Source organism: Coturnix japonica, chromosome 5 (genome assembly GCF_001577835.2).
Source record: "Coturnix japonica isolate 7356 chromosome 5, Coturnix japonica 2.1, whole genome shotgun sequence".
In the NCBI taxonomy this organism is placed as follows: domain Eukaryota; kingdom Metazoa; phylum Chordata; class Aves; order Galliformes; family Phasianidae; genus Coturnix; species Coturnix japonica.
Window position 1 is genome coordinate 41529022 of NC_029520.1, and position 243793 is coordinate 41772814.

The following is a 243793-nucleotide window of genomic DNA, read 5'->3' on the forward strand; positions in this document are numbered from 1 at the left end:
AGCAATGTATATTTAGTCTTAACTTGTCAGAACCATCAGCTAAAAAAATATTCAAATCTTCCAACCATTTTATTAACCAGGATTATGCACAAGAAAGCCTGCTTCAGAGTGTAAGCTTTCATACAGATTGTAATTTAATAGTAAAGATTTAATGCTACAGTTGTCTTCCTTCAGCAGCCACATGGATGTTTTTTTATCCAGTATTACTGGTATTATGGTTCTCTCTCCCACAGGATGAGATTTTCCACATTAGATAGCAATACCCTTCTTTTCAGAGCCTAGGTACTACAGTCCAGAGAAATCAATTGCACTTCCCCTAGAGGTCAAGGGGAAGAAAAGCTCCAATTTTTTATTAATTCACATTATCATGAAATCTGTGGGGAATGCTGAATGCGGTTTTGAGAAACCCCACTAATAACTGGGTAGACACTATTCTTTTATTTTTGTTCCAGATCACTTCACAGAGTATTTTTAGTTCTGAAATCAGATAATTGGTAGATAAAATTTTTACTTAATGTGCTTATTCAGACAATTTATTTTGAGTATTTATCAATAGCTTTCATGAGAATTCATTCAGATTTTGAGGAATTTTAAGTACTGAAAAAAAATTATTGCTGAAATAGGGAAGAAAGCCAGAAAAAAAGAACCACCTACTTTGGTTAATGTAGGCTTCTATGGCAGGAGAAAGAATGAAAACAAACAAAACAAAAACAAAACAAAAAAAAAAAACAACAAACCAAACCAACCAACCAAAAAAATCCAGAAAGAACAAAAAGCCCATAAAATGCCTTTTCTCTAGAAGAAACAGTTTTTCCAGCACAAAAAATGTTTCTAATGAGCAATTACAAATACCCAATACTAACTGTATGGAATATATTACATATCAAAGCCTCTGTTTAGATTAACATCAGGTAGGTGTACACTCCTAAGACGCTATAATTTAGTTTCCATTCATAGTCTCCAGTATCTGTTTGGCAGTCATTTTTCCTGGAAATATCAGTGTTAGCAAAGCTGCTCTCTGCAGCATTCACAGAAGACAAACACAGCTGAAGTGAACTCAGGACTTGGCTCAGTAAAAATATTTTGCTAGAAGTTATTTTCTGGGCCCATCTCTTATTTAATAGGTTACGCATATAATATGTAATTTTGGGACAGGCAAGTGATGACACTTCAGCATAAGAGCAAGTGTGAACTTCAAGGACAGAGTGACACAAAACCTTACAGCTAAACCCCACGATGGCAACATAAGCAGAATTAAAATACACTATCTGTGATCAAAGCCCAAATAAATCAGTCAGCACTGAAGTACAAGTGTTTATACAAACAGACATTTAGGTGAATTTTAGGCACTTCAGATATGAACCTTACATTTCAGAGCTGCATGACCTCCCATCTTTGGGAGAGGATTTAATTACCCAATCCTACCTCTTCAGACAGAGCTTCTAGAACAGTTTTGAATAGTAGAAGACCACAAGCGAGACTCTGTACTCTTCATTTTCCACTAGCTACCCTGTCTTCCATTTTTCTTCCCCCACGCCTGAAGCAAGTCTGGGGATACTTAAGAAACAAAGAGCTACTTGTGGATGAAGACCAGTTGCTAATCACCAGAACCTAATATCCAGCCCCATCTCTTTCAAGAAAGGCAGCTTAACACTTATTCTGCATTCAGATTCAGCTACTTCAAGTACCATTCCCTCAGCCTGAAACAACACCATTTCTCATACTCTACAGTAAGCTGTTCTTTTTTGTCCTCTTACCTGATTATCAGTAGTGGAAACAACTGAATATGATTATATGATTATATATGATTTATTAATTTCAAATCTTATTATATTCTATTATAGTGTGTTATCTTGCATTCTGATACCATATTTAGTAAATTAGTTTGTTATTCCTCAGATTGTTGCCGCTATTTTAAAGTACTTTAGTATCCCCTGTTTCCCTTTTCTGGAGGTGTGAATTTTGCAAAATCCCTCCTCCCCACTAGTCATGGAACTGGGCCGAACCAGCCCATCAACCTTGAACAAAACAAGAGGCTCATCTCTGGGAAGCCCCCAGATCCTCCTCCTGCAGAAATGGGATCTGCTGGATGGGTCTTTTGGCAGCTACCTAAAGGCTCTTCTCTTCACTGTCTCCCACTCACACGTCTCTAGGCACACTTGAAGGCGCTGATCATTTTATTGTTTGCAGGGGAAAAATGTCACTTGGTCTTTGCATAGCTCTCTGCGCTTTCCCTTGCATCTCTTTTCCTCACATTCTCAACTTCTGAATATGTTAGGAGTACTAAATAAGCAGCACTTCAAATGGTTTCAGAGCTTCCTCTAGCTAAACCATAAAATATGTACAGGCAAAATATGTATATATTTCTGTCCCAGATTCCCAATCTGTTTCCTTTAAATCCAATAAAATTTGTATCATAGAGCTTAAGGGCAGAGGGCTTCATACAATTGAAACTGATTCAGTAAATGCAAAACATAAAAATAAAGTATTGGTATTTGATATTCCTATATTTCAATATTGCTTTGATATTCCACTATGAAACTTAAACTGTTGGGGTTTTATGCATTCTTTTTCCCCCACCTCTTTGATTTCTCCCACTTTTTCCTTTGAATTTGGTCTCTTTAATCACTGGACCGTGGATCAGAAATACTTGCAACTTGTTTGTGGAAGGCCAAAGCCTAAAGCAGCAGCTTATTTAGAGGGTTATTTCACCATCTGTTCTCTCTTTTTCTATTAGATGACTACTTTTACATGAAGATCCATTTTATCAAGCACTCGTTCTGTCTGCAATGCATCATCTTGTTTTATTCCCATGCCCAGACATATACTCATCTATTTTTCCCTTTGTGCACCATAGCTATCTGTACTACAATGCAAGGAGAGAATGCATTCCTCAACAGGCAATATTCTCCATTGAATTTCACTCGTACCACATGTAATTCACTGGAGCCAGGGCAGGATTTTCCAAAATTGTATAGTAGATCCAAATATCTGATGAATGAAAGGAGCTGTTATGATCATCTAGCCTGACAAAACAAAGGTCATAATCTAACAAAGGCCACGAAATTATTCCTGAACCAAACCAGTACCTTCTGAATGGAGAAGTTAACACAGATCTCCAGCTTGGGCAGTCCTCTACACCTTGGAGAAGGTGTTCCAACAGTCAGATGACTGACTTCTTTTTGTGAAAGACGATTCCATTTTCCCCACAGATTTTTATACCCTTTGCAGTGAGAAAACTGAGATCTATCTGATAATAAAAATCTCATCACTGTGTGAGATTTTGAATATGAAATAGGCCATCCCTTTTTGCAGCTGTTGGAGTGGTTTGTATGTCACCTGGAATTATGGCCACAGTTTGTGTGTGGCAAAATAAATGAGTTTTATTTCTTTTACTTTTTTACTATAAAGCAAGTTTTGAATGTCTTAAGCACCCAAACATTGTTTCATAACAAAATCTAAACGTGCTCTTTTATTGGCATGTTAAGAAGTGACGTTGCAAAGCACTCTCCACCCTGTGTTGAGGAGCCTCTTTTAGCTTCAGTGTGAGTCACTTAATTTCAGCCTGTATCACAGTAATGAGTTCTGCTGTCTCAATGCAAGCACAGAGGGCAACCTGCATAGATCTCTTTCTTCTGATCACATCAAACACCTCCCCTGGCAATGAAGATGCAGGTTAGATTACATACAACAAATAAAGGTGATCCCACATCACTGGAGAAGGTTGAAATAGTTTGTGAGTTTCTTTCCAGCCCAATTTTCTATGAGTTAAATACATAAAATTCACATGGTTAGGTAATTAATGCTTATTTTCCTGCCATCGCCTATACTCAGTGGGTGAGGTATCCTCTTACTGCTTCCCCAGTCTCTTACTACAAACAGACACTTTGAGAAAGATCATTTCTGTCCTGCAAAATCTGAGGTTCTATACTAATATGATCATTTATTGCCATCTTATTCTTCTTTCAAGTCAAACCTCTGACATCCCTCATTTACTTAATGTTACCATTTATTGTTAGTGCTGCTAAGAATACCACCTTGACTATGATTTCCTCTTCTTTGAAGGTGAGAGAATATATCTCCTTCTTTGTCCTGTTTGGTGGCTGTCAGAATTTTTCAGAGTTTTACCTGATATGCAGTTAATCTCAGAAATTCTCTTTTCATGTAAATGCAGACATTATACAATGGAGGTTTGAAAGGGAAAAAAATTTGTCTGGAGCATCATGAATTCTGCAGCATCCTTTTAACAGCCAAATAGCTGACATTTGATTATTTGGAAGATGCTTTGGATACTGACCCTACTGTAATTTTTAAGTCATATCATGCCTGTTTCTTAGCACAAATTGCTTAATACATCCACCCATTTTAAGACAGCAAAAAAATCAGTCTGACAAGCATTCATTATTCTGAAATCACATATTAAATAGAGCAACATTTGCAAAAGTACCGCAACTATTAAGGGAGAAGAAGAACTTACAGGAGGTATAACCTTACTGTGCAGTGGGTAACAGAAGCATTAATAGGCAAAACCTAAGTGGAAACAGTTGACAAAATAAATTAAAGCACAGCTCTCCCCTGAAAAGTGACTAAAAATGGCATCCTGGGGTCCCATGTTTATTATGTGTTACCGACTCCAGATCAGATTTGTTCAGTATACAAATATGGGGTGAAATTCTAGCTGGGCTGAATTCAACTGGAGTTTTACAGAGAACTTCAATGGGGCCAGGATTTCATTTTAACAGACTCTTTCTTCCTTTCTGAGCAGCACTGGGGACTTTACTTGGAGGATCACAAGACTTGTTGAAATGTAAAACAGAAAAATCCTAAAAAAATTCAAAATTGCTTCAATTTTGTGGAGTTGAAAACAGGCCAGTTTTTTACTTCTGCTTTGTATCACCAAGGATTTTGTGTACATCTTTTTTAATCGATGTTCTTATCAGGGATATCACTGACATGTTTATTAGTGTTCTTTTTTGCCACTGGAATAATGCAAAATAGAAACAATCTTATTGGCATTGAACTTGATAATGCTCGTCATTAAAAATGTCAACAGAAAGTAAGAAGACAAATCAGGGAATGTGAAGAAGTCCAGTTTTCTCTAATAGTCTCCAACCTAATAAGAAGCAAATGATCCACAGAGAGGAAGGGAAGCTGGGCTCCTCTATGGGTGCCTCAGGTGACTCCTCACCCACAGCGGGTGGCTGCAGCTTAGGGTGTCCCCAAGGGAAGGACAGCGTGCTGTACTTCCCCCCCTCCCTGTGCAGATGGGTTACAGAGCAGGGCTGGGGAAGGAAGTTTGTTTTGCCATTTCCCATGCTGTATTCCTTCTGTGGCTAAAAAGAGACCCCAGACTCCAGAGCTGTCAATCTGGCACTTTTCACTAGCACTTTAAAACAATTTCAAAATCTATTAAAAAAATTAGATCCCAATCCTGCTATATGGGAGCAGACAACAGCAAAAGCCATATCAGGGGCTTTGATGGAGGCAAGGCTGGCTGCAGAGAGCCAGCACGCTGCGGATATTGCATTTTATTTTTGATAGCGCAGGACCTCTGTGCTTCTGTCATGTCTAAGCTGTCTGTTTCCATCAGGGAAAGGCCTTACGAGTACAAAACACATGGGCAGCCTTTCGGCCCTGTTTCAAATTTCTGCAGCACAATAAATCCGTTTGTTTTTATTTCTTCTTTCTGTAAACATTTCTCCATCTAACATAGTAACTGCTGTTTATACAGCGCAGTAAAAACACAGGTCAGAGCACAATAAGATTATGGTCTTACTTCAATATGTCCAATCCATAATAAAATAAAACCTTACAAAATATCGAGAGGAACAGTTTGGGGTCCTCTTCGTATTAATGTACGACGTATGGGAGGGTTGTATTGGGGTATAATATTTTCCACAGCTGTCAGGACTTATTTAAAAGGCAATATCCTTTTTCTAGGATTTTATTTAGGTTCTGTTTATACCATGTGTAGGATTGTTAATCCCATGATGTATGACTCAGTGGTGTACGATTACTTGAAGGCAATATGTACAAAATGAGCTAAATATTTTGGGACAGATCCTGGAGATCTGACACACTGGGCTCACCACAGCAGAGAGGACCCAACAAGGAGGAAACAGAAAGGTAGCTGCAAACTGCTTTGCTTTGCCCAAGGGAGCACATCCTCTCTAGCACATTTCCCACTCTCTGGCTTCAATAATCTCTCCTGTAGGGCAGGACTGGACAAAGGGTTGGATGCTTTGGTCCTGAATCCCCTTTCACACTTCACCTTGTTACATCTTCCTTTACAGGGGTAAGAAAAAGCATTTAGCCCTCCACATGTGCTCTGCTCCACTGGGGCATGCCTGGAGTGGCAAAACTTCCTAAAAGGCCAGTTGTTTTCCTGGGTACATTGTAACATGAAGCAGGCTGAAATAGATTTTGATGTGAAATGTGAAACATAAGCATGTCTTCTGATTTAAAAGATATGAAACGTGAGTTAATTTCATGGATCTCATGAATGGGCTGAGACACTGTTATGTTGTTAAGTCATTATGTTTGGCAACTAGATTCTTTAGTTGGAGAATCTGCAGGGACACTATCAACTTCTGTGCCTATGAACTCTGGGTACTCCTGGAAACAAACATGGAGAGATGAAACTTGTTTGGGAAACAACAGGCCAGAGTTCCATACATATTCAAATGCCCAGAGAAGCAGAGAGGCTCCTATAGGGATTCTGAAATGTGCTCCCAAGTCATGGCAGTGTAAGTGGGAAGAGATGGAAAAGGTCAGTCATAGAAGTAAGATGCCAACATTTAACATCCATCTAATGTGATGTCATTTTAAGAAACAGTATACCAAGTTTTTGGAGGATATTAGGAGAACAAGTTTTTCTTGAAGCACAGGACCTGAAATGCTGAGTACATCACCAGGAAGCATCAGTGTGAAACAAGTGGCTCTGAAACCTTGGCTTATCCAGTCCTGCAATTACCTTGAACCACGTTTTTCTGCCAAGACAAAGAAGCAACAGCAAAGGAGGGAGAGAATGAGAGAGAGAACAGATAAGAAGGGCTCATAAACCTTGAGAAATATCAGAGAAGTATCTTTGTGGGATGGTGTGGGACCAGGATGCTCAGCTGTGTTATCTCAGCATGGAAAGGCTGGGATGAATATGTCCTGTTTCAGAGAAGATAGATGGCATGGAGGCACCTTTATCACATAGATTCAGAGATACTTATGCGTTTCTACATAGAGGTACAAAACCTGACTAGAAGGGAAGATTTGGAAGACATCCAACACTGCATAGTTAGGGTAAATTGTATTTGTACACAAAATGAAAACCAGTGTTCAGACTTTGCTCTTATCCACACCAGCCAACTCTGCTCAATGCTGAAGCTGCAATATGTGCAGCTTTGGCAACATATAACATAGCTGAGGAGAGGGACTGTATAAAACCAGGGAGTGATGATAACTCACCCAGACTGCAGGGCACTGGTCACAGGCAACTGGGGGGCATGTGCTGCCTGCACACATAGGCTTCTATTCCTAGGCATTATGTTGCATTAAAAGAAATTTTTAAAAGTGAAACATTACTTTTCTCAGGTCAAAGGGTTTGCTGGAAAACCACAGGAAGGCAACGTGATTCCAAAGTAGGGGCAAAAGGCAAAAGGATTCATCTTCCCCATGAAAGAACAGCACTGTGGCCTCTTTAAATCAAGAGAATGACTTTAAAATTTCATGCAAGACTGATTTACTCAAAAATGCAGGGCAACCACTGCCTTCTCTCCCGCTCTTCAGCCCTGAATAATGAGCTTGCTTCCACTTCTTAAGATTTCTTTGTCATTATGGCAGCTAAAACTGTACATTTCTTAATTCAGAGGGGAAGGAATATTTTTCATTTAGTTTTACTTTTTTTCCTGTCCACAAAGTGGGGTATTATGCAATGTACTGAACACCATGATACTTGGTAGTTTTTGGCATAGTGTCTCCATTAATGTTCAGCCACAGTTAGGAAAAAATTGAGAAATCTTAGGTACACCTCATAATCTGACAGACCTATCCCATTTATCATTTCTATGGGCCAAATCTTGAGGATATTTATTAGCTATGGATACGATCCTTGTTTATTTTTCAGTGCAGATAAAAGACCTTGTCACGGAGCAAGACCTTCTGCTGCATGCTGTACAAACCTTCCTCTAAATTCGGGGAAAAGAACATTTACCTAGTGTTCTCTAAGAAAATCCCAGTTTACTTCGCTCATGCGTAGAGCAAGCTAAAACCTATGGCTTATATTAGCACAGTATTTTCTCTATGCTAATCTACTTTTGCATTAGTTTTTAGAGTTGCGCTAATTTCCCGTCAATGAAAGCCAAAGTAAAGAAATGCTGCATTTGTTCAAAGCAAAGTTAAAGTTATTCAGAGAAGGAGCAGCCCAGGAGCATATGAAGGCAAAGCTCTACAAGAGGCTGGAGAAACTGTTAATGTAGGTGAAGGGTTCAGGACATTGTGCTGCAGCTTAATCCTTTACACTTAAAAGAGCCTGAAGCCAGAGAGGTCTCTGGTGAAATTCACAGAAATCAATAGATGTTTTGTCTAATCTTTCAGTAAGCACTATTTGATGGGGGGAAAGTTGCAGTACTGTGCAGTGTTCTTTACTGTGAGTCCCCACAACACTTGACAGTTCATCCTGCCTCCTGCCAGTCCCATGGCTTCTACAAAGAAACACTTCTGCTACACAACCCCCTTCAAAATCTTCCTTGGAGCTGATTTACCTCTGAAGAGGAACTTTCCTGGAGAGCTGGTGGCTGGACACAGCACACAACCAGACTTGAGGCCCAAACAGAAGACACAGTTTTATTTTTTTTTTCAATGTGCCTCAAAGGAAGAAAATTAAATTCTCACGTTTGCATTTTTTGAGGCAAAGAGGATTTATGGCAAGTGTGGCATGCAAGGCTACGAGCTTTCCTCTAATTCTCATTATTTGTGACAAGTTCTGGTTGCATGTAAATAACTCCTGTACACCATAACCCTATTATCCAGTAGTGTCTTTTTCTTGCCTTTCTATATCATTGTTAAGTTCAGTTACACGCTCTCTTGCTCTTCAGTTAACACCCTTTCAGACATACTATTTTTCTTCTCTATAATTATCGAGCCATTGTAAAGCTATATTGGCAGACACTATATTGTAATTCTGGCACTTTTAGTCTAATTGGGGATAACCACATCAAGGAAGATGGTCAGTAAAAAATGAGCATGTTTTTTTTCCTCTGAAAGATAATAGGTAGCTACTTCAATCACTTTTTTTGACAGTTCAACATTTGTCTATATTTTTGAACATACATTTCTGCAGGGAAAAAGCTATTACCAGTACACCACACAAGCATCTCCTGTCCATAAATCTATTCCTTTACTATGAGTAAGCTTTACCGTTCTACACAGTGCGGGTGGCTTTCTGCATTAATATCAGTAGCACACCCAGAAGGAAATGAGAAGAAGGAATAAACCCTGCTATGTGGTCTGTGGCTGCCTAGGGTCTCCCCAAAGAGTGCAAGGGACAAACCAGAAAAACCACGGACGATTTCTGGGATCCGGAGAAACATGTGATAAGAACAACATAAAAAAATCCAGGGCTCCTGTCCCTGGGTTTAAAGGGCTTTTTCACACTCCAAAAAATATTTCTTCTCACTCATAACATGCTGGTCCTGGAAGCCATATCGATACATGGCATTACTATGGCAGTACCACCAGAACAGGCTGCTCCATATAGCCTGCCCACACCACCAACAGCGAGTCTGTCTTCTCACTGCTTCCTAATTAATTCCCTTAACCAACAATGAAAGCTTTGGCAAGCAGCTTATCATGGATAAGCTGCTTTTCTACTTTTCTATCTTTTCTACTGTTTTGGAGCTTCCATGCAAGCCCAGTCCTGGGGGGTGCCAATGCGGAAATCCAAACTGACCTACTCAGCAGCCAAGCCACCAGAGACCCCAGAGGGTCTGTCAGAAGAGATTTCAGATCTTTCAGAAACTGGCTCTTACAATGAAGACCAACAGCAAGCAAGCGATCTTCTGCTCCTCAGAAGTTTCTCTTTTTCTTCAGGACAGCCCAGAAACTCTTTTGCACTGTGGGAAGTTTCTCCAGGAGTCCAAAGTGCTTTTGATGAGCTGCTCTTTCATTTCACAGTTGTGTTTGTATCTAGGGCATGAATAAAAATACACAGATCTTTTAAGCCGAGGGTTTCATCTACACATTTGTACCTCCCTTAAAAATGTTGCTTACTCCACCTCCAAATTTCTGTATAATCCATCCATCCATTACACCCAATAGCAAATGTTTTGCCTTGTCAACTTCTTGTAAATAGAGGGTGTCAAATACGTGGCTAACTCATTGGACACAGCTAGGGAAACAGTTTAATCTTCCCAGTGGAGTAAGTAAAGAAACCATCCCAACTATCTGGTTGACTCCAGCCAGACACCTAATCAGCTCAGCTGGAAGCAGGACGCTTGCGATGCTCATGCACAGGGAAGGGGAAGGACATGCAGGACGTGGGGTCATATGTGGAGAATTCATGTCTCTGGAAGCTGTGTTCTCAAGAACCCAACTGTTGGACTTGGTCTGAGAAAAGTGGTTCTAAATACTGGAACGATTTTTAGAAGTTTGTGATGGACTCTCTAAGTAAGTGCTTCAGGAAAGGCAAATCCTTCTGTTCAAGTGGGATTGTATTCATTGCTCAACTGATAGACAGCAAGTATGCTTGAGGCAGTAAGCTACAGTCTAGAGCCAGGAGCCTTGCTCACTCAAATGAGAAAAAAAAATGTTACCCATGAAGGCAAGAGCTACTTTTTTGTAAGCATCTTTGTAGTATTGCTCAAGAAAAACTTTACTGCACTGCATGTGCCTGTTAAAAACTCTGAGCAAAAGGGATTAGACAACCCAGAGGCTGGAGATTCCTCTTTTACAGATTTTACTGAAATTTCTTTTTGCCCTAAGAAGTTTTTTTCACTCAAATCCTTCCAAAAGTAAAATATCTCTAAAGCAAAAAGACATGTTGTGACAATATTCTAATGAGAAAACAAGCATGGAATTTAATTAAAAACTTTGGTTTAGTCCTTCAGTACACAAGCATGCAATCCTTGAATGAATGTTTCATGAACTAAAAGGCTCTTTAGAAAACCCTGGTAGCTGGTAGAGGGAAGAATGAACATGAGTAAGACTGAGAAGTACAACGGCATTGCAATTCTTGCTACTTTCTGCAGTCCTTTAAATGGAGACAGAAGTAGGACCTTAAACAACAGTGAGAGACAATATAATTGTTTCTTGTGTCTCTGATGACAAAGCAGATATTCTTTCTTTTCATTTTATTTTTAATTGTAGGATTTTATTGGCCTTTCCTAATTTTCTTCTTCTCCCCCATAGGGAGTTTTCCTTCCCCTTACTTTTTCATTTCCACTTACCTTACAAAAGCAATCCTCCTTAGATGAGGAAACTACTACTACAAAAAAACAAACAAACAAACACAAACTGTTCTTTCTAATGTGCCCCCTTGTAGAGGTAAGACTTCACAGTGTTTCTGTAATGTGCTTTAATTAAGCCATAGCAAAAAGTCCCACCGAATCCAATAGAAACTTTTGGTTTGGAAGCATTATGGCAGCCATCAAAGGAAACAAGGAATTCAGTGCACTAGGTACTCATACGCTAATTAGTGTCCAACAGCTCAAGGAACTGCATCAGAGATCCAAAAAGGGTAATGAGCCTACAGCTAAAAGGGCACGAGATGTTCCTTTCCTTATGTTCAGCCACATTGACCTGTGCTCATGGTGAGACTTCAGAGGCTGAGGTCAACTGAATCAGGGAGTGGGTCTGGCTGAGACCTTAATCCTAAGGGAAGGGACAGGAAAATCCAACACAAGGAGCACGTCTCTGGGATGAGGAGAAGGGGCTGGCTGGTTGTAAAATGACACCTAGGTATATGGAAAATAACATTTAAAACATCAGATCTATGATTATTTAATGCTGTGCACCAGCAGAATACCCTGTTAGCAGAGAATAAATTAACTCCAAAGTTCTCCTGTCTCAGCCCACCAGAAAATTTGTGTTTTTAAGTTCCCAAAGAACTAAACATAAGCATGTTTCTTCAAAGGGTGAAGTCTGCTTGGAATTTATAATATGTGTTCTTTTATTCTGGGTTCTGATATTTATTTTAACTTTCTGGAGAACCAGAAGAAAAAGGTTCATTTATCAAATGATTTGGTACATTTTAGCAGGAGAAAGCTGCTTCCATAGGGGTGTTTGTCTGCTGCTGTTAGGAGGAGAAGGGCAGCAGGTCTCAAAACCCAGGGAGTTTAGTGTTTATACTAGAGGTCTCAATTAGGTCAGTGTACCTCGTTTGCTGAAACAGGCTGCAATGAGATTTCCAAGCCGACATTACAAAAACGTTGTAACAGAAAGAAAAATTATCTGACTTGTGAATTGAAATGAGGCTTTTGATGGCTGCAGAACTAGAATACGTCCTATTCATCAGTGACATTCAGATGGGCCACTGTGTAAAACACATGTCAACATCACTGATTAGACATCTGCCAGAGGAAGGCCGGCAAACCTCACAGGAGAGGACATTCTTCAATCAGCAGAGTTCATGAAGTTCCCCATGGAAGCTGCTCCATTACAAACAGCTCTGTTTCCTCTACCAAAGATGTGGTGGAAACATCTCATTTCTATTTAGCTAATCAGACGACCATTTCTATGCAAACCGGAGTGTGGGATAAAATACTCAGAACAAGGTCTCTAAGAAGTTGTAAGTTTTCTTGGACAGATTTTAATTTTAGACCTTTGAGACTTGTTACTGTCCAGCCAGAGCTTACTAGCACTTTGGGAGTGCCAGTTTCCTTAGTGTTTGAAGTGACAGCTACATGAACTGTGACATTTTAAAAGCATGATGTCTGCTAGCCGTGTCTCAAAAGTTGTGTGTGTTTGTTAAGCCCATAAATCCTACATGCTCTCTTGTTGTGTTACCATTTTAAATTCAGATTCCAACTTTTGCTTCTTTTTGCCAAAAAAAAGTATATGTCAGTGCTTCATATTTCACTGCAGATTTATTATAACTGGAAGAACTCATGTAGTGTAACACACTGAGACAGAGGGGGTGTCTATACTACACCCAGAATGTGTGACTGCCACTTGAGCAGACAGCTGAGCTAGCTTTCATCTGGCTCACCGGGTGCTGATAACAGAGCAGTCATGGCAACAGAAGGCTGAACAAGCTCAGCAAGAGCTGTGCACCTTGCCTTGGTCTCCAGGTGCTCTGAGGTGGCTGATTTGGAGTTAGGCTGAAGGGCTTTCATGAACTGCGGATGCAAATTTCTGTCCAAAAATTTTCCAAGACACAGCTTGGCATAATGTGGGAAGTATATACAGAATACAAAGCGATTTACAACTTGTTCTTTTCCCTCAGCAACCAAGACAAGCCCATCAGAGGGACAGAAATGTAAGCAAGATGAACTTCTCATCTGATTCAGTGTGGCCATAGTTTCATTCTATAAAAAAGTAGAACCATTTTTCATTTTTCCAGTGGAAAGAAAGAATCCATGAGGAGTTGTCCCTTGAGCTGTTCTCCTTAAGCAGTCTCAAAACTATTCAGGAAAGAGATCCCAGGCCCATTGCAGTTTGTCCTCTGAAAGTATCAGTTCTGTGATTCTCAGTGGTACAACAGAAATAATCTCCAGGTTACAACATGGTGCTTGCTGTGTAAATACGTGGTGCTTCCCTGTTTGGAAATACTCACTGCTGTTCTCGTTGCCCAGTCTGCAGTAGGATATGGTAGAACTGCAAAAGGGGAAGGTAATGAGCATAGCGGGGAATAATCAGAACCAAGGATGTGTTGAATTTTTGTAAGTGGAGGCACTTAGAGGGAAAGTTGCCTTGACTGGAAAGAAATGAAAATGTCTGAAAGGCGTGCTAGAGGTGGAGACAGCAAGGAAATATGGTAGAAGTATTTAAAGTTACAGGCACTACAGATAAAAAACTCGGATCTGTAGCAAGGAAAAGTAGAAAAGGAAGTCAAGCTGCTTTGAGGACAGTGCAAAACAGAGATAATATTCCCCAGCATCAACATTTCTTGCTGAGCCCATAGAGGAAGAAGTGTTTCAAGCTTTGCTTTGGAAGAAAGAAGTTTGGAAGCATCCAGAGGCTTGGAGATGACTCGGGACCTTCTGAGTGAGCAGCTGGGAGGAGGTCAAACATGTGAGATGCCTCTAGGGTGGGAAATGCTGCTTACTCTTGCCCACTCCATCGGAGCTGAGGAAACTGGTAAACAAAGCTCAGAACAACCAAATGGAGACACCTTCCCACCCAGGGTGTAATTACAATGCTGGAAGTCATTGTTGCAGCATATAGTGAAGGCCACAATCTAAAGATGGTTCCAAAATGAATTAAACTCTTTAGTAGCTATTAAGCCCTGTGTTTGGATGCAGGACTAGGAGTCTGCAAGCCACTAAGTGCCAGAGTCAGATGGTCTGCAAGTAAAGATGACTGTGCTTATATTCCTCCCTCAGGCACCTACAGACCATGACAAATCTTGGCCTTTCAGCCTGACCAGTTCCAACAGCTTAATGTCACACCCCCTATATGGTTCACTCCCTGAGCAGTCTGGCTTCCCTCGTTTCTAACAAAAAACTTGCCAATGAGATGAAGTGACAGTAACCACTCAAACAGTGACAATCTATGAGACTGACAGATCTGGGATGAAACAAGATTTTTTTTTTTAATCAGTTGACTTAGTAATTATTTCCTGGAACACAGTTGGAACCAGATTGAATGTGGCTCCACTCACTCTAGAGTACATCGGCAATACTGACTATTTAATAGGAAACATGTTTGCCAAGGTGGATCAGACCAGTTCTCTATCCCTGTCTAGTATCCTGTCTTCATCACTAGCTATTCCCAGAGGCTTCAATGGAAGGCACAATATATCCTGTAATAGACCACTAGGAAATAATTTATCCAGAAGAAAACCATCTCCTTTACTCATTTTGGTTAATGATGTCCACCCTACTTTGAAGGCTGATACCTTTTCCACTTTGGACCACTTATTCATATAAATTCCAAACCCTGCAGAGTGGTTGGCCTCAGTAATACTTCCTGGCAGAAAGTTCCACAGGTTAATTATGTGTTAATTATTTCCCAAGTTCCTTTAAAAAAAAACAACCTGCATTCAAGTGAAAGAAAATCCTCACCTCCCATTGGTTTCAGTAGACTCAGGGGCTCTCAAACCTTGGCAGTTCGGGGTGGCATTGACAAGGTGGTAAAGAATCCAGCTACGCATGTAGTTTGTGTTAAATGGAGCATACACCAGCTGCCCCTATGTTTGATAGCGATCTGAGGGCTGCAGAGATTTAAGGCTCCCCACAGTGATCCATCACAACTCGAGACACAAACAGAGCTGGGATGTGCAGCTCCCCATGGAGCATTCTTCCATGGAAACAAAGATTCCATTGTGTGGGTGGGTGGGTGAGTGTAATGGATGGGGAGGAGGAGAATGGTAGCAAGCTGCAGCACAGATCCATATCCTCCAGGAATAATAAGTAAGCTTCTATCTCACCACCAAAGTAAAATTTTAAATGCTTGCTGTATCTGATGTGAATGTGCTAAGGCCATGCTTTGCTCTGTGTCTGTGTATGGGCTAGGTTTCACACCACTTCTTCTGACACAACCATCTTCTCTCAAAAGCAGCAGCTCACCATGCTTCATCCACCATCATCCTTTCTGCTGCATCCTTTGTGCTAGGGCCATGCGGCTGCACACAGTCACATCAGCCTGGAGTAATTTGAGGGTTGGGAGAGGAGCTGCCCTCTGCCATGCTCTCACATCTTGGGAAGAACAGGGTGGAAACACATGGCTGGTGGTCCCACAGCAACTTTCAGTCAGGGGAAGCATAGATTGGGATAAGTTCTTCCCTGACCCTCAGAGTTCTTGCCTTCACCCACATGCTGACGCTGCTACTCCTTAAGTTATACAGTAGGTCAGATGAGGGAACTGATCCAGTCAAAAGTGAATAAAAATTAAAAATACTCAAATAAATGTAGTGGTTGAAATAGTTCTCACTACTGTTTCAGAAGTCTGCAAACACTGCTTCTGGTAACAGGGAATATGGAAGAACACAGTAATGGGGAGCAAAGTGAACAGCAGAAAAGCAAAGTTTGGTGTCAATCTACATGGGCGTTATCTTATAGGGACTGAAAAGTCAAAAATCCTTCCATCTTTTGGTCCACACATTAGGAAAACAAAACATTCTTCCAGCACAGCCTGGATTTGCACAGGATGTTGTGCAGCGATGTCAGTCACTTGATGAGGCTGAGTGCTCCCCTCTGCAGCACACTCCGCCTTGCTCCCACACGATTTCTGGCTGAAGTGAAGGATGCAAGGGGGAACATGAGCTCCCATCCTGATAAAGGCAGACTTGCAAAGAAAAGGAAAACAAACAGCACAGGAGTGTTCAGGTACATGAAGGGGTGAGATGAACTAGAAGCAGACCTGTCTTCCAGCGCATACAAGCTTTATCTTCCAGAGCTCTGAGACATCATCCATTTGCTATGTTCCTTCCTCAGGGTCAGTAGCCAAAACATACAGCGGGAGGTGGCACCTTATGGACAAGAGTCACTCACGCTGGTTGGAGAGCCAGACAGACGCATTGTCCCTGCCAGACAGGACGGAGCTTTTTTGCAGTCTGGAACACCACAGCTATTAGCAGTGCTTAATGTCACCAGCATTTCAGTCTTATCTTAATGGATAGGAGGGCCCTACTTTTAGAATGAATCAAGAATCACAGGAGATCAGCTCACACAACAGTTTCCTCGAGCATTCAGATTACACTGCTTTGTTTTTAAATTCAGGGAGCACGATTTCAAAATGAAACAAATGAACAGGGATATTTTAGGACATGATTTTCACAAGTCACAGAATGCTTGATGGATGTGACTGAACTGGTGCTAGCATCCCAGCTCCTGGCGCCTGACCCAGTAGCCACTTTCTTCCATATTTCCAGATATATTTTTTCCATTGTCTTAGTGCTATGTTAAGAAGGGCAGTTCAAGGACAAGGATATCTGCCTGTACACTTAACAGTTGCACTTTCCTATGGAAAGAAGCGGGGACAAATTCACTCATTCCAACTTCAAAGACAGGGAGACAAAATCTGAGCATCAGATCCTTTGCTCCTTCCCTTTGTATGTGTGTAAATGTTGTTGGTTGGTTTCCTTTTTAAGAAAACTAAAAAATGGCATCTAAATACCTGGGGGAGAACAGTCATTAAGAACATTATAAGTAAGTACTTCTGTTGAGCCTTGGCATTAGTAGTGATATTTTTTCTTTGTATGTTTTTTTCTTTAGAATCTTCTGAGTGCTAGAAAATGGATATAAATAAAGAAATAGAAATTGTACAATATTCAAGCAGACTGTAATAATGTTAAATACCATTTTAAAGCCCCTAAACTACTTTAAAAACAACATGAAATAGACTGATTTACAACCCGCTCTGCAGTTGAAGGGTGGAGTCCAGTAGGAGTATTTGTCTTTGGTTATGCTAGTAAAATAACAAACCTATATTAATTCAACCTTTAACATAACTGCCAACATTTTGACTGCATCTGTCTGTTAACAGCATAGCAAAGCATTCAAAAGAGACTTAGTTTTAAAAAGTAATCAAAAGATGAAGGCACCGCTAGGACAGAAGTCAGTTATTCATTATAATGCTTTTTGCAGCAGGTGTTTTGTGTCAGAAGCTGTGGAGCTGGTTGTTTGCTTTGCTTTGTCATCAGATGCTATTACATGCAACCCACAGAAGAAGATCAATGCTCAAGATTAAATCGGTAAATCTTTTTACTCTGGAGAAGAAGAATGAGGTATGAATACCCCCTGTGATGCACACACACACACACACAAAGTATAGTTTGGTCTAGATTTGTCAGCACACTGATAAATCAACATCATCCACCATACACCTTATTTTGACTTGCTTACCCCAGTGTCATCCACTAATGAGCATTAAGCAGGAAAGAAACTATCTTCAAAGCCATTAAAATTAATAAGCATGTTTGAGTTGAAAAAAATGTATGATGGGGAACAATCACCACTGGGACAAGGGTGAGGAGTTACCTCATGTCAGCAGCTCATGGGTTTTGCTGCCCCTCAGGAAGATGTGAACTCTGAGGGTAAGGTGGCTGTGGGCTATAGCAAGGCCTAGTGAAGTCTCTGCCAAACTCAGCTGATGGAATCATGGTGTAACAGGCTGGCTCAAAATTGCTAACAGCTTGGTGGACTGTTCACAGCCAACAGACCATTATAAGGGCTGAGCTGAGATGTCTCTTATGGAAAGCATTATAGCGTAAATCGCTGGGCCCCATCTTCTCTGTGAACAGAGAATGTTAAATGTTAAATGAACAGAGCTTAACAGAGGTTCCCTTTTTTACAAGAGTGAGGAATGTAGCCCCCCTGCTTTGAACCCACAAAACGTGCCAAAACTGTCACCTTTGAGGGCTGAATGATCAAGGTTTGGTCTTTGCATCCAAAATGATTCTTTTTGCAAGTTCTTGAACACAGGTAAAGTAAAATAAAATAGTTGAAGCATTCCAATCCACACTTAAAGGAAAACTAAATAATAGTAACATAAAAAGGCAGACTTACATCAAGAAAAAGGATTGTGCTTGATTCCTGGTGCCAAAATCTTCCTCACTGAGAAGTCTGGCTTTTGCCTGTTTGGCACATGGCTGCAAAGGTGTGAAGGGACCTGCCCCAGCACCAACCCATGCCAGCTTGCACAAGACATGGAATAGGATTGAAACACTATCCTGTGGTGTCCTGGAATTCTGTGGAGCCACAATGCTTGTGGACCCACTGTTTCTACTCATCCATGGGTAGATAAGAGCACTCATGGATGTCAGTGAAGGCTCTTTATTGTGCATCTTGTTTTTGGAGTTTTTTGGAGATTCAGCATTACTGCTGGCCCTTCCTTGGGAAGGAGGTGTTTTTTTACAGTGTGCAACAGACCCCAAAAGACTCGGGCTATGAACTAGTCCCCTGTACACAAAGCTCAGATTGAAGCCCTTAGAAGTGTTATTTTTTTTCCTATTTGTCACACTTTCTAATGCTATCTTTGGTTTCTTGAAGTGCTACAAGATCTCATATTGCAAAGTCTCCCCTTCCTCCTTCTGAATGGTTAGCAAGGGACTTGCATGCAATTGAGCAAGGTCGTTGCGCTCCAGCCCAACTGTACAGTCAGAGGAGATAGGCAGATGTTCACAAAGCCTACCAAAGCTCTGAACTTTCCTGAGAAATGTACTTTAATAAATGCTTATATTATTTTCTGGACAAAGTGTTGGATAAACTCCAAAATTCTTTCATCTTAGTGAGGAAAGCTTATAATTATGTGGCAGCTCACCTTTGACTTAGGCTCCTGGGTGCTATATTCCCGTAGAACAAAAAACATGCCAGTGAGCTCCCAACAAGATCGAAGCCAGTGGTATCGTCACCATCAACATCAAAGAATTAGGATTTCAATCCATGATTTAGCTCAGTTTATTATCTCTGTCTAGGATAATTAACATTCAGTGAACATTCAACACAGCATGGTTTAACAAGTTATTGCTTTTGGTAGAGTTACTTATTTATCTCTGCCTTTGTTTTCTCCTTTGATGAGGATAACAGCTAGGGCTTTATAAAACTTAACTAGGAAGTTCCAAGGGTACTTTGAGATCTTGAGATAATAGCACACAGAATGTGCATGGATTAATTATTTTTAATTCCTCAGGCCAGTGGTTCCTGACCTAGGCACTTCAAAACAGTAGCTTAGGGAGATGGGCTGCAAGTCAAGAGGAAGTGAAAATGTCAAATTAGTGCTCTCAAGAAGAAACCACAACAGAAACCTAGAAGTTGTATTGGAAGTTAGGTCATGAACTTGGTAGTGAAACTAGAACACAGGTCCATCAGTGTTTCTGTTCCAGAATGGCTTGAAAAGCACACCTTTTACTGATAAATATGTTTCTGCTCATGGCTAAAAATGCAGTCTCCCAGACCTGCATTTCTTTAGAGCTCTCCCTCAAGAACAACAACAGAAAGTTCTGCCTATGCCAGTGATCTACTCAATTACATTTTACTTCAAGGTGTGTTAAGAGACTGGAACAAGGTTTTAAATGAACGCTTAGCCCTGAAAAGCCTTAACAGACTCAAACCTACATTCACCATGGGTATATGTAAGCAGAATAATAATAAACCATTGGGACATACTGTGAACATCAGATTGGCTACAAACTTTACTGAGTAGAAAACTTCTCAGCAGCTGGCTGCAATCCTTCTAGAAAGGATTGGGGCTGGATCAGCAGCACCTTGGGGGGTTTGGTGCCCATCTCTTATTGTATTTTTGCTGAGATAACCTAAGCACAGAACCTTTGCTTCTTGGTTTATTCATTAAAAAGCCAGAATTTGTGTTTAAGATGTCAGGTCTAAGCAAAGGGCTTTTTCTGTAGTTCGCACTTTATACTTTTATCAATGGCAAAAGACTGTTGAATTTAGTTTTCATTGAAATACTTCTTAGTTCTTCCTGGGCAAGGGACTTCTTTGCCCGAAGAAGTGGGTTCAAGTTCTCAGTTATATGTTCTGGAAGAAGTTTTTCATAGGGCAGTCTAAAAAATAAAATATCAACTGCCCCCCTTCCCCAAAGGGTTTTCATTTGTCAAATATAATTTATGCCCACATAAGATTCATTCCTTAAAATAAATACTGAAACCTCAGAGAAAGCCCTTGTGCAGGATTCATAAAGGAAAAAAGTGCTGTGTGAATGGGAGCGGCGGTTTGCTCTGTGCCTGGCCCCGCCAGTGTCTTTAGCAAGCAGAGGAACAGAGCGGGGTTTACGGGCCTCTATTGTGTCTGTTGAACTGTTGCTCTGTCTTTAGCAAAATCTCAAGCAACAGAAATCTTCTATTAAAACCACCTGCGTGGCTTTGTCAGCTGAGCGCCGTGCTGTCAAGCAACTGAGCTTCTTAAGCCAATACAAGTCATTAAGGAGAAGGTGAATTAGAGATTTAGACGTTGCCGATAGTAACTATCCATGATCAATTGATATCTTCCTCTGATAAGGCGGTGCTCGGCGGCCGCCCCCTCCTCGGCCTCGTCCTCAGCCCGCGACCACTGGATCTAATTACGGGTGAAGAACACCAGGCCCTCGTCAGCGCTGAAAGGCCATCAGTAGGCCTATCCATTAATAACTCTCCTGTGCGCTGTACATTGTAATTGTCAGACTGCAATTTACAGTAATCCTCCAATGCAAAAACTTAAATAGCTGCAGCTGATTTGAAATTCATACAACCAGTTGAAAGAGAGAAAAACAAGATGCACGGGTTAAAAGGCCAAATTGTGCAAGTGTGTGCGCTGAGTGACAGACATTTTAGTACTAGCCTGGGACCATATTTTAAAAGGTCACTGAAAACTTTTGGCTTGGGCCCTCTGACAAACAATGAACTTTCCATATATTTATTTGCCATCTCTTTGTTTTTACAGCAAGCAGAATAAATGAGTTAAATGACGTTGTGCGGGTCTGCACATTGTCAGCACAGGTTATAAGTCATTATTAAACTCCATCAAATCAGACCAAACCCGGTCTAGGCAATGAGACTAAAAGTTATTTGCATTCCTTCTGTCATAAAAAATCATATCCCCTTACCCAAGACTTTCGTTTCTTTATTAAATGCAGCCACAAGAGTATTTCAGGTCTGGCAATGTGAGCTCAGGAAAACCTACTCTGTATAACTCAGTGTAACAGCTTAGAACCGATTCCACTAAAATGTCCCAGCTGAGTGTATCTGGGCACTCAATCAAGACACACATATTACTTTTAAATAAGATTAGCTTTTATATTTCGCTGCTTAAGTTAAAACTTTTCATGTCATTCTCTCATTTTATGTAAACTCCAACATAATTCTGTTTTAGAGAATACTTCAAATTAAAACCCTCGACTCGAACGTGTCTAGCGAAACCTGCCTAATGGCACAGCAAGCTGCTTGGTGACACTAAAACACTTTTAAATAAGATGAATTTTCCCTGCGTTGCCCTGGCTTTGTAATTACTGCTGCCGAGCAGCATAAGCCTTCGGTTACAATGGCAAAAGCAGCGGCTCACGCTCTGAAACTTATTTGACAAATAACTTACAAGTGACCTGCAACATCTGTTTAAAAAATTGTCCTTCAGTATCTGCCTCAAGTTGAGTTCAGCATTAATTATGAAATGCAAATATATCATCTGGGGCCGAGGGCGGCTTATGCACACACACAAGTCACGGAGCGGGGTGTTGGGACCATACTTCTGGCACAAGGCAAGCGGGGACAAGACGTGCCGGCTGGCCTCACGTCCCACTGCCAGCTCAGTATAGATGGGCACCGATGCCCAAAGCATTCAGCCACCCCAGGTACATCAGCACCACGCATCCAGAGGGTGCCAGCAGCCCACAGGGAGATGTGCGAGTCACTTCAACACCTACGCTAGTGCATGAGGGGCTCTGCACCCCATGGAGCTCAGCGACAGGCAATAATAAAACAAGTGACAACTGAGTTTACACCACAAAAATCCTACAGTGATTAAAAAGTTGTGTTCTTCAGCCACGAGGCTTTAGAACTTCTACCCTGCTGTATCTCTTCGGTGCTTGGTGTAAAGTCAGCTCAGGATGAGGTTCAGCTTGTAGCACAAAAGCAGATGGAGCAGTGAAACAGAGTGCTTTGCTCTTCCCCAGAAAAGGGGAATGTTTTTTCAAGGTCTTATAAGTCTTTTTATGTGCAGGTCAGTAAAAAACAAATAAGAAATTCCAGCTCTGTGTAATCCCAAATTACATTATTTTGGATCTGATTAAAAAACTATCCAAAAAGGTTTGATTCAAATAGCATGTGCAGTACAGGTATCCCTTCACATCCATAAATATTAACAGTGTAACTATGGAGTATAAAGTTTTAGAGAACAATTTCATGATTGCAATCAAAATAAACTGCTTTAAACCTGTATGGAAGCACATGTAAAATACAGTCGGACAATATCAAAACTATTGATTTCTGCTGCTCTAAAAGATATTTGCTTCTAGGAGATCAAAGCCAGATACGAAAGCTTATTTCTGCAGATCTCCCTCTCTGCACTGCTTTTTCATTTACCTTGTTATATACGAATGCAAGCAGCAGCCAGGCTCAGCCGCTCAGCGATAGCATTTCTGCAGCTAATTGTAGCATACTGGAGTTCAGCAAGGAATATTATTAAACTGTCCTATAACTCACATTTAGTGTGAAAACCTGGGACTTGAAAAACACCTGCCCAAACAATTCATAAACACACTGCACAGCAAATACCTATGGTAATTCACTGGATTTACAACCGTCATATTATATTAAACATACAGTATCAAAATTTATCACCCATTACGCCGATTCCTGTTTTAATAATATCTCATACTCGTACTGTAGCACCTTCTCTCCCCCAGGATCCTGAAGCACTTTAAAATCGTGCGTACAGGAATTGCTTCACACTCCGTGCAACTACAGCTGCCTCTGGGGTGGAGGGGGGTGTTAGCAGAGGAGGAATCCTGTGCACACCGCTTATAAACACTGACAGCCTAAAGGAATGCTTGGGGATGGGGAGTGAAGAAAATTACACCAAGACCTCGGGAGCCCAGTATAAAACCCTAGCAGGTGAGAGAGGCGTGCAGGCAGCTGAGCCAGGATGTGTGCTGATGCAGGGCATATTTGTAGTCACTGTCACCAGTCCTGACTGCAAACCCAGCTCCAATGTACAGCTCGAAGGAGGCCCCAGCCTTCACCCTGTCTGTACCCCAGTTCTCTGGGATCCACCCTAGCCCACCAACTTCCCATCTCCAGTACTGCTATGCTGAATCCCTCTATCCTCAGCAGATAAGAAGGTGCACTTCCAGCAGAGCAAGGAGACCTCTGTGGTGGGCAGATAAGTGAAACTGTCCAAAAAGTATGCATTTTTAGAGAAAAATCTGGCAGATTCATGGATTTCTAGCTTGTGCTATTGATTAGCACATGGCCATTGAAGACCAATTACTTACTTTACTGAAAAATGCTTATGTTCTTCAGTTGATTTTAATCACAACTTCAGCTACTTCTTCACACTTGTCATCATTACCAAAGCAATCTCCCATGGCTTTGGCTCACTATAGAACTGTTCAGAACCTCTCTTAGGATAGCAAGAAACCAACTTCTTTTAGGTTAGAGAAGACAGTCATCTCCTAAAAGCTGGCACCTGATCCATCTATATCAGCTGTAGAGCTGCCTGCTGGACTTCAGCAATACAATGAAGCACTGAGCTCCAGTCACTTCCCCATTGTTTGAGACACATTGTCTCAGTGAGGGCTCAGAGTAGGGAAGCTCTTTCTAAAGAGACAGGTCATGCTTCTGTAAGGGATGAGGAAATGCAGCTGAACAGTAACAAGGTGAAGAACGTCAGGGTAGTGAGCCACTGGCACAGACTGTCCAGAGAAGCTGTAGGTGTCCAATCCCTGGGGAAGCTCAAGGTCAGGCTGGATGGGACCCTGGGCAGTCCGATCTGTTGGGTAGTAACCCTGCCCACAGCAGGGGGCTGGAACTGGGTGGGGTTTATGGTCCCTTCCAACCTAAGCCGTTCTATGGTTTTAAGGTTATACTGACTGGCAACACAAGGTGGCAACTAGACTACTCCTAACAGCAGTTTCCCACCCTTCAAACATAGCATCTGTTTTGCCTGCTGCTGAGTCCCAGCGGGCACTTCTCTAAGGTATAACTGCTACTCAAACTACCTTTTCTGGTAGCACTGTGGACTGACCACAGCTCTCCTCACCACAGAGCTGATTTGGCTGCAAGGTGGTTTTCACTTCTGTAGGTATGATGGATGTATAGCTTGCTCTGAAATGCCCTGAATTCTCTACTTCTGCACAGGACTTGTTTGGGACCCCAAAGGACTGAGTTCAGGGGTACTAGAAGCTTAAGGCATCTTAGTAGTAGCCAAGACTTCTGCACTGCCTGGTGGCTAAGCTCAACTCCTTCTTTTAAGGCTGTATTTCAGCTGGCCTCTACTTCCCAGTCCTGGTCCATATGCCCTGCTCATACCTTGAATCTGGATGCTAAAACAAGCAAATACTGGCTGTGCCCATTTCCACCTCTGTCCAGCTCTCCTCCACCCCTTCCTGGGAAGCTGATTTGTGAGCGAAGTTACCCAGCTCTGTTCCCTTTCCTCTCTGTTTTTAACCTGTTTCTGAACTGTGGCATTTCTCCCATATTATCTCCAGCCTACAGCTGTCTCCATTTGTTGATACGCCTTTGGCTTTGCTGCAGGTCCCCACCCCTCCTTGTCTCAGTCAGAGCAGTTCCTGGGATCCCCTGACATGCACCAATGTGCCATATCCTATGCAAAAAGCAGCTGCTTATCCATCTAGTCCAGATTATGTACTTCTTAGTTTAGTTCTTGCAGCTGACATGCCATGCTGCAATGTGTTTAACTGCTGCATTAAATAAACCTTCACCTTAGCAGAACTGCCCATAAACCAGCATTTCTTTGCAATAAACCTTCTACAGAGGTTGCTGTATCACTATTCTATGTTCATTTGGTGGTTTGCAACTAAATGTAAAGTAACGTTAGGGGTTCTCTTGTAATGCTTGACTCAACTCTGCAAGTTGGACCAGGAAGGTCTGAATTCTCCTTCTCCTCTGCCTTTCAGTCCCTTATGAGCACCAAGAATGCAGTGCAGAAACTTTTTTCGGCTGATAAATTCCACAGAAACATTTAAAGCCCAGCAAAGGCATTTGGTTAAGGAAAGAAAGGTTACTCTACCTTCCAAGTGCTGCAGATAACATTTCCACTACCCGCAAACTTCAATACTGCTGTTGGTGGCAGAGTCAGGGGAACTTCTGTCCTTGATTGAGGGGAGCTTTTTAGCTGGCCCAGCCCTGCAGAGCAGCCAGTTGCCCAGACAGTGAGTACTGCTGTCCATGCCATGCTCATCTGTGTAATGAGGGCTCTTTTTGCCTGGAGCTGAGAGAAGGGTGATGAGTGTTACTGGCAGGAACATAATTCCCTGCTATTCCAACTAGATTCACCTCGAAAACATTAATTTCTAAACCAGTGCCTCACCAGTCATGCTACAGCGAGAACAAAGGAGCAGTTGCCATCGTATATGGCTGCATTTCTCAATTCTCACTTGAAATTCAGTGTTTCTGTTTCATATACCTGAAGGACTTTTGTGTAAAGTTCAAACACACACAAATTACAGAGCCCAAGTGGATGTCTTCCCCGTGACTTCAGTTGAAGTTGGACAGGAACCCAAAACTACAGGAAATTTTCAAGTTAACAGAAGAAAATTACTTCAATTTAAGAGTTAGCATGGGGCTTTCCAATAAAATATATAAAAAAAAGTTAAGTAATATTGAAAGAAGACCATAAGCCAGGTAAGTGGAAGCTGCAAAGTAAACCATGCTGTTTTCATAACATATGGAAGCCCCTTGGTTATTTTACTTACCAAAATGAAAGTATTGTTCACATCCTACGATAAGGAAAGACATAGTAATAGTTACGAGAAAAATAAAGCACACTTACATGTCATTACTACCTCTATCTGCTGACAGAGAGATTTCCTGTATGGGACAGATTCTGCACCTGGACTCCAGCAGAAAGGCTGAGGGAAGCACAGCCAGGCCCCAGAGCGCCTCCCCTCAGTACCTCTGTGCTCAAAGTTATGACTAGCTTTGTTACTACCTCTTCTTAGGGTAGCGTATTCATCAAGTGATTCAGTTTTTAAATTCCCTTTCTGATATGGTTTTACTTAGGAAGAGTAGCAGTTAACCAAATACATGTCTTAGCTCTAACTATGTAATTATGGAGTAGTTACTACTATTAGGAGTATGAGGAAACCAGTATTTATAAATTCTTCTTCAGATAACGTAGAGGCATTCTTTATTCCCATCCTATGGACTAGCCATTGAGTTATTCCTTTTATTCATGGCTTTTATATTGCTTTGCTGATGAAGAAAACAGGCTTATCACCAAGTCAAACCTGATGTTCCATCCCATGTGGACAGTACAGAAGAAATGGACTTCAGAGTGTTAGCTGGCACTTGGCTAAACATGAGCCAGCAGTACTCCCAGGTGGTCAAGAAGGCCAATAGCACTTTGGCTTGTATCAAATAATATTGCCAGCAGGAGCAGGGAAGTGATAATCCCTCTGTACTCAGCACTGGTGAGGCCATTCCAGTTTCAGTTTTGGGCCCCTTGCTACAAGAAAGACATTGACACCATGGAGCACATCCAGAGAAGGGCAGTGAAGTTGGTAAAGGATCTGGAGCACAAGCCTTATAAGGAGCAGGTTAGATTGCTCATTCTGCAAGAGTCTCAGGGGAGACATTATGGCCCTCTACAACTCCCTGAAAAAAGGTTGTGATGAGGTAGGGGGTGGTCAACCTTATCTCCCATGTAACTAGTGACAGGACTGGAGGGAACGGCCTCAGGTTGTACCAAGGGAGATTCAGCTTGGATTTCAGGAGAAATTTATTTTCTGAAAGAGTAGTCAGGTACTGGAATAGGCTGCTCAGGGAGGCAGCTGAATCACTGCGCATGGAGGCATTCAAGACATGTTAAGATGGTGTACTTAGGGACATGGTTTAGTATGGAAATGTTGGTGTGTGGTAGGTGGATGGAGGACTGGATGCTCTTGGAGATCGTTTCCAACCTTGCTACTTCCATGATGAGCATCACCCTTAGAACCTGTCATCGCAGTCATTCTGCATGTGATAGATCACTTCCATTGAGACGAGTGTAGATGGCCACTCCATTCTTCCTCTCCCACAATGAACAGGAAGATAAGGACATGAGCATTCAAACAAACAAACAAAGAAAAAATAAGGCCCATTTTTTTCTATTAAATACTTTAGGAAAGTTTTTCAGTTCAACCCACTTACTAACATTTGGAGGTGAGGGCCATGCTTACATAAGCTACATTCTGGAACTTGAAGGGGCAGGAAGGCCCTGAGAGGTCCACAAGGTTCCTTAGGATCCTCAGCTGAGAACTGCTTGCTTCATTACAGCTGAGTAAAAGGTTACCCACTACCAAACTGGTGCACCTGTCAGAATATTCCAAATGTTTTCAATATACAAGATAAGTGGAATACTTAAAGGAAAACAATTTAAGCAAATTTAATTGATTTTGAGACTATTAGCAAAGATTAACACTTCATTCTTAAAACGTGCTCAACTGTGCAAGCTTGTGTTTCTGAACCCCTATGCTTTGGGGCCTCCAAGCAGCAGAAGTTTTGCAGGTATAATCGTCAACACAGAGATCAAACCGTAGCACAAACACCATCATTTTTAACCCGAGCGTCCCTTAAGGGTCTTCACATAGCTATGAAGACAGTTCATTCATCAAGGGAAGACGACAGACTTGTATTTAAACAAGGTCAAGAAATAATATTTTCAACTTGTTTTAAGATTGAGACCAAAAAAGTTTGATTAACTCTCAGAGATTTATGAAAAGATTAACAGGAACTAAAAACAAAAACAAAAGACAATAAAGGTGAACAGACCATAACTTTATTGGAGATATATTCAGCTACAATTATTACAAAAAACTATTAAAGGTAATTGTGATCCATAAGGTGCAGATTGCAAATTTCTGCAGCAAGATTACAGTATGAATGAATTACATTTTATGTCCCTTAAAGACAGCTGCAGCATGTGATGGTAAATATTTTATTGTCCATCAAATTATATTTGTTATTCATTCTACTTGATTTTAACCATCTTTTCAGTCAAACTATTTACAATAAAAACGCCTGCAATTCCCAATTATTGTCCACAAACATTTGTCTCTCTAACTTGCTGCTGCAGTATATTCTGAGTGCATCTACAAAGCAATTAAAGTAGTCTGTGGTTGCCATTCAAATAAAAGAGGGAAAAAACCCCAAGGAGTTTACTGGATAAAATTTATTTTTAAGAAATGTAGTTAGCTTTGATAAAAGTTAATTTTAACTGCTAGTGGAGTATACTACAATGACCTCTAGGTATCTGCTAACATAATTCAGATTGAGTTACAGAGTTACAGTTGATATTTAGATTACATTTCATGGTCACAAACTGTAGTGTTTTAAGTTTTAAACCTAACAGGAAGGTAAAGAAATCAGCTTCTTGAAAATCAGAGCAGTTGGAAAAGGATCAATGTCAGTAATTAAGTACCAAAAATCAAAATCCTTCTCACTTTACTCATATAAAAAAAAATACAGAGATTTCCAAAAGAACATTTTTGCAGAGAATCCCACCCAAAGCAAATAAACCCAGAATACTGTCAGACAGAAGCAAGTGTAGCATCACAGCAGATGTCAACACTATTTGTCACCTTCAGATTATAGATGCTGCTGTGACTGGGATACAAAGATTTCATTTTCTATACAGATAAATGCATGTAGCATAGTTATCTCATATGCAGTAACATACCCCCGCTCCCCCCGCCCCCCTCTATTTTCCAGTTTATAGTTCTGTATTTACTTACAAGGAGAAGAATCCAAACTCTGTTATATATATATCACACATCATCCCTGGGCCAACACTGTATTTCTCCCCAGCACTGCAACCGGTCTGAATTCTTCCCTAAGTTCTGTACTCTGCAGTCACAACACATTCTATAACAAGACTAAAAATTAACAGGCATTTTCTGTACGGACTTTAGCAGCATCAAGCTGAACAAACACTTCAGAAGTCGCTACTGGACACTCAATATTCAGACAGAGCAGAGATTTAGTTGAGGTTGACCAAATTCTAAGGACTGTCTATTTGCAGAAACTACGCTATATGCATAATATGTTGGTTTGTTCAGAGATAATTACAGGAGTGTCAGAGGTCATTCTAATTTTAATTACTTCACATAACAGTAAAATGATGTAGTAAAAAAACAAAACCAATAGCTTTAAAATACAACCAGGAGCTGTCACACCCCTTCGTCGTATTTATCCACATACAGTAAAAATGCCACAGACATTGCAAATGACCTATTTAAGTTGTGCAAGTAAATGACACATTGCAGGCATATAATTATCTTTTTCAAATTCAGTAAATCAGAACAGCAGCAAGGCCAAACCACATTTTTCCTCTCTGTTAAGCATTTTTTTTTTCCTTGAAATGAGGTAAAGCATGGTACCAAGTGCAATGCTTATTTGTGCTACATGAACAGAACAGCGCAAAAAAAAAAAAAGCCATAAAAATAAAAACGCAGCATAGTTAGGAGGACTGTTTAAAGTACAGTATAACAGGACTTAGATAATAAAAAAATCAAAACAAAAAAACAAGGTTCATGCCAACTAACCCCCACACTATTTTTAAGATGAGCCCGTGTGGCCGATTTTGAAGATGGGTTGCAACAGTCTATGTTACACTTGTGCTCACAGCATGTCAAGTGATCTCTATCCCAACCTTCAAATATGATCAGATTTAGGTCTTTAATAGTATATACTGTCCAATATCAAAATCATATCAACTGAAGGGTAAAACACACAGATGTATAACATGGAAACTACTATGATTTTTCTATCTCAAAGGATATAAAATATTTCAATGAGGTCACACTGGAAAACATTACGGCATTTAAAACTCATTTAAAAACACATCAGCAGCAGAAACTACTTTATAGTCAGCCACTACACATTTCAGATTTCCAATTCATAGGCTTTATCTAGTAACAAAGTGATCATTAAACTGTTCTGAAATACAGAGCAAACTCAGTTCAGTTTCTTTGCAAAGACACTCTGTACCACATTATTGTTAACAATCACCTGAAACCCCTGAGAATCTATGACCTTGAAACAATCAGTAAGAAATCGTAGGCATTCAAAGACTAACCTTAATTATTTTGTAACGTAGTTAAAACTACTTAGCACTTCATAGATGGTCTGATCAATCTGATGATTGATGTCAGAATTGCCAACTTTCACAATCATGTATTTTCTCTAAGAAACTTCACTCCTAGCCTAAAGGAAGAGCTATAGCATAAACTGGTAATCCATTTTCCTCTATTAAAAAGGCTACCTCAAAGCAATTTACCTTTGAAAATTTTGACTGTTCCATCTCATTTACTTTTTTTTTTTTGTACATGCCAAGACTTGCGGGTCTTGTAATTTCATGTCACGTTTTCATTACTGAAGTTAACAAACAAATACAAGAACTGTTTTGCAAGCTACTACTTTAATTCTCACTCTGCCTACTATAGCAATGCTCTTTTCAAATACAAGAACAGTCCTTTTTGCAGGATTAAAAAAACATAATGATTGAGCTAGAAAATACATGAACTTTTGAAAACTGTATTTCAGAAAAGCTTAATGCCTACCCCCTTGCCACGAAGGCTTTTTTCTTTTGTTGTTAGGAAAGCAAGAGCTGACAGTTTTTGTTTTGTTTTAGTGTGCATTTAGGGAGGAAAGGAATAGGGTTTAAAAGCAGGAAATACAGTATTTACCTGTAATTTAATACATAAGACACAGCATTGAGTTCAAACTATTGTGCTGGAAAATGTTAAAACACCTTGCTCTGCTTTCTCAAACTTCAAGCATAATTAACAGGGCAAAATTGCAGCAAACCTCTACTGATATTGGTGGGAATACGAGACCCACAGCTTTTTAAAAAGGTAAATTAAGAGGTATTATAGTTACAGTGCAAAAATTAAATTTTCAAGCATAATATATAAACATAGCACCAAAACAGAAAAAACAATGCATGCAAAAAAAAAAAAAAAAAAGAAGAAAAAAAGAAAAGAACAAAAGAACTGAGGTATTTAAGTGAAGAGTGCCTACATAAATCTAATTAAAGAAGTATAGGCAAAGCCTAAAAAATAAAAGTATGATTTCCCCCCTCCCCCAGTAGATCAAAGCATCAACGAGCTAGTTTCTCTAAATTAAGGACCTAAATCACAGATGTATCAAAAGTACGGCAGTTATCTCAAACATCAACTTTCATGTTATTTAACAGCACAGCTTTGGTAGGTGAAATATGCATGCAACTCTGAAAAGTACAGTAAGAAATTTACGTGGAAATATTTCTAAGTGTAAAGGTGCTCTGTTTGTTAAATACGTAACCAATTGACTATAAAATCTGCAGCATATTTTAGGTGTGATATGTCTAAGGTTATTTTATTAGAATGACAGCTTGCACTGTACAATTATTCATTACTGTTTCCAGTATTGGAACTATCTAGCTTGCAGGTTTGTGTAAAACTTGAATTTTAGCCAAAGACCATATTCTGTTTATGGTATAAAAAAATCTGTAGACTAACCACCTCCTCAGAATCGTTAAAAATAACCTAATTACATATATATGAATACAATTTCTATTATAATCCTGTAATAACTCACAGATATAGTAATGAGTTGTACTGTAAATATAGAGCTGTATCATTGTAAAATGCATAATAAAATGACGGGAATGTAAAATAGTTTGTTCCAAAAAAGATCAGAAATTAAAGGTTATTAATGAGGGTTTATTTATTTTTAAGGCAAGAACCTTTTTTTTTTTTTTTTCTTTTTTCTTTTTTTAAATGCAAGACTATGTGGCATAAGGAAATTGAAGTCTCATTCTACCAGTATGCCAGCCATTTCAATTAAAATCTGTCCCTAACAAATAAGTGCAATAATGATTGGGAATGCCATCTTAATGTACAAAGATGACACGTAGGAGGAAATAAAAAAACAAAAACAAACGAGAATACTGGCACACTTATTCTTTCTTATACCCAATCATCCAGTACAGTTTATCAACTGCTTTATGACTGGCACTAGTGCACAGATTGAAGAATTTCAAGATTACTATATATACATCTAGCAACTGCATTAGGCATAAGCTCCCTGGCCTTCTAACACTAAGCAAAGCTGTACTGACAATAAAAGTAAACCAAAAAGACCTGACAACAATTATTCTGAACACTTGCTAAATGTCATCATTAAAGCACTCTTGTGATTAAACAAAGCAGAAGTGAGGAAAGAAGACAAGATTGTGTTTGCGCAAAAAACTATAACTACAATTAGTTCCAAAATTTTATACATGTTAAATGTTTTGTTATCTATTCTGTTATCAAACAAACTTTAAATTCTGTCTTCCAACTTGTTCCTCTCAACATCAACGTTTTAAAAAATTTGCTTTATTTGTATGCATTTTTTCCCCCATTTGATTTATTTTAAGAGGAGTCTCAGCTGTTTGGGACCTGAGGTTGATTTGCTTTGAGGCTTCGTAGTGCTCTTCTTGCAGCTGCAGATTTGGCAATCCTGTAGCTTCTGCCAACACCTTTAAACTTTCCCTTTCCTACAACTTCCACAGTTACTCTGACCTTTCCATCGTAAGTTCTTTCTGCAGGACTGCAAAAATATACACAGGAATTACTTACTTACTGTCTAGGCACGTTAATGTGAAATACAAGATCAATATTCTCTTTTCTACGGCAGTAAAAGCAGTAAAGTTAAACAGAAATCAGTGCTTTTCTCAGAAAGTTAAACAAAAGCAAATACAAAAATCTTAACTTTTTGATGCAAAAGAAATTAAAAATTGCTCGTGACATTTAAAAACTCCTCTGTGGTTCATAAGCACATCTTAAGAACATTTTAGGGTGGTGTGTTCCAAAGAAAGCATCTTCTTACCTAAACTTGGCGGTCTCCGGCTCCATCTCAAGCAGCTCTCGCACTGGGGAACGGGGCACATTAGCAGAAAACTTTTCTATTAAAAAGTAAAAAATAAAAATAAAAATTGATCTTTGTTCTCTTCAATGCAGATGGCTCTTAATTATTTTTTTTTTTTCCTGAAAGCTGACTATACCTATTAATGGCCTCATCATTGGATAGTACACTTGCCAAACCATTTCCAAAGACATTCCACTATCCATATAAATGGCACCAGCAAGGGACTCAAATATATCCCCCATGGCCTTTGGTACTTCAATGTCTTCCTCCTTTTCTTCATCTTCTTCAGATCTTCTGAGCTGTTTGCAATTAAAAAAACAACAACAAGGTGGGGGGTAGAGAGAGAGGGAAAGGGAGGAGAAAAGAGAGACATTTGCTTCTTTTAAAATAAAACAAAGATCTTCACAAATGTAAGTTCTCTTATATCCTATCCTGAGCTGCTTCCTTTATGCTTTTTTTCATTGACAGCTTTCTGTTGTGAAATTATTCTTTTATTCCCCAATGAAATCAAGTTGCTGGATATATCATTTTTCAAATGTGGAAAAAAAAATAATACCCAAACACCATTGCTTAGAGGACTTAACGTGCTTTGTGAATTCCTCCAGTAATAATTCTGTAGCATTTCACCATGGGTCTGGTTTTTCCAATAAGAAACAGACTCAGTTCTATCAATCAATAGTCGAAAGCTACTCATAACAAAGGAAGACTTCATACATTGAAGACCTCCTAGAAGGAGGCTTTAAAACCTCTGAAGTCAAGTCTGTGGATGAAAGTCAGATGCACCATTTATTACTTGATTTATTCCAAAAGACAAAGCATAAAAGAAGCATTAATAAAGTTAGTCTCTATTAACTAATAACCATCAACATTAGACTGAGCTAACAGGTACACTTAGGTATTTTTTAAAAATAACAAGCAGTGGTTATTTTTGCTATTGAACTAATTTAAGTCCGAAGTCAATTATCATTAAAACTAAACTTATGCAGATCTTGAGTTACACTGCTCCTTAACTACAAATTTTTCAAATATACATGATTTGCATTCATTTTAGTGCAAGCACAGTAATACAAGAAACAAAATGTTTTGGATTATTGTTGTCCTAAAGAGAAATATACTTTTTTGTCTTTTCCACAGCAGGCAGCCCCTATTTTAGTCTTAAGATGCAATTCAGATCTCTTAACAGTCACCATAATGCTTCATAAACTAGTCCCTTCTACAACATTTCTCCCTAAAATATATCAAACAAGTCACACCTGACACATATACCCTCAAAGTGGAAATATGATGATTAAAAAAAAAAAAGAAATGAACAGTGTTCTGAAGAGCGTATTTCATACCAAGTTCAAACTAAAGCACTTTAGAATTCTACAGTACTTAAATAACAGAAGGAGAGAGAAATTAAGATCTATAAGGCAAGGAGCAACAGATGTTTCAGGAGTGAGATTTGAAAAAAGCAAAGCAGATGATGTGGAGACACACATGGAAAGCAGTCTAGTTGGCATGGACTGCAGAAACAAAGACTCTGTGCATTAACTGTGATGAAATAAGAGTTTTAGTAATTCAGTGCCAGACCAAGATAGGGAGCAGGCACAGGGAGAGTGAAACAAGAATTTTATTTGAAACAGCTATCTGACAATTTGGTTGCAACTTGGATCAAAGTTCCTAGACCATCTTTTTGCATACCAGCAAAAACTGAACAAAGCTAAAGATCACTTATGAGCCCTTGAGATTCAAACCTTTTTAGTCATATTGTGAAGAACACAGATAATAGTTGGTTTTCTGATGAGAATCTAAGTTTCAATAACAATTTTCTTCGTCTTGTCTTAGTTTTCTCAGCCTTCCCATAAAACATATGGATTTTGCTCTCTGCCAGATGCAAGGGCTGTAAACACCTTAGTAACTGAAAGCTTTTGAATGCTGAGCTTTAAATTGTCTATCAAAAAAAAGAAATTACTTAAGTCAAGGTTAATATGTTTATTTAGAGCTACAGCATATCTCAGAATATTTTGTAAGAAGTTAGAAATTGTTTTTCTGAAGGCAAACTAATACGAAATCTACTAGATGATATTTTTTTAAAAAAGGCTCATGAGATGGACCCTGGTTAAAATGTCACTCAGCAGGTCCTTGTGCTCATACATTCTCTGAGCAGCTTATCTAAATGAGATGGCTTTAGTCCATTCTTCAGAGAACATTCATTGAATTAAATATAAATTTTTGAAATGAATGTAAAATATTCCATTTATATTCATTACATATCTCAGATATTTTCTTAGTTTGCAAGTGTTCAGCTAAACTATTTTTTAAGTTGTTTATTTAAATGATGCCTATGTTTTCCTGTTTAGCATCTCTAAAACTTCTAGGAACATTTCAAACATTCTGGTGCAAGATGCTTTGACACCTGGTTCCAGCAGAAGGCATCCAGGATGAAAACAGTGAACATTTATTACACAGTGTGCTACATTAAATAATGTATTTTGCCAAGCTAGAACTGTTTATGGTGTCGTGTGGATATCCTATCTTAAGTCAGCACTGTGTGACTTAATGCTTCTTCATTACTGCTCTACAGTAGAGTAGGCTTCCAATCAGAGAAGCAAGCTAAGAACAACACAGAGGTGAAACACTGAGAGAAATCAACTGAAAAAAAATCTACAGGCAAAACTGGTCTCAACTTATTTTCTTGATGTTTTTATTCACATTACACTTCCTGAAGATTGTATTTTACTCCACATATTGCATGCTTTACTACTGAGAGCCACCTGCTTCTTTGGCTACTTTGTCATTAAAAATAAAACACGTCAAAAACGTGCATAATGATAAGAAATCTAACAACATACTACAAATCAGATACTGGAAACATTTCTATTACCACTAACCTCAGAATCCATTCCTTGCATTTCATTCTTTTCCATTTGAAACTGCACAAAGTCATCAATAACATGAAACAGTTCAGGAGAGACAGCTTTGAAGTACTTGTGGTAGTCATACTTTACAGCTAGCGATGCAAAAATGGTATTATTGACTAGAGCAGATCGCAGGTCAGTAAGAACTCCTGGTGAGTGTTGCCGTGGGTCTTCATAAAGGTGCTTGGTTATGAGGTAGTCCAAAATTGCATCTCCCAGGAATTCTAAGCGCTGGTAACAATCTTAAAGCATTGGAAATAAAAGAAGGTACAACAACACAATTAAGTTTAACACACACATTCTTTCCAGGCCTTTCTGGAAAGAAGATTTGGTAAACTGCCATGCAAATTCCACAAAATAACCAATGTTCAGGGAAGAACCAAGCATGTTTTAAAACAGGTATCTTTCTCTTTAAAATGTTTGCTAGTAAATTATAAGAAAAGAACAGTTATCTTGTAGCACAAACACTCCTGAGACAAATGTTAATTTGTCAGGCTAGCAAAACACTTGTATATAATGACAGTTAATGCTTATGCCTAAAGTCATCCTATTATGCTGAAAAAATCATACAAATAAAATTCTACTAACACACTGATCTGAAAAGGATGGAGGTCTGTTTTTAGAATATAAACACCATCTTCACAAAAGCCACTTTGAAAAGCAAACAGGAATATAGTTGGGAAGAGAAGGAGGACAAAACTACTACAAAGGTAACTTGACAGTGAAACGGCTAGAAGATTCAGTTGCCTTTGGCAGCTAAGACACTGCGACATCTCAACTAATGCTTCTTAAGAAAAAAAAAACAAAAAACACCAAACACTTAGCTGTTACGGCAATTCCAAATTATTTTATATGGTATAAAGAAAAGGGACTGGAATCAAAAGTTTCTGCTACAAGCAACGTAATTTCATCTACTTGCTATCCCTCAACATTTCTCCTTGATAGTATATAAAAAGAAATAATCTATATCTTTGTGAAGTTACTATAGAAAGTATGTACATAGGTAATGCTACCTCAAACATAAAACCAAAGGATTATTCCAGTGTTTCATCAGGACTATTTCTCAACATACTAACTTTTCAAAATGAATTATTCCTTTAATTAAGGAAAAGATTTCTTACTTCTTGGAGTAAGGAACTACTTCAATATGGGGAAAAAAATAAAAATAAAAATAAAAAAATCAGACAAAGTGAAAGTAACTGGAGAATATTACAAATTTGGTCTAATGCTATATCAGGTACAGGAACAGTAAGCAATTAACCTGAAATTAATATTTAGTCTGATTAAGAAAACTACTTCAAACTTTTGCATTAAACATTCACTCATTAAAATAACTAAACTTTAATTAAGACTTCAAATTCCCAACTTCAAACTGAAGTCTATCAATGTTGCAAAATCTACTTTGAGTCTTAGTTATACACTCAAAGACTAAAATCTTTGAGATTAAACTATGTGACAAACTGCTAAATATACTTGCAAAACATGATCAGAACTTTCAGATTTTCTGCAATTACATATGAATTTAACACAACTGAATGAGAATCTAACATTAGTTGTGTGCATTAACGATACAGTCTCAAAGACACATCCTGTATCCTGTACCTTTTATTTAAAAAAAAATAAAAATATGAATAATCATTAAGATATAGCTTCAACAAGTACTCCCCTTCTAAATCAGATTACCTATCTTACATTTATTATGCAAGAGAAAACACTTTTCATTAAGGGAACTTACCAGTAATGGTATTATAATGGTACGAGGCATGAGTAAATGCCTGAAGAAGATACGCCTTGTTCTTAAAACTGTAATTAATTTTCTTCTCAAAGTTTTCAAAACCAGAAATAAGGTGATTCAGGGTTTTTTCAGCATCTGGGTGATCAAACATACACCTTGGTGGGATCTTCAAACAACCATACTCCAGGTCTTTATAAAGAGAAGGCTCTGAATTAACTATACAAGTAGAAACAGAGTTTGGTGAAAGATTCTTCAGCTCACTGTTACAGTTCTCTCCAGTCGCACACAGAGTGCTTTCCCAATCAGTCTTTTTAATAACAGGGAGCACCTTCAGCCCCAGTGAACACAGGAAAAGCTGAGCAGCTCTTTCACCACAGCTGGTCAGGTAGCAGCCCAACAGGGCTTCCACACAGTCTGCAATGCTTTTGTCAGCAATACACTGCTCTGTATGCAAATCATATGAGATTGACTGCTTTCCTGCATCAACACCACAGTTTTCTTCTGATGGATTCCAGAAGCCGACTACAAAATCATCCTCTTCAACAGCCTTGCTAGGATCCAAATAGCACATAGCATCCCAAGAGCTATAGTCAAAATCATCAAAATCTGATGAAAACGGAACGTTACCCAGGGATGACTTTTTGGGTGCTTTCCATTCATAGTTTGAATCAGTGGTTGAAAAATGAGAGAGAGAAATTTTCTTCACAAAAGCCCCCGATCCCATTAACATGCTATCTATGAATTTGATATGCTCTTGATCATACTCCAAAAAATCATCTTCAAAGTCTGTTTCTTCCTTGGGCAACCTCCACATTAGGTCTTCATCTTCTTCATCATCATCATCATAGTCAAGTTTACCATTAGCCAACAAATTCTCCTTTGTCTATGAAAGAACACACAAAAAAAAAATCATGCTACTGAAGAGGAAAATAGTATTTTATTCTATAATTGTCATAAGAATAGGATATGAGTAGTATATGCTAATAAGCCTGACTTTTTTAGTTGATAGTATATTGTCTAATCAGATACACAATATAACCTCAATTAATACTAGCATTCTAAGTCTAGAATAATTGTCTTGGAATACACTACTACAGGTTAAGTAATAAAGGTTTTGTATGTTTTACATACCACACATGGTATGTTTCATAGGAACTCATGCTGATATTTTTATTCAGTGCACACAAAACTGACTTATAAAAAAACACTAAGTGCATATTTGTATGTTGAAAACTAAACAGCCTCTTAAACTCTAAGCGCTCCAATAATCATTACATAAAGCAGCAAAATATATTTATTTATGCTCTCAAATACAGTTGAGTTGCAAATAACTTGTAGTCTACTCAGCAAACGAATTAAAATTTAGTCAGAGTAGGCAATTCTTATAGACCAAAAGAAGAGTCTAATAACAGATTGGCAAGAATTAAATGCACGTGTGGGACACTGTTCTAATCGTCTGTGATAGGAGTTCAGTAAGTGATCTGCTTAGAAGCAGAAGAAAAACAAATTAATAACATGTAATTTTAACACATATGAAACCTCTCCAGCTTCTCAAATGTTTTGCATCACCAAGACTACAATAGAGAATGTCTAAGAATGGAAAAGCAGATAAATGACACAGTTACGCAACACAGAATTTTGTTTGGTACTTAACAGCAACCTGCACATTAAATCATTATATAGAATAATGATGCAGTGCAAAGGCAACCAGTATTAATCCTATTCTTTAGGCAAGTGCATAGCTTTTTTTTTTTTTTTTTTTTGCAGACTATACCCGTAACTTGTTTAATTAAATTTACATTTGTCACCGTTTTTAATACATAATCATATATCCACAACAATAAAAGTAATGATGTCTCATATCTTTTCTCTCCTCACATGGAACAAATTGGTGCATGCTGAAGTAAATTGTAAATTGAACACAGATATGTCCAAGAGATACGATGCTGTACAATTTGCTGTGGCCCCAATCCAGGAAAGCACTTTAACATATTAACTAAATGCATAAGTAGCCGTTCCTATATCAAAAGGACTATTCACAGGCTCAACCCAGCATCACTGATGTCAATGGGAATTCTGCCACTGAATTTGATCGGAGCAAGATCAGATTCAAAGTGCTTTTCTGGATTGGATCTTGAAAGCCAACACCATTTTGAATCAAGTGAAACAGCCTATATCTGCCCTCAATCTATGTATGGTATGCTGTAGTCTGTATCTGCCCCCAGTCTATGTATGTAGTCTATAGCTGTAGTCTCAGCTATCTAATCTTGCGAATCTGTGAACCAGATGCTAAAAACTGGGGACCCCTCTATTTGGGCCAAATATACAAGTCCTGAGAGCTGTGGATGTTCAGCTATAGGGTGCACCCACCAGGAAACCCCTGAAACCACCCACTGACCAACTGGATCAGAACGTTCCTCAACATAATGTGACAGCCCTAGCCAGGTCTAGGAAAGGCGGTGGAACAGAGAGGGAATGGCTATAGAAACTCACAACCCAGCTATATTTTACCAAAAAAGTTCTGCTGTTGTAAATACCCATTTCATGTGTCCAAAGCAGGGATTTCACTAACTTTAATTGTTCAGTGAAAATTGCAACGTTTGAATAAGTATTTATTCTAGACACTAGTAGCAGTGCAAGTTTTCTAACCACCTAGAACTAGAGCTAACTTCTTATCAAATATCACCTGTCCCACCTGCCATTAAAACACAAATGAGAAGCGTTCATTTAAGAGTTCAGTGACCGTCCTTGCAAATATTTATAAAACGATAAACTGCATTTTTTTGCTGCAATTTCATTCACAAGTTAAATAACTCTAAGAAACAGGACAGCTAAGTAACCTACCCTAACACCGCCTGCACATTGCCTCTCACACTACAAAAACAGAAAAAAAGAAAAAAATTAAGTGATGAGAATGCTTGGTAATTAAATGAGTCAGGATATAATTCTGACAGTTGTTTTTTCATTAGTTCAGAAATAATAAGAAAATTAACCCCGAAAGAGATTATTATTATTTTTTTTCTTAAAGAACATAAAATTAACTTCGAATAAGTTATGACCACAAGCTAAATAAAACTACATTGTTGGTTTTTTCCTCCTTGCTGTTTGGAAATTTGCTATTTGATAAATTAAAACCATTCTGCTACAGGAAATATCTTAATGTTTGATAACGTAATAATACCAACTTTTATTAGGATGTTTCAACAATAATTTGTCATAGTGAAATGAGATTTCTAGATCCATAGATAAACAATGAGATTTAAATCTAAGATCACGAGGAATCTAGTCTGCCACTTGGCATATAAAACTCTTTATTTTGGTCTGAAATTGATAATTTTGGTTTACAAACAAATAGGGAAAGAAGAAGATGCCGCTGAAAAGTTATGGAGAACTGAGAGCATTTTAAAAGCAATGATTATCACCTGTCCCAAATGTACTATTTTATTTTTAGAAAGGTAAAACAGTCTTTGAAATCTTGGCACAATATAAAACCACAATAATCAAGTTGTTTTATTCTGCAGTAAATATTTATTTGCACAGTACATCTACCTAACAGCCCTCTCATGTGCCCTCTGGTGGTTCTGCAATCTGAGTGTGGTCTTCGTACTGGGGAAAAAAAAATAAAAATAGAAAACCTCTCTCCTAACCTCCAAATTATTTTTATCACCTAAAAACTAAATCACTGGCTGCTGTAAATCAGTGGTGTTTCCTTAACATTCACTTCTACTCCTGACATAAAATGAGTTCAATCAGAAAGTAATTTTCATAGTTCATTAAGACTTGCCAAGTTTTTAGCGATAGGCACTAAGAGGTGTCTACATCTGCATTTTATTTTCAATGAAGAGGAATTCTCAACTGTCCTTGCTTTCTAGCTAACAGCAAGCAATATTTTCTCAAGCCAGCTGTAAACTTCATTCTCCAAAGCACTATGAAAAATAACATCGCTTCATATATTCTACGAAGGTAAATACATTTATTAAATAGCAGACGGTTGAAATTTCTTCTGCATACATATGCTACAGCAAAACCAATAATGATAACTCAGCTTAAAATTTTCAGAAGAAACTTCAGACCAGGTAAACTCAAGAGAGTACCTTAACTACAGCAAAAAAGCTTTTATTTCCCGCTTTTCCATTAACATATATTGGATGATATTCAACAAATTTCCTTAGTTTGGGCTCTATTTGGGATCAGTTTGCCACTCATTTTCCTTAAGTTAGGGTTATGTTTTAGATAGAAATGAAATAAATATATAGATTTTCATTTTCCAAAATGTAGCAAAATACCTGAGGGAGAGGAGGAGGTAGAAGTTAGGGGATACAGATCACAGTCATTAAACTATTCTGAAAAGATGTAGACAATTATTCATCAACATTGTTAAATGAATTCTTACCGTTTCATCTTTCTCCCATTTATCGGTGTTGCTCTTGTCCTGGTTTACTATGTAACCAGGAGGAAGCCAATTGACAGGGGGATCAAAAATCGATACCACCATTCGACTGGGCAGTCCTTTCTTTTTTCCAAGGCGATACAAGTTACAGTTGCTGACCTTCAGGAAAAAAACTTTGATAAATCTCTGGACACATATTTATAAAAGAAAAGGTTAATACATGAAGGACCAAATTGATTTTATGAGGTCAGGTCAGATTTTATACCATCGTGCATTTCCTTCAGCGCTCTTAAGGGTGTTCACATTTCTTAACACAGTGAAACCAATTCACAGCATGGCAGAGATTTATTTAAGTTAAACATATTAGATGTGACAATTTCAGTTAAAAGAAATCTGTTACACTAAGTTCTCTTTGCAAAATAAAATTACTACTAATTTTAGAATAACAGTAAATATAACCTGGACAAGCATCATTAATTATCAGTATTAACAATCAACATTCAAGCTAGATTTGGAATGAAAAATGATTACTATTAGGGTCAGATTGACCTAAACTTTAGCAATAGAAAATGTTAAACAGTTCCACATAAAAAAACTTAAGTTATAATCCAGATGTTATTTTGATAGACTCAAAAGCTTTTAAATATTTTAAAAGGAAAGGAAAAACACAGACACAAACATCAAGAGTTTCTTTTACTTTTGAACTACCAACTTATGACCTCCATTTCTTATTTTATAAACAATTTCCACATTTCTTTTTCAAGTCTTGAAATCTGAACCCAAATATTCAATTGCTTTTATTCATAGAATGGGCTGGGTTGAAAGGGAACTCAAAGATCATCTTGTTTCAACCCCCCTGCTATGTGCAGGATCACCAACCACCAGTCCAGGCTGCCCAGAGCCACATCCAGCCTGGCACTGAATGCCTCCAGGGATGGGGCATCCACAACCTCCTTGGGCAACCTGTTCCAGTGCATCACCACCCTCTGTGTGAAAAATTTCCTCTTAATACCTAACCTGGCTCACTTTAAAACCATTCCCTCTTGTCCTATCACTACAGACACATGTAAGCAGCCATTCCCCCTACTGTTTATACGCTCTCTTGAAGTACAGGAAGGCCACAATGAGGTCTCCCCAGAGCCTTTTGTTTTCCAAGTTAAACAAGCCCATTTCCCTCAACCTGTATTCATAGCAGATGGCTCTCTGACCATCTTAATGGCCCTCCTCCAAACCAGCTCCAAGAGCTCTGCAACTTTTATTTGAAGCAAGCAAGTTATCCAGCTTTCCTTGTTTTCCAAGAGGAAACTACTCAGTCTATTTAATCCTCAGTAATGCATATTATTAGAAGTACTCAAATCAAATTCTCAACATTAAATTTAATTCATGTTACATGGAAAAAAACAATTACTACTCTAGAATTCTAAAATTGTAACAGCAGAAATGAAGACTGCTCACTACTGTTTATATTTACATTAAAATACTTTTATAAATTTTTATTTAACTGTTATGTACAATTTGTTGTTTGTTTCATTTGCAGTATTCCTGTAAGATCATGCAAAAAGTTTTTGCAGAAGGCAACCCATTGTGGAAAGAGATAAAAGGTCAGTAAAGCTACAGTCTAATGCTCTGTGCTGCTAACTCTTGATTCAAGTGCTCCCATTTAGAGTTTCTATTCTAAACAACTCAAATGTTTGGTCCAGCAAATATGTTCTCGTTAACCCAAAACTTTCAGTTCAGTTCAGCCCTGTATTCAGTTGCTTTAGAAACAAACTGTAAAAAAAACCAAAAACAACGAAAACAACAAAAAACCACTACAATTTCAATTACAGCTATAGTAGCATCAATCTCCTCATCCTGTATTTATATACATATAAATATATAAATATATAAATTTAATGTAATTCATATTTATTATATATAATGTGTTATATGTGATAGCGTTGGATTGTTGCTACTTACTTTTTTGCTTCTCATGTATGACAGCCGTCCCTCATGCGCATCAGGGTAAGTGCAAAACAAGTACGTAGTGATGGCATGCTTTAAAAATGAATCACCAAGCATTTCTAGCCGCTCCAGATTAAATCCATCACTAGCATTTGAAAGAGTCAAAGCCTGAAGAATGAGACCAGGATTAGGACCAAGAGTTTTTGAGGAGTACCCACTGGAAGTGTTCTTTTCAGAATCCACTTTGTCTTTTGAAACATTAATAGCTGTTGAAGTACTGGTGGTCACTGTCATTTTGGGGCATCCATCTGAGGTAGATCTGTTAGCATTTCCATCAAGGTATTTATTACTCAGTAGAGTACATTCATTGCTGGGCTTGGGCTGGTTCTCACTGCTGTATAAATTCTGAATGGGATATGAGGTAGTTGGTTGTACAGGTATTTCCTGCCTGCAGTAATTCAGCTGATTTCCTTGGCAAAAGTCTCTGTTAACTAAATCACAATTGCCATTGGCAAGATTTTTATTATAAGAAACACCATTAATTGCTGCAAGTTCTGCTGAGACATCAATTTGGAGTTTACTGGGTGACTCATCAAGCAGTGTTCTGTAACTCACAGACATTTGGTCATGTTTTTCTGCAGAAGAGGTTCTATTAGCACCTTGATGTGCAGCATTTTCAGGGACTACAATTGTGCTGTGCTTACAGTAATTTTCATTCTCTACCAAAGAGGAGCTAGGTATGGAGATGAAAGATTTGCTGTCAATAGATTTTTTCCATCCGAAGTCCAGGTTAGGATATCTGTGAAGAGAACATGTTGGCGTTGTTAAGAAGATTATAGATAACTACATGCACATACTTGTTAAAAAGTGAATTTAGATGCTGTAGTCACTATTTCCAATCAAGTCTTTAATTATCAGTGTCACTGACAAGTGACTTGAGTTAAACAGAGACTATCAATCTCAAATTCTCACAGCAGTTAAGTCTTCCCCTTGTTTTCAATGAAGTCAGATTTTAAACATACTGAAAAAATACAAACCTGAAATCTGCAGGAAGTGATTTAACCCCTACACCAGCATCAGTGGCTGTTTGAGCTCTTAGTTCCTCTGCTGTCAAAAGGCAGTGCAGGCGATAAAGTATGCTGGGGAGGCAAACTGCTTTTCTCCACAATGATGCTGGAATAGGATGTATAGCACATAGCTCAGGAACCAGTATCTGGGACGGGAAGAATATAATTATATTTCTAAGGGTAGTCTCCAGGATACTGTTAATGCAGAGGCAACTTGAATTAATACTTGTATTTTACCTGCTTATTCTGCAGACTTTCCCATTTTGCTTTCCTCTTCTCAGCACTGCTCAGTGGAAGCGCTTTCCCCTTCTGATTCAAATGGCGAGGAGTCAAAAGATTAAGTCTAAAATACATGTGAAAACAGTCTAATGTAAGTATATTATTAATAAATAAAACTTACAAGCTTAAACTTTCTGAAGTGACGACTTGTTCTTAGAATTCACCTGTAACGCATTATGAAGTGGAAAAAAAAGAATAAAAGCAATATACAACTGTAACTTGAGTGTAACATATGCAAGGTATCACCAGAGAAAAAACAGTATTTTGGAAAGCACAAACCTTTAACTTTATCACATAGGGGAAAAAGAATAGCATTTTGTTGTTGTATTTCAAATATCAAACAGAAATATGATTGTTGTTTACCTTGAAGATGTGTGGTCCACATCCAGCAGTGGCTGGTTGAGATTGGTCAGGTCAAGATTATATTTTGTTTTATAATATTCAGCAAAAGTTTCATATTCAGGGGAAGGGAATTTGCTGAGTGGAGTAAGATCAGTGTATACATCAGCTACATAGAATCGATGAGGCTGATCAAAATTTCGATACCTAAAAAAAAGAACAGTGTAGCATGTTTTATCCTTAGAGTAAAGCTTGTGGTGGTGATTTCTTGATGCTTGAATGTGATTAAGTGAAAAACCATTAAATAACTCAATTTAGGGCTTTTATTTTCAAACACTAGTTAAATAAATGAGGGTTTAACAACTTCAAAATCAAATATACTGATAACAGTCTGAAGAGTAATTCTGCAAATGATGATTCCTTAATTCCAAACACCAATTACACTTGCTAACTTTGCTTCTTTTAATCTGGTTTCCTATTTGTGCTAGAGTCAGTAGAGTTCAGAGAATCAAAGTTCCCATACAAAAAATGTATTCTATCCACACTGGCAAATAAGCTTAAAATTCAAAAATTAAAATACCTAATATAGTAAATCCACCATAGCCTTCTAAGGAGAACACAACTATTTTAATAGAGATACAATGTTAGAAAACTGAAGCCAGGATTGTGAAACACCTTTTAGTGATGCTCACTGGATACTACGTGAAAATCTGAAATTCTTTGCTGAAGAATATGTTGTGTAATTAAGCTTTCACAAAATCCTTTTTTTCTTATCTCATTCACAGCCATGCTTATTTTGTAGAATGTCCAAATAGATCCTTGCTACTCACCGTGGAATGATAACTGCATCCTGGTAGTCTTCTAACTTGAAAATAAAAGGCATTTCTTTTGTATACTGTGTACTGGGAATGCCTGTACGCGCTTCAGACTTTTCAATGTCTTCCATAAACTTAAAGTCAATGTCCAAAGTGCTGGAGTCATCAACTTCAAAAAGGAAAATGTATAACACAATTATTCACAGGAAAGTTTTTCAGGAAGAGTTTTTCTGACAAGTTGTAAATTACAACTTCTTTTTTCTTATCCAGTGTGCTTTCTTATTCTATATTTCTATTTTACTTGTGATAAATATATATATACACACATACAAAAATATATGTGTACGATTTTACACCTTTATTGAGTCAACTGGAATTTGCTATAAATCAACTCACATCACCAAATTAAATCTAATTAAGAATTGTGAATAAGAAATAAAAAGAATACTGACATAAGACTTCATACTACCACATACGACATTATTTCAGCAGTTAATCTCTGAAATTTAAAATAAATATTAAAAAATGTTTTGCTAAAAGAATTAGAAGTGAATATTTAAAAAAGCACCTCTGTTCTTACCAACATTAAGAGGTAGAACACAATAGGCTGAATCAGCTTCTGTGGGTTTGAACTCTAGTGCAGGTTTCTCAAGACGAAGAATATGTGAGAAAATGTACTGGTGGAGTCGTGTTATCAGCTCAAGCATTTGCAAAGACAGAGTAAAACCAGATTTCTTAAGCTCAATTGATATTGTAACCTCTCCAGAGCGAGTATACACAGGAAAGTGAGGAATCTAAATATGGGGAAAAAAAATAATCAAAAAATCAAAAGTGAAAAATTCAGAATAGGATTCCTCTACAGAGTACTAGTTACACAGTTCAGACATTTGTATGTAAAGACTGCTGCTAACACTTTGCTACCACAATAATAATGACAGAAAGTCTGCCAGCTGTTTGAAACATCACTCATGTCCAGTTGGAAGGGACACACATCAAGACCTCTGAGGTCTAAGCAAAAGTTAAAACATATTAAAGTCATTATTCAGACGTCTCTTGCCTTTTATGATCATTTCCAACTCTTCAGCTTGGAAAAATGAGATTGTGAGGCACATTAGATAAAATAAAGGAGCTAAATTCATTACCTGAGGTATTGGTTTGGCTGTCAATATGCCAAAACATCTCGTCGTATCTTCAGGAGGATATAGCTTTCGTCTCCTAAAGTTGAGCTCATCAGGCAATGGAGTAGTTAACACCATTCCTATTACATACAAGTAACAGGGCTGATCGGGTTTGGGATAACTATCCCTCAAACATTCTGGAATCTAAAAAACATAAAATAGAAAAACATTAGCATGATTAAATCAGCAAAACTAACCTAAACGCTATTCTTTGAACAAACATCCCTGTGCTTATTTGGTAAGGTACTGCTAAAAAGGAGGAATAAGAAAATTAATTTAGACTTACATAAGCTCTTTCTTACACAAAAACATCTGATCAGCAACATGGCCTGGAACTGTGGAGCTCATGTCATCAAAAGAGAATAATGCTCCCAGATCTTCCTGTTTGCTAAGGGAACTTAGCACTACACTACACCCCTAACCATCCACTATGTTAGAAACATAAGTCTAACTATACAATACAGACATAACTTCATAATTAACACAACTAAGCTTTTGATGCCAATTTATCCAGTATACCTAGAATGCCCTATGTCCAACATCTTTCAATCTTAACACTAGAATGAAAATAAATAAATAAATGAGGGAAGAGGGAAGGAGTCAGAAGCAACATTAAAAAAAAAAACACCTTATGATCTAGTAATTCAGCTTTCCTATAAGCTCAGCTGAATTTACATCTTATTAACACAGATTATTTCCCCTAGATAAACAGTTTTAAAACATAATTTTCTTTAAATACAATTTGAATATATTAAGTTTTATACATAGCTGGTGTTGCCTAGTGTTACATGGTAAAAGTCTCCTATTAACAAATCTAGCTTGTAAATTTGAATGCTCTCCACAGCTAGGAACAATTTTATCTCTGCTGCTCATATTTATCATAGATCATCCCTTACATTTGCTAGGATCTTTACGGATCTCAGAATGTTATCCTTCTGCTTATCTAAAAACAAACTGCAATGCATGTAGTTATGGATTTTAAAGTTAGACTGTAGCAAAACTAAGGCCTTGGCTTAGTGGAAAATTACTCATAAGTTTAATAACTATATTAAGCCCAAGAGGATCTTGTAGACCTTAAACATTTGCCAAAGCTTTTTTTCCAGATGTGAAAAGTTGGGACAGAAGTGAGGGAAAATATTCTCAGATTCTGTATTAAAAAAAAAAGCTGAGAAAGAACGATGCATTACTTGACAAATCAACCCCTGTGAATGAGAAAGAATATAGTCATGCATTTTACAAGTAGCTTTAATTCAGAAAAATCACTAGAGGTAAGAGGCCCTTGTGGTGACAAGAAACACCAAGAAACACCTTGCAAAGTTTCAGGCCAATAAGTCTTGCAGGAAAAAAAAAGGTTTCCTAATCTTGTAATTCGCTCTATAATATTCTTTATGATGACGCAGTCTCTTTTCCTGGTGTTTCATAATAACCAATTATTTAAGCTACTATTAAAATTGGAGTATGTGGAAGAATCCAAGAATGAAGTTCTTGGTTGGTACAGCACATCACCATAAACTACTGCTCTGAGAATACATGCTGACATTCTCAGATGGGATAAAGAGCTATAGGTTTCTTCATGAAATGCAAAGATTGTCAGAAGCTACTACCAGAAGCTTCTGTTTGTTACCGATCATATTCAAAGGACCACAAGGCAGAATTCAGAAACTACAGGGGAGGAAGAAAGATTCCTGAGTAAATCATAAGGATAAAATCAATGATTGAGCACTTTGTGAAGGGGTGTATACAGCCCTGGTAGCACAGGTGGAAGCAATTCACCCGCGTGACCAAAAGGAGTGGACCCATGGTCTTACCTAATCTAATTTCAGGGCTGGCAGATGCAAGGGGAGAATTTCTACTTGGAGATCACATTCCCTGGGGTGTTCTGATACTCAGAAAGGGGTAAAAGCAACCCCTTCTTTATGACCAGATTGTGACTGCTGCCTTCCTTGGGTTTAAAGCAAGTATATCTTCTGCTGCCTATTCTTACGCAGTAGCAGGAAAAACAGTTACAAAGAATGTACAGTTTCTTCAAAACTTGGAACTACAAGCACACTTCCATAACATTTGCTCGCATAAGCTAATTCAGGTAATAATGCAAGTTTCCATACAGTCAAAACTATATAATAAACCAAGTACAAACTGAATTGTTCCAAAAGACTCTTATCAGAAAAGAATAAACATTAGCAATGCTAACAGCTTTAGGGTAGCACTGTCGTCTTTTTGTAGAGCCTGGTCTTCCTGGCACACTGGTTTCCTCTTCATCATGTAAATCAAGCTCTTCCTCATATTTAACCGTTTCTTTTCCAACTGGCATCAAATGATCATCCAGTTCACCTAGGTATTGTGAAAGATTACAAATAAATAGCATTAAATACAATCACACTCTCACCTTGTAAGTTCCATACAAATATGTTCAGGAAAACACCTCACCTAAGTTTTTAAAATTCACTTACTATTGTAAGTTTTCAGAAGTGCAATGTTGGGAAAGGAATGATAAAGATTACTGTTTTAGTATATATTTTAAAATATAAAATATTACAATAAATGTCTTCATGAAAAATTAATAGAAAATGAAAACCTGAATTCTGTTACGAAAGTATTCGAGAAAATTCAAATATCTTTGGCCACAAAAAGCAAGCAGTAACTGAAATAAAGTCTAAAAAAAACTCTCAAAAAAAGTTAAAGTAACAAAAAAGGAACAGTTATATTCATGTATCGTTCTAAAATAGGAAATGACACTGTTGACTATGCACTCAACATGAAGTTGGGACACAGAAATATTACTCTGTGATAAATCCACTGGTATGGTTTCAGTCATCAACACGTATAACTTATCATAGTTTTTATTTAAGAAAATATTTACATTTCTGTATTGCACCAGAGCTCTGATAACATTCTCTAAAATATTTTATAGTTAAGAATTCACTCTTATAAGAGACAAGACAGTTGAAATAATCCTGCAATGTTATTTCTGGACCATGACTTAAGATGCAGTAAAAAGAACAGTTTGGGGCTCTGGATTTGTAAGATTTTGCTTAAACTCAGTTTTAAAAACCAACAATTTATTTTTTGCCTGCAGTATCTAAATCCTGATCTACAACCAATACCTTCTAGAGAACGATACACTGAATATGTTCAATATTGAAATCTCTTCGGGTTTCACTAAAGTTGCATTTGCTGCTTAAGACAAAATTAAGTTAAATAACTGGAAAATTACTTCAGCTTACACCATGTAAGCTAAACTATGAACTACATGATGATATCAAAAACAAGCTGAAAGGAAGTAAGAATAGACAGATTCAGCAGAAAATCATGCATAATGTCTTGATCATCTTCAGTATTTAACTGTAAAAAAAAGAAAATAACTTGCCAAACAGATACTGCTTTTCAAATTCTTACCAATTTTGTGCAGTTTTTCACAGCAAATAAGAGCTACAACTCTCTCAGCCAATCTTGCACAACTCATTGGAGGACCCTAGAAACATTTTAATATTTCTTGAAGTCTTCAGTTGATTAGCGCATATATTACGAACAGTTTAACATAAACACTGGACAAACAAAACTTAATAACATGTTACCCTACTGACAGCTTTGTGTAGATATGCTAATTTACACTGTTTTTCTACAGAAACCAAAAGCTTTTGAATTCAAAATACTACTGGTGAAAAACAATTAAGCATGTTTACTTACATCTGATACATAAGCACGCAAAAAAAAAACCAAAACCCCAAGCCAAAAAAACAATGGATATCTAAATATTTTGCCCACCGAAAAGATAGTAATTGTTGCAAAAACAGATAACAGAAATAGGTTTACATGCAGTTACAGAGCACAATGCAGGCAGAGAAAGTCATGTGACTTTCATTAACATTGAAAAATATCAATTTAAAAAACTGAGCATGCACACATCTATACCAACAAATTCACTTATTTCTATGTTTTGTCCCCAAATACCTACAACAATTGATGCTCGAAGAGGTGAGTTGATTGGCAGGTAGAGAGTAGAGTAGAATGTATGATCAGGTAGTTCTCGGGTTTTACACTTGGGAGCTAGGTGTGTAAATGGATCACTTGGTAATCTAGCGCAGTACCTAAATTGACAAGAGATTTTTCAAATAATCAAAACTTGCAAAGTGAAACTTAAAGACACTTCCGATAACTCTTACCTGTCACGGTTTTATGATTTTTGTTATCAGTATTCCGCATCATAAGATCACATAAAGCATTGGGAGTTAAAAGAGTTAGTGCTTCAGTTCCACAGACTGCTGATTTTCCAGGTACCCAGTTCTCAGAAGAGAAGGACTACATATCCCAGAGGACTTTGCATCTCTATTTTCTGTTTAGAGGGAAAGCTGAAACTGCTCACAAGACACGAGACTGTCCTGTTTTTTTTGCTACTCATCTTTGCAGTGTACATCCTGTCACCATCACTTCAGCTTTAGCGTAAGGCCTTCGGTTTGGCCACTCTCTCACTCTTTTTATTTATTAGCCTCAATTCCTATTATACTGCATTATACTATTATCTTGCATTCTGATTTAGAAAATTAGCTTTCCTCCTCAGATTGTTGCCACTGTTTTGTTTTTATGCCCATCAACCATCTGTCTACCCTTCCCATTTTTTTCCCCCACTTACCCTGGGTGCAGGTTTGTGGGTTCTGCCTCCCCATTAATCACAGAACCTGGCCAAACTAGCTTGTAAACATTTGATACCTCCCCCTCCCCCTTCCTCTCCTCTTTTTCAGGCTGTCCCCCTGTCACAGACACAGACAGATTTAGAGTTAACTCCATGACACCATTCCATCCCATGTACCAGAGTTTCCTTTCATCTGTTTCTCAACCTCTAGACATCTCCTCCACTGTAATCACATTCCTTGCTTCTTGAACACATGTCAGGATCAAATGTGTCAAGGAACTTTTTATTCAACCATGAGAGTGACATGCACTGGATCTTCTCATGGCTCAAAAGCAGTACCATGCATAACCACATGCCAGCTACACTTTAAGTTATCTACCATTACACTCTGTCTCAATCTGACTGCTTTGCTGGATTCCATTTGCCAGGCAACCCACTCAAACAACCTGTATCACGTAATTGCCATACAGACAAACTTACATCAAAAGCTTTAGTTAACAGAAAGATTTTATATGATCCGTTTTTCCTTTGTTCACAGAGTCAAGCACATCGTCATACACGAAACAATAGGTTCAGACATGCAAAAACTGGTCTTGATGAAACTGTTGGCTGTTCACAACTTCTTTATACTTATGGAAACATGTTCCAAAAGTATTCATACTAAAGAGTTAAGCAGTCGTGCTTCTCTGTCTCCACCTTCTTGCCTTTTTGGAAGAGGGTCACAACATTCACCTTAACCTGTCTCTAAAGGCCTTTTCTAACTGCTGTGACTTTACAAATATAGTATTGGTTAGTTCCCTTGGAAATAGTCTCCAGTCTGGCAGAATGGTACTATGTTCACCTTAAAGAATTGTATTTTTTCAACCCAACAACACGCTGACTTTGTAAGAGTGAATTTTATGACTGGAACACAGTACTACAGTTTTAATAAGCTACTTATTTGTTTTTAAAGTTAGCTTAGTAAGAGAAAAGAAAAACAACCTTGCTACCAGTTTTAAAACTAAATGTTTTCAGAGCAGCTTTTATCAACAGGACTACGTTTATTAAGAAAGAATCGATTATTATGTTTATTATCAGAGCTGAAATATCTGTAAAGAACAAACAAGCAAACCATGCCTTCAAACTTCCATGACAATTTTCTTTGGAAGACCCTGTCAAGATTTCCAAGATGAAATGTGCACAATGCCCAAGCCTATAATATTGTGTTACAAGATACAGTGATGAACTTTCCATTCATAGAAAAGAGGTAAAAGTGAACATGCCTCATACCTATTTATGTGTCCAATTGCAGTGTTGATAGTAACTCTTGGACTGTTCTCATCTGTCCTCAACACATACGGTGGAAACACATCATCATCATCAACAATGGGCTCAGTTTCAGTTTCACTGGTATCAACAGATTTTGAGCATTTATTTCTCAGGATCTTAACATTTCAAGAACAGAACAACAGAACACAGTAAGAGATTTTTCCTTTAAAACACATTACAATAAATTTAAGAAAAGTAGGCACAGTCCCTTGGTCACATACCTTCTCAATTGCTTTATATGTCTTAAGATCTTCTTCAAAACTTTTAATTTTATCTGTATCTGCTAACATTATGTAATTGGAAATTGGTGCTCTAGCTCTTCCTTTTGACTGCACATAGGAGCGGTATTCTGTGGGCAAATCAAAACGCACCACCAAATTGCATTTTGGTATGTCAACGCCCTCTTCCACAATACTGGTAGCAATAAGAAGATTGGTCTCATGCGCTCGAAACTTTCTAAGAACCTGTAAAAGTAAGGAAGACAAATTTGAGAGATTGATCTGTCACCATTTGCATCGCTCAACTCATTGAAATGCTATTAGAGCTAAGAGGAATTATTCAGGCATTCCAAAAACTTGTTCAAGTATGCAGATGTAAAGCTGCTAGTGTTTACAGAACACAGCAGGGCTATTTTACCAATTTTTAGGAATTATATCTGATACGTGGAATTAAGCAAGTCTAAGGATCTACTGTCAATCAGGTAACAGGGAAGCATCACATCTAATTACATTTTATAAATACAGTATAATAAAATACTGCCTTCAGGAGAGCGATTTTTCTTCCTATAAATTATTTCTGAGACTGAAATATACCCTTTTGGGAAGGAAATAAAAGAACAACACATTCTAGAGTTGGTACATCTATTTTTAATATTTACTAAACAATAAGGACTTCCTCTCCCATCCCCTCCTGGAGAAATGTGAGAAGAAACAAAGAATACTTTCAAGAACATTAGGAGCAATGCCAAGTTAGATCACAAATTCAAGAAAAGAAGTAAACATCTTAAAAAAACTTAAAAAGTAAAAACTACAGAATATCTCATTACAATATATACAGAGAGGCTCCCCATAACACTAAATAGTGTGTATTTCAAATTTGTTAAAGAATCGATACCATCAACATACACTGATTTTAAGTTTTAATACAAGCAGCATATAAACAACAACCCTTCATTAGTGGATTCAGCCCATGCTTGTTTGTGATGGTTTTCAAGACTATATATTCTGGATGACAGAAATGTCTTTTTTGCACTCCTATATAAAATAGTGTGTGATTTTATTAGAGATTTATTAGGCACGATTAACTTCATTACTTTTATAAGACACTTAACATTTTTTCCTTTAAGTACATTCACTATTAAGCTCTCAACCTACTATGTTACATGAGCTTTATTACAATTAAAATTTTGGTGTTGCCGCATTAACGTGCATTTCTTGAAGTCTGACTTGTATATTACTCTCTCCGCACCAAGTAAATGGTCAAATTGAGAGAAACATACAATGATTTAAAAAAAAAAAGAAAAAAATAAAGATATTAAATAACAGTATCATTACAAAAGCCAGAAAGTTGGCAACCCAGCCTAGGTGGGAGAAAAATGCATTTGACCTCCAAAAATCGTATGTGTTCAAACCATGGAGTTTTACATTTATACAGTTTAGAGATTTAACAAATGCTTTTTTAGCAAAAATGAACAAAAGAAGCTCAACAGCTGTTAAAAATACTAGGAACTTCTATTTGCTGTATAGTATTACTATACTTACTATTAATACAACGGAAAAAGTTAATGATCTGACAAGAAATGATCATGACTTCAAATAAGGCTTTACATAAAGTTTTGTTTGTGCAATGTGACATACAATTTATCTAAACATCTGTTATTTTTCATGAAGAACATCTGTACCCCAAATTAGCATGCATATTTGTAAAACCACAGGTATTCCCCATACTTCTAATGACTGATTCTGCCTGTAAGAAGAATACTGAAGTTACTGCAAGTTTCAATTATTTTTCTTGAAGTTACCTCTTCCTGTTTTCTGAATTCTACTTCCATCTGCTTGTTACGAGGCTGATTCTTGCCAATGCCATGTCCAGTTATGAAATTGCTACTGATGTAAGACAGTTCTGGATCTTGCTTGCCAGCTTCTTTTATCAACCTAAAAATATCATGTGCTTTTTAGAAGTCACACAAGCCAGACAGGGGAAAACAATCCTTTGTTTGCAAAACCAACATTTAAAAACGAATAAAATTGTGGAAGTGCAAAAATTAGACATCTTGCCATATAAGCCAGCCTTAGTTTCAAGCACCAGAGAAAATTGCTTGCATAAAAAAGGACTGAATCTAGAACCAGATATCTGTGGATTTAAAAGCATTATTACCTTGCTCAATAAAAGTAATTGTTTATGCCATGGCACCCTTAATAGACCTGTTTTTAGCATGGGCAGAATATGGGATTTCTCAGCCATACAGGTTTAAGAGAGGAGAACCAATAAAACCAAGGTTCCTCACACAATTATATCTCTTGTAGGTCTCAGTATAGCCATCCCAGTACTAGTTCTTATAGTACACCCCTTGTTTTCATCAAGAGGTGTTCCTCCTGTCCAAGGAAAGCCTGCTTCCATATACCCTCAACAGTAATTCCAACCCCTCCCACTTACATGTCGAGAAGTTCTGCCTCACAGAAGAGGATGGGTACTGTGCTAGCTACCAACCAGTACATAGCCATTTTCCATTTGATTGGCAGCAGCTAGCTGGCTAAGTTCTCTTTCCTTCCTCTCCCACTGGAGTACTTACTACTCAGGTTACTGATTCTAGTAGTTTATGGGAACCCAGAACACCTCCTTCCTTTGTATTTTGTTGAAACTGTAATGGGCAGGAAGAATAAATGAGATAATGGAAAACTGACAAATTGCTTGGTATCCTTACAGAAACAAACTAGAAGGATCCCCTTGTACCAAGATGCGCTTTTATTAGCTTGAAGCTGAACAGATTCACTTTTCATATGTGGTCTAGGCTCTTGAGACAGTCATTTTAAGAAAGAGTTACAATTTTAACAACACTTTAAAAAGTTATTTTTCTGTGTGGCATTTGTACCAAGCTGTATACCTTCAAGAGCAACTACTACTGTACACTAGAAATACTCTTTTTGTGTCCTACTTATTACAGAAATTGAGAAAAATTAAGAGCAACTGAATAAACACACCACTATGTAGATATTTGGAATGCTTTCGAGAAACATTTAAGACTTTAACCTCATAATTTAATAGAAAATGTGAGTCCTAGTAGCTAAAAAGGAACTGTTTTCCAAAGAGATATAAGATCCTTCCCTAGGAGAGCAGTGAGGCACTGCAATGAAAGTGAATGGATACTGAGCTTTAGAAAGTGATTTCTAGTTCCCCTAACCTTTTCAGAAAAGGACTCAATTGTACAGACAAGAGAGTAAACAGGCCACTTCATCAGTTGTGTCATAAGAATGTTAGTTTCTGAGGAGAGATTCATTGGTTTTGTTTCTGTTTGTTAGCCTGTAGTACTTACAACATGAATAGTAGTTGCTGCTGAAGTTCTCCAAAGAAAGATCTGCTTTACTTACTACTTCAGAGAAAAACAAACAAACAAACAGTCTACCTACTTTCTGGAAGGGTTGCCCCTTCCTTAAGTCATCATGAACTACATACTGTAATACTATTTTATGAAGTTTGTTTTACCATATTATACATTTTTGTTTAAATTGATAGTACTTCAAGTTAGTTCTGATCAACACTGGACCATTAAAAGCTTGAGAGGTTTTGATAGACAAATTCAAACCCTCATGACTTCCTCATTCAGGAAACTACATCTTCCTTACATACAGCACCAACACTGCTGCAATCAGAAGAGGCCTTCGAACATAAGCATCTCCCATAGAAGGCCTACAGGCTTCTGTCAACCAGCTGAAGTCTGCTCATCTTCCAGGAATTCTGTGACTAAGTGTGCATTAAGTAAAGAAGCATTTTGAAATTATGCAATCTAATTTTCAACAGAAGTTGTATAGTTTAATTTCTTTGCTGCCCATAACTTGCACCAAAGATGCCTAAGGCTTAAAAATGGCAGGAAGTGGCTACTTATTCTATCTAGATATCATATTCTCTATTGGTTTCAATATATATTAATAACACATAAGTCTGTCTATGAGAACACCTGGTGAGAGACGCTGGAAATTAAAGGATTTGTAGTTTAAGCTAATATTTAACAATTCTGTTCACTTCTTGTTTAGTAGTGAAACACCTCAACTTTGCAAGAATCTATTGAAGTTATATTTTCAGGAGCTATTTACAGGGAACATTAATTCCACTGAAGTACATGATTTGCATTACATTGCATATACATTTAAGAATGTAGAAAGGTAACAAAAAAGTGCATAAAAAATACATAGGCAAGTCTGTAGATCAATGACTATATTATGCAGCTCAAACAACTCAGTCAGGTAAGAGATAAAAACTGAAGCATCAGATTCAGAGTTATGCAGAACTCAAAAAGCAGACTGCAAAAGTACACTTTTAGCACTCTATTAAAAAAGAAAAAACCCTACTTTTTCCCTTCTCCCCCAAAATATAAATCAGATGTCACCCAGTTTGTGTCAAACGGTGTTTAAGAATTAAGAATGTTAAGTATATCTATCACTGATCACATTCAGGAATGAGAACTGATAAGGAATGAGACTACTTCAAAGTATATCTTGGCAAAAATTTCAGAATTCCTATCTTTCTTGGTGAAAACTGTAAGAAAGTGCCTAGTGTAGTACTGGTAAACCTTCAGAGGAATTTTGGCAAGTGAAAATTTGCATTTCTGCAGGCCTGTATCATGTAGTAAAATGATTTAGTAAGCTAATGGTAAAATTTCCAGAAGTATAGCTCTCACTAAGTTAAAGAAATTCCCAGCATCCATTGCAAATATATAAAGAACAATTAATACAAGTACTCTTATTTTACCCTTTGAGTACAATTTTCAAATACATTTGCTCTCCCCATCCACACACAAACACTTGTGTTTTTTTTTTGGCTATTCTTTCTTGAGACAGGATCTGGTATAATTCCCTAATGCAACTTTAAATAGAGTTCTGAAGATAAAAGACAATCCCTTCCATATTCACAATGTAAACATCCACGTGTAGGCAGCTGAACATGCCTTTTTTTGTTTTTAAAGAAGATTTACCTATTTAGAACAACTGCTGTGTATCTTCTTTCCACAAAAATAATTCCACATAAAATATTTGTAAAAGGAGATGGGAAATTAGTCTCTGGCTTCTCTTTCTCCTCGATTTCTTCATCCTCATCATCATCTTCAGAATCACTCCACGATACGTAATTATCCTGATTTCTATTGTTATACCATTCAACACTTTCAAACTGCTGCCGTTCATATGGTTTGTATTTGCGCAAGATTTCAAGCAGCTTTATTACTTTTGGAGTTACAAATTTCAGGTCAAGTGAGGCAGGTGAGAAATGCTCTTCACAGAGTGCATGTATTTTCCTTAGGAAAGTGTCTGTAAACAATAAAAATTTCCTGTGCAGCTCCTCTTGCTCATGTTTGATATACTTCTGTAGCTCTCTCACCATCATCCCAGCTACCTTATCTGCACACCAGGGTCCCAGAACAACCAACACAGCTCGACAGTCTGACAATATCTACAACAGATGAATTCAAGTATCAGTTCAAAAGAGTACATTCGTAAGTTATTCACATAAAACAGAACTGGTTTCTCATGTCATACAGCTTATGAATATTGTGATACGTTCTATTACAAAGATATTTAAAGTTGGCTTTTGTCATTTAGGCAACCCTGGAAACTCTGGTATTTAATGGAGCCATTTTTCCTCCCCTCTTAAGTCCCAAAAACTCAACTTTGAGCTTTGCACATTTCTGAGCCTCAAAAAAAAGTTTAATTTTGCAATTTGATGAAATTGGTATTTGAAATTACCTTCAGATAATTATGCTAAGAAGGAAAAAACTTCTTGAGGCAGCTCAATATTCAAAGCAGAAGCATTATCTATTGTGTTTAACATAAAACTCATAACAAGATAAATGCTTTAAGAGGTACTTTTTACTTAATTTATTAGCGATAAATGCCAAGCTTCCAAAAATACCTAAACATGAAATTGCACAGCTGAGTTAAGTCTTCCCTTTCAAAGGAAAAAAGGGTATGTGTAGGCAGAACAGAAAAAAAAGAACTATTTACTACTCGAACAACATAGACACTTGAATATAATCAGCATTATCGCTGATGACAAGTTTTTTCTTTACACAGAATCAAGTGGTCCAACAAGAAATAACTAATCACATCCACATATGAGATACAAACAGTACTGCTCATGAACTATACGTATTAGTTACAATGGAAGTATCTCAAAACAATCAGGATATCAGTTGCTCTTCTAAATATTTCTTCCTTCTTCCATTCTTATGAGAAAATACAAAACAAGTTGTCTTCTTTATACTATATTCCCTGAAGTTTATTTGCTGTGAGATTTAAGGGTAAAAAAAAATTCTAAACAAATTGTAACTATATACAGAGGGTTGATTCTCTGCAAATCAAGTGGAAATCTTTTTGCTCTGATATACCAGGCTGACTAGCATAGAAAGTTTCTGTAATAGAACACATGGTGCAAAGAAAAGCAGTAAGACTTCAATTCCCTAGTTTTTTTTTTACCCAGCTTACAACCTTACCTGTTTAGAAATTAACGTAGAATCTCTTTCCTTTGAATGTACTGATATGTTGCAGTCATTTAGAAAATGAAGTGCTTCATCCAATTCCCTTAATAGTCTTCCATACAATCCACTTTTGTCAGTATATGGTCCACAGTCTACAACAATCTCACATGGCTGAGAAGTATATCTTAATTGAGGGCAAAGATCAGGTTATTTCAGCCTGTTAAAGTTATACGGCAAATAGCAGGGGCAGTATGAAGTATAGTCAAGTACATTTCTATCCCTACCATGAATGAATACAAAGTTAAATATATATTTAAAAAAAGAAAAACAAAAATCATCCTATATACCAAATTGATTCATTTTAAGAACACTAATCTGTCTAATATACTTCCTAAAAATGAAGTTAGTATCACTGCCTACATTTCAAATATTGGAATATCTAAGGCAAAGCAAATTTAATCCACTTGAACACAACCTTCACTTTAGCTTTTCCAAAGCATACTCTTTTGATATGCCAAACAAGTAAAACAGTTATGATGTAAATTTTATTTATTTCTTCAACAACATAAAGTCTCTGAATATTAAGGTCAAACAGACTTTCTACTTAACAGTGGTTACTCAAAAAGCAATTTTATATGTTCAGCTTTCTCTCCACATCTCATGTAATGGCTTCACATACACACAAACTCTAAGATTTAAAATAGCAAACATTCACACCAGTTTATTCCTTACTAAACAAAAAGGCAGTCAATTAAATAGCCATAACTGTACAAAAACATACCTATCTAAGACCACCAAATCAGTTGCAGTTTCAGCATTGCTCTTTAGTATTTTCTCCAGTTTCTTTATCTTCTCTTCTAACTCAGCAGGATCACACTTCCCATTTAAAATGGAAGCAGTTAATCCCAGGATTCGAGGGCAAGATGGATAATCCTCACAGATCTGTGAAGCAAGCCAGAATGAAATACCTTCAAACAGTTGTTCCTACCATTCTGAAAGCCTACAATCAAACCAGCAGTTAGAAAGTTTCTGTGCTTAGTTGGAGGCTGGTATTTAAATAGCATGTACCAGATAGAGTATCAAATGTTCCATAAATTCTTTCTTCTATTACTTGGAAGTAAACCTATGAAACTGAAGAACATTTAACAGCAACCATGTTTCAAGGTAAGTATTTCCATATAGTAAATATTTAAAGTAGTAAACAATTAGTATTACACAGGATAGCTTTGTCATGCTTACAATAAAACACATAACACTTAAACACCATGAAGAAACTAAAGTAACACACAAAAAACAAGTGCGCGTGATCTGGTTAAATCTGAAGAGACATCTGGGAAGATATCTAACAAATACCTCATGAAGCTAACAATATACCTTCAAGAGCCCTATTAACGTTTTTAAAAATCAGTATCTTAAATACAGGAATTGGTTAGTACATCTCAATCCCAAAGACAAACGACATTAAGAATAATTTTGAAAATTCTCTTAATGCCCTAAGTTCAGGTTACTGCCAGATTTTTCTTTAATCACTACGAATTAGAGAAAAGTTGTCTAGTAGTGAGTTAAGTATTAATTTATCACAGTAAATCCAGCCCCAAAGCATGCTAAAATATGGTTCATTGATGTTATTCTCCAACAGCAAAAATTAACTTGTTTCCTACTTCTTCATCCCTTCCAAACTCACCCTTGCACTGCAACCAAGTATGAAAACGTTCACACAGTACAAACTAACCTTCATAATTTCACGGTATGGATGGTCCTGGATTGCAAGATGGCACTCATCAAACACCAGTAAATTAATATTTGACAGGGATAAATATTCATTTCTCAAAACAGTCAAAGCAACATGACATGTCATAACAAGAACCTGAATTTAAAAAAAAAAAAAGCATCAATATAAAAAAAAGAGTACAAGTTATCTTAAGCCACAGTAACGTAAAAAAGCTCTTCTGTACATCACACTTGATAGCATTGACAGCATTAGCAAATATCGATTCCATCTACTCATCTGAGTACTCTAGATATATTTCACTGGCTATTATTACATGTTTTACTAAAGTAAAATAAAGACAGACAAAATAGTCCAAGTAACACAGCTTACTTGAAAAGGTAGAAATAAAAAGGATGCCAAGGAATGACATTTTTTGTAACATTTGAAGTACAATATGTACACTAAAAATTTCTTCTGTATCTGACATCTCTGACCACAAGGCAGGGAGACTTGAAAAAAAGGATTAAAAGGACAGCTTTTTACAACAACCCAAGTACCTCCTACACATGTTTTGCCTCAAAATTAATATATTACTAACATGCTGAATTTCTGTTAGAACAGTTTATGTATAATTGAAAATGACTAGCTCTGATCTGGTCTAACCATTGACTTATTTATACTTAATACATTACCTGATGCTTAGAGAATTCCTGACTCCATTTCTCTTTTGTCCATGATTCAGTTACCTCTAAACTTGAATACTCTCCCACTTTAAGATCTGAATGTGTTCTGACAGCTGATACTTGCTGAGCAACTTGATTTGCTTAAAAATAAAACAAACAAAAATCCTCAATCTCACAAAGGTATTTTCATACATTTATTTTCAAGACGTTTGCCCTATTATTAGCACCGTGTTTTATAGTACAATCTTCATATCAGGCTAATGTTAAACTGGGGTGCATGGTAGTCTACCTCCACATAAAACTATAACTAGGAAAAACTGCTAACTGAACTGCAATTCAGATGCAATGTTTTTATGTTAAGTCAGAAAATAGAAGATGCCAGAGATAAAGAGATTGTATTAAGTGTACAAACAGCAAAATGTGAAAGGCATCACATTCTTTGATCACTTTATTAACCCTGCTGTTAAGGGCTTCAGCCAAAACTTTCTCCCAGATTTGCTTTCACACAACTTTTATTAAGGAGTGTCCAATGACAACAGAACTAGCACATTCGGGAACTTAGTATATTTTTCCTCTTACCTGAGTTGACCAAGAACACAGTTCTTTTTCCATTTTTGTTGAAATCCCCCCTGATCTGATAGGACAGCTCTTTAGTGAGTAGTACTGCAATAAAAGTCTTCCCTGAGCCAGTGTTTAAACAGACTATTGTATTATGATCCAAAGCTGCTTCAAGCAGTTCAACCTAGGTTTAAAAACAACACCCTTATTTGCAGCAAAGTGTATAAATCATTGACAAAAATAACAACACAATGAGTAAACAAAATACAGACAGGTCAGTATGACCCGTAGAACTCTTTTTAATGCCAAAGAACTAACTCCATTCTTTCATAACAAAGATACAGTCACTCACTCAAAAAATACCAATATGATTTATCTTCTAATACTACATTCCTCTTCAAAATAATTTGAAGCTACATGCTAGAGCTTTTAAATCTAATTCTATGTATTAATTCAGCCAAATATGCAAGTACATTAGTTCAAGGTGAAACAATCTTTACAGTAATACTAACCAAATTCTAGCTTTCAGGCATCTCTGCAGGGCACAAAGAGGACTGAAATTCCAGAACTCAGGAATATCTTCTGCAACAAAATGAAAATCAGAGTGCCCTGACAGAGTTTCTAATGTCACTATACTGCTTTGACCAGCGTGCATATCAAAATCAAGACTGGAGATGTGACTGTAAGCGTATAATCAAAATGCACAATGTCAAGATTAGGGTATTTATCCCCAGTAACACCTCACAGAGAATATTCAGTTAAGATTTTGGTTCATAAAAGAAGAATTGAGAAGGGATTATTACAAAAGCAGAACACTTCCTAGCTAGTGGAAAAAAGGACAACAGGTCCCAACAGGTGGAGTTGTGAGAAACACATGCCTGGACTACATACAATGGTAGACTTTTATAATCTGCTCTGCTTCTTTTTCTATTAAATTCTTAAGATTTAGTTTCATTAACATAGTAATGTTACAAAAAAAGTATGATCAGCAGTACCTGATATTTTCTTGGCGTGTAAATGTTATCATGAATTGCTTCTTGTTGCCATGGTAGTCCAAAAAATGGACCCATTGGGGAGGAAGCAGGGGTCATGAGCTGCAGTCCCGCCATGCTGAGGGATTGCAAAGCAGGGCTTTTCATTCATTCATCCAGTGTTTCTGTCATTGCGTTTTTGTTCCAGCACAGCCTACTACGGAAGAAAGCAAAACGGTATTAGATACAGTTATAATACAAAGGAAAAAAAAAAACACCACAAAACAAAAGAATACAAGGATACATCATTCTATTTCATTTTTATTTGCAGTAAGTGCTACAATCTCATTTTTAGCAGAATACTTCAATTTTGCACTTACAGACACTTTTCCACTTAAACAGATGCATTTACCAAAAGATTTTCAAGATCACAGGTAACAAGTAAATCTACCACATTTTGCATTTTCAAGTAAGGAGTCATATAACCAAAGATTTACATATACATGTAAAAACATAAATGCACAGAACGGGGACTTCACTCTAACCAAAAGGAAAAAGAATAGCAGTTTCAAAAGAACTTTTTCAATTAAACAGATAATTTAAGCAGAATTGGCAGAAGAATAAGCAGAAAATGTAATAAACAATTACAGATGATGATGACGAGCTAACAGAAATTGGGACCCCTGCCAGATAAACCACCAGCTTCCAGAAAGATACTCTAAGTAACAATTTGATGACAAATATATACTAGAAAACAACTCCCTGAGAAGGTCTACGAAGTCCTCATCACTGGTTATTTTAGAAATGTTGGATATTTTACAGGAATTATCAAGGTATAATCAATTCTTCTTTTCCCATAGGACTGAATGAATTATAACCTTGTTGTATAGAAATGTTCCTACTGTTCTATACTAAGGGAAAATTAAGTTTCACAATTGTGCACTGGGAAAAAAAATTGAGACAAGCACTGCATGGTATACAATAGAAAATACCGAGCAGTGAATGTTATTAACAAACTGCTTAGCAAGTATGAAGCAGTTGAAATAAAAAAGAAAAAAGTATTCATTTTCTCTGAATCTAGATGAACTTCACTTTTATTTATGAGTTCAACTGACTTAACATTGTAGCTCTTTCTTGTATATTCGTATTTCCAAGTTAAATTTTACAATTTGAACCACCTCTAAACACTAACATATATGCTAACTTAGCTAACATTACGTAACTGAAGCTCTCAGTTTTCCACTTGAAATATATTTTATCTATTGCTTGAAACAAAGAGAAAGTGTTGCATTGAATTACATGATCACTCCCCTAGGACATTAGTCAGAATAAAAACCTCTGTTTCCCTCCCCCCCCCACCTTTCTTTCCCAAGAAGAGTGGAAGACTATCCAAGGACATTATGGTTGAGTTGAAATAGCACTGTTCCATTCCACTACAAAGAGCTACCACTACTTTGAATACAAACATTCAAAAAAATGCAAGTAAGTGAAAAAGGGTAAACTTCATCTTCGGTTCAGCAATCAACACCTATCCTTCTCTACCAAAAAAAATCTTCACCAAAAGGAGTATGTTAATGTTGCAGGAATACACTGTTATATTCTAATTTCATCTACAGAGAAACTGTCAGGGTGAAAAGATACCAGAAAGAATTGATATATTTAAAAGTTTAAAGAAAAAGCATGTAGGATTTCAAAGGATGTATTAAAGAATGCTTTTGAGACTCCGATTTCCCCAGTTACTTTTGAACGAACCTCTAAACTCATGCAAATCTTATGAGTACTTCTCATTTACTTTCTCAGTCCTGTAACTTAAGTTATTGTTTCAGTCTGAGTCCTTTTAGATTCTTTAAATCAAAAGAATAAACCAAACAGACATTGCTTTATTTAGTTGCAAATACAGAACAACATAGGCTACACACATCATAAAATGAGAAATACATCATTTTTCATTTCAGATGTAATATAAGAAGAGCCCTGAAGATTGTAAAATTGCTTTTATACATTTCAAACTGCATACAAGAACATGTAGGTTCTGTTCTAATAATTAGACTAGTAACTCTACACTGTGTCTAAATCCAGTCAGACAAGAAAATGTTTTGGTTGACTCCCCATTTGGAATTAGCAGCTCTATGGCTGTTCTTTCACTGAAGTTTCCGTAGCTCTGTGTCAAGTAAGACAAGTGGTAAAAAAAAAAAGTCCATTTGCTACATACAGTTGTGTGTAATAAAGGTAGTAATTCTTAACATTGTGGTCTACTAAGCATCTGCACAAACATACTCAAGTTAATCATTACATAATTAATATGATCGTTATCAGTCGCACATGAAGGACTGAATTGGAATACAGTTATCAGCCACTGATAGAAAGCACCTGAGAGCTCTGGACACTAACATAAAGCTTTTGTATGAACAGGCAACTTAAGTGCATGACATCAAAGATACTACTGAAAGGTTCCCTCCTTCACTAGCTTCTTTATAATCAAATCAGTGTCATGCTATCTGAAAACACGCAGATTCTTTTGGAGAACACAGTAGTCTTCGTTGCGACTACAACGTTTCATTGAAATTGCCTTGGCACTTTTCCTACTTATTTACAGCAGTTCATGTGGAAGGATAGTTTTGTTTTATTTTTTTTTAAAAGGAGCCCTGGTTGCAGCCATTATAGATGCTCAAGGCTGGGATGGACCAGGTAAAGTATAATATATGCTATATTTCTAAGGGTAACTGCCCAATCATTCTTATACTTATGCCCAGTCACTTCGATTTTATAGAGCATTTTGGATCATCAGTGCCTTCTCTTTGTTATTCCACTTTTTCTTTTCCAAGCCATAAACACAACTATGAGAACAAGTACAAGCACTCTCTGAGACCATCTCCCTCACAGCCCAACGCATGATCTAATATTCATGAAGAAGCATACATTATTTTCTTCATACAAGTCCACAGTAACAATAGTAGGCTTAGCTACCTCAGCATAAGAAGCACGGAGACTCACACTTACACATAGGTTCAGCTTGCTCTGGAAGAGCTTGTAGAACATCATATACTCTAAGCCACAGATTTCTTTACTTTTTAACCTCGTGAAAGTCCTGCCTTCAAGTACAGTCTTCTCAGAGAGATTAAAAAAGCAAAAAGTATACTCAAAGAAAAGTTGGCAATATTCTTTCTGAAGTGTGAAGAAATAAATATCTAAACATTGGTAACTTGAAAAATAAGGAGAAATAAAACGTTTTGTAGGGCAGTAATACTATTATTAACTGTGGAACAGTCTGACAAGAAAAACAATGGGATTTAGCTGTCATGGACCATATGATTAATTAGAAAAACAACACAGTGAGACTCTCACAAGGCAGAGGACACTTGAAATAGCTTAGGTTCCCTCTCCACGTATAATGACTGAGGTAAGAAGAAAAGTCCACCTCCATAAAATATCAATGCTACTTCCTGCTGTTCTAAGGAGCTCCCTAGTCCTGGCCTTCATTTATATTATTTCTATTGTAAGTATATAAGATTTGACAAGACCAATGTCAGCGTTATTATGGGAATAAGCCACAATAATGAAGTAATTACACATTTTAAGTCTCTATTTCAATTGCAAGGACAAATATCAAGTTCTGCAATAAAAGAAAAGCAGTGCAAGACCATCTAGAAATAAAAAGGGGGAAAAAAAACATCTACTTGAAGAACAGGTTTTAAATTGGAAACAGTTGAGTGCATGCTTTCAGAATTTGTGGACAGAAATTAACTGAACCTTGAAACTATCTAAGTGGGAAGCAGAAAAAAGTACTCCTGTTCTGCCAGTGTGAATAACAAAGATACCTGCTATGATGTTCCACCCCTGTGTCATTTTGGATACTGACACAAATCTTGAAATATATATATAATTTCTATATTATCTGGTTTCTAAAACAGTATTAGGAGTCTATTTTCCCTATTTTCTGAAGAATATAATTTAGCTCAGAGGTCTAAATAAGAAAATACCATCAAACAATAGTATTCAAGAGGATGAATCACGTTATTTTTACATCATGCTACCTTTAACATAATTTAACATATGCAGTGCAGCTGCACAAAACTCCATTATCCTTCAAATACCTTCATCATATGCATTGTCTAACAAACTGTGTTGCCCTGAAACATTCTTTGAAAAGAAATAAATTCAGATCCATTTTTTTCAAGTTCTAACAGAATGCATAGATACTTAGAAAGCTTAGCGGCAAGAATTCCTCCAAGAACCAGCTCCCCTGGTTTCCCAAGCACAGTCAATTAACTGTGAATGTTCATCTTCAATTAGATGCTATTTGTTGTTATTTTATGAAATAAAAGTAACCTAACAGTATAACCAGAGCACTGGTCTTTAACAACACATCAAGGGAGTCAAGTGTTCCTTTTGTTCAGAAAAGTTTCATTAGAGAGCTAACTAAGATGAGGATTACATTGAGGAGCTATGTTAGAAGGAGCTGCTTTTGAAGGATTTCTGCATGGCAATATGGTACAGTTAACAGCTGGAAGGCTTGCCAGACTCCTATTCTACTGCCAGGAAGTTAGAAGAGGATAAATGCACAACGCCTGAAGTCCTTCAAGTGCTCCATCACAGGTATAGACAAAACCAGCTTTGAAGCAAATTCCTAATAAACAGTTTCTGTTGCTGCTGACAGAGCTAAGCTAACTGCATCAGCAGGTTCATATCAAAATTAAACTGCTGTACATTGCAACAAACCCTTAAAGCAAAAGAATTTTAACTCTATTTATCAGCATAGTATTCTTAGGGTATAAACTATTTGCCAGTGCAGAAATGAGAAAATGAAAACGCATCTGTTTTTTAGCATATCTATACCTACATCAGTACACGAGGCATTCAGAACAAATGAATGGAAGGAGGATGCTTATCCTTTGTCAATTACAAACATACAGATAGCAGAACAAAGTATTTAATCTTTTATAAAGGCACATATAAAGCCTAGTACAGCAGGTCTAAGTATGCAGTTTGTTAATCAGGAGAGCTTGAACTGCTGAGATTCTATGCTGATTCCTCCACTTTTAGCCCTTTAACATAGAGTGCAATAGAAAAAAAATTTAGGCACATGATACATAAAGTGCAAAAGGAGAGGACTGATGAAACCAGATACATGTCTGTCCTCACTTTGACACCAAAGCACTCAATTTTCATTGTACACAACTTTATCAGATGCCTCTTTCCTGCTTTTGCTCAACTCATAATTCAAACTGAACTATATTACTGAGAGAATTCTAATTCTAATCCCGCACATCTTCCTTCTTCCCACTTTTTAAAAATTTATTTTATTTCATCTATAAAACCACATTTCATGGCAAAATCCACAAGAAATATTTAAACACAACAAAAAAAATGAACACATATTCAGTTTTGCAAGACATATCAAAACACACATCTTAGAACAAATTCCTTTTTTCCTTATGCCACAGCATTATCTAACCATCTACACATAAAATAAATTAGCTATTTTCATCATTCTTATTCTTTCCAAAGAAATTCAGGGTAAATTTCTACAATCTCACTTGATGGTGACATGGTGGTCCTGAAGGAATTTTATCTATCAGATAGAATACAGCAAAATGATGCATAAAAATCTGTTTCTCCTACACTACAAAGCACGCACTTACCGTTTTAATGTCTGCAGCCTCTGTGCTTATGCTTTCCAAACTGCATTTTGACATCATGATATCAGCTTGGAGGTTAATCACATAATTTGCAAGCTTCGGCACTGAAAAGCAAGAAGAAAAAAGACCTCTGAACTATAAAATTTTTTTTAAAAGGGAACTACATTATCAAGGTTAATTGTAGAAATTCACTTGCTTATAAACATTCCATGGCGTGTTTGTACTGCAATATAACTGGCTGAGAGAAAACAAAATATTTAAATCCACTCTGAACCCATATTATTTTAATTTAGTAGTAGAAACAAAGCAACAAGCAATTTAAAAGCTAATTTGTGAAAGATTAAATATGCAAGGAATTAATGCATCCCTAATCCTACCCATATTAGTAATCTGTTCATATGAGAAACACACTAGTGATGTTTTAGAACATTTTTCAAATAAACATAATGAGTTTTCCATGCACAATTCAATTCATTTAAGAGTTGGAATGAAATTCAGATTTCTTTTAATGTTTTCTAATGTATCACTCTTTCGAGTCATAATACAGTAAACCGATCATAAAGAAAATTACTTTCCAAGCACATCAACATACATATATTTTATTATTTTATTTATTATATTTTATTATATCAATAGTGTGCAATTTATGTTAATTCCTATAAAAACACATTTGTTTATTCACATACGTCTAGCAGTCATTCAAATCAATTTCATACATTAACATCTTTATAAAAACACAACATTAAAACACAAATGTTAGATATCTAACTGATCTACAATATTCTCAGAGCTTGAAAGCACAAAATTAATGTGATATATAAGTATTAGTTTTGTTATATCTAAAAAGATAATTGAAGTCATTTTTTCTTTTAAATCAATACTGAAAACTTAAATGCAAAATTAATCTTGATGAAAATTTCTTCTCCAATCAATTCCATAAAGTTAATAAGGACACTCCCAAGATTACTTCAGTATGTTCATTTTTACCTCAAATACTGATGCTGAGCTTTTCCAGAGTTTCCAAGCCTGTAATTTTGTTTCACCCTAGGTAACCTAGAAGGCAATATAAAAAGAGAGTATTTCAACATGAACTGCCATAAAAATCAATCGTGCCATGTGGTAGTCTGCTTTCTTGCATTTTAATATTTAGCTCTGTAGCAACAGCACATGGTCCTTCAAAATCTAATTATCATCTGTCCTTTTTTGGCTGGGGATACAGACAGTCAACATCTGAAAGCCATAAGTGCTCCGGAGATATTTGCATATTTTCTGTTTTATCTGCTAAAGTAATTGCTGGCTGAGTACAACTAGATTTACAATTTTCCTCCCCCGCGCTCCTTCCACACAGCTTTCACCTAATGCCGTGATGAAGTCTTAAAGAAACTTAGCATCCAATACATAGCCAAAGAATGGACTTAGTTTGAAAGAGCAAAAATAAACTGTTTTCGCTTTATTTTACAACAGCAACGTGTGGGAAATGCAATGGAGAAAATCTGGTGAGTACTGTGATAATGTACAAAATAGACCTTCTCAAATCTTACTCCCAGAGCTACTTTTGAAATTCATGTTTGCAATGCACATGCACACCCCTTCTCTTCACAAAACACAGCAAATTACCAGTAAGATGCAGTGAGTTGAACAAATTTCTAACAATACGTTCCTGTTCTGTACAGGTTAATCGTTTAGCCATCAGCTCTACAGCATGAATAGCCTACCAACTAAAAGCCATCCCTTTTGAAGTAGTGGAGCAGAAATGTACCAGACTTTGTATCATCTCTTTCAGCTTCTCTTGCTATTACAGCATTTAGTTACCCTATCACGAAACAGACACGAAAAGGAGAGGCAAAAAAAAAAAAAAAGACAAAAAAAAGAAGGCTCAATTACTTGTCAAGAAAGCTAACATCACATATTGCTTCACACAGCAAATATATTTTATTCCATAATCGCAAATGGTCAGCAGAAAGCAAACAAATCGCTAGGTTTAGATTTGGGAGAACCAAAAGGAGAATGTAATTCCCCACCAATTTCCTTTGGTGCATCAAAGCTGTTAACATAGAAGTCGGCAGCCTCAATCGATCCGCAGACGTGAATTACAGTAGCCCTTTTAATGCCGAAGCTAACATATAACCAGACGGGCCACATTCCTGAGATGCAGTCAAGTTCTCCTACAAAACAGCAGCTCCTTCCATTAGCATCTCAATGGAGCTGATGCCCGCACCCAGACAAAGCCCGGTGCGCGGAGGCAGGAGCCCTGTCTGCAGCTCCAAGGATCCCAGCCTCGGTGAGGAAACGCTTTGGGTTTATCAGAGAATTTTAATAAACATCAGTGTCCGATCTGGTAAATTACTTAAATAAATAAATAAAAATCACAAATGTTTTATATTCGGACAGACAAATATACAGAGGCGTCAACCATAAAACTATGACAAGAGGTGTAATATTTTACTCTACAGCGACTAAAGATCTCATTCAAAAACAGGAGTGACTTTTATTAAATGACTTTGACATCGCTAAGCACAAAAGCCATTCCAGAAGTGAAAATCAACATGTCTTATTTTTTTTTAAGCTCCCTATTAAGAGCTTAATGTTCACATATTTTTATATAATGATGGAAGGGGAGACTTCCAAGCTAAGTACTTGGATTGCCCAACTAGCCACCCTGCAAAACCCTTAAATACTCAATGAACAAAGCAGCACTGTTCAAGCAAACAAATAAAAAACCCAACATTCAAGTCCTATAAGGACGCCAAGAGAAACAAGCAAGGACACTGTGACTTCTGCAGATCTCCAGTGCCCCAGCAATCTGCCAGTAACCAACAGGCACCTCTGCAGACCTCAGACAAGATCTCTGAATACCGTGGCTATTTGCTACTTTGACATTTGATAACACCAAAAAATAAGTGTACCAAAATATCAGAAAGAATACAAAAGAATACATCAACAGTTTTGATTTTTATTTTCTTCTATTTCACAAGACGATATATGCAATTGGACTCTGAACCCACAGGAGCGATGCAGCAAATGATCTTAAAGCAAATAGAAACAAATTCTAGTGCAAATCAAGGTCCTGCAGCACCAGAGGATATGAGGTATAAACCACCATTGTGGCTGTGGTTAGGAGGAAGTCCTTCTGGGCCACCATCCTGCCTCTCCCTAATCACAGCTGCTTCAGGATTTTGAAGAGGGCAATTACAAAATGGGACTCACTCTTCTGTCATCCCCGCAAGTTTATTCCTAATAATAAACTCCTATTCTTTGGTTATACTGTGCTACAAACAATAAAACAAGTTATGAACCACAGTACATACATCATGCTACCTCAAACTCACTCCAAGACAGAATACTCTCAATTTGACAAATTGAAGTCTACATGGAAGTTAGAGGGAAAAAAAGATTTAAAGACATGTCTTTAAATGAACTAAAAGCCAAAAACTTGTAATGGATTTAGCAATTAAAAAGAAAGTACTCCATGTAATATTTAATTTGCTTTTTTTTTTTTTCTTTCCCCCCTCCAAGCTACTGTTTGAAAACTAACCCACAGGGTAAGCTTATAGACCCTAATTTATGTAGATACCTGTATTATTACTACATCTGAATTACCAGAAAGGATAGCTGAACATACTGATGATTTTTCTTTTTCCAGTCACTTGATCCTTTGATTGAGCAACAAATTGTTTTCTTGTAATTATTTAGTTTATCCAAAGGTTAACTTTAAGACAGGAAGGCAATTAAGCAGACATTAGAGCAAGGATTTCTCCTTTCCCCCATCCATGGGCAAGCTGTGAGCCAAGTACAGTTCCAGAGTATCAATTATTCTTGCTTATGGTAAATAAAAGCAGCAGCTGCCCTCTGAATATAACCCCATGTGGGGCTTTTGAGCCCATAATTTGCATCAATATAAACCCTTCCTCTCCATGCGGGGCAAGTCAAGCTCCCCAAACAGAGGTGTCTGACAGTGCTCTGTTCTCCCTCTGTCAGCATCCAAAGCTACAGTCCTATGATACAAGAGGTCTCCTTTGAAGGCATTAGTTCTAAGAAGTAGCATATATGGATATCTGGATTTTATGTCATCCTCTAGCATTTTTACCAGTCTAAAATGAGAAGAAGATGCAGCATATTACAGACAACCACACATAAGGAAAATCAGAATGGCCTGCACAGATTTAAGGAACTTATCTTGTGCTCTATAACTTCAGGTGTCCAGTGTAGGAAACAAACACCTTTGTCTTTAACAGATGTCTCCAATGAAGTCTCAGAAGTTTAAGCGCTGCCTTATGATTGACCAAGAAATGAAAAATATTTAAGACCCACAAAATACAACTGGAACACATTTCTCCACAGCACGTGGGATCACAGGTGTCTAACATGAATAAAGATGTTTTAAAAACTTAAAACTCACACCCCTGCTTCCCCTTTTCTTCCCTCACCTTTTAAATGCCTTTCACTTTTTCCATCAACTATGAAAGACAACGGAAGGTCAAATAGATAAAGAGCCTACCATGTCACTAGACTTGAGAAATGCCCTGTTCATCATAAGGGTCCCTCATCTCCACCGTTGATGTTGTTCTGCACCAGCAATACTTTCAGTACAGGCAAACAAAAAAAACCCAGACCCATCCCAGAGTCAACAATCTGTGAACCTTTCACAGCACCAGAATCAATGCAAGGAGACAAAGAATAACTGCAAACAAAACAGGTATCCTTGAGATATTTCTGTGTCTACTCAGAAGTGCTTTTGTATAATACAAAACTGGTTTACTGAAAATTGCTTCAACTCGTTTAACGATTATTAAGGCCTTTTATATAAGAAAAAAACTCAAAACAAAACAGAATTTTACTAAACAGTTTCATTTTTCTATATTCTCATCTAAAGCCATTCAGGGCTGAGAAATAATATTCTGAAGCAGCTAAATCTCTGTAAATGATGTAATTAAGGCTTTCTGACATTCACTTGGGTTCTGAAAGCAATATAAATTAATATAATACTCCAACTGCCAATTAACCCTTCTACCAAGACTGACTCAGAACACATTCACGTAGTTCCTTCAGTTCCAATTCTACCATGAATAGCCTGGCACTGGAAAGACAGACATATCCACTGGATCCTGGTCCACATTCATCACTTGAAGGGATTTCTCCTCTCTTTTGTAACGCTAAGTTGCAGTCCCAGAACTCAACCAGTTGAGAGCTGGAGAATAGTGTTTTCAGAACTGGATATAAAGATATTGGATTCAGTAGAACAAGTTAAAGCAAAAGAAAACAAAACAGTTATTACCACATCAGTTGTGGCTTGAATTGAAGTTGTCAAATCACCTATAATTATGTTTAGTATCATCTAATTGCCAGCAGCAAAATAGCAAGTACCTTAGAGGTCGCTTGATCCAGCAACACAGAGCAGCCAGCAGCAGTCATCAACAAACACTTCAGATTTTTTGTGATTTTGTCAGTTTGTGAGTTACTAGAAAAAGAGCCAAGTTCTGCAATGTCTACCTGGCAGCTCTATCGGCAGAGCCTGGATTGCCTCCCTTTTGTACTTACATCCTAAGCTTCTATTGCAGATATACCAGGACTTACAAAAAAAAAGAAGTGCTATTTTTGCAGGTACAGTCACTACAGAAATCTTGGTGATTTACATGAGAAAGAAGGGAGGAAATTACAAGAGAATCAGATAAGAACTGGAACACAGCTTCACCATTTTGTTATTTTTTTCCCTCCAGATTCAAAACCAAACATATTTGCACATAATCTTTCACCACAGGATCCCTCCAACCTGGATTAACTTGAGAATATTCCACGTTTCACATTTTACGACTCATCCCAAGGCGTTTCCACTGTGGAAACATTCCTCAGCACCTTTTTCTTATCTGACCCTTGGGTGGTTCTGCAAATAATTCAATACTTTCACTAACAATGAACACAATGGGTTAGGAATATTTCCTTGCCTTTGCTTATCCTCACAGTGCCCTGCAGATGACCAATTCCAATAGATCAGACTGATGAGGACATAATTCTCCAGGGGACAATTAAATCCAGACTCTCTAAGAAGATCCATGATGCAGCACGAAGGGGATGGAAAGAACAGCAGCTGTAATGAATACATAACATTCAGGCACTATCAGAAGAAACGCTGCCTGCATTTAAATGACAAAGAACAATGAAAGCTCAGTCTAGGTAAGAATGAATGAAAGGAAATAAATATGTTTCTAGAAGCAAAATATGAATGCAAACAGAGCTCTGAAGAAGTAGATATACTCCTGCTCAAATAAAAACAGATACTGAAAGTAGTAAGATACAAAGAAAACTGGTTAAGAACCGGGGGAAAGGAACAGCATTTTAAAGGTGATTACAGCACCACATCATCTTAGAACAGCAGATTTGATTATATGCAAGACATTAAAACCTCTTAACACTGATTTCAACTGGAAAACTTAAAATTATCAGTCAAGAAAACTCATTTTGGTTGTGAAATTTTAATTTTAAGCAATTATTGCTATTAATTACCTTATCTACAAGTTATGAATGTGAGCTTTTGACATATTAGGAAGGTACTGTTATAACTACTATTAGTTACTTCATTTAGCTTATTAATTGGCATTATTAGTAACCATTATATAGGACATCCTGCTTGTCTGACAGCTGTGTGTGTTATGGTGTATTTAGGAGGAATTTATAACTTGATTAAATGCAAATGCATTTTAATTCATTAAGAATTTATATTATGCAAAATAAATATTTAAATACAATTGTCTTTAGTTTCACTGAGTAATCATGTAATTTCGTTAGTTAAAGCTAACAAGCTAACTTATTTGATTGGGCATTAAGAGAGATAATTGAGTGGTATGACTTCCAGAAGGATTAACACAGATTAACTGCCCGACTTCTACTGAAGATCTGAAATATTTTCTACTTCTTCCTCAGAATTGCTTCTCAACTATGAAAGAGTAGATACATTTTTAACTTCTCTTTGGTACACAGATGAATTATAACACCCTTCCTGCATAACATAAATCAAAAGTAATCTTATTTAGAAAAAGTGCATGTATTCTTTTTATAGCCTTAAATGCTTAACAAGGAAGACATTGTGAAAGTTAGAATTAAATACTGACTCTGATTCTCTCCTAGCTACATGTCATTTATACAAGAGGTGGTCATTTTCATAGTTTACACTTCAAGCATCTTTCAAAGGCACAGTAAAATTGATCAGGAAAAAGAACATAGTCTAGGCCTTTAGCACACATAATGAAGTATTTTGAAATGAAAATGTACAGTTACAGTCATCAAATAGATAAGAGCTTAGAGAAACTGAGACTAATCAAGTAATGCAATGAAGTTAATTTGAAAAGTGAATTAAACTCACATAGACAAGCTGTTACTGAGAAGAGTGGCCTTGCTACTTGTCTATTTGAATTAAACACAAGAGCAAATACAGAAGTTTAACATATCTTAATGTCACTAGAGATATTTCATTTTAGCTCTTGAATATTCTCATAAAGATCTGTATCTATTTGCACAGTCAAAGTTTGCCAGAATAAACGCAGAAGAAATGAGATAGCCCTATATCGACAAAATACAGAAAATTCACTTTCTATTTCATCACCCCTCTTCCATTTTCACTCAACATTTACATAAAACACTGTCCCATCTTTTAAAGGCCCCAAATGACACCTTAAGATGCATTTCATGGGGCTCTGACAAACATATAGGAGCATCAACTCTTAGAATTCTCTTCAACCCACGTGCAACCTCCCACTGTGTCTTACACTGGTACAACAGCTTCTAGGTAATTTATGGCCAGGTAGGAAGACCAGCCATAACAGTAATAGAAGATGTCACACAGAAGCAAGTTGTTTCTTAGATGAAGGAGCATCCCCAGTCCAGCACATTACTTCAGAAACGCTTACACTCAAAGCTTCACAGCCAGTACCACTAAGTAGGGGATACACAGGTATTTTCTTTCTAGGCAGAAATGTCAGCTAAAATGCACAAACTACATACAGACAGAGACTGACCTGTGCACCTCAGGTGCCCAATAAGAAAAAGGAATTTTGAGGGGATTTTTTTGTTTGTCTGTTTTTTTGAGTATTTTCTCTGTGATAACGTAACTCCTACATTGAATGCAAACTTGTAAATAATAGGATTTATTTATTTAAGGGTTTTCTTTTTTTGTTATTTTAATTAAACTTCCACATGATATCATAATACCTACCACAAGTATTGGATCATATTTCTTAAGAAAATTATACATACACTTACGTGATATTCTGAGTTGCATGCCTACTACTGAAACTAATAAATATTGCTTATCTCAGATCCAGTGGGACAGAAATATTAAGACAACACTTTAAGTATGGGACTCCAGACATCAGAAGTCAGCCTGCTCACAGTTTTTTTGGATACTGATGTATCTGAATGATGCTAAAAGAAAAAGAATACTAAAAAAACCTGCAGTCAATATTCATCACAAAACCAAGTGTAGGATTGTTTAAATTGTCAAGCGTTGCCTCCAATCCCTTCCCAGATTTACTCCAAAAGTAAAAGCACAGGGTAAGAAGAAACAGTTCTTTACTCAAATGAGAAAAGGAAGAAAAAAAAGAAAAAGCCTTATAAAGGTGACTTGCCTCTTTCAGCCACTTTAACTTCTGAACTTCCCACACAGTGATTCAAAGACTTATGTTGTGGTCAGTGTGAGCTCCTAAAGCTCTGATTTCAAATTAAAGGTTGCAATACTTCAACAAGCTGGTGGTAAATATCCGGACTAGAATTGATTACTATTGTTTTAAACAATCAGGACAACGCTTTCCTTTCCTGAAAGCTACCCACTTTGGTTCAAGAAGCTCTTAAGACTAATCACAGAGATTACAAAAGGAAAAAAAAAAAAAAAAAGGAAAAAAAATTAGGCTTTGATTTGCATTCAGTGACACTGCTATCATAAAACACAGCAAAATATTTGATGAAAACAGGAAAGAAAACATTGTAAGATAAAGCAGTTTCACGAATATCTCCCTAATTACGGAGTCAGGATTACAAAGCAGCACTAAATAAAAATGGGAGGCTTTAAACTGAGCATAAAAGGAGATCTGAATTTTCCCAATCTAGCAGCTAGAGCATAAGTACTCCATCCTGGTTATTGCCCTGACTGTTATTATCTTTGTTTCAAAGTTATTGAAACTCAGCTTATCTTAATACTCAAAAACCATAAGATTACTACAATAATATACCTATTTATAACAACTGCTTACTAATAAATGAGAAAGTAGAATGTTGAGAAAAACATGAAACAGTTATTTTAATTAACAAGTGAGAAGAGACTTCAACAGTCACATCGTACAGAAGACAGTCAAGTAGAAAGTACCCACAGTATTTTGGGATTAGGTTTCACAAGACTGCCAACCTAGTCCTATGGCAATTCAGCGCTAGATGAAGTAACTCCACTCCTCACTGCTCCTTCCCGTCTCTAAACAGCTTTGACACTCAGTTGACATGTTGGGGGGGGAAAACAAAGTTCAGCTCCCTTTTCTCCTTTGCCTAAGCAAGCTTTGTGCTGGATCAGCAAGCTGCATGAAGTATGGAAGGTGGAGGGTGCCACATGAGTAGTAGAGCTGGTGTGAGGAGATGGTTGTCATCCATTTTGACAGCCATCAGGTGGCTTACCTTACAGGAAACAAGCAAACTGGGTTCAAGAGGCTTCTGACTGTCACTCAAAAATCAGACAGCAACTTCCCTGTTGCCAGCTATTGCTGATCTACATTACACAGTGACAAAAAACTTTAAGTTGCAAAAACAAGACTTCTTGATACCTAGTACAAAACCAATTAACAGAAAGCAACAAAAGAAAACATTTAATAGCACCAGAAAAGGAATGAACTATAAAAGGCTTTAAAAGCAGTTAACAGCTGGCAGTCAATATATATATATTAATAGTATTATTGGCATGTTACTCAAAATGCTGCCAGAAATCAGCACCTGCTTCATCATTCTGCAAGTCAACACATGTTCTAAAACCATCCAGCAGCTCCCTGCAGAACCTTATTCACTGATATAAGTACCAGCCAGTGGACAGCTTTAACAAATCATGGATTGCTTTATTGAAAATTCATCTTCTATTCAATTTAAGTAACACAGAGACTAAAGAAGACTGTTTTCCAGAAAGTTCAGTATTAATCAAGGCAGGTTTTATGTCTCAATTTCTACACAGCACAACATTAACTATGCGAAGATTACCACAGGGAAAATTACTCATCTCCTGTAGGTTGATTGAATGTCTTTGAAGGACCCAGGGAGCTCATAAATGTTCCTGGCACTGTCCCAGTCCTTTTGCATTGAAGTACTTCAAGGTAAAAATGCAGACCTATGTTGTGCATTACCTTCATAAAACCTACACCTCCTCCTCCGCAATTCTGTCATCTGCCATATAGGTCAAGCTCTTTCCTCTCATATCCCAGGACAGATATTCTTCACCACACATTCTGGTTACACTTCTTCAGAAGATATCACTAAATTGTAACCTGATCGGAGGACAACACTAAAATCAACTGATGTATTCAGCATATAAATAAACCTATGAACTTCAATACCTAGGTACACATTTCTTAACTACATATAAACCTTCAAAGTATACAAATAATCAGCTTGGTTTTGAAGCATCAGTTACAGCTTGCTGTGTTTCAATTCAGGAGGGCTAATATTTACTGATATAAATATTCACTAGACCAACTAAGAAAAGCTTTCCCTCCAAGTATTAATACACGGTGCATGGGATCCAGTTTAATTTTCTTAAGCTAAGAGGAAATGCAGGCCTTGTTTAGAACAACTATAGAAATAATGAGAGAAGTAAAAAAAAGAAAAAGAATAATCATTGGGCTCAATTACACAACTGTGTCACTTCCCTTTTGCAGTCTCTACCATTCAGGCTGAAACTGGCCACATAACTGCTAGAAACCATTCATTTCCTTGGGTCAATATTATCCTTGTTTAGCCTCACAGAAACAGGAAATCATTAATACATCATAATAAGAATAATTAATACGTTAAATAAATAAATACACACATAATTCCATAGACTCATAGAACACATGCCAGAAACAGGGCTTCAAATCAAGTCCTATCTTCAAAGCAATGTACCTTTTAGTGCCCATTATCCACCTTCAGTAGTAATTCACTTCCTGAAGTCTCCGACATCAATTTGGCCACGCCAGACAGCAATAGTAGCTAAAAATGGCCTTCAGTGGAGGCGGGGGAAGGGAGAAGCATGCCCTTCCCTACCCCAAGCCTTTCACACAGATCATATCACTTCTTGATTAATAACTTCACATAGATTGGCAACATGGGCATTTAACTTCAGCAGAAAGACGTTAAAAGGTCATGGATAAAAAGATCAATCAAAACATTGCTATATTGTATACACCTTCTTTTACTTCCCATCCTCTTCCAAAAAGGAAAACCTACAAGCCACTTAGCATAAAGTTAGCAAGGCAAACACGTCTGCCTACTTGGAAATACAAAACTTAAATGAGGAAGTAGAAGTCTCCCTTGAGATTGATTAGACTTGGTCATCTTTAATGATAACAACATTAGCACCAGAAGTCAGTGAACGTTCCATAAAGCCACAGTTAGTAAGTCAGCTTAGATGTATCTATCTGTACTAACACCTAGAAACAGTCCCAGATTTCAGCAGTTGAAAGTGGGGAGGGGGCAAAAAGAGGGGACACCTGAATGAACTTGCCAGAACTCTGAGAAGGGTTTCGTGAATATGGACACCTGGGGATCAATTCTACTTGTTTTTAAACATCAGCTACAATGTAACTCCACTTGGTTCATTTCCTCAAGAGCAAGAAAACATACAAAGGGATGGCAACAGTTGCAAGAAAGCTACATCTAAATCACAGGCAAAACAAGACCTGAGCAAACAAGGGAGAAACAAGAATTGTGAAGTTAGCCATCAAGTTAGTCAAATTACTTAAGAGAGCAAACTACATTTGCTCCCTATAGAAAGGAAGGTTGTGCTATCAGCAAGTGGGCAGTCCTTCAGACCAGATATCGCAAAGAAAAAACTATTTTAAAAAGTAAATCCTACATTTTTGCATTTCCAAGAAAACTGAACATTTCCTGCTACCCAGCTGCTTTTTGGAATCTGCTGAGGAAGCTCTACATAGATTGACACTGTATCAGCAATCAGACTCCGAAACAAGAGACAGGCACTGGGAACCAGGTTTTAACTATTAAGTAAGTAACTATTAAGTAAGGATTACGGGGCTTGATGATTTTCTATGCTTTTGTTGTAGGTTTTTTTGCATACAAATGGAAGAGTTGAAAAAACACAACAATGCCAGCTCAAATAGCCTCAACCTGCTGCCTTGTTCACAGCAGCCATCCCACTGCAACTAAGGCAAACACACACACACTTGGTGAACCTGTCAAGGAATTGATTGTTCCAACCAATTGGAAACCAACCCACAAACCAGACGATTCACAGCTGTGGACAAACTTACATAAAAGCCACAAGAAGAGGTACAAAAGTCCCTGGCTCTAAGATGCAAGAAGTCAGAGCACTGCTCTTCTTTCTTTTCCCACCAAAGGATATTTCACAATCTCTGTATAAAAGACACACAACCTTGCAAGTAAAATCCTTGAAGCCAGTTTCACTTCTGGACTTGAGAAGGAGAGAAGTTGCAGCAATTTGAAAGTAAAAACTTTTAAATCAGGAAAATTTCCCTTAACCAATATAAAGCAGAAATCAGCTGCTCAGCATTGAAACACAACATCAGTAGGCAAAGCAAGAAAGGACTACCAAGACCAAGCTTTCAGAGAATATCAAAGCATACTCTAATACAGCAGACACTGCTTTGTCCTGTAGATTATATCTTTTAGAATGGCTCCTTAATGTCAATCCTGAAACTGCCCATTCCTTCAAATGAGTAACACAGTTTGAACAATCAGACCTTCAAATACCAACCAAAGGCCGCAGTAACTCCAGCTAAAAAGTGAACCTTTAGTTACTACTATCTATCAAGTCTCTTCTGGTTTATCACAACCCATGAGAGATAAAGATTGAGGAAAAATCTTGATGGAGTGAAGAAAGCACAATTTGGTCTTTAAACATCCTTAGCCTTTAGGGTGGAATGTTCTAAAAAGTACATTTAATTATACTTCTACTTTCTTTTTAAATACAGCCACATCCTGAGGAGAAAAAATAAACCAAGTTTCTGCGCTATCAATATGAAGAAATGAGTATTGAACACATGAAGGTAACAGGACACAGATAGTCAGAGCTTACCCAGCTACACATTACAACATGAGGCAAGGGAACACTGTAACCATCTCTCTGCTCTGCCAACTATATCTGCCAAGCTCAGTATCCACAGTTTGTAATAACTATATGAGAGAAAAAGAAAACTGGATTTTCTCATTGAGAATTATGGAACATGGCATAACTCATTGTAATTGAAGAAGCACAGAATCACAGAATAACTCGGGTTGGAAGGGACCTCAAGGATCATGTAGTTCCAACCCCCTGCCTGGCAGGGCCACCAAACATACACCTTTACTAGATCAGGTTGCCCAGGGCCCCGTCCAACCTGGCCTTGAACACCTCCAAGGACGGGGCATCCACAACCTCCCTGGGCAGCCTGTTCCAGGGCCTCACCACTCTCCTAGTGAAGAACTTCCCCCTAACATCCAACCTAAATCTTCCCTCTTTTAACTTAAAACCATTTCCCCATGTCCTGCTATTGTCAGGCCTTTCAAAGAGTTTACTCCCCTCCTGGGAGTAAGTTCCCTTCAGGTATTAGAAGAATGTTTTAATGCAACTAGAACAACCCTGAAATAAAGGTTGTCAGTAGTCCTAGCACTTACTCTAATGCTCACTATCCCTAAAGAATCTCTAATCCTTTGCAAATTCTTCTGTATACTGTAAATGAGAGTTCAACCTTATACAGAGTACGTCAACTCCAAGCTTACCACCACATTCATTTCTCTAATCTCCTTGCTCTTCTAAAAAGTACAGGCGTATTCACTTTTATTTTTTTGGCCAGCAATTTGCATTCAGATCAACACATACTTGGTCCATTCACGGTGAAAGAGAATACAGATGAAGTAGTGAAGTTTTGCATCAAGGAACAGGAATCTCACAGGTTTTTTAACTGGGATTTGCGTACACCATACAGTAGTCTACCAGTACCCAATGGAGGACAACTACAAAGGAGTATAACAGCAAGACCTCCTACTGACACCTTTCACAGTCACCTTGTTGTTTTCTGTGTATGGGATGCTTGAGCATTCCAAAGATGCTACAGCACCAGGAACTGTAGCTACATATGATATAGCAGCATGTGATCTATAGTTCTATTGCCTTATTTATTTATTTATAAATTACAGGAACCTTTCAAGAACAGATGAAAAAAAGCTACTGCTTTCTATCAACTTCGCTCATGACTTTAACTTCAATCTCTTACCCTTCCTCTTGCAACTCTTCCCCTGTGTAAGAAGTCCTAATGAACTTTCTCCCTACCTTTGTGCTTAGTCTAAAACCAACTTTTTGAGGTAGAAGAGAAAGACAGCAAAAAACACCCAAACTGCATTTAGTATTACATATGTTGGCCCAGCAAGGACCTATACACCGCTATATACTACTATATACCGATGGCCTTTTATTTTCACTTATTTGCAAGTCCTGATGGTTCTTTTTACTTCTTGACTGAGTGCTGAGCTGCCACTTTCACAGAAACATTATCACTAAGATGATTTCATACCTAATTTAAAGTTCAGCACTTCTGTACAAGCATATTTATTTTAATCCCCCAGATTAATAAATTAAATAGTAACAATGCTCTGATCATACACCTATTAGCACCTTCCAGCTTCTAATACCTCCAAACCTTATACTGTAATCTTCATAACTACAAGTGTTGTAGACACAGACAATGGAAAAACCCCCTCTTCAGAAAAAGATTTAGGAGAATAGTTATGGTATATAGGGAGTAAACTCCAGTTTGTCTCTATATCAAATTATGGGAGGAAAAAAAAATAACCAAGACAACTTATTAAAGCTACATATGCAGTATGCACTTCAACACAACAACAAAAGTAGCTTATTAAAAGAAAAAGGCATATACAGAAAGTATAAAGCACAATATACCATAATGTAAACTGAGTGCCTGCAGTTAATTCTTTTGATTTTTCAGTTGGGTCTTTTTTCTTTAAGAATGGTCATCACCTTCAAACCTACAGCTTCCACCACTGTAGCCCCCTGCATAACTTGGGGTTCAACATCTCGATGTCCAGAACACTCATAACATATCATCTGAAGTGCCAAATCCCCGCCATTTGAAGTCAGTAGGGAACTATTTTTGGAAATAATCATTTCCGGGGAATGACAATAAGCAAAAACAAAACAAGCTTTTTTTTTTTTTTCCTCCTAGAGGTCAATACCACAGCCCATGTTTTTAGTATTAATTTACCGAATATATCAGCTTACTAACGTGCCTTTTAACCTTTTGTTCTTTCACAAAGCACCAGGTGTGCCTCTATCACTCTGCTACTACACTTTCTTCACTCCCCTAAACTGTAAGACGACGGGAGCACAACGAAGAGCCGCGATCTTCCTTCCCCGCCTTTAGCAGCGGGCTCCCAGCAGAGAGTTCTCCCCATGCTCCGATCCTCGCCCCGAACCCATCGGGACAGGACACGGGGGATCGGAGCTCCGCAGCCTCACACCGGGCCTTCCCCGCGGGCCCTACGCAGACAAAGCCGAGCAGGACCAAAGCGCGGCCCTCACACCCCGCACGCTGCCGGGAGCTGCCGAGGCCGACGGTGGGGATCCGAGCCCGGCCTCAAGACGGGCGAGGCCCCGTAGGGACGAGGACGGTCGCTGGGCCAGAGGCGGGGCACGGCTCACCGGGACCCGGCGGCGAGAGGCGGGGAGGGAGCGGCCGCCGCCATCCCACCCACCCACCGCGGCGGAGCGGGCTCCGCCACGCAGCTCCCGGGGCGACGGGCAGGCGAGCCCGGCCGCCATCTCCTACCTGCTCGGACGGACCCGGCGCTGCACCCTGCTACAGGCCACGTCTCATTGTGCTGCAGCCGCCACCGCCATTTCCCCGCTGCCGCCGCCTTGCTCCCCCCAGCTGTCAGGTTCCTCCATTCACCTGGGCCCGCGACGGCCTCCTCCTCCTTCTCCTCCCCCCGCTTTCCCCCTGCGCTGCCGGCCCTACGCAAACGGAGCACCTCCCTCCCGTACCAACGAAGGCCGCCCAGCGCCTGCGACGCAAACCCGCTTCGAGAATTCCACCCTGCGCAGCTTACGCTCTGCGTCCCCGCGACATGAAAGGAATCGAGCAATTGGCGGCGAGACCCAGATAAAAGGTGAAAGGTTCACAAAGCAACCAATGCGGCGAGGCGACACAACGGCTGCTCGGGAGCTGCCGGGTGGTCCAAGAGCTCACGTGTGTGCGCCTTCCCCTCCGGAGCATGGCGAGGATCGCGGCCTCCTCTTTTCCTCCGCTCCTTCCTCGCGCACGCGCTGAAGGGAGGGCGGCGGCCGCCATCTTGGCAGGGCTGTGATGGGTGAGCTCTGCGGGCTGTGGAGATGGCGAGGCCGCCTGCAGGGCGCTGTTTTTCCCTCTGAAAGACCAGCTGTCTGCCCTTTCTTCAGTAACATTCCGAGATACAACGCTTTAAGTGCCCCAAAAAATCTCATGAATGTAGCTTTTTAGCTGATGTAACTTCACTGTCAAAACCCTTCAGGTGAAGCGTCGAAGAGAAGCAAATGGGTTGTGCATAAACAATAGAACACAGTTTCTCTTGTATGTCACATGCTGCTGTTTTCCGGCTTTTATTTCCATGATGCAATTGACATCAGTGTTTAAAAGTCCTTGGGAAAACTGATAAATACTAAAAAGCCTTGAGTTTACCTAAACTGGGCAGCAGTGCCACATGACTGCTAACTCCCTAACTCCTACCTTTCTTAGCATCATCTGCTGACATCGTTCTCTTTGTGACTGGTGAGAAGACGGAACCCTCCTCCCAGAGATGAAGCTAATAATCAAAGCTCCAGTCTTGATTATTGCATGACTTAGACCCATAGGTGAAGCCTGAACCAGAGAGATGCCCAGGGCAAATAAGGATAACTTGTAGATTCATATGTTGAGTTTAAAAGTCCCTCAAGCCTAATGTCAGCTGGGATGGATCATCAGGGAATTGAAGTGTAGTAATCACATCCTATTTCTGTCTGGTTCCATCTGCATGTGTGTGACAGTTTGGTGGAACTATTAATGTCCAGTTATCAATTAGAGCAGTGTTGGAGCACAGAATTGAAGCTTCAGTCTTGAACAGCTTTGTCTGGAAGCAACCTTGAAAAGCTGCATCTACCTCAATTCACAAGGTCTTACCTGTTCTTCAGCACACTGCGCTCACCTTTTGCTGAGTTGGTCCACGTTCATCAGAGCCCACATCAGCTGTTTAGATTGTCCTGTCCCTTTCCATGGGTTTAACAACTCATCCTTTTTACCTTGGTGCCCTCTTCAAGGAGTTTCACTTACACTACGAACAAATTAAATCATTGACTAACAAGAGATATTTTGGTGGTGGTTGGTGATGTTCTTTTTTTTCCTGGGTGGGTTAAAAAGACTAAAAGATGTACTAAAAGATGAAAGCAAGTAGCAAGTCTTATTGCTGGGGCAACATTTTTTTTGGTCTCATTTCATTTTCTAACTGCAAGGTTTAATTTTTCTGCTTAACTTCCCTTCATCCTTCACTCACATATGTCCAAAAGCTCTTAATTTTCCATAGTTTTCTCACTCTTTGTGATATAACAAGATACATATTTTACCATACTTCACAACAGTGGTGGGATATTCACACTTAAAGTTCAGAACAGGTTTAATCCATGGTGCCAGTGAGTGATCAGATGTGCGTGTTGCCCATAGAAATCACCACACTGATACTGTAAAGATATATCCACACACGAGCCATGTGGTCATTCTTATGGAAAGAGGTCTTCAAATAATGTAAATATATGCACCTGGCTTCATCCTGTCTTCTCCTGACTTCTCCTTTCCACAGTGGATAGTTTAGTTGCATGCTGCATCGTGCTGATCCTCTTTGCCCTGCTGCAAAGAGCACTGCAAGATATTTCAGGCTTGCAGGTATGGCACTAATCATGCTTTTGCTAGTCCAAGTAGGCAAGTTAGGACCATCCTAAGATCACAGTTACTTACAAAGGGACTGGAGATCGTCCTTGTTGCCTAATAAAGAAGAAAATTGTAAATGCAATATAAAGCCATTTCTTGCCAGCTGCTGCCCTTTTAAGTTGTGCTGAATGTGATGCATATGCAGCTGCAGATCTGTCACTGGAGATCCAGGTTTCTTCATTCCCTCTGCATTCCACCTTCATTCTTACAACAGTTTGTGCCTAGAAAATATAACCAGAGCACCCTGAGGTTCATTTAAACCTGGGTAAAATGATTCATCAAAGTGATAGAGAAGTTTAGGATATTACCAAATTGAGTGTTTTCTTTATTTAGCTCAAACCTTAGATGCTATTTAGAGCATATTTCTTTTGTAATGCCCGTGTTATTAAGTATTACCGTATTAGGTATTTTTATAGTGTTGAAGGGACACCCTTCTGTTTTTTTATGGTTGGAAGAATAATTATATCCCGTGACAAAACCTTAGGAAGAGGAGCAGCTGTTCAGTCTTATCCAGTGGGAGCTGTCAGAACATATGGGTCTATTTTTCCAATTTAACTCAAGTACTGAAGGAAATTGGCATTCTTGATTATTTCTAACATAAAATAAAGCAGGAAAAAAAAAAAACCCTCCTTAATCATCTGCAGGCCGTGATTAAATAATGAATTTTATCCAATTCAAGTAGGTTCAAAGAGAAGACAAACAGAATACTTAAAACATAAAAAACAAAACACAGTAATGCCAGGAGAATTCTGGAAGTTATTTTCATATAAAGAGAAGGGTGTCTTTCTCCACAGCTACTTCCTCTTTGAGCCTGCTATAGCTGACAGCAGTTTTTGATTTAAAGCACAGTTGGGATAGAACTTGTACTGTACTGTATTGTTCCATCACCTCTACCCACTCCTTTGTGAAATAGGAATATTTCTTGTCACTTGCTTGTGTTATAACAGCTAATGTTCAGATTTTTCAGCCCATATCAAAAATTAAACTCTACGTTAATTTCACAAATTTCTTAGGAATTCTTTTTAAATTAAAAAGAAGTCATCAGTGTGTTAAAAGCTCTAAAAAATTCCACACACTTCAAAGTCCTTAGAATTCAGTGTTTGGTGAGGAAAAATAAACTACTCATAGGGATAAAAACGAAACAAACAGAACAAAAATAACCCCATGAACAGGACATTATATGAAAGGAATAGAATAACCCAACTCCTTAAAATCCAGGACAGAAAAAATGATTATGCACCAGATCACAGCTTTCACAATATCTTTGGTGCTGGAAACACTGACTCATTACTCTATGCAACAACTGCAGTAAGACTATGGCAGCAACAACAACAAACAGAGATATTTATCTGCCCCTTTCTATAAAATATATCAATAAATGATACTGGATTTTGTTTCTTGTTATTCCTGCTGGGTAGCAGTGAAAAAATGCATATGGGTTGGAATGGAGGGAAAATGCAATTTAAAGAAAGTCATAGGCAAGTAATTGCTCGTGCTACAGAACTTTGAAATTAAGCCAGCAGAAACCAGGCTTTTTGCTTTTGACTCTGCATATCTCATCGGGTTCCAAAATGGATTCTGAAGAGATTCCTTCCTATGAGTCAATGGTGACCTCTGTTGTTTCCTGCTGCTGATACCAGCCACGATGCTGTTTTGTCTTTGCATCACACTATTTCAGTGGTGCACTTTGAAACAAACTGGCACTGCAAAAATACAGGCCAGAGTGTTGTAAGCAAGTTTCTGTAAAGGATGTGTCTATTCTTCACCTCACTTCAGAAAATGTAAATTGAGACTTCCCTCTCAAACAGCTCCTACTCTGGCTACTGGGTTTTCCTGTTCACAGTTGTGAATCACTGCGGAAAAAAAGCAGTTACAAACACTTGAAGCTGTGGCACTAATAACAACATCTGCAACGTATTATGAGAAAAAGCAGCAGGTACGAGTATGAAGCTGGAGGAAAGAAAAAGCCTTTCTTTGAGCAGAGACCATTCTTCAAACTGGAGCTGAGATTTAAAGGTCTCAGGTTGTGCAAACTTTTGGTTTCCCCTCTAGGATACAGGTTAAAAGAAATCTCACAATACTTTAAGGCTTCATAACTCTACAGAAGGATATTATTTCCCTCTGTGCAAGTGAAATGTAAATATTCTTAATAGTTGTAGTGTCTTTACTCCTCTCATTTATCACTGACTTGAAGTTACTTTAAGCAAGTCTTGTAATCCCTTCATTTCACATACAGTTGCTGTACAAGAGATCTGTCAAACCATAATTAACAATGGTTCTTAATAGCCTTGAAATATACATTTTTAGGCTCTTTTGCCTGAGAATAGAGAAATAATACTTTGTAATATATAAACATACCCAGCTGCTACAGTTATGATGATTCTTGCTAACATACACAAAATACATAGTAGCAAATTGATGAATCAGTTCCCCTGGGTACAGATCAGCCATAAAAGTAATGCAAAAAATAATCAGTTCAAAGTATTTACAGCAGAGGGTGCTATGCATTTTGCTTTGATCATGTTACATCACATTCCAAAGTGTGGGGCTTGGGGGCACGGAGAACTGCCAATGGTACCATCTTAGCATGGAACAGACTTATTCACCAGAGAGCACTTGATAAAATATTGTAATTAACTATAGTGGAAATTATCCTTGTAATACCAATACAAACAATTCAATAAAAGATTATTGTCATTTCTTACCTGGCTATGTGTTATTGTTGCTTCAAGAGAATTTATATATATATATATATATATATAATTATATATAAATCATTTTATATATATATATATATATATGACTTATGTCCATAGGTCCATAGGTTGCCCTCAGTAGGTTTGAGCTGCTACAAAAGCATGACATGCAAACGAGTTCACTGGACTAACACTTACCTTCTTACCTAGAAACAGGCCGGATTAATTGAATATTAAGATTAATATATAACTTGGCACAACTGGTATTGAAAGCTTACCTTTATAATAACAATTTCCATGCATTAAGTAATAAATAACCGCCAGGAAAACTTGAAGTTCATTGTTGACTGGAATAAAAATTTTGGACTTCCTCCTCCAAAATTAAAGGTCGCTCTTTAAGTAAGTGAGAAAACAACGCTCACTGTGAGTTTACTCTCTTTGATCAGATCTTCTCTACTAAAAAGTGAGTACAGTTTCTGGGCACTAACATGCAAAGTAAGGACAAAATCTGTGCTGACATCAGGAGTCTGACAATATACAGAGAGGAAAAGGACAAACTCACAGGTAACGGTTTCAGTACAGGAAGCCTGTCCCTTTATTTCCAAACTGGAGATTTTATAAAATAAAGAGGAACTATTCACTAGTGAATACTAATCTTATTACAGAGGAACAGTATCTAAAAACATTTACTTTGCTATTGTACCAACTATACACAAGAATACATTTCTTTCTCACAGAAATTAGCTTTGAGCAACAGGTGCGAATGTTCAGTACATGCCACTGACTGAAAGCATTTAGAAGAAATGTATTTTAAAGTACACAGAAACGCATCTCCTTCAGGACACCTTTTGATACCAAGCAAGTCCTCCTTTCATTTGTTCTCATTTAAATAACCTTCATTCCTTACCACTTGCCAATGGATAGCATGTTTCTTGAATACAACATCCCTTACTTATAAATGTCTCCAGTTAAATCCTTAGCAAACTAGAACTTCATCAATCCTTTTAAATTGAAGAACTTTAATAAGAATGGTAAAATTGGTCAGGGTAAAACAGGGGTTTTTCTTTTGCTTTTTACACTGAAGAATAAGATGGCATGCAGTGGTACGGCAAACTAAAACATGTTTCATTCAGTGCAAAAGCAGAGGTTGAATTCTTTTGACTGTAACAAAAAGATGTATTTGATTTACAGTATTTAACTGCAAGTTCTTCAGCATTAAAGAAAAAAGCCTGTTGTTTCTCTACAAAATGAACAGCACATAAGTTGAAAGTTAATTGAATTAAATTAGACCAGTCATTTCTAAGCAAACACTGGTGATTATCTGTTACAGTCTAGTGACAGCTGTGGATCAGAGCTGCCCTGTATGAACGGTTCCTTGGGCACAGAGCGAATGTATTCCATGAATCAAAGAGATTCCAGGAAGGCCCAATGAAAGTAATGAAACTACTTTGGCAGTAAAATATTACCTGACTTGAACATAGCCTTGCTTGGAATGTTATTTTTTACTATTTCTCACTGAGGTCAAATTAATTATTTTTATTGCCCCTTCTAACCTTTTCATGAGGAAAGAATTGTATTAATCACCCAGGGGCCAATTTTATGTTCCAGAGACATAAACTTAGACATTCTCCTCATGGTGAGAAAATAACACCGTTCTCATTTTCCATTATCAGCAGTAGCAGCTGTCTAAAAAGGAGTCATCAAAAGTGCCACTGAGGTGGAAGCGAGTTTTCCATGTCTCATATTCAGAGGAAGAAAGAAATGCTTTGATATTCCACAATTTCAGTTAAGATAACCCTGAAACAGACACAGCACTTGAGAATAAAAGGTTAATTTCTTTTTGCCTTCTGTGGGCTATAGAGCAGCAAGTCAAGAGAAGGACAGAGTACGCAAGCTTTCCCATTCAGAGTATGTCTTTTCTAATATCCTTTAAACGTGCCTATAAATCCCATCCTCTGGCACAAATAGCTTCATCATGGTGAGGTGTGGGGGAGCAACTTGCACTCATGCATGCCCTGTGTATGTACAACACTGGAATATGAACACACATCAGTCAGGTGTGTGTAAATGAGCATCATCAGTGGTGTGCAGCGGGGAAGAATCACATTCTAACCTGTGACCTTACCCCGCAATCCAGCCACTTGTTCCCTGCTGCTGTCCTCTTAATCAGAACTGGTAGTGGATGGTAACTTCCTAGAAGAAGGAGGGGTTTGGTCCTACATATTTATGCAACAAATGTGATGCATTTAAAGGGATTGGCTGAAGTCTGTGGCATTGTTTGTGTACCTTGGATTAGAGGGGTTCCTAGCCCTAAGGCAATGTATAGGCTTTGGCTAGTCCTGGCCTATGTGATGAAAGTTAAATCTCCTCATGGCCAGATCCTGTGGTGTGTGCTTAGCACACAGATGCGTCACACTGACTTTCACGGAAGTCGAGAACTGAATACATCACTGGATGCATTCATGTTTGTGCTTGGTAAGAAGGGACTCCCAAGTACTTAAAGCTACACATAAGTGATAATGCACTAATTATCTTCTTCAATGGATAAATATGAGAGCACACACATTGGCCAAATTCCTCTTCTAAAAGCTCTGATTATGTGAGGATGGGTACCGAAAGCTCTGAAAAAAATATATTAATAAAAATCCCTGGGCCCCAGTAAATTCAGTGGCTCACTACTTTGATGAAGAAGTCATAGTGACAGTCATCAGAAGATGTAAAGGAAATAAGCGAGTTAAACACCAAATACTAACATGTTGAAATTTCAGCCTCAGGAAGTTTTAATGCAAGAAAGTACCTTAATCACTCAATATAATTTGCAACTTTAGCTGAAGGTTAACATCGCAAAATGACATATAGCTATGCAGCTTTAAGAATCGCGCAGTTGTATTCAAATCCTGTCCCACGTCTTTCAAGTCTACTGTTCAGTAGGAGCTCTTCCTCTGTTTGCAGTTTCCATTTTCCAAATGTACGATCCAACCGGTGCATAGCTCAGTGTTCATTCTTGTGAGTCATAATTAATAAATAATCGTATCACATACACATAGTTTTACAGATATTCTTAAAATGGTTTTACAGTTCTATTAAATATATAGATAAAATAATCACCGCTATATAAAAAAAAGAAAATCTTTTTAAAACAGTTGAACTCTGAAGCTCTGCATAAAATTCTGTAGACACATTCATTATAATCTAGAAACTCAATTAAAATACATTTTAGAGCTCAATCTATCAAAAATATTCATGGCATTAAAAAAGTGATTGTCTTTTATTTTTATCTTATTACTGCAAGCTGTACTTGCCCTGATCATTTCCTACAACCTGGCAAAGGCTGCATTCATTTCACTTTGTAGATTCCATGACTGTTAAACTCGTTTCTTCAGCTGTAAGACATCTGCCCCATAAACATTTTGCAGGGTTTTGTCTTTAATACTAAACCAATTCTCGCACTTTCTATAAAGCTGCAATGAAACACGTTGCAGTTCAGCTACACACCAGCAGTAATGTTGAAGCATCCTGTTACAGCTGTTTTGTAGCCTGTAATGGTGCTTCTCTGAACACCAAACACCCATTTATCCAGTAATCTACGAACACTTCCCAACACTTACACTTCACAATACCCTCCTATGCATATACTTGCTCAACAAGAACTGGTTTTATAAATGGTCTTAACAGATCAGCACCCATATAACCTGAATTCTGCTACTAAACCTAAGTACCAAATGATGTCACTTCAAACTTAGCACTTTTCAAAAACCCAGGTCTTTTATCAGAAGAAACCTCCTTATTCAGACCCTGCACTTACCTGCTGGCTAGATAAAAGACGGCCCACCGGCCTTTAAAATCTCAGATGCCTCACAACAGTCTTAGAGCCAGCACACTAGAAAATCCTTTGCTACAATGAATGCTTTACAGTCAGGCTTTTAGACTGTGGGCTAGGAATGGCACACGAAGACCAACAAGGAGCAACGTTTTCAGAACAGGGAGGGCACTTGCAGGAAGAGACCGGATTTTGAACAGTGGAATAATGATACAGGCTTACATACTTACACATACATCTTTATGGATGTCAGTAGTTTAGATGAGACATCCAAAGATCTTCTTCCAATTAATTTTCTTAGGAGATAGAAGATAAAATGGAAATGATTCTCCTTGACTGAAATCTTAAAGGGGTAAAATTCTCCAAAAAGACTGTAATTGAACTCCAGATAATCTCTTATGATGACTAAGAAATAAGTGCAATTGAACTGGATTTGAAGACTTCTCTTTCACCCTGTATCACACTGGTACCCTTCCTCTGGCTGAAAACCTAAATCAAATACCCAAAAGTGATCGCTGATGTGGCTAAAAATGGAAGAGGCAGAAATGGCTTAACTATGCATGAAAGTGTATCTAGTTATACTGGAGAGTAAAGAAAGGCTGTCAGCGTTTCTTGATGCTGAGGTTTACCCTTGTCATTGATTTATACACTTAAAGAATATTTCTAACACTTTCATAGCAATGCACTTGTGCTTCAGCAGTAGCCTTAGAAATTAGATGACCTGTCATATTTTGTATCTTTAAAAGAGAGAAATGATCTCATGATCTTGTAAGTATTTTTTTTTTTTCCATCAGAAAGAAGGAATCAGATGCTGTCTCACAAGCATTGAGGTACAGTATTCAAAACAACCAAACAGCACTGATCTCTTCCTGATCTTTCTCAAACATGGCCACTATAGAAAGTATATTTCTTCAGGTAATCTGTATAGAAATTACTGGATTAAGATTTCTCACATGATCCTTCTTAAGAAGCAGGTAGCACCTGCTCCATACCCAATTTGTTCCTGCAATTTAAACATAAAAAGTTCACCATAAAAATGAATTTACATCCTAAAGAAACCAATCTTCCCTCCACAAATAACTCTCCACCTGATTTTGCTGCTCCACTGGATTGCCACTAGTTGAATTCCTGCAGCAAGAACGTCTCAACTCCAACTCTGCTCTACTTCCACCTCCCTCAAAGAACTCCATGGAAAAAACTTATTTCAAGCCTTGTTCTTGTAGGATAGCCAGATTCACGGGCAAGCCAACAAGAGTTCTTCCACTGCTGTTGGACCCTATGCAGGTAAATGAAGCCAGAAGAATAATTTTTGAAGACTAGAGCTCTGAATTGTTCATAATTCTACTGATAATTACCCATTTTTATTTAGCATCTTATAAAGCAAGGCACAAATGTACAAAATTGCAGCTACTAAATCAGGTCTTTTATATATATTTACACAATTGTCATAATATAAAATGTGCTTAGACATTGTCATAAGCGCAACAGTAGAGGAACTGAGGAGAACCTGATAGTAAATACAAATACCAGGTCCTATATTTCTGCTTGTGCTTCACCTGAAATAACATACTTATATGTAGATACACAAAGCAATCAAGCCGTTGTCTTTTATTTTTCCACACCCCACAGAGATCACACTTTGAAGCTAAAAAGCTGTGGAAGGACTAAAAGGCAGTAGACAAGCACCCAGAGGAAAACGATGAAGTGGAATAGCTCCGATTGCTCAACGCTTAGAGTCTGGCGAGGAGGTGCTGCAGTCTCATTTGTTTCCATATCCTTTTTCATCCTAAAAATAAGAGAGAATTTGTTATGAGGCAGAAAAAACTGTTAACATTTACATTAAAGATCAGAGAGTGTTCTAACACACAGCAGTTTAAGCAGCGCTTTCAACCTACTTGGTCGCAACCCAAGCTACACTATAGGATGCATAATGAGCTCTAGCAGGTGTTTCCTAAGGACTCTAAAAACAGCAATTAACACTCTGAAGACTTGGACAAGTTCTCAGGTAGTTAATACACATGCAGAAACAGTTCATTTCACATAAGCTGATTTTCATTAGTCAGAAAGATATATACATATATATGTATATGATACACCCAGTGTATCAGACTTGACATATCATCTCCAAACCAGCTACTCTTAAGAGTCTTTCTTGCCAGCTGCACAGAAGGGTAAACAAGCAGCCCTAGACCTCACGAAACAAACCAACAACTCAGGTAATTAGTTTGCAGGAAGACTCCAGAATTACAACCACAGTTCATTTTTTCTGGGCTGGGCATCCTGATCCCTCAATTAATGTACTGGATATATATATATATATATATGAGTATTACACAAAACAAGCAGCAGTCTGCAAGCTAGGAGAGGCAAGAGCTCTGCTAAGCATTGTCTTCCCTAGCACTGTCTTGACAGGCTTCTAAACTTGGAAAAAGACAGCACTGCCAGGGGCTTCACACAGAAAGTCCTCCCACTCTTTTCTTGGTTTGAAATATCCACCACATCGGGAAAGAGTTCACAGTCTTGCTTAGACAGCCAGGCCTTTCCTCTCACACCAAGAAAAGGTATTTTTATTTAAAGAGAGAGATCAAGCAACAAAGAAGTTCTGTGTCTTACACCTATGGGAAATATTGACCCTGAGCCAGTACATGTCTACTACTACAGTTAACTTTTATTTCCCTTTGTAACACTGAAAAAATTACCTAGAAGTTACAGATTCTTTGTGTAAGATTTTTTTGTGAAGAACTACTCACCCAGTGATCAATAGATTTTCATCCATTTCTGTCATCTTCTGATCCTTTTTACCAGAGGTTTCCTTAAACAAACAAGTAACCAAAAGTAGATGATATAAAAAGAAAATAAAATTCATTCTCTCACACAATAGTAGTTGTATCCAGAGCTCAGTTGTATCACGTGCTTGCAAGAAAACAGTATGAATTATATCAGCAATTAAGGATGGCATTTCACATTACAATCAATTGTCTTTAAGGGCTAGCTGCTGCTATTCAGAGAACACACCACACCACTTCTACAAAAGGAGAGGCAAAGAACCTCTTTGGTAAAAAGCGCATCCAAATGACACTCTTGAGAGGCTCTGACCAAGATGCTCACACACATATAGAAAAATGCATAAACTGAAAGAACTTGTATCTGCAAGTAAAGGAAGCTTCAAAGAAGTGAAGTGTTTCAGTCATACAGTAATGACAAAGTAAACCTCAAAATCAGAGTATATTTAATTGGAATATTAAGTTGCACTTTGTTGGCTTTCCCAAGGATCAGTAAGGTGCCATTTCATTTATTTGGAAGAATTCAAGAATAGCTTAAATTGTTATAGGTTAAAGCACTAAAAGTCTTAGAAAACACTAGACTTTTGTGTTATCACAAGACATTTATAGAGAGCAGACCCTGTACAGTGACAATAACATAAAGATAGGAATAAATATCCAAAAGGCTATTTACAGGAAAACCTCACCTGTGTGGAAGCCTTCAGTCTGCTGGGAAACACTACCGCAATCACCACCAAGGAGCAATCTCCAAGAGATGCTGCCTTAGTGGTGGTCAGCCCATAAATGAGATCTAGAGGAGATGGAGTCAGGCTCCACCCCTTCTGGGAGCACAGCTAAATTACTCTCACCTGTGCTCCCACAGCTGACCCTACACTCACCTCAGCTGATTAATCAGAGGTTCAGGATGTGATTACCAATTTCCCATACAGACCCTTTTACAGTATCTGAACTTCTGGAGTTGGGGGAGAAATCATGAAATAGTGACAGAAAGGCCAATTTCTACAAACTTACCATCTCAGAAGTATCAGGAAACCTTTTTCGGAGATAAATGTTGGAATCATTGTCACAAGTTCTGAAATACACATAAAAGTACAGTGTTTTAATTCATGAAATTTTGCTTTGAATTCAAAGAGGGACACTGCACTATTTTATTATAATATTCACACTAGTTTTAGGTTATGCAAAACTACAAACGTGTGTTGTGTGTTTTACTGCATGGATTTGAATTTATGCTTAACATTACAAGCAATAACTTTGGGAAACTTTAAATTTTTTTTTTCTTTTTCTCAAATTTGAATTATTTTATTTTATTTTAAACAGTATCTGATACATTTTTTGCACCTTTTACATCATCTACATTTAAGCAAGGCTTATGGCTGGGTGAGATTTTATGGTTGTGTAGTTAAAAAAGAATTGATACATGACAGGAAACACAAGCCTGACAAAGTTTCTTTGAAAGTTCAAGTGCATTGGGATTCCTGTTGGTTTTGTGTAGCAAAGTTTGTACAGCAAAGTCAAATCACGCCTCACTTGCACCAAATCATTTAAGAGAAACACAGGAAGAAGCCAATGAGTCATAGAAGTCCAAAAGAAATATTAAGTGGTCATGGCATACTTTAGAAGTGCAGTGCACTTCAGAAGTGCATCATTGCTATCAATTAGATGCATTTCAGACAAAGTTAATATGAAATACCTGGTCAACTCGTGGCTATTAGCAATTTCTTCCAGTTCATCATCTAACAGTGTAGTATGCCCAACTTCTGAGATCTGTAAATCTTCTGCTTCGATCATATTTTCCTTTTCTCCCTCCCCATTACTACTTTCTTCCAGTCTTATTCCCACTGTTGCAAAGTCATCTAGGTTGTCTCCTCTGGCCTGTTGAAAGTAAAAAATATTATGCATCAGACAAGACTGATTCCCCAACCTTTTAAACAGCTCTGTGGTGTAACTTACTCAGATACTAGATATACATGCAGTATGACATTGAAGGTGTTACTAAAGAGAATAAAACACAAGTTTTGAATATAATTTCAGATACCTTGAGCTGTAAAGTATCATCAGTTTAACTGACAAACAATTGGTTGGTAGTTCTTTAAACATAAGAAGTTATGGCATGATTCAGCTCTTTCAAGTAATCCACTGTGATTTTCTTTTTGCCCAATTATCCTGTTGGGTATAACAGCAATTTGACTTCATTGCCCTAATAAATGTTAGGACCAAACCAAGTGTAAGCAGCAGCGTATGATTCAAGTACTTAAGTGGACATTCATTCCATAAAACACTGTCACTACTATGCTAGAAAATGTGTAAGACAATTCAAAATCAGTGTTTCCAAGAATACATACAATTTTGCCTAAATCCAAAACACAAAATAATTACCAAAAAAAAAGCCCTACTTTCTCTTCCAGTTTAGATAAGCCTGCATTTTACTCACATTACTTAACCTATTCAAATTGGTTTGTTTTCACAGACAAACTTATCTAGATTCAGACAAAAAGAATTCCTTTACCTGTATCATTTCTATATCAACAACACTGCTTCCTGTTTATTTCATTAAAAATTATTTCACACACCCTCTGTCGTAATCTTCTCTGCCTAGGAGATACAAAGGGGCTTCAAAATACCTTAAAACATCAGTAAAATTCAAATTTCTGCAGTATCATTACTGCTCAGTCTCTTCTGTTAATGCCACATCTTTTCAGGGAACTGCAATTCCACTCTTTCCAGTAGAGGGCTGTGGCAAACAGTGTTATTGAGGCAGAAAACCAAGTACAGAAATCCCCGAGTTCAGGCACTAAACCCCCATACATACATAAAGAAATACAGCTAATAAAAAGTTAAATACCTCAGGATGCTGTAGAATCATGGAATCTTCATTGCCGGTGGCTTTTTGGCTGTCTACTTCAATTTCTATCTCTCCTATTAGTAATGGCACTTCCTTTTCATAGAAAGAACTTCTAAGAGTGTTCATATCTACTATTTCCTCCTCTCCATTCTCAGCATCCATTTCCAGTGAGGGGACACCATGATTATTCCCGAAGCCTGGCTCTGGAGCATCCTCCTTGTAGTGCTGTGCAGGTATCTCTTTCTCATGTAGATTATCTGTTACTGTTTCAGAAAAAGATTTGTCATTTTCAGTACTGTATCTTTCAAGACGAGGCTCAACATAAGCATCCAAAACTGCTGATATGGGAACGTTATAATGTGGATAATAGAAGAGATCGTGGGGTATTACAGATACTTTTGAAGAACTGAGTAGTACTTCTGCTGAAGACTCATCGTCATCGCAGCTGTCTGAGTCTTCTTCATTATTGGGCACATCTGAGAGAGAGTCATCAGATGCTTCTAGCAGTGTAGATATTTCTTGGCTTTTGAGATTAGAACCATTGAACAAACTATGGCTATTTTCTGTTGTCTCCAAGATAGGTGATTGCTTTGTATGTTCATTTTCTGGCAGTTTCAGTATTTCCTCATTTAGAAGATGGAGAACATACTTATGTGTATCTTCTTGTTTAGAAGTAACTTCTGGTAAAATAATTGAATTTTGAGAATTGCTCTCTTCTACTTTATTTATAGATTCATCTGTAAGTATACCTGAAGTCCAAGACAATGGACTTAAAGAAGAAGTATTGGCTGAAAGGCTCTTTGTTTCATTGTCGTATTCGGTATAGGTTTCTTTAGTTAATTCTTCAGAGTAGTCTTCAAAAGAGTCAACAGAATTTTTCTGATCTGTCAGAACAGCTGGAGAGAGGTCATCACTCTGTTTCAGTGGATCATCAGATAAGCCACCATCACCTGGCATCAATTTATCACTAAGAACTTCCCAGGAGGAACTTGATTCATAACTGACAGATCCTGTAATATTCAGTGAAGTAGGCCTTTGTGGCTCATCGTCACAGATTTCCTGAGAATCACCTAACGCTTCATTCAATTTGCCATTACATGCTTCAGGAACTGTTTCTGACAGGGTTCTCTCAGGGGTATCGTGAATATGAACCTTTGGAGGAGCAGGGTGACTCCTTTCATGATTAACAGTGTACATATTCTTGTCACTTTCCCTTAAAATCAAGATTTTGCTTTCCTTTTCTGAAGGCGTGTCTTTGATGTGAACATATGTAGATTCAATGGGAAGCTCTTTCTCAGGATCTGTAAAGTCTTCCTACAAGTAACAATACACCATTAAAAAACAAATCGTGCCTCACATATCATTTTATTTCTCCCAAGTGATACAGCAACTAACCCATTGCCCCTTTAATTTGTAAATGGCCAATTAATTACTCGCATATTTTAAAAGTAGGCAGAGCAATGTGGCAAGTAAATAGAATTGAACAAAGCTCAACATACAGAGGCCACTTGTACAGGAAGATTAGAATGGAGACAAGCCTACTGCTCAGTTCTTCATATTTTCATCTCTCCCTGCTGCACTTGTGGAAAAAATCGACTTGGCTTTTTTGACTCAATCCCAAAACCTGGCAGTAAAGTAAACCTAAAAAGTGCACTAAATCTACCACGAAACATAGTAATCCACTATATTACTCAGTTCCAATGGACTGTATTAACAATAAATAAATAAATAGGTAGGCTCTTTTTTTGCCATTAAAATGTCTTAAGGCTGATAAATATTAATGGCAATCTCATCTAATAATCATGATTAGATTATTATAATAACTTTAATTCCAGTGATTTTAGTAATGTCCACTGATTTTATAAGCTATGAAATTAAATAACACAAGAAGCTTGAATTCAAAACCAAATTGAAGGTCAAATAAATTTTCATAGATTAACAGATAAACTTCACTGTTCTGAAATTACTATGGCAAAGTGGCAGAGCTTATGTAAATACTTCTAGCCTTTGAAATCTGTAATTGGATGTAAATGCTTAAGTGCAGAGTTCTACCTGAAGCAGCTGAGCAATCTGCAGTGAAAGCTCACTTGACTTGACTTAACAAAGATGAGAAAAATTACAGCTGAATCTGTGGTTTATTTTAAACAGCTCAGAAAGAAACCTAAAAGATAAATGCAACACCTTTATTTATTACACCAAAGCAAATAAAAAAGGGATGTGGCATAAGAGTAAACACTTACCCCCTCCAGCTCTGGGAAGTGCTCAAGGAACTGGGCCACATAGGTCACAATGGACTGCTCATCGGGGGATTCCACCATTATATCTGTGGAGGAAGGTGTACAGCACATCAGCACACGTGGCCTGAAAGCACTTCTGCAGAGGCACAGACTGCCAGACAGTTATCTGCCTTTATGATGAGAGAAATAGCAGCTACAAACACTTTTCTTTTGCTGACAGAACAGACATGGTAGAATCCTTTTCACTGTTCACAGTATAAAGAATTCTCACCATCTTGTTCACATTAGTTTTTTTTCCTGTTTCCAAACACACACTGAACCCTGACCAGAGTCACTTTTCACCCACCTGGAAAGTTTAATTTACAGCATATATATGTTGCTATCACTAGACAGTGATCTTGTTGAGTGACATCACAGAGACTTATTTTTTGCAGAGCCTATTCTTCTAACAGGTGACACATAAAGCACAGTTTGGGTGTTTGTGCTTTCAACCATAACGTCAAGGTTTAACACCTGCATAATAGAGTTCAGCAAAAAGCATGGTAGGAATCAGCTCCACTTGCAAAGATATATTTATCTGTACAATTATATATGCTGTATACACATAACTGGGAAATGCAAACACACTTGAATAGGTCTCTACCCATTTTCCTGGTGTGGTGACTCACACACTTCATCCTGAAGTGACATTTAGCCTCTGTGGACTGCAGGCATTATGAAATGCTGCTACTGCATTGAGACATCTCTCTGCTCCGCAGGGCAGTGATTAATGCCCACTAGCAACATCGATGCCATGTAGCATCTAATCATTAACCAGGACTAGTGCACATAGCTAAAATTATGGTAAGGTATCTGGAACCTTGTGACTACCAGCCAGCGTCCAAATCTTTTTTCATATCAATGAGTACCACACACCAATCACATCAATATTCCAATCACCTGTGGTAGGTATGACAATGCAATATCAATATATTTGTGGTAGTCTGAATGTTACCTCATAACACTGATGTAAACGTTTTACCTTCTGGCTCTAGGAGCCTAGGAACACCCAGCTTGTTTTGAGCAATGCTAAAAGCATCCTCCAAGTTTTCTCGAGCTGATTTTTCCAGTGCATGCTTCATGTCTACCAAAGTGGAGTCTATTGCTTTTATGATAGCTAAGAAGGCAAGGCCGCTCCTCCAGCTGCTGGCAAAGTCCTGAACTGCAACACCGTATCTAAAGAGAATTACATACAGTTTACATAGCAGTTGTGTTAAAAACATCACCATTTTCAAAGATGCTTGAAAGTTGCACTCATCACAACGTCAATCAAAAGGCACAAAATACTTCAGTGAAACACAAGTATTCATAGACTGGGTCAGTGCGGTCAACAACCAATATCAACCTGCTCATAGGAAGCAGCTAGTAAAAACAAAGCCCTCAAGTACTCAGCAACCACATTTAACATTCACAAAACCAAATGCTTGTGCAATTCCTGTTTCTGTTGTGTTCCAGTACTCTAACGCCATAGCTTCGGATGACTGCCAACACTCGAGTACTTAAAAAACATAAGAATAAATGACTCACTTTCCTCTGTACTTGGCCTCCCATAGCAGAAAATTGTACTTCACCAAATGCAAATAGTGCCAGTATATGTATAGATCACAGGTGTGTTAGGAAAAAGCAATTACATTTGCAATGAAATGCTGCCCAGAATAAAAAATCGTGCACAAGTCATTGGTGAACACAACTATAATGATTCTATTACACTCCTAATAGCTCAGTTGCAAGAACAATTTTCCCCATTAAATGTTTCAATTTGTACTCCTTGACTAGGATGAGAAGACTAAGACCTTAATTTCTCTCATTCTCTTTGCACCTCCTCCCTGTTAATGTCATTATCAGCATTACCTTGAGAGTAAAACCGCACTTCCTACGTGGTCTGCATTAGCAGCAATTAACTATGGATCTCAATGGAGCAAGTTTATCTGCACAACAAGCACCATTACCTTCACTGCAGATAATCAAGGGATGCGGTCCAGAGGACCAAACAGTTCAGATGTAAATTTGTATCTTCAGATCTCTATATAGAACTTCTATCTGGGTTCATGGGCAAACTGGATATACAAATCTATCAGCAGACAAAAAATGTTGAATATACAGCTATCCTACATTTATTAGTAAGCTTGACCCATGCCCTCTTTTATCTCTGGCAACTGCCCTTTCTGATACTATTATATGTAAAATACATGCCAAGCATTTATGTGTGCACTGGATAACTCACACTAAAAAAGTTCAACTGGACAGCAATTCTACCTGGTGTTAATGGTCAAAATGTTTTGGTGAAAGAATTTATAACAGAGTAGAGAGAGATGTGTTGATCAATGGAAACGGACCCCAAAGTTAATTAAGGAAACTCAGATTTGACCAGTTTTTATATTTAATTTAGAAGAAACAAAACTTCTAATAAAAATTCTGCAGGCACTCTACAGCACACAGAGAAACTCCCTCAAGGCTGCTGCTTAATTTAAAAGGTTGTTTGTTATTAAAGTATTTCACTATGGCTTTTTTCCCCTTCTACATTTCAACCTTTATTTATACCTACCCTTCAATTAGTAAAAGATATCTAATAGACTGTGCAGAAGTTGCACGGAGGGGGAAGAGGGAACGATCCTGTTTTAAATAGTGCCAAACAGATTAGTGCAAGTTAATATTTAACATCAAGCCACAAAGCAGCACAGCCTGCTTCAAGGTCAGACGGCTGCTTTAGATGCTTGTGTGCAGTGATACATCTACCTGCAGACTATAAAAATCTCTCTTATGCCTGCTGACTTTAAAAGCCAGAAGAACCCATTGCCATGGTGGTACATTAGGAGAGAGAGATGAGCTTCTGCTTGAACAGGACAGATGGGACACAGTTTTCTATGACAGCATGTTGGCTTACTTTCTGGTTTTCCTCTGAACCCAAAATAAAAGGGCTCTGATGGCTTTTCGCTGGTCCTTCACTGTGACAGACATGCTTCTCTCTATGTTAGGAGTGCTAGGGTATGATGTGTCCGACTCTGGCCCACTGGGCCCAGATGAGAGGCTGGATGAGGAGGAGTTCCTGTTGAGGTTGCCTGTCAGCTCTTTAATCTGTAATAAAAAGTGAAACACACAGAACACCGATTTAATACTGAGTGAATGGAAAACTGAATGTTTTCAGGCAAGCCAGCACACTTTTAAGATAACAGGACCATAACTGAACAACTCTCAACTTGTACTGCACAGATGTGACAGCCACAGCAGCCCAGCTTGCAACCCCAGGAAATGGGGAGGGCACAGAATCAGTTAATATTGAACAGAACAAATTCATATTAAACCAAAACCAAAGAAACCGATCCTGAAAAAGCAGTTAGCTTAACTGAAATCATTTTCTCACTTCACAGGGCCCATCTGGGTGAAATATTTTACATTAAGAAATGGTGACCTGCAACAGCATTCCCATCCTGTCCTTGGTCAGCATGGATAGCTGAGTCCAAAGTACTCACTATGCTGCTTTCATGTGCCTCCATGCCAGAAGTTGCCAAGTCTATCTGGCCAAACTGGTGCTATGCTGTGGTGTCTGGTTTGAAGTGCTCAGCCACACAGAGAAACCCTCGTGCCACTTCAAAATTGAGAGCCATTTTAGAAATGGGCCCAAGAAAATGAAGGAGCATTAGAACCTCATAGTCTTCCAAGAACTGCAGAAACCTTCCCTCCATCTCCCTCTGTTCATTAAAATTTGGTATTGTCTAGAAGGTCATTTTCAAATACATGTAGATTAGGAAGCAGTTTGAATCTAACCTGGGGCTAAATTAAATTTCAGGTTTAACTCAGTTTTATCAGTTGTGAACTTCTGCCATGGTGATAAAGCCTCCAGAGGTCACTGATTCTGCATGGAATTTGCCACCACGTTACACCAGATCCAGATAAGGATACTGAAAATGAACTGTAACCTGGAACCAAACCTGAGACACTGGTGCAGGTCCAGGGAATCTGGAGCAGAGTACTGAGAAGGCACAGGGGAGAAGGGAAAGGAATAATCTGAAGCTAATTCTGGTCCAAGTCAAATGAGGGCTTAAATTGCCTTCTATTCACATCAAATCGGATTCAATGACATAAAATGAAAACAGCTCCAGGTATAAAATTAGCACATCTTAGGAAAAAAAAGGTCACATTTAGCAAGCTTAATTATGTTTTTTAGGATGAAAAATCAATTAAAAAAACCTGTATTTGGCTGGAATAGACTGATAACATGAAGGCTGATGACTTATGATTAAAGTATTTGAGTTTTATTACCTGAAAAAACAATATTATGTTCCATATTAGCCCAAGTACCAGAGAGGAATTTCCATCTGCTATTTCTGCTGCATCAATGCTAACGAGCTTTACCTGTAGAAGAGGTCATAAATTCAGAGACAAATTCAGATGAAACAGTGTAAATACAAAGATATATAATGGCTTGGACTGAGACCATAAGCTATATCAGGAACACTTCCACCGCTGACCAACCAGCTAACTGTAAGATTGAAATCTCTTTTAATGATAATGTGCCCTGATCACAGCCACTCTGCTCACTGAACTCTCAGCTCAAGCCTTCCAAACCTCTAGCAAAGTCTGCAGAACAGCAACAAGCTCATTTTCACAGTTAAGAGTACAAATGTATTTCATCTGTACAAATACAGAAAAAGACAGTGTCCTTGCTGGAGGATCTTAACATGCAGAGGGCAGGCATATACCTTCTGCCTTTCTCTGTCTAAATTGTGACAGATTGGCTAGAATGCACATAAAACCTGAGGAAAAGGACAGGACTGAGGTTACTTCTCTTAAAAAAAACTGAAATTATACTAAGAACTGCTCACTTCTGTTCTGCTACACATCTCCCTTCTCCTTGCTTATATCACTTTACGCTGCTTGTCAAAGAGCTCTGATGAAATCAGGTAGCAGAAGATAGGTTTGCATAATCCAAGCAAACCCTAGAGTTTCCTACATTGAAGTTTATTCCACATAATAACAGCAGAATGTTATTCTCTTAGACAACATTTACTTGTTTTTGGCAAAGCTCATGAAGGAAAGAGGAAGCAAGGAAGCTGTCAGTACTGTACATGGCACTCAGAGCCCAGCATACAGCCCATTTATCGTTTATTTAGGAATTCCATACATGATGAATCACTTTGCTTCACCCTGCTGCCCCAGTTCCACAGAAGCGTACGCTGATGGGTTCCACCCACTGTGGTTTAATATCTAACCCTGAAGGTCTTGGCAGCTGAGGCTTTTTGCCAGCACTTTCATCACTACCTCTCACTAAGTTTGGTTAAACTGAAAAATGGAGAGCAGAATAGCTTTTTATCTAGTGGTCTGCACAACAGTTTTCAATCCCAGCATGAAGACACCTCTGGCTGTCATACTTCAAGGCTCAGATTTTCTTACCAGCTTCAAAGTAATTGGCACAGGAAAGCTTTAAAAGCTTTAAAAGTTTAAAGTTTAAAAACTTGGTGTGTTTTAATAATTGTCCAAAATGAGCATTCATCCTTAGACTGTTCTGTGTTGGCTCTGTTCTCTTACTTCTGCTTATGTTTGTCACCTGTTCCAGCTGAGCAAACTGCTGCAAGCTACCAGCTGCTTAATCTTAAGGAAACAAGAAATAAATAGGGAAGAAGTTGTTTTGGCAGAGCTAATTAGAAGGCTGCCTGTGTCCATGGCTTTGTTCAGTGAAGTTCTGGATTGTCACCTTGTGAGGTCCTGGCAAGCAGACATGCTTCAGCTGCAGCTCTACAATGTGTTGACATCAACAGAGAGAAAAAAAAAATCTCATCTGCTACAGGCCTTAGCTGGCTTTGTGTGAAAAGCATAATCTGGGAGGCTGTTGAGAAATTTAAGAACTTGTAAGATATTTCTTAACAATTTTATAGCAGCCCATGTAGACCTAAACATTTACAGCCAGATCAGTCCCCCAGTAGAGGACTAAAATATGTGGAAGACATAGGACAACTTTCTGACCTTACACATCCTCTTCTGAGGAAACAGGGTAAAACCTTTAAAATCTATGAGGTTGAAAGTGATCCAGTAATGCCTCGCATCATACTCATTACTGTACTGGTGCTCCAGTTACCCTCTGGTCTGATGAGTACTACTACAGGATCTCTGGAGCAAGAATTAAGCACATTAAAAGAAAGCAGCAAAGTGGCATCAGTTACTGATACAGCATTCTCTGTGAGGCAGGGTTTTGTCCCTACACACACATATACTTCAGGCCTATTCTTGCCTATGAAGCTTAACCCTCCTTTATTTGTATACCGGAGTTAATAGGATCATCAGTTACATTTTATCCTAAACAATATCGTGGAGAAGCTTCAGAACTTTATTTCAGATATTAGGTGAAAGATCTTTCAGTACTACAAGGAGGCTGCAACCCTTTGTGTGTATGGTCCACTTTTGTCTTCCTCATTCTGAAAGATCTGAGTATACGATATAAATAATCTGCAGTATGGCTGGGGACTTCTCTTGACGCCATTACATAGCTTTGCAAGAGCAGAGAACTTTTAAGATACAGGTCACATTGTTAACGCTTTGGAAGAAAGCTCTAATGGGAGAAATTCAAAGAGGACCAAATCATTCCAAGCTACAAGGTCGGATCTTGCTTGTTCCCTTCCAGCTGTGTCAGGTTTTAGGAAGTGATGCTGCAGTACTACTACACTAAGAGGAAAGTTATATCCTTATAAGGTTTTGATTCCTGGAATCATGCATTTATCTCATGTTACCAGATTTAATTTTCTCTTGCCTTTGACTCATGATCAGCTGCTGCAGTGGTTTACCAGATAAATACATGATTTGTAAGACTGAAAGTATTTCTGATAAAAGGAAAGAAAGCCATCTACCTTCAAAGTAATTGAAATAATGCCTCTAATACTCCGTTCATAAAGACTACTTGCATTTCTCTTAATTTTCTTTTAATATTGGATTCCTAGTCCTTTAATCCTATTGAACCTTTACATTATGAATTGAACAAATAATCCTTGTTTTAGACTCTGTAGGTGTTCTCTTTGTGCATTTCTATGTGGCTTTTCAGCCTTGCTGCTAAGGTAAATCACGGTGCCTTTAAGCAGTACATTCTTCTTATGTACATGCCATGCATCACCCTAGTTACAACAACTACAATTTGTGACACACATCCAGAGAAGAGATTAAGAGCTGCCTTTAGAAATACTCACATTACTGTCCTCCAGGAACTTAAGTGCTTTGGCTATATTGTTCAAACGAAAAATGCGATGGGTTGAAGATTTGTATTCATGCATCTAGAAAAAATAAGCCAAAAAGTGTTTAAAAGTGGTGGCGCCCCTTCACACAAAGCATTAAAAAAAGCCAGCAAACAGAAAGTGTTTCAACTACATGATTGGCCCCGGCTGCAGAAAACAGTTAGCAACCCATCTTCCTGCTCTCTAAATGTTACGTCTCTCCTCAGCCTGCCAGGTTGGTTGTTTATGTAATTAGCCCCAACCACATTCAGTAACAGGACCAAATTTACCTGAAAAAAATCATAATAGACACATTTTTTTTTTCTCTTTAATTAAATGGTGTCATTCTACTTAGGAAGCATGAGCAGTTTTGCTAGCAGGCATAGGCAGGTGGGAGCAATAACCTTCATTTTGGCAGATTTGTTGCATAGCTGTCTCCCTGCAATCTCATGTTGGCACCCTGCTTTGATCATGTATGCAGGAAGATCCAGCTGCCAACACAAGTCTGGCCTCCCTCCCTGACCTTCCAGCACACAGACCAGTGATTATTGTGATGTGTCTCCCCTCCAGTCCCTTTCCACCCTGCTCTCAAAGCTTTCTGTGTGAATGCAGACAGAGACAGCACAGCTTCTGCTACAGCCCGAACTGCATGAATATTAAAAAAATAGGTGGTTCTGAATGTATGACCACAATGAGCATTCACTCTGCAGTATGGAGCAGCATGAGGTAATTATCACAGCACATGCAGTGATGTGGAGGCTGCAGAGCCGGTCCCTCCTCTTGTTCAAAAGTAAGAGTGGCATCCCCACAGAAGAGAGTACTTACTGACAAGGTTTAAGCAGAAAGAAAAAACTGAAGTCAACTGTAATTGGTCATTTATGTTTGCACTGGGCAATTCCATTTCTGGTACGTGGAATTTTAAATAGTTCTTACAATGAAAGAAAAAAATAGATTCTGGTAAGTGAAATTTCATCATTCTGATTCAGACCGTACCAGTAAGACTAAAGAAATCTGAGCCAGAGCTAAACTCACAACAGCACACAAAAGCACACGGCATCACCAGGCTTACTCAGTGTCATAATGTCTTCAGACAGAATAGAAAGAAAATTCATGGATTAAAAAAATAATACAGCTTTCTCCAGCAAATTTATGTTTCCTTGATAACATGGCTTGAGCCAACTCAAAACAGAATATGTGAACATTAACATATCCAAGCGTTAAAAAAAAAAACACAGCAGGAAGGAACATTTACAATGATTACACACCACTCGTATCTCATGGTTACAGATTTCCTTTGGATCTAAATTACAGCTCAGGACAGCAGCTTGTAGCATAAAGAAATAATGACATATTTGCTGAAATACTTCTTACTGTATGCAAGACACAGTGCCAAATTCTCCCTTATTATCTGAATGTCCATATAGTGTTACTTCTAATGTGTGGAGCTCCATAGATACATAGATTTCTCTCCCTTGCATACATACCAGTTTTTGTCCTGACAGGACTTCCAGTAGTGCCATCAAGATTTTGCCATCTTGTATATCCATAAACAAATCTCTCACTTTCAGAGGAGGTTTGCACTGTGAAGTAAAGAAATGAGGTAGCTTTAAAATAGCCCTACTTGGTGAGTCACCGTTACTACAGAGAATTGGTAGGAGAATTTTACAAGACAGAGATACTGGAAATAAATCTCAGCCTGCAGGAAGAAACTGACAACTCTTCTTCACATCACTGGCAATTCTGCCTATAAAAGAAATCAGATACAGAACCCAAGTAACTGAAATCAGAAAAGGACTTATCTCAGATCTCATTCCTGTCTCCTTTTTAATGCTCCTGGTGGTACCACTCCACATCCCGCTATTTTCTAAGCACTTTAAATAGCAATGTATTGCGTCTTTCTTCTCAGCAAACTTCTCCAAAGAGAGCCATCTCTCCACTCCTCTGAGGTGTCATGCTGAGTGCTGTGAGGCATACAGCGAAGTCAGCTCTGCCCTTAGGGGCAGTCTCAGCTGCAGCAGTGATGCTCCATTCAGCTATCACTCCCACCTGTGTCCCTAAAGAACCAAGTTGTTTTATTTCTGATCAGGCAATGCGCTACTGTTTCGTTAAGTGCTGCTTCTGGCAAAATGAGGCTGTACATTTTTGTCACCAGTCTTTAATCTAGCCAAGAGTACTAAACAAAACACTCCATACTGAAAGAAAGAAAAGTAACATTCATTTCAAGACTTAAAAAGCTTTAAGTTCGAAGCTTCCAGATTTCTCATTCACTCCTAACAAAAACAAGAACCACCAGAACTCATAGGATGTAGGCTGCCCCCCAAATATCCCATTACCAGAGCCATCTCCTCTCAAAAGATGACCCACATGGGATGGCACGCTTTAAGAGGGCACACACCATGCCACAAGTTTCCTAAGAAGGTATACAATACAAGGAGGCCTTCAATGTTGCCTATAAAAGAAGCCAGTCCGCATAAAGAAGTGCTTCTTCAAGGATAAAGGCAGAAGCCATCTTCCTCAGAGGGTGTCTCTGTGAAATCACATGTAATTAGAAATAGCTTTAGCAATGTTCTCATTATTTATATGGATATGTTTGTTATGCTAGTTGCAGGAATAATAATAATAATAATAATAATGTAGCAGTAAACTTTTGCCCTTTCTTCAGAGAAGCACTTTTCTTTATTGAACCAAAGAAGTAAAAAATTTGTATGTGTTCCAGAGAAAATAATTCACCTACCCACAAAATTTCTAAGACTTCATATGTTTGGCACAGACAAATTAACAGCTCCCTACAGCCATTTCATGATCTAATTCCTTTTGTAAATGAAAGACCTTTTCCACAGTTACATACCTGACAAACCTTTCTGACAACTTTCAAATTTAAAGCCCCAGAGCCTAATTCCCAGAGGAATCACTGTCTTCATTCTGAGCAACTGATAGTTCAAACATTACCAACTGGCCTTATTCTGATTTTCTAGAGAGACTGAAGACCCTTTTATTCCTTCAGTAACATTCACTGCATAGTAGAGGACTTAAGCAACTATATATGTAATGCTTTTCTTCTACAAACCCTTTTAGCTTTACCATGTTTGAAGTGCAGTCTTTTCACAAGAAACACACAATCCAGACCGTAATCTAACTCATAGCCCAAACTTAGTTCCTATCTGTACTCAATGAAACTTAGCCACAGATACTAACAGCCCTGTGAAGCCCAAACTCCAGTCCAAGGAGTCCAAGGAATCCAAGGACTGCTGGTCTGTCTCATTCCACAACTGCACTGCTTCTGTCTCAGTAATTCTAAGATTCTTTTTTCTCTTCTCATTCTCAACAACCTGAAAACCTTCCTCTGGATGTCAAACTGCTCATGAGAGTTAGTACTTATCTACCACCAACAGGAACAACAAATTGACTTTAAAAGTCACATTACTGTTTGATTAAGAAACAATTATACTTCAAAAATATGGGATGTCCAAGAATTTGTTCTCTTACATAATTGGATATGTAAAGATCACATCATACAGGCCTTCGGAAAACGAACAACAAGTAATTAATGCTTCCCATCTGGAGATCTGGGACAAAGCCAGGTTCTGAGGACTGATCCGTCTTTGGCTGCTATGCCTCAAACTTCCAGTCGTGGAGAACACACAGCAACCATCCCTTCAGAGCAGCCTAAACCACGATCGTTTTTATGTGCCTATGTGGGGTTCTACAGAAACATGCAGTCAGTAGCAACGAAGACACAAAGATATCTGAGATGACCTAAAGCCAGACAAGCATTTATTGAACCTGAAAGGGAATTTTCATTTATATGGAAACATGTTTCCGGCTTGCCCTCATTCTTCTCCAAACCTCTCCCTATACACAAGTTCTCTTGGATCACAAATTGTAACTATTTTAAAATATACCAATGTAGTCTGCTTCCTACTGTGTCCTTGTATCTCAATATCACAACAGCCAGTCTTACCTTTCCCAAATGTAGGTTTATCCATCTTGTAAAGGTCCTCTTCTGTACATTTTCCCGTTCCACTACAAATATCAGAAAAAAAACAACAAAAACACAGCACTTAAGTTTCCAGAAGACAGCACACTTATAGGAAACTTCAAAATCTTATGCACAAAAGAAGTCAGAATTCATTGGAGGCCTGCAAATAAGACAAATATGTTCCATAACAGGAGACATAGAGTCTTCATCCAGACATGAGCTATGCACTTGTAGATGCATTCTGAACTCCATAGGAAGAAGGTTCTCTTAGTTTTGCAGTCTTCAATGTAGCTTTTGAGAGCTGAGTTTTAACATGTTGTGCACAGCTCTCCAGTGTTGTTAGACTGAGCTGGTGGTTTGAGCCTTCAATTTATGGAATTATTGTCCTGACACCCACATGCAAATTGGGCTGCTGTGGATTCCAATGTACTTAACTAGCACAAGGAAACCGGACCACATTAGTCAACACAACAATTTGGTCTTCAATCTTATGAATGGAAAAGTTGCCATCTTCCCAATCTTCCAACTAGTGCATTTCAAATAAAAAGAGAAAAAATCAGAATCAAAAGTCTCTACACTGATTTATCATTTTATTTATATTGCAGTAAGACAAGAAGCACTTTTGACTTGCCAGAAGTGCTGTACACTGGGAGCTGTACAAATAGCTCTTGTGCCAGCTGAAGAGTTTTTAATCACATGTGCCATTTCCTGAATCCATTTCCATAGCAAACTACAGCAAAAGTGCAAGGGGAATCATATTTCTGACTAATCTTCTAAAATAAAAGAGTAAAGTATAAATTTTAAATAAATAAAGTAGACTGACAAAGTGATATTTCATTTTAGAGACAATTATTCTCAAGTGGTTCTCCAGTTTCACTAGAATTAAGGAAATCTGGCAATTTATAAACAAAAAACATTAGAACTAGTTACATATTTCAATCTACACATAGAGTATACTGAATATATTCTAAAATCATTTCTTGTTTCCTCAGCCATGCTAAAATAGGTAACCCATCTACTGGGAAATCACATTCTGTAAAAGTCTGGCTTGTTTTTATTGGTCAGCCTAATTATAGGCTAAGTAGCAGCTTCCGTAAATCAAATTTTAATCTTGCTTTTTTGATCATTTTAACTGAAGGGTCAGCAGCCTCTAATCATATATATATAATTGTTTTCCTTATTTTGATGTATAGGAATAGAGCTTTCAGCATGAATTACATCTATCACTGATGGTCACTTGGGCCTTCTAGGTCCTCTTATTCCTGTAAAACCTGATTTTATGTAAGATGGTTTAAAAAAGTCATTACCCTTTATGTGCTTCAGAAAACATGCAAAATGCCAAACTAATTATTGCTGTTGGCTTTTCTTTTAAAACAACTCAGAAGAATCTACACAGATTTGAAACAGCTCTCTACAAATTAAACTGTAAATTATATTAGGTTTCAAGAGTATATGTAAAAATACCCACAGCATTTACTACCTACAAATCTCAGAATACAATAAACCATGAGACAGGTCATATCCTTCTTGGGCTTCTCTCCCATCAGCACCTCAACCCCTGAGCTGCCTCTCCATGCACTCACACACACCCACGTCTGTTCAGAAGCGCCACGTGTCACGCAAAGTCAAGGGTGTAACTTCAACAACTGATCTGTTAAAATTAACTTTGGAGGGGCAGTAGAGGTTAAAGTTAAGCCAGATCCGTCTCCAGATACATTGCTTTTTGTTTAAATACATGTGTTGGTGAAAAGAGGCAGGCAGCGCAGCAGGAAATGGAGCTGCATTTGGGATTCCTGGATGTCATGGGGACTGGCTGCATTACCAAGTGGGATGGCTAGACAGATGTCCAATGTCCACCAAAACTGAAAAGGAAGCACAGAAGGGTACACAGAAGCAAAACTGAAGTCTTCTAAAGCATTTAATTTCTACAGAGGCTTGGTTTCAGCCAAGTCCTATTTTCACCAAACACTTTGGCAATTTTTATTTTCAGGGTAAGTAAGGATGCAAGTGAGAGCTGTGCTTATTTAGACTGTCTGTACAAAAGAGGACACTGTGGCTCTTAATTTTGCTGCAGAAATTCTGCCATCAGTGTAAATTAGAGCTGCGCATATGCCTGAAAGGATAGGTGAGTCGAGCTGGTATTACTGCTTCAGGAAGTTCACACACCAAAAAATAAGCCAGGCACACACAGGAGAGCACTTATGTATATGTACAGATTGCTGAGACTACTCAGCAAACCTTTCAAAAGCAAACAGGCTCCTTCCAATAAGAACGATAACACCAGAACAGACACTAGTGCTGCACTACTGTAAAGGAATAATAACTGAATGGAGAGGAAGAAAGGGGAGAAAACTTGTTTCTAAAATCCCTAAGGCAGACAAACCCCTAATGCAGGCCATCTGCTTGCCCATGGAGTTAATGGGAAAAGTTCAGCACAGGTATTTACTGATGCGTGCCTTTAAGTGCTATTCTTCTCCAGCTCTGCAGACCTCCCAGTTCTGATGCAGCCCCTCCTCTCTGCAGCCTTTTCATTTGTGAGGATTGTGGAGACTCTATAAACTTTATATAGTTTCTATAAATTAAATGGAATCTTTTTTTCTCCTTCACACCTACTTTTGTATAAAAGTGAAGAAAATCGTTCAAGTCTGAAGTTCATATGCTGTTGCATATAGTCTACTGAAACTGCACTGGGTTTACTGGGCAGCTAGAGAGCAATAACACCATTATAAAACAATAATTACACATGCCATATGGCTGGCCTGCACGCAAATTCTGTGCATTATGCTGGAAAAGGAGGATGCCGACTGAGAGGGTTGGAGGCAAAGATGTAATACTAGAAGGCAGTAAAAAGTTAAGAACTACTATTTCAATTATGCTATACTCAGATCTTGATGTAAGAGACAAAGATATGAAGAGGAATTTTGACCACCTCACAGGAAGCAGGTCTTCCATACTCTTCCAATAAGCCCAAATGCAGCGTGCTCTCACAGTAGTCTAAAGTTTTGCAGAGGCACATGATCTTACTGAAGAACACAGGTTCTGGGACAGATGCAATAAATGAACTGTCCCACACCTACACAACCAGTAAGCAACAGCCACCATAGAGCCATCCCACATTCTTTTTAAGAGATATCAGAGCATCCGTACAATATGCTCACCCTAGTGAGTTTGCAAATAAAAAGTCACAAAAACACACACTCTAGTTTGTGAAATGAAATGGAAAATATTAATTTGTTGCAGAGAGAAACCAAGCTAGTTTAAAAGACCTCTTGAGCAAACTCAAGGCCAAGTTGGTATAGACAAGAGACTTCAGCTGGTTCCCTTTGTGGCACTATTTCCTTTCCCACTAGACTAGGAATTCCTCAGGCATACACTGCTGATGTCATTTCTTCCTCCTTCAAATGTCTTCAAACGCCACTGCTGTTGCAATACCTACAAGAAGCCAATCCCAGTCACTCTGTTCAATAGCAAATTGGAGATAGCAGACACCGATTTGCTTTTAAATACTATTTATTATGATGCTGTATAACCAGTTATGAACGATCCTTGGAGGCACATCACCACAGGGCTGGGCACACGAAGGAACCAAAAAATGTAGAAACTGATTTGAGTGCAACTCTTGTCAGTGTGTGGTTAGATAGTTTCAGAAATTGCTTGATTTGCATGTATGGATATTACTCCGAAAGCAAAGCAGCAGGTCAGTTAACTTTGTTTTCAAAGCTATTCGCATTTAATTCAGGATATCGTCAGCAGATGACATTCAAACCTGCATAACAAGCTGGCTTTTAGATTCACTTGCTACTTACATAGAAGATGTCTTGCTAGCTACCAGTGTTACAACATGTACAGAAGCCTTCTTTCTCCTCCCTACCTGAGGATATAACCACTACAGATACAAGATCTAGCTGTTATTAATATTTTTAAGAGGGAAATGGTGGTGCTGGCCACATAACTGTAAGGGAGGATGCTGATTGCCTTTGGCTTCAGATGCAATAACTTTCACGTCCACCTTATCAGCAACCAATGCCTACCTCACAGCCAGACTGACATCTTGCATATGCTGGCATGTCTAACCAAGATCTGCCTCAGTAAGTTTCTGTACAACAAACACCTGAGACACATGTATCTTACATAGCACAGCATTCTACTTTTTGCCTATAGAGGTGCAAGAAATCGTATGTGTCAAAAGGGCTGAGGCATAATTTACAATAAGTAGTCAGACATTCAGTTCAGGATGATGATGTTAGATACAGGATGTCGCAGAGCAGCATGATAAAGGGCAGGGAGAAGTGCAATTAGATTTTCTACCTGTGACTGGCTTATCCAACCTCAGAGTTTGAATAAACATGTTGAGCCACTTAATCTCCATTATGTATTTTTATAAGAGGATGAAAAAAATAGCTCACATTGTGATCTAACACAACATACAGAAAAAACATTCCTCTAAGTCTATACAATGCAACTACACTGCCCAGTAAGTACTCAGTACTTATAAGGAAATCTCCGTATTTGTAGAAGTGCAAATTTTAATGGCATAATCAAAGCACAAGGAATAATTTTATCCAAATTGCCCACAAAATTTATTTTATAAGCTTCTGAATTCCCGAGAATTGTATATTTTCCTTGGGATTATGAATCCCCCAAACAGCTTAGAGGATTAATATAGTTTTTTTTCTTTTTGATCTATATAGGGGTTGAAGGCTTTGTTGTGTACCATATGCCAATTGGACATAATTTGGAGCACATGAAATATTAAATCCTAAAAATTCTGGTTTTCTAAGGGAAACATTAACTATACCATATAACATGAAACTGCTCTCAAGTTACCTCCTATGAAACAGGGCCTCCAAGTCTTCCAGATGAAGTTGTTAAGTTAATTGTTTGTTGAAATTGACCCATTTATTAGGATCCTTATTAAATTTCTATGGCAGGCGCTGAAAGCTTGAGGCTTTTTCTTCCATCAAAGTTGCAAATTCCCAGCCCTACTGGTTCAAATTTTTTTAAAGCTCAGGTTGGTGCTGCAGAATACAAACCTCACAGGGTCACAGGCATGACGTTTTCATTAACTGTAGCTAAAAAGGTTTATTTCAGAGTTCAATTTCTGATTACAGCAAAATATTTACTGCTGCAGTCAGTGTATTAGGATTACATACATCAAACAAATATTGCAGGATGAAAAGACCTCTAAAAAACTCTTAGTACTTCAATCCTTCCAGTGTCTGAGACAGATGTTCCTCTTACCAAAGCATTAAGTAGATGAATTTACTTGTAAATTCTACTAGGTTCTGGAAGAGAAATCCTACATAAAAATATTACTATCAGAGCTGATAAAATGGCTTCCAACGAGAGGGATTTATTTTTCCCTCATGAAAAGTAATTTGATGGTGGCAGATGGTAAAGATTCCTCTCCCCACACCCTTAGCCACAAAGTAAACATCTTTGTTCTGATGACTTTTCATATGCATGGAAAATGTTATTGAACAGATTACAGAATTTTTCATTTACTTACCAGGAATATTCTTATCAAACAAAATCTGACTTTTGTTTGATACGGTTCTGTCCTGAGCATTATGAGTGAAATAAACATCAGTGTTTACTGGGATTGTTACTGGGCCCCACTAAGTAGTAATAAAGCTAAATTCGGTGGCTTTGGAATTGATCTAATAAGTGATTTAATCATTGATCAGGCAAAGCATTCTCAGACTGCACACACCACCTGTTCTGTTATACTATATGTTGTACAAGGAGCTTATTACTTCCTTCTGTACATGAAAATAAACAGGATTTGCTATTATCATAAATGGCCATAAGGAACAACACATATTTACAACAATTTGATTTGAGAGTTTTTTCTGGCTTAGAGTCCACTGTATCCTCCTGCCTTTGACTGTACTAGAATCAGGTTTTACAACTGTATCACTTCCTGAGACTGTTAATGTTTCTTGGGAGTTATTTAGGCTCCCATCTCCATAGCCAGCAGAATCTCCAACCCTCTGCCATTGCCAGTGTGATGAGCTCTGCTTTGAGGGGAAATATTTAACTTCAGTTTCAACCTCTTCTTACAACATTTCTACCTACCTGAGTATACCAAGTCTGATTCCCTTCACTTGCTCAAAGAAATATCAGGAGCATCCTCCTGAAAGGGACATCACTGGCATCACTTCACTCAGCCTGTACCAGTTGACTCTTGTTAGGGGAACAACTCTTGAATCAAATTCTTGGAACATGGTTTTAGCAGCACTAGCACAACTGTTTCCCTCCTGCTGACATGGAAAAGATCATTCATTATCCACACTGATATCTGCACCAGCAGAGCTAGCAGCTAGATAATGTGCTAAATCAAATATCTGTGCTCATCCCGCAGCGCCTAAGAAGAAAACAGCAGCAGCTTACAGAAACCATCCTACCTCAACCAAGTATGAGGTAGTCACAAAGTCCAGTCCAGCTGCATCTCCACTGCTCTTCTTTATTTACTGTGGAAAATCTAGAAAGTCTAGATGGTAAAACATTCCTTATTATTTATGCTTTTTCCTTCCAGAGAGGAAAAATATCCTTTTGGCTACTTAATTTTGTTGAGATATCAAAAGCAATAAGATATTCTGCTTTACATTAGCTTTGACAGCAGTGCAAAAGCCTGAATGATTTGAGATGAGCAAAGAAGCCCAACAAAACATGGACTGTGAGTCAGGGTTGCTTGCTGGCATTCAGAGTCAGATGAGCAGCACAGTGCCCAGATTCCCACCGCTTCCTAAACTCATCAGATATTACTAGAATGCTGGTGATCAACTACTTGAGTGCATTTGAGATTATAGTATCTGCACTTGTGAGCAGAAGGAACAAACACAGGAGACCAGCAATACATCCATTTTCAAACAGAAGCCTAGGGCAGCTTCCCAAGGTGCTTCATAGTAGTCAGTCTCTAACACAGAATTTCAATTCATGCAATTAATGGCCAGGACCTTCAAAGAACTATAGTTTGAAACAGAAGGGCTGAGGAGACATTTAATTGTATCTGGAATTTTGATGTCTTCTCAAGAGGACCCACCACTAGAAGAGGTCCAGAAGTGAAACTTAATTCCTTATGTGCGGTACTGCAAAACAGAATTTAAAGCTAGGAAGAGTAATCCACTGCACATGCCACTAAAACACTGCTATCCTCAAGAAAGGGAGAGGCTTTGGACGGATCTCCATAGTGAAAAATGTGAATTAATCACACTGCATCCTGCCTTCCACTTTTTCATCCTGTTGATGTCTGCCATCAAAGCTACTAAGCAACACAGCAGAAACAGAGCGAGGAATATGGTAGTCAGATGAGTATTAGAAACAAACAGAAAAACAGGCAGCTCTAAGATCAAACGCTTGAAGAGATTTATGGAGATTAATATTAACTAGCACCAAATCCTGTGGCTTTAGAGGAATAAGCAGATGCTTTGTCCATTGTGGGCCAGACACACGATCTGAACATAAGGGTATGGAACAGCTCTTGGAGAAATGAAGAGAAAAAGGAAACCATAAACATCATGTAAGAGATTGGAAGTACACTGTAATGTGCTGTTTTGTAGAGCAAGCAATGACCATTTAAAAATGGATGAAGGTAGAGCGTGAGCTGCTAAAGTTAGATTAAAATGGCTAAAAAGATGAACTGCAGAAGAAGTCCTTTTTGAGATGCACTGCAGATGAAGAGGCAAGGTATGCTTCAGGAGAAGTACACCTGCATTTCCAGGGAGGGGGTACTTGCTGCAGAATTATTCTCCATTTTTTGCAGCTCTTTTTCCAAAATTCAATGGAAACACCACAGAAACTATGAAAACTTCTCCTTCCTACCTCACAGGAAACATCCACAGAGAAGAAAATGCAAACATTTAAAATAATTTATCATTAATTTCCAACCGTGTGTTTATTCACAGACATTTCCAGATGTTTCCAGATTTAGAATTTAACAGACAGGCACTCCAGATACAGTGTTATTCATTGCAAGACAACCTTATTTCAAACAAAACACTGTCACTATTCTGCTATACTCTCTCTGTTTGCACAGAGTTTGCACCTGTGATCCTCCTTATCGGAGTTTCACATCCTTGGGGACAAGACATAGCACCATTTCCCATTAGCAAGGAGAAAATGGGAGCACCAAGAGCTTCAGGGACAAACATTTTTCCATAAGGAAGAAATAAATTGAGCAAGCCCAGAATGGCTAGGACGATCTAGCTTAATTTGCAGGTGTTGAATACCAAAAGGTGGAGGCTTACAGCAGACTGTGATGGAACATAAGCAGGGAACAGGACAATGCAAGAGGAGTGCCAGCTACTTATCACACATGCATCAAACGCTTCCTTTAATACATCTCTTGGTGCATCACACCTTTCCAAGGACAAGGGGGAAAAAAAAAAAAGCTCATGGAAAGAGCAGGTATTTTGTTTCTTTGAACTGTGTTCAACATACATAACATTCCCTCCTGAGATGGATTTAAGTGATATGGAAGCAAAATGGAAAGTAGGCCATTTTATTTGCTAGCAAAGCTTGTACTCAGAAGAGAGGTAATTAGACACTCCAAAGAAAGGCAGGACCTCAAATATATGTCATACTCCATAGCACAGAAGGATTAAAAGTACTTTGAAAAGAGAGAAAGCTTCTGTCAGAGGGTCCACAGAGTTTATGCAGTCCTTTGAATCATGTCTTCTTTATTTTACTTTTAATGCCAATTCCAACAATTTATTGCCAGCTTCCTGGTGCTTTCAGCCACTCCCTGAGGCTATTTGTGCATGAGAAGAAACAGTTCAGGCACAGCCTGCTCAGTGCCACTTCACTCCCAGCTGCATGGAACAGAAGCGTTGTTTCACATACCCTTTAATACAGTTCAGATCTGCAGTGCCAGTAAGAAGCTTAGCAAACATTTTGGCTGGCACAAGGGAGAGCATCAAGCAGCTTTTTGGCAGCAGGACTGGCCTACTGTGTATATGAATCCTTGACTAGGGAGCACTTATTGTCTAAACACCATCAGATGAGGTCCCTGTCTTGTTTAATTCAATCTGCTTCTACACTACCTTGCATCTCTTGCCTCCAGCCAGAACAACAGGATTCTACTCACTGTATGTTCCTTGTACTTCTTATCCATTTGCCACATCAAACCATGAAGGTTGTGCAATGGGAATAACGTAGAGCATGAAGACTGACAACATTCCTACTGCCATAAGAATCAGAAGAGCTCTCATCAATATGTATCCATTCTGCATATTTTTTTCTGCTGTAAGAGGCACATCTGTCACTTTTAGCACAGAGGACTGCTGGTACCTGCTGGATATGGTTAATATTTAATATAGTCACCTCCTTTTGAATTGCAGCTATTTACAGAACCAGAATATACACATTCTACAATATAAAAGTCACTATTCATCCTCCATTTTCCTTCATGCCCCACAGGACAACAATTATATCACTGTTTTCAGGTCTGAACACTTGAGTTCTTTAAGGAAAAGCCAGCTCAGCTTCACAGTCCACTAAAATATGAAAAGACATGAGCAGCAGCAGGAAGGCTGCCCTGCATGAAGCCTCTGGCAGGAGTGGACAAGTCAGCAGTATCCTCCTGTCAACAACACTAAGATCAGTTGTACTGACATGAGCATGGACAGTTAGTTTGGGGTGGTAGAGGATGATGAGATGTCTTCACTAAGGTCATGACTATGTTTAGAGGTAGAGACTTCAAAGCTGCTTTATTTCTATGATTTATCTACTTGCATAAGAGTCTTACTCAAAAAAGCCTTTATCCCTATTCTATCAGTAGTACTATATCTGAGACATTTTGCCTTAGCATGGTGCTTCAAGTTGAGAAGCTTACATACATGGTAAAGGCTTGTGCTTAGCAATGATGTGTGCCCTGCTCACATCATTCAGTGACTTCTTAGTTATGAGAACATGGTCTGATGAGGTGAGGCTTAACTCTTAGGAACAGTTTCTAATCTTCACAGCTATATGATTAGGTCACAAAATTACCTACAGCAAACCCCACATTTCAGAAATCTAAGACCTGACTCATGGGTTTTGAAAGTTTGAGTCCATACATTTCCCAGTGTCTGTCATTCTGGGCTCACAGAAAAGACATTATTAAGTATTCCAAGGACTCCATAGGTCTGAAGTGTAGACGGCAATAAACTTCATCAAAGCACTCAACAAACACATGGTACAAGTGAAGTCAAATCAGAGAATTGAGTAATCATGAGTAAAACATGATCATATAATCATACACTTCCCCTTGGGATTGGAAACACAATGAAATCTTCACAGAGAAAAAAACCAACAAAACAAAGCAGGAACATAACTACTTGATTGCAGCCTCTTGCATGGCAACAGAGAAACACTGAGTTTTGAAGCTACCTTGAAATTGAGGTATCATTAGAAAAAATAAAAGGACTCTTAATGCCAAACTGCATTTAGACTGCATTATGACATATTGCTAAGAAGGCTGGGTATATAAGAGTGTGAGCTCAAAAGATGAGAAGAGTAGAGAAGAGTTCAACCAAAGTCTAAAAAGGATGTGGGAATTCCTTTCCATACTGCCTGTACTTATTATCTTTAACACAAGAATCTTCCAGGCTTTGAAAGGATCTTGAAATGAAACCCACACATACTGACTACAGAAGCACTCGGGTACTTCAACCAGAACCATGTAGCCAGGCACAGATGTATAGAAAATAAACTACACATAGGACAAATTCTGGTGATGCATCTACCCACAACTGTCACAACTACTGATCAATCAGATTATTTACCCCGTCAAGAAACCTGATAAAAGTGTGTCACTCCTCAATTAGCTTGTTTGCAATTGATCAATATTCAGCCTCAACACAGTAAAGTTGTAAAGACAGCAACACATTTTACCTATTCACACTATGATACTGGAAGTAGCTGAGGTGTAACAGAACTCCATCACAGCAGCCTGTTCTTCCTTTACTCACAAACGTTGTTTTATTTAAAAGCACTGGGAGAGTCAAGATGGCATTTTTGTTTGAAGTAACTTCACTTGGAAAAAGAGAGCTAAATTTTTCATTATCTTTTATTTTAATTTTCCATTAATGATAATGGTTGCAACTTAGCTGTAAGAATGGCTTTGAAAATGTAACTCCACTGTTTCAATTTATTTCTACAGCTGCAGAATTAAATTGTTTAACTTTTCTTTCTTAAGTGGATTTCCTTTGGCTTTGGCTCCTACTTAATAAAGTGACGAGCTTACTGAAAACAGCTTTTGCAGGTTCAGTGGATTAGTATGGTAAAGCCTAACTTGATTGAAAAATAACTTCACTGCATGTTGTTTTACTGCCACTCAGCTGACACCATTGACCACAGCTGTGTCTGGCCACCAGACCAGTTATTTCACTTTTTGTTTGTTTCCAAAGGGTCAGCAACAGCAATACCAATAACATGCACACTTCTCATTTTCATGGTGTGTATAGAGTTGGCAGGAATAGCCTGACTGGAGACAGGTTGTCAGAAAAATGGTTTTTCCTGCTTTTCTGCAGATCTGCAAATAACACTGATGATTAAAGGAAAAGCAAACAAAGCCAGTATGAACTAAAGACAGCAGTATAATTATTTACAAGGAGATATGCCAGATGAAACATGAGGGTAGAATTTAAGTAGGAAAAGCTCGTCAGAAATCCCTAAGCACATAATTTAATCAGGTTTCGATGCAGTGACACCAGAACATGCTGCACAACTCTCCTAAGGTCTGGAGAGCCTCTGTCACCCACTCACTTCACATCCCACAGTGCCCTGGGCACAGATGGATCTCACAGAGATTCCTTGTGACAATATCCACAGCTAAAGATAGCCATCAACATTTAGCTTTTATTTGTCTGTAAAACAAGAAGACTTAATATAAAAGTCAACTTTATTATGACATAAATAATAGCTACTGTGTTCTTTCAGCACTGAGGTTTAAATTTAAAGCTGTTTCATGGATATTCACATTAAACCTCACACATGCAAGCAATAAAGACTCCAGCATTTAACAGACAAGCAGCAAGGAAACTGGGCCCTTCAAATCCTCTAGACCAAGTTTATTAGCCTCTCTCCTACCTCATCCAGAAAACTAAAGATGCTAAATTTCTGAAATACCCCCTTATTGGCTCACAGAATCATAGAATCACCAAGGTTGGAAAAGACCTAAAAGATCATCCAGTCCAACCGTTCACCTATTACTAATAGCTCCCACTAAACCATGTCCCTCAACACAACATCCAGTCTTTCCTTGAACTATCTATATCCCTGCCCTGGAAAAGTATCCAATTTATTTACTTCTGTTTCCACCGAATAGAGGATCCTTATAGTTTAATTATATAATTTTTTTCTTTTATATACCTCCAGATCACCCTTTCCATTAAAGAAGATTAAACTGATAAAATCTAGTCTAGAAATACAGTTACATAGCAAGAAGCTTATTTTTGTCACTGGCAATGTGCACCCAAGACAAAAATGGAGTTTCTAAATAAGTTAATTACAATTTTCAAAACAATAACTAAAATGGAAGTTCACAGTCTGGGTGACTTCAACAGAAATTCCCAGTGTAAAGAATGTAGACTTTACTCACTACCTTGGTCTTATAATGAACCTACCCTGTAAGGAAGCTGTCAACAGGTTAAAAGATGAAACTGTGGTTTCTGGAGGCAGGGCTACTCAAAGGAAACACATTGGACAGTACAACCTGGCCCTTTCACTCTGGATTTCTATAAGCTTCCTAAATCAATCATTGCAATTTTAGGAACAAAAGTAAGAAATTATCATTACACTGAATTTACATAAAAGCTACTCTTAATTGATTTTTCTGATGACACACATGAAGCCAAGTTGTGTCTTGAGTCTTGTTCTTGAAGTCCCATTTTGTATTGTGAATAAGGACATGCTTAGAAAGTGCACATTTGACTGCAGTTGCTATGCAAGTAACAGATCTTTAAACTGCAGCTTGTGTGGGCCCTTTTCCTAATCAAATCCACTGAGATACTGGACTCTGCAGTTAAAATAGGTTTTACCATACAGGCCTGAAACAGATAAATCTGGAGCAGAATGTACTTGCTATAAAAAGTAGGGGGAAAAAAAGTCCTCAAACTTACATTTGTCCCAAGAGTCATATAAAATTTCATGTCTCAGGGTTGTCTTCTAGAGAAACTAATGTTTCCCTGGAAACAAGTTTCTAAATGCAGTTGCTCTACCCATCTCTCCTACTAACAGTTTGTTCTCCAAGTACAGAGACAGGCTAATCACTGCTGAGCTTGTATCCCTGAAACTTGCTTGCCCTAGTCAAATCTCACAGTTTCTCAGGACCCATCTATTTTTAATAACTGAGAGAACAACAGTCACCCATGATCCAAGATATTCCTTAGGAGGAGCCCTAAGGCATCTTTGTCCTCTAGTACAGGAAAGTAGATGCAGTGCTGTCAAACAGCCTCCAAATCTCAGGCAGCTGGTACATGAGCCAGCACCACTGACGCTCCAGGAACAGAACTGCACCCTGACTTTGCACCACCCCTGGCACACTGTTACATCAATCACTTATTACAGAAGGACCTGGAGCTGCCAGCTGAGCTATGAAGGAGCTCTGAGAAGATCTTGGGGACTAAGAGCACATCAGTAAAGCCACCATGATACTTGTATTCTGGAGATGGGTTCTCTCTCTCCTCAGGCACTGGTATTAGCATTTGTCTCTTAGTTTCTTCAAGAAAACAAACAAAGAAACAAAATACATTAAAAAACATAAATGCTGATGAATTCTTCACTGTGAGAGCACAAGAAGGAGCTGCAGATTTCTAGAACCATTTCTGATTACCCTGCATTGAACTTCCTGCCAATATCCACTATAGATATGAGGCAGTGCTGGCCCTGGCATGTTTCCTAACATGATCTCCAAGTTGCAGTGTGTTTGGCAGAACGTTTGCTGTTTCATGTCTTTGCCTAAGAGGAATCAGCTCCAAAAAAAGGTGGGTGGATGATACCAGCTTTTGCCCTGTCTTCTCTATGCTTTACCAGAAAAAAGGTGCTGGAAGATATCACGCTGATCTCTGTGATTACCTACCTGGCAAATGGATTTTTTCAGTTATAAGCAATTCCTTGTATGCAGTATTATTTGATCTGAAGAAAGATGGACTTAAGATTTGACAAATATATTTTCTCTGTTTATTCAAGGTCTGTGAGATCAGGAATGGCACTGAGAAACTAATTGGTTGTTGTTCCTCCCAGCAAAAGAACTAAGTGATATGAATTGAGAATATCAGGAGCCAAGTTCAAAAACAAAACTAAGGGAAGACTCTCTTCATGCACAGAACAGTCAATTAGTGGAAGACTTCACAGCCAGTCACTGAGCAATGTGAATGAGCAAATTTCTGCAATGTATATTTTACAGGGTGTAGCTATCACAGGTGGGAGAAAAGTATTGGCATCCAAAGCTGGACACACAGTGGAAAAACCCCTAAGGTAAGTACAAGAACTAAACAAATAGGTCTGCAGTCACACCCTGAAGGTTGCCACCACCCAGCACTTGCCAGGGAAAGCACATTCCAGATTCAGGGCCCTTCCTTGCTGAGAAAGTATTGTCACAATTACTCCCAGAAACAAGTCTAAGCCATCAGGCTATAAATCTCTGTATAAAGCGAAAGCCAGAAAAAAAAAGTTAGGAAGGTGACACAAAATTATTCTCAGATAGGTCACTATGGAGCATATTTTTAGACTAAAAGCAGTCTGCTTGATGTGAACTAGAATTCAAAGAACAATTACTTTTTCCTAGCCATGGAGTGAGCACTATTTCACTGATGCTAATAAATGCCCCACAGAAATCAGAAAATGCCATATTTGCTCATTTTAGTTCACTGCTTTGCCTCGGGATGAATAGAGAGCACTCTCCTTTTTCCCCTTCCTTCATCAAGGAGAGACTCCTGTACTACTGCGTAGGTTTGCTGAACAGCTAGGGGTAAGGACCATGCTGTTGCCTGACATCATAATTCCTTGACAAGCAAGACCACCATTGTTTTTACTTGCTTTTAAATGGAAATGTATCAAGTGAAAGTATTTATAGGAATGCAGCAGCTTTCGGTAGTGTCAGCTCTTAATGCCCAATGTAACAGTCTGTGCTCTAGAACAGCATCCTGAAAATCTGAAGTAAACTCTGAGCAGCAAAGTTATCAGCTAAATACTGAGCTAATAATTCAGCTCCGATAAATTCTCCCAGCATGGTGTTATATGAGAACATTCATTTAATTCAAGGCATCTTATTGCTACTTCTGCTCTTCTCTGCAAAAATAAATAAATAAACAAAAATAGCACTTCTTAACTGGTAATTTTTAAAGGAGTTAAACCTGGATGGGATCAGGGAATCTAAAAGGGATCTGGGCTTTTGCTGAGAGATCAGTTCAGTTCCAATGAGATGTATCTCATGACACACTTAAGGTACACATTCAGTAACTTTTTCCACAAAGCTACCTGTGCTGCACACTCAAGGACATGGATCCTTCGGTGCATCTGCCACCACCTGCAGTTTTTGGTCAGGAACTTCTAGTGCTGTAGTCCTTAAACTTCTCATGATCTGCACTGCCTGAAAACATGCTCATCAGCAGTTTGCCAGGGCTCTGACGCTCCTTATCCACTTGAGACACAGGTGAGGAGGCGGAATTGTTCCACACCAAGAAACATGGCCAGCAAAACCTAGATTCTGGAAAAGATGTTTCTTTAATAGCTTGTAGTTTTTCAGATCAATAGGAGTCACTGACCAGTGTGGCATACCTGAATTTTCACCATCTGTGAGGCAGCATTTGCCACAGGGCTTCACTTTGGCCTGTTCAGCAATGTGGTCATGGGGTGCCCTCTCCCTCAGGGAGGAAACCATCAACTCACACTTTGTTCAGATACCCTTCCAGTGCCCACTTCAAGTTGTACCCAAACACCCATGAACCCAAGGTAATGTCCGTAGCTGTCTATACTCAAGAGTCTCATAAGTGATATCAGTTGGCTTGACTAGGTTTTGTAGCCAGTATGCACTGGCCAGGTTTAATCCAGCAGCATCAAATAGAGTTGGCGTTACAAGAGCTGTCAGGCATAGCAGTCCTTGAAAAGGATTTCTGTCCCCTATTCAGCAAGTAGTTTTAGATGGAAAAAGAAGTTTCTTCCAGACCTTAAAGACCAGAAAGGTCTAATTCAAACATCCACATATCCCATAGGTGCCTGTTTTTAGACATATGACCATGTGCTCCATTTCACTACCATCAGTGTCCCAGATCACCGTCCCAGATTTGCATTCTCTTGCTGATTCCCCTCAGTGCTGCAGCCAAACTCACTCCTGACACAGGTCAGTTGAAGCTGTCCCTCCTCACTGAACCATTCACCTGCACAACTGCAGGATGCCCCACAGGGACAGCAGGGCAGCAGTGTGCCCCATCAGCATCCTCAGAAAACCAGTACTGTGGGACTGGGACATGTGTGGTGCTGTCCTCCTGCCCTCCCATGCTCCCTTGCCCTGATATGCAATGAGGATTTTTACTTTGTGTGTCATTGTCTGAAGTATGCACTGTGGATAAGATGCTACATTTTCTCCTTGTTAATCTCTTTGAGCTCCTTTAATTGCAGCCTGGAAGATTCTTTGACACAAGTGACTGGTATTATTTTATCCTTTCCCTGAAGAGTTCAACTGCCTTTGCCATTTAAAGGCATTTCTCAAGGGTTAAAGCTGTTCCTCCCAGTTTTTCCTGGAATACAAGGTCATGTGTTCCACAAATTATCCCACCACCCATCTCTCTTCCGTTTCTATAATCAGGTCAGAAGGGATTGTACCAGATTTGCATCCTCCTCTCTGTACTTAGGCTCCATACTTTCTTCCACATACCCACAGGCATTTTTTGCCCCCAAAGCCCATTTTTTCCATCCATTATGCTGGATATGTACTCTTTCTACAAATTGTTACTTTGCTTTTCCATTTCTACTCTTAATTTGCTTAATTGACAACTTTAACACTGCAAACCAAGTACCAAAAAAATACCAAGTTTCAGAAAAGATGAGCAAAGCCTAATTTCACAGAGATCTAGGCTTAGATCTTGGGAGACCAGACTGAGGAAGCATTATAAGAATCAATTGTATCTCACACCAGTGGCGTCTCCAAACTCCTCCACTCTGTGATTTGTGTTTCTTCCTTGAAACTGAATGTAAGTTCAGCACTTCTTGTGCTTTTACACTGACGTGGTACTTCTCTGGCTCTTTGTCCAGCTTTGATAATTTGACTTCTACTAAGAACATTCTCTTACAACATTGTGACAAAAAAAAAATCATCTCCTTTTATTCAAGGTGAAGGAAAAAATGAAAACCATAAGCATTTAATCTTCATTTCTTTTCTGCATACGTGTGAAAACTGGGTAGAAAAGCAAGCACAGCAGACCAGTGCTGAAAAATAATTCAGGGACATGAAGAGTTTCTGTACAGGAACATCTCCAGCATTACATTTAAACTTTTTAATAAAACATTTCAACAATTAGCAAACTGCTGTGTCTCCCATTTCATTTCAGAAGCCACACTGTCATCAGTTTGTGCATTACTCAACTAAATGCTGTTTACTGAGGTTTTCAAAAGGTGCACTGACTCCTGTTGAAAAAATTGGGGTACAACTCCTCAATACCATTATCAGCAGTTCTAACAGTTTGGGAGCTTTCTCCTCATCTCCAGATGAGGAAAATAGAATCGCATTAAAGTACACATTAAAAAGGGCCATGCAATTGTGAAGTGATAGAAAATCACTTTCCATGCCAAGAAGATTCTGGATGGGAGGGAGAAAAAGAAAGAAGGAAGCATTTGTTCTAACTCTTAAATACCAATTCACAATATTATCAATCTCTAGATTTTCTCTCCATATCAGTATCTACAGATAAACTCCAAAGAAGGAATATCCAGTCCAACTGAAACATTACATGACTGTTCATTGTGTTTACAGTTATACTTTGTTCAAAACTAGTTTCAAAACTGTAAAGTATACTGCATTTCAATTACAACAAAAATGAAAAAGCCTGATGAATTTTTAACCATTTATTCTCTCTACCTGTCAGAAGGAATGTTTTTTGTTTTTGTTTTTATTTAGAAGGAAAAAAAAAAGAAAAAGAAAAGAAAGAAAGAAAACCAATACTGTTAGTTGCAAAATATCTCTACACTGCAAATAGGATATAAGCCCTGCAGCCATGTTTGCAGACAGAGGCCTTAAACTCCTCTCCTGGCACACAAACAGGAAAAGGAGATAAGAAGCTGCCACAGGGAGAGTTATGGTGCTCCTGGGACAGGATAGATTCCTTCCTAGTGCACCTCCTGAGCCTGAAGCAGTATTTAGAGATTTCAGGGTCACCTACACATCAGGAGCCCAAACAATATACCTGTTGTTCAAGAAACTGTTGAAATGACTCACTGGATTTTTCTTTATTAATCTGCCAGAGTTTTCTGTTAGATTTTTTAATCTGATCGTTCCCATCCTCTTTTATCCCCTTGCCAGCTTAGTCTTTATACCACACTCTGAAACAGCTGAAGTATTTGATTAATGTTTTCAGAAGGAAAAAAAAAAACACTTCTACACTTACCAAAAACATGCCATGTATTCTGACAATTATTGATGTTTCCAAGACACAAAACAAGAAAAGCAATTAGGGACAGTGTGGTTTTTCTCCATATGCATTCAATTTCTATATCTCCCACAGTAATCTTGGTCCAATATTCTCCCAAGTAAACATTCAGACAGGTAGCCCTAACATTAAGTTGAATCCCCAGACAAGTGTTTGCCTTCTTAAAGCTTTGCAAAACAAAGACAATTTTCAGTTAATTTTCATTATCTTCAGAGATAAACAGTAACTTAATAGCACAAGCAGCAAACAATGATACAATGTGTAGTTCAACAGTACAGTAAATCCATCCTAAAGCTTGAAGAACCAGATTTTATTTTCAAAAGCCACATCATACAAAATGCTGAACTAGTGTAAATCTATCCTAACTGCTTTATTATTTCTAAAAAGTGGCAAATTAACTTTGTTTTACCAAGTTTGAGACCACATCAATTATTGCCAGGTCTCTGGGAAGTGGCATCTAAGGATAAACTAAGCATCATCTCCATCCAGTGAATTCATCTGAGTATTGTGAGCCCACACATGATATGGATCACCTCTGTGTTGCTTTATCATACAATAACAACCTATATTGAACATTAACAGCAATGAGCTAAGTAGGTAGAACTAAAATCCCCCTTAGTTTTAATGGGCTGAGACATCTTGAAATGCCTGCCATATGGGTTAGGCTATCACCAGTTGAGCACCATGTTCTGGCATCAAGGATGAGGGAGAAGCCTAATACAAAGTCTGTTTTTGGTTCATCTTTTGTTTTAGCAAAGATAGCTGCTATCCAATCCAGGACAGCCTCAGACTTGCTTTCATATCTACCACAGGTATCAGAAAGAAGAATGAGAAAAACAGATTCTGTATGTATCATTTTTCCAGAACTCTTTGTAGAAGAAGGTTTGGAAGCAAAGCTAAAGCCTTATACATATCCTGCCTGGGAAGAGCCTAGATCAGAACTCATTCTCAGGGAAAAGCAGTAGCTTGAGGAAGGTAGTGAGAGAGAGTCTTTTAAAGCAAATAAGTTAGATCTACAACTTTCAATAGGAGTATCATATTTGAATAGGTTTCTAACTTAATCACAAGTCATTCAGTATTACTGGGTCTTGTAAACAGCATATGGCAACTAAAGCATCAAACCATTGCTATGATTTAGAAGAGTTTATATGGGTAAACTCAGATTTTCATTCTGGGAAGCAATCAAATGCATAAATGGAGAACTGACTGCCTACAACCAGCTTCATCAGCCACATAAAAAGTATTTCATTTCACAACTGTGAGTCTGCAATACCAGCCTGGATCTCTTCAGGAACAAGAGTCCTAACAGAACAACTTGCCTTCTATTTTTGTTCCTTAGTATTACAAGACCAAACTCAATGTACAGTGCCACATCTGTTTTCTCCTACCTCTACCACAGATTCACAGTTTACATACCCTACAAGGGCATGCAAATAGTCCTTGCACAAAGATTTGCTTAATGTTCTCCAGTGCAAACTCAAATAGCCTAAGCAAAGTGAGAGATAGGGAAGAGCAGTCTAAACCTGTCTGTGATGCCATGGGAAACCAGGTGCAGGATTTGATCCCAGCTAAAATTAACCTGGTGGACAAAAGGGTTTATTTTAACTCAGTCACTCGATCCAATTCACTGCACAGTCACACAAACACTTGCGCCTGTATGAGCCAAGGGAAAAAAGGGTGTGCTACAGCTCTGCCTCTCTTGGCAGCAGCACTGGCTTATTTCTATTTAAACCGTATGTAAAACTATGTCTTAATAGCCCTTGAGCCATTTTATTTAGTCTCCTGAGTCACATATATCACACAGATTTTTGCTGCTGTCCAGACTGGAGACACTCAATAAGTAAAGCATGAGTCTTCACACAAGACTGAAAACTACGATATGTTTAATTAAATACTCGACGGCTGTCTCTAATGGTGGTATTTTTAGAAATATTTGTAGTTCAGAAGTTAGAGCAAAGGATTGCCAAGGTATGCAACAGGAGAGAAGCAAACAAATGAACTTGTCTTTGTGCTCCATTGTCGCTACCGTGCATCAGTTCACTTTGTAAGATCTCAAGAGAAGATATCCTGTGATTAGTCTCTGAATATAGTATACATGTGGTTGATTTAGAATGGTTAAATTATGCAGTTTGTTAGCAGCTCATCCCAGTTCGACTCTCGATGAAATACATTTTTCACAAGTGGCTGAAGACATAAAGATCAAGAGCCACCTTCTTCCCTGCCTTCTTTGCACTCATCTTACCCACACTGTTTTCCTAGAGCTTATTTCCCCATCCAGGCTTTGATCTGGTCTGTAATCTGGGTATGCACTTAATCTGTATCTCTTCCTTTCTTTCCTTCTCTCAGGAGATAAACCAGCACCAATCTGCAGAGGTAATTCCCTTACCAGACAACAAGTCAGAGAGGTAGAGCTACTCATAACACATTTCTGAAGCTGCTCTGAGATTGCTGTGGTTAGAGAAGCATTACACATAGCAAGTCACTCCAGTTGTAATATTTCAGGTCAGGACAAAATGAACAAAATGCCCCTCAGGCATCCATGCATTACATGCCCAAAGGCAGCTGATTCATCATCTCAGGAGGCCAGATAGAAGGATTTAGTCCCTGCTCATGCATTAAATATCAGAGTCACAAGGGGCTGCCTTTTAAATCCAACTAACCATAAAAAGATCCTCTATATTGGTTATCTCAAATCTGAAGGAATGAATAATTAAAGACACTAGGTATTCTGTACAATAATTACGTCTTTAGTTAGGAACAGAATGACATTTAATAGATCAAGATTTATGCATATGAAAAATAGCTTAGAAGAGTCAAAGATCAGACTCATACAGAGCTGGCTGGCACTGGAGGCCCAGTGGACACAATGCACACCTGCTGGTCACAAAATGCATTGACTCTGAATTGGGTAATGCATCTACCATGCAGGCACAGAGTTCATAGCTGTCCTGTCTTCTTGATGACATAACATGATGAAGATTCTTTCAGCTTAATTTCACAAGCACTCCAGGAGAACATTTGCCATGAACAGTCAAATGAGAGTAGTGCATAGGCTGCAGGATTTGACTTTCATTAACTGCAAGATGCCACACCAGTGGAAAATAAACAATAAGCCTATCTTGTTTCAGTGTCTTAATGCTGCACAAACAGAAGCTGGCTAAATATAGACCATTGCCTGAAAAATTCCTCTCCACAAGCCTATTGAAAGCCCTATCCATGCTGAAGATGCCAGGCTAGCTGTTCATGGCGGGCCTGGGTAATGATGATTGATGTTGCCAGCCTAGTCCCACAGTGCCCAGATCTCTTGTGTTCACTGACACCTATGCAGGCAGGACAACAGGTGTAACAAACACTTCTTTGCTCCAGAAATCTTTGTTTTACAGCCCAGCAATGAGGAGAGGCTGTGCAGCCCACATGCATGTGCAAGGTTTGCAATAGAGCTGGCAGCTACAGCTCCCTGCTTCGTAGTCCAACAACTTCCAGGTGCCACAGCATGATCAGGAGTCCTCTTATTAGTGAGAGGAAAAGGAGTACAAACTTACCTCAGACCAAGAGATGAATCTATCATTTGAGGCAGGGACATGAAGAAATCAGAGAAGAGCTTCTGAAGACAAAGCTCCTTTGAATACTCAGTTTTCTAAGCTGAGCTGAAGACAAATCCTGGAAGAGCCTCTGCCTCCCACTTACCAACGAAACCTCACTGCTTTAGGATGCAGCCTTTCAGCATCAGTCACAACCAATACTCTCCAAGGTGAACCGCCAAGTCCACACTGCACTGGGGATTTGCCAGGTGTGGGAATGGCAGCCCAGAGGTCAGACGGGTGAGAGCATGGTGATCACCTGCAGTTCTTTGCCTCTGGAAACAAAATCCTGAGCACTTGCAGCACTGTGTTTCTTCAAAACAGGGTGGGCAGGACTGTTACATAAGTAAAGTTAGGTGGCATAAAAATCACTTTCATTTCCTCCCTAAGTTCTTTTTATAAAGCTGAGCTATTTTAGACAAAGAAAAGCCATTGTTTTAGTAACTGGTAATTACCCAGTAACATTTTTTCTGCCTTAGCTTATTAATATTGTCTCAGGTCTTGTTTAGAACTGTGAAGAGGCAGTGTTCAAGAGCAGCAGTTTGAAAACATAGACTACACAAATGCACATCGCATCACTCCTCTCATTCACTCACAGGCATGCTGGACAGAAGGGACCTATGGAAGTCCCTGGACAAACCCCCTGCTCAGAGCAAGATTATTGCCAAAGCAAGACTGCAGCTTGCCAAACCTTCAAAACTTCCTGAGAGAGAGTTCTTGTGGCCTCTCTTGAGAGTCCTTTCCATGTAGTTCCAAGCCTCCTGGTAAGAAAGGTCTTCCCAATGCACAGTCAAGCATCCAGTAGTATTACCCTGTGTTGCAATGTCTGGCACTGCTGGGAGGAGCCTGGCTCTCCATACCTGAACTTCTGTTCATTACAAGACTTCCTGAGGTATTCAATTCTTCCCTTTGCTCACACTTCCCAGACTAAAGAAGTTTATATTCCACAGTGCCCTTCCCTAGGGCATGCTCTAGCCACCTTACCATCTTTCTAGTCTTTCAGTGGACCTTCTCTATGTCCCTCTTGACCCAGGCGCCCCACAACTGGATATGGCACTCCAGCTGCTACATCACCAGTACAGGTAGCAAGGCACAATAATTTCTTATATTCTGCAGGCCATGATCCATTGGGAATGTAGCATGGTAGATGGTTTGTATTATTTGTAGTCAGGGTGCACTGCTGTGTTGTTTGAAACTTCTGGATCTACTGTTGTCATCTGGCTTCCATCTAACACCCACACCCTTATCAGCAGGGCTACAGATAAACCAGTCACTTCCCACCCTCTACCAATGCAGGGAGTTATTCTGTGCAAGATGCAGAATGTTACAGTTTTTCTTACTGAATTCCATGAGATTCAAGTTTGCCTACTCCCCACGTCTATTCCTCTAGATTCAGGCTCTCCTACCAGCCATATCACTTTCTTCACTTAATTTCTAGAATGCACATAGTGACTTCACCAGTTTTCCAATGAAGATGTCAAGCAACATGGCACCTCACATCATGCCCTTATCAATCCTTTGGTCTCCTGGAGTCCAGTCTGAGGTGATCCTGTCAGTTTTCAACTCACCTAGCAATCTACTGATCCAGACTGTGTCTGCAGTATCAAAAAGGTCATTTACCACTGGGAGGATTTGGCAGCTTTGAATCTTCTTGAGGAAATATAGGCTTAAAATACTCAGATAGAAAGAGAAGCCCTGATATCTCTGAATTACAATTTTGAAGCCCCAAACAACTGAGACATAGGAATGCAGGGGGTCAGCATTGAACAGTACCATTAACTTATTAACTGAAGACCAGCAGTTCCTTTGTCCTTTAGCTGAGTGAAAAACAATGCCAGCATTCAGATATGAAATTAATATCCAGAAGCATTTCAAGTGCATATTTAATCACATATGTCAAGAATTGAGTTATTCCTTACATGAACACAGTCACTTTAGTATTACTTCCAAAGCCAAACATCTTCTCTTTACTCTGGCCTTGTTAACAAGGTCAGTCTTTCAAAAACATCACAGCACTTGTAAAAAGAGATTTGGTAGCTTTCAGAGAAGTCACTAAAATAATCACTAGTATGCAATCCAAACTTGAATTAAAAATGATGGTAAAAACACATGGAGTGACTGCAGCTAGAACTGGGTTTCAGATGAAGAGATCACCATTTTGGGTGTACATACACAAATCAGCAATTAGGAGTAATTGCTTTCAGCTGCATTTTGCTGTAGTAAAAAATTAATGATATATAATTAATGCTAATCTAAGGACAGATGAAAGCCAGTGTTGGTGCTGAGTAGATATGTGTCTGACACAAAACAGCTACCTCAAATGCAACTCCAGTGGTGACAGCCAGAGTATTTCTACCATATTCCCAAAATTACAAAAGCTTTAATCCTTCTGTCTTCTCATGCACTTCCTGCCAATTAATCTTTCTCTTTGCCCATGAACAGATCCTCAAAAAGGTGTGAGAAGGGAAGAAATTCATTGTGTTACTATTACTAGACACACTGCCAGCCCTCAGCCAGACACTACCCCTTGCTAACTCCACATACCTTCACGTAACAGCATAGACCTGCTGCACTGACATTAATCATACAAGCAGACTTGGGAGTGAAAGCCTGTGAATCAAACTTCCCTGTGATGTGCACGCTGTTACACTACCTGAGAAGAGATAAACATACCCAGATTCATGCATAAAATGACTTTGCTGGAAGATTTCCTGGCAATTTCACGTAATCTACCCTGACAACATTTCCTGCCTTGAAACAACAGTCACTCAGCTCTGTGAAGTCCTGGCTGCATCCATCCCTGCACAAGGTAACCCCACATAGGCTGCACCACAGGCAGGAAAGCTGATCACTGGTGTCTAGGGGAGCTTCCAGTTGCTACAAGCAGGCAAAACAGTGAAGTGCCAGGGTGATAAAAGCAAAAACCTCTTTGGGATTACTGAAGTGTGACTTCCATGGCTTCCATGATGTCAGTGAGGAGGTGCACTGGATAAGCCCTCTACCTGGTCAGCGCCTCAGCTCTCTCACAAGCACCCTTCCTCAGACTGCAATTCATAACACAGAGTGAAATGATGTTGTCGAAGTTAACCTCCTTCCACACTCCACTCTGTGAAAGCACATGCCTATTACATGCATCAGTCTTGTACACTTATTCTAAATAAACTGGCTCTCAACATTTGGTCAAACTATAAAGTCCCAATGCAATGTGGTTTACCATGTGTTTACCTGGGTGGTCAGCATAATAGACCAGACCTAAACACTCATCAAACCCAGAATCTTTACTAGTGAGGCTGAGTAGATTTAGGTCCCTGTAGTACAACTGCTTCTTTATGGTTCATGTACCATATAACAATCCCCACTTTGTCAGTGAACGTTCCTTTGCCTCCCCTCACATGTTACACATAGTGTGTGGCTACCCTGGACAAAACTTTCTGTTTCCTTCCTCTCTTCCCCAACATTTGGAAAAAGGATGAAAAGTTCCTCTGATTTGATGGCAGCAGGACCCCCAGGAGCAGGGGAAAGCAGAGGAAGGCATCCCCTGCAGCAGCTGAGCAGAGGTGAAGAGAAAGAGGAATTTCCCTTTGGGGATAGGCTGCAGAGAATTACCTGGTTGCTTAGAAACACAAGATTAAAAACAGCTTGGTTTTCCCCCTTCCTTCACACATGCACTTACAGAGAGACCATAAATTGGCTGCTTAAGAGACTCGGGACAGACGATCTGCAAAGTGAGACCCAGAGTCACTGCTCCAGCCAAACAGCAGGCAGAGGAAAAGTTTTGTGCTCTGCATTCCCTGTCTGTTAGCTGCCTTTGATTTGCAGTGAGAAGTTTCTCCTTGCTCAGTTTTAGCAGCCAGAAAGAGACTCAAGCGGGCAGCTCCGCAGATGAGTTTTATGTGCCAGCATTTCAGCCCTCGTGGCAATCAGTTGAGGGAATGCATTCAGAGTAAAAGAAGCAAGAATGAGCAGCTGATGTTTACAGCAGATGATAAATTCTGTGCCTCTTACTAATGTTTCCTACGTGAGCTGTCACAGCACTGGTGATCGGCTGCATTACAAATGCCTGCTGCCTGGCTGCATGTTACACACCTCAAAGAGTCTGAAAGAAGGACTGATTTAAAACACAGAAGTCCAACTGCTGCTTTGTTTAACCACCTTCATGTAACATGAAGTAGGAAATAGCCATCCAGATAAAACAGATTTGGACTTAATCTCATGCAGTTCACGGTCAAACCAGTTTAACATGAAAAAGCACCATCACTAATGCAAACATTACAGCATAGCCACAGTGTGTGCTCAATAGCTTTAACAAAGTCTCTGCAAGAAGAAAGCTCTCCAGGGCTGGTTTAACAGATCAAAATACAGACAAACTGAGATCTGTCTAGAAAGTAACAGAATGTGGAAAAAAATACTGGAAAGTGCCTCAAATTTTGACAGTTTAACATTCATTCACTTTCACAAACATCAGCTCTCAAACACTAACTAGTATGGATTTTCTATGTAGTACCTAATAACTTCGTGGATAAGAGCCAGTGGCGTGGTTATCATTATGCTGAATAGTTATTACAATCTGAAGGTTAATTATTAGCAGAGCTGAAAATAAAATGGCACTTGATCCAGACTGCATAGCTACACACACAGGAAGCCGCTACCCTGAAGCACTTCCAGTCTGCTTCCAGACACGTTCAGCATGGTTTAGACATATGATGTGGCATGTCATGCTATGGTAGAGGTAACAGAGAACACAGCCAGGCCGTTCCTGAAAACAACACCTTTGCTGAGTGGGTGTTTGTTTGTGCATTCCACTGTTCGGTTTTTGTTTGTATTTTTGTTTGTAATACTACTCAGAAGCAATTTAAAAACTGGTATTATCACTAGAGTAAAGTGACTTTAGAGTAATAATTAAGCTCTGTGTAAGTGAATTCTCTCTTTAAGTTGGGAAGGAGGAGTGAGAGAACTTTCTCTTGTTCCGGAGATGAACACTCCTGCCACACTCCAGCCTTTTTCAATCAAATTATCCTGCTGCCATTTGAGAGCAGTTCAGCATTAACCCAGCTGCTTCAATGCTAACAAACACAGTATCACCTGCACATAAGTGCTTGGTATCAGGAAAGTAAACAAGGAACTCAGAAGCAGGCAGGCAGGGACAGCTGAATTCAGAGTAACACAGCAGTGGGTGCAAACCAGCCTGTGCCCAGGAGAATGCAAATGTATAAATCTGGAGTTTTCCAAGGCAGATGCAATAAGCAAGGACCTTGTGATCAGTAGGACCATGATATTCTATAAACACTACTGGAAAAAAAAAAGAAGTTTATGCTGGCAAAGTGAAATAAGAATAAATTGCCATGCTGCCTAAACAGGGCAACATTTACTCACAATGAAGGAGACATAGCAGAGAACACTCTGCCCTGTGACTTGCTCCACCAGTGTGCGTGGTGCAAAAGCATGGGCTGATGGGACCACGGGTTGCCCATGAGCAGAGCAGCTCCCACTTGGCAGAAAAGGCTTTTAGTGTTTGCTGACTTTGCCAAAAGGAAATCAGAGCAACCTCTGCCCCTCCCCATTCCCAGAATGTAAGGCAATAACACCAGGAATGGGGAAACTTGCTTCTTTGTGTGCAAGCCAATTTGAGAAAAAGAAGAGGGCTCCATTTTACAGCCAGCCATCGGGTGAGACAGGCTCCATGTGTTCTGGCATAAGAAAGACAAGTGTCCAAGCTAAATGGCAACCAGGCAGCAACAACAAGCAAGGGACGTGGCTCCCATTCACTTCCATTCATGCTGAAAACAGTAACTTTCAGCTCAAGGTCCATATTGGTCCAGTTCTAAAGGATTTGTGACTGGTAATGCAGACAAGATAATAGCAATACACATCCTTTAAAAGTGGTTAGGTTTTTGTGTTATTGTTTGTTTGTTTGTTTTTATGTATCTGCAGAACTATTTTGTCATTAACTGAAGGCAGTGAAAAATCAGAGCTCCAGAAGAAGATCAGCTTAGATCATCCAACTCCTAGACAACTTGGAATTGAAAGGGAGAAACAGTGCCCACCAAGACAAAGCTGTAGAGAGCTCTGGAGGTCTCATGAGCCAGGGCAGCAAGCTTCAGAAATCACACCCAGCTACTGGAAAGCACCACAACTCCAAGGTGCTTGCCATGAAACATTACAGTGATTAAACCCTCCACCCCAAATAAAGCAAAACAAAAAAACCTAGCTTCACTGGGGATGAAGACAACATGAGGGACCTTCCAGGCATGTCAGACAAGCAGTTACAGTGACGGCAGATAGAAGTAGACTTCATTTACATCAAGGTAATGCTTGCCAAAATAGTTTCCCAGTGAGCTGTCCAAACAACCCTCCTTCTGTTTACACCGAAGCGCTCCCAAATGTGACTCTCTCATTAGTAAATTGAATCTCACTCCAGTCAACTCAGGCACATTTCCACTTTGGCAGCTCTCCTGGCCTCGGCAGGAGCAGGAAAGGTGAATTCAATGCCATACTGCTCCTGTAACAAGGCCCACAGCCATGTGAGGCCAAGAGATATCCTCAACTCCCCGGCCTCAACCCTTCCCTCATGGAATACATCCAGTTTTGCCCTGCACAGGGAAATCCAGGTAGCTGAGCTCCAACAAGACCTTGCCCTGCCCAGCCAAATGAGCCAGGTAAAACATCTATGTGATTTGCAGTATTTACATTTGAAGCAATGAAACTTCTTGTTTAGATGCATCATCTATGTCTGAATTGCTAACAAGACCGCAGACTGCATAGGCACATTTTATATGTAGCTTTTGTCATTAAACATTTCTCTGCAACATTGCTCAGGGATGAGAAGACTCAGGTTATGGCAGTATCAGTAGATACCACTCTACTGCCTATGGTTTAATTAAAACCATCCCCTTGCTACCTATCAAAGCCAAAAATCTATATTTTGCAATCACATTGACTTTGTTAGTCAGTCCAGGTCCTGACTGCAATGCTTCAACTGTAGTTCTATCAATTATTGCTGTAGTTATATTTATTTGTAGTCATGGTATCAGAGCTATATTGTATATATATTGTATATTTTCCAAAGATTTTCACATGTAAATGAAAGAACATTTTTCTTTTTCAACTTTAACAAATGGAAGAACAACATACGCAAGGTAATAATACATAATTCAGATTTATACAAACTGAACTTGAATGTGTTTGTTTTTTTCATAGTTTGCAGTCTGGAAACATGAGCAATCCAATGGGCTAACTTCATCGATTCCTATTACACAGATAAGCACACCACAAAAAGAAGTCTGAAGTGAGGTAGTAGCTGTTATTAGGTCAACAAACAGAAGCTGGAAAAGCAACAGAGCAACTTATCATTCAGCCTAATAAAAGACATTACCTCTCCCTACAAAGCTTGCCTAGCATATAACACAGCAGCAACTTCACTGCTCAAATATTTATCACCCCAACAATTAAATTCTGCATTTACCAGAAGTCAGAGAGCAGCCTCAGTTCATAATTTACTTTTGTAACTAAACAAGATGCAGTGCAGAGGGGGAAAAAAAAAGCAGAGGAACACCAGTACTGGAAACGCAGCCGATATAATTTTGCTAGCGTGGGCACTGGATCTGCAAGTTCCTCCGCCCACATGCTGCAGAGCCAGCATCTGCAGAGAACCCCCAGCAGCAAAGTCATGAGCCCTGGGAGCAAATTACTGTACAGCTGATGCTGCCCAAAATTACCATCAGTAGTGTAGGTGGGTCTGTGTCACACATGGCTGATCTGGGGTGCAAGCAGCTCCTGGTAGGTATGCAGGTCTCCTTGGGGATCCTGTGAGACAGCAGTGAAAGCTATTTCATATCCCATGCTCCCTGGCACAACAATGAATTGGGACAGCGTTTTCTGTGAGGTTGAAGGAATAATCTTACGGTACAAATTGCCAGGCAAACAGGCATGGTGTAACCACAAGGCAGTGTAGGGATACCCAACAAGTTTTAGGAAACAGGAGGTTTTTCTGGAGCATCCCCAAGTCCAGAGAGGACTAATAGATTGCTTCCAGGGAAAAAGCACATTAAAGTAAATCTCATTGCCTTGTAAACTGCACAGTAACCATACCCCTACACACAGACATGGTCCTTAATGAGCACCACTGTCATCAAGCAGAGCTCAGGCATCCTTCAGTAACTTTCTTGCTGAGACTGAAACATAGGGATATAGTCTTCTATTTCTTTCCTAGCCTATGTTTAAAGGAGACACGTAACTCCACTACCTCCAGGCAACAACAAAAGAAAGAGCCAGGATTATACACACATAACCTCGGTTCCACCACTGGGGCGGGACAGAGCTCAGCCTTCCCAGCTACATGGCTTCTCTGCCAGCACGTCCTTACAATAGCCTCCAGTCACTGCCTTTGGGGTTCAGCCCAGCTCCAAATACATGCATCCTGGTGCATGCTCAGCTTGATCCCAGGTGACTACGTTGGCCCTCTCCAGCTGGTAATGCTCCAGCTAGTGCATTGCTGGCCTCCAGGCTGGGCAACATCACTGCTTGCCAGGCTTCCACTTCCTCTGCTGTGACTTTGGTTGGCTTTAGATGGGTAATGCCAACTGCTAGGCACCCATCTCCAGAAAAACATCAACAGAAGCAATCCCCACTTTGAAAAAGCATCCTTCATTCAGTTTAAATTCAGCCAAAGAAAGCTAAAGCAGAGCTACCATCATTCTGCGGAGGAGCATCATGTTGGCATCCAGAGTGGTTTATGTGTCAACTTTCAGGAAAGCTAATTTGGTTTCACTTTGGAGAGTACTCTTGTAAGGTAACACTTTTTATTTTTCATTAACTACATTGTATCAGGGTGGCTGTGGCCAGGTTCACTGCTCTGTGGCACAGTAAATGAATCTAAATCTGTGTTTTAATAGCATCAGGCAGGCAGCAGCTGTTACTGCTGACTGCCCAGCACATTACTATTGCTCTGAAGACTTTCATCAGTGAAGGTACTCAATAGCCTTAAGATATTTTGGTCTGGTAACAAATGTTTTCTTTCCTAAACAGCACCTTAAAAACTGAAGTTGTATGTTGTGGAGGGATGATGAAAAGGCTTTCCTATACCCCTACTCTGAGCACTAGGCTATTAAATTTTTATGTAAAGAGGAAAATAAAACATTATGCAAACATCTGAAAGAGTGTGTTAGAGAAATGGAAGGCAGGATACAGAATTAAATGTATAATTCATGGCTTGTTCGAGCCTTCAGGCAAGACCTTTTGGACTTGCTAATTGCTTTTCTGAGAAGTAGTTCAGAAGCCATAACAGTGCCTCCTACAAGTAGGCAAATGTATACAGAAAGCTGTAGTAACATCCATCTAGGGGCTTCCATTATCACCCCTGCTGCAGATGTGTTGTTGCCCACCAGACAATATGCCAAGCAAAGACATCAGGCAGACCTAGGTGTCTGGATCTAATTCTTGTAGGTATTCCTGCATACTGCAGTTTTTGGACTGCAAACAAGTACATTTATTTGTAAATGACTGCCATTATATTGTGGCCCATGGAGGACTTACTGTGTGCCCTGAGCCTTTGAATGTCAGAAGCTCTGTGAACATGAGATCAGTAGGACAGAGTGGCCCCTCAACTGCAGCAGCTTTATTTAGTCCAACTGAGCTCAAAGGCAAAAAATTCAGTGGGTGCAAGATCAGATACCAGTTGCAGGCAAGGATATTAATGTGACAGACAGGGAGGACAAAGGCAAGCATAACAGTTTATACAATTACAGAGGCTTGTATATGTGCATAATTTCGTGAATATAAGTCGTGATCAAAGCATCAAAATATTTTCTCATTTCCTGTGCCATAACCATCTCCTCCTTTGTCCCCATTGAACATCCTTGAATTTTCTCATCCCTGTAGGCTTTTATCTACCAACAAGTCCTATGTTCTATTCACATTCTCTAGCTGCAGAACATGTCACTGTAGCCAGTTCTCTGATAACATCCTGGCAAGCACCCCTACCCACTGTTGCTTCTACACCATTAGCCCCTACTAGAAGTTAACTTCAAGGACCTAAGGGAGGCCTCTCTATTGCTGTTTCTAATTTGTTACATTACACAGTCAGAGTTGCTCTCTGTGTCTTAACAGAAAGGAACTTGCCTCTAAAGCAAGCATGTGTTCCCTTTCTGTTCCCATCAACTTCTCACACTCCAGCCTTTTTGGAAACTTTGAAGCAATGTTCTTGATGAACTGTTGTAACCATCTTCCCCTACTGCTTCCTTAGAAGTCTCAGCTGATGCTCTGTACCCCTTTTCACAACACATCAGAATGAATCTTTTTTAAAAGCTCTGTCATTCCCTTTTGGTATTATTTACTGATGCATCAAAATTACCTTAAAAACTCATTAATAAAATGTAAATCAGTACCTTCCATAAAGCAGCTCAACTCCAATGAGTTTGAGATTTACTCCTGTAAAGCTAATGAAAGAGCAAGAAAACAGAATCTGCCCCTTAACTGTACTGTGCCAAATCATACTCTCTTCATGAAGACAGTGAATCAGATTACGTTTTTACTGATTATATACTTATATTCATCAAGATGTTCCATTTACTTCTCAGGATCGAGAATATGAAAAAGCAAAAGGACTCTAGAGATATAAATAAAGCAGAAGGTGCGTAAAGAGTCCTGGTTTAGACATTTCATCTGGAAACCGTAGGTACTGTCTTGTGAAACTTCGTAGCATAAATGAAGCTATTGGTTACACTATAGAGAAATAAAGTTCCACAGCAAGTAAAACATTCTTAAAGTACTTCAAATCACATTAATGAGAGAAACTGCTCTGCAACATCTTCTGTATAAAAATCTTAGCTAATAATCGGTAAATGTAATAGGCCCACCAATGAAGGCAGTTCAGTAGTTAGTACAGAAATGCAATGAAGCTGAGGACTCTCCAACTTAAGACTAGACGCAAAATGCAAATTCCCAGTTCTAAAAGTTCTGAAATAATCCCTTACCTGCTTCAGAATTGGAGCAACATGATTCAATCAAGGCTGTAAACTATTCCATGTGCAACTCCCACCAACGCCATTTTAGTTCTAGCAATGTTACTGTTCTTTACTAACTCACCAATTTAGGTTTTGGCATCTGCAAGGGGCATACATGGAACTCACAGTTTTCCCAAGATCTGGAGTTTACAACCCAAATAAACAAATTAAAGGCAAAATATGAGAAAGGGAAAATGATGGCAACAGGAAAACCATCCCTTAATCTTGTGAGTTCCACCCTTAATAAATCTTAACTCCTGCCACATAGGAAGTAAGGTAAATAATCACTAACAGTAAGCACAATTTTGTGTAGTTTTTCATCTGTGACCTGCTCATTTGGTTCAGGAGAGACGAGTTATAAAGAACAGAACTGGTCCATTACAACTGTTAACATAAAGGGCAGTCTAATTCTGCACAAAGAATACTAGCACAGACGGTGAAACAACATTTTGCAGGAAAATCCATGTTGCTTCACATTAATGAGACATGGGTTACAAGAACACAGTATCATATGTTGTTGCCATTATGTCACAAGTGATTTGTTGTTCTAGCTTAGGTATCCAGATGGTATAAAAAAAATACTCCAAACTTCCTACATGTGCAAAGCTTTCATTACAACTTAAGAAACTGTTTCAGAAAACATGCTGGTTTCTTCAAGTATTCCCAGTTTGCTCTTAACTGCTGAACATGTTCTGTGTTTTGCTTTCAGTGGTTTTACAAGAGCACATACATGCACTAGAAAACCTCAGAAGGCAGCAGTGGTGAGTACTAGCACAGAGGAGGGGAGCTGCGCAGAGCCATTGTATTCCTAACATACAGAAGAGAAGGAACAGGCTAAAAGCTTAATGGTGTCTCCCTAGCTCATATACCAGTGAGGTCTTCAAAGAGGGCCTGGTCTGTGGAAGACGTGTCCATAGAGCTGCATGTTGGATAGTACCAAAGCAGAAATCAGAAACTACACAATCCATATTCACACAGTTTAAAAATAGCTCAAACTAGGAGCAGTGACTGCTCCTGCTTCATCCACATCAGCTTTAACCTTCTACCCACACAATGGGCATTATCCATTTCAGAGACAAAGCAACTGGACTTGATGCCAATTCTAAGTCCCGTTATTAACACAAATCTTTTCCTGATAGGAGCCTCAAAAACCTTTATAAAGAACTCCCGGTTAAATAATTACTTTCCTTTCACTTCACTTTAGCAGACTCCCACAGGTTTGACTGTATTTTCTTTCTTTTAAGTAAATTATGCAGCCTCTCCTAAAAGGTTCACCTTTACAAAGAAAAAAAGAGCCTAGAAAATACCAGTCAAAATTTGACGTATTTTCCCCGTTTCAAAGCAGTAGAAGGGTTTTTCTGGAAGAAGATGACATATTTTCTACTCAAGTAGATAGAAAATCTACTGCAGAAAAAGGGGAAGGAAGGGGGAGGAGAGTGGGCATGAGGAAGATAAAGCAATGAACTGCTGGGAGAATACGTGGGTGGCAGGATTTGGTTTTTAATCTGAAAGGTATATGCCAGCACTTCTCCACAGACATACCTATCAGGGATTCTTCTTTGCACTGCTATAGATTTGTACTGCTTTCTAATGATACCTCTTATTTTTAGGTTAGTTTCCTACAGGTCTTGATGTCCAAAGCATTAGCAAGTTAACAAAGCAAAAAAGCCTTTTTCATCCATGCATTTGCCTTTTTAAGTACCTCAAATTCCTCCTGAAATTAAAAACTGTTTTGTCACCTATGTAGCAGACAACATGGTACAAAGACAGATTTACACCCTGGTAACTAGGGAGCAGGCAGAAGAGGCGGCTGCTCAGCTGATGGATATAAATAGTAAAATCCTAGTCAACAGGATATTATTGTTCTTTGGGGTTCCCAAAGAAGCCTGAAGCAATGGATCAGCTCCTACGCACATGCTGACTGCAGTCAGCACTGGTGTGCAGTGGGCAGGCAGCACAGGAGAAGCACTGCTCAGGAAGACTTCAGAAGTGGCCAGGTCCCAGCACTTCCCATGCTGCAGTAGGAGGATAGATTGAAAAAGTAGGGGGGAAAGGTCTCAGCAAAACACCTGTCGTTTGTTTGCTTATATATTAATAACTTGCCTCTAATAGTCATGAGACTATAGAGTAATGCTTTCCCCTCTACTCACCATGAAGCCAAGCCTAGAAGTAGATCACCAGATGAAAATCAAAGAGCCTCAGAAACTGGGAAAAGAAAACAAAGAAGAGACGAGATCTTTCTGAAGCAGATCAGAATGGCTTATTTATCAAGCTGCAACTCCACAGGATGCTGACTTCAACTGGCTTCGAGTCAAGGCAGCTTACAGTCTCAGGTATCACATTATAAGCCATTATAAACCACATTTCAAGGTGAGGCAGTTAATTGTCTCATCCCTCTATGACCTTTACAGAAAGGAAAAACAATTTGATTGCTCTCCTATTTCCTATTTTCTGTTAACTTTCTCATTTCTTTCTCTTACAGAACATACAGTTGTAATCACCCAGGGCAAACAGACATCTTTGGACAGATACCTCCCCACGGGCAAGATTAATATCTCATCAATGCCCTAAGTAAACTTCCTTGGTTTTCCCCTCTTCTACCCATTCTTGAGTTCTTTCAGACCCCAGCACAAGGGAGACACATTTTCCTGCCAGTAGATACAGCACTGTTCTCTGTTAAAATAACATTTGGATGTTTCTAAGAACTAAAATTACAAGTACAGTGTGACCACAAGTTCAGCCTGGGATAAGATTTGATCTGATTCATTTATGCACGCAAACGAAAAGCTTTTATTAGCTGACATTCCTCAAGAAAAAGAAATTATAATTCCTGGAGATGTTCACCATGAGGGAGATTCTTCTGGCTTCTAGTAACAAGTTTCCTTCCTGCCCCAGCTCCACTTTATCTCCTTTTTAGCAACATACTCTCAAAACAAAGCAAACAGAACTCCCGGAATAAACTGAGGGAACTGGAAGTACAGTATGAAGAGGCCAAGGGAACACAGCTGACTCGGATGTTGACCAAGGTAATTCCAGAGCATCTGAAGGAAAAGTTTACCTGAAGATGATAAAATAGAAACTCAGAAAGATGGTCAACATAAAATTACTATAAATACATCTTTCCAGATAGGATGAAGTAGAATAAAGCATGCTCCACAAACATTCACACCATAAAAACCTGAGCCAAGCCAAAATGATGTCTGCCTGCACTCAGTTAGTCCTGACCCTCCAGCTGGTGTACATTGGAGAGAACACAACAAATATGAATAAACCCAGAAGGAAAGCACCTGCTGCCAGACTGGGCAACACTGCAAGGTGGGAGAAGAGCTGGGTAAGTAGAATCACATTAGTGAGTCGCACAATTTCAATAAAGACAATATACTTGTTACAATTCAGGCAAATGGTTGGATGACATTTCGTATTGCTGTCAGATAGTGAAGGAAAGGCAAAGAAGGTGTGAAAGAAAGAAACTGGTCAGATCATTAAAACAGGCATCCTGGAGAGAGAAGACCAAGGCTCAAAGCCTGCTCCACCAAAGCTTTCCAGGTTCATACACTGAAAAGCATCATTATACTACCTGGATAACTTTGAAATAAGTCTTCTGGCTTAAATGTGCCTTTGTTCCCAACCCTGAAACAGGAAAGCCAGCCAGACAAATACATAAGAAACATGAGAAACAACTACTAAAGAAATAAAATTAATTCCTTGTTAGTATGTATTAAGGGCACATTTCAGTTTTAGTCAAGACAAATACAAAGCAGTAGGGAAAAAAGCCTATAGGCATCAATACCACCTGCGTACAAGAACTCAGGCTGTGACCCTGTCTGTAAAACCATGACTACTGAATGCTACTCCCACCTCTGCAATAGCCCCATCCATCTCTAGGAATGCAACATGCAGGAACACACATACCCAGCAGGACCACCAAGGCAAAAGGAAGCAGGCAGCCCTGCAAACCTTTCTGTCATGTGGACACCACATTAGCACATTACGCTGTGCTTAGCACACAGGGTTTGGGTTCCAAAACTCATCATTAGTGTAATAAATGAAATGAGCGGAAACTCCTGCTCACAGAGCCCAAACTGCAGCAGCTCTTTTGTCAGTCACTGCCCTAAGTTTTGGTTCATTGGTGAAATGAGAGTATGAGAGGTCAAGTGAACATTTGGTTCTTAATTAAAAGCCTGAATGACAAAGCTGTCTGCTGGCTTGAGTGACGCAACACGGAGGTCTCATCAGAGCTTGCTGTAGGCATCCAGACCACCTCTGCAGATGGCTTTCATCATTCTCAGCATAAAAGTGAGTGACTAAAGATACATGGAATAATAAATAAATAAATAATTGCTCTAAAGCCAGCTGTGGGCAATGTTTAGACACCCCCGCCAAATAAAAGTTAAAGACTTGAAAGGCACACAAGAACTGACTGGTTGAAACAAAACCTGAATATAACTGGCTATTAATTACTTTGAAATCAGCCTGGAGAGAGACGCATGGGTACCAGTTCTCCACACCTCAGTAGCTACAGGAGATCTCTCATCAACTGAGAACAGCCCCCTGGTCATACCCAGGACCATGGTGAAGCACACCCAGCCCTTCTCCTGTGATCTCCAGAGTCAACACCATTTCCTGGCTTCAGAGACAGCACACTGCTGTGACCTCCAAGTTCTTAAATAACCACATGATGAGTGATACTGTCAACTGCAGCATTATGGGTGAAGGTTTTTATGTAATTGCTTAGTATTAGTGACCAAAACAAGGTGCTTCCTCTTAAGGTTTCTGAAAACAAATATCCTATCCTATTTTGATCCTTCAGATAAACAGGCAATGTTCTAAAGTTTTGAAAGGCCAACACTGAGTACATCAAAAAGACCTACTTTCAAGAGAAGAAATGCAGCTTAAACTTTCCATGTCTCCTTTCAGCCAAGGTCAATAATTATACTAACTTCTGAAAGATGGTTGAGTACAATCTGCTTTTTGTTTTTTAACTAGCATTACATCCCTTTGAAACTTTTCCTTTATAATAAACAGAAATGAAAGAATTAATGTATGAGTCCCTGTAACTTTAAATTGTGCATCATCCTGTCTCCAGGGAGATCTTTAGAAGAAAAAGATAATAAAACTGTGAGCAACAGGAACTAAATGTTGCTCAGTGGCATTAATCATCAGGGATGAGAAGTCTCTGCACAACATGGAACCTGAGAACAAGGACAGGGACCAAAAACATTTCCCCAGTGACTCTAAATGATAGCTGCTGAAGTCACTTGTAATTCTTCACAAAAATAGGCTTACTGATGGTCTTGTCAAAGAGGTAGAATCAGTGGAGCAGAACATGTCTCACAACATAGAAATAACACGTAAAAGACTGACTATCAAGGCATTTACTGTACTGTTTATTTGAGCTTCTTGAAGGAAACAGAAAGAACAGGCTGAAAGAAACAGTGAGCAGCAGCCATCTAAGCTACTTCAGTCCCTGTTGAGGAGAATCAGGGTTGCAAGACCTAAACCTGAGCTTTCTTTATGTACAGCTAAACATGGAGAACCTACTCTGCAAGTACCACTGAATGAGACAGGGCACCCCAAGGCATCCACCATGATGGTGGTTATAACTGGGCAATTGAAACTTGTTTCACAACAAATAAGAGAGTCTCCAACACAAATATTAAACAGAAAAGTCAGAAGTCCAGCTGCCCTGAAAATCACAGATTTTCAGTAGGCACAAGCATGATTGATTGCCATCAGACAAGGTTTGCCTCCATGCTTTAAAAGCCATGTGTTGTGATCCGACCCAGCCGGAGCATTCCTGACCTCAGCAGGCTCAGTGCAGACACAGGACTACGCAGCGTTATCAGAAATGCACTGCAAGAGCAGGTCAGTCTGACTCACAGAGCACTGGTCATGTCCCTGGTCACGGGCACTGCCCAGGAGCAGAGACTTCCTGCTGGGGACTTTAAAATGCACTCATCCCCAGCGCTTATTAGGAGAGGAAGAAAATCCAGTGGGATACATGCATTAAAATAAAAAAGAAAAAAAAGGCTGGGATATAAATATTTCCATTTGAAATTAGTTCTGTGGAACATATTTAGTGAGCAGTAACTGGAATTATATTTCCAAAACAGAAAAACATGAAAACTGATTGCCATAATGAAGCGAATCAACAACACTGATCAAGATTTCATCTCTGAATATAAAAGATAATAACACAAAAGGTATAAAAAACAAAGTAACTCATAGTTAACAGACTGACTGGGTCTGAATTATATTGGTATACATCAGGAGTAAATGACAAGTACAAAAGATACTTATTTTGTATGTCGGAATTAGTGGAAATAATTAATAGAATCCCTCCAAGTAATATATTATTTTAAGTATTAATTCTCGAATCATGCTGTGAAACTAAGTAATTTGCACAGATATGAGAGTTATCTTTTAAGTATCTTTGATAATATCTTTTCAGATTCAATGGGATTTCGGGCTTTAGAAATAAATCCTTTCTGTTTGCAGGTTACATGTCCGCAGGTATTTGTTCTGGAGACATGCAGGCTGTTGCTAATCATGAGCCTCCTTAGAAGACGTAGATTTCAATTTGTGTTTGTGGCTATGAAGCCTCAAACTGCGGATAAAACATGGCTCAGTTATTCACACAGAAACATGCAGCAATTACAATGAAGTAAAATCCATGCCACAAACCTCCACCTACATTTCCTGCTCTTAAGTGGGTGGGGAGAGATAAAAATAGAGCAGTAGATAAAGATATTTGTAGAAAAAGATGGTTATTTCTTTAAAAGTGCTGTGATAGCCTTCACCACACCAGCACTGACAGAGATGCAACTCCTTATCTGTTGATTTCTTCCTTTGAATACATCATTTTGAGAATTTCTTTGACTTCTGCATGGAAATAGAGGTAAAAATTGGCTCTTCTCCTTTAGATTAATGCCCTTGGCATATTAGCATATGTTGTTCTGCAACAACAGTAAGTTTATACAATATAAACAATACAGAAGATATGAAAATAGTGCCTTAAATGGACAGTGACAAGCTAAAATACCCAAGGTTGATTTAGTCCAACAGAAAGCAATCTTTCAAACAGAAAAAAGGAAATAGTCATTAATTTGAAATATTTTCTAAGTAAATGCTATAAACATGTCAGAATACAGGTGACATAACCTTGAAATTGGCTTGGAGAAAGAAAATTGTCTGAATTTCTGTCCAAGCTTAGTGGACAAAAGAAAAAATAAACAGGAGAAGCTATGAGAAACATGTAATATTTTTTAACCAGCATTAGTTTGAAAACAGTATTTTGAGTATCACCATTTATAAACTAAGGCCACTCAACTTGTAGGGTCAGAGATGTGACCAGCTGTCCTAGGTAACACTTTGTGCTGAGCAGCAGCTCTCCAAGACAGGAAAGAGGAGGTGATACGTGTAAGAGCATCGGCCTCCTGCCTCCATTCACGTCTGTACTTGGAGGCTAAACAAGAACAGTGTCTCTTAAGTTGAAGTATTAGCACGGGTTTGACTGTAGGGCTATTGGGCATGATTTGAATTTGACGTAACTTCATGCACGCAATGGGACAGAGATCCCAGACCTTTAATTTGCTAGAGAAATTAGGCACTGACCTTGTTAAAACGGCACACTGAAACGTGCAATCTGTGCTTTCTCTTACCTCTCACTACTCTTTTATTCCATTGCAAGTGCTCCCTGCATTTAGAGAAGGGAGTCCTCCTCATTGCTGACTAACATCGTAAGCCACAATAGTGCCATTACAGAAGCCACCTCCATCAGAATAACTATGTTTCCAGCATTACCTTTAGTTTCTTATAGTTGGATCTGAATCTGCATTCTGGGGCGTTGCATTTAGAACTCCCAGGTCCATTGAATTTCTATACAAATTGAATTTGTATAACTTCACTTTCTTGATCTTCCCTCATCATTAATAAAATTTCCATGGTTTACAAACTATAGAAAACAGGTCAAATGTTGCTGATATATTAGAAATGAAGACACAAGAAAAAAACCACCACTCTGTAGTAAAGTGCAATGGTCATAATCGTTATGCTTCACACATTAAGACAAATACAGAGAGAAAAATACATTCAAGAATTCCTGACTATGAGCATCTGCCTTCTGATGCCCATTGGAGGTGCACAGGACAGAGATATGTTCACTCATAAAGAGAGTTAGCAGCTAGGAGCCGAACACCTGTATTATCTCTTAAAACATAGGCTCCATTTCAATATCAACTAAAGTTATTATTGTTCAAAGCTTATTAAAAGCCTAGATCTTCTAATGTATCCAAATGGGAAGGTAAGCAAAATCTGGGAGTGCTATGAGTTTATGACAAAGCAATGTAAGTAGAGTTGCAAACCAGGGCAAGGATAGGGAGCTTATGGGTCTGGTATTGCTCATTTCAATTCTTTCAGCCTGTTACCACTACTTTTGCATCATTTTTGACAAGTCTACAATATGCTCCTGTCTAGCCCTCCAAATATATTTCAGGGCCACTTAATCATCAGCAAAGCAAGCCTGAGACATGGAAAAGTATTTAAATCCAGGGGAATCCAGGAACATACATCAATAGATTTATGTGGGATCTGGACCAAACCCTGAGTAATCACCAAAATGACAAGTAGCAAGATGCTGTGATCTTTATCTAGTCCTGATAGATTCCTACCATCCCAGACCACGTACTCTTATTATAAATACAAAAAAAAAAAAAGAGCATTCAAATCACTGTTATTTTTAAATGGTGATAACAGTACTCATTTTTTCAGAGATGGGAAAAACTTCTGACTATACTATTCACCTCTACAAAATTCATTCCAAGGAATATAAGGAAAGGAAAGGGATTACATACACATCTGGACTATTGAAAAGTACTGAATTCAGAACCAAAATATCACCTAAAAGAAAATAATTCTTGCTGAGGATGTTGCCTCTTTCCAGTGAGCACGATTCACCACATAAGCGAGTATATTTTTGACGATCCTAAATCAAGCTTCCAGTAAGGAAGCTTTTTAAAATATTCTTGTGTTGTAACAAAATGTTCCCACTGGTGGTGTAATGAAAGAAAGAAAGAAAAAAAGAAAAAGCCCATCTCCTGGCAGGAAATTAATTATTGAGCATTCCACTGCTTGATGATGTGCTCATACATCCTGCGCAGGCTTTCCATTTTTTCTCCCAGTATGTGGAGAAATTCACCATGGAGAATATACAAACAGAACAAAGGGGTAAAAAATATCAATTTATTAATTCTATTTAGCAAGCGAAACAGAGCTAGAGAGAGGAGCCCAGTTTGCACATCACCACACTGGGGCTCATTCCCTCTTTAATATTGACCTCTTCTCCATCAGATTGCCACTTCATTCTGTGAAATTACCTCTGTTCAAAATGGAAGAGATGCTCCTGAACTTAGCATCACTTACCTGCGACAGGTTTGAGCTGCCGCTCATAGCTGACATAGCCATCCATCTTATAGATTCTGTTTTACACCAAAATATATAACACCTGAGGTTACTTGTGCCCCTTGCACATGCACCTAGGATACTCCTGAGTTCAGCAGGATCATAATGCTGCAAAGCATCCCCACCAGAGCATAACTCAGCAACTGGCATTCTGAATCCGTCAGCAGCATTATGTGGAGCTATCACACGGAGAGGGAACACGCAACAGACTGAAACCACATATGCTGTCTTCAGATAGTGTTTCACATTAGCAGTGCACTACAGCTTAGCTAAGACATGGTGAAGAATTTTTTTCAAGAGAAATTAATACTTCTAGCACTCAAAAAAGGAGACAGAAAGAATATGGTAAACTGCTATGGCAGATGGTTGTGTGATGCCTGCAGAAACTTGAATACTGGGTAGGTTCCTGGGGTACTGATCTCATGCCATTGCCACTGACTGTCCCCTTGGTTCTTCCACCAGCTGCTGGAGAGGATGGCTCAGGCTCAGCAGGACAGAAATGTCTCCATCTGTCTTGTAACCCTGAAAGAGCCCCTGTTAAGCTATCTCCTTGTATCAACAGGAGACAATCAGAGGTCAGCTTCTATCCCTGTAGCACATCTCAGCGTTATCACGTGCTGTTCATATCTGGAAATATCTAGCTGCTGCCTGCCATCCTCTCCTTACAACATCCCCCTTGTGCACCGCAGAGGCATCTTGGGTCTACTGACATGCCAAGGGATCCCCAGAGACCTCCATAAATGCAACAGCATCCACTGAAAGGATACATACAGGAAAAAGACAAACCATCAGCTCTGACCATCTCATGCAGCCCTGCAGGAGTTCTGCAGTGCTGTTGCAAACTGCTCCAGCCCCAGCTGGCTTCTCATCTGAAACTCATGACTTCCTAGCACATCAAAACTCTTATTGATTTTACAACTGACAATGACACTCGTGGTGATTCAGATCATATTCTTTTGGGAGCATGCATTTTGAATTACAACGCATGAAAAAGTTTAATCACTACATATGAACATAAAGCATATGCTGCCATTTTACAAGAAGGCATGCTGAAGAGAAGCACCATGCTTTGCCACTGGGCTCCGGCATAACAAAAATCACACTCTCCTGAGTATCAGACTCACCATCTGTAACATTCTCCATTTCTAGAAGATAATGTGAGAGCTATGTGTTACACATCATCTCTGCTGTAAGTGACAGATATTATCACTTGCTTTGGAGCAGCATCCCAGAACAAATGCCTTTTCTCCCCTGTAAGAGCCCACAACAGGCGTAAAACTTCTTTAAAATCCTATTCAGTTTTGCATGCAAAGTGTCAACTAAAGTATCTCTGGGAATTCCTCTGATATGGTAAGAGGGGGACAGGAGTTCTTTTCATTAACATAATGTTATTCAAAGGAATTTGCCCTGTAGGATGACGTTTCTCCTACAGGAGTATAGAAGTTCTAGAGATGGCTGTGTGCATCTGTATAAATGCATTTTAAGTTCCAGAGAGGAAAACAAGTTTAACTCCTTCTTATATAAATGACTGGAGAGGCAATGGGAAAAACATGGCAGGTCTGGGGTTTTTATTTATTGTTTGCTTTAAGAAGAGATTTCTACTCCTTCTCCAAATTGCCATGAGTTAACGATTAAACCTATTTTAATCACTAGAGTTGACCGCAAGATATCAAATGCAGGCCATCCATGCTAACACGGAGAATCAAAAGAGACAGGACCATGAGTCAGAAATGTAGGATTATATTACAAGGAAAGACTATCAAAACCCAAGGGGATTTCAACCCAGAATTGCCAGCCTGGCAACTGAAAATTGGTATTTCAGTAGTTATAATGATGCAGGTCACACCCCAGCCACACTTTGCTGCAGAGCTGAAAGAATGGCTAATTTGGGTCTTTCTTTTTCTTTTTTTTTTCTCTGATAAATTATACATACTCTCTGTCAAACCCAACCAAAAACTAATTTCCAGCAACTGCACTGCCTCCGCCAGTAGACAGAGCTCTAATGTCATCATGCAGAAACAGGAAGAGATAACGAGCTATAATTCGAGTCTATTATTTCTATGGGACATGAAGATGCATGGCAGTATAATGCCAGCTGCTGACTGCGTTTGATGTAACACACCAATCTGAGTGCTCTCCCAAAGACGCTCTAAATTCTCCCATCAGTTTCTGCTAATCACAAAGAGTTTGCTGGTGAGGAGCAAAGATAACTTTGGAAGGACTGATACCAACAGCATCCAAGCCCGGATATTTGCATGCTTTCCACCAGCACAGCCTGTGGCAGAACAGGAGAGTATCTCGGAGACGATTTATCCCACGTTTATTCAACTGTACGCCGGGACAGCCGCCACCTTTCCCTCCAGCTGCGGGACTCGGAGCCAACGGGGTCTGCCCGGCCCCGGCTGCTCCTCCGCTCTGCCCCCGGCTTTCTTCCCACCCGCGGAAGCCGAAACTGCCGTTAACGGCGAGGCAGGGCGAGCCCGGCACCGCCTGCTCGGCACCGAGGGCAGCCGGAGCGTCGGAGCTCCTCGACGGTCCCTCAGGTGTGGTGGGGCCGGGCTCGGCCGCGCCCCTCCGAGCCCCCCAAGGCCGCGGGGCGGCCGCAGCGCTCCGTGGAAACTTTGCTCCCCTTCCCCACGCCGGGCCCCGATCCCACGCCACGGGAAGCCGCCGGCCCCCTCCTCCTTCCCGCAGCCGGTGGGCTACGGAGCCCCGAGCACGAGGAAAGGCGGGGGAGTAAAACGGAGACGAGGAGGAAGAGGAGCGAGGCGGCGTGGGAGGGGTCTCGGGGATGTTTGTTTACCTTGGAGGTTCTGCACTCGGATGTCGCTGATGTGTCCGATGAGCTCCTCGCGTTGAAACCAGTCCCACTCCTGCCCGGCCATGGTGCCGCCGGGCCGGCCCGCTCCGGGCAGGGGGCGGTGGGAGCGGGCGGCACCGGCACCGGCACCGGCACCGTCGGCGGGCACGGAGCGGAGCGCGAGGGCGGGGAGGGGGGACGGCCCCTCTCGGAGCTGCGCCCCGCCCCGCGGCTCTCCTCCCTCCCTCTCGCCGGCCCCCACCTTCGTCCCCCGGAGCCGCCCCCTGGGGCACCGAGGGGCCATTCTGGCTTCGGACCGCGGCCCGAACAAAGAGAGGGATTTTGACACCGCTGCTGCGCCTGGGGACGCGATGAGGGTCGTCCTCAGAACACTCGTCCTGCGCCCTCGTCAGAATGGGATGAAAGAACTCGGAACGGCAGAGGGGTCCGATAGAGTAGATAAACGCTGTCAATTAAAAGCTGCTTGTGTCTGCCTTTAGCCCGCTCTTGCTACGCTGCCGAATTTCCTTTGGATTTGCACTCTGAATATCTCCATTCACACCACTCTTCATCCCAAGTGATAGTTATCGAGGCTCCTCAGCATCACTAAGATGTGCTCTGCAAACTTCCCGAGTAGCACAAGCACCACTTTACATGCACAGCGTTTTGTTACAGCATACAAACATCTGTAATTCTGCGCCTTTTTCTTCTCAAACCATGGAGATTGTTTAATGTAAACAGAACAACTTGACACAATCCAGTCGGACTGGTATAGTACCACCAGTTAGACTACCAGAACACATGGCTGAGATCTACAAAGTTAAATATAAACAAACTAGGAGCTGAGAGCAGGGCTCTTTTGAGCTGGAAGTGTTTGTGCGTATCCCAAACTCTGGCCCCACACAACCATTCAGACACATGGTGCTCTTCCCACAACCCCATCAGATGGATTTTCTGACATCCTTCCAAGTAAAGTGGAGATGGTGAACATGTGAGGTCACCTAGGAACAGGTGAACTGTTTATTAGCTCTGTAACAGGCACCAGTCAGCCATCCCACAGCCCAGCCTACAAGCATCAGGGTGGCCCTCAGCTTTATTACTGTTTACACATCCAAGCCCTAAAGTTTTGCACAAATGTTAAGAGGTATGAGTGCCACACCAAGGAGTTTACAAGCCTGAAAGTGAGGAACAGAGGAAATATCATGTAAAAGGGAAAGTGCAGCTGACTCAGGTATATTTGCACAAACCCCAGTGCCAGGCTATGGCTTTACAGTGCACCAGGACATCCTGGTGTTGCCAGGTTCCCCAGGACTGCTACCAGTGTGGGGCAGGTGGCCCAGGCTTGGTGTCACTAGGTGTGGGCACACAGTGGGAGATGGTGTTCTGGGAGCCCTCTGGACGGACCATCCCAGCCTCCAGGAACTCCAGTGTGTGTTCTCACAGTTTCCATGTAGAGTCATGGAGTCTTTAGGGTTGCAAAAGACCTGTAAGATCATCTAGTCCAACCATCAACCCCTCACTATCATGTCCACTAAGCCCTGTTCCATTTGCTGCAGGCAGTGTGTGCAGCTGCAGAAATACAGCTGGTGTAAAGTGGAGGTAAATGGGTGAGGAGAAATGGAAAGGTCAAAAACGTTTGGCAGTGAAACGCTCTCATGGAGGTGCAGAAGGAGTAAAGGGCAAGAGGAAGCACTAAAGCACACATTCACTGCCAACCCTGCCCGGGGTGTGATGTTATGGCTCTGATTCACTGCTCTCCGCACCTTGTCTGGGTCTGCCTAACACCTTGCTGCCTTCAGCCTGCTCCCTGCCCACATGCAATGTGCCCAGCTCCATCAGCAGGATGGCTGATGGCAACCCCACTATGCTGCCATCCTCAGGCCGGTTAGCAGCTGGCTGTGACTTGTACAGTCTGGGTCTCAGGGTCAGGTTTTATTTAAGATGTTGTAAATGACTAACATCAGGGCACAAGGAAGTTTAAATTCCTGGTAAGGGGGAGGAGAAAGGCTGTTAAAACATTTTTTTTATGCAGGAAAGTACCTGCTCTGTGCACTGTTGTCCTCTGATAGAGAAAAACATAGCCAAATGGCAGCAGGTAGAGTTGACTGGCAGGTAGTACTGCCTGGGCTGCACACTCATCAGCACATTCATATAATCTGCATCAACTCCATCTTACATGAGTACGAGACACTGACATTGAAAAGGCTCAGCCAGCAGAGTGCAGATCAGTTTGGGAAGGCAGCAGCCTGACTTCGTCCATCGCAGCCTGCCAGACAGCATTTGTGGGGTGAAAAGGGACATTCTTTATAATGTTTTTTCTTTAAGCTTTTACTTCCCTTAAAGTTCTTCCTTGAAAACATGTGGTCTGTGAATCAGCTCCGGAAGAAAGTATGAAATCTGAGATTCTCACATAAAGATAGATCTCCAAACATTACGTTACTTTATGCTACTTGTCCTAAAATCTGTAAATGCTTGTGGGAAATTATCTGTGAAAACATTATACGCCTACTAAAAAGTAACTGATTACATACAGCAATGAGTAAAGAACTTCTCTTAAACAAAACGCCATCTCAGATTCTGTTATTAAAGTCTGCCTGCTTTTTGATGTGTAAGGACCATCCTATAACTGAAAAAGCAGGTTACATTTAATTAAGTCCCCTGGTTCAGTCTCGTTACTCGGGGCAACACTGTAAACACTTGGCAGGGTCTGAACTATAAGAACAGGTTTATTAAAACAAGATCTTGGTCACATATGAGAAGGCAGGGGATATACAGGAAATTCATGGGCAACTTATCACTCTTCCACATCATCTCCATTTTTTTAATTATTATTATTTTTAGTGTATGCAGAAGGAAAATATTAAAAAGCTTTGTTTATCATCTGCATTTGGTTCCTTTGCATATCTTACTTGTGAGTGATTTAATGAGTTGAAATCTCAGTTTGAGAGGAAAAGTTATACTTGAAGATTGTCTGATTGTAGCAACAAAACCTCCAAATCCCGCAGATAGGTTTTGTGCCTGAACAAGAGTGCTTTGTGGTTCCTGCTAAAATGACAAGTGAAGGTGCCTCCACAAAGGAAACTATAGATTTATTTATGTGATTGTAGCTACATTTCCTTGGTTTATAAACAGAGGTCCTATATGAACACTCCATCCATGAGTGGATTATATTCTGGCTCTGTGTAAACATGTTCCAGGCCAGTGATAACCAGGAAAAGATGTCTTTCTTGAAAAAGGCACTTCTATGTGTGGATATAACATATACTTACCCCAGGCCTCAGAGGAGGGTAACTTCCCTCACATGCTTGCCCTAGCTATCACTGGCTGCCTTTGTCAAGTAGCTAAAGAGTATGTCCATATCTATCCCTGCTAGACCTCCCTCTGGCCACACTCCCCCATGTCCTTGTACTCTGCAGGCCTGCAAGGAGCTCCTTTGCTTGAGACAAACACAGCATGGGAATGCAGTGAACATTTGGGTCCCACAGGCACAGCCCTTGAGTCTTTGCAGGCCTTTATAGCTCCTTAGCAGTGCTGCAGAGAAGGTGAGGATCTCACTCAGTTTTTTAACCTATTAAGTTTTTTCGAAGTCTTCCTGAACAAAGAGTAAACCCAGAGGCTTTCTTACCCTATTACGCAATGAAGAAAAGGCAGGAAAGTTAAAGCCTGAAACCTTCAACCAAAAGCAATCCAAACTACAATTTAACTCTCACATTTTACACTTACAGTACAACCTGACCTGAATGGTGACTCCATTTCAAAGCAATAAGTATGCCACCACAGGTCTCATCAACACTTCATTTTTCTTGTTTAGCCCGTATCTGAAACACCAAGGAGTGCCAGCCATGAGAAAAGATTCATTAACTGTGCCAGATGAATTGCTAAGCAAAGATTTTGCTTTTATTACCCTGTCTGACAGCAACCCTCAGCCTGGCTCTGCTACCCACACACATGTAAACACTGGGAGGGGTACCATGTAAAGTAGACTTTCAAAGCAAAACACGAGAAAAATCAGGAGAAAAAAGACAGTCAAATTTAACAAAGTAGGTAGGATGTTGCACTCAAGAATGGGTGCAAAAGGAATGAGAGAGACTGTATTAGGAAGATTAAGCAAATGGATGAAGTGAGGTTATGCACACACACACACAAAGCTATAAAATATAAGTGCCTTAGGAGTGTTTCTTTGAAGGTAAGAAAGGCTGCAGTAAAATGTGTGTTCTGCTCCTCTGACAAAGTTTGGTAGCAAGCAATGAATTCATTAGCAAAACTGATATAATCAATAAAATGAATACCAGCTTTGAACGAGGAGTGCAGTGACCCACTAAACCAGTGCCAATCTTGATGCCTTTCAGTTGCTAACAGAGGATGAGGGTGTGGTGACTGTTGGCCCTGCCTCAACGTACTGCTGAGAATATGAACAGATTCTGGTGTGTCTCCTCTTTTCTTGACTTCTAGAAATCCCTCAGGCCACACTGATGAGCCACATTGATTCACATAAACAGCTGCAACCTAATGGTAATAAGTATATTACAGGGTCTTCTAAGAGGTCTCTATGTGCAGTAAATAAGTTTCTCTATGCACTGTTAACTTGGATGGGTTTATCTGAATTTATATTATTTGCTTGCTGCAGAGGCGAGGTTTTTATGTACCAGTCTAGGAGCAAAATGCACTTTCCAGCATGCGGTGTTATTTTCAAGGCTGGGCCTTTTGTACTGGTGGTGTCCTATCAGGGAGCATTGTGGATCTGTGGAGGTGAGGTCCTTGTCATTCTGCACTGGAGAAGCTAATACAGTAGAAACAGGGTTGTATGGGTCACTCCTTGCTCTTCTTCTGCTTCTTCTTTTACTTTTTTTTTTAAACTTTTGTGAATGTGATCTATTTCAAGGCAGGATTTATTGAGAACATGCATCTCTACTTGACAGAGGCAATAGAAGAGGTCCTTCCCTGGCCTTCAGGCTAGTTTACTTACAGTCAGCTTGGTTTTCTGCTATTCTTTCACGCAGTCTGAAGGCTGGAAGAAAAGGAGGGTAGTTATGTAAATCTCATTTGAAAATTATGCACTTGCGGAACTGATTTGTTTCTGTTGCCATGGCCCTTTTGTTGAAATGCTTCCCCTTCACTAGGACAAAACCCTCCACTGATTCAGAGAGCACTTGACAGCAAAAAGCTCCATATAGTTTTTCGAAACTCGTTCCTTATTGTTTAATTTTTTTTCTCTTCCTGTTATTTTTCCTCAGTTTCTGGTGGATGCAGGAGGCAGTTGATCTCATCCCTGTGATAGTACAGTGTAATTCTTCCTCTCTAGGCTGCACTTGCTCTCAGCTCTGTGTGACCAACTGATCTCATGTCTTTCAGATTCCTTCCTGTATGTTCCAGCACGTTACGAAGTTTTGTTGCTCCAGAAGATACTAAACCAAGATTGCAATGTGTAGCCATTAAAGAAATGGGTTTCCCACATAAAGAGATTGTTTATTGCCCTAACGGCCACAAAAAGACCCATGAAATAAAATTTTCATCTTCAGAGCCCCTGAGTGTGTCCTAGGAGTTTTCAGCTCTTCAGCATCCTATTCCCACAACATCAGTTTCTCCATTTCTGATCTCAATGAAAAAGGCAGCGATGTCAGCTTGGTGCTAGCAGTGGCTTAAAAATGACTCAAGAAATGGAAGAGTCAATGCCATGTCAGGGCTCACTGTATTTTGAGGTGATGGATATTTCTGTAAATAGCAACAGCTGGTAAAGCTGTGCAGGTAGAAATGATCCAAACCACAACTGAAAGTTGCTCTGGGACAACTCACTCTGCCTCACAATGTTCAGCTTTAGGTGACCCTGACCAGCTGGCCAGGTTACTTTCTTTTGCCTGAATTTCTTTGATTAGATAAATTTGAGGTACTTTTACCGCATACACAATAAATAGAAGGCAAGGGCTCTAAAATAATATTCACTGGCAAATACTGTTTCTTGACATAACTACAATCATTTAATACGGTGTAAACAATAAATCAGTTGCCTCAAACACCATCCACTAATGGAAATTCAAGTGGAAAATGGAGATTGCACAGTCTATTTTTTACCCTATGAATACTAGCATTGGAAGCAGGGCAGCAGGTAGTCATTACAGTGCATAAGTACTGTAGTTGGAGATGCTATAAAAAATGACGGTAACATTGCTGGTTTCCATCTGTAGATCTCAAGTCTTTTGTATATTGCAATGTTGTGCAATTTCCTGACTTAACCTGCCTGAAACAAAATTGACAAGCCCTGAAATAACATTTTATTTTATAGAAAAAAAACCAAACATGCATATTTCTGCAATAAAATGTTTGTAGAAGAATTAATTATGTGTGACCTATTCTGATTACTTCATCACAATAACAAAACAAATTATTTTCTTATAAGCAAGCAAGCAACAGTGCTCCTTTTAAGCTTCCTGACCTCTTTCACGGCATTGAGGATATCAAATATTCTCCAAATGCAACATTCAGCTAAACTGCCTGTCAATGCAGCTCCCTTCAGAAGTAATTCAGCCTTCCTTCTATTTGTTTCTATTCAAAGAAATGGTTTCTATTGTGCAACCAATGTCAGCTCAGCTTGACTGCGAGAAGAGAATCTTTTGCTGTCCTCCCCAGATCACATTGGCTTGACAAGTAATAGAAATACATAAGCCTTTCCAATTGAGTGGTAGTTCCCAGTAGCTGATGAATAAGCTGATTTTTTGTGTGTTTTTGTTTGTTTGTTTGTTTGTTTTTTGAGTAAAAAGGTGCACGACTGAATTCCTTCCCTTCCAGGATGAGGTTTTTGCAGTATAAGATGCACTAATGGTTCCAAGCTCTTCAGGAGCAGTCATTTGCAAACCTTACTTGTATTTCACTGAATATTTAATGTAACATTTCTGCCAGAAGTCTCTGAAAATAGGGAGAATTAAAACCCAGCATCTGTTTCTCAGCAGAAAGAGGTTGATGATTTTGGAAGTTTTCCTTTATCGTATTTCAAAGCATGACCTTGAGGAATGCTGTCAATGTCAGATATGTCCTTGTGGTTGCTGTATATGATGGTTTGGAAGTCATGGCCAGTGATACTTAAAATCTGTCAGAGATTACAGTCCTCTTTACCAACCTGGATCCTAGATGATAGTCAAAGGGAGAAGAAATTGATTATTTGCATGTATTTATGCTTTGTTTTCACTGGCTTAAAAATTTCTTTGCAAAAATGAACAGCAGTTAAGGAGGAAGACAAGAATATGAGGCACCACCACTTGGCAAATGTTCTCAACTCAGCTTTGATAGAAATGTTTGTCATTCTGCTCCCGAGAACGACTCAAGAATATGTGCATTTATGCTATAACTCCACTGATTTGAACTGGAAGATGAAGTCATAGTACAAAATGCAGTTGGTGCTATGAGATATGGTTTAGTGGTTTGCTGTAGCAACAGCAACGGGAGGATGGTTGAACTAGATGATCTTGTAGGTCCTCTCCAACCTTGTGATTCTATGAATCTATGATTCTATGGTGTTGAATCTGGGGGAAAATTGGGAATGGAAAACACTCTGTAACTCTCCCTTCAAAGAACTGCTGAAACTAAAAACATTTTGTACACCTTCTATCTGTCCAAATGAACGCAGTAGAGATGAGTTTGAATGGTTGTCCCCTCCTGCAGTAACTGTTTCCAAGACTGTAAAAGTGCCAGGGTAAAAATTTGCCAAAGGGATGTTTTCAGATTTGGGAAGATCTGTCAGGCTGCCCAATTACACAGACCTTTAACATTCATGAATTTAATTTGTCACATCTCTTGTGAAACAAAGTTAAACAAGCCAATGGACTATCACATTAAATTCAAATAAACCTTTGTAAGAGGTCTGGGATTTCAAGATGAGGTAAATGCATGACCACATGCCATCACATTGGATAGTTTTGTCTTTTATCTTCAGTCCTTTTTACCTGCTTTTACACAACTCCTGGCATTTTATTGCACAACTGATTACAAAAATAGTTATCTGTCCAAGAGCTCTTTCTGAAATACCATTGAAGTGTCTAGCATAGAGGCAAAAGTGATCAGGGCTCTTCACACGTATAGTTCATTTTCTCTTTAAGAAGAAAATACCAGCCATCAAGGGTTTTTAAATTCAATGGGGAAGAGAAATACATAAACCAACAGCTGAAAGCTAAAGCCAAGACAAATCTAAATGAAGAGATTGTAATAGAGAGCCAGTCATGCAGAGACGTGATGATTTGCCAACTCTTGGTGTCTTTAGAGAGAGCGTGGGCCTTTCTAGAAAATGTGCCCTAGTAGAACACAGCAAAGTTTATGCAAAAGTGGGTTTATTGTGCAAAGTGTAATGGTCTGTAATATAAAAGCCAGATCAGAGGATATGCCTGATGGTCCTCTGCCTTTAGTTTAGTGAGCCTTATCTTAAATGGGCATTTCTATTTCTTTTCATCATCTTTTTTTAGCTCTTACACAGGTTAGGTCCAAGAGTTTTAATTCCACTCCATACAGATTTCTACCTTGGGAAATGAAGGCAATGAGTAAAGAAAAAAGCAGTGACACCAACTGAGAAGTGATAACAGCATGCAGTTAGTGCTCAGCCGCTGGGAACTAATGCACTCATTCACAAAGTGCAAAGCTGCCGTCAGGCGAAATGTTTTTGTCACTATCAAACAGATTGTGCTTAGATCCATTGACAAAGGTGAATGGTTTGATAGTCATAATTTAATCCTCTGTTACCAATACAGTAAGACAGTTGCTGAAACACACAGTTCATTTTTTTCAAGGTTATCATGCAGTTAAAAACAAACACATTGGCACAACATTTGGAAACACATGTTGCAAGACATTTGTTACAGCACAGTTCCTACCTCTATATTTATATAGAGCATATACCCTCTCTGTGTTGTGTGTGTATTAAATTACATGCATATGTACATTTCCATACACAAATATATGGAATTAATGAAGATAAGAATAAATAGAACATGAGTGTGTGCACACATCTGCATTCAGGCACATCCAGGCCCAAAGAGATGCTGCCCTCTGCTCCCCTCATGCAGCCTCTAAAAGACTCATCACTTTAACATACCTGCAGAAAGAGGCTTAAGAATGCAAATAGAGTGTGCCCTGCTACTAGGTGACACCTTTAGAAAGCTCTTTTCCCCCATTTGTTCTGAGAGGAAAAATGTAATAGCCATACAGACCTTCAGGATACTACAGTTATTCGCTGAGTTCAGAGCACCTGAATTTGGAAGATCTGGAAGTCAGTTTTCCTTTGGGTTGTTATGTGATCATGTATAAATCATTTCTCTGAAATCATAATTACCTACAGACAGATGCTATTGCTGACCAAGCCCAGCTCCTCTTAGCTCTTGTACACTCACATCTTCACATGGGAGAAAAGCCACCTGGTTTGATATTACCTCTGCAAATAGAAACTGATGGATCTATTTTGACTTATGAAAGTAGAGACAGAGATCAGAAGTCTATCTTCATGCACACTTTAAATTAGAGGATCACATACAGCCCTACTCAACTCTTAGATTCTTTATTAAAGCAACTCAGTTGGTACTGCACGTTCTTGATCCCTCTGCTCTCACCAGGAATGGTCAAAAAGTTCCTAACATAGAGATATTGTTGCAGGGAGTGGGGTAACCTCCTCAGCATCAGAAATTCTTCTTGATTTTCTTCTTGCTGTTGTTGTAAATGTTGTCTTCTTAAAAGGCCAGTTCCTCCGAGGAAAAGAGTTCCAAATGTATTTGATTTGAGGAGGGGGGAGGGGGGTTAGAAGAAGGAAAAGGAAAGAAGGGAAAGAAAGAGAAAATGGAAAAGAAAATAGAAAAGGAAAAGGATGTAATGCTTACTGTTAAAAATATCTGAGCTGATTTCAGTGATTTTTGAGCAGCTGCAAGTATGCTTATTTTCTGTCTTCCTTCCATGGCTGAGCAAGTCAGTTCTCAGCTGATAGTGAAAGGATTCTGTCTGTTTAACAGTACACATCATTTCAAAGAAAAAATACCTAAGGTGCTCAGCCAGCTTCCTGATGCTGGAGAGGAACACCCTGCAGCCATTAGTTCCATGAAGGCGCATGATGTTGTGTATGCAGATTACAGCCTGTAGTCATGGTCATGTATCCTACAACCAGGGTCAAGTCTCACCTGTCCATTTTATGTTCTGTGAAAACCACAGCTTTATTCAGGCCCTGGCACTCGGCTTCTGACAGCTCAGTCTTTTTTCAAGGAGCTGGGCAGCAGCTGACAATGCACAACACAACACAGCTCACACTGTTTTCTGCCCACAAAGCAGCCATTGAACATTGCTTAGGAGTCACTAGCATCCAATGTAAATTCTAGAAGAACTCATTGTTTTTACAAAGATCACATGTAATTTGTTGCCAGGCAGCCTACACAAATATTTGAAGCCTGCCTCTTTCTTCATACAATTAAATATATATATATATATATAAAACCAAGCACTTTAACTTTGTGCCACATAAGCTGGGAGGGAAATTAACCCTGTCCTGTGCAGAACCCAGACATGAGGTTGATGGGATCACTATGGCACACATTTACTTCATGGGGACAGCGCTGGAAAGGACTTGAATTGGAGAATGGCTGCATATTTAGTGCCTTGGGTTAGACAACCTTAGAGCATCATACATCCTGCCAGTGCCTTGTGGGTCTTTGCAATCCTTTGCCCTGGACCAGTGACCCCAGAATCTGATCTCAAGGAGACATTTATGATCTGTGTGAAGGGAGGATTATGAAGGTAATGAGGATGGCCCTGAGAACTGACTTGAAAGTTCTCCATTTGTATCCTCTGCATATATGAAGTAAATCACCAGAAATACTGTTTTCAGGACATTTTCTAGTTGTCTCTCTCATACTTGGTTTCTTAGATTCAGTTATTATTCTGCTTTTTGAAACTAAAGATTCATGCTCAGAGCAGTCACATAAATATGACCTGAACTCCCCATGACTGTACTTTATGTTACATCTCATACTAGTTTTAAGTCTGTTCCCTCAAACTGATTTCAGAACCACCTGGAACCAGACTGCAAATGCCATTTGGGGTGGCTTGACCCACATTTGGCAAATGAATGTTAAAGGTTGTCGGAAAGCATCCTTTTTCTAAGCAATGAAATTGTTATTTATAATCAAGTCTTGATCCTATGGTATCTATTGATTAAGATAATTCCCATCAAAATGTCCTTCAGTAAGTGAAGGAAGAATAGGCAAACATTCTTCTTTTGTTTGAACTCCTGGAGCTAAGATCATCACCAGGAGAATCAAAAGGCCCACGAGCCTTTTGCTAAAGTGATGTGTTTAAGTCCGACCCTGTGCTGGATGCCATCCTGCTTTGTTACACGGAGTTGGTGTAGAAGTTGATGCATTATCTTGTAGATACGGTGATGCACAGACTCGGGCAGCTCAGGGAGGTGGCGGAATCACTGCCCCTGCTGGCATGCAAGAAATATGGCACTGAGGGACATGACTAGTGTGCGTGGTGGTGGTGGGTTGGTGGGTTGGTGGCTGGACTGGATGATCTCAGTGGTCTTTCCAAACCTTTTGCAAACCCTCCCACCGCCATTTGGGGCCCGGCCCGGCTGTGCCCAGAGCCGTGCGGCCGGGGCAGCGCTGCCCTCTGCTGGCGGCGCCGGGAACTGCGCGGGCAGAGCGGGGTCGAGCTAAAGCGCCCCACGGGGTTACTCGGGGTTCACACCTACGTGGGGCCACCACCTCCTCCCACCTCCTCCCACCTCCTCCCACCTCCCCACGGGTGCAGCCCGGACATGCCGAGGCACCCGGAGCCCTCCACCTCTCTCTGAGGAACGCACTTAATGGGACAGCTCCGTCATTAGTCAGAACTTCTAATCTGGGGGATGACGTACAGCGTTTTCTTATTTCTCTAGTTAACCCGAAAGGTCTGACAAATGCACTGCCAGCCTCAGCAGAAAACTAATCGTGTGCTGTGCGCTCTGCTGGGACCCTGGGGAGAACGGTCAGGCCAGGAGCATGGAGGCGCACACACAGGGCCTTGTTCCTGCACTGAGCTGCAGTTGTGACACAGCACAAAGCTCTGCAGAGCTTTTAACCCCATTATGCCGCTGTTATGGGGCAGGATGTGGGAATGCCACATACACACAAAAAGCCAGACAAGTTCAGCTCTTCAGCCATGTCCATCCTCATGGCTCCTGCCCAGGGCACCTTTAACTTTCAGGGTGGAGGATAAAACACAGAGAAAGGAAAACCATTCTCACCCAGCTCTGGGTAAAGTGGGATTGCAGTGACAGTGCATCAGGGGGAGAAAATCCCTGAGCGTGACATGCTGCTGTGTGAGAGCATCCAGCAGCCCTGACAAATCGAATGGCGAAATACATCTTCACCTTTCCCTGTGTTTTTATTCTCCTTCACATGGCTGGAGGAGGAAAAGAAAAACAGCCTTCCTAGGAATGATTCCAGTGCTTTAATTTCTATTTCAAAGAATCCAATTTATTAGGCAGCAATAGCTGAGATTACGCTCACTGAACGAACTCTCAAAGGAAACCTCACCATCTAGGTGTATTTTTCATTATACAATAAACTCTGAACTCCACCAAAGGTGTTTTCTCGTAACGTTAAACTCAGTGCCCGACAATTATTGTCCAGCTCCATTTGGTGCCAGAAGTGCATTCAGCGGAGAAGTAATAAATCCTTTCATGCTGTTTAATAAAACAAGAAAATGTGTTGCTCACACTTGGATGCTGGGCTTTATTACACAAACACAGCTAAAAAAATAAATGGAGTATTTCCTGTTTAGAAGTGCCTACGAGTCACGTGATGTTGATTTTCTCCAGGTGTTGCCATTCTAAATGAAATTTTCACTCGGGTTTTTTTTTTTTTTTTGTCTGAAAGAAGTTGTTTCAAAGTGCAATAATCAGCATGTTGTTAAAGGTGCAAAACCATTGTAAATATATATATATAGCATTCAGTGTACTGCAGTGAAATCAGATGTGGAACATAGCGGTTGCCAAATTACACCAGATATTTCTGAGACACTTTACCACTTGCTTGAGTGCTTTTCTGAGTTTCCACCCAGGAAAGAAAGAAAGAAATGTCCTGCAAGGTCTTAGAAACCCTTTCAGTTGATCGTATCTCTGTGTAGGGAGGTGGAGTTATTTTCTACTCGGGTGGCCTGGTCTTGGTTAAAGGTGTCACCCCTATTGTAAAATAAATGCCTGATTAAACTAGATGTCTTCAGTAAGGTCCTCAGCACTAAATGGAAACAGGTCCTCAGGCAGGATTATCTGTTCCTCCATTTCCACTGGCTTAAATGAATGAGAAATCAGTCACTCCATCAGTCCCTTAATAGATAAACGTTCTGGTTTGGGGTCTGTCCTGCACTGCTTGTGCTTGCAGCACCTCTGTGAACCTCCTGTCTCCACACCCCTCTGCCTGATGTGTGGCACAGTAGTTATACGAATCAGAGAACAAACCCATTTGAAAACCATCAGCTTATTATTTTAGGATTCTTTTTCATCCAGGTCATTTTGCTGGTTCGGTTGGTCCAACAGCAGATGACTGTTGTGTTGGGTAAGTATGGCAGGGGCAATAGGTGGGATGTACCTTTTGAATAACAGCAGTCATCAGATGGCTGAAAGTGCTTGTGAAACCAGCTCAGAGGGTTCTGCAAGCCCAGCACCATGTGCATCTCCCTGCATACTTTTTTCCCATAGGCCTCACTTCAGTATGGCATTTAAATGACTGCATTTTGAGCTCATACATTCCAAGGTAATTCGTATTTAATTTCAATTTAATTATATTTTTGACTTAAATTTAATGATAAGCATAGATTTACTTGTACGTGCAGGGTTAGGTATGTGTTCACGTTCTTTGTTGAAATGAGACTATTTCTCATGAGGAATATCATAATTGCATGTAAAGAAAGGAATTGATTTTTCCTAATGGGTGAGTGGGTAAGAATGCAGCTTCCAGTTATGAATTTATTTGTCTCATTAGTTGAGAGATGATTTATTAGTTCTTTCTCATTACTGACAGTAGCAGGTTTCCTCCCACCTGGTTGTAACTCCAGGACTCAGAGTTCTCCGGCTAAATCAGGCCACAGGTTTAGTGAAACCCTTCCTTATCAGGGTTGGTTTTACAGAGCGATCGGTGGGCTTAAAATGTTTGAAATTCAGCAGACTCAGATTTAGACTCTGTCTTTGAGATCCTCTGGTGTCTTCCAGCTCAAGTGATGCTGTGAGGTGTGAGATCCTCACATTGTTTCCATTGAGACAGAAAAAAAGTGAAGCTACATGACTGTGAGGTGCAGGAAGGCACAAGCACATCTCTCGTGTGTCTTCCCCCTCCATTGAACAGCAGGGTTTCAGCATGACACAGAGAGCGTGTCTCTGTCCTGGCAGGGTTTGATGAGCACAAGTAACATAGGCAGCGGTGATAATAATAGAAAAAGAAAGGTGAAAAGACTTGTGGTTTAAGAGGGATTTCAAAGACACTCCAGAAATGCTAAATATCAGGAATTACACAATTAAGTGAAACCTTCTGCTGGTATAAAGTATATTAAAAAAAAAAATAGGTCTGTCTGAGTAGAAGTGTGATGCCATGCTGCTTCCATTATATATGAATAGTAATTGGAAACAGGACATCTGCAGAAATTAACCATTAACCGTTGAGCACTAAAATCTTTAATTGAGTTTGTAAGCCCTTAATGGCACAGTTAACCTTAAACATAGCTCAGTGCACGCACTACCTGGTTAACACTGGTTAATAACTCTAACAGCTGATAATATTTCACACCCATGAGAGCTCCAGATTAGCAAGAGACTTGGTGGAATGAGCTCAGCTCACCGCTCTTTTGGACCACAGACATAACAGCTTAACCTTTTTGCTGTAATGGGTCTTTTCAGGTTTTCCTATTTCCAGGCCTGTGTGTGTTGAGAGCACCCCTACCCGCACGGCTTTGCAAACTGCAGACACCGTGTCCTCAGAGCACTGCATGGCATAGTGTTAGATGGAAACTGTGTGGGCAGTGATGGATAAACACGCGTCAGGTGATGCGACAGCTGGAAGGGGTGGCTGGAACTTGAAGTTTTCCATCGCAAAGAGTGATGCTGTGAATAACCTGAAGAGAGCAGATCTACCCCAAGGTATTGTAGGGAGTTGGAGGGATCTGGGCTACAAGGAACAGCCTGCTGGGCTAAAGAATAATTCAGAAATCTTAAAAACACTGTTCTTGACCATTGAGGTGTATGCACTAGGATGTCGCAGCCCAAGAAGTCTGGTTCAGGACACCATATTTCAGGAATGTAGGCAGTTTAGATGGACTGGTGCAAGAAATAGAGCTAAGAAACATGTGGAAACAGAGCTGCTGAAAAAACACATCATCTAGGCCAGCAGTTCCAAGTAAAACTTGAGAAGGGGATTCAGAGGTATCACTCAGTGGTGTCAGAGCTAGTCTTCCTAGTTAACAGGCTTGTAAGCAAAGAGTTGATATCAACTTCTAATATGTTTCTGAGGTAGTTAACTGAGTTTGTTCCTGAAGTGTAAATAAAAAAGGCAAAACGTTTTTGCATGAATGATATTTTTGAGTCTACTGCTGTTATTTTGTGCAGGGAGTTCTCTGAGCTGCCCGCAGCTGTAAGGACATGCTGCTGAGATGCCAGCATGGACTTCTCCTTCCTGTACACTCTTCCTGGCAGCCCTTTGCTTTTCCCATGCACGGCATATAACCTGAGGATTCACTACACAATGAGCAGCTGTGCTTTTGTGGCCATGACCTGCAGCACACAATGATAGAAAATGAAAACCTCCTTCCTTCTCAACCTTCTTGTTTTCCTTAATGATGTACCAAAAATTAATATGAATTCCTACTTGTCTTTTTCATCACCAGTTATGAACATCACAATAAACTTGGTATTAAATAATTGCCCGTTTTTCTGTCTGCTTTTACAGCTCACATAATCTCACATCATGTTGGTACAGGTCAAACCCTTGGAGCCAACATATGTCTCTGAAACTACTTTTCTTGTCTTCATACTCTAGGAATCCTCTAACCAATTCTTGCACCTCCTGAGATGTTTTGCTGACCACAGTACATAAAGCACAGATTGCTGCTCAGTGCAAGGCATGGGTTTGCATTTAATGCAAACCTCTCTCTGACCGTGGAGATTGAGTCCCCACAAGGCCTCCGTTTTGTCACCTTTTGCAGATTCGTCTCCTAGGCACCCTCAATCTTTACTGCCTCAGACTTTGCTTCCTGTGGACTTGCAGTACCTGCCGGCATCGATTGCTTTGCAGCCATTATTCCTTTCTTATTTTCCCATGTGTTTTTATGGCAACTTGTGCTGATTTTCTAGACTAGCTGGGGTATCTGGGGCTGCTTTGTGCCTTTGTTGGATGTTTTGTTTTTCTTTCTTTTTCCCTAATGGCAATGACTTTATTACATCCCAGCCTGTGTCTCCAGGCCTTCTGCTCTGGGATTCCTGTTTGGTTTTCTCATGGAGCAGCCCTTTTCCCTTACCATTTCCCTGTTGCCTTGTATTGCATTTTTATTACAGCAGAGGCTGTGTCTACAGGTCCTTCAGGCTATTTGTTCTGAGACTTTTATTGGATTCTCAATAAATATGTTTGCCATTGGGGGTCCTTAGCTGGTTTCCTTACCTATTTTATTGAAGCTGTGCTTCCAGACAAAATGTTAACCAGCTATTTCAACAGCAATCTGGTTTCTCTTCTGAGCCCTTGCACGGTTTCTTACATGTTTGCATTGGCTGAGTTACACCTTCTGCTTTTTTTGATGTTTCCCTCACCTTCAGGACCTTTTGTGGAGTCAGTCTGGGTGCTTTTCTTCATCTATCTCCATTTGGCTTGGGAGCACAACCAAACCTTTGTAGCAAGTGGCAGGCAGAATGGAAAAGGCTCAGGACCCTCTGCAAAACCAAAAAATCCAAGGTTGTAGCTAGACAGAGAAAAGCAGATCATGTGACTGTAAAAAGCAGTTCCTCAATAAACTGGCTTTTTACTCAGGACTGGCCATGCTCCACTCAGATACACGGAATGAAGAGAGACGGACTTGATGTCTCACAGGCTGATGAGATTGTCATCCTGGGGAGAGTCAGCTGGTGAAGCCATGGTGTGATGTTACAGGTGCATCAGCTGGCATTGATGCTTCAGGTTTCCAGTTCCTTTTTCCTCCCCAAATACAACACTTGCACCTGTGAACAAGTCCTCATGCAACAGGGGGATGGTTGAATGTCCCGATGCCCACATCCACTGCTGAGCCAGTGCAGTGCCCAGCACTCTATGGGAATGCAGAGGGCAGTCAGCAAGAAGCTGATGCTTATGCTGCAGATGAGAACTAGCCTGTCTCCAGCCTAATCCTGATCTTTTAAAGTCATTTTTGGATATTTCATTGGTTTTCTATTTTTATCTTGGATAAAAAGGCTTATGGGATCACGCTGTGCTTCTGTGTGCGTTTGCATGTTTGTCTGCTCTTCCCTTTGGAACGAATGGATCAGTTTCAATCAAATCTGACAGAGGAGTGAGAATCACAACAATCAAAGCTCCTACAGTTTCTGTGTTAAAGAAGCGGACAGGTAGAGGAGAGAGATGCTATTAGCAGCCTAGGAAGGGAAATCACACAGCATGAGCGCAGCTATGTAAGACATCAGAGAATCCACACAGGAAGGAGACACTCTAGAATCTTTAGCTACAAGAAGTTTAGATCATGGTTAATGCTTTACTAGACATAAAAATCCACCCATCGTTCAAGTTGTCTTTCCTTAATTAAGTACATATCCTGTGTGCAGTAAAAGGTAATTCTGATGGAGAGTTTTCTGGGCTAAGGGCCTTCATAAAGCCCTCTCTCACCTCTAACAAACACATACTGCAGCTTCAGTCTAACTCAGTTAAGAAGAAAAAAAAAGAAAAAAAAGGCAACAAAACAAATGTCAATACAAATACACCTGAAAGAATAAAGGAAGGATCTGCCAGGAATTTCCAGCTGATCTGACTGAGCCTTACCCGGGGTCAAAAGCAAGAATAGAAGAGTCACAAGAATCACAGCCTCCAGACAGAACTACTGGCTCCTACATGCCTTTTCCCTTTAGCACGAGCTGCACATCTCCTCAGGGCAAGGCAGGTCCAAGAAGGATTTTCTGGGCCCAAGAATATTTCTTCCATCCTCAAAACTGAATGAAGGACCCATCATGCCATCTTTGTTGTCCCAAGGCTCTGAGCTGCCAGGTAATTCCAGGCAAGGCACGAGATCACCCTTTGTACCTCTGTGAGGTAGGATGAACCTTGAAGGAGATCTCTTATTTATATCTTATTTCCTACATTGCAGTAAGCTAGTTATAGGTCACCTCAATTCCTGTAAAAGAATTATCTGGTCTCATCTGCAACCTGAAGTTAAAAGCAACCTTGATTAGTCCAAAGGTTGTATTATTTTGTGCCTTTGTGACCTCCATGAAATCAGTGGCAAACCTCAGATGTATTATAGTGGGAGAAGTAGCAAGTCCAACACTACCATCCCTGGGGAACAGGAAGGCAAAGCTGAAAGAACCCAAAGTAATGCTTACATTTGACATGAACTACTGAATAGGCAGAGTCCCATGACTAAAGGCATCCTGAAATGTGATAAGGCAGTCAGAAGAGAACTTACTGCTTTACAAAAGAGAACACTGGAACTATACAAGCAGAAAATGTATTACTTGATAATGGATATGTTTTTGGCAGCAGTATCATGTGCGTCTACAAGGTCATTTATGTCCTGCAATAGTTGCTTTATAATGAAAGGCAAAAAATCCCCTAGTAATTAGATCCCCCTGCATCAGGAAAGCAACAGATCCCTCTTTACTTGACAGATTTCAGATTCCTTTATCCTCCTGTGAGTCTCCAAAATCCTCACATTTCTATTATATAAAGATTCTTCTCATCCCTTCCTCCTTTATTCCTACAGGAAAGCGCACATCAAACCTTTATCTCTTTCAATTTGAGCCAAACATATTGATTTCACTCTTCTGCAGCACCACAGCTGTGCGTGACACTGTGGAGTTTGGGAGTGCATGGAAAATGAGGAGTCCATCCCACAGATTATCCGTGACACTCTCAAGAATTAAACACCGCTATTTCAAACAAGAGATGAAGTAGCAGCTGGTTTTTGCTGGCTGAATCAGCAGAGGTTTTGCAGGATGTGATGGAACTTAAACACAAATGTCACAGGCCTCGGTCGAGGAGCAGTGGAAGTGGAGCCTGCCCTGTCCTCTGAAGGAGCATGAACAGCCTTGTGTGTACCCACATGTGTGCCCTGAAGAGCTCCTTGAAGAAATGGTACAAGCTGGAGGTGCTTGTACAGGGAGCCAGACTACATGCAAAGTCAGCACATGGGCCCCTCCAAGGAGGTCTGCCCAGCTCCATGCTGAACCCTCAGACCCTGTCGCTGTCACCAGAGAGCAGGTACAAACCACATTCTGTCATCAAAGGTTTTACAAGCGTTGCATAATCTTGACCTAAAATTCACAATAGGAACCATTGTGACATTGTTGGAGGTATTTTGTCTGCTGTGTTTGTGAAGGTAAAATAGAAACACAGTCTGTAGCCACAGCATCCTTAATGGGCTGCTATGCTTGTGCTGAAAGTAGCTGTGCAGTGGGAGGAGCAGCATTAGGCAATGTCAGCCTCACCAGCCCTCTGGGCCTCTCTGTATGAGGATGGAGAGCACAGATTACCCTCAAGGGCTGTGGACTGGGCTGCTGGACTTGTTCCTGGCATTCCCATCCCACTTCCCAGCTGATGCCCCTTGATGCCCTGTGAGTGAGATGTGGCAAGTAGGCTTGCAGCCTTTGGAAGAGAAGGAAGGAGGAAGTGGTTGTATTGACTTTGGGGAAATATATTCTTTGAAGAACCCCATTGCCTGGTGCAAAGCATGAAGCTTTTCAGTGGGTACCAACAATATGGTCAATACAAACAGGCAGGGCCTGCTAGCTCTGATTGCCAGAACCTCTCCACATGCACAGGGCCCAGCTTCCCCTTCTTTTCCAGCTTATCTCCAGCAGCATTTCTTCCAAGCTAAACAAAATCAGGGGCTTTTAGGAACTTAGTGATGTCTGCTTAGTTTCAGCTTCGATAAGCTCCTGCTTCAACTCATTCTTAATGTATCAAAATTAAATGTTTTAAACATATTTATCTGGTTGCTATGGTTTTGCCTGATGTGTCAGACACTTTATCCATCAACTGTGACATTTGAATAATATTTTTATTTTTAGATACGGATCGCAGATCCATCTCTTCATATTGATCCCATCCTCCCCTCGGCCCCAAGTTTTGAACTCACTGGAAAATCTGTTCCATAATACGGTCGGTAAATGAATTACAGTCACAGATGGCCCCTGGAGATTTCAGAAATGCTGCAATTCATTTGTTAGGAATGGGATAAAAAAAAAAGACCCTGTCTTGTGAGGGTATTATCAGAGACAGCAGATCAGACGCTGTAATGCTGCCTTGCACTCTGGATTCTCCCCATTTCCTAAGCTTTTATGACTCGGCATTTGCTGTTCCTAATACAGAAAACAGTATAGAATTTTGCTGCTTGTGTGCCTTGTTCAGTGTATCCGTGAAGCCTCCTTGCAAGCTGGCACAGGGGTCAGTGTTCACTTTTCTTCTGAATGGAGGAAGGGATGGAATGTCTGATGTATCAGGCAATGGGGAAACCTTCGTCCTGCAACAACCACAGTGCATTCAGCTCCCAAGTGGATACGACAAACCTCTTTTTGTTTATAAAGTGACATATAAATTATTACAGAGTAAAATGTGTGTTTATTTAACTGTCCACGCTGACATGCTGTCACTCTCTTGCACAGCCCAGTTGAGAGAGGCAGTACTCACTTTTTCTGAACAGTTCACCTTTTCAGAGTGACTTTTCCCTCCTTACATCTCATTCTACAATTGGGCCTGATGCACAGCAGCACAGCCTGATGGGTAGCTGTGGGAAGACGAGTGAAGAAGGTATTTTTCCCAATCTCAGCTGATGCTGAGAAGTAGCTGAGAAGCCCCACTCAGTGATGGGGATTACTTGGGATCCAGAGAAAACCACCTGAAGTCTTTGACCCACGTTTCTATAAGTGGTTGTGACCCCAGGGAGGGTTCTGCCCCCATGCAGACCCTGTACCAGGGCTGCATGTGGCTCCGTGGGCATGCATTACCCACAGGCTGCTCACAATCAGATGCTCTGGTGATCTCCACATAAAGCTGAGTGGGTTAAGCCCTCCTGTGGCCCTGCAGCTCAGCGCACCACTCCAGATACGTGTGTGGGGACCTGGGCAAGGTGCTGGAGAAGGGCAGGGGCACAGGTTGCTGCTGCGCTTTCAGCAGCCCCAGCATTGTGCAGCTGACAGCAGTCACCGTCTGCTCCCTGTCTCTGTTTGCACTTCATCGAGTTATCTCCTTGCAAGCGAAGAACTCCCAGCTGATTGAACAGCGCGTTCATCATCTGGATTTCCCCAGTATCTCTTTAAGCATTAATAGTGCCATAAAAAGCCCACCAGAAAAGCAGAGGGAGATCTGCTCTATTTTCTACTAAAAGCTTTTGCAGAGCCAGATTAAGATCCAAAGTGAAAAAAAAACCACCACCCAAGACAAGACACAACAAAATACACAGAACTCCAACTATCATCCCCACTCAAACACTGATCAAGGAACATTAAACAAAAAGATTAGTTCTGCTCTTATTTGTTTGTAAAACAAAAAAGCATGAAATATTTAGCAGCATTGTAATGCAAACCAGATGGGAATAATGTGGGCTTTCAAGGCTGCCTATAGCTGCCCCTTTCATGCTGCTGCAGCGACGGATGGTGCAGGCAGCCCATTAGGACAATTTATGAACAGGACCGCCACAGAGGGAGTTCTAGCGAGAGGTCCGCAGCTCATACAGAGCAACCCCGATAACATCTGTTAGGGTTATTCATCGAAGAGGATTATATTACAATCCTTCTTAATACCACGAGTGCTACAGTAAAACCGGATGAAAACTTCAGTTTCATTTGCTCCAGCAACATGCGTTTATCGGGGAGTTTTTCTGCAGTTGGAAGCAGAGGTTGCGTTTGGGGTATGTCAGGGAATGAATCTTAGAAAGACTAAAATATTAACCTGGGAAACCCCAGCCACTGCTTTTAATCACTCATGGCCACAAAGCTGGAGTCTGGCACATCAGCCCTTGTCTGTGGAAAGCTACTCTCTGTTAGCTCTCCAGGGCTGAGATTGATTTTATTTAAATAGCTCTCATTTGGTAACCTTGCTCCGTCCTCCTTTATTTAAGACTTTGTTAATGATGTATTTTTTCCCTTAATTTACCTAATCTCATAATGAATGCTCACGTCCAACATGACCTCATTACACTGGCAAAGACTTTTGTGTGCATGCAATTTAGGGCACAGGCATACGGCAGAGGTGAGCTCTGTAAGTGAAGAGGTTTTAAGTATTCAGTAGGATTCTCACTGACTACAAGCCAGGTACTTACTCCTGCAAATTGATTTATTTCCAACACCTTCAATGCTGCTGGACTGACTTACTCCACTTTAAGATCTTTCCTAATATTTTTATTTATTGGACTTGCCACCGTTTGCTGCTGCAACCTAAACAGACACTTCCATCCTCCAAGTGGTGTTGCTATCTGAAACAGGTAACCTAGTAATATATGACTTAAGAGATTTAAACCTGCTCAGAGCATTTTGGTGTTCTGAAACGTTTATAATTCCCATTGGCTGTACCGCTCCCACTGAGTTGTTTGCAGAATTGTTTTCAGTCTGTACTTAATCAACAAAATACTCATCCACAAGACAAATGGGAGCTATTTAATCTACATCCAGGCCCGTTTCTCCCCTTCCTGCTGGAAGGCAGCCTGCTCTAGTCTATGTACAATGTCTGAGACAAAACTGAGCCATCCCAACTTTCCTCGCAGGTTCCAAAGGACCTGACCTCTGGCTGCACAAAAAAAGAAACTACAAGATGAAAATATGTTTTTCAAAAGTAAAAAAAAACCAAACCAAACTAAAATAGATTTCTTTCATGCACTGGCTGCAGCCCTCACAGCAATGCATCTGCCTCCCTTCATAGCTTTCACTTGTTATACACTCTTCTCTTCTGGGAGGGATTTGAGCTGCTGTTCTGATCTTGACACAGCTACGGCCAGCCAAAGTATTTGCATTTGTGCTTCTGGGGCCTTAGCAGGAGACAGCTTATGGGCAGGCACAGGACCGCATCACACACATTTTGAGAGAAGTCACAAAGGCCTGGCTAAGGATCAGTGTGTTCATAAAGGCAACAGGGAACCCAACCTGTTAGTTAACCTAAAATCACAGTGGTTTCCCACTCCTTCAGAAGGAACTGCCTGCAGAGCTATTTCATGTCAGAGACCTTGGCAGGCTGTGTCTCATAACAACTCAGGAAAGAAAATGGCAATGACTTGGCTGCTAATGAGAGCTGCGCATCATCACATGTGTGCTGTGACCATTGGGCTTCAGAGATGCCAGCAGCAGCAACAGCTGCACACTGCTCACTTACCCAAGGGGCTGGAGGAAACCTCTGGTCTGAGGATATGACAAAATCCGCCTTTGTCTCAGTAGGTTTAGGACTGAGGGGAGCACCAAAAAGAGGTGGTGTTAGAGCCTGCAATACTGATACTGAATTGTACTATGATTTAGCAAATTCACATTTCCTTTGTGTTCCAAAGAATTCTATTCAAACAGTGGTGCAGCGTTACAGAAAAGCTGGCATTTTCTTTTGAATCTTACAGGGTTAGAATGGAGCAGGTACATTCCACACAACCTTCCTCCAGCAGCAGCAATTTTATCTTTGCTTCACTTGCTCTGGGTGTTTCCAGGTCAGCCCAAATGCTCTGATGATGAGAAATAAACACAGTGAAAATGTGAACCGCTCCCCAAAACAATTTAACAGTCTTTAAAAAGAAATACATACGTGTTTATTTACTGCATCATATCTGCAACATCAAATACATATTTTTTTCATTACAGAAAAGGGTACATGCAATGAAATACTCTGACTTTATAACTTGAGGCGGCACAGTTTGTTGGTAAGAGTGGAGCATCGGTTCAGTTACAAGGCTGGGGCTCAGGGTTAGGAACTTCCAGTCTCTTTATCCTGCTTGCCAGCAGCAAAGCCACATCATATTTCATTTGTCTTTAAAGGATAAACTTTCATAGTAATGTTGCCTGATCGTGGAACGACCCAGCTGCCCTTTACTCCTGGAAAAGTCATATGGAATCAGATTCTTTTACTTGAGAAAATACACTTTTGGCAATGCTGATGATCAAGCAGTAGATTTGCAGGCAGACGGCAGAACTCCTGCCATGTTCCACCACAATCACAGCACACACTGTGGGTCTCCACTAAACAGGTGCCCCCACTGCTGCTCTAAAGAATGAAATCAGGCCATTTCCACACGATTGCACTGAAGATATCTACTGCATTGGGTGCTAAATCCACTACTTCAGCTGTAGAAGGAGCAAGTTCGCAGTGCAGAAGGGAATGAAAACGCTGTCCTGAGGCACTGGGAATATAACCTCTTCCCCAGCTAAAAGGTCTCATTATTTATTATAAAAGGGCCCGAGTCTGGCACTGCTATTCATCTATCAGAAGCTCTTATTTGTAATCTGTCCTGTGAAATTTCACGGGACTGTTTGTGAAATAAGTTCCTAAACAGTGCAAATAAATTCCAGAATCAGGCCCTGAGCTGGCACGGTTTCCAGCATAAACTCTCTTGACTTTCAGTCAAGACTTTTTAGTAAGTGCTACATAACACAGCCCAGACTTGCAAAAAAATGACCTGATTTCTTTCCGCACATCTTGTGTGAAATAACACTAAGGACAACTTCACTTTGGCAATTTAAATGAAAAACAAAGTCAGCCTTTCTATGCAGTTCTTTTTTCACGTAATTTCATCGAGACGTTATACAGAAGCTTGCAGCTCCTTCCGATACTTCTAGCAAATAGGAGGACATAGACAAGAACAAAGATCTTCAAAACTACATGGAAATTCATAGAATAAAATATATATTTGTATATTATTTTCCAACAGGCAATAGGCAGTTTAGAAAAATACGAGTGTTACAGTCTGTCTGTAATCGAGTCATACAAAGAAAGGTTTTAAAAAATAAGTTTAGCTTTTCAAAAAGCTGCTTTTATAAGAAAATAGACTGGTCCACGTTTCCCTGAATAAGCCAGAAAGGTTAAGGAAAGGTCTGGGCAAGACAAGGAGTCTGCCTTGGACTTGATATCAGCTGTGATAACATGCACATGTACAGAGGCAGCTGCTTGGCTCTGGTATTGTTTACCTTAGGAACGAGCCTAATTTATCACAAATGTATTTTAAAATCATAAATAACATGACAAAAGTGGCACTGGTCCCTGCAATGCAAATAATTATTCAAACAAGCAAAAAAATGACATCAATCCAGTTATTGTGACACTTGAAAAGTATTTTGTACCCAGTGGTTACATTGAACAGCACATGTATAAACACTGATTATTATTACAGACTCTGCTATCGGCTACTATACATAAACAAGAAGAGATGTTCGCGCTGTAATTACTCCTAACATTTCTGTTCTATTTGAGTATTAGCATTCACAAGAAGCTGGGCTGGTGGGGGAAGCCTGGACTCAAGTCAGTATTTCAACATGCAGAGGGCATGGGGTTCTGGTCCTCCCCACTGCCAGCCCTGGGCCTGCAGAGGAGCTCTGAAGCATTAGAACTCTTCATAATATATATTCTTGTTGTGAACAGCCCTGGAGTTTCTCGGTGCCCAGAAGCAAGTGATCTAACATGAGGCACACTGGTGGAATTGAGATCCGTATCAATAAACCTCTGATTCTGGAGAGTTTTCATCTTCATTCCATGCCACTTATTACAGAATATCTTGGTTTTTGATGACTTTTGTATTAAGAGTACAGAATGGTTTGATTACAGAAAAAAACTCCTTTTTTGTGTGTGTGAAACGTGGGATATCTGTGCACCCAAGAAGGGAGTCTGAGCACATTTCTTTGAATTTCCTTCTAGCTTAAAACTAAACAAAAGCACAAAAATGGGTGGAAGTAAGATTGATGGTGTGCTGCTGAGGGGACCCAAGGCTGTTTATAATCCAGCATTATTCATTAAATTGGGCCCGAGACAGCCAGCTGCTTTGAGAAGTGAGAGCAAGTCCTCTGCAGGAGTACTGCATGTCAGTGATATTGCTAGCAAGCAGTAATGCAATTTTTGGGCCTCCTACTACATTTAACATCAGTGCAGTGTTATGCATTACAACGGACAATGACAGAAGAACGCAACACCAGTGATATTGCTCATATAATTGTTTCACAGTGGTCCAGCACGTTGCAAGAGATGAGAAGATAGAGGGCAGCCTGGAGGCTGGGCAGGAGGAGGAGACTCTCCTGGAATAACTAATAAACTGGGTTATCACAAATTAGAGGGAAAAAAATGGAAATAATGACAACGATCAAAAGCAATCCATTCACTGAGACAAAACCAGGCGGGTTTTCAAAGAAGCGCTTCCAGTCAATCAAGTGTACAGAGCAGGAGCTGCTGTTTGAGAATGGACACACACTGTAAACCTGCAGCACCCAAATACCTTCAGAAATAGCCAGTGCTCAGCCTGTGCCTCCCGGGTTAAACTCTTGCAGGGTCTGATCTGGGATGGTAATGGGAAATAATCTTGGATACTTTTCACTTTAGAGTCCAAAGGCATAACTCAAATCTTATTAAAGCTCATTAAAGCTCATTAAGCACATACCTCTGAACATTCTTATCTTCCTTTTAAGACATAATTTCTTCTAAAAGCTGCATTTGAAAGTTACATTGAAGTGGAATGCCATCTTTCTTTAAGTAGAACAATAATTACACACTCCATTACACCTAGGTAGGTTGTTCCAAAAGTAATGCCTCCCATTTCTTTCCATAGAAACTATCACAGATGCAAAAAGCACAATAACAGTATTTGATGGAGCAAATTTTCAGCTACAAAACCCTATTTTTCTACATAGTCACCACCATTAGCTCTGCATTTTTGCCAGCCATGAATATGAGCCTGTGTGCTGTGCAAGTAGTAATCTACACCAGTGGAGATGACCCACTGTCGCTGTCACCACTGCTGAGATGCACCACTCACGGCCTCACTGCACTCACATTCACCACTTAGTCTCCCAAGATGTCCTACAAACACCAGTGGATGTCAGTGGGTGCCACTTTTTTCCACATGGAGGAATTAAATGACATGCCTTTGCTTCATCGGTGCTTCCATGTCAGATGCCAGTTTGTCAGAGTGCCCCTCTTCTGTCATCTGTCACACAGCAAGAGAATGGAACAGAATATTGTTGGGAAGGTTGAGCCTCTACTGCAGTACCACCAGCATCTGCCTCTGACATCATGGGCCAAGGTAGGAGGCATTAATTTCAGAGCAGCTCTCCTATATATATTTCTTAGCCATGGAAAGTACCATACAGAAGTATTCATATCTGTATTGAAACCAAGCTTGTGGTGTTCAATGCTTATCATACTTGACAAGAAAAACAATTTGGTTTTGAAAGCAGGGGCATTCAGGAGCAGTAACAGAGCCAGGCCCTGGCTGAAGGCTGCAAGCAAAGCATGGGTGCCAGCCGGCAGGCTGCAGCCTTCCTTTGGTTTTCAGCTGCCCCAAACTCCCCGCTCTTTTTTAACATACAGCTATTTGTACAATAAATTGAGGCTATAATAGTTTGTTGAAGCGAGCATCTGACAACCAGTTATGAATGTTTCTTCTAGCTTGCATTCAAAATTACTGTGATTATTCAGGCTCTCTCCTAAATCATGTCTCTGTGTGTCCTTTTTTGCTTTTATTCAATATATTATAGGGCTAGTTTCTCTCTGGTGTTGTTTTGTTCTTTTTTCGATGTTTGTTTGTTCCATTTTTCTTTTCTTTTTCTTTTTCGAATTAATTTCTTATTGTCTTTTTCTTTTTCTTTTTCTTTTTTTTCCCAATAAGAAAGAAAGAAAAAAAAAAAAGAATAAAAAGAGATCCTGGCTTTATGGTGATGTGTAATAGGACATTCAGACATTCCAGGCAGCTCAAGGGCACAGTGCACTGAGGATACAGTCCAGCTCAGTGGCACATGGTAACATTTACGTAGGCAGCAGCAACTAAGGATAATAAGAGCTGAAACTGAAACTCCATCCCTCCTTGCCAATTAATGGGCAATTTTCTGTGTGCAATAATTGGATTAGCAATCAAAACCTGCTTAGAGAGAAGAGAAAAAGCATCTAGGCAGGCTATGAACAGTGCTAAGGGCAGGGCTTTCATCACCATTAATGGTTTGTTAACACTTCTTTGGATTCCAAGCTACAGATGTGAATACTGAGGACAGTCCCTGAGCCAACACAGAAGGCAGATGGGGGCAAGACCTGGTCAGGATGCTCAGGAGAGATGGTGGCTGGGACCAGAGCCCCTTGGATGGCTCCAAAGATTGTTCAGATACAGGTGGAAAGGGGGAAAGGCAGAGAATCTGCAGGAGGAACTGCAACTGGGGAAAAAGACAGGGCTGGCCACTTTGGGACCAGACTTAGACTGGTATGTTCAGCTGGGAGAGAACACAGGAGACAGGAGTGGGTGTGGGCAAGGAAAGGGATTAGGAGGATTTGTTATGTGGGGCTCTGTTCAGAAGAGGCCACAATACAAATTCAAAGGGTAGGCTGAATCTGTGCTGTGCTGTGCTGTGTAAGAGAACAATGAAAGAAATGGTCAAGTGCACAGCTGACTTTCAACATAATAAGTGGAAGAGAAGATTGGGTTCACATTAATAAGGAAATAAAGTAGAGAAGATGGGGAGATGGGGAGAAGATGGGGAAACGGTCTGGGGAGGGTAACATTGGTCTTCCTGTTTCCTTGGATTTGCAAAGTCAGATCACTGGAATACCTTTTTCACACAGCTTGTGGTGAGGATGTGGAACTCATTGCTATAATGGCATAGGAGCCAGAAAGCCATTAGCATTTAATAAGGCACCAAATAAGCTCACCCTCTAAATCCAGAAGGCTGAAGGCCACATTTAGCATTTACTTGGAAATGAATTCCTATTTTAGTTATATAATGAACCTCTAATTCCTAACAATTGAATGGAAACCTCTATGATTATCTTTCTATCTACAATAGCATTTCCTGTATCTTTTCCTGGAGCATCAGTGCCTACCACCTACAACTAATCTGTCACTGAGGTGTTTGAATTAGCAATTTATTCTGCATTTAGTAAGAGAAAAAAAACCCTTGAAGCTCAGATTTCACCTATAGTGAAACTGCCTGAAGAAACCTCTTTCCACAGTCAGCAAGGTGAATCTGGACAATGTCAACGGCCATGGTCAAGATTTTGTCAGGCAAGCTAGATGGCCAAAGCTTGTTCCTGTGCTTGGGTTGCTCTTAATATGTCAGTCCTATCATGTTCATCTCTGGCATTGAGATACCAGGTTGCCTTTTGATATCTCCTGCCACTGAGATATTTCACCTTCAGTAGTGCAGTTTCATCTTTCACACAGTTTAATAGGGGGGTGAATGGCTTACTGATACTACTAGATAACATTTGGCAATTCCTGAGGTAGGTTAGTTAATAGCTGTTATTCAGGCTACTACTTGATTTGGTATATTTCTAACATTTATTCCTTTGCTTTCCATATCTACTGATAACTCTCTGGTAGACACATTCATATTTTAAATTGCATATATAAGAGATCATTTTTTTAATGCTATATTCATGCATCTTTGATTTGTTTAATCTTTGAACAAGTGCAAAATAAACCAGCAATTCTTAGACATACTTGTGCCAGTCAAAAAGTGACTAAAACATGCCACACAGTCACCCAATACCTATGACTAATTTGATTTTAACCCAGTATAACCCATTTATAATTATGTTTAAATATGGCAAAAAATAATACGATCGGTTTCTGAATGAATCATGATGTTTCCACCAACAATGTTATCTTTAGCATTTTAATAAACTGGCTTCTGAGAGTTGCCAACCACTGACATCTGGATTAATGAAATAGATTTGCACTGGCTCAGAGCAGGTCAGTGATCTGAGAACTACTAAGAATATCTCTAATATCCCCCAGCGATGCTGGAAGATGATACAGTCCATTGGTCGAATGTGTTTTCAGCTGCAGATAAGCAAATGATACTATGAAATAGACAGTAAAGTGTCCAAAAGCATCTCTTACAGCCAGCTGGGTACATAACTTATGACCTGAGATACTACTATGATGCCCAGCCAATATGTTTGTTCAGCTACTTATAGTGGTATTTCTTGAAAGGCAAAGCTATTCCTTCTGTAAACTAGGGTGGGTAATAAATTATTTTATCTGTATTCTTCAGTTATTCTAAAAAGCTCTGTTTGCTCTGGGAATCTTTGCTGTGAAGGAGTTTTTATTTCATTCTTGATGAAAGAAGACAACGCACTTTCTTGTCAATATAAGTTAAAGGAATTCCTGCATATGAAATCTTCAAACCTTCCTTCATGTTAATGAGATGTGTATGCACACACATCAAAACATCTATTCAGTACTGAAGAAGAGATTGGATGGAACAAACTCCTGTGGCCATGGAGCAGTTTAACAGAACACAACATAGACGTGTTGGATACTACCATACACTTATTTTGTGATGGCATTTTTCTTGAAGATATTTGCTGTTTCCAAGGTCTTTGATTATCCCAGTAAAAACAGCATTGGAAAAATGGAAAATCATTGTAAAGCTCTGCAAATTATCCAGCCATTATCAGCTGTTTCTATTAGGTTATTGTCTCAGACAGGGCAAATAAGCTGGTATTCTGGTATAAGTGATTATCACTGGAGATTCTGTGCTAACAGGGGAATATGATGTTCTTAATGCGTGTGAAGAACGGAATATGATTTTCATAAAAATATTTTTTTTGAGAACGCATATAGGAATAATATTTAATACAACCTAAATTGCTAATAAGAATTAGAGAAAGGGCTATTAATAGCCACGTGGCACAATAACAGTTTTCTACCTCACAGTATTGCAGTCATGGAAAATTCAGTTGAAAGCGTCTGGCTACAAAATCAATTACAATTTATAAAGTAGGCTTGCTTTCACTCCAAAGGCTGGGTTTGAACTATGCCCTCGGGGCTGCGCAGAAGTCTTACTTTAATGCACTGGCACCAGAGTATAGGATTTTTCCTTCAACACTGAAGAGTCATTAATGTGGTCAATCACCTACCAGATCCAATGGGGCGGGCAAGAGAGCTTGGACAGAAACATGAGAAATCTCTGTGAACAGGCTGGGTGTCTATACACAGTGTGGGCTATGAGGCCTGAGCCAGATGCACAGACTGTTTGTAAGTTTGAACATAATCTATCTTATAGGGCTTTGGCACTCTCTGACTGGCTAGATCTGTGCTAAAGTAGTGCAAGCATTCAGGTATGGATGCTTATCTGCTTTGTACATCCCAGATTTTGGTAAAGGATATTTTAAGACAGTGGTCCCAATCTGAAGCTGAGTTAGAAAACATCTCAGTAACGTACAGACGTCAGAGATCCATGAGCTGAGGGCTTTATAGGCAGGGTGAAAAGAAATCTGATGTGAGAGTTTGAGCTTTCACAGCAGGAAACTTGTCTGTCTCCCTGCTGATTTTCTCTGTAGCAATCAATACTTTTCCTCATTATTTTTAATTTCTTTTTCATCGCTTTTACTTTCATCACATGGAAAGAAAAGAGAAGGCAATACATACACAGAACCACATAGTGCAGGTTCTGTTACTGCCCCGCTTCCCCCACACTTCTCTTTTGTCAAAGCGTTTAATTTGAAATGGAGATGTGGATGATGATTAGCTCCTTGCTGTGGAGCTACAGGGTTCTTCCCCTGGGGCTGGCAGGAATTTTTAGAGAAGCACTGCGGGAATGTGCATGATGCTTGAACAGCTAATGAGGGGAGAGAAGGAGGCATGTCCTCCGCCTCCAGAAGGAACGTTTGCAAAGAAGGAATTCATTCACTCCACTCTGATGACTTATAGCTCTTTTCCACCTGGCTCCTCCATGGAAGAAATCACAGACTCTGCTTTTCCTCACTCTCTGCTTAGATCGGAATGCCTTTAGTTATCACTCAAAACACAGCACTGATCCTCTCCTCCCTGCTTTTAGTCCACACTCTGCATGTCTCCTGCTGCCTCCTGACGCTTGCACCAGTTCAGATCCTTCTCGCATTCCCCTTGCATGCCACTCAAATATCTCTCTATCTTTTCTCTTTGTTATATACTCATTTTCTCTCTTCGCAGAAATGTGACATTTTTACACAACTCTAGAAAAAGCAGTGCAGCTGGAAGCATTATGGGGAATTAGCAAAAGAGTGCTGACGGCAGAAGAGTCTCCCCAGAACACTGAGGAAAGGCCCTGTTGACAACTCCTACTGAAGAAAAGGTGTTTAACACGTGATTGTTTCAGTTCTTTATCAGGGAGAGGGAATCAAAAGCATTCAGAATGTTTTCCTACTTAGAGACTTATTATTTTTCAAGAGACTTTCATAGGATTTATAAATCTGTGGATTTCTCCTTCTCTGTCTTTATCTATTCTTAGCATCTGCTTTTTCTCCTTCACTCCATGCCTACGAGCTGCTTGCTGTCATAGTATATACATATATAGTATATACATCATCTATTTTTCTCATTGTTACCACTGAGGCTCAAATACAATGCAATAAAGATGTAGCTCTCAGAAAAGATAAAAAAAATATATCAGAAATTTAGAATTTCCTTTTCTCTCAGGGATTAGTGAATCAGTGAGGTAAAACACCATCAAGAATGGTTTCATCACAGTGAAGCTGAGGTTTGCTTTTACATTAAAACGCTATTTTAAAATGTACATTTAAAAATTTTATAGATCAGGCATAAAAATAGGAAAATAAATGGCAAATTGACATCATCTCAAGCGTTTAGAGTATAGAGAAATCTCTGTTTTGATACATTAAGTTTACACCAGTTTAACAAACCATTATGTAAAAACACTCTAGGAATGAATCTTGTTTCCAGGATGGTATTATGAAAGTACTTCTGACTTTTGCAATGCTGGCATTGACGCAGGCTGTATCAGGCTTTAGGATCCATTCCTGAATGCCTCTGTACAAGGTAAAACAAAACAAAACAAAACAACAACGACAACCCCTCCCCCCAGTTTGTTTTTTGGAGACAAAATTACTGATATAAGGTTTTGTTCAGTGCTCAGGAATTTGTTCAGAAAATTATGACCTTATTTTAGAGGTTCTCTGCAGAAATGTATCATAAAAAGTCTTTTTTTAAATCCCAGCTTTCCTCTCACTGTGTTCTACCTCTCCTGATTCAGGTGGGCTGGAGAACACAGTAATTGGTAAAAAATGAGAACAAGAGAAGGGCCACCCCCACTCCTATTGAAGTCAGTGGAAAAATTTCCATTACCTTCTGCAATATGTGCATCTAGATACTGAAAAAAAACAGATTGAGATTTTAAATAGAATTGTCCCATTTTTCCTCGGCTAAATGTCAGCCTCTGTAAATGGTTTGACTCTGCTCGCTCTCCTATTTGTAATCTGGTTCTTGACCAGATCTTTGCACGCGTGCTGACTCTTTTGTAAATAACAAAAAGCTGGTTTCAAAAATCACCCAAAATAACAACAGCAAAGCCATCATTCAGTGGTCCTTGTTGAAAGGTGGTAGAAAGAGAAACACTGCAGGATTGCCCCAAACAGTGGATGAGTGGATGGTGGATGTTAGTATGCCCACAGATGTGCATTTATATATATATTTATATATATATATATATATACTCATACACAATCTTTATATACACATTATAAATATAATAACAAAATATTGTAAAAATATTAATTTTGATCGTACGCTTGAACAATGTGGACTATTTTTATGATGCATTTTTGTGATATATCCAGTTGATAAAACAGCCTTGTTAGAAGCTCTAAAATCTACAATACTTGCAATTATTAAAAAAAATGAGTCTGTACTTCTGTGAGTCACCTCTTGCCGTGCCAAGTGGTTATGTTGGAGGTGGGCCCTTGTATCTCAGCATCAGGTTGAAGGACCGAGCAAAGTTGTTGGCCAGAGTGCAGCTGTGCGTCTTCTCTGCCAGGGGCAGGAGGAAGGCCAGGAGCAGGAGGAACAAGAGGAGCAGTTGCAATGGTAGTGATGCCCTGCATACTCGATGCAAGAAAGAGCACACGCCTCCAGAGAGCTTCTGAAAGACACAAATCAAAGAGCAACTCAGAAAAATAAAGAACTGAGGAGGTACACATCAAGCACATCAAACTGCATGGGAAAGGGGCAGAACAGCCCACACTGCCCACAGCAAAACAGATCTCAGTGTCTAACCTGGGTTCTTAGCTACAGTTGATTGACATTGGTGCTTAAACCATTTCTTTTACCAACTATGTCGCTACTTTAAAGAATTTACTGCTGAAAATTCTGTTCTAGCAGGAAAACTGCTGACTTTTCTATGAGAAGAAACTGATCGCCTCCAAGTCCTTTTCCAAATCAGAAAGTGGAGGTTACAAATGCTTACACCAAAGCTGTCAATTGGTCTGCTCATAGCCAGCATAAGGCACAACAGGTCAGCATCAATATCTCATATCAGTAAAATATGGGTGCTGGTTCCTCAAAGAGGGGACCCAGTCTTCTGCTCTCTGACAGCAGAGGGAGCCTCATTTGCAGCATGTGCAGCTGGTTATCCTCTCTTCAGCTGCCGTGTGCTCCTTGAATCCTGACTGGGGGGTAAGAGGTTGGCGGCAAGAAAAAGGGCCCTGTACTGCAGTCACCTCGGTTCCTCTTACACATTCATCAGATGTGAAAGAATGAGAGATAACAATACACTGACCCTGGGAAGGATATTAAAGTCACATTTATTGCTGAGTAGCCGCAGAAGAGGTACAGAGAAGTCATGCTACTTCTCTTTGTGCTGGTGCAAACTCAGAGCAGCTCTCTTAACCTCATGAATCCAATCTGAATGAGCACAAACAGGAGAGAACATATTCAGAGCTAAGGAAAAATCAGGAAACATTAAGTGACATTTTCACTGAAAGGATTCCTGAATATTTCCTGCCAGTGGACTGAACTGTGCAAACTTCATTAAATGCCAGCAATCTGTAAAGGCCTCCAGAAAAACAGGGCTCGATAATCCATTTTTAATTTCATCAAACATGGATTTATATTCAGAATGCAGAATTAATGCTTAATGCTGCTACAGCAGTCGGTATCAACGTACATCATGAATATCCACTCAGAATATCCACAGAAGTGAGATCCATGTTTTCCACAGAAGGAAGTAAACTCAGATGAGCTTGGGTTGTGTTGATGCCACAGGGGTGTTGGCACGTCAATCGAATGAGGACTTCTGGTTGAATGTATGGTTTAACAGGCAGTGCCTTTGTCCCAATAAATCATGAACAGTTCATGGGAAACATCAACAGAGAAGATAAGCAGCAGAATGATGGTGGAGGAAAGTAGTTGCTCTCTTTTAATTTTTAAGGGTCTCTTCTACTGCTTTCTAAATTTCCCATTCTCCTGTAGTGCTACATAAATGTTTACACAATTAATTATGAAGGCAAATACATAGCTGCAGTTACAGACGTGACAGTTGTGCTGTGAAAACCTCCTCCTGCTGTAGTGGGTCTGCTTTCATTATTTCAGAGGGATGATGAGATTTGGTTATGACATTGGGCAAATGTAGGGGCAGCAGAACAACAGCTGCTTTGTCTGTCGTTTCAGCTTGCAGTATCTCAGCTTTAATGAAAGCTCACGTCCCTGGACACTGGCACTGTCAGAAGGCTATGTGTGTGTCTAGGTGCAAGAGGCACTCTGATGTTAAGCACCCTTGGGAACTTTCCTGGTTGCAGCTAGTATTTCCCCACCAAACCAAAGCTTCACCACCCTGGCTGCATCAGAGGAGTCAACTGTGCCTACTGTCTATTGTCACTGACAGCTCCCATTTTCACTTGTTTTTAATTCTCCATTACATCCATGAAATGCAGAAGTATGACAAACATTTATTGTAGTGTGCCATCTATATGGAAAAAGGCCTTTGTCAAGTTCCAGAAGACACGGACAGGTTTGTTTCTACTTATTAATGAGTGTAGTTCTGGTGGTGGAAGTTACCTCTGCACTGGGACAATTCAAACCACATTCCTTCTTCTACCACTGAGACATAATAGGGTTTAATGCTGATGTTATTAAAAGCAAGGATCCTAACATGCAATTATCTGCTCAACAGTTCATTATGGCTGAGAGTCACAGGATGTTCCTTGCAAACTCCAGATGGGAATTAGAAGTCCATCTGTCTCTGACACTCAGTTGTGACAAGGACTGCTAGACTTTGTAGCACCACCTAAAACATGCTTTACAGCTATACATCCTTCAGTTTTTAATTTGAAAGCTGCCTAAATCAGCTGCAACACCTATCTTCCTGCCTATGGGCTGGTAGGAAATAGTGGACTTTCTCTGTTCCTGTCATAAACCAGGAAGCAGGTGTCCTGTGGTCACTAAGGTTTGTCTTTGGTTTCCCATTATGACCACACTGCCAACGTCAAGCACATTGTTCCTACCCCAAATCAATACTGAATCAACATTTCATTCAAAGCAGATCATCGACTCTAAAGCAAAGGCTATTAATGCAACTCAAGAAATAAGATGAGATTCAAATGCTGTTCATCAAGTGCATTGTTTTTAGATCTATGGGAAGGAGCTATAAGAGGGCACTACCTTTTAAAGCTAATTCTCCAGAAAGAATGAAATACAAATGGCCTTGTCAACAAGCTATTGTTTGCTCTCTTTGGAGCTTTCCATAGGGTAAGATGCTCAGGCTAACCACAGCAGATCCTAGCATTAAAATAATCTGTGGAGAAAATTATGCTCGGGAGTAGAATTTCAGAGAAGGATAAATATTTTGTTATCTGCTGCTTCTCTCCTGCTTCCTTGCTGGGGCTATAGGCATTTGTGCTTGATGAACTTTTGCCTTTGCTGTCCAGCTTCTCTGTTTTGTTTGACCACACAGCAAGGTCAGAATCATACATTTTTTATTCCATTTGTTGTCATGGAAATGACTCTCCTATCACAACCGCAGTATTATGATATCTCTGCAGGATGGAAGATGAGGCACACAAGAGCTGTGAGAGTTTGCTGCTTTCAGCAAATTTGCAATGATAAGTCCTTATTATATGAGGGCCCCAACCTGCACACACTGAAATCCATGGGAGATTTACCAATAACTACAGTGTTTGCAGCAGGATTATGCAGAGAGACAACTAAATAAAGTCTGGATAGAGAACTACTTATTCATGGAGTTCAAGCGATACCCTTACAAATGAATTCATTACTTCATGTCCAAGTTCTGCTAGTCTTATGGACATCCTACATTAATTTTGTTGCTTTGAGTTGATTGGAAACATTGGTGACGGGATTTTGTGCGTGCATATGCTAGCACTGCTAGAGGTGCAATAGTTTAAGGGTAGAAAATAGGTGAGATTATACAGCTGAAAAAGCATGGAAGTTTTGGACTCTCTCACAAGTATAAACAAAGAAGCGCGCCAATTTTACTAAGGCTACATCAAGATATTTTTTCTGTACTACAAGAGAGATACTTTCAGGCTGCGGTGACCTGTGAATACAGACCAAAAGGGAATTCCTGAGGCCAAGGTTAAAACCTCTGCTGCACTGGGCCAGGAGTGATCAAGGCTGTACAAGTGTATTGGGAGCCAGGACCACACTCCCAACAATTTAGCACATCATTCTGGGTTAGAAAAGGACCCTCTGACATGGTTCCCACCTTTGCAAAAGACAGTTTGTACATTCCATTTCCACGAGAGATCAAAGGTGGGAACCACAAACCTCACTATGGAGTGGAATTCCCTTTTTTCCAATCACTGCAGCTATTGGCACTGGTACAGCTACTACCCAGCACCCACGATGTCTGCAGTGTGTGTCAGATCCAGGCTTCACAAAATATCCTGAAACCGGATCCTCCTCTGAGGAAAACTGGCAATGCTCCACCGAAGTCAACAGACTTTAATTTCCACCATCTTAGAATAACAGTTGGAATACTTGTGTATTGAGCCAAAGTGTCAGAGACATTTTTGAAACGCGTGCAGAAAAGGAATAAGGTTGATATTTAAAATGAAAATATACATTTAAAGTTCACCATCAAGGATAAATGCCTGTTCACTACTCTTTGTCCCTTCAAGTAGCATGAGAAGCATGGATTGTCAAGAGGTAGACAGCTGAGTTTTGTGTAATGCTAAATGCACACTTGTTACCAAATGAACTATATTGGCTGTGAACATTCATATTTGTACTTGATTCATGTTGGGGGAGTTTGAATGACAAGCATTGGTTTAAACCTAGGAGTCCTTGGTTGCTTAAATCTGTTTGCAGTTAGTAACTCCTTACCCAATGCACTGTGAAAATCACTTGGACAGGGAACAGGAGAAAAGCACTTTAGAACTCACTAGCTAGCATTCCTGTATACTTTGTTGAAGTGCTTTGCTAAAAATCAGTGCACCCCCTGGTCTGCTGTTGACCACATTTCTGGATGTGTAGAAAATTGTTCATCTAACAATATGAGGAAGCAGAGGAATACAGCACCTTATATCATTCTCATTAATGTTTTTTTTTTTATGTATTTGTATGCCACCAATATGTCTGACAGAAGTCATACGTCTACCACTGAATCAATGATTCAGTAGAGAAAAAGGAATGCATTTGGATTAATTCATCTTAGAGCATTTCACTGACAGACTATCCCAGGAGGAACACTGCTGTCTGAAAACTCCCGCTCTTCCCATGTAGAAGGGGAACCTCTCCTTAATATTCTCAGCCTGCAGCTGCTTCCAGCTTTGAGCATATCTTCAGTCTAATGCAGCTTGTCTATCTAACATTCAGTAAATCTTTCTTCTTTGTACTTATCTACTTTCCCCTTTATGCGTAGCTCTCAGCATCCTTTAGCAAGGAGTTCCACGGGTCAACTAACAGTGGCATGAAGAAGCTAGCCTTGAACCTAACCTCTAGTTCTTACTTGTGGAAGGTCTATCCCCAGCTGTACTCTCTGCACTATTTGTGATTCATGAAAACTCTTGAGTTAAATGCTTAGACAGGATGAATCCAGGCCTGGATCTCCCCAGTGGGAAAATCATAACATAATGGGCTTAAACTACAGCAAGAGAGAGGAAAAAGTCTTGGAAGGAACCTTGGAAGGGATCACCTACGTGGGTGTGAATTTTACTACTTCATTATTCCTCTGAGAATAAACAGAGCTGCTAAGCAGGCAGTAACATCAGTTTATTTACCATTCTTCTAAATAGAAGTATGCCATTGTTATGTACCATTACGTTTTTTTGGTCAAGCTGTTGCCTTTATCAGTAATATTTTGCCTCTGAGAGGCCATGGGTTTCTGCCACTTGAAATGCCACTAGAAACCAATTCAGCTGCTGCTTACAGAGACCACACACTGACAATTGGATGAGACCAGCTCCTGCGGGAGCAGAGGTTGCTCTCACAAAACAAAGCAAGTTGGACTTTTACCTCTATGTGAGACTGATTGTTCTCAGTAGTTCTCAGGAAGGAGCCATGAGCATCCCTCTCAGATGCGCAACATATTGCAAATCACAGTTGGTATTTTCAAGAGAGAGGGAATTTTTTACTTGCTGATGTCCTAACTGGGGAAGCTGGATGCCACCGACACAACAAAGCTGAGCAACCAGCATGCTGTGGGACAAAGCTGTGGCTCATTCCCATACAACAAAGCAGAAACTAGGAGTAGGATACCATTGATCAGAGGTTTTCTGGCTTCTGCAAAAGAACAGTGAGCCACTCGGTCCAGAACCACACTTGCCTAAATACAAAGAAGATGGCTGGGATCCATCTGAGTCCTGCGCTCATCTTTCTCCATCTAATAGAGGGCTGCAAGAATCTACATGCTGAAAGGAGGTTAACTGAGGTCCCACAAGCAATTTTAGCTCTGACATTTTCTATCTTCAGATTGCTTGGCTTTGCAACCTTAATGTTCTTTTAAATTTTAAAAAGGATAAATGTATATACGTAAATAAGTGTACAGGCAAATTGCAAGCTTTGTTTTCTCCCTTAGAGAGATCCTGGAGTACCTCAACACAGCCAGATGATGAACTAGAATCTTTGATGAAGGGTTGATTTAAAAGAAATGGAAAACATGGAAAAGCCAGCAGTTTGTATCTGAGGTTACAGCAGCCACATATGGCAGATATTTCAGATTTTCTGCTGCAAAGTCGCTTAAAACTAAGCACTGCGCCATATGCTACTGTGACACAAACGGATTTATAAAGGTTAGCTTCTACATGCATAAACAACATGACATGCTTTTAGGATAAGCATGCCACAGGACAAGAGCTACTGCCTGATCCTTTAAAGCAGCACTCTTTTCTGTAATTTTTCAGAGAAGCACACAAAGTCCCATTTTTTCCCCCCCACCTTCAGCACATGAGTTGAAGTGGAAACTGATTTCTCTTTATCCATAAAGCGCTTGATTTGGGATAAAAGCTAGAAAGCACTGTGGGACACTGGTAAGGCAGAAGTTAGGATGGACCTAAAAAATTCAATGTAATGAGAATATGGAAGAACAAACTACCAGAAAAGTAATTTTGAAGGATTTCTTCACACACAACAGCAGTGGAGTGAGTTACATTTTCCCCTTAAACGTCACAAGTGAAGTATTCACAAAAGTTTCAGAACAAGAAGTTTTAAAATCAATACTATTCAAATCTGTACTCTGAAAATCCAGTCAATATCAAGGGATAGCAGTTCTTTACTTTGATTTCAATCCCTGATAAAAATCTACTGTAGAACAATGTTATTTAAAAGATATTTAAATAAAGGCTTTTAGGTTGCTGTTAAAAAATCTCAGCTAAGGTAACTGCTTTTAAAATCAGCTAAATAGATGCCTAAGGTACTCAACTGATTCTTAGTGATTACTAAGCTATATGATACATTCATTGGCAAGGTGTCTATCTGTGTCTATGTAGCACATATATACAGTCAGAATTTTAATTGTGACATACAAACGTCTTAGAAAATGGTGAGCAGTGGTTCAACAGAAGCAGCTGAGTACTTTAACAATGATTTACGTCAAACAAATCATGAAGGGAAATGTGAACAAATAAAAACACATGTCACTAGTTTTAAATATACTCGTAAGAAATATAACATATCCAAGCATTTTGTATTTAAAAGCAATGCTAGAAAACTTCACTCAGAAGAGCCACTGGAAGCTAGTAAACTGGATGCCTTTAGTCAGTATATCTGAGATATTAACAGCAGGTAAGGACAGTGTGTAGTGAGAAGCAAGATATCTTCTCCATCTTGAGACAGCATTGCTTTGGAGGGAGAGAATCAGCAAAACACAGAAATGGCCAGGTAAGAGACAAATGAAGAAGTCCCTGTGTGATACACCAGCAGGATTTCAGGAAAATAAATGGGCCACACACTTCAGCATAAATGCACCACTAACACAGACATGTTGTGCATTCTGTAACACAGCTTTCTGACTTGAAGAATTCTTGTTGCCTCTGTGCTTGGACAAAGCAGAACTGCTTTCTTCCTGGCATGCTGTGGCAGCTCCTGCTCTACAGAGCTTCCTGAATGGCTGCACTAATGTGATTGACTCCAGATCAATTATGTTTCTAAATAAGATTAAATTACACGCTCCTTCTGTCCCTGTGTTATAGGAGATTATTCTTAGCAGAATCTCAAAAGAAGCAATTAGCTGACCACTGATGTAATGAATGCTAATTTTGTTTGTACAAACAATAAAGCCAGAATCATTTCTGTATAGCAAGAAAGTATAATTACTCTGAGCATTTGAGAAAATAAATAAAACAGTGCTATGTAGACTGTAAATAATGAGCTTCTGACTTCCTATTTATGCTTAGAATGCTCATGGAGTATTTATAGTTAGCTGAAAACCAGTGTTTGAATGCGACTTCTATCATACTTATTACTGAGCTTTTGCTCAAGCCCATCCTTGAACGTGTTAGGTGCCCTGCAGAAATATCCATCAACATTGCCCTGTCACTGGCACCTGCTAAAAATTCACTGTAGCCAGTGCAATTTCCTGCAACTGTTTTTTGTTAATCAACAGGAAGCTGCTCACTTCAGAATCATTAGCCCCATAATGTTCCTAATGGCACCAGTGGCTAAAGGAATGTCCTCAGTGAAGGATGAATGATCAGAATAAAGCATATTAATCAACGTGGAGTAGGCTCTACTCTGGCCAACACTGGGAAATGCAGGCTAGAAATGGAATAAAAACAGAATGCAATGGACTGAGACTGCCTGCAGCTGCGTTCTCCCGTTTTCCGGGTTCATCTGCTGTGGCTGCAATATATTTATGACCCAAACATGAGAGAAAGCAGAGCCACTAGGGATCTCATATTGCAGAAGCAAAAATCAGACCAAAATGCCTAAAAATTTGCCACCTCTGCAGATTCTGTGTGACCCAGAAACATGGGGGAGCTGAGAAGTTACAGGTAACCTGGTCCCGAAGCAGGGATCCACAAACCTTCCACTGTATGCAAACCACTGGATGTAGCAAGTACAGTGATGATGCTCCAACCATGTGTACCATGTGTACTCCCAAGATCAGCCACTTTGAGTGTTTTTTTCACCATGGTTTTGAAATGATGTTCAAAACATGCAAAAATATTTTGTCTAGTCGTTCTTTCACTTCTAACCACACTTTAAATATTGAATCTGAATTTAAAACTTCACAGCTTCTAATTCTATAGTTGGTTTGCTTTTCCTCTCAGCCTGAACAGCAATGCACCCATGATGGATCAACACTGTTTTCCATTTCAAGTGTGCACAACCAACTTATGCTCACATCCCAATGAAAGCCCCAGCATGAATGACAAAAAGACGCCTCACTTATGTTACTTGAATTCTGACTACAGAGAATATACATAGAGACTGAAAACTCTGAAGGAGGCAGAACCTCACTTCAGTGAGCAAGGTGTAGGTCATGACATTTATACTGGCTGTGAGGAAACTACAGATAACTTCTTGGTGCAATGGAAACCATTTTCATTCTTCATATGAAGAATTTCAGTTCTTCCCACACCAAAGTGTTCTCTTTATGTTCAGTAGCTATTAAAGACTCCGAGAATGCTTTTTTGTTCAATTGCTATAGGCCTAATTGACAAACACTTGCTGCCTGCCATTACATTATTGCAGTTTCCTTGAAGACCATCAGAAGTCATCAGTCTCTTTTAGAGAAGTTGAGGAATAAATGCCATGCACCCTGAGTCATAAGAGATGGATGAATTAATAATTGACATTTAATTCCTCAGTGAAGATGTCTCAAGGTGATACTTCAAGCTTTTATTATATATATATAAACATATATATTTTATATATATAAAAATTCTTTGTTCCCACTCTACACAAAAAACTCTATCCAACTGAATTTCTCAGTCAGTCTTCTGAACTATTCCTTTAGGCCACCTCTACCAGAAAGCAGCACTGTTAAACATTTGGTTGCCACAGCACCAAGTAGTAAAATGTTGGATTTTTTTCCCAACCTGATAAATTCTTTAGATCTTTTCATCTTAGCAATACTAAACAACTTATGCTGAGTCAGACTTCTTGAGCCAAATCTGGCCAAAACTATGCAGGAGGCATGTGAGAACTACCATGGATAGATCAGTACTTCACTGGGGAAAAATATGGGAGAAGCTACACCATTTGAGCACTAGAGAAATATCTCATCTGAAAGAGGAAGTCTTAACTTCTGACCATACTAGAAGTGCACTGTATCGGACCCTTCAAATATTGGTCTCATTCTAAAGAGATATTTTTTGCAACTGAAGAAATCAAGGGTTTGAATGACCTTAAGATGACTATGTGTTCATACAAAATATTGTTTGTACAATTTATGTTCTGTTGAGCAAATATAGCCTTATTTCTTTCCTTGTGAAAATAGGAGGAAAGGGAAATAGTAGTGAAAGCAGAAGCTAATTGTCTGTACACAAAGCAAGAGCTGACAAGAAGAAAAGGATGTTCAGCAGCATTCATCTCAACTGAAACACTCGCTGAGTTAATGAAAAGGGCATCATTAAAGCTTCATGGATTAAATAAGAAGCTGGCAGTATTTTGTTTTCTTTAAGCTTGTCCTTATCTTCTAGGCTACTGCTTCTGTTTCTTATGTCATCGCTTCCAAAAGAAACTCCATCACAGGAGAAATTCTGCTTCTTACAGCAAGGATTTAGTCTAATAACATTAGGTAAATCTCTACTTTCTCTGCTTTTCTGCATTAGTAAGGGAATGGGCTGAATGATCCAAAGCAATTTTCCAGAAGTTTCTAAAGCAATCAAAAGGCACATTTTCAAGGTTATTTTAGGCACTTGGTCTCTAAATCCTTTTGAGAGAGATTTCAACCCTTCCATAGCCTCCTTAGAAAAATGAATTAAGTTCATGTAGCACAGCATATGGATATTCATCTTATAGGGATATAGCAAAGTACAGCTCAAGAGCAAAAAATGCTAAAAATAATAAAGGAAAGAAGAGAGGCCCTTAATGATAAAACAATCTCAAGAATCTTGAAAAAGTCTAATTCAAAATAATTATCCGCAAAATGCTGGATAAAATATTTTTTAGCTTAATGACAGGAAAATTTCCTACCTTTCCGAATCTGTCTGGTTTTTCTGAAGATTTAGTAATCTGTTAAAGAAAAAAAAAAAAAAAAGGCAAAAAAGCATGAATTTAAGATCCCAGTGGAACCTATAAATGAGTATTCACCTCATAGGGGATGTTTCTTTAAATTCATGGTCATCTGGACAGAGTGAACTGGCAGGTGATATATTTTTAATGAGCTTTTTAACACACGTTAGATAGAAATTTAAAATGTTTTCAGGCTCTAAGCTATTTGAATCAGATGAAGAATTCCAGCAATAGCCTTGATTTTACTGACACCTACTGACTACAGTTAGGCTTACACAACGTTTTGATAATCAAAACATTACTTATTACAACCACGGGCAAACAAAACTTCAAAACATGCTCTTTATTAGAGGAGGTCATGCTTATTTTCTAAGCCCTTTGAAGAATTTGTGTTTTAAGTAAGCTTTGTTTTTTAAGTAGGTTTTGAAGGTTTTCTAAAGTAGAAAATTTTCTAAGGCTTCAAACTTTAGGTGCTCAACTTCCAATTCCTTAATTCTATATAGAAAATGCCAAATGCTTAACTGGAAAGTCTAGTCCTATAGTTAAGGTATCTTGAACAGATAACGTAAGTACTTGAAAAATTTTAAGCAATAATTACATAAGAACACAGAAATATCTTTAGCGTGGCCTGGAATATTTTGTATATGGAGGAGAATTCTGCCATCTTCAGTGCATCATTACATAAATACTTTACTCATTTGGCTCACACATTAAAATACTCTGCAGAGAAATACTCTGAGTATTGTTTATAAAAGGAAAAAAAAAAAAACTACATAACTTCTATTTTAACACAAGAAGGTTTGTGCTTATATTCAAAAGTATATAGTTGCATTTGCTCTGTCTTTAATTTTTTTTTACTAAGAGAGGTTTCAATGAAATCTAAATGTATTGCTGAACTGAGACTAGCAATTTGCAGCAACCTAAAAGAGCAATGGCAGAGATCAGCAACTACAAATTGAGTGCTGTCACCTACCGGTGAAATCATGGATTCTTTCAGTTTAGATTTGTAAAGCATCCAGCGGTAACGCAGGTCTTCCAGATCTTCAGAATTTCCAACAATGGGATGAAAACGAAGAAGGTCCTCAAAGAGACGCTGACCATCAGGCACGTGAGCCTGCAGCTCCTGCAGCCAAAGCAAGGTCACTAGCAACTCGGAATTCAGGAGGGTTTCATTTTATAAAAGCTACCATTTAAATGAACAGTTGTATTAAATAAAACTATTGGGTATTCAAGGGTTAGTTGCTCTTTTGGCCTGAAAAAGTCCACTCATCTGTAGCTTTGGATATTTTTGTTTGCTTCATTTCTTCCAGCATCCATTGTTGTGGCATTCAAATGAAACCAAACCAGTGGTTCCAAATAGCAAGTAGACATTTTAATCACCTTAACAAATATATCTGATATAGTGTGCTATAATTGTCCACTCCAGCCCCTACAGGCCATGCTTCTTCTTTCACTTCTACCACTCTCACTCTGGCAGATCTTTCCTGGTAAGACTGAAATACTTGTCCTAATTTCCTGAGCTTACTAGTTCCTCTTTAGCTCTGGAGTCTCCTAATACAGAGAATATAAGAGTCTTTTTGCTTTAGTTTTTCAATCCTGAAACAATCTGTACTTATTGCAATCTTTGTCAATATCTTCACCTCTGGAAAACTAACCTCCAGTTCTTTGTGCCGCGTCTTCATTTCCTCTGTGGAAGACAAATTCACAGCAAGAATGTTGGAGAGTTTGGTGTTTTCTCCTTGTAACCACTCTTCAAAGTCATGCAGGAGTTTAACATGGCTGCTCGCCCTTTTCCCTTCTGCTGTCTTCTCCTAGGTTTCAGGACAACAGCAACAAATACAAGCTGTTACTGTTAACTCAGGTATTTCTTCTGAAGCCCTGACTGTGAGATCTTTACCTTCAAGTGTATAATTTATAGTATCACATGAACCAATAAAATTGTTCTTGTGAAGATAAAGGCAGATTCAAAGTTCCTCTCTCACCTGCTTATGGTTGAGATCTAAACCGTGGAAGACTGGTCCAGACACGTTTCTGCTATCCACAAATGCTGTTTTCTTCTTATCAGCCATTGACCTGTTTAACTGCCACCTTTTGAGAAGACTGTAAAACACAAAATTGTAGACAATTGTACAGTGAGAAACCTGATGATGAGATGCCCACATTTTGGTCAAGACTATGGGGGACACCTCTAGTGAAATAGCACTATTGTGACTTATTATATTAATACCAATATCTTTTAAACAAATAATAATAATAATTCAAGCCAGGAGTGCTTCAAAGCAGCACCAGTTCTCTAGTTCTAATATTTCTGATATTTTCATTAAAGATTTTTTTTCTTTTTTTTCCCCATTACTGGGTAGAGGGAGCATCGAGAAAAGACAAATATGAACACTTACCCAGTTGCCATTTCTTTCAGTGACTTCCAAGACTCCTTCAGCTGATCCAGCTCTGCCTGAACATGGGCAGTCTCCTCTGGGGAAGAATTCTCCATGACCAGCTGGCCATGAGCTTCCACGAGGTGCAGCTGGATCTCCTTATCTGGAAACTCAGCTAGCCATCTCTGAAACGTACAGTCCTTACAGTTACTTCTAGGTATCCTGGGTAAAGCAGAGGCTATGTCAGACTGAAGGCCATGTTCAGTCCAGGCTATGCTGCTTCTGTTGGCACTAGCTAGAAAATACCTAGCGAGAAAAAAAATATGCTGTGGATTCTTGCAAAGAGCCAACATATATCAAAGAGTAGATGGCAAAACTTAAAGGGCCTAAGCTGTCGGTGCATCTCTTCTGTGGCATTCCTGAGAGATACCTTCATTTCCCATATGAAAACAAAAGCTGCCAGCTGAAACAACCTACCAGAGTGAATCTAGCCTGCAAAATACTGCTGCATGGGAAAAAGCCATAAGCTGTGGAAGAGCTTACTTCAAATACAGCATAAGGTTAGCTAACAGGGTAATGTTCAATATGCTCATATGTATGCATGAGTACAGTTATACCATTTTAAAACTTGTCTTTTGATAATACTTTCCCATTTCAACAGTTCTTTACTCTTTTCTCACTGTTGTCTTTTACCTAGATCCATATACCACAGCATAGGGCAAAGCAGGAACGCAGCAGCAAACAAAAGGTGTCTCAGGAGGAACAAACGCTTGTTATAAAACCCCATCTCTTAAGGTCTAAATGCTGCACATTAACTAACATATTGCATTAAGATGCTATTCTCACCTCAAGGTCTGCCACCCTGCTTTCATTGCTCTGCTTCACATCAGCACCCTGATAGGAGCCAATCTTCTCAGTGGTTGCAGTGATCCACTGCTGGAGGTCAAACAGTTTGTCATTAAATGCCCAGTGCTTCTGAACATGCTCTTCAGATTGCTGTATCATTATCTGCAAATGATAAAAACGTCAGCACCCAAACACAAATAAGAAGCGCTTTAATTACTGAATCTTACACTGTGACTACTGACACACAATCTCGTGGGTAGAAAATAAAAACGTCACTGCTAATGAGATAGAAAAAGCTTTATCTTTTAGCATCCAGACTCTTGCAGGCATAAACTCAACCACATGGGGGGGCATTAAGAATGAGAATAGTTACCTTCTGTTTCAGCTGATCATTTCTTCACACCCCAGTAAATACTAAAGACATCTCACACTGTCTGAATCAGAACTCACTGTGACAATTTTATTTTTTGGCAAAATTCCAGTTCAATGATGAATGAGATTATTGAGATTGAAACTAGAATTCCACAGAGTCTATTAGAGTAACATGTAATTTCATGGTGACCTGCATAACTAAGGATATTTTATAAGCTCTTCCTCTGAGACTGCTTTGGAAGGTCATTTTATAGCTATGTTTACAAGCTTCAGAAAGTCTCAAGTCAAAACTAATACTCATAAAATTGCAACACTTTTCTCTTGTTAACTAGAATCACAAAGCTAAACAAGATCAAACAGTTGACTTGGTTCTATCGCACACTCGAGGAATCTGTGAACAAGTTTAAGGTACTGTGTAATCATGTAACTATGGGGTCTTTTTCTCAGAAATAACAAGTCCACTCCATAAATAATTCATACAGCTAAAAACAAAACAAAACAAATAAGAACACAAAACAATGTGTGTGGAGGGACACCTGTCTCAAAGGGATATCATACTACAATCAGAGAATCCTGGAAGAGCTACCAAAGTCATAAGAATCACAGAACTGTAGGGGATGGAAGAGAACTCCAGAGATCATGGAGCCCAATCCCCTAATTCAGTACCTGAAATGAAAATATCTGTCATTCATAGCACATTATCTCGTATGATCAAATAATTATTTTATTTTTCTTTTAAATAGTGGTTACTGGTAACTCTTCAGGCAACTAAGAACTCTTAGGTTACCTCCAGTGATCTCTTCAGGGCCTGAATGTCAGATGTAAGTTGGTTCATTTCATGTCTCTGTGTTTCATTTGACTGAACAAGCTTCTCTACCTCTTCCATTTGAATTGCAAGCTCTGCCAAGTCATCTTGGATCATCTGCAGTGGAAAAAACATAATGCATATGGGTAGTGTGTTAGACATGGCAAGGCCCTTTACAAGACTTTTGCTAAAGGCATTTCCAGTTGAGAGTGTGAGGGTATTATTAGAAAAATAAAAAAAGAACGATCACTGTCATTAAGAATATTAATTGCTCAATGTCTAGAAGCCAGTGGTTCTGAAAGCAATGGTGGGATGTTCTCACATGTCACTAGTTGATAACAAAGAAAATAAGCTGCTGAGAAGCTGCTAGAGGAAACACAATACAACAAGGTAAACACTGACTTCTTTGCACCAATGGTGAAATGGCACAGCATATCTGAATCAGCCCAACTCATCATGGCCATGAGAATGAGTCAAATTCTCTCTCTTCTTGTTCTGCTCTTCTCTCCTTTTTTTCCCAGCTATCCAGGTGCACTGCATACCTTAAGCAGGCTCTAATGCATATTGAACCCTTTGCTGAAGCAATGCAGTATTATGGTCAAGCATTATTGTAATGTACCTGGAGTCTCTGGAGTTGTGTCTTTTTACCCAAGAGGTTAGGCTGTGGTTCATTCTCCAGGTCTAATTTGGCTTTGATAGCAAACAATTTCTTCTGCAAAGGTGTAAAAGCAGCATCAAAGTCCTTATGCTGCAATATCAAATTCTAGGTAGGGAAAGAAGAAAAAAAACATTCAACATATACCTCCGTTGGCCTTATCCTTAGTCCATCCAATACTCAGAGCAAATACTAAGCCATGAAACACAACAGGCCATAACTTTATATGTGTATTTGATTAGCCTAAGAAAACAGTTTGAGCACAACCGATTAATGCTGAATTTGATTCTATGAAACTGGCTTAGAAAAAGATTAACTGTCATCTTTGTTACAGGGTAAGACTGTACATGGGCTCTGAAGCTCACCTGGAGTTTGCTTTTACTTTGCAGTAGACTTTTGTGTAGAATTTCTCTCTCCTTTGAAGCTTCAGCTACTTCTTCCAGGAAGGATTTTGCTTTTTCCTCTCCAAGGATATTGTTTAGCAAATCTTTTTTCAGCTGTAATGTCATCAGTTTTTCTTTGAACTGTGAACTTTCAGCTAGAGCAGCCTAAAGAAAAAAAAAGTATTCTTCCTGTAAAATCATAACCAAGTAATATTAATAATAATAATCACATAACTGTATTATTCTCACACAAGTCACACGACCAAAGCAGTATGACAAACTCAGGTAAGAACAGCATGCTGGGCTGACAAGGGGTAACAAAAGGTACCTGGACAGTGCCCAGTTAAAGGAAAAGTCTTCCTGACAATGTTAGAAGCATCAGGGCTGCATCCATTTTGTGAACAGAAATAGAGGAAAGCTGTACTATGGAAAGAGTTGTCTGTGCAGAGGCCTAAACAACCAACAGAAAGGACAGCTTGAATGCTCATCCCAAGGACAAACTCCATCCCTGTTCACAGACACATTTATTCTGGAGAGTAAAGGGGTGACAAAGTAACAAATATCTTCCTGGACACATGCAGAAATCATGTATTTCAACCCCACAACTATATTTCTACAGTATTATTAACAGAATCCACAGAATTTTCATCAAAGGGAATTTGAGCCAATGCCAAACAGCATTACCACCATTGTTAAAGACATTTAGCTCTTCAGAGTACTCAGTTAACGACTCCAGTTAACCAAATGAAGGGCACAAAATAAGACATTCTGCTACAGCTATAGTTGAACTCTGTGCAATGGAGTTTCATATCATACTGGAAAGGCCCTTCCAGCTGTTGTTTTTGGCCGTTGTACTCAGTCAGTTGCTGGTGGAGAGTGGGCAAAGGGTAACCAAGTATCAGTTTCTGAGCTTAGTAACAGGTTTGTTACCTCAATCTGATCCAACGCTGGCTCAGGAGTCTCCAGAAGCATCTGGACAGTCAGCTTCCATTGTTCAAAACTTTGCAGGGGATTTTGGAAAAGTCTGCTCAGTTGAGCTTCTGTATCAGTGCTCATTTTAAGTGTCTTTGCTTTAACACTGCAAGGATAAAGTGGCAGCTGAGAAAAGAATTACAAGGAAATCCAACTCCAAATATCCCATTCATCAGGCCACGAATTAACACAATACTCGTCTGTAAACCACATCTAACACAAAAGCTTCAGTCTTTTAGTGTCAGAGCCTGGTCTTGCATACTCACAGCTGTTCTGCCAGTCAGAGATGCCTGATAAAACTTTGTTTAGGCACCCTGAGACATGTTTTTCTCTTGTGCAACTGTGTATCGGGAACTACTCTGTTTTTAGCAGGCAGACATTTCCCCTCCTATGTCATTTTTCTTGGCTGCTGTCACCAGCATGATTTACAAATAGTATTATCTGAGCAGCCTCATTGAGTTTTGGGTAAAGCAAGCCAAGGGTATCTGGAAATTAACCACAACTGTAGTATTTTACAAAGAAAATATATATATATTCGATCACACTATGTTACCTATAAAAAAAAAAGGAAAAAAGACATACTTTTTTCTGCTCAGATATAGATTTTTTTCAAAATTTTACCAAATTAAATTTGATTAATTCCTTATATTAATATACATATACATATATATATATATACACACACATAACTATGTGAGTGTATATCTACATAAATATAGATCAGCACACACTCATTAAGTATCCAGGCGTCTCTTTTAAAGGCTTATCCAAAATGCAGCTGAGAAACAAGGCCCAGTAGGGACACACCCCAAGCAGCTGCCTCCTGCCTTTCTAAGCTTTCCTAACTTCCCAGTTTGTTGAATCCTATTTGATACGGAAGAGCGTAGCCAAAATTGTGTATTCATATGGGAACAGCCTCCTGAAATAGGGACAAGCAGGTAAGAGCAATACCACAGGCTTCCAAGGTAAACATCATTAGTTCTGTCTATAAAAACACCAAGAATAATCTTCCCGGAGTCACTGGGACATTACATAGCTAAGCAGAGATAAGTTTGCAGCTCCACAAATGTAAAGTAGTGACAGCACATGTCCTTTGCCATTTGCTCTGCTGCCCCTGCCAGGCTCCGTGTGACACTGCCAGACTTTGAGAAGAAATTCTGGGGAGAAGCTGACGAAAGAACAGCTGCCATTTCCTACTCAGAGGCAAGTTCTCCTGCTTTTTCTGCTTCTCTTTCAACCCCATCTACTCGCTAGTTTTTAAACTGAAATCCTTTTCCATAATGACCCATAACCCTCCCAGCTAGGCAGCGTACTGTGCACTGTATAGAGAAAAGTTAGCTTGGATGTAATAAAAAGAACTGACCTTTCTTTTTCCTCTAAAAAATGATCCTTTCTTCTAATTTGCAAAATTTGCTGCCAGCTCCTTTACTTCCTGATTCCAGACAGCCTGGAAACGGAAACACTGAAGTCTAGGGAGAGGCTAAACTCTCAGAGTTTCCAAACTAAGGCAAGTTGAAAACAGGAATCATGCATGCATGCAGTCAGGAGAGAGGAATAAGCTCTGCCAAGTAATTGCTAAGGCTGATGAGTCATCACAGCAGACTCAATAAGGAAGGGGCATAATTCTTCCAAACCATTTACTACTACAGCTCCTGCCCTGATTTTCTAGTTGCTGTCATGAAAAGCAAAAAAAGTACATATATTATTATTATACAAAGCTAAGAAAATCAAATTAGCTGCCAACAATCTAATTTTCTTAAAACCATGCACAACATTAGTGATGCATGATTACTGCTTGAAAATGGCCAGCAGCCCACAACTCCTAGCAAACAGCTAAAATTACAGGTTTACTGAATTGTGGAGGTGGATGTCATAAAAGAAAAAACACTTCTTTTTACCTGTCACCTAGAATCAAATGGCCTATTGCTTTCTTATTAGGTGTCTGTCAATCCCTTCGAGGTCTAAGATATTTCCACCCCAGCCCAGCCCATCTCATAGATTTCCCACTACCTTTGATAGTCCCGTATTGCAGAGATGACACTGTTAGCGTGTGGCTGCACATCTTTGGAAAATCGCAGCAGCTCCTTTAGCTGAGCCTTCAGCCTCTCAACCTTCGACTCTTCTGCAGCCAGAACTGCTCTTGTTGCCTTAATCACAAAAAGAACAAACAGGTCACACCACATGTAGCGTCTGGCACAACATATTCACACTCTTAACTCCAAGTCCCCTTTCTGATGCCTTTTTTCCTGGTTAACTGTGGACTTGGATAAAGTAGAATATATTCTCAGGAACTGTTTTTTTCATGCAGGTGCTCTCTGCTCTTCTCACACTGCCTGCCCTCTGCATCTGACCTGCAGGGTTTACAGTTTGAACTGAGTGAATCCCAGCTAGTCCCAGCTTCAGTTCAGTGATTGCAGTGTATAATGAGATTCATGTCTAGAACAGTGTTAAGCACTTCTGTGAGCAGGAAGAAACCTTCTGTAACACCCATGTATGGAATATTAACGCTGCACTAGTGTAAGGAAACAAAACAAGCAAAAACCATCCTGATGTAACACAAATGAATCAGTCTGTATTTTGTGGATTTTTTTTGCAAATAATTTTCCCAGCTAATCTTGCTGAGTTCCAGACATACAAGTAGCAATAAAAAGTACTTTGAACAGTGATAATAAACACAAAAACAAACTGTTCTTTTTCTGCTTCATTATAAGTGCAGAAAATGATGTTGTTTCCTCTGTACTGTTCTCTTTCTGAACATGGCTCCTCTGAACCCAAGGTAAATTCCAAATCATCCTCTAGCCCCCTCCTTAATGTGCAGAACAAGATAAGGTTAGAATAGTTGACTTCATTGTTGTTATTTACGTTCCTGTTTCATATATGTGACTACTCTTTCCTTTTCAATTTTAAACAATGGGCCAGGCATCTCCTGTATGTGTCTGTGTGTTCAATCTATAACAACACTTATTATTATTTTTCTTTCTTTCTTTCTTTCTTTCTTTCTTTCTTTCTTTCTTTCTTTCTTTCTTTCTTTCTTTCTTTCTTTCTTTCTTTCTTTTCTTTCTTTCTTTTTTTTTTTTAAGGCATAAGAAGGGCAACAACTTACATTGCATTTTCTCCACTGAGCCACAAACTCATCTTCAGTCTTTTCCCTTTCCCCAGGTTCCAAATCATTTTCTAGTTTCTGTAGACTCTTTCTGAATTCCTGGATATCTGCTTCTAGTTGCTTGGCTTGGGACTTGTAGGCACTTTCTGACTGTTGGATCCTAAGCAATCTCTGCTCCTCCTCACTGCTCAGCAGTTTCAACTTCTCCAAGGCTTTTCTCAGCTCATCAAGTTCATCTTTCAATCTCTCAGCTCCCAGTGGGGAGGTATTTTGAATCACATCTGTGCATTGATTTTCAAGGTGCCTCAATTTCTTTGCACCGTTCCTAATGTTTTTGGCAATTTCCTGCAGAAAGAAGGAAATATTAGTTGTGAGAATGGGAAACTGGGGAAAAGGTGAAAGCAGACAGAAAATAAGACCACCTCTCCTAGTTGTACATATTGCCTTTTTCACTTCCTACTTCCAGTTTGATATGCTTTTTCTTTTTTTTCAAATGACCAGAAGCCAGAGCCATTTGACAGCCTTCTGTATAGTACTAACTGCTATGATCCTGAAAACATTGGCTTGATTTTCAGAAATGCTTATCACCTGAGATCCCTTGTGAAGAATACAGGAGCTTCAGGCAGTGAAAAGTACCAATAAACAGATCTATGAGACTTAAAGGTGAACAGCTTAAAGCGTGGTACCAAAATATTATAAACCGTTCTCAGTTTGATGCTGTACTGAGGGACAAAGTTTAAAAGGGCAAGACACTCAAAGAATTACATAATGGTGGAAGATCAGGCTTTAAGAAGGAAAAAAAACCCCACAAAAATCAATCAAAACCAAAACCCAAAGAAGACTATCCAGCAACCTCTGGTAAAACTGAGAGAGCTTTATATGTTAATGGTTTGCAGATCTGTGAAGACCCTTTATCCATAACCCACATTATTGCAACCATCACCTTACTTTGTTTGCATAATTCTTTTCTCAAACACACCCTTGTGTGGTTTGAGAAACACATACAGGCATGGAAAACACACAATCCTACTTTGTCAAAATTATATCATTTTAGGATAGGACCTTCAGTGCCTTTAGTCTGTCCTCTGATGAAGACTTGGCTGTTTCTCCAATGCAGCAGTTTAATCTTTCTGTCACACCATTCAGCCACGATTGAAACTGGTTGATGTTAGCGCTGTACTGCTTGTGCTCTTCAGTTATCTTTTCAAGCAGTTTCACTCTTCTCTGTAACAGGAGAGATCAGAAGCAGTAAGGACAGTGCTTATCTGGCTCTTTCTCCTTTATACTATAACCCAGAATGTACAAACAAGAATCGCTTTCCATGAGCTCCAACAGCACTTGGCTCCCACAAGAAGCAGGACAAAAGATTGCATAAGCACCTGTCCTTGTTATGCTGCAGGGTCTCAATGGATAGTTTAGCTCTCAGAGAGACAAACTGCAGCGTCCCATCAGGCAAAATTTATAGTTTCTCCTCTCCAAAATTTCTCAGTATCTCATTAGAGAAGAATAAGTGAATATAAGAGTAATAATAAGTGAAAATAAGTGAAGAATAAGAGAAGCTCACGTCTGGTTTGGGCTTGAGGGGATGAAAAGAAATGATCCTCGTGCAGGTTAAAAATAAAGATGAGCACACAACTGATTTACTTTGCCTAACTATAACAATGAAAAAAAGATCACAGGCACACATTGTTTCCATGTTTATTATTTAAACAGGTGGTAAAGAAAATAACTGTCATCTTCAAGGTATCCCTAGAAATAACGAAACTGAAGAGTTTTTTAATTTGCAGATTACAAAGCATGCTCTGGTGCTAGTTCAGAGCAAATTCAAGTCTATGTGATACATGCTTGATTTTCTCTGTGCATCCAGAAAACAATAATCCCTGAACTTATGTGAGCCTGTGGTGAATCGCTCCCTGCAGATCCGGTCTGGAACCACAATCGAGAAGAAATCGTATCTTCTCAGACTACCCTTATTTGTTATCTGTAGTCCTTGTTGAAGGATGTGAATCATGAGGAATTCTGTTCTGTTGTTTCACTAATATAATATCCAACCAAATGCTACTTCCTACAAATCAGGCTGATTTTTTTCTTGCCCTTCACCAGTTGGCATGGAAAGGAATTAAGTTACACTACGGTTACCTTAGGAAAAAAGTCTGCCCCTTGTGGAATGCTCTTAGTGCATGCAACACCCTTGAAAGGCTGTGCTGTAACTAAAACAGGTTGTGTTTGTTCTGTGTGAGTGAGCCCACGATCTCCCTTGTGCTGCAGGTGGTACTTTGACCTTCACCTTCGGACAGGTTATACCTGTGGTGCAATACAAAGCCACCGTCCTCCAGTGGCATCATGCCATTCTTTTTTCTACATTGACATTCTTATCTCTGCTCACTTGTGCAAACCAAACGTAGAGGTATGATTGGAGCCCTCTGTGGCCAATCAAGATTTACTCAACAAAAACCAGTTCACTCATTCACTATGCCCCCTTGCCCTGATTCTCAAACCTGCAGAGATTAAAAATAATTGCACTTTGACCTCAGGTTAGGGATTTGAGGAATGCAACATTCATAGTGGTATAAATGGTCCAAGCACTGAACTAAAACAATCAGTCCAATTGGTTCAGTATGGGCTGCAGAGGAAGAAATGTGTCTGGGCAAGATCCTCCCAGCCCTAGATACTCATAGAGGTAGATGGAGGCATAGGAAACACTCTCCCCTAAGGTTCGCTCAGAGTCAGCAGAGGCAAACCAGCCTCATCTAGAAGGCAATTTAAAGCACATCAATGAAATTCCTGCTTTAAATCCCTCTGTGGCCTCACAGACAGAGTACAGAAAGTTCCCATAGCCTCTCCTGGTGCTTTCAGCCCTGGCATAAGAGGTTTGGCTTTATGAATATCTGGGCTTGAGTTAACAGACATAACTTGGATTAAAATCAATGCGCTCACGTGTATTTGATAAATTTGATTAAATATCAACATACAATATACCATAACTTTTCTTACCATCACCAGTCATAATTTATGCTTTAACACACAACCACCTACATCTGCATATTGCTATTTTGCCTCCGCTATTTACTATCAGATGAGCAGTTGTGAGACAGCGCCACATCTAAAAATACCCCTGATGATGTAATTCATAGGAATAGATTTTATTCACAATTTGGAAATGATAAGGGCACATGTTAGTGCAACAAGAAAGGGAAAAAAAAAGTCTGCTCATACCACAGAAGCAAAATCAAAACAACAACAACAAAAACATTTCAGAATCTGCATCCAAGATTTTGCTGTTCTGACAGAGCTGGACAACTGCGCATTCTCTAAAAATGCTCTTCAACACAAGTGTAATCTACAAACACCAGGAATCCACCCCAGCAGGCAGCTCAGGCATTCAGCTGGCATCTGCAATTCACATTTCGTCTAGCTTCTTATCACGCATGGGACCAAAGCAAACCTCCTGCAACTCCTGTGTCTCTTTCATTCATTCCTCTCTGCCACTAGAAGAGGTGGAAGGGTTTGTTTTTTTTTTTAACTACTACTGTGCCTTCCAATATGAGTCCTACAGTGCCTGCAATCTTTGCATTACCTAATGAGTTTTGCATTTAATTCAGCTGCAAAAGCCAAGGCTTCTCAATCCCCCCTTCTTTATTCTACACCTCCTGAAAGAGAGATTTCTTAGCTGGATTCTCTCACCTCATCTTTCTGTGAAATGTGGTATTAGTAGCCTGTGCCAAAGGAAAGCTTTTTCTGGCACCTCAGTTGGCTGGAGACCTAAAGACATATTTTACCTAAGTACTATGAGACACTTCCTGATCTCATTTACACCAGCATGTATCCAACTCAGTCAGAGAAATTATACCACATAAACCAGTCTCAGAGAGGTCACATTCAGACCCCAATTATTTAAATTACTTGTTTGAAAGAACTGCCTTATTAAAATGTCTAATGACTGTCTCCTGCTTCAAAACCAAACATAAATATTTGTTAGAAGGGGCTGAATGAGAATCTGAAATTGCAATCTAGACAGGGAACACTTAGAGTCCAAGGAATATTCTTATTTATAAAACCAGTTGTTTAATCGTGAAGAGAACCTTTAAAAATAAACAATCAACGTTGAGGTTCTTTGAACAGAAAAATTATTTGCAGAGCAAGCATAGTAGTGGCATGAGCATCACAAAGTTGCTGCTATCTAATTGTGACCTGAAGTTAGCTACTGTTACAACAGTGCCTGGGGAGAGACAGCAGATGCCGTTTCAGCTCTGTGCTAAGATGTGACATGAGAACAAATATAAGGCAACATTATGACAGAGACAGAGAGCAGAGCCAGTGTAATGAAAAATGTTTGTACTTGTATCAGGTAATTCCAGCATACAGAATTCTTGGAAGTCACTATGAGACACAGATTGGATTTAAATAAGCTCTATAAGCTGCATGTATTTATATACATCTCGAATATTTGAGTACACTTCTCGAATACTGTATTTCTACTGATATGGGCTACTAAGAAACTGAATTCTTCTCCCCAGATGCAAATCTCTATCCCTTAGCCATGTGACAAAGTTCAATATGATTTTTACCTGAGTTTCTTCACCTAGGAGCTGGAAGAGTCAAGGGAAGTCACTGGCACTGAAAGATAAACTAGAATGTCTTATACAAGCCTATCTAACACCTGGCTGGACTGGAAGATTAGCAGCAAGCGTGAGTTAGTATCTGTGTCCAGTGGAAATCCCTCAGATTCTGGAACCAGCCAGCTGAGTTCAGTGTTGAGCTGCACCTGAATTATCTCAGTGTTATCCAGTTCTGCAGCTCTGGATCTGAACCAATGTGACATCCTCCAACTACTGTGCAAGCTTGGCCATGTGCATAGGTACTTTGCACCTGACTACACAAAGATCACTGGTGTACCAAAAGATGATGAATGATTCACACTAGATCACATCAAGCAGCTTGCAGCCACTTTACCACATACTATAAAGTACACTATGAGAGTATCCCAATTAACAGCTTGAGACATGAAGACTTGCAAACAGTCTGTTGGCTGAAAGAACAGAGGTTCTCAGCTCTGTTTCTTTTTGCAGTCCTACCAGGGAATCCCCATAGCTCAAGAAACAAAGAGAGTAAACAGTACTGTGTGATAATGAAATCTAAACACCTTTCATTATTACCTGAGCTTCTTCCCTGATGCTTTCATATTCAGCCTTCATTTTCTTCTGAGCATCCTCATCAACGCTGGGGTCACCTATCCTGCTGAACAAGGAAGCAGCTTCCTCTAGCAGCGTTTCCAGCAGGACTGACTGATTTAAGACATCATTCAGCAGAACCTGAGCATGGCTCAGCTGCCACTGCTTCTCCTTTAGGCCAAGCTGCAACTCAATGTCAGGCTCCAAGGTCACCCTCATGTTGTGAATCCATATGTAAAACTCATCTTGAGCTTTCAGGTACTCACTCCAGTGCAGCCAGACCCACTCAATTCGGCTATTGGGGAGAGCAAGAGAGATGAGCTAGGTGAAATCACAACAGGATCAGTGTAGACTGACAAGCTCAAAAGGCATTCAAGCAAAAGGACAAAGCTCAGCATTTTTAAGCTACACTGATTATAGGAGGTCACATTTCATTTCTCAGGTCCTCCCTGCCCTAAGGAGGAAATGTTCTGTAAAAGGTACCTTGGTCTAGCAAAACTCATCGTTCAAGTCCATGAGATGGACTTTGTTGGACTAGATGATCTCAGTGGTCTTTTCCAACCTTAGTCACTCTATGATTATATGAGATAGGCTGGCTATGAAGGGAGAGTGAGATGAGATCCCACCATCTTTCCAAGCCCCACTCCACTTCCATAAGATCTCCCATATAGCCAGGCCGAAAACAATTTATGAAATCACTAAATAAAACAAACACTTCAACAAAAAAGAGCAGTGTTGTGCTTTTCTTACCTGTGACAGTGAGTAATGTAGATGGCTGTCTCTTCCCACAAGGCTTTAATGTGTCTCAGCTTAGACAGTACTTCATGTTTCTTATCCTCACTGACACAGTGAAGAGCAGCATCTGCCTTTGCGAGAATTAAGTCCATTTTCAACACGCCTTCTGGTTCCAGATCACGTATTTTCTGTGAAAAAAGAGATTAAATTAGAATGAAAACCTGAAAAAGAAGCAAGCATAACCGGTGAAATTTAATCTTAGCTTTTTCCAGGAATCCTTAAGTCCCTGCTGCAAAGCTTCACCTGAGTGGAAAATAAGAACTTCCCCTTAACCATCTAGATTTTGTTCTTTATCATTAAACATTTTAACCATTAAACCTTATTTTTAACCATCCTCTGAATTAAACTGAAAACAATATAGCAGTTGAAAAACATTTTCTTAGCTAGGAAAAAAAAAAAAAAAAAAAAAAAGGCCATCTCCACATCTCAATTTCAAAGTCACGAAGCATATTTAAAACATCTTCTATTGCAAATAAAAGTCGCTGCAGAAAACAAGCCAAGAGAAACTAATGAGTGGAATTTTATCTGCTACCACGTTTTACTCTGACCCTAAATTGCTAAGTTATGAATCAGAGAAAACATGTATCTTGGACTTATCAGAAAGCCAAGAACTTAATTAAAGCTACGTTATCTGAAGCAAACTTTCTTTCTTTACCCAAAAACAGAAAATTAGCACAATTTCTGTACAGTATTACAGAATGACAATGTCCAGATTTGGGCTTAGCTTTCAGCATCACTTTATCCAAACTTCTGACCCAATCAAATTGCTTTTTCTTGCTGTTCTTGCACAAATTCCTGACTTGCTGCAGCCTCTCCAGTTGCAGGAAAAGCCTTCTATAATGAAAATATGGAGAGGTATAAAACTAGAAACTACTTACAGAAATATTAGGCCCACAGGATATGTGTAAAGAAAATAAAATAAAATTGAAAAAGTCAAGATACTTAATGCAAAGGTGACACCAAATCACAGGCTTTTGGATTTCCAGACTCAGATTTTGGGAAAAGACTATTATTTGGCATGTACACAGTACATCTGCATGCTACATGCAAAGAGGTGTTTGGACCAACAATCTACTATGAAAAGTATGATGAAAAGAATCCAAGAAAGCAGCACAAATGGTTGAGCGAGAAAATAAAAGCTACAGTTATTGCTTGGCAGGAAAATATTAAAGCCCTGTTCAAAGCCTGACTTTTTCCCAGAACTTAAGTGAAAGCAAAAATCAGCCAGAGAAAAAGCAGTGCTTGTACATACATCCTACTTCTTCAGATTGGTTTAAATGATTGCTATCATTGGCTGACATTTTCATCAGTAAATGAACAGAAAATAAACCTCAGGAAGGAAGCATGAAAAAAAGGAAACCAACCTGCACGCCAGATGCAGAAAAAAGAAACTGAAAATTAGAGGTGGCGAGTACACCATGAGGAGAGGTAAAGCCATTCTGACAGAGAAGGCAGGATGAGGGAACAGGGTGGGTAAGGTACAAACAGAAAAAGAGAACAGACACTTGTTTTTCTTTAGAATGATGAATTTCTGAAGTCTAAAATGAAGATCTCGTCTATCATGATTTTGTGTGTGTTACAGATCTCCTCCAAAGCCCACAAAATTCAAGACACTTCAGCTTATCTATATGAAATCACCACAGGTCACTAAAGCTTGTATCTCTGCCATGGCTGCACTCCCTTTGCCAAACTACCACCCTCCTTACTCAAGTTCCCAGATTTTCTGCCTGTTTTTGGAGACTGCATATATCAGTTTCCCAGGAAAAAAAAAAATAAAATTATTTAAAGGCAGAAATAAATCCATAGTCCATGAGGAAATACTTTAGGTTCTTATGATTGACGTTCAAGTTTAGCCATCATCCATCACTCCATGAACAGGCTTTATATCTGGCCAGAGGCAAGTCACAACTAGGGGAAAAAAAAACCAACACTGCTGCACCATTATGTAAAGCTTTCCAGGTAAGCCTGCAATATTTTCTCAGAGCTGTTAAACTTTTTCAGAAGAAGCAGCCCAAACTTCAGTAGACACAAAACTACAAACTGTTGGGTAAATTACAATGGAAAGTATTCATCTGATTGATTTAAAGAACAGACTACTTAGAATTGATGGTAATACAAGTATAAAAGTAGTTTCAGTGTTCATCACAGAAATATTACCACTTCCTCTAATCATGAAAGGCATAGGTTGGAGAAAAAGAAGCGTATCATTTTCTGAGATTATAAGAGCAAGATAACATCTAATGAAACTGAAGTTTATGAATGCAACATCACAGTAAGACGGCAGGAACAATCTGCAATGGGATCTCTGTGAAAGAGTTATACAAGAGATTAAGTCAGAACAACAAAAAATGAAATCATTCACCTTTTAATTAGATGGATTAGAAAGGGGAGCTGTAAATCTTCTTATCACATGTCTTATGGAAAAAGACAAGTGGATTACTCTAGACCAGCCATTATTAGGACACTTCCAATCTTTATCAGTGCCAGAATCCTCAAGGAGGAGAGCACTGAAGTCCAGCTCTCCCATGTAATATAGTGGACTTTGGCAAATCAGTATCTGGTAATTACAAGCTGCTACTCAGTCTCCTTTTTCAGGTTTCAGCATGCTCATAGAAGTGTGTAAACACTTTAACCTGTCAAACCTGCTGCTCATTTTCCAAATCAATGAGAATACCTCGGAAGCCAGTAGTCAAATTGTTCCCTCTTTTTCTACAATGGCTGTAACAATTTTGCAGAGAGAAAACTAAGAATGAGGCAAGCCTATCCACAGAGGATCAATATTCCTGCAGCCACATGTAACTGGTAGCTTCCTAACAGAAAACTTCAGAGCACACAGCAATTAGTTCAACTGTTGTCAGTGACAGCCACTTCTGAACCACCGTATCGTTTTTCTCTTACCTCTGTCTCTCTCAGCCTGGCTTCTAGGGCAGATCGAGGTCCCTTGGTGTTGTCATTGATGCTCAGTCTCTCTTGGATGGCTTTCATCCAAGCTTCTGCATTCTCAACGCTGCTGTCAAATTCATCCTGTAGCTGCTGAGTCATTGCATTCAAAGAAACTGAAAGGACAAAAGGAAGAAAAGTAAGCTTTTAGGTTAAAACTTAAATAGGAATGCATTCAAGGAAACCTAAAGAAGTATGCATGGGGGGAGGGGTGAGGATAGGGGGGAGGTAATGATGTGGCTTTCCTTCTTAAAGATGATACAAAAAACTTCACCCATATAGCATTCAGCAGAGCGCAGAAAAGACACCTGCAGTGCAGCTTTCCCAAATGAAAATACACCAGGAAACAAAAAGAAGGTAGGGAGCAGTGGGAGGCTCCAGCACAGTAAACAGATTTAATTTAAAGTTTTCAGATGAAATTAATCTGGTGTTTGTAGCGCATTCCAGATTGGCTACATAAATCACAAACTTATTCTGTCTCTGCCCAAAGTCTAGTCAGTACAAAACACTCCTTGTGCCCTTCCAAGCTCACGTACAGAACGTGACACCAGACCTGCACAGCAATTGCCATATGCTTAACTTAGAGTTGTATAAGCCCTTTAAAGCTGGTGAGATCAGCATCAGATTGCTTAGGCCCTCAGTTAACTTGTTCTGCTGAGACCGTGGAGAGGTCTGAAGGCACGTGCAGTGAGTCTGGGAGAAACTGATGCAATGGGAACTGGCCAGAAGCTGCCCAAACAAAGCACAGAAAGATATCACAAGGGAATATCAGCACTTATACATTTCGTTTTTTGATACCTCTTTTATACCATGCCAGGCTCTTGTGTACTACACCAAGCTTTTCATTTTCCCCTCCCTCCCTCATTCTCCTTCTCAAATAATGAGTGGATGTGATGGTGGCTTGCTCTGTTAATGTGTTCTTGTGTCTTCTCTAGTCAGGCTGCAGGCTCTCTGCTGCCCAGATGGCACACAGTGGCCCTGCAATAGGGAAGAGGCATCCTTTGTCAGCCATTAGGCACTGCCCTGCTGAACTTGACTAATAAGGATTAATCATAATGAAGCCCCTGAACATGAGCTCTACTGAAGTGAACAGAAAGACAGCCATCAACATTGAATGGTTTTGGATCACATCCTACAGCTACTGCCAGCCAAGCAGCAAATGTTTTCTGTAAATTCAAATATTCTTACTCTGTTATTCATCATGGAAATATTTTCTCAGCACAAAGCATGACGACTAATTATTAAGCCTGTGTTTGTTGCACAGAATTCCATGCCATAGCAGCTCCCTCCATTTCCGTGGGACAGTTCATGCTGGTGAAGCTTCTCAGTGCACAAGATAGAGCTTGGCTTTTGGTGAAGCTGGACTAAGGAGGTTTTGTAACCATTTTAATTCTCAGCAGCTTCATCTTTATAGAATGGGGAGATGCCCTGTGCCTGCTCAGTGGCAGAAAGCTTCTCACCATCCTGACAACGTTCTTGTCACTGATGCATAAGGATTCATGCTGCATCAGATGTTCCTCTCTCTAGTTCCTGGTGCATTCTGTTCCGTGTCAGACCAGGAGAAACAAGACATTTGCGTACATAACACTGAAGTCTTGCAACAAAAACAGTCTAAATTGTTGCTCCTCAGCCTTCAGCAGACTCGATGCTCAACAGCCCCATTCCAGTGAGAGAACTGTATCTACAGATCAGCAGCTATCCTGCCCCCAAGGATGGGTCCACCTTCATCGTCCAGACACGGGAAGCTGCATTTGCATGGAGGGGAGTGGGACATGGCAGACAAGGTAAAACTCAAATCTGTAACTTGCAGAGCTAGAGAGCAATTTTGAAGAAGAGTGACTTCACCTTGAGGAAATTAAAGAACAGAACAGGATGTACTGGATTTAGCAAGGGTGATGCGGTACAGAGTGGCTACCAGACATACAATAGGATATATCGTTAAAGCTAAAATAATTGACCTTGTATTACAAGAGTCCTAATGATGAAACCAGTTCATGGAGTAATGTTGTTTTCAGAGACTTGTCAGGTAGCTGTGTCCTCCAGTAACTGGTGCAGAACTGCCATTTCCCAGCCATACTAATCTAACTCAAAGAGAAGAGAACACAGCTCTACAGCTGACTGATGGGCTCCATTTCACATAAATATTACTGGTAGCCATACAGGGACTGTCCCCTAACTCTTTGCACGTTGCATACGTACATTTCTGGGCAAATGGTATCTGACTACATGAGTATAAGCCAATTCCAGTTACGCTCTCATGAAAGGAAAACTCATGGTACATTTGCTGGATAGACTCAGATGAGGAGTGACATTCATTTCCTAGGAGAGGTTTCTATTCCTGGTAACATCCATATCATATTTAAAATTGGCTTCAGGACTGTAGTCATGAACTAAATCATAGAGACCACTGTTATTCCAGTCTCACTCCTTACAAAAAGCACAGGGCAGTGAAATAGGGATAAGAAACACAGGAAAACCTACTGCCATCTTTCATAGAAAAACCCTACTCATGCTGCTGTCATCTGAGTGAGAATTTTCTGTCTTAAAACTAGAGGCAGGGGTCCCCCCTATCCCACACACAGGCATTCCCTGCATGCAGCCAACAGGAAGCAAGTTATTTCAGTGTTAAGATCACCAGTTTGTAAAGGAAGAGAAACACTTCATTACTCCAACTGCCTGCATCACATCATTTACTGATTTTTCCCAAGTAATTAATGCAATCTAGCATCATAAAGGTGATTAAATAGAACATTAACTCTCTGACCCAGTCCCAAGCAGATTTCCTGGGCTGTGAGCACCAATAGGTGGCAGTTGGCTCTGCTTGGTGGGGCTGTATCCTCTGTCTTTCTCAGCACCAGGCAGTCAAATCCCAGCAAAGCTCTTAGCAATGGAGCCCTCAGGTTTTCCACTTTGGAAGACCTCAACAAGACTTAAAGGCACAGGTTGGGGTTTTTCTGGCTTTCTGCCCGCTTGAGAAGAATAGCTGTCAAAACTACTTGAAATTTAGCAGCAGCTGCAATACAGTTGTTTTGATTTTTGCAAGCAATCCTAAGGCTAGGACAAATGATGACTGGATAAGTGTTACAGATCAAGAGTATTTCCCCATTGCTGCTGCATCATTGGGACTAAATGGCTGAGAAACACTGGAGATGAAATGCAAGGCTCTGATCATTACTGAAAACACAAAGCAGATATGGCAGTCCCTGAAGGAGACCAGAGCTGTTGAGTGGTGCAGCAGCAGCACTCATGGACCATCCTACAGCAGCAGCAGGCCACTGGGGCCACCTCCACCACAGTGCTCCTGAACCAGGGTGTGGGCACTAGGACCTGCTGTGCCAGGGAAGGCTTCCCCTTAATCACAAGTGCAATCCTGTGAGCAGTTTGTACCAAATTATTTTTAACATACTCATTTTCAAATATAACGTAGCTATTTGAAACAGCATTTCATTTTAATGCCACTTGAATTGTGTATTAATTCATACGGTGGAAGGCATATTTATACTGCGCTAAGCATTTAGCATCTCTATATGTATGTTACTAAATGAGGGTAATAACCAACCAAAAGAAATTCTGGCATAGATAATGGGACACTCAGTATAGCCCAATGTCATTTCTCCAAGTGAAATAATGCAGTCACTTAACACAGATAAGGAAAAAGCCTAATTCAAGGTGCTGAGCATAACTGGCCCAGGACAGCTCCTGCAGCACATGTAGATGTTAGAGAAAATATAATTATGTTTCATGAACAGGAAAATATAAGGCACAGATCAGCTCTGGGACTCTCAAGCTGAACATCTCCCACAGCGTTGGGCTTTCCATTAACTCTGATTCATCCCCCATGGCTCCAAAACACAGCTGGAAGTGCCTGGGCTACCACTGCAGAAAGCATGATGCCTCAGCCCAGGGATCCCAAGGCAATAGCACGATGCAGGTTGGCTCAGTCCCTCATGCAATCCGGCCAGCATTTCTGGGACCACGTTTGCCTGAGCACTTCCTAGTTAAGTGTATCTACTCCAGCATTTTTCCTAGTGCACCTAATAGCTCTCACTAGGGTACTATGAAATGTAATATTTGTAATGCAGTGCTGGGAGTTTTTAAAGTTATTTTGCAAGTGCAGTGTCTTTTTGGTAGGATTATCCCATTATTTTGCAATGTTTCCTAATGTACTTTTTTCCTCTCTGCCAAGTCATGCAGCCTTTTTTATTCCCTAAACTTCTTAAAACATTTCTTGCAGTCACTCCAACTTTAAATGTTCCTTTCAAACTGACACCTATAAACACAGGCTCTTATATAGTTTCAGTATGTCTTGGCTTCCTGTATTCATGTACTACTTGACTAGTTTCCAGAACCAAGTTCTTACAAAAATAAAAGGAAAGCAGGAAATTCAAATCACTCACAATTAGGGAGGCTGTTTTCCAATTATTGAAACACTTCAATCTTTTTGTAACCCTTTCCATTTGGTTCTGGGATTGTACATGAAAAAGATTAACAAAAACCCCACTGGAGTGGGTCAAATTTTATACAAATGCATGAATTTGGAAGCAATTGTGATTCTGGGAATTGTTTGGTTCCTGGAATAATTTAATAACTCTTCATTTTCCCTGGATGTTGTAAAAGGAGCCAAGCAAAGACACAGAACTGGGAGCTCTGAATGCTGCAGGCTTGAAAGGAAGAGTGCTCAAGGCGGTAATTGTTCGTGGTCAGCTCTAGGAGGTGCTGCTTGGAACCACATTTACAGCAGTAGATGCTTTGTCATCATGGGACAGAAAGCCTCAGCCAGGCACAACAGAATTAAACCGGCTGTGAGTAGGTGCAGAAGAACTTAATGCTGCAAATGTAAGATGTAATTATTCCCAGTATGTTTCAGAAGTTCAGAACATTAGTCCCATCACCCTGTCCACCTTCCAACACAGCCCTTTCCTGCGTTATTTGCTGTTATTTGTTGTTTATGACGGTTAACAATTGTTTGCCCTACTGAATGAATGAGCTAGAGAGTAAACAAGATGTTTTTTGGTTGTATTCATTTAAATAAACACACCCATAACCAAGTTACAAGCATCCCTTTCAAATGAAGAATGCTAATATCATGAGTACTGCAGCACTCATGCGTATCACAACCACCTCCTTTCTCCTACAAAAGAATCCATGGAAGCCTACAGCTAATGCAAGACATTCAGTTACAATGTGATCGCATCAGACAACTTTCTATCCATTTGATACAGAAACAAAACAAAAACAGTCTGTCAGCCATATTCTGTGCCAGGCTAACTAAAAAAGCCTAATTTTTTTCAACTGATTTTTTAAAGATTAATTTCAGACTTTGGTGAAAGGCAACACAAATGGGATATTGTTATCAATATAAAGCAAGTCACTTCTTGCGTCTAGCTAAGGAAATACTTAATCTGACAAGAATTAAACTGGTATTTCACATGTTAGGCCAGTGGTGTAAATACAGCAGATAGTGATTATAGCCTTTTATAACACGTATCCTAGAAGTTCCCAAATAAACATGCAGACATCTGCCTGATGATTTCAAAGATAATAACAACAGGCTTGCTTTACTAGTCACCTTCCATAGACTCCTTAGCCTGGGAAATCACAGGTTAAGAACCTCTGCCCTAAAACTGCAGCAGAGATTTTTCATATCTAGGGTGTCTGTTTCTGAAATTTCCTCTAAAGGGAACTTGCTGATTACCAGCAATCACCAATTGGTGAACTCCCCCCCTAGCTGCTGGAATAGGCTTGGTTTTAGGTTTGCTCAACACCTGAAGTTTTATCATTAGTCAGCCAAAGTAAAAGCATTACAATTCTACAGCATTAATCTCATGGTCTCTGAAGGCTGGAATTTATGTACTTAATTACTTTCCACTTGTTCTCTGCAGCCTGTGTGATCCCACAGCACTGGGTGCCAGTCACACCACTGATATATTAACTAATAAACTCTTGTGCCACCTGAATCTTGGCTGGAGACCAGTGAACAATTCAGAACTAGTAATATATCTTATAAACTGTTCCACTTTTGCTGTTCATATATTGTGTACTGACAATACAGTTTTCTCAGAGGGATGGTTATTCTTTACCATTTGCCAAATAAATTCTTCAAATTAGGTTGTTACATAAGCTATAACCAAATAATTCTTCCTGGAGATTCTTTATATCCCTTTACTGGTTCCCCATCAGTACCTGATAAAGGCATTTCCTGCCTTTCCTGGCTGGCTAGCAGTGGCCCATATCTTCTACATGCAGTCTACCACATCTTAACTCCAAGGGGCAGGGCCACTTCCACCATCATGACCCCAGCGTGGTGGTCACATACAAACTGTGCCTTCCTACAGGACCCTGCAGTAGCCAGAAGTGCTTCATAGGGTAACATCTGCCCTGTAAAGATTACAGACTATGTGTTAGAAAAGTTTCAGCAATGAAAATAGAGCATCAGCAAGTACTTAGGGGCTCAGAGCAGTAGACAGAAGAAAGGACAATTGAAGATTATCACTGCCTTTCCTGTGCACTATGCAAGCTCCTGTCATGCTTCCCATGTCCACCCCTTAGAGACAGAGACACTAGACATCCTCCAGCCTTTCTGGCCCTGCAGGCATTGGTGAGAGGACTCATTGCACCAAGCCTCAGCTCATCTGTGGGACACCTAAAACTTAAGTCCTGTGGGAGCCCACAGAAGCCAATGTGAGAAAGGAGTACCTGCAGGCAGGGATCCAGGCAGAGGTGGGACAACTTTCTTCTGCAGCAACCATGTGGCCTGAGGAGGCTTTTAGTAAAGATGAGGGTGCTTAGGGCTGTGGGATGTCAGCCTGTCTCCAAGTCCATCTCTTTTCTCTTCTGCATCTTTCCTTCTTGCACAGAACTTTATCCACATTTGTTTCTAGGGGTTTTATGATTACAGCTCCACCCCATATCCCACTTCACCAAAAAACAGTCTTAGATCTTAATTGACCATCAGTTAAGTAACTTAGCCTCTGAGTGACCAGCTGTGTCCAACCTGGTAGCACTAAGCGCACAGCCTTTAAACCAACCAACCTTATACAGCAAGCGTTTACCAGCAATGTTTGTTATAAAGTCATTTGCAGATACTAAAAAAATACATTCTAAGGACACAACACCTTTTTTCCCCTTCAGAAGAACAGCTGAAGGACTAACTGCAAAACTTAGAGTTTTTCATATCTATCTTTCACATCATTCTTATTAGAATAATGCTACTGGGACGTAAGTATGGAAAATATGGAACTGTTTAGTCTGGAGAAGACCTTATCACTCTCTACAACTTCATGAAAGAAGGTTGTGCCAAGGTGGGGGTTGGCTTCTTCTCTCAGGAGACAGCACTGAGATGTGGCACTGAGGGACATGATTAGTGGGCCTGGAGGTGATGGGTTGATGGTTGGATTAGATGATCTTAGTTGTCTTTTCCAACTTCATGGTTGGACTCCATGATTCTATGGAAAAGTGAGACACGCTGAAATTATAACAACATCGAAGTAGCTTAAGTAATTAGGACATTCCTAACTTTAAATGCTAAAGTTGTTGATCAAAGTAAATGTGTGATTTCCATAGGATCAAAGCCAATGACAATGGAAAATCTGCTGAACCTGTACCAAACACTAAGATCTGCTCATATGAAAAAAGAGAGAAAAGATCATTGCTAAACTATTGAAATGCTGTCAAAAGGATACATCAGGATAAATAAAGTCAGACCCAGCCAGCCAGCATTTGGACATAATTTAAAGTAATATTTGTCTGTACACTGCGAAAAGACAGTGGTTTGTTTTCAGACAAAGCTAAGCTATGGAGCAAACAAGGCTTTCTTATGTCCTAAACAACACATTTTTGGAACTGCCAGCAACTTTATGCCCCAAAATCTTTACTCAGAGACAAAGCAGACTGCTGCAAAACTGTGTCTCTAAATGAATTTTAAGTGGTTTGAGAACATTTCTGGAACTGACTAAGGGAGGCTGTTTTCCTGTGACTCATTTTTGCCTGAACTCTTGCAGTTTCCACATTTTCGTCACCCTCCCCCTATGCTCATTTGCCAGGCTCTGTGGGTTAAGGACCAGGAACGCAGCTCTGCCTCCAGCTGCAGTTTGCTCCCAGCAGCACAGGAGTTTGCTTCTGCAGTGAGAGCAACATCTCCACAACACATGTAGCCCAGTGCTGCACAACAGGGAGGATGCATGTCTCCTGGATGAAGCAACACTGTCTTTTTAGTCATCACATCCTGAATGAGGACTGGAGTCTCATGGTTTATAAAGCTAAAGGGTATTTCAACCTCCTCCTACTGAGGTTAATTAAAAACACAGCTATGCATAAAGCCATGGCAGCTGAAAGTCGTGTTTATCAGCAGTCCACATCTAGCAAGAGGGACCCAGGAGTTATTTAAGGCTGTGATCACAGGTAATTACCTTGCTGAGCATCCAGAGTAAAGCTGATACTTATTATTCTCACTCTTGCATCATCCAATCTTAATCACATTAAAAAAAAAAAAAAAAGAATATTGTAAGAAACCACGTCTCTTTTTTTTTCCCTGGGTACAGCTGAGCACAGAGCTGCCAAATCTTCTATTTAGATTCCATTGGGAACACAGGGCCTACTTCCTCAGAGCAACTGTGAAAATCCCACCCAAAATATAATGAACAACATCCCGAGGGCCACCAGCTGCCAGAGGGGTAATGCAGATACACACCCAGGGCAAACGATCACCATCAGCAGTGGATCTGAATGCATGCATTGGTGCATTTGACAAACACATTTCCTGAGTGACGTGTCATCGCTCTGGTGGTTCTCAAACATTAAGAACAGGAAGAAGAATAAAGGTAGAGATCTTTATAATGCAAGTAATATGTAATTCTTCTACAAGGTGTAGTATGCATCATGGCAATAACTTAACTTTGGTCTAAGAGAAATAATCTTTTCTCAGTGATCTCCACAGCCAGCTTTTAATGGTGTTACATTTTAAATGTATTTCATGTCAGTTGAATCCTCCCACTGTATTTCCCCTTTGAATTCATAGTTCAGAGCTCAGTGGGAATCTTGCTAAAGGCTGAATCAGAGAACAAAGGAACCAGGTTATCTCTTTCCAAAAGAAAAAGCGTACTTATGTGATGTCTGCTACACTGCAGTCCAACAGAGCCTCCAAAAGCTGGACAATTTTCATAGAAGCCACAAGCACAACATGAGTGACAAAGCAAGATGCAAATTATACTCCCTTTTTAAAACTTAACATGGAATTTCTTTTATCTCAACTTGGGTATTTGCAATAAATGTTTCAATGGTGGTATGCAGGAAGTTAAAACCACACTACTAGACAAGTTTCAGGAACGGAATTACAGTTGTTCCAGTTTGGCTTGAGGCTGTGAAAGCTGACATGCCCTCCCAACACCAACAGACACTGTTAACCTCACTAGTTGCCCCTTATCTACAGCCATGGCCTTGTGGTGAGCTCTATGGCTGGGACAGTCCTGCTACATTTTCCTGTCTTACATGAACGTGTTCTCCATTCTAGCCTTAGAATAATGTATTTTGCTGCTCAAAGAACAGTATTTCTGTCCTTATTTCATCACATAATGCCCTTTGCCTCTCTGCTACTACCCTTCTACTGAGCAGATGATGCATGGGCTTTCCCCAGAGAAAAGCAAGCAAACAGGCAGGCAGCACCCACTTGCTTGTTTATGACATACATGGGCTGCCCACTCCCCTAGCACAGTGCTTATTTCTGTCTCCTTTCCAATGTAATCCAAATTTATGACACTTCAAGGAACTTAATGTTCTCAAGGTTTCTATCTCTCCAATAAATTTAATGGAAAGTGGAAAAAGTTCAAGTTATCAGGAGTTGAAAGAGAAACACAGGCGGCATGGTCTTGGCTATCTCATTTCCTTATGAAATAAATGGAATAAATCCCACAAAACCCTGGGAGTTCTGCAAGAATGACTGCTAAAAGCCTGTAGAGATTTGCTTGGTGTTCCCCTGGGGATGTGCAGCACCACAAGGCTGTGGGGATATGGATGTTGGAGTACAGCTCAGTGGGATTGGCATCAGCAGCATGTGGTGTGAAGAGAAACCCGAGGCTTCCTCCTCACCACTGCCAAGGCAGTGCAGGATTTCCTCTGCTGCTTGCTGCACGGTGGCAGTAAGATGGGGAGATACAAGTGTAAAGACGTAGGAGACCAGAAAAATAACAAAAAGAAATCTATCGGTGTGCTGCCTCTGTTTGAAAGGTAAGATTTAAATAGAAATAATCCCCAGAAACTACCAAGAGTTCAGGTCATTAACAGCAGGTTAATTCCTAAGGATTAATGCTTGAAATTATCACGCCTGACAAATGTTTGCTGAACAGGAACGAGTCCAAAATACTCAGCATGAAAACCAGTGAGATATAGTAGCACAGACAGATACATGTCAGAGCTGAGCTAACAACTTAAAAAAAATCTTAACTGCTACCATAATTATAAACTTCCTCTCTACCCACTTCATCTTTTCCTTCTTTTTCATCCCCAGATCCCCAGCAGGAGATTCCCCTTGCAGGCTGACACACTAATCTAGATTCTGGTCTCACTTAAAGCTCATATAAAGTGGAGGTCAGCTGGTATTTGCAGGCAATATGACTGCACTCAAGCTAGTGTACATCCCAAATGAGTCCAAATGGCCAACAAACATCTCTAGTTTTACAGTTGGTGCGCTTGAGATTTATATTACACTGAGCAACATCCATAAGTACAGTGAACGTAAGGAGAAAAGGTGAAGAAAACAGGGAAAAGGAAACGTGGAAGAAAAAATTGTTGGTTCTGAATCGATTTCCAAATTAGAGGTGAAACAGAGAGAAAATTATGTTCCCTTCTTCCATCTCAGCAAGCAGAACCAAGCAGTACGAACAAACATGGGAAAAGGTGAAGAGAGGAAAAGCGATGGAAAGAAAATCTAAATGGAAGAACAGCACTGGGATAGAAATTCTATATTGGGCTAACACTGTGGAGTTTCTAATACAGTGGATTAACTGAAGACCAGCAGTTCAAGATAAGCTGCAAACCCTCTCTGAGACAATTACACCATCAGAGCCAATTGAGCATAGAATTTTGCTAAAAGTAGTGAAAAATGACAACAAACAGGAGTTAGTCATGGTGGCAGTGCACTTCAGAGAGGAAAGTGATAAACCAGCTGTTTTCCAACTATCTTGTTAGGCTTTTGCTAACCTGAATAATCCTCAGAAATGATGCAAAGTACATCAGCTTGCAGATTAACAATAAAAGCAAAGGAGTCCAACAGCTACCCTGGTAACTTCAAACAGCCACAGCCCAGAGGCAGAAAAGAATGGATTAATCTTGCAGTCAGAAAAGCAACATTCCCCATAAAACTTTCTGTAATTTAGATCAAAGCAAACCATATTTTAAAAGGAAACTGTAGTTTCAGGAAAGCATAGCAAATGTTCCTACTGCATCTAATCTGCCATCTCCTTACTTCCCACTTGAAGAATACTGTTGATAGTTCATCAAGGAATGGAAGTATTTTTCCCACCCATCAGACCTTCCTACTGCTTCTGCTGCATTAGGAGACAGCATTTGAGTGGCAGTGTTCTCTAGCCAGACATCTGTGTTAAAACACAGATTCAATCACTTTGTAAGAAAACCAGCTGGATGACTTCAGATTCCCTGACAGTGCGTAACAATGCAAAGGGTAACACTTTTGCAAACACAGGGACCAACACCTACACCAAATATTCAAGCTGTCCCAAGTACTGGGCCTGGAGGTACTGGCAGCGGTACAGGCAGGTGTCAGGTTGTTGGTCTTTCTGGTACAGCTGCACTCTGTGCAAACAATGAATCATTAGGCAGAGCCTGTGCTGAGCATCTGAAAAACGAGGCTAAGGCAGGCAGGCAGTCATGCTCTGCCCCATTCAAATAGAAAATAAGTATTTTGATTTTACTTCTTGGCATTAATTAAAACACACAGAAAACAAACAAAAAGCCCCATACATTGTAAACCCCCCCAGTCCCCCAAAAATCCAAACCCTGATGAATGTTAAATCTTGTTTGAGGGAGATATGAGTCAGCTTTTAGTATAGTTGCTTAACTGAAAAATTGTCTTACAAATCCCCAAACTAAGGTGAAACCTGCAAGAGCTTCATAAATACCATGTGATAGACAACATAGGAAAAGGACACTGTGGAAAACAATTACCTGTGGAGCACTGAAGCAGGTTATTAATGTTCAGGTAAATTCCAAACCACTGACTAACTACAATTTTCAACACTAGCAAGGCTTAAATACTACTACTACTACTAATAATAATCGGTGACATCTAAAGTATTGGGATTAAGTGATTAAATGTGTCCACATAATTACTTACAAAAATGTTTTTAAAGAACCTTCAGCTCTTTCATCAGGTAGCAAATGTTACTTTGCTTGGCTGTGAAAATGCTAACAACTCTCCTTCTTAATTAAATATTCTCACTACACCCAACACCTGGGCAAGTAAACAGCTGAGGCAAGAAACAAAATATTGCTGAAAGCAAGATCTCTGGGGCTGTTGGTAGGCCCTGTCCTAGACAGCTCTAGCCAAATACCACTGGATGGTTATAGGCCTACAAGCACAACCAGAGATGCCTGCGGGGCATCTCTGAATATCTGAATAAGTAATATCTGAATAAGTATTTTGCAAAAGGACAGGTGTTTCTATTCATTCTCTATAGTACTAGAAATGGTGCAGGCAGTTTGGGAATGTGAGCAGCAAGGTCTGCACTGATAGAAAGGTTGCAAAAGTTAACCACGTGAGGGCAGCCAGAGATGGCACAGCAATGGCCGCACAGCAAAACCTTGTAGGTGACCACAGTCTTGCAAGCAGTGCCTGCAACATGCTCCTGCTCCCAAACCCACTGGAATAACTCCTCTTTGTCACTCCACAGAATCATAGCGACACAGAATATTCCAAAACGGAAGGAAGCGAGGACAATCACCAAGTCCAGCTCTTGGCTCCATGCAGCACCACCCCAATTTCAAATCCTCTGTCTCAGAGTATCGTCCAAATGCTCCTGGAACTCTGGCAGTTGGGACCTGCCCTGGGGAGCCTGTTCCGTGCCCACCATCCTCCAGTGAAGTTCCTTTTCCTAATTACCCAGCCTGACTCTCTCTGTTGTCACACTTTCACACCATTCTCTCACCTCGGGTCCTATCACGGTCACCAGAGTCTACTTCTCCACTATTCTCTTTCTTCCGTCCAGTTTGTCTCCCTTACCACTTATTCACTGATTCTACAATAATACAGAAGCTTCTCCTCAGACAGTGAAAAATCATTCTGGGTACCTCCAACATAGACCCATTTTTCTGACAAGGACCTGCAGTACAGTTATCGTGCAATGGCATTACCTTCTCATAGAAATCCTTCAGAGGAGAAGCAGTTATGCCTGGAATCAGATTTGAAAAGCCAGTCTGGGTAATTACTTCTGTGTCTAGTGTTATATCTGTGCTAAAAGTGTCTTAAGAAGAATAAAGCAATAGCTAAGGTGCAAGGACATGAGAAGAGGGGTAAAGGGTCTACAAAAACTTTAAGCTTATAAGTGCAAGGGAAAAAAAATAACAGAAAGGCTAGAACTTATTTTCCCTTCTGTTAAGCTGAAGGTATTCTCTGTAGGTTTGGGTCTCACACCAGTATGCACCCACTATCAAAACAGCTAATTTAGTAACAGGTCTATAATTTGAGAACATGAGAAAATCCAAAACTCTGCTAAAGTCAACGGCAACATTGCCACAAAGCCAAGATTTTCCTATGGACTTGAATGACAGGCCAGTGAGAAATTTTTTCCTTGGGTGCTTCCTTTATCTGGAGATCTAAATTAACATAAGCTCTTCTGCTACTGAGCTAGCATTATTAGATATGTACATTACAAAGAGCATGTGCCTAGCCTGCTCGTTTCCACCACTGTGGCTATAGAGCATTTCTGCTGACTTCAATACAGGACATCACCTGTATATACGCTGTCATCTACCACTCACATAACAGCTATTGGATTCCCATAGAGCCACAACAGTGCTCATACAAGGAGATGAGCTTGAAGAAAAATCAGCCAATTAAGTTACAGGAAATACATGGCTTGGGGAAGACCAGAATCTTCAAAGATTGGTTTCTCTTCATTACTGACATAATCTCCTCACATGACACAACCTCTCCACCTGAGACACTTGAAAACATGGTGGGTGTATCAGCACCTGCTCACCTTCCATCTTCAGTGTCCCTGAACTTCTGCAGGCTGCACTGAAAATGGAGTTCAGCATCTGGGTGGCGATCAAATACATCTCTTAAACCATTCCACAATCAAAGGCAACATATATATTTAGGATTGTCTAGTTATAACAATACGAAAACAAAAGACAAGGATGTAATGCTTGAAATCACATCACACTGCTGCTTAAGGTGGAAAGGCGACAGCTAAAGTAACGTTTTTTTTCATAGTCCATTTTTCATTGCTGCTTTGTCAGTCCAACCGAATGGACAGGTGAGATAAATAAGTGTGAGATAATCTTGTGGGGTAACAGCTCTAATCTTGGTTTGTAAGTCCAAGTACCTAGACCCATTGTGGTTGCTTATTGTGTCTCAGCATGACACCTTCAACATAGCATCAACTAACACCATCCATAAGATGAGATACTAACACCCCCTTCCACAGATGGAGGTATGATGCTTTCATAGGGTCTACCTTTCAGAAGCAGCCTCTGATAGACGGTGCCAGAGCCAATACCTCAGAATTCAGCACCCAGTACCTCTGGTCCCCCTCCAACTGTACATGCTCACCAACACTACATGGGAAACCTGAGGTACAGCTCTTCTAAATCACTCTAATGCATTAAGAGAAGGAAGATGGCCATATAGCAATCAGCAATAGCCCATTCATACTTTGTTCGGGAGTCATGAGCTGGGGCCTCTACATCTGCATGTTTCAATTTGAAGAACTATGCAAACACTTCCAGAAGAATTCAAATCTCAAGCTGTGTATGCTACTCTGGGACAAAACAATACTTACAGGTGCACTTGCTCTTGAAAATTAAGCATTTTCAAGGAGTTTTGAAGAACTTCTCTTACTCAATCAAACATAACTTCCTGACTATTCTGTTATTTAGCTCCATGAGGCATGATACTGTAGGGATTACAAACTGCCGTCTCTCTCCAGCAGCAGTGGGAAAGTGTCTGGGAGAGGATGCCAATAGACCAGGCTAGCAACATAGTAACATAGAACAGCTTGGGTTGGAAGGGACCATCAAGGATCATTGAGCTCCAGCCCCCCTGCTGCAGGCAGGGTTGACAACCTCCATACAGTACTAGACCAGGATGCCCAGGGCCCCATACAACCTGGCCTTGAACACCTCCAGGGATGGGGCATCCACAACCTCTCCAGGCAGCCTGTTCCAGCATCTCACTACTTTCTTGGTGAAGATCTTCCCCCTGACCTCCAACCTAAATCTTACCTCCTTCAACTTAAAACCATTTCCTCTCGTCCTGCCATTATCTACCTTGTAAAGAGTTGAGTCCCCTCCTGTTTATAGGCTTCCTTTATATACTGGAAGGCTACAACGAGGTCACCCTGCAGCTTTCTCTTCTCCAGGCTGAACAAGCCCAACTCCCTCAGCCCATCTTCTTGTCAGGCTTCAGTTTGCTCAGCTGTTCCACAGATGCAGCATAACACAACTGCCTGAAAGGAACCTGAAGGTTTCTGTGGGTCTGACTGCTCTTCTACTAAAGCCAGGGTTCTTTTTAATAACTATTAACTGCAGGCGTAGCAGCATATGTGTGTATAGGATTCATTGGTGACAGCCACTGTGTCTGAATAACAGATACTAGTGCTAAGTATAACAACAAATCTCCTGGCACATGCTATTCCACATGGGCCTCTCACTCATCCAGTGTTCCCAAGTATTACTGCCATAGTTATGAGAAGGCTTTCAGCATAGCACATCAGTAAAAATGGCTATTCTATCTTTTTAATACCACTAAACAAGCACCAATTATAAATAAAACAAGCAACTGAAACTTGATATCTGATTTTCAAGCAAACTACAACCTCACGGATGTTGTTTCTTCTTGTGATTTCCCTCAATCTCCACTAGTACATTATTTCACGTATTTGTGCTGTGAGATCCTAAGGCTGAGATGGCAACTTAATCCTCATCGTACCACAGCCAAAACATGAATTCCCATGAAATCCCTTGCTATGAAGAGCTTCCTGTCAGGCCCAAGTCTTTTGCGAGGCGTATTGTAGATAAGATCCCTGTATTAACACACATGACAAGTCAGTCCCGCCAAAAGGAAACTAAAATGCCCAGATCATATTTAAAATAACCATAATCTTCCTCAGAATACAAGCCCTGTATTACAGGTCAGAGCAGTCTAAACTTCCTGTTCAGACAGATAGAGACATCCAAGATTGCTTATTAACCTTATATAGTGTCAATGAAAATGTCCTTCTCTATCAAACAAGTTTACTACCTTTATTTTGACATTGAGGTGTGGCAATTTCAGATAGTATAAATGGCCAGAGTTCAAAACTCCGTGAGTTATTCAGTTGTAAGTCAGCACGTTGCTGAGTCATCAGTTTTCATAGAAGGAAATCACCTACTTACAACACACGTGTACACAAATATTTATATACAATTAGGCACTGACACAGGCTGCCCTGAGAAGCTGTGGATGCCCCACCCCTGGAGGCATTCAGGGCCAGGTTGGATGGGGCCCTGAGCTCTTATCTGATCAGGGGGCAGCCCTGACCATGGCAGGGAGTTGGAACTAGGTGGGCTTTAAAGTCTCTCCCAGCTCAAGCCATTCTATGATTAAGGGACAACAAGCACCTTATTTCCAATAGAACCTGTTGTAAGAGATGAAAGCTAGCTATCCTTGAAACTGTGATGCAGGTGCTAGGCTTATATATGCTACCCATATCACGCATATGTATATGGAAGTACAGCTACATCCTGAGCCCAAGCATTTGGAGATGTATTTCAGGATGACCTGAGAGCCATAGAGAACTGGAGGGAACAAAAATGGCTTAGCCAAAAGGAAAGGCAAGATGTTCTTATCAGTTAGCATATGAAAACCAGACAGAGGATACATGCATTGGGTATGGTTCACAGATGTGGAAAACTTCTGACCAGGATGGGAGGGAGAGAAGAAATAGTAAAGGATGTAACAGAAGAATTGGAACCAACACAGGAAGGGGCAAACAAGCAGCACCACACCCTGAGAGGCAGTAAATTGTGTCTTCTTTGGGAGTTTGAAGGCTGGAGATCTGGTGATTCATGAAGAACGTGGAAACAACACTGTGTGTAGGGAAAAACTGTTATACACAGAGCCCATCAGCTGTGTCAAGTTCCACTTCCTGGCAGCTAGTCTGGAGGGAACAGTGCTCCTATGACTCACCACGAGTTTGCTTCTTGAAATAAAAGTTGCCAGGGGACTGCAGCGGGTTGCGTTTCCTTACTTTCTTTACACACTTGGCAACCACAGAGGCCACACCAAGCCAACATACATTTCAACTGCCCATGGATTTGAGACACTGTTAGAAAAAGCAGCAGAACGGTTGAAAAGCAACCAATCAGCTTGTCAAGTTTTCCTGCGTTTTTCAAACTCCTTCTTCAAAAAACCAGCCACCGCGTACAGAGGCTTTCAGATGGCACATGGAGGGCTTAGAAGTGGCATCCAATAGTAGTAGAAGCGAGGAGTTGGTTTGAACAGCACAGTGATATTTTTCATCGCTGATATAAGATAGCGAGGCAACGGAGAAGGGAGGCAATCCACTGCTTTGACAAATTGTAGAAGCATAGCCTTGCAACCCTCGTTATTACAATTAATCATTGTCTCCTGCAGGTTGCATGCCATAAATGTGTTTGAGAAGAGCTATTTCTAGGAATAAAGTTTTTCAGAACAAAGACCTGAGTTCATACGGACCAAACTGATAAGCATTTGGAAATATACACCGTGGCAGAAAAGGGCATATAGGAGAAGCCAAAACCTTATAGTGCATGAAGTGGGGATGTAAAGGTGAGGGCAACGGCTCAAACCGGGACCATTCTCACTGCTCAGGACCGTGCCGGAGCTGAGCTGGGCTATGTTCAGCCGGGGGTTAGGGATAGGATAGGACAGGATAGGATAGGATAAGATAGGATAGGGAACAGAAAGCGTGAGCACCGAGTGCCGCAGCAACGTGACAGCCACGGCGAGGAGCCGGCTGGCAGCGAGAGCCTGACACCTGGGGAAGAAAAGTTGCAAGCCGCCGCTCGGGCTCTTACCGGGCAGCTCCTCGTGGACAGATGCGGTTATTTTCTTATTTAAACGAAGGCATTAAATAAGAGGCTTTACCCGCCCGCTTATTCCGCTAAGGAGCGGTGCTGCAGGGCCCCGCAGCCGCACCGTCACGCAGGAGCTGCGCCGCGGGGACACCGTTAGAGCCGCCCGGCCGTGCCGCAGCCGCCCGGTCGCAGGGCTGTCCGTGCCGGTCGCAGGGCTGTCCTTGCCGCTCCGCGCTGCCGAGGGGCCTCGTCCACCTCCGCCGGGACGGGACGGGTCGGGACGGAACGCGGGGTCTCTCCCGTAAAGCGCCGCCTCACCGTTACTCCCCGCAGCCCCGAGCTGTCAGGCCCGCGCCCCACTCACCGCCGCGGCACCCGCCGCCACCGAGCGTCCCCACGGGGCCGCGGCGCTTCTCCCTCCGCTTTGCTCTCCTTCGCTCGATCGCCCTCGGCGGGGCAGCCCGGCACCAGCACCGGCCCCGCCGCTCAGGGGCTGCGCGCAGAGCCCGCCCTCGGCCCTCCCCGCTGCGCCGCCGCCCGGCCCGGCGGGAGGCGTTATGCAACGCGGCGGTGCGGAGTGGACGGCGGGGCAGGGCCCGGGGCTGACAGCTCTGGGAGGGACGGGGCGGGTCTGGGGGCTCAGGTGAGCTGAGTGGAGGCAGTTATGAAAGGAAATGGCCGAATTTCTCGCAGAATTCTGTTGGTAAAGATTCTGCTCTGCGAACCACCCAGCAATGTTCGATTCGTGACATAAACATGAACGTTCCCCAGACGTGCAGGTGGGTGCAGAAATCTACACCGGCCCACGGACAGCAGCAGCACAGCAGCTTCCCACCAGCTGTAGGTGTAGGAAACAGCCCCAGGGCTCTGCAGTTGTTTGGTTGGGTGCATTGGTTCAAACTGAAAGTTGGAAAGCAAAACAAAACCTGGCAAAGCCAAAACCGTTGTTTGAATTAGGCGGTTCTTCTATAACCAGTCCAAGCAAGAAGTCTACAGCATACGTCCAAGTTATTGTGGAAAGATCAGTTAAGAAACAAAAAAACAACAGAGGTGGTGTGATGGTAGGCATGGCATGGGCTCTCCTGGCAGCCAGAAGCTGGAGCCCTGAACGTCTTGTACTCACCTGCAGCAGCAGAAAGTTCTCATGGCATGGAGATGGCCTCAAGGAGGGAAGAACGAACAGCTTTGTTGTATTTGAGCAATAATACAATGTAAACAAACAGCGAGTGTGTGGAGCTTCTCGGTATTTCTCAAGGCACAAAAATGTTCTTTGTGAGAGGTTGTGTTGCTGCTTTCTGCTGCTGACAACTGCTGCTCTTATCTGCATAACGAGCAGAAGAACCGGGTGCTTCTGATAGAAGTCTCTGAGCCATATATAACAGTCCTGAGGCCAAGAGCCGCAGGACACATCATCCAGAAGTGAAAACAAGCTGCAGGAGTCACTGAGAAGCAGAGGACGAGGTGCTCCCAAGTCATCAGGAATTGCTGCCCTTCATTCACAGTGAAGAAGGATAATGGGAATTTGTCACAATTATTTAATGGTAAGACGTGTATTTTTATAGTTGGTTCTGACCTTGAGGCACCGAACGCCTGAGATGGGCCCTTAACTACCCCAAACTGGGCCACTATGATCTCTTTAAATTATCACTAATGCTGCATATGCTTGTGGACAAGTGAGTCCCCTAACTTGGGAAATCTGATTTACTGTCTAACATGGTTTTGACTTAGTTGGAGTGAAGTTCATATCAACAGTGTAAAAGAGCATCTACGCCTATGCAACTGTGCATGCCTCACAGTAAACTCAGGGCTGATTATCTCTTAGTAATCTTTGGAATAGTGAGAAGAACCGCACACATTCCAGAGAAGTTGAACTCCACAAGTATGCATGTAGAAGAGGTAGATGATAGAGACTAGATAACTTATGAATTTTCATTGGGAAAGTTGGCTCAGACATTGAAGTATATGAACAATCTTTACTGGCAGCAATTAATTTGTAACAAAAACACCCCCTAAGACTTTGTACAACTGGATCTTCTAAGTCCAATATGAAAACAGCCCCTTGCATTCATAAAGCTTGCTGGTGGTGGACAGTGCATCATTACATTTAAAAATCATTTGCATTAAGTTCCTCCTCTGCATTTCCCCATGTGGCAGCTTGCGTGGCTCTGATTCCACTACCTCCAACAGCTTTGTACATTCTTAGTTAGAAATACACACAGGCAAACAGCAGGCATTAAGTAAATGAACAGTCAGTACATTATCTAAACAATATAAAGCTGCACACACACCACACCTAAACAACAACAGAGAGGTCAGAACGGCTGAAATTAGAGTGAAAGGGTGGGGAAGCCTCTGAAAATGACAGAACAGCAGCTCTAATCCTCTTTCATTGGAAGAAAGGAACATATATTTAGAAGCCATTTGCTCAGCCTCTAAAACCAAACCACAAGCGGTTGTCAGTGAACATGCAGCATTTTCAGACATTTCCTGTGATGCGCACAATACCCAGTGGACTGGGTGGGACGCATCAAATAGTGCTACTGACACGCACATGCATTGGCAGGGTTTACTCCATAGGACTGACAACCCACCACA

The 243793-nt window shown here is 39.8% G+C and overlaps 3 protein-coding genes across 15 annotated transcripts; all 3 read right to left on the bottom strand.

The window, feature by feature from the left end:
- Positions 1–28552: 28552 nt before the first annotated feature.
- DICER1 (dicer 1, ribonuclease III) lies at positions 28553–87067 on the bottom strand. 7 transcript variants are annotated; one of them, XM_015865315.2, is made up of 29 exons: positions 86540–86689; positions 71508–71573; positions 70524–70624; positions 64906–65098; positions 63932–64094; positions 63362–63492; positions 62691–62825; positions 61740–61900; positions 60974–61142; positions 59462–59934; positions 56294–56426; positions 54495–54737; positions 54235–54389; positions 52291–52423; positions 51732–51807; positions 50527–50666; positions 48300–48479; positions 47738–47951; positions 47173–47326; positions 46367–46549; positions 45962–46067; positions 45695–45870; positions 44673–45456; positions 42717–42872; positions 38324–39206; positions 36562–36830; positions 33825–33987; positions 33650–33725; positions 28553–33370 (listed from the first exon to the last, which is right to left on the bottom strand). In XM_015865315.2, the coding sequence occupies exons 4-29, from the start codon at positions 65047–65049 to the stop codon at positions 33205–33207; spliced, it is 5766 nt and encodes a 1921-aa protein (XP_015720801.1). In that variant the 5' UTR covers positions 65050–65098; positions 70524–70624; positions 71508–71573; positions 86540–86689; the 3' UTR covers positions 28553–33204. The 7 variants fall into 7 exon arrangements, with proteins under 7 accessions (XP_015720801.1, XP_015720808.1, XP_015720803.1 ...); XM_015865322.1 differs by lacking the exon at positions 86540–86689 and adding an exon at positions 86755–86796 and having other exon boundaries at positions 32551–33370; positions 64906–65095; XM_015865317.2 differs by lacking the exon at positions 86540–86689 and adding an exon at positions 86960–87067 and having other exon boundaries at positions 32831–33370.
- A 4911-nt stretch (positions 87068–91978) lies between these two features.
- CLMN (calmin) lies at positions 91979–159968 on the bottom strand. The gene is made up of 13 exons (XM_015865361.2): positions 159770–159968; positions 114283–114344; positions 111806–111901; positions 110298–110381; positions 107386–107478; positions 106010–106200; positions 104108–104301; positions 103090–103172; positions 100850–102163; positions 99698–99879; positions 99016–99076; positions 97972–98033; positions 91979–97007 (listed from the first exon to the last, which is right to left on the bottom strand). The coding sequence occupies exons 1-13, from the start codon at positions 159849–159851 to the stop codon at positions 96854–96856; spliced, it is 2658 nt and encodes an 885-aa protein (XP_015720847.1). The 5' UTR covers positions 159852–159968; the 3' UTR covers positions 91979–96853.
- An 11981-nt stretch (positions 159969–171949) lies between these two features.
- SYNE3 (spectrin repeat containing nuclear envelope family member 3) lies at positions 171950–241723 on the bottom strand. 7 transcript variants are annotated; one of them, XM_015865328.2, is made up of 20 exons: positions 241199–241549; positions 229112–229306; positions 222887–223044; positions 219944–220116; positions 219179–219488; positions 215085–215246; positions 214023–214367; positions 212930–213066; positions 210878–211025; positions 209930–210112; positions 209529–209672; positions 208892–209026; positions 207733–207894; positions 206908–207071; positions 206494–206611; positions 206167–206322; positions 205485–205634; positions 204473–204511; positions 193802–194018; positions 171950–176675 (listed from the first exon to the last, which is right to left on the bottom strand). In XM_015865328.2, exons 2-19 carry the CDS (start codon positions 229122–229124, stop codon positions 193821–193823), a joined length of 2895 nt encoding a protein of 964 aa, XP_015720814.1. In that variant the 5' UTR covers positions 229125–229306; positions 241199–241549; the 3' UTR covers positions 171950–176675; positions 193802–193820. The 7 variants fall into 7 exon arrangements, with proteins under 7 accessions (XP_015720814.1, XP_015720812.1, XP_015720813.1 ...); XM_015865326.2 differs by lacking the exon at positions 171950–176675 and adding an exon at positions 183443–183637; XM_015865327.2 differs by lacking the exon at positions 171950–176675 and adding an exon at positions 183699–187096.
- Between the last annotated feature and the right edge of the window lie 2070 nt (positions 241724–243793).

Excerpts from the sequence above, each read along its gene's own strand:
- SYNE3 (XM_015865328.2), bottom strand. Across the intron at positions 219,489-219,943 it reads TACATTACTCACTGTCACAG|CCGAATTGAGTGGGTCTGGC; the intron begins GTAAGAAAAGCA and ends TCTCCCCAATAG. Across the intron at positions 207,895-208,891 it reads CCCTGAAGAGATCACTGGAG|ATAATGATACAGCAATCTGA; the intron begins GTAACCTAAGAG and ends TATCATTTGCAG.
- CLMN (XM_015865361.2), bottom strand. The coding sequence starts at position 159,851 with ATGGCCGGGCAGGAGTGGGACTGGTTTCAACGCGAGGAGCTCATCGGA. Across the intron at positions 99,880-100,849 it reads TGATTCTACAGCATCCTGAG|GCCAGAGGAGACAACCTAGA; the intron begins GTATTTAACTTT and ends TACTTTCAACAG. Across the intron at positions 97,008-97,971 it reads GAAAATCTATTGATCACTGG|GATGAAAAAGGATATGGAAA; the intron begins GTGAGTAGTTCT and ends TCTTATTTTTAG.
- DICER1 (XM_015865315.2), bottom strand. The coding sequence starts at position 65,049 with ATGAAAAGCCCTGCTTTGCAATCCCTCAGCATGGCGGGACTGCAGCTC. Across the intron at positions 62,826-63,361 it reads AGGAATTCTCTAAGCATCAG|GTTCTTGTTATGACATGTCA; the intron begins GTAATGTATTAA and ends TTTTAAATTCAG. Across the intron at positions 36,831-38,323 it reads CCATTATAATACCATTACTG|ATTGTTACCAGCGCTTAGAA; the intron begins GTAAGTTCCCTT and ends CAATGCTTTAAG.